The sequence below is a fragment of the Mytilus trossulus genome, chromosome 1, assembly GCF_036588685.1.
Source record: "Mytilus trossulus isolate FHL-02 chromosome 1, PNRI_Mtr1.1.1.hap1, whole genome shotgun sequence".
Classification (NCBI taxonomy): domain Eukaryota; kingdom Metazoa; phylum Mollusca; class Bivalvia; order Mytilida; family Mytilidae; genus Mytilus; species Mytilus trossulus.
This window is the reverse complement of record NC_086373.1, coordinates 21,956,714-22,169,139: the sequence shown is the minus strand read 5'-3', so window position 1 is coordinate 22,169,139 and position 212,426 is coordinate 21,956,714. Positions and strand designations below refer to the sequence as shown.

The following is a 212,426-nucleotide window of genomic DNA, read 5'->3' as shown; positions in this document are numbered from 1 at the left end:
CCCGTCTAGCCATCACAGAGGTTCTAAGTTGCCCTTATGGCCAATTTTCATTATTAATCACACACTCGGTACATTTCGGCATATCCCTACGGCAAAGTTCGGAACCGGACCTAGCTCATTTTAAAGGTATTAACCCAGGCTATTCCCCACTTAAATATTTTTCTGGGATCCGGGCCCGTCTAGCCACCACAGAGGTTCAAAGTTGCTCATTTACGTATTTTCATACCAAACACACATTCGGTACTTTTCGGCATATACCTACGGCAAAGTTTCGAACCGGACCTAGCTCATTTTAAAGGTATTGACACAGGCTATTCCCCACTTAAATATTTTTCTGGGATCCGGGCCCGTCTAGCCATCACAGAGGTTCAAAGTTGCCCTTATGGCCAATTTTCATTATTAATCACACACTCGGTACATTTCGGCATATCCCTACGGCAAAGTTCCGAACCGGACCTAGCTCATTTTAAAGGTATTGACCCAGGCTATTCCCCACTTAAATATTTTTCTGGGATCCGGGCCCGTCTAGCCATCACAGAGGTTCAAAGTTGCCCTTATGGCCAATTTTCATTATTAATCACACACTCGGTACATTTCGGCATATCCCTACGGCAAAGTTCCGAACCGGACCTAGCTCATTTTAAAGGTATTGACCCAGGCTATTCCCCACTTAAATATTTTTCTGGGATCCGGGCCCGTCTAGCCACCACAGAGGTTCAAAGTCGCTCATTTACGTATTTTCATACCAAACACACATTCGGTACTTTTCGGCATATACCTACGGCAAAGTTTCGAACCGGACCTAGCTCATTTTAAAGGTATTGACACAGGCTATTCCCCACTTAAATATTTTTCTGGGATCCGGGCCCGTCTAGCCATCACAGAGGTTCTAAGTTGCCCTTATGGCCAATTTTCATTATTAATCACACACTCGGTACATTTCGGCATATCCCTACGGCAAAGTTCGGAACCGGACCTAGCTCATTTTAAAGGTATTAACCCAGGCTATTCCCCACTTAAATATTTTTCTGGGATCCGGGCCCGTCTAGCCACCACAGAGGTTCAAAGTTGCTCATTTACGTATTTTCATACCAAACACACATTCGGTACTTTTCGGCATATACCTACGGCAAAGTTTCGAACCGGACCTAGCTCATTTTAAAGGTATTGACACAGGCTATTCCCCACTTAAATATTTTTCTGGGATCCGGGCCCGTCTAGCCATCACAGAGGTTCAAAGTTGCCCTTATGGCCAATTTTCATTATTAATCACACACTCGGTACATTTCGGCATATCCCTACGGCAAAGTTCCGAACCGGACCTAGCTCATTTTAAAGGTATTGACCCAGGCTATTCCCCACTTAAATATTTTTCTGGGATCCGGGCCCGTCTAGCCATCACAGAGGTTCAAAGTTGCCCTTATGGCCAATTTTCATTATTAATCACACACTCGGTACATTTCGGCATATCCCTACGGCAAAGTTCCGAACCGGACCTAGCTCATTTTAAAGGTATTGACCCAGGCTATTCCCCACTTAAATATTTTTCTGGGATCCGGGCCCGTCTAGCCACCACAGAGGTTCAAAGTCGCTCATTTACGTATTTTCATACCAAACACACATTCGGTACTTTTCGGCATATACCTACGGCAAAGTTTCGAACCGGACCTAGCTCATTTTAAAGGTATTGACACAGGCTATTCCCCACTTAAATATTTTTCTGGGATCCGGGCCCGTCTAGCCATCACAGAGGTTCTAAGTTGCCCTTATGGCCAATTTTCATTATTAATCACACACTCGGTACATTTCGGCATATCCCTACGGCAAAGTTCGGAACCGGACCTAGCTCATTTTAAAGGTATTAACCCAGGCTATTCCCCACTTAAATATTTTTTCTGGGATCCGGGCCCGTCTAGCCACCACAGAGGTTCAAAGTTGCTCATTTACGTATTTTCATACCAAACACACATTCGGTACTTTTCGGCATATACCTACGGCAAAGTTTCGAACCGGACCTAGCTCATTTTAAAGGTATTGACACAGGCTATTCCCCACTTAAATATTTTTCTGGGATCCGGGCCCGTCTAGCCATCACAGAGGTTCAAAGTTGCCCTTATGGCCAATTTTCATTATTAATCACACACTCGGTACATTTCGGCATATCCCTACGGCAAAGTTCCGAACCGGACCTAGCTCATTTTAAAGGTATTGACCCAGGCTATTCCCCACTTAAATATTTTTCTGGGATCCGGGCCCGTCTAGCCATCACAGAGGTTCAAAGTTGCCCTTATGGCCAATTTTCATTATTAATCACACACTCGGTACATTTCGGCATATCCCTACGGCAAAGTTCCGAACCGGACCTAGCTCATTTTAAAGGTATTGACCCAGGCTATTCCCCACTTAAATATTTTTCTGGGATCCGGGCCCGTCTAGCCACCACAGAGGTTCAAAGTCGCTCATTTACGTATTTTCATACCAAACACACATTCGGTACTTTTCGGCATATACCTACGGCAAAGTTTCGAACCGGACCTAGCTCATTTTAAAGGTATTGACACAGGCTATTCCCCACTTAAATATTTTTCTGGGATCCGGGCCCGTCTAGCCATCACAGAGGTTCTAAGTTGCCCTTATGGCCAATTTTCATTATTAATCACACACTCGGTACATTTCGGCATATCCCTACGGCAAAGTTCGGAACCGGACCTAGCTCATTTTAAAGGTATTAACCCAGGCTATTCCCCACTTAAATATTTTTCTGGGATCCGGGCCCGTCTAGCCACCACAGAGGTTCAAAGTTGCTCATTTACGTATTTTCATACCAAACACACATTCGGTACTTTTCGGCATATACCTACGGCAAAGTTTCGAACCGGACCTAGCTCATTTTAAAGGTATTGACACAGGCTATTCCCCACTTAAATATTTTTCTGGGATCCGGGCCCGTCTAGCCATCACAGAGGTTCAAAGTTGCCCTTATGGCCAATTTTCATTATTAATCACACACTCGGTACATTTCGGCATATCCCTACGGCAAAGTTCCGAACCGGACCTAGCTCATTTTAAAGGTATTGACCCAGGCTATTCCCCACTTAAATATTTTTCTGGGATCCGGGCCCGTCTAGCCATCACAGAGGTTCAAAGTTGCCCTTATGGCCAATTTTCATTATTAATCACACACTCGGTACATTTCGGCATATCCCTACGGCAAAGTTCCGAACCGGACCTAGCTCATTTTAAAGGTATTGACCCAGGCTATTCCCCACTTAAATATTTTTCTGGGATCCGGGCCCGTCTAGCCACCACAGAGGTTCAAAGTCGCTCATTTACGTATTTTCATACCAAACACACATTCGGTACTTTTCGGCATATACCTACGGCAAAGTTTCGAACCGGACCTAGCTCATTTTAAAGGTATTGACACAGGCTATTCCCCACTTAAATATTTTTCTGGGATCCGGGCCCGTCTAGCCATCACAGAGGTTCTAAGTTGCCCTTATGGCCAATTTTCATTATTAATCACACACTCGGTACATTTCGGCATATCCCTACGGCAAAGTTCGGAACCGGACCTAGCTCATTTTAAAGGTATTAACCCAGGCTATTCCCCACTTAAATATTTTTCTGGGATCCGGGCCCGTCTAGCCACCACAGAGGTTCAAAGTTGCTCATTTACGTATTTTCATACCAAACACACATTCGGTACTTTTCGGCATATACCTACGGCAAAGTTTCGAACCGGACCTAGCTCATTTTAAAGGTATTGACACAGGCTATTCCCCACTTAAATATTTTTCTGGGATCCGGGCCCGTCTAGCCATCACAGAGGTTCAAAGTTGCCCTTATGGCCAATTTTCATTATTAATCACACACTCGGTACATTTCGGCATATCCCTACGGCAAAGTTCCGAACCGGACCTAGCTCATTTTAAAGGTATTGACCCAGGCTATTCCCCACTTAAATATTTTTCTGGGATCCGGGCCCGTCTAGCCATCACAGAGGTTCAAAGTTGCCCTTATGGCCAATTTTCATTATTAATCACACACTCGGTACATTTCGGCATATCCCTACGGCAAAGTTCCGAACCGGACCTAGCTCATTTTAAAGGTATTGACCCAGGCTATTCCCCACTTAAATATTTTTCTGGGATCCGGGCCCGTCTAGCCACCACAGAGGTTCAAAGTCGCTCATTTACGTATTTTCATACCAAACACACATTCGGTACTTTTCGGCATATACCTACGGCAAAGTTTCGAACCGGACCTAGCTCATTTTAAAGGTATTGACACAGGCTATTCCCCACTTAAATATTTTTCTGGGATCCGGGCCCGTCTAGCCATCACAGAGGTTCTAAGTTGCCCTTATGGCCAATTTTCATTATTAATCACACACTCGGTACATTTCGGCATATCCCTACGGCAAAGTTCGGAACCGGACCTAGCTCATTTTAAAGGTATTAACCCAGGCTATTCCCCACTTAAATATTTTTCTGGGATCCGGGCCCGTCTAGCCACCACAGAGGTTCAAAGTTGCTCATTTACGTATTTTCATACCAAACACACATTCGGTACTTTTCGGCATATACCTACGGCAAAGTTTCGAACCGGACCTAGCTCATTTTAAAGGTATTGACACAGGCTATTCCCCACTTAAATATTTTTCTGGGATCCGGGCCCGTCTAGCCATCACAGAGGTTCAAAGTTGCCCTTATGGCCAATTTTCATTATTAATCACACACTCGGTACATTTCGGCATATCCCTACGGCAAAGTTCCGAACCGGACCTAGCTCATTTTAAAGGTATTGACCCAGGCTATTCCCCACTTAAATATTTTTCTGGGATCCGGGCCCGTCTAGCCATCACAGAGGTTCAAAGTTGCCCTTATGGCCAATTTTCATTATTAATCACACACTCGGTACATTTCGGCATATCCCTACGGCAAAGTTCCGAACCGGACCTAGCTCATTTTAAAGGTATTGACCCAGGCTATTCCCCACTTAAATATTTTTCTGGGATCCGGGCCCGTCTAGCCACCACAGAGGTTCAAAGTCGCTCATTTACGTATTTTCATACCAAACACACATTCGGTACTTTTCGGCATATACCTACGGCAAAGTTTCGAACCGGACCTAGCTCATTTTAAAGGTATTGACACAGGCTATTCCCCACTTAAATATTTTTCTGGGATCCGGGCCCGTCTAGCCATCACAGAGGTTCTAAGTTGCCCTTATGGCCAATTTTCATTATTAATCACACACTCGGTACATTTCGGCATATCCCTACGGCAAAGTTCGGAACCGGACCTAGCTCATTTTAAAGGTATTAACCCAGGCTATTCCCCACTTAAATATTTTTCTGGGATCCGGGCCCGTCTAGCCACCACAGAGGTTCAAAGTTGCTCATTTACGTATTTTCATACCAAACACACATTCGGTACTTTTCGGCATATACCTACGGCAAAGTTTCGAACCGGACCTAGCTCATTTTAAAGGTATTGACACAGGCTATTCCCCACTTAAATATTTTTCTGGGATCCGGGCCCGTCTAGCCATCACAGAGGTTCAAAGTTGCCCTTATGGCCAATTTTCATTATTAATCACACACTCGGTACATTTCGGCATATCCCTACGGCAAAGTTCCGAACCGGACCTAGCTCATTTTAAAGGTATTGACCCAGGCTATTCCCCACTTAAATATTTTTCTGGGATCCGGGCCCGTCTAGCCATCACAGAGGTTCAAAGTTGCCCTTATGGCCAATTTTCATTATTAATCACACACTCGGTACATTTCGGCATATCCCTACGGCAAAGTTCCGAACCGGACCTAGCTCATTTTAAAGGTATTGACCCAGGCTATTCCCCACTTAAATATTTTTCTGGGATCCGGGCCCGTCTAGCCACCACAGAGGTTCAAAGTCGCTCATTTACGTATTTTCATACCAAACACACATTCGGTACTTTTCGGCATATACCTACGGCAAAGTTTCGAACCGGACCTAGCTCATTTTAAAGGTATTGACACAGGCTATTCCCCACTTAAATATTTTTCTGGGATCCGGGCCCGTCTAGCCATCACAGAGGTTCTAAGTTGCCCTTATGGCCAATTTTCATTATTAATCACACACTCGGTACATTTCGGCATATCCCTACGGCAAAGTTCGGAACCGGACCTAGCTCATTTTAAAGGTATTAACCCAGGCTATTCCCCACTTAAATATTTTTCTGGGATCCGGGCCCGTCTAGCCACCACAGAGGTTCAAAGTTGCTCATTTACGTATTTTCATACCAAACACACATTCGGTACTTTTCGGCATATACCTACGGCAAAGTTTCGAACCGGACCTAGCTCATTTTAAAGGTATTGACACAGGCTATTCCCCACTTAAATATTTTTCTGGGATCCGGGCCCGTCTAGCCATCACAGAGGTTCAAAGTTGCCCTTATGGCCAATTTTCATTATTAATCACACACTCGGTACATTTCGGCATATCCCTACGGCAAAGTTCCGAACCGGACCTAGCTCATTTTAAAGGTATTGACCCAGGCTATTCCCCACTTAAATATTTTTCTGGGATCCGGGCCCGTCTAGCCATCACAGAGGTTCAAAGTTGCCCTTATGGCCAATTTTCATTATTAATCACACACTCGGTACATTTCGGCATATCCCTACGGCAAAGTTCCGAACCGGACCTAGCTCATTTTAAAGGTATTGACCCAGGCTATTCCCCACTTAAATATTTTTCTGGGATCCGGGCCCGTCTAGCCACCACAGAGGTTCAAAGTCGCTCATTTACGTATTTTCATACCAAACACACATTCGGTACTTTTCGGCATATACCTACGGCAAAGTTTCGAACCGGACCTAGCTCATTTTAAAGGTATTGACACAGGCTATTCCCCACTTAAATATTTTTCTGGGATCCGGGCCCGTCTAGCCATCACAGAGGTTCTAAGTTGCCCTTATGGCCAATTTTCATTATTAATCACACACTCGGTACATTTCGGCATATCCCTACGGCAAAGTTCGGAACCGGACCTAGCTCATTTTAAAGGTATTAACCCAGGCTATTCCCCACTTAAATATTTTTCTGGGATCCGGGCCCGTCTAGCCACCACAGAGGTTCAAAGTTGCTCATTTACGTATTTTCATACCAAACACACATTCGGTACTTTTCGGCATATACCTACGGCAAAGTTTCGAACCGGACCTAGCTCATTTTAAAGGTATTGACACAGGCTATTCCCCACTTAAATATTTTTCTGGGATCCGGGCCCGTCTAGCCATCACAGAGGTTCAAAGTTGCCCTTATGGCCAATTTTCATTATTAATCACACACTCGGTACATTTCGGCATATCCCTACGGCAAAGTTCCGAACCGGACCTAGCTCATTTTAAAGGTATTGACCCAGGCTATTCCCCACTTAAATATTTTTCTGGGATCCGGGCCCGTCTAGCCATCACAGAGGTTCAAAGTTGCCCTTATGGCCAATTTTCATTATTAATCACACACTCGGTACATTTCGGCATATCCCTACGGCAAAGTTCCGAACCGGACCTAGCTCATTTTAAAGGTATTGACCCAGGCTATTCCCCACTTAAATATTTTTCTGGGATCCGGGCCCGTCTAGCCACCACAGAGGTTCAAAGTCGCTCATTTACGTATTTTCATACCAAACACACATTCGGTACTTTTCGGCATATACCTACGGCAAAGTTTCGAACCGGACCTAGCTCATTTTAAAGGTATTGACACAGGCTATTCCCCACTTAAATATTTTTCTGGGATCCGGGCCCGTCTAGCCATCACAGAGGTTCTAAGTTGCCCTTATGGCCAATTTTCATTATTAATCACACACTCGGTACATTTCGGCATATCCCTACGGCAAAGTTCGGAACCGGACCTAGCTCATTTTAAAGGTATTAACCCAGGCTATTCCCCACTTAAATATTTTTCTGGGATCCGGGCCCGTCTAGCCACCACAGAGGTTCAAAGTTGCTCATTTACGTATTTTCATACCAAACACACATTCGGTACTTTTCGGCATATACCTACGGCAAAGTTTCGAACCGGACCTAGCTCATTTTAAAGGTATTGACACAGGCTATTCCCCACTTAAATATTTTTCTGGGATCCGGGCCCGTCTAGCCATCACAGAGGTTCAAAGTTGCCCTTATGGCCAATTTTCATTATTAATCACACACTCGGTACATTTCGGCATATCCCTACGGCAAAGTTCCGAACCGGACCTAGCTCATTTTAAAGGTATTGACCCAGGCTATTCCCCACTTAAATATTTTTCTGGGATCCGGGCCCGTCTAGCCATCACAGAGGTTCAAAGTTGCCCTTATGGCCAATTTTCATTATTAATCACACACTCGGTACATTTCGGCATATCCCTACGGCAAAGTTCCGAACCGGACCTAGCTCATTTTAAAGGTATTGACCCAGGCTATTCCCCACTTAAATATTTTTCTGGGATCCGGGCCCGTCTAGCCACCACAGAGGTTCAAAGTCGCTCATTTACGTATTTTCATACCAAACACACATTCGGTACTTTTCGGCATATACCTACGGCAAAGTTTCGAACCGGACCTAGCTCATTTTAAAGGTATTGACACAGGCTATTCCCCACTTAAATATTTTTCTGGGATCCGGGCCCGTCTAGCCATCACAGAGGTTCTAAGTTGCCCTTATGGCCAATTTTCATTATTAATCACACACTCGGTACATTTCGGCATATCCCTACGGCAAAGTTCGGAACCGGACCTAGCTCATTTTAAAGGTATTAACCCAGGCTATTCCCCACTTAAATATTTTTCTGGGATCCGGGCCCGTCTAGCCACCACAGAGGTTCAAAGTTGCTCATTTACGTATTTTCATACCAAACACACATTCGGTACTTTTCGGCATATACCTACGGCAAAGTTTCGAACCGGACCTAGCTCATTTTAAAGGTATTGACACAGGCTATTCCCCACTTAAATATTTTTCTGGGATCCGGGCCCGTCTAGCCATCACAGAGGTTCAAAGTTGCCCTTATGGCCAATTTTCATTATTAATCACACACTCGGTACATTTCGGCATATCCCTACGGCAAAGTTCCGAACCGGACCTAGCTCATTTTAAAGGTATTGACCCAGGCTATTCCCCACTTAAATATTTTTCTGGGATCCGGGCCCGTCTAGCCATCACAGAGGTTCAAAGTTGCCCTTATGGCCAATTTTCATTATTAATCACACACTCGGTACATTTCGGCATATCCCTACGGCAAAGTTCCGAACCGGACCTAGCTCATTTTAAAGGTATTGACCCAGGCTATTCCCCACTTAAATATTTTTCTGGGATCCGGGCCCGTCTAGCCACCACAGAGGTTCAAAGTCGCTCATTTACGTATTTTCATACCAAACACACATTCGGTACTTTTCGGCATATACCTACGGCAAAGTTTCGAACCGGACCTAGCTCATTTTAAAGGTATTGACACAGGCTATTCCCCACTTAAATATTTTTCTGGGATCCGGGCCCGTCTAGCCATCACAGAGGTTCTAAGTTGCCCTTATGGCCAATTTTCATTATTAATCACACACTCGGTACATTTCGGCATATCCCTACGGCAAAGTTCGGAACCGGACCTAGCTCATTTTAAAGGTATTAACCCAGGCTATTCCCCACTTAAATATTTTTCTGGGATCCGGGCCCGTCTAGCCACCACAGAGGTTCAAAGTTGCTCATTTACGTATTTTCATACCAAACACACATTCGGTACTTTTCGGCATATACCTACGGCAAAGTTTCGAACCGGACCTAGCTCATTTTAAAGGTATTGACACAGGCTATTCCCCACTTAAATATTTTTCTGGGATCCGGGCCCGTCTAGCCATCACAGAGGTTCAAAGTTGCCCTTATGGCCAATTTTCATTATTAATCACACACTCGGTACATTTCGGCATATCCCTACGGCAAAGTTCCGAACCGGACCTAGCTCATTTTAAAGGTATTGACCCAGGCTATTCCCCACTTAAATATTTTTCTGGGATCCGGGCCCGTCTAGCCATCACAGAGGTTCAAAGTTGCCCTTATGGCCAATTTTCATTATTAATCACACACTCGGTACATTTCGGCATATCCCTACGGCAAAGTTCCGAACCGGACCTAGCTCATTTTAAAGGTATTGACCCAGGCTATTCCCCACTTAAATATTTTTCTGGGATCCGGGCCCGTCTAGCCACCACAGAGGTTCAAAGTCGCTCATTTACGTATTTTCATACCAAACACACATTCGGTACTTTTCGGCATATACCTACGGCAAAGTTTCGAACCGGACCTAGCTCATTTTAAAGGTATTGACACAGGCTATTCCCCACTTAAATATTTTTCTGGGATCCGGGCCCGTCTAGCCATCACAGAGGTTCTAAGTTGCCCTTATGGCCAATTTTCATTATTAATCACACACTCGGTACATTTCGGCATATCCCTACGGCAAAGTTCGGAACCGGACCTAGCTCATTTTAAAGGTATTAACCCAGGCTATTCCCCACTTAAATATTTTTCTGGGATCCGGGCCCGTCTAGCCACCACAGAGGTTCAAAGTTGCTCATTTACGTATTTTCATACCAAACACACATTCGGTACTTTTCGGCATATACCTACGGCAAAGTTTCGAACCGGACCTAGCTCATTTTAAAGGTATTGACACAGGCTATTCCCCACTTAAATATTTTTCTGGGATCCGGGCCCGTCTAGCCATCACAGAGGTTCAAAGTTGCCCTTATGGCCAATTTTCATTATTAATCACACACTCGGTACATTTCGGCATATCCCTACGGCAAAGTTCCGAACCGGACCTAGCTCATTTTAAAGGTATTGACCCAGGCTATTCCCCACTTAAATATTTTTCTGGGATCCGGGCCCGTCTAGCCATCACAGAGGTTCAAAGTTGCCCTTATGGCCAATTTTCATTATTAATCACACACTCGGTACATTTCGGCATATCCCTACGGCAAAGTTCCGAACCGGACCTAGCTCATTTTAAAGGTATTGACCCAGGCTATTCCCCACTTAAATATTTTTCTGGGATCCGGGCCCGTCTAGCCACCACAGAGGTTCAAAGTCGCTCATTTACGTATTTTCATACCAAACACACATTCGGTACTTTTCGGCATATACCTACGGCAAAGTTTCGAACCGGACCTAGCTCATTTTAAAGGTATTGACACAGGCTATTCCCCACTTAAATATTTTTCTGGGATCCGGGCCCGTCTAGCCATCACAGAGGTTCTAAGTTGCCCTTATGGCCAATTTTCATTATTAATCACACACTCGGTACATTTCGGCATATCCCTACGGCAAAGTTCGGAACCGGACCTAGCTCATTTTAAAGGTATTAACCCAGGCTATTCCCCACTTAAATATTTTTCTGGGATCCGGGCCCGTCTAGCCACCACAGAGGTTCAAAGTTGCTCATTTACGTATTTTCATACCAAACACACATTCGGTACTTTTCGGCATATACCTACGGCAAAGTTTCGAACCGGACCTAGCTCATTTTAAAGGTATTGACACAGGCTATTCCCCACTTAAATATTTTTCTGGGATCCGGGCCCGTCTAGCCATCACAGAGGTTCAAAGTTGCCCTTATGGCCAATTTTCATTATTAATCACACACTCGGTACATTTCGGCATATCCCTACGGCAAAGTTCCGAACCGGACCTAGCTCATTTTAAAGGTATTGACCCAGGCTATTCCCCACTTAAATATTTTTCTGGGATCCGGGCCCGTCTAGCCATCACAGAGGTTCAAAGTTGCCCTTATGGCCAATTTTCATTATTAATCACACACTCGGTACATTTCGGCATATCCCTACGGCAAAGTTCCGAACCGGACCTAGCTCATTTTAAAGGTATTGACCCAGGCTATTCCCCACTTAAATATTTTTCTGGGATCCGGGCCCGTCTAGCCACCACAGAGGTTCAAAGTCGCCCGGGTTTAACCTTATTTAAGCAGTCCTTGGTAGGTTTTCACTATACATTTCTGTTTTTGTATTTTTGGCTTTCCATACATACTTATTATTTTTATTTTATAATGTTTCTGAAGTGATGGTTTTTGTTTTTGTTTGTTATATAATATATTAAATTACATCTTTGGTGTCGATTTGTTGATAAAAATCCATGTGAAATAAAGACAAATATGCAACTTATATAATGGTTTATATTCGAGGACAACGAAAATTTACGACAGCTCGAAGGGATCATAAAACTATTTCCGGTGTAGCCTTCCTTCATGCTTTTTAATGATTTACAACTAAATTTGAATATTTTATCGACTGCTAGCAGCCGGAATGATTTTGAATATCAATTTTCGAATAACAAATAACGAACAGACCGCTAGCTTCACATACATATTTTAAACGGAATGAAATGCCTTTAGAACCAGTACAAGCCGTGAAATTGTCGATTTCCGGTGTTAGATTGCATTAAACTTATATTTAGCGATTTTTGGAACGTTTGAGTCTTATTCAGTTTTTTGGTTTTTAGACATATCACGAAAATTGGCTGCTGGAAAAAAGTGGCTGCTATCTTGATTGGCCGATAAAAGTGGCTGCCAGCTTGAGTCTAGTACTTAATTATAATAGGTAAATAGAAACTTAAGGGGGCTCGCGGGTCTAAATTATTTTTTTTATTTAATATAGGATTTCGCTATATTTTTCTATAAATGAACTTGATCTTATACTTACTTAATAGAAAAATGAAATAAAAAATGGGGTTACCGTTCATTTACGCTCACAATCTGTCTTTGAAAGAAGCATACATTTTTGTTAATGTCCTTTTTTCTGTTGAACTAATAGGAGAAATAGCGGTAATAAGAACTATATTACAGAAATCGCTTAAATTTTACAGTTATTTAGTTTATGTACAGCTTATTCGAAAACAACAATAACAAATATAGGTCACCAATGATTAAAAAAAAATATTTCAATTTTAATGCCAAAATATGGCATTTTTGCACCAAAGGGAGATAATTTGGAGCTTTTTCAATGATATCTAAATTTTAAAAGACCTTAAGAAGGCAAAAATGTTCAGCAAGAAAAGATTTACATTTAAGACAACTTGGAGGAATCGGCAAAGTGAAACAACTCCTTATTATACTTATTGTCCCTTAATGACGATTTCCACCATTTCCTTTTGTCTTGTAAGATAAAAATAAAAATACAATAGTAAACTTTAAATATTAAAAAAGATCAGCAAGGCAAGACCTCCTTATATTAAGTCAAATTTAGCGTAATAATTAGTAGACTCACTCTTTATAGATGAGGATTTTTGTTTATCGGTTTCTTGTGTGTTTTGAACAAAAACTAAAATTAAACGCCATATGGTGAACCAACGCCAGTGTGAATCAAATCAAGAGTCCCTGAAGTGGATACCTTGGTATGCAAGGTTGTCAAATTATGCAAATGAATGCAACATTAAAATTAATAACTATAAAAGATAAACAAAACAGAGATTTTTGACATGAACTCTGTTTTTGTCTCCAATGTTGCAGAGTATCATTTGCCTTTGGTTAATATGCATATAACCAAAGGTGAACACCACAGGCTTTTATTTCAATAGCATTCATGAAAAAAATCACTGTCTGAAAACCTTTCTTTTTTACTTCTCTGAATGATTTTAAAAGACTTTAATGAAATATTGTTTTGTTCCACGTTCTCCTAGATAACAGTCTTATTGTCCTAAGTCAGGAATCTGACGTCAAGAAATTGTCGTTTGTTGATGTGGTGTTTCCCGCTTCTTGTTTTTATTCTTCAGAATTTAGTCCGATTGAACGTTGGTTTTTCTGTTTGAATGGTTGTACACTAGTCATTTTGGGGCCATTTATAGCTTGCTGTTTGGTATGAGCCAAGGCTCCAGGTTGAAGACCGTACTTTGACCTATAATGGTTTACTTTTACAAATTGTAACTTGGATGTTGAGTTGTCTCATTGGTGATGATGTTAGTTTTAAACAACCTTCAAGTTGACTTGCTATACAGTCTTCGCACAGTCGGTGATCTCATTGGCACTCATACCACATCTTAAATCAATAATTGCTTTATGTGGCCATGTTTTCAGTGGTTAAATCAGAATCAATGATTGCTTTGTGTTGCCATGCTTTAGTTAAATCAGAATCAATGATTGCTTTGTGTTGCCATGCTTTAGTTCAATCAGAATCAATGATTGCTTTGTGTTGCCATGCTTTAGTTCAATCAGAATCAATGATTGCTTTGTGTGGCCATGTTTTTAGTGGTTAAATCAGAATCAATGATTGCTTTGTGTGGCCATGCTTTAGTTCAATCAGAATCAATGATTGCTTTGTGTGGCTATGCTTTAGTTCAATCAGAATCAATGATTGCTTTGTGTGGCCATGCTTTAGTTCAATCAGAATCAATGATTGCTTTGTGTGGCCATGCTTTAGTTCAATCAGAATCAATGATTGCTTTGTGTGGCCATGCTTTAGTTCAATCAGAATCAATGATTGCTTTGTGTGGCCATGCTTTGGTTCAATCAGAATCAATGATTGCTTTGTGTGGCCATGCTTTAGTTCAATCAGCATCAATGATTGCTTTGTGTGGCCATGCTTTAGTTCAATCAGAATCAATGATTGCTTTGTGTGGCCATGCTTTAGTTCAATCAGAATCAATGATTGCTTTGTGTGGCCATGCTTTAGTTCAATCAGCATCAATGATTGCTTTGTGTGGCCATGTTTTGGTTCAATCAGAATCAATGATTGCTTTGTGTGGCCATGCTTTAGTTCAATCAGAATCAATGATTGCTTTATGTGGCCATGTTTTGGTTCAATCAGAATCAATGATTGCTTTGTGTGGCCATGTTTTTGTCCAATTAGAATCAATGATTGCTTCATATGGCATTTTTTGTCCAATTAGAATCAATGATTGGTTAATGTGGTATAATGTTTTAATCCAATTAAAACCAAATGACAAAAATATTTAGCGGTCCTTCTAAACATCATTCCTGGGAAGTTTACTACTGGTTTGAAAGAGTGATTTTCCTTAAAAATTTAAAAGGGTTTCCACCATGCTTGCAACCAGATCAACATTAAATGGGATTATTTCAACGGCTCACCAAATCATCAATCCTAATATCAAAGACTGCCAAATTGCCAATCTAAATGATGAAAGTAACTTCAAGTTTATAGATGACCTTATAGATACACCTGCCAAATAACGCAATGGATAAAACGAAAAATACAAAAGGACAAACAACAGTACAAAAAAACACAACATAAAAAACTAAAGACTGAACCCCAAAACAAAAAACTTGGGGTGAGTTTGGATAAAATAGGCTAAGTGGTTTTCAGTCTGCTTAAAATCAAACCTGTCAACCCTCCTATTGTCTGAACGAGGCAACTGATTTTAATCAGTTAGAATGGTTTTAAGAAGATAATAAAATGCTTTGCTGAGTGCAGCCTGATACGACTGCAGTGGTCAAACTCTGAACAGTTGGAGCAAATTTGGTCACAATAGTCAAGCTTGATACTGTCTGAATTTGGATTATGATCATATTTTTGACATAATATAGGTTTTTGACACAAAATAAATGTGGTCAAACGTCTTACAAATCTATTGTGCAATACTGTGCATGTGAAGATTTTTTCTTGAACCTTTTCAAAATTCGAAATTTGAAAAATAAAATAAAAAAGTTATGAATGCCTTAAAAAATTGTAAACAAAACCCCTCCCCCAACTTATTGGAACCTTCCTTGGTGCAGTAACCCTATCACTTAGTCCAAGCCTTTCCTTTGTAGTATGGAACCTTTCAGTACAATTTCTGAGAGATCCATACACTTAAACACAAGATATTGTCTGGAAACTAGAGACATGCTTCTTTTTGGCCCCTTTTTCCTACATGTTTTGGGCAATTAACCCAAACTCAATCCCAGCCTCCCCTTTGTTATATGGAAAATTGTAGTAAAATTTCAGAGAGATCCATACAATTATAAACAAGTCATGAAACTAGAAAAATGCGTATTTTTTGCTCCTTTTTAGACCCTTAATTCCTAAACTGTTGGCCCCATAACCCCATCAGTGAATCCCAACCTTCTACTTGTGGGTTTAAACATAATGGAACAATTTCTGAGCAATTGAAATGCTTATACACAATTAACTATCCTGAAACTAGAAAAATGCTTGTTTTGGGCCCCTTTTTCCTAAGTGGTTGGGACCATCATCCCCAAAATTTATCCCAACCTTCCTTTTGTGGTATTGAACCTTCTGGACAAATTTCAAGATCTTTTTACTTAAACTAAAGTAATTGTCTGTAAACCAATGTGTCTTCGGACGACGCAGACGATGCAGATGACAAAGACATCACACCATTATACAATCCCAAAATATTTTTTTGCATTCATATAAAAATGTGTATATTTTAAAGTTTTAAAGCCGTGAGCTTAAACAAAACGAAAAAACTATAAAGACACCCTTAACACCATAACAAATTATATTTGTAAAACAGTGTGTACAAAATAGATAAAGATATATGAAAGAATATTAAAGTTATCATGAAGCATAAACAATAGATGATTACAGTCAAATAACTTTGGAACCATAGAATTAATCATTATAATCGATGGAAGCTGATGAACCTATTATTGTGTAAATATTTCATAAGAACTCCTAAAGAATCATGATTTAACTATGGAACCTTTGAAAAAAATGCTTTGTTTTAGATGATTATTAAAGTACCGAGACTCTGAATTAACAAATCTTTAAAATGGAAATAGAGAAAACAGTGATTAGTTGTGTCTTGGTCACCAATGTTCATATAGTTCTTTGACAGCACACATGAGTCATCAATAGACTTTTCATGATCAATGCCTTGTATTTTGATGATTAAATTCATCAGAACCCAGCTCACAGGTAATCTGAAAATCTACAAAATTGAAAGGTAGTTTCTATAAAATCTAACATTGTGTAAACATTTAATTTGCGTAGGCATGATTATTGAGTTGTCATGTGACTTGTCATGTGACATTGGTTTGAGGTTAAAGTCACAACTAATCTTAAATCATCAAAATCAAAACAAAACAAGTCTTCACAGAACCTTAAACCTTGTACAAATACAGTAAGGATTCTTTTAAAACATTATTTTTAATTATTATACTATAATAATTGTGAGACATGGTCAGACATTGAACTGACAGATGGTAGAACAACAGCATGATAACTAAACCCATGACTCTGCAACATTATCACTTTGACTGCCTTTTCAGCTTATTTGGTTCACTTTGTTTGAAAGAATTAAGTCAGGTCACATATTGTATCAGTTTGTAGGAACTTTGGTACAAAGTTAAGTTTTTCCATTTGACAATTGCAAAATAAAGAGCTGCTTAGAACATGATACTGCAAGTTATCAGTAACAGGAACATTAAACCTTGTAAACACAGTTTTAAATTTGATATTTACTTGACAGACAAACAAATAAGAATCAAACTCTGATTTATACTTAATAAATAAACTCATCATAGATACCTTACCCTTATGGTTTAAACTGTAAAACAAAGTTTATCAGGACTGATGCAACATGTGCTTGTCTGAAGCATGCTCTCATTCAGATGATTCATTCAATTTTACAATCAATGCATGATTAAAAAAAATGAAAAAATTCACTGAGTGCAGCTGGATATGCCGGCAGAGGTCCAACACTGAACAGTTGGGGCAAAAATGGAAATAATATTCAAGCTTGATAGAGGTCTGAATTTGGATTGTAATTAAACATTTGACATATTATAGGTTTCTGAATAAATGTAGTCAAAGAACTTGAAATTGGTTATTTATATGTTTATATTCAATTAAAGATTTCTTGCTGTTGTACAATACACTGTGCTGTTGCTCAATACTTAGTAAATCTGTTGTCAGACTATCAACAAATAAAATTTATTCTCAATGTCATATTAGAAATTTATTGAAAGCATGTAAACTCAGAAACGTAAAATCGAAAATTTATAAAAATCGAAAAGGCGCTCTTGTCGATAGATATTATCAATTCACAGCAATTTTTTGAAAATCTTATGTTGTTCATTTATTCTTTTTTTCATCCATTTCCAAACATTATGTGTAAATTTAAAATAGTTCTTTATTCTTTGGGGGAAAAAGCAGGCCTTAATACCCTTGCTCCTTTGGTGGATTATTATGCATTCTTTGTTACAAAAGTTTATGAACATAAATTAAAGTAATTAAGTACTATGTAATATGCAAGTGAAAATTAAAACGAAACCTTTTAAATCATGCATTTGGGGTTTCTAATAACCTTGAATACCCATGAGGGTCTTACAGGGTCGGTCAAGATACGTATGGGACATAAGTGATTAATTATTACAATACACATTTGACAATAAATATGCTTGTGACATCAAATCTCAATGTAATATATTTAAAGAAATGAACATTTAATAATCATTGCTGACACTTGAAACAATACATTTTAATTTAATTTACCAATATATTACATAATTTCACTGTAATTAGAAATGTTTTAAGTAGGAAAATGGATGAGACAGAAAGTAGCTAGTTATTATTCATTATAACTATTATAAATTTATATATATGTACATTTAATTCCAAATACTTTGGTACTTGATGGCACTTTTGACGATAAAATATAACTATTTATTGTGACTATCAAACAAGATCATGACAAAGGATCAGTGATATAACTCCAATGATCTCTTCTCAAATGAAGAAAATGTGGGTTTAAATTACAGACAGTTTGTTTGGTAAGATGACATATCAATCAGGAAAGGCAATGCCACATTTTAGCAATTAACAACAACAAAAATCTAGAATTTTAAATTGATACTATAAGTTAGAACTTAAGTTGAGGAACAAAATAGGCTAAAATATTGATATGTTATGGAGCATCTTCCGAAATTTAATTATAAACTAGAGGCTCCAAAGAGCCTGTGTCGCTCACCTTGGTCTATGTGAATATTAAACAAAGGACGCATTTGAATTCATGACAAAATTGTGTTTTGGTGATGGTGATGTGTTTGTACATCTTACTTTACTGAACATTCTTGCTGCTTACAAACATTCTATCTATCTTGAACTTGGCCTAAGAGTTTCAGTCGAAAATGTTAATTGAAATTTACAAATTTTATGAAAATTGTTAAAAATTGACTTTAAAGGGTAATAACTCCCTATGGGGTCAATTGACCATTTAGGTCATGTTGACTTATTTTTAAGTCTTACTTTGCTGTACATTGTTGCTCTTTACAGTTTATCTCTATCTATAATAATATTCAAGATAATAACAAAAAACGGCGAAATTTCCTTAAAATGACTATTTCAGGGGCATCAACCAAACAGCTGTTTGTCCGATCCATCTGAAAATTTCATGGCAGATAGATCTTGACCTGATAAACAATTTTACTCCCTGTTAGATTTGCTCTAAATGCTTTGGTTTTTGAGTTATAAGCCAAAAACTGCATTTTACCCCTATGTTCTATTTTTAGCCATGGCGGCCATCTTGGTTGGTTGGCCGGGTCACGCCACACATTTTTTAAACTAGATACCCCAATGATGATTGCGAACAAGTTTGTTTAAATTTGGCCTGGTAGTTTCAGAGAAGAAGATTTTTGTAAAAGATTACTAAGATTTACGAAAAATGGTTAAAAATTGACTATAAAGGGCAATAACTCCTAAAGGGGTCAACTGACCACTTTGATTATGTTGACTTATTTGTAGATCTTACTTTGCTGAACATTATTGTTGTTAACAGTTTATCTCTATCTATAATAATATTCAAGATAATAATCAAAAACAGCAAAATTTCCCTAAAATTACCAATTCAGGGGTAGCAACCCAACAACAGGTTGTCTGATTCATCTGAAAATTTCAGGGCAGATAGATCTTGACCTGATGAACATTTTTACCCCATGTCAGATTTGCTCTAAATGCTTTGGTTTTTGAGTTATAAGCCAAAAACTGCATTTTACCCCTATGTTCTATTTTTAGCCGTGGCGGCCATCTTGGTTGGTTGGCGGGGTCACCGGACACAATTTTTAAACTAGATACCCAAATGATGATTATGGCCAAGTTTGGATTAATTTGGCCCAGCAGTTTCAGAGGAGAAGATTTTTGTAAAAGTTAACGACGACGGACGACGCCGGACGACGACGGACGCCGGACGCCAAGTGATGAGAAAAGCTCACTTGGCCCTTCGGGCCAGGTGAGCTAAAAAATGGCAGAAAAGGGCAGACTCTTTGACTTTTACCTAATATTTGCATTGGTATCATTTGGGTCTCAAATCAATAAAAAAAAAAAAGATTTCCAGAATCTTAAATCATGGAAGATGACCTTTTATGAGCTTATATGAAACGGAACGACATAGGAAATTTTATTACATTACATACATACTGTATTATCAAGTGTAAAAGTTCAAAACTATGACAATAAACTATACTTATTTTGTAAAAATTAATTATATCCATTAAAATTTAAACCTCTTTAGCTTTAATTTCTTGTTAACGGAAAATGTCTCCCTTTTCATATAAAATTTCAATTAGCACTGTCATGACTGTTGATTTGTAATCAGAGGAGAACAATTATTGGAGAATTACACCATGGAGTGTGAAATATAATCTATTAAAATTACATCTACATATGACTGTACTGTACAAAGGTACAGTGCTTTAAATTTTTAATGACAAAAAAACATAACAAAATTAAAACTAGAGTATGAAAGACAACATCATTATACAATTGAATAACATAAAACATACATCAATTCCTTAAAACAGTAAAACTCTTGCATAGCAACACAAATGCATGTAATCACAGACATCATTTAACATCTTAAAGATACAAAGTATACATTGAAAAATTCAAAATATGAAGCTTTTACACAGTAAATTGCTTCCCTCTTTTCTATATATATAAAAAAGATAAAAGATAAATATACAAACATCTGTATTGATCCGAGACCTTTTAATTTTACTTATTTTATGAAAAGTACTTGTAATTATAAGACCAAATCCACATGAGCTAAAGAATATCATGTGGATATATAAACTGTAAAGTTTCATAAACTTGTAGTAGGTTACAATAAAAATTAATTCAATGTTGTTTAATGTACTGATCATGCTATATGTAGTATGTTATATCATGATAATGTCTGATGAATGTTCTACTGTAGGATTAAGTATGACATTCTTTTATATGACAATGTTTACCCAATAAATAAGTTAAATGAGTTTATATTTTTTGTTAATGGTTCAAATAACAGTTTTTCCAATATATTTTAAGCAGTTCGTTACACCTTAATACTAAATTTATTTAAATACATAATAAACACAGGCACTTGTCTCAGAAAAAAAAATCCTATATACCTTATAAATTACAAATGTATAACACAAGGTACTTAACTTGCATTTTAGAAAAATGTTAGGTGGTGACGAAGTTCCGTTATATGCCGCTTTATAGGCTGTTAATCCCACTAAAGCTTGATTTATCGTAAATCTAAATTGATTTATCTTTACAATGGTGCATAACATGCCTACATTTATTGTCGGAATCATCCGTAGCAATCCTACCAAAGTATGTCAATCGTTATAATTTTGCAAACCCTGAAGAACTGGCAATAAACGCGTCATGCTCCTTGTATATCTCGGTTTCCGATTGGTCAATTCTATGGGAAAGTCTAAATGATTCTCGGAGTTATCTGATCTTGTTTCATTTCATACGTAAAGTCAAGAGAGAGTCTGAAAGACATTGACATCATGGGAAAATTTGTAACTTATTAGACATACCACAAACAACACTTGTTAGATTTTTTTCACGGTATATCATACAATTTTACTAACTGTATGATAAATTCTATTCATATGAAAACTAACAGTTTTTTTTAAAACGATATTTATAATAAATCATTTACTGCGGCTGTTTATTGCCAATTCTTCAGCGGTTTGCAAAATTATAACGATTGACATACTTTGGTAGGATTGCTACGGATGATTTCGACAACAAATGTAGGCATGTTATACACCATTGTATAGATAAATCAATTTAGATTTACGATATAACAAGCTTTAGTGGGGTTGACAGCCAGTAAAGCGGCATATAACGGAACTTCGTCACCACCTAACATTTTTCTAAAATGCAAGTTAAGTACCTTGTGTTATAATAAGGTATATAGGATTTTTTTTTCTGAGACAAGTGCCTGTGATAATAAAGGCAAGATTTAAATTAAAACGATACCCAAATACCACAACTACACAAACTAACAGAAACCACTTATATAGTACAAATAATAATTTTCTTATCACATGTGTTTACAGCTGGTTAACATTGCACATCATCCTTGAGATTCCATCTCATTTAAAACATCTCTTACTCTATGATCCAGCTTCCTGCTCTTGACCTAAGCCTTCCAATATTATACCCATTGGTGTTCTTTTCAATCCAATATGTTCAATTCTATTTGTTATCTTGTTTTTGACATTCCTCATTCTAAGTGATGCATGAACAATTACTACTGTAATGATAAGAAACAGACCATGAATAAATACTTTAGAGGGGGGAGAAGTGTGATCTTATTTATGTCACTGGGTTCCTTCAAAAAACTTACTAAATTGCCTTAAGCTTTTATTCATGTTTTTATGTTTAAGGAATTTCAATCAAAATATACATTGTACATGATAACTGAGAAATGCACTTTCAAAAGTACAATAAGCGTTCATGGAGGCAAATTTAGACTTTCACTTTCATTTCCACTGTAACTATGGCTACCATGAAGACCATTACTGCAGATTTTAAAGTGCTTTCTCTGGGTCCCTTAAATGTTTGTATGGATCAGCCCTTAGTTAATGCATAATATATTATGTATATTGTACTACATGTACATGTAGTACACATTTTTATTTAGGGGTCAGCTGAGGCCTACCTCCAGGTGCCTGATTTTCTCACTATGTTGAAGACCCATTAGCATGATTAGAGGCCTTCACCTGTTATCCACTCTTTGGTTGGGTTTTTCAACTTGAAGTTGTTGTCTCTTTGACATACTCATAATTTATGATAAATTTGGTAATCAGACTTGATAATGATTAATTTGTACCGGTAGTGATTTTTAGTGATTTGTAGTGATTTGTTTCCATTTTGTTAATATTTGTTAAATATCGGAGTAAAACACAAATCATGTGTCCAAGTTGGCAACCTATTTACTTTTATCGTTCTAATTCTTTGTTTTTACCTTCTTCTTTTTTTTTTATATATATAAAACACAAGTTACAAAATATATCTTAAAAAAATATTTTGTTAAATATGTTACACCACTAAATACACCTGTAAAACTATATTAAAAAAGAGACTAGTACTAGAAGTGCTACTTACAAAGCAATGGGAATGCTATGCCAAACATGAATACTATCACTGCCCCAATCATATATACTAGAAGGTAACCTACAGCTAACACTATTAAAACACTAATCAGTGGATGATCTTGTTTAAATCGACGAGCTGTGAATTGTGAGTTTGTACAATATACAAAGACACCAAATGCCACTGATATGGCAGCAAAGCCACACACCATCTTAACAGGATGAAGAATTCTGAAAAGAAAAAACAAACTTTAAAACAAAATTCAGGATAATCGTTCAGTTCTTTTTTAATGTTGTTAAAGTTTTTAATCGACAGAAATTGTGCTGATACTTCTTTCACAAAGATTTACAACTACCAGTACATCATGTATTGGTGATAATTGTTTTTCAATGTGCTTAGAACCATAATCCATATGTTTTTCAATGTGCTTATAACCATAATCCATAATCATGATAATCTTAACAAGAGGCTCTCAAGAGCCTGAATCACTCACCTTAATTCTTTTGGTTAAATCTCTCATCAATGATTATTTTGGCTTTTCAATTTATTTAATTGTTCTTTGGATCGTCCTATTTTCTTCAAAAGCAAAAAAAAAATCATTTTCTCCTATGTTCTATTTTAGCCATAGGAGCTATGTTTCTTTACATACAAGGAAATAAAATATAAAATTTATACTAGATACTCTGAAACTCATTTAGCCTAAGTTTGGCTGAAATTGATACAGCAGTTTCAAAGGAGAAGATTTTTTAAAGTAAGTCAACATGATGAACAAATTGTGAAAAAAGTCTTTAAAGGGCAATAACTCCTTAAGGGGTCAATTGACAATTTTGGTCAATTGACTTATTTGTAGATCTTACTTTCCTGAACATTATTGCTGTTTACAGTTTATCTGTATACGTATCTATAATAATATTCAAGATAATAACCAAAAACAGCAAAATTTCCTTAAAATTATCAATTCAGGGGCAGCAACCCCACAACAGAATGTCTGATTCATCTGAAAATTTCAGGGAAGATAGATCTTGACCTGATAAACAATATGACCCCATGTCAGATTTGCTCTAAATGCTTTGGTTTTTGAGTTATAAGCCAAACACTGCATTTGACCCCTATGTTCTATTTTTAGCAATGGCGACCATGTTTGTTGATAGATAAAAACTTCAGATACAATTTATTAACTAGATACCCTAAGGAACATTCAGTTAAAGTTTGGTTTAATTTGGCCCAGTAGTTTCAGAGAAGATTCTTGAAATAGTTTACAACGACAGACGACGACGGACGCCAAGTGATGGCATAAGCTCACTTGGCCCTTCGGGCCAGATGAGCTAATAGTGTTTCAAATCAGTGTCTTCAACATTTTACTAAAACAGACACAATTTTCATAACTTTTTCAAAATCCTGGGTAAGAATAACCTTAGGACAAACTAAAGGCTCTTAAGAGCCTGTATTGCTCACCTGATGCTTTGGAAATCATGTAAAATAAGGTTAAAAATCATAATTAATAGCCTTTATCCTTTTACTCTCATATTTGGCAATTTCATGACTGATAGATATAGGATTATTGCATGCAGTGCTAGCATTGATTTCTTTAAAACAAGTTTATAAATGTAGTTATTGGTTAAAACAAATATAAATATGGCCAAAATCAAGTACACCTTTTAGGAATGGATGCGCTCTACTTTAGTTACTTAGCACAAGGTGTTTTGAATTTACTGGTTGCTTAGAACTATTTGTAAAAAATAAACACTAGCACATTCATAGAAAATCAAGTGAGTAATTTATGTTTCAAATTTTATAACAAAAATCTCTGTAGTAAAGGCTGTGGATTTTCTATAAAAATCTTGATTTATTTGTCACAAAGTCCTCTTTTCTATCAAATGCAATGAAATAGTAAAAATTAATGCTTTGCATCAAGTTTCCCCTTGGAATATGTACTAAATGGCCTATCTTTATTATTCATTATATCGGTAGTTTTGATACAATTTACATGATTTAGGTTTGAAAAATTCGTACAAAAATGGCTACAGAAGGGTACATAAACCTTAAACAGGTCAGGAATAACCACCAATTGGTGGATTATACCTCAATTGACGTATAATCCACCAAATGACATATAATGGCATAGACCAATTGGTGGATAATTCTTTGTTTTTCAAAACAAATTATTCCACCAAAATGGAGCATTGTTTTCTTAAAACCATATTATGGTATGAAAACTTGTCAAACACTCCTAGTTTAGTATAGTGACATAACATATTGCATTTAATCAATAATTGTATTTAAAGTTTCTTCTATTGTTATCTTGTTAATTCTTGATTGGCAAATTTACCTGTAATCACCTGTCAATGGACATCATTACTGTCTGCAGTCATGTGATCATGAGTACAACTCCACAGGTGAATGGAGCTCTTTGTTAATACTTAACTTTCATTATCAAAAGTCAATCATGGTCTACTACTACTACTAAATAGAGTTTAATGGCGACTACCCTTGCGGGTATTGCGCCAGATTACCTTATATAAAAAAACATTTCGAGTAAATGTTTTAGAATTTTTATTGTTTAGGTGTAAGCCTATATTATATATTCATATTATAGAAATTTGTGAGTTTTTTTTTTGTTTCCCTTAAGTTTAATCTTATTTGAATCTGAACTATAGTGTTTGTTTTAGTTATCTTGATTATCTTTTGGTTAATTTAAAGTACGAAAAAGAAATATATGTGAACTTATTATTCCATCATTTGTAACTTAGCTTTCTTTGTTTATAAATATTTTAAATTAAGTTGGTAAATAGCTGTGTTTGTTGTTTATACATGAAAAATGTAAGTATCTAATACTCTTTGATAGACATATCTGATTTTTACAAATATGCAAATCCTAGAAGGGGTCCGACATATTCCCGTACATGGTGTATACATTAATGCAATTATACCCATGATACCGCGGCTCGTACGTCCTTGGTAAACTGTGATTCTCTGTATATTGAATTTGACTAAAGATAGCACCCTCACTTATAAAAGATTCATGAACTTACGTTGTAGAATAACAAATTATATAATATATATTACTGTGTATGTATAATTATAATCTATAATGTATTGTTGTAAAATATTTGTGTGTACTAAATTGCAAGTGTTGATATTTTGCAGTTATGTTCTGTATAGATACCAGAGAGTGCTATCTTGGTAGTACCTGATTTAGTGTACTACTTTAAAAATGAAAAACTTTCGTAAAAGTTTTATTTTATATTGTCAAATTCAAAGGGGGTATGTTTCTTTTATTAAGAAATCATAAACTGATAAATGATACCCTCCAGCTCTGTTACAACTTTTAAAAAGGCCAATATATTTAGAAATGAAAAAACTAAAAAGAAAAGGTAAATAATATATATCTACCAAATTATTTGTTTTTTGTGTCACCCGTTTAGACTGGAGTTGTTTCCCTTGCACTGTAAAGAAATAAATTGTAAATACCTGCAGCCGTTAAGCCACCACATGGTATCCATGTGCTGCAAGCAGACACGACGAGAGGGCTGTAAACAAACAATTTCCAGTCCAAACGGATGAATTAGCTGCCGTGACTAAAAATGATAGACAATAATACCAATACAAGGTTAGTATTTACACGGAGCATTGTTTTTGGTCGTTGTAAAATGTGCTGGTTGGTTCTTAAAATCATCATATCACAAGGACCTGGGTTCTGGCAAGCCAGTGCCCTTAAAGAAAAATATCCCACAATAAGATAACTCATCTCGTCTGTCGACCCCATGTATAACCCTATCAATATTTTAGCTGCGGTGTCAATAGTTTATCCATTGACAGCAGCTGAATCACATTCCTCATAGTGTTAGTTAGGTACTTATATACAATGTACATGCAGTTAATTCTTGTTGTGAGGTTTGTGTCCCCAATTTGATTTGGGATGGACCGACGAGAGAGTGCTTGTGATTGATGATTTCTGGGAGATATGTCAGACTCCTGTGGCTTGATATTTTACATATGAGCTCATGTATTTATAAGCAAAATGAAATTTATAAAATTAAAAATCATCTTAATACTAATTATTTTAATCTGATTTATTTTTACTTTTTAACTAAGATTTTCTCTTATCAAGATTTAATTTAATCAGTTATTTACAAATGTAATTTGTATTTTGAATATTTGAGATGCTTTAATCATGTTAATTGTCATACTTGTTAAAATCCATGGATTGGTGTCGAGTGGCTAATATTTCAATGTTTTATTTATAAGTAATTTTACTAGGCCTATAGTTTTTGTCATTTTTCTTTTCCTATACTAATAATACCTGTAGGTTTTCTAACCCTGACCAAAAATATCCTATTAAAATAATCATAAGCATGTTTTTACATAATTTACACTAGAAACTAGAAATATATAGCCAGGTTTTTAGAATAGTCTGAATAATTTTACTTTTATCGCATACCCGTGTTTATTAAATAATCCCATATTGGGAGAAGAGTCTGAGAATATCCTGAAAATAATTTTTTATAAGTTAAGTATTAACAAAGAGCTCCATTCACCTGTGGAGTTGTACTCATAATCACATGACTGCAGACAGTAATGCTGTCCATTGACAGGTGATTACAGGTAAATGTGCCAATCAAGAATTGACAAGATAACAATAGAAGAAACTTCAAATATAATTATTGACTAAATGCAATATGTTATGTCCCTATACTTAACTAGGAATGTTTGACAAGTTTTCATACCATATTATGGTTTTAAGAAAACAATGCTCCATTTTGGTGGAATAATTTGTTTTGAAAAAAAAAGAATTATACACCAATTGGTCTATACCATTATATGTCAATTTGTGGATTATACGTCAATTGAGGTATAATCCACCAATTGGTGGTTATTCCTGACCTGCTCAAGAGATGCAGCAGGCTTTGAGAAAACTGAAACTTTCATAGGACTCAATAAGGGTCATGAAATGGGTTGCAAGTTGCAAAATCATGCTCCTATCTCACACTAGCATTTAATTACAAAAAACTTGCATTATACATCAATTGGTCTATACCAATTGGTGGTTATTCCTGACCTGTTAAACATCACTTATTTCAATAAATCCGCTGACTGATATCAAGTGCCGATATAACCAGATTCCAATTTGACTAGGTGCCGATTTGACCGGTGGCAGATTCAACCAGCTGTCAATAATTTTGACTAGAATTAATTTTGTATGCATACCCAATCAATAAAAAGACGATCAAAGCTACCAAAAAGTAATTCGTCTGGTAATACAATAGATTGTTCAGAACTCTGTTCGCCCATTTCTCTGCGTCTTTGATGTTAGGAACTTGAAATCTAGCAGAATCCAATACAAAATCACTCATGGAACGGAGAGGAGCAATCTGTACTTCAGCCATGCTGTCAATTGAGAGGCCGCTTGCAACTTTAAAATATCAACATTGATACAATTGGTGAAATACATGTTATGTATGTTTTATTTTTGTACAAATATTTTGAAAAATAAATAAAAAAAGCCTTGGATTTGTTTTCATTAGGCAAATAGGAACATATTTTTTTGTTAATGTGTTTGTTATGATATAAGCAATCATTTAGAAAACTATACACTTTAAGATTGTATCCGTATAGAATCAAATGCTGCACAACAAATTATTGTAAAGTATTTCAACTAACAACACGCTACAACTTTCCAAAATGTAACAAAATCATAAAACGTTTCTCTTACAAAATATAACTTTACGATAAATACTAGTTGAAAATAGATATATTATGATATTTTTTATTTCAAATCAAGCTTAATTAAAGTACTGGAATTCAACTGAATAGTGCCTAAATATATGTACGTTGTGGTTAAATTTTGTTTCATTTTTTTTTAAACTTTGGTACTACTATTGTTGACACCCGGTGTGGTCACTTCTGAAATCGTGTGAGATACTTGTCAATAAAAGCATCCGAATGATTTTAACGTTTGAAACACTTTTATCTTTGTTATGACATTCAAGAAAACAAGTAACACTAACCGGTAAAACAGAGAAAACGAAAAACAGGTACATGTGAAATACGAAGCAAATATATTTTCTAGAGAACAAGTTATCGTGTATTCTTTCCTCATCTGATTTTCAGCTTTCTTTTTAAAACTTGCAGAATTATAGTTAACCCGTACCATTGTAAACTCGTTCCAACGTCAACTCGTACCACTTTACAAAAACTCGTACCAATGCAAACTCGTACCACTGCTAACTCGTACCAACGTATTTAAATGCATTTAAATTGTGTTGATTATGTTTATACTTTACTTTCACTCAATATCTCTTAAGTCTGTAAAATGTATATAATTTGAAAATACAATGACCAATTTGTAGCTAATGTTCCCTGTCTATTGGATAGAAAATATTGTGGCAGATTTGCTTTGTTGTCTCCTTTGGATATACTTTTTTTTAAACTTTTACTGATAATTATTAAATTTAATTTTCAATCATTCCAAATTAATTTTTCATGAATAAATCCTAGCAGTTCATCAAAATGATTTCCAAAATGAAATTCTTAAAAAAATACCCAAAATATTCGTAATTTTTAATATATTTTTGATGGTACGAGTTTGCAGTGGTACGACTTCCCAGTGGTACGAGTTAACTTTTTTGGTACGAGTTAACATGGTCTGAGTTTTCGTTGGTACGAGTTAACTTGCTTCCCAAATCCTTGATACACCTTATCGCTATTTATTCCATTCCGGATAAGTTCTGAAATAACGCAACTTTTTCATCCAGTTGAAGCTATCTGGGACCCTGTTTTTAAAAACAATTCACCATGCATGATATATTTTAATGAGACCTTTTTAAACTACCTTAAATACTTCAAACAAAATATTTTTTAACTTCAATTTCAATTCCAAAAAAAGTGGATCATACTACACATGTACTAACTCTATTAAAGTTTCTTGATCGCTTTCTCAAGTGTTTCCTTCCTTAGCTCACTACTGATTGACATCTATTTTCGGCAGCCTGACCTAAACAGAAAGATGTGTAAATGACTGTTTTTACCGGATTGGATTTAATAGCGATAAGGTGTATATGAGGCATGCCTTACCCGTGAATGGGTACCAAGTTTGTATGAATTAATTTGTTTGTAAATATTTGTTAAAAAAAGAAATGGGAATACCATAACGTTTCCGATTTTGGTTCTGTTGTTAGTGATTTTACTTGTGATGTTATTTAAGTTATGACGTCATGTTCAATTTAAACAAAGAAATGCAATGCATCAGGTAACATTTATTCCTATCAAAGACAAAGAATGATTAAAAATGAAATATTGGTATTGTGTTCCTTGAGTTCCTATATTTTACTAGACTAATTTAAGTCTCACGACAACAAGACTAGAAGAAGGAAGTAGATTTCTGTGTTCTGCGCAGATCTGGAAATTTAAAAATGCTACAAAAAAAAGTTTGAACAACTTTGAGTTCATAAGTACAATGAAAAATCTGGGAAAATTTTCCTGATTTTTTTTTGTATTGACTTTTCTACTGATATTGGTGACTTCGTCCCCATATTACATGTATTATAAGAACACAAATTGAAATGGAAACTGACATTTTTTTAATACTTATATTTCAATTCCTTTATCCTTTTCAAGAGGCATTAGCTCACAAATTCATGTTCAGCGATTTGACTCAAATAGATATAACTAGGTGTGGTATGAGTGACATTGAGGGGGTCGCCCCGATATTCCGACACCCCGTTAGTCCGACACCCCATTAGTCCGACACCTCATTATTCCGACACCTCATTATTCCGACACCCCATTGGTCCGACACCCCAATAGTCCGACACACCAATAGTCCGACAAAGGTAAATAACCGCCGAAATATAAAGGTTAGAGAATAATTGCAAACAGTATAAAGTATAGAGAAAATTGCATGTCAATTAAAGAATATCTATATGAACGACCCCTCCCCAAACCCCTACACTCCTTCGTAGAATCTTGATATTTGAACTACTCTTGCTTATGAGTACAATGTATATCACAGAAACAGATAATATCATGTCACCTGTTTGATATTACTATTGAAGAAGTACCATGACTACGCCCATATAAGAAAAACCAAGGTCCTTGCAAGTTTTGGTTAACTAATTTAAGATATGTTCTATATGGGAACACATTCTACTAAAAAATAAATGTTATCAGCAGTCTCTCATCATAATGAATCGTGTACACGTGATAAGGTCTGGGAGACAGTCAAAACTGGAAAAACTGTAATTTTACCATAAAGAAGTACTATTGATTCCAACCATTACTATTTCGATTCATATATATACAGTACACGAACTTAATTATCGAACACTGAGAGCCATGGAGAGTGTTTTAAGTTTATAACATCTATAGTGAAATTGTCCAATCGGTAATTATCTTTCTATACAAAGAAGACTTGATTAAGGTTGAAACTTCGATATAAATGGATGCAATGTGCTGTCAGAATGAACATGAACTGAATAGTCATGAAAGATTTGCCACTGGACATTAGACAAACATTAACTACCAATCATGTATTCAAACCGTCATGTCCATGAATGATGACATACATGTATGCAACAATATTTGTAATTGCATATTCATAAAGCAACAAAATTTCTGTAATTATATTTTATTTATTTTCATTTGTGTTCTTTGTTGCATCTTTAAAAACACAACTTATCGGTTGTTTTTAGCTCACCTGGCCCGAAGGGCCAAGTGAGCTTTTCTCATCACTTGGCGTCCGGCGTCTGTAGTCGTCCTGCGTCCGGCGTTAACTTTTACAAAAATCTTCTCCTCTGAAACTACTGGGCCAAATTTAACCAAACTAGGCCACAATCATCATTGGGGTATCTAGTTTGAAAATTGTGTCCGGTGACCCTGCCAACCAACCAAGATGGCCGCCATGGCTAAAAATAGAACATAGGGGTAAAATGCAGTTTTTGGCTTATAACTCAAAAACCAAAGCATTTAGAGCAAATCTGACATAGGGTAAAATTGATTATCAGGTTAAGATCTATCTGCTGTAAAATTTTCAGATGAATCTGACATTCCGTTGTTAGGTTGCTGCCCCTGAATCGGTAATTTTAAGGAAATTTTGCTGTTTTTGGTTATTATCTTAAATATTATTATAGATAGAGAAAAACTGTAAACAGCATTAATGTTCAGCAAAGTAAGATCTACAAATAAGTCAACATGACCAAAATGGTCAATTGACCACTGTAGGAGTTATTGCCCTTTATAGTCAATTTTTAACCATTTTTCGTAAATCTTAGATATCTTTTAGAAAAATCTTCTCCTCTGAAACTACTGGGCCAAATTAATTGAAACTTGGCCACAATCATCTTTGGGGTATCTAGTATTAAAATTGTGTCCGGTAACTCGGCCAACCAACCAAATTGGTGGCCATGGCTAAAAATAGAACATGGGGTAAAATGCAGTTTTTGGCTTATAACCCAAAAAACAAAGCATTAAGAGCAAATCTGACAGAGGTAAAATTGTTGATCAGGTCAAGATCTATCTGCCCTAGAATTTTCAGATGAATTGGATCATCGGTTGTTAGGTTGCTGTCCCTAAATTGGTAATTTTGAGGAAATTTTGCTGTTTTTTTGTTATTATCTTGAATATTATTATAGATAGAGATAAACTGTAAACAGCAATAATGTACAGTAAAGTAAGAACTAAAAATAAGTCACATGACCAAAATAGTCAAATGACCCCCTGAGGAGTTATTGCCCTTCATAGTCATTTTTTAACAATTTTCACAAAATTTGTAGATTTTCACTAACATTTTCCACAGAAACTACTGTTATAGATAGAGATAATTGTAAGCAGCAAAAATGTTTATTGAAGTAAGATCTTCAAAAACATCACCATCACCAAAACACAATTTTGTCATGAATTCATTTGTGTACAATGTTTAATATTAACATAGACCAAGGTGAGCGATACAGGCTCTTTAGAGCCTCTAGTTTAAACAAACCAGGCAAACATGCGACATGAAAATAAATCTAGCAACAAACTCCACTTCTCTTCACATTGACACTGTTACAGGAATGTACTTGTTTCCATTATTTCTTTTTACCAGTACATTTTTGGCTGATTCTTAACGGAGAACGCACCAAACTTTACAAAGTTCTGTTTGGTTCACCCCTATTTTAAGTGTTTAACGTATTTGCTTTAAATAATTCACTCTTCAATAAGTACAAACAGTGTTGCATAAAGACAAACTAAACTTAAATATTCTTCTCAAACAAATTCTGTACACCTTACCGAATCAACTTCGCATCTTACATACAAACTTTTATTCAGTAAAGCCTAATTGGAGCCTTAACTTTCTTATTTCCCTCCTTTGGGAGAAACACAAAGTAGAGTATCGCCATGTTAGTTATTCGACAAAACTTCAAAAAGTACATTTAGTTTTACAAAATGTTCGCTACTCGGCATCTGAATCAGATTTTCTGTATTCGGTTTGAGTAAATATATGCCATTGTTTTCACTAATACCAACCAACCTTGATATTCCTAAGTTGCCTTTCCTGTTCTCAGTCATTCGATGGACAAGGTCAATGAGTTTTGATATCCATTTAAAATTAAAGTGGGAATAGAATTATGGTCACTTTTGCCTTTTTCCAACTATCAGTAAACCCTGGGTGCATGGGACGTCCGTTTGATTGGTCGAGGTATATTATTTTCCACAAATGTCAAAGTGGTGACGTTTTATCCGATGCCTCGTGTAGAGAGAGTACCACGCTCTCTGCAGGTTAAGAAACATTGCAACAAATCTAGGGATCATCGGTAGCCTTTTGTCTGAGCCTGTTGCAAGGCAAATGTTTGTCCCTATTCAATATATACGTTTATCATTCAGCAGCACTCCAAGTTTCATTGACCTTTTTTCACCCCGGATGGTATCTATTACAGTACCTACCTATTGTATTTATTGTTAAATTGTTTTCGCATGTAATATTTCTCACTGGACATTAAGCAAAATTATAATATTGTAAGTATGTACTTCATGAATTATGTTATTATAATTATGAGGACTCTCAGGAGGATTAGTTTTAACTAATGATATTATTCTCTTGAAATGAAGATAATGTATTTCTTCGTTCATTTTTCCTAATGTGCTTTGTCTATTATATGCATTTTAAGCTCATCTGGCCCATCATTTGGCGTCCGTCGACCGGCGTCGTCCGTCAACTTTTACAAAAACCTTCTCCTCTGAACCAACTGGGCCAATTTTCAAATTCAACCAAATTTGGCCACAATCATCATTTAGGTATCAGCTAGTTAAAAACATGTTTCCGATTAACCGGCCAATTAACCAAGGCGGTGGCTGGCATGGTTAAAAATAGAAAATAGGGGTAAAATGTAGATTCTGGAATATATCTCTAAATCCAAAATCCAAAGGATTTAGAGCAAATCTGAAATGGGTTTAAATTGTTTACTAGATCAAGATCTATCTGCCCTGAAATTTTCAGACAAATCGAACAACCCGTTGTCGGGTTGCTGCAACTGAAATTTGTAAATTTTAAGGAAATTTTGCAGTTTTAGGTTATGATTTTAAATATTATGATAGATAGAGCTACACTGTACGATCTACAAATTCAAACATGACCAAAATGGTCAATTGGCCCCTGGATTTTTCTTCTCCTCTGAAACTACTGAGGAAATTTTAACCAAACTTGGCCACAATCAGCATTATGATTATGGTATCTAGTTTTAGAAATGTGTTTGGTGACCCTGCCATCCAACCAACATGGCAGACATGGCTAAAAATATAACAAAGGGGGCAATTGCAGTTTTTGACTTATATTTCTGAAACTAAAGCAAAAGAATAACTGTTGCATTATTTCATGCATCAATTATAAATAAAAATATCAGGATATTTTAGACGGTTTCCGTGTAAAACGAAAGTGGCCGCATTCGTGCTCATCCTTAATATTGAAATGTATGTTGTACTTGATGATAATACATAACATATATATATAAAGGTTGAGGATGAACACGGATGCGGCCACTTTCATTTTTGACAAAAACCATCTGAAAAGTGACATATTTCGGCATATTTGAGCTTAAATCGGATCGTTTTTCATGACTAAATCAGTTAAAATCTTTCACATAAACTAATTGAATCAAATGAAATAGACACTTAAGTGTTTAAAAAGTGGGCAAAATCTTTCGCCAGATGAACCTGAAATTTGAGGCCAAATCCGTCCTTACCGGACCTACTCCTTTACTGGCTTGCTGTCTATATGTAACGTACAAGTTCAAAGGAAATTATCAATTTTCGTGAAATAATTATGAAATACTTTAACTAATTTTACCAATTGTCCTTTATAATATACTATGTATTTATGTTTCGTCTGTCCTGTCTCGCTATGTATTATCTCATGTTTGTATATATTGTCCTCTTGTACACCTGTATGAGTCTGAGGTTATGAATAAAATCTTGAAAATCTTGAATCTTGAAACTTTATCTATGAAACCAGATTTAAACTACCCTTTATAAGGAAATGCTTTTACCAAGTCAGGAATATGGCAGTTGTTATCCATTCATTTGATGAGTGGGCTTTTGATTTATCCATTTGACTAAAGACTTTCCGTTTTCTTCGGAGTTTGGTATTTTCATATTTTACTTTTTATTATAATATTGTTCAATTATTATATCCGTGTCGGACTAATGGGGTGTCGGACTATTGGGGTGTCGGACCAATGGGGTGTCGGAATAATGGGGTGTCAGACTAATGGGGTGTCAGAATAACGGGGCTGCCCCACAATGAGACACCTCTCCAACTCCATATCAAATGCTCATACATGGTTTCCCCTGTGTCAATTTTTTTCTTTGCTACCTCTTATCCCAAAACAATATATTTTCGCTCTTTACTAGCATGAGGCAGGCATTACCTGTGAAAGGAATGGAAAGGGGACGAAGTCTGTATGAGTATTTTTTTCAATTCGAACATATCTTAACTTCAAAATGGTTTAAAAAAGACATGGATGTTGTAATGTAATAAATTTATGTTATGACGTCATATTCAATGTAAACTAAGAAACGTTATCATCAGGTAGTGTTTTTTTCATATCGAAGAATTATTAAAAATGAAATTGGTCAGGGGCAGATCCAGCCAAGATGGCCGCCATGGCTAAAAATAGAACATAGGGGTAAAATGCATTTTTTGGCTTATAACTTAAAAACCAAAGCATTTAGAGCAAATCTGACAAGGGATAAAAATGTTTATCAGGTCAAGATCTATCTGCCCTGAAATTTTCAGATGAATCAGACAACCCATTGTTGGGTTGCTGCCCCTAAATTGGTAATTTTAAGGAAATTTTACTGTTTTTGGTTATTATCTTTAATATTATTATAGATGGAGATAAACTGTAAACAGCAATAATGTTCAGCAAAGTAAGATTTACAAATAAGTCAACATGACCAAAATGGTCAGTTGACCCTTTTAGGAGATATTGCCCTTTATAGTCAATTTTTAACCATTTTTCGTAAATCTTAGTTAACTTTTACAAAAATCTTCTTCTCTGAAACTACTGGGCCAAATTAAACCAAACTTGGCCACAATCATCATGGATGTATCTAGTTTAAAATTTGTGTTTTTTGACCCGGCCAACCAACCAAGATGGCCGCCATGGCTAAAAAAGAACATAGGGGTGAAATGCAGTTTTTGGCTTATAACTCAAAAAACTTAAACTGTAAACAGCAATAATGTTCAGCAAAGTAAGATTTACAAATAAGTCAAATGACCAAAATGGTCAATTGACCCCCTAAGAAGTTATTGTCCTATATAATCAATTTTTAACAATTTTCATAAAATTTTCATTTTTCACTGAAACTACACGGACAAGTTCATTATAGATAGAGATAATTGTAAGCAGCAAGAATGTTCAGTAAAGTAAGATGTACAAACACATCACAATCACCTAAACACAATTTTGTCATGAACTGTCTGCTTCCTTTGTTTAATTCACATATACCAAGGTGAGCGACACAGGCTCTTTAGAGCCTCTAGTTTACTAGACTGATAAATAAATATTTTACTCAGTGTCCTGACAAAGAGACCGGAAAAAGGAATAAGATTTCTTTGTGAATGCAGGAATTTAAAAAAGTCTGAAAAACAGAAAAAGGTTAAAGATTTTGATTTCATTAGTAGAATGAAAGTTTTTCCCGATTTTTTTTTATTTATTCATTAATTTTTTATTGATTTTTCTACTGTGATAGGGGACTTTGTCCCCTTATAAATATTTTTTTCTTATAATTTTTTCCATCTTCCTTCCCCCAAATTCCCCCATATGATTTTACCCTATTGTCATAATTGTTGTCTATGATTATTCTTTTAATCTCATCCTTAAGTCTACATTAATCATGTTACTTACTTTTTAAAAGATACTGAAAAGAAAAAAAGTATGAAATCTTCATTTTGACTTCTGGGAACACAAGATTTATCTTCAATAAGTGTATCAGATATATATTGCCCTTCTAATTGAACAAGTTGAAGGTTAATGACTTAAGGCAGAGATTTTTCTTACTTTTGAATATATTTCTTCATAACAAGTTACAACAGTTTTAGGGTACCACGATTTCCCTAGAAATACAAGAACAACATAATATTCCCAAATTTTACCAATTTTTTATTTTTTTTACTATCAGTTAGAAAATTATTGTCATGGTTGTAGGCAGAGAGAAATGTTAAAGAGCAAAATTTCTCAGCAAGACAAGATCTACAAAAAAGTAATCATGTGCCAAATTGTCCTACAACTCCTTCTTTGTCATGTTTGTTGCTCCTTCAGGACTACATGTATCTTAATGAAAACTAAAAAAAGCAAAAAAAATTGTCAAGACAAGATCTTCACATACATGTATCAACTCTAATGACCTCTGCCACTTGACTCATTAGGAGAGTAATTGCTCTCGATCATGTTGACAATTATTACCCACTTTTGTCGAGTTGCCATAATCTTGGATTCAGAACCATCTTCACACAATAGACCACTTTCGAGTTCATCTGTCACTGGAAAAAACTCGTCAATTATACATGCTTTTATCACCGTCATTTGTGCGTTTAGGGGCGTCGTCACTTCCCTTCCAATGTTGAGCGAGTGGTTGGAAAACTATAATTCTATATTATACGAATTATTCGACAAATTGAATTCTCAAAATTGACAATTAACACTGCTTGTCATTAGGGAATTGTCAGTAAGTACCTATAGAGCAACCATTATTTCTCGTTTATCCTGCACAAAGACGATCACTAAGACGCTTGATGAACATAAAAAGTGCAGGGATACAGGCGACCCCCTCTATCTGGTAAATGACGTCATAAAGGCGTGCATAATTGACAAGTTTTTGCCGGTGACGGATGAACTCGAAAGTGGTCTATTGCTGGTAATGATTATCATCATAATATCCAATCTTCATACCTTAAAAAACGTTAAATTTTATTTTATTAAACAATTTTTTTTTAAAGTATGAATTTTATGAATGTCAGTAGCATTTATTCAATTTGTATAATTTTTCAGCTATTTTTTTTCTTAATCTGTGTCAACCAGATGGAAAGTGATTGGTCTGGTCGTTGGAATCATGTCAGAAAATTTGTAGAACGTGGAGGTCCATTTGCTCACCCTGATTTTGAACCTAGTACTGAGGTAAGATTTGTTGATAAAATTCTAATTTTCAAATAATAATAGATGTTAACACTTAATACTACTAAATTTTCAGAGTTCTGTGATTCTGATGGACCTGATGAATTTTTCAAATTTATTTATTTGATATACATGTGTATATTTCATGTTTTTGTTTTCCGGTTTTCTAATCTAACCAAGAAAAAGGTAGGTGCCATTTCTATCAAAGTATATATTCGTAATTGTCCTATATGTGTTTATTTTTACACCAAAGGTTAGACAAAATAAGAGGCAGAGGATACCCAAGGGTCAAGTCAGTGAAGAAGTTTAAATATACATGTATCAATAAGAAAGACTAGGCCATGACAAAAAGAAAAAGATTAAATTACATAAAAAACTAAAGGAACATCACAGAAGTGAACTTATGTGCTCTGGAGGAGAAAGCAGTTATTTCTCAAATTGTGCCATAGTGGCACATGTCATGTAAAAGCTTGGAGTGACACTAATGATGCTGCACATGGCATATGAAGCCTGGTGTGGTATTGATATGTCAAAAAATAGTAAAAAGACAGTATTGTGTCGTTATAAAGTTGAAAATTTTACCATGGTCTGTTCTAAAGATGTTCCATAGATTTAAAAATAATTATTTATTATGATGGGGTCCTACATGTCCTAAAGAGATGCATTCAACTTTACCATTAAGCATCTTCAATTTATTTTTTTTCCTTGAAAACATCTACCTTCATTTAACAATATCATGATAGGAAATGAAAATCTTGGATTAAGATTCATATGCAGGTCCTGCTGGAATATTTCAATTCGTAAGGAAAAGTTCACAATGGGAAAATCAAAACCGTCTCTTTTGTTATACTGCTTAGTTTTTAACCAACCCTCACAGTCAATTTCTATACTGTCCCCTCTTTTTTATATATTTTATTTTTTACCTGCATGAGCTAAGATGAGACATGTGAGAGTAAGTCTAGTTACTGCTCAACTCTATAAGAAGGAAAGCACATTTCTTCTAAAAAAGTGAAAGATATTATATTTGGTCTCCAGCTTGATTATGATGATTTATATCAAGTAAGTAAGGTTTACCTACCCTGTGCAGACAGATATAGTTTTTAATGGTAATTTTAATCTTATTTTCTATAGCAGTTGATCACAAATCTGTTTTTGTTTGAAAAACCACCAGTGTTTTACAAATGTATGTTATTTACAAAAACCAGAAATTTCATCATCTGTTCATAAATCTTAAAAATTAGAGATAAGCTTCTCAAAAAGTTGAATGTATTCATTTGACCAATTAAGCATACCATTATTTGGGCATGTCAAACTGGCATGATACTGTAGATTCAGAAATTATTGCCAGGTTTTTATTAATGTGAATAATGCGACTGGGTAATTATCACAATACATAATGTAATAAGAACTAACATATTGATAACAGAAACATAGATCTTTATGCATTTTTTGGTAATCGCAACAATAAAACTCACAATGTTGTCCATTCATGAAAAATCGCAATAATAAATGCATGCAATAATTTCTGAATTTACAGTAGAATAAATTGACTGAATTACTCTAAGCTCTGAAAAGATAATCTTTATTTCATTCTTGAGTAGATTTTAATTGTTTCCTTTAAAGCAAAATCCTTATTTGTGTAGACTTATATATTCAGAGTTTGACAAAAAATGTATTGTAAAGATGCAAATTTTATTCTGGCTAACCAATATATTGAAATATACTTTATATTGATCAATTTATTTATTTCAGGCACTAGGATTTTTACAAGATGTGTGTAAGATATTGGTCATTGGTGCTGGTGGTTTGGGATGCGAATTACTCAAAGATCTGGTAAATAAAAAAGAAATATAATCAACAAAATAAATACTTGATGTTATAGAACTCAGGTGTCACCACATTTCATAACATCAGAGAAAATTGAAGAACAAACAGCAGACTTCAGGGAGAACAAAAGGATCGCATTAATGCTTTTCATTTATTAAATTTACCTTTTTGAAAATTTTCAGACCACTTTGCATCACAACTGATATTTCCTTTTTGTCTGGATGAATTGACAAAGGAATTGAATGGTTATACAATGATATGATTCTGGTGCATCTCAAAGCTTTAATTGAAGGATTTGTCAGAAAGATTCACAATACTTTAATTTACAGAAACAAATAATAGAACTGTGCAAAGATGCAATTTAGTTACCATAATTGTATTCCACATAAATTATGCATGCATAGAATTACTAAAAAAATTACTTGATTAAAGTATAAATAAAATTGAATAGAGGTTCCTTACATATAAACATGCTTTTGCTTTCTATTTGTAGGCCCTGATGGGATTCAGAAACCTTGATGTAATTGATATGGATACTATAGATGTTTCAAATTTAAACAGACAATTTTTGTTCAGGTATAAAATGAGAAGGATAATGATATAGTTTACTTTTCTAACATAACACTATTGGTGAACTGAACTCTGTAGATGCCACTTATCCTGTTTAATTGTACTCTGTAGATGCCACTTATCCTGTTTATTTGAACTCTGTAGATGCCACTTATCCTGTTTATTTGTACTCTGTAGATGCCACTTATCCTGTTTAACTGTACTCTGTAGATGCCACTTATCCTGTTTATTTGTACTCTGTAGATGCCACTTATCCTGTTTATTTGTACGCTGTAGATGCCACTTATCCTGTTTAACTGTACTCTGTAGATGCCACTTATCCTGTTTAACTGTACTCTGTAGATGCCACTTATCCTGTTTATTTGTACTCTGTAGATGCCACTTATCCTGTTTAACTGTACTCTGTAGATGACACTTATCCTGTTTAACTGTACTCTGTAGATGCCACTTATCCTGTTTATTTGTACTCTGTAGATGCCACTTATCCTGTTTATCTTTACTCTGTAGATGCCACTTATCCTGTTTAATTTTCTCTGTAGAAGCCACTTAGCCTGTTTATTTGTTCTCTGTAGATGCCACTTATCCTGTTTATTTGTACTCTGTAGAAGCCACTTATTCTGTTTATTTGTACTCTGTAGATGCCACTTATCCTGTTTATTTGTACTCTGTAGATGCCACTTATCCTGTTTATTTGTACTCTGTAGATGCCACTTATCCTGTTTATTTGTAATCTGTAGATGCCACTTATCCTGTTTATTTGTACTCTGTAGAAGCCACTTATCCTGTTTATTTGTACTCTGTAGATGCCACTTATCCTGTTTAACTGTACTCTGTAGATACCAATTATCCTGTTTAATTTTACTCTGTAGATGCCACTTATCCTGTTTAATTTTACTCTGTAGATGCCACTTATCCTGTTTATTTGTACTCTGTAGATGCCACTTATCCTGTTTAATGGCATTTTGAACAGATATATCATGTTATTGAGGGGTATTTGCGAAAAATACAAGTCGAGGGACTTAAATTTCCCGAGCTGTTAGGCAAGGAAAATTTTGTCCCAAGACTTGTATTTTTAGCTCACCTGACCTGAAAGGTCAAGTGAGTTTTTTTCATCACTTGGCATCCGCCGTCCTGCGTCCTTCGTCCTTCGTCCTTAAACTTTTACAAAAATCTTCTCCTCTGAAACTACTGGGCCAAATTAAACCAAACTTGGCCACAATCATCCTTGGGGTATCTAGTTTAAAAAATTTGTCCAGTGACCTGGCCATCCAATCAAGATGGCCGCCATGGCTAAAAATAGAACACAGGGGTAAAATGTAAATTTTGGCTTATATTTTTGAAACCAATACATTTACAGCAAATCTGACAAAGGATAAAATTGTTAATCAGGTCAAGATCTATCTGCCCTGAAATTTTCAGATGAATCGGACAACTCGTTGTTAGGTTGCTGCCCCTGAGTTGGTTATTTTGAGGAAATTTTGCAGTTTTTGTTTATTATTTTGAATACTATTATAGATAGAGATAAACTGTAAAAAGCAATAATGTTTAGCAAAGTAAAAGCTACAAATAAGTCAACATGACCAAAATTGTCAGTCAACCCCTTAAGGAGTTATTGCCCTTTATAGTCAAATTTTAACAAATTTTCGTCAGTTTTTGTAACTTGTACAAAAATCTTCTTCTCTGAAACTACATGGCCAAATTAAACCAAACTTGGCCATAATTATCATTGTGGTATATAGTTTAAAAAATGTGTCCGATGACACCGCCTACCAAACAAAATGGCCTACATGGCTAAAATTAGAACATAGTGGTAAAATGCAGTTTTCGATTTATATCTTTAAAACTAAGACATTTAGGGCAAATCTTTCAAGATTTAAATGTCCATCAGAATAAGATCTATCCCCTTGCAAATTTTCAGATGAATCTGACAACTCCTTGTTGGGTTGCTGCCCTAAAATTGATAATTTTAAGGAAATTTTGCAGTTTTTGGTTATTATCTTGAATACTATTATAGATAGAGATAAACTATAAACAGCAATTTTGTTCAGCAAAGTAGGATCTAAAAATAAGTCAACATGATAAAAATTGTAAGAGTACCCCTTAAGGAGTTATTGCCCTTTAAAGTCAATTTTGAACAACTTTTCGTCATTTTTGTAACTTATACAAACATTTTCTTTTCTAAAACTATGGGCCATATTAAACTCAACGTGGCCACAATCATTACTATGGTATCTATTTAAAAAAAGTGTCTAATGTCCCCATCTACCAACCAAGATGACCGACATCAGTAAATGCAGTAACAGGTGAGCGACACAGGCTCTTGAGAGCCTCTAGTTTGCAAATACCCCTCCATAACATGATATATCTGTTTAATTACACCAATAAATTTTGATTTAAACTCTCTGTACTAGGAAAAGGAAATATTTATTTGAGGACAAGTGCTATTTGTAACATAAATTGGATTTTTTCCTTTGATGTTTTTATGAAATAAAATGCTTAAAAAGTGTGGTGAGGCAAAACCATGGTATATTATATGCAAATTAATGTTGTACCATACTTTGCTAATTAAATATGCAACTCAACTAGAATTCAGCCATGGTATAACATATTCATGTTCATGTTATTCCATGGCTGAAGCTCCACCTTTTTTTTTTAAATGTATCCGCCTCTTAAATATTTAGGAAACTGTTAAACATACTAAAAGGTCAAGATCTTCATTTGTTTTCATTTCATAACAAAAAGCAATAAATTATGTGTACTCAAATCTTAAGAAACCTTTTTCAAACTATAAAGGATTGTTACGAATTCCCCTAATTTTGGAAACAATTACTAAATGTTTCTTTTTTAAGTTGTGAAAAAAATGAAATGTGAAACTATCATTTCCTTTGCAAAGATCCAATTAAATTTCGATTTTAAAAAGGGAGTACTTATAGAAAAAGGAATAAATATCGGCTACAAATATCTGTTACAAAAACTTATAAAAAAAAATAATCTAATAATCGAATTAATAAAATAACGGAAGAAAGCAGTTTGCACGAAAACTAGAAATGTATAAATTTTTCAATGAGATGAAAATTCTGTAAAATATGATTAATTTGTATGATACTTGAAAAAAGAAAAAAAAAACAATTCTTACCGGCATTAGAATAATTATTTAATCCTTGTCCGAAGCTGGAATCCGATATTTTTGTTTACCTCAGTCTGATAACATTATGAAGTTACTTGCGCAAACAACCATACACGGGGCGTAAAACTAAATAAAAATCGGGAAAATCTGACATTTTCTTTCCTTTTTGCAAATTCAGGGGTTCTATTACTTGGAATACACAGAATATCATACACGAGGCGCAAAAGTGACTTGCGCGAGCTTCCATTTCATTGGATAAAACTGTAACGTGATCAATTTCCAATATTAGTTGAAGGTCTTGAAGCTGTCAATCATTTTATTTATATTACAAATTTTATATACCATGTGTCTTACTCATGTTTGTTTAAATATGTTAACTCGTAATAACCATGGTATATATAGTACTTGAAATGAGAAAAAATGTTGGAATATGCGAAAAATACACTGGCTATCAGCCAATCAAAAGGTGGCATTCTTATATAAGGTGTAATTATATTTAAGATCAATGACTTTATGAAATAATTTAGCATTTGTTCAAGTTTTGTTAGAGCCTTAGATCTTACAGCTTTGTAAACAGTGAATTTATAAATATGACCATATCAATGCATATGATAATTCATGATAGCACAGAAGTGCTGACTACTTGGATGGTGATACCCTTGGTGAATTAAAACTCCACCTGCAGTGGCATTGTCCCAGTGAATATGTGTATATGTGTGTATCGTTCTCTGTATTACCACTAACAGGTATGAAAATGTGTGTATCTTTCACTTGTTATAATAATTAATTATCTTTCAGACACAAGGATGTAGGTAAACCTAAAGCAGAAGTTGCAGCTGCATTCATTAACAAGAGAGTACCTGGATGTAAAGTCACTCCGTATCCTTTTATATAAGTATATCAACTTTTTATGCCCCAATTAGAAGCATTATGTTTTTAAATCTGTTTGTCTGTTTGTTCGTCCTTTCCTCTGTCTGTCCCGCTTCAGCTTAAAGTTTTTGGTCAAGGTATTTTTTGATGAAGTTGAAGTGTATAATCATGATAACTGCATGTGTGAACTGTCAATAATTTGAATCAAAGAAAAACATGGAATCACAAAACATTATAATCAATTATTTATAGCAGAAAAGAAAATTGCTTCCTTACCTTTATCAAGTCATTATTGTCAAATTCAGGATTATGATGAATCATTCTACAGAAGTAAGTAAAAACTCACCTTCACCATCAGTTAAAACCTAAATCACCATCAACATGGGTTATAACCTAACTCGCCATCAACATGGGTTATAACCTAACTCGCCATCAACATGGGTTATAACCTAACTCACCATCAACATGAGTTATAACCTAACTCGCCATCAACATGGGTTATAACCTAACTCGCCATCAACATGGGTTATAACCTAACTCACCATCAACATGGGTTATAACCTAACTCACCATCAACATGGGTTATAACCTAACTCACCATCAACATGGGTTATAACCTAAATCACCATCAACATGGGTTATAACCTAACTCACCATCAACATGGGTTATAACCTAAATCACCATCAACATGGGTTATAACCTAACTCACCATCAACATGGGTTATAACCTAACTTGCCATCAACAGAGGTTATAACCTTAATCACCTTTAACATGGGTTATAACCTAACTCACCATCAACATGGGTTATAACCTAACTCACCATCAACGTGGGTTGTAACCTAACTCACCATCAACATGGGTTATAACCTAACTCACCATCAACATGGGTTATAACCTAACTCACCATCAACAGAGGTTATAACCTAACTGACCATCAACAGAGGTTATAACCTTAATCACCTTTAACATGGGTTATAACCTAACTCACCATCAACAGAGGTTATAACCTAACTCATCATCAACAGAGGTTATAACCTTAATCACCTTTAACATGGGTTATAACCTAACTCACCATCAACATGGGTTATAACCTAACTCACCATCAACATGGGTTATAACCTAACTCACCATCAACATAGGTTATAACCTAACTCGCCATCAACATAGGTTATAACCTAACTCACCATCAACATGGATTATAACCTAAATCACCATCAACATGGGTTATAACCTAACTCACCATCAACATGGGTTATAACCTAACTCACCATCAACATGGGTTATAACCTAAATCACCATCAACATGGGTTATAACCTAACTCACCATCAACATGGGTTATAACCTAACTCACCATCAACAGAGGTTATAACCTAACTCACCATCAACAGAGGTTATAACCTTAATCACCTTTAACATGGGTTATAACCTAACTCACCATCAACAGAGGTTATAACCTTAATCACCTTTAACATGGGTTATAACCTAACTCACCATCAACAGAGGTTATAACCTAACTCACCATCAACAGAGGTTATAACCTTAATCACCTTTAACAGAGGTCATAACCTAAATCTCCATCAATATCAGTTATTACAACAAAAGATTGTACAAAAACTAAGAGTCTATTTCTTATGGCCTACAACAATAAGCAAATCCATAGTGAAAAGTCAACAATAAAAGGTGTAGAGAAGACAAAAAGTAAAAATGTGAAACAGATAATCATTGCCTTATGTATGCTCAAACCAATAAACGAATAGTTTTTGCAGGCATCAACCATTGACATCAACTAGATAAGAAGTTACTTGCTTGGAACAGACACAAAATGAGGGGGGATTAAACAAGTTTGTGAGACAATGGTTTAACATAAAATTGTGAATGTATGGTGAATATGTCAAAGAGACAACTACTTCATTAAAGAACAGAGAACAGTTCATAATTAAACAATTTGTAAAATATACAATGTAGTTAGAAAAAGCTAGGCTTCTCAGATCAGTACCAAACACAAAATAGAACTTATCAAACTTAAAAAAAAATCAAAATTCAAAATTTTTGGTTCTTTTTACATTGACTACACTAGATTTGTTTAGCATTATCATCAATTGAAAATAAGCAGATTATATTATGCAGGATTGGAAAGGAATAGTTAACTTTTTGATGACATTGTTTAAGTTTCTATATGTAGTACTTTTATTTGAATTATATTTCAGAATTTCACATAGTTGTTTGTGGATTAGATAGTATTGTTGCCAGAAGGTGGATAAATGGAATGCTAGTAAGTAATAGGAGCTTATATCATACTGGAACACCAAGCTAATCCTGCAATTTGATTGGTTACATTAACTTGGTTTATGAGCTCACACTATCTGTACCCAAAAACAAAGAACAGAATGATAATCAAAAAGGGATAACAACTTTCCAGTATAATATACTTAATTGTATTATATTGTTATAGGTTCATTACAGGGGATATGTAACACTGTCAGGTAATATGAGCCCATATCACTTAAGAAAATCTTGTGAAATAACATTAAAATATGTCATTAATTCAAATGTTTTTGATGGTTTCAAATTTGTAACTTTGATAACAAAAAGGATGTCATGTTTAGAATATATATCAACAATTATTTCTTTAGCCCTTCAATTGTACAAAAAAAAAAACAGTCCACAAAACACTACAGAGAATTTTTTGAATTTCGAGCAACACAACACCAAACCAAATGCCAGAATGGTTTGAAGGGTAATTCTGCTCTACTATTTGGCACATATGCTAATGATGGCTAAAATATAATTCTAATGCAACATTGTTTGTAACATTCACTTTCATGTCAAAATTAATACTATGAAAATGCATGTGCAAGATCTCATGACGAATGTCAGATTTTAGATGTACGATTTGACATTGTTTTCTGCTAGTTTCATTAGAATGGAGATTTCAGTGTTGTAAGCTCCATTGGCATCAATTGGGCATTTTATGTGGTCACATCTTAAAGTACAATACCGTTATCTCCTAATTATGGGTCAAATTTGGTTTTGTCATAAACTAGGTCAATAAAACAGGATTGTGGTAAAAACATGTTGGATATATCTATGGTCAATTGTGACAACTGCTTGACCAATCCCTTTTCTTACTTTGAATTATGTAATAAATACTTAATTTTCATTTAGCTATATTTCCATCAGTACTAGTGATTTAACTCTTTATGAAGCAAGAAAAAAATGAATTCAATTCAAAATTTGTTATAATGTTTATTATCACTACAAACCAGTAAAGTCTGAAATGGCCTATTTCTGTACTAGACTGTACTGATTTTTACTCGACTAGTCTGAATTGGTCTGAATCTTACTTGAAAGTACTCGACCACAGTCTCAACCATACTTAACTGTACTGATTTGTACTAAACCCTTATTTTTGCCATTGAAAACAGTCTGAACTTGTACTCGACCAGTCTGAAACAGTCTGAACCCATTCTCGACCTGTACTCGACCTATTTTATTCAGTCTGAACCATACTCGACCAAAGGTCTGAACCATACTCGACCAAAGTCTGAACAATACTCGACCAGTCTGAACCATACTCGACCACAAAACCCTACTTATATTAATTTTAACTGTTTACTAATATAAATTAAAAATTACTTAAATTATTTTAGATTGAGTTACATCCCTTTGCATCAAAAAATGTCATACCTTAATAATAAGTAAAAACAAAACATTTTCAAATAAATAATGATTTTATTATACAAGATATTTTAACAAAAATACAAGAATGTAATGCAGAAATTAAAATGTCATTAATATGTAGGATTTGATGAAATGCAAATACATTTGCATATACATAATACATGTAATATGTAAAAGCTATACTATTAAAGTAATACACAGAGTGATATTTCTGGCAGTAACATGTTCTTTATCATATAAATTTATAAACATGCATGTAAATATCTCCCACATTTCAAGAATTAAAAGTATGTTAATGACAGATTAATTTATCAATATACATTGAAGACATATATCTTTTTTGAATATTAAAAATATTTTGATAAATAGTGTATACTAGTATAATATATACTAAAAAGAGAATGGAAAAGACATTGTTTAAATATTATACACACACACATACATACACACTTTTTGGCTGAAAGTACGGAATATTGTGTTTTTATATTAAATATATACATACATATACATGATATTTATTGAAGAGAATGGAAATGACATTCAGTTTGAATACATTGTTTATATACACACACATACATTCATACACACATATTGGCTGAAACGTATGTGTTTTTATATGAAATGAATATATATACATGATATTTATTACAGAGAATGAATTAATTGTTGTTGGTTGCTTTACCCAGAATTAGCACAACAAGGGAATAAGAAGAGAATGGAAATGATTTTCAGTTTATATACATATATATATATTTATGATCATTTATGAATAGAGAAATGATTTGACATTGTGTGTTGTACACACACACCTATAACATATTGTGTATTTAACACACACACCTATAACATATTGTGTATTTAACACACACACCTATAAAATACTGACAAAAATGTTTACCTCACAATATATTTTCAATTTCATATTTAAAAAAGAACTTTCTTTAAAATAAACAGTTAATAATCTAAACATGAAATTTAATTTATAGATTATTTTCTGCATTTATTTAAATTTATCAGTTTTATTCACTACAAAAAATGGTGCAAAAGTACTAATCCATTCAGTTATGAGACATGTTAGACACTTTTAAAAATTTCGGCGATTTGACTTTGGTCATTCGAAAGTATATAAAAGATTATTTTTTTTTAAAACTAAATTATATCAGAAGCTAAACATAAAAACAATTGAAATAAATAGATTTTAAAAGCGTATACATGTTTTACACAAATTGCACAAGGAAAAATTAGCTGTTTCCACTTAATTCCTCTTTATTTCAATTATTTGAAATAAAAATCAATACCCAACTCTTCCTAATTGTGTATTCCCCCCCCCCCCCTCAAAATAGTGAACATGAAATCAGTATTTGACAAATAAATTCCTATATATATTGAATAACATGTCTAATTACTAGACAAAATGCTATTTAGGTGGTTCCTAACATTAAAGGGAGATAACTCTGTAAAGTAAGCTATACGTTTTAATTACGTTGTGTTGTAAAAGGAATATTAAGCTTCTCAATGATTGGAACACAATATAGACACGACATGTAAATTTTAGTAATAAACCTATATATATATACCAAATATTAAAATAAAATAGTCAAGGATGATGAAAAAAATTGGTAAATTGACTTTTCAGGAGGACAAATTGGACAGACAGATTTGTTCCCTTGGCATTTCTAGTAGAGGACTAACAAATTACACATATATATATATATATACGTTCTCAACAATACAATATGATTATTTAAATTCTAAAAAAGTTTGGATAGTTTTTCTTTGATGACTTGGTGGTGTTCTTGGCTAAATTCTGTCTTTCCTAATGAATAAAAAATGGAATTGATGTGGACACTGTCTTTGTAATTTACATTTGATGAAAGCATCCAACTTGAAAGTCCCTTTGAAGTTTTTTTCAAATAATGAATGTCCACTTTGGTCTTCCAGACTTTTTTTACTTCAGCATAGTCACAGTGTGTTTTTGAATTTGCGATACAAACAACATCTTTGATCTTAAACATGACACCATTAGCTGTTTTGAATACCTTCTCGGTTATCTTTGGTGACCCTGAGGACATGGTGACTGATGAAGATCTAGACGGAGTCGGAGAAGCAACTGGTGTGATGGCAGGAGAGACAATAGGTGTGACGGCTGGAGAAATAATAGGAGTGACGGCAGGAGAAATACTTGGTGTGACGGTAGGAGACACAATAGGTGTGACGTCAGGAGACACAATAGGTGTGGCAGCAGGAGACACAATAGGTGTGGCAGCAGGAGACACAATAGGTGTGTTGATAGGAGAAACTGAAGTTGACACAGGTGAGTTTTCTGTGTTTTTGGTTTGTTTTGTTGCTGGCTCATTTATAAACGGTAGACCACGCTTCACAGCTGCAGATTGGCATTTCTTTACACTCACCCCATTCATTTGTGCAAGATTTCTACAAAAATAAATAAATAAATTAACTTATTTTTACCTTTGTGGATCATGCATGCAATCGTTCGAGTTAGAATCTAATACATGTAGTTGTACAAGTAAGTACATATACATCTCATTAATGGCAATCATACCATACCTCATTTGTAGTTAAGAGGCAAATATATAATTACCCTCTGATATATAACGGATTTCTGTAAAGGAGTAGGTCCAGTAAGAGCACTTTTTGGCCTCAAAATTTAGCTGTTTTACAAATTGATAAAATGTAAACTTTTAGTTATTTATTGAACAGTAGAGTGCTTCTGCTACATAAATTTTTGATTATACAATGAACATATATTGGGTACAGTCACTACTGGGACCTTAAAGTCATGCTAAAATACTGAATTCTTCACAATTTTAGCATTTAAGTTAAATTTGAGACGGTTTTCATGTAAAACGAAAGTGGATGCATTCATGTTCATCCTTAATATTGAAATGGAAGTTGTATTTTATGATAATACATAACATAAATTAAGGTAGAGGATGAACAGGGATGCGGCCACTTTCGTTTTCGACAAAAAACCATCCGAAAGGTGACATTTTCCGACATATTTGGTTGATTTTTCATATTTGAGCTTGAACCAGATTGTTTTTAATGACAAATTCAGTTCAAATCTTTCACATAAACTTATTGATTCAAATGATATAGACACTTAAGTGTTTAAAAAGTGGTCAAAATCTTTTGTCAGATGAACCTGAAATTTGAGGCCAAAATCGGTCCTTACTGGACCTACTCCTTTATTTATCAAATCCAAATTGTTCAATTAAAAAGCATGAGACTCTATTTGTAATAACATAACAGCTTTCAAAATACTAGAGTATTTGAACTATTCATATATATTTTGAATTTCACATTTCACAAACATCAGCTGTGTATTGCGAAAGTCCAGTCTTTTCCATCTGTTACATCTTGATAATATCAATGTATTTTCCCATCAAAAAAAAAATTTTAGTTTCAGTTAAAAAAGGCAAAAATTTGTGACTGAGTGTTATAACTCATTAATGTGAGATCCAGTACCTTGTATTAGGTTAGGGTGAAGAGATATAATTTTCCTCTCAGACAAGATATATAAAAAAGATGTGGTATGATTGCCAACAAGACAACTATCCACAAAAGACCAAAATGACACAAACATTAACAACTATAGGTCACCATACGGCCTTCTACAATGAGCAAAGCCCAAACCGCATAGTCAGCTATAAAAGGCCTGATAAGACAATGTAAAACAATTCAAACGAGAAAACTAACGGCCTCATTTAAGTAAAAAAATGAACGAAAATGAATGAAAAACAAATATGTAACACATTTATACAAACGACAACCACTGAATTACAGGCTCCTGACTTGGGACAGGCACATACAAAAATAATGCGGCGGGGTTAAACATGTTAGCCCTAACCTGGGACAGTGGTATAACAGTACAACATAAGAACGTACTATAAGAGACTGCTTATCAAGTTTATATCATGTTATATGGTACTGCCTAAATTATGAAAGAGGAATTAAAATATCCTCCATTCTTAAAGGAGTAAGGGCCGATTTTGGCTGTAAATTTCAGCCCAAAAAAACAGCCCATATCGGCATATGTATGTAGCAGAAGCATTCTACTTTCCAATAAATAACTAAAATTTAAATTTTAACAATTTTGTAAAAATGCTATATGTCATACTGAACTGACTCCTTTGACGAGTGAACACATGGTTAATTGTTTTTAATGAAAACTGTAAAAGAAACTTTCCTTTTATGCTTAGTTTTAGTTCGAAATTTAAGGTGAAGAATAATAAAATTAGTATCTTTTGTAGGTTCAAATATTTCTGATATAATACAAGTACTAGAACTTTTTTATTTTTACAAAGGTCAGCCCTTAGTCTATGAATGTTATAGAAAAACTTACTTTATTTTTTCATAACCCTGTTGGTTGTACATTCTCTTTTTAAGGCGGTATCTAACTTTTTCTCTTGTTGTTGGGGTGTCTTGCAGATCACCTAGGTACTGTATAATTGATGATATGGCCATCTCAAAACCCTGATCAGATGTGCTGTGAAACCTATTACTATGAGCTGTTCTAGTAATTTCTGCCTGCAAATAAATTGATCAATTTAGTTTCAATATTCTAGCTCTCTAAATTTGTTGCAATGAAAACATCTCTAGTATTTAAATGAAACATTTTTTTAGAATTGGTGTCAATTTCAACCACTTCTCCTCCAGTGCAAAATTGTAAAATGGCAACTCTGTGAACTAATAGTATGATTAAAAATCTGTATAAGGTCATTTTATATATATAGTTACAGAATTTCCTTTACTTGATATATGTAATACAGCTACATATGAATTTGGAGACTAGTTGTGAGTGTAGAACCCTTGAATAACATGAAAAGCAAGGGACCTGTGATTATTTAGTGGTTTTCCTCTTCAATACTCAACCCATCCCCTACACCACCTTAAATACCCCTCAAATAATGATAACATATCTGTATTTGATAGCTACTGTTTTTGTTGAATATGTTTTAAATTTATCATGCAGACCCAATGTCAAATACTATATTTAGAATGTAGGACAGAAAGTCACAGGACAAAAAGTCGGACAAAAAGTCACAATTCATTTTTCTGATTATTTTCTTTGAATAAAAAACGCTTAATTCTACAAAAACGTTTTTGCATTTTTCTTGAACTAATGTATATAAACCAATTTGTAAACAAAATTTATCAAAAAAAATATCAAAGGTGATCAAATAATTGTTAAAAAAAAAACTAAATGTCAAAGTGGCTTGGCACTTAAATGGCTTCATGGTGCCAAGAAATCTTTCTTTTGCATGATTAAAATGAATAAATCTTCATTTTTCAAGTATTCTAAACTTTAATATGAATATATGTATTAAAAAGTAAATATTTTAAGATATTTCTCTTATATATTCAAACAACTGTCAACAAATTATTTGAGACTTTTTGTCCTGTGACTTTTTGTCCTTCCAAATTTGTGACTTTATGTCCTGTGACTTTTTGTCCTGTGACTTTTTGTCCTGTGACTTTCTGTCCGTTTACCTATATTTATACGCTGAAAAATCTATAATTTTAAAACTCAAATGTATGCAAGATGTACTGTAGATTCTAAACAGTTCTAACTTAGTATTCTTAAAATATACTCCAAATTATTACATTATAAAAAAATTGTAAGAGTTCAAAACCTGTTTAGTTAAGTTAAATATGGGATCAAAACTGGACGTGGGACTGTATGCCCTCAAAAGGGTCTGGATAGGGTTTACAGAATAGAGAATTACAGGCGAAGAGAGCAAATTAAAGGACTGAAAAAGAAAGAATAAAGAATAGACAAAGATGGCAAATTCATAAGTAGAGATTAATCAGTTAAATATTGTACTAAAATATATAAAATAGAGAAAAGTTAGCAAAATAAATCAAATTTGAAGAAACATTATTTAAAAAAATAAAGAATTTAAAATGAGGGGTCTCCCATGCAGACCTTCAGAGCAGATGGTTTCAAAATTTTCTATGAAGTTTGTTTTCTATGCAGCTTTATACGACTGCAAAGGTCGAACCCTGAACAGTTGGGGCAAGAATGGACACAACATTTAAGGTTGATACAGCTCTGAATTTCGATTGTGATGAATTAGTGGACACAACATAGGTTTCTAACACAGAATGAATGTGGTCTAAGAACTTAAACTTAAAAACTTTTAAATTGGACATTTACCTATTATGGTCCAATATCCAAAATCGAAATACATGGTCAGAATCAGCATATATATATACAACCCCAAGAATTAAATTTTTGAAGAAATCAAATAATGTTCAATTTTAGAACCTTTAGACCTCAATGTGGACCAATTTGATAACCGAGCCCAAATATTAAAAATCTAAATACATGGTTAGATTCAGCATATTGAAGAACCCCATACTATTTAATTTTTGTTGAAATCAAACAAAGTTTAATTTTTGACCCTTTGGAGAATGTAGACCAATTTGAAAACGGGACAATATTGTGCAATTGAATATTATACAATTACTGTCTTTTGATGAGGTAAAGATGTGGTTTTATTGACTTTTGAAAAACTGATATTCACTGAGGCCAACCTTCCTTTTGTAGTCATCTATAGACCTTATGTTAAAATTTCGTAGATTTCTGTTTACTTATACTTAAGTTATTGTGCAATTTCAATTTTTGCAGTCATATAAAAATTATGATGATTTGTATTATAATATTGTGCTTAAGATTTGTTTCTAAAGTTGTTAATTTTTCTAGTGATAATGCATATTCATAAAAATTTCAGTGATTATATATATTATACAGTCAGGGGTACTACTTGTAAAAGTTTTTTTAATTACTTGAAGAAGTAGTATTAATATACTTATATAAGTAAATTTGTAGTATACTTATACAAGTGAATTTTATTTACTAAAATGTATAGTTAAAAAAATATATTGGCCAAGTTATGTCCCTTAGACATTCAGATTTTTTTACTTGTAGAAATAAAAAAGTCATCATATCTTCTTTTAAATAATGTCTAAATGAGGTAAAAAATCAAAGAAATTATTTAAGTCGTTCTTTTGATCAGGGGTAAATTACAAAGTAATACCTCCTGTTCAAGACACACTAATTAAAAAGGGCACACCTGGTCAGAGAGTAATATTTTGTAATTAACATCCTGTGAAAATTAGATAACATGTTGTAAAACTTAAATTGCAAGGCCCTTTGAATAAGCTAGAAAAGTAATACACGAGTTTAAGGAAAAAGAGGATTTTCTTTTTACCTGTAAAAAATACTGAGGTAATTAAATTTTGTTAAGTATTTCTTTTATCTCATGTCTTTAACTTGACAACATAGTTCAGCAACCTTTTTCATTTTACATTTTAGCTTTATTTAGAAGTAGGATTGCTATGAGAATTATTTGATAACAAAAATCCTTGATTTCATAAATCAAAGGTGGCATTTTCAAAATTTATTTTATAGTTGCTATTATTCATATTTAAATTTCAAAAATTTACAATAAAACAACAGTTGATGCATTATCAACTAAAATCAATTGGTGTTGAAAAGTTTCTAAATATCCATTCTAAATATTTTCAATCCCATCTTTAATATTTGAATGATGGGTAAAATTTCAAAAGATTTTTTTATGCACATTATGCAATGAAAACATGATCATGTATATGAATAGCTTTCAAAATTGGTTTAAATATTTTGGAAAAATATCACTAATTTTGAGAACTGCTCAGGTTTCTTATATTTATCAACACATTCAGTCTTATTTCAAAACTACACATCTTTAATAACTGCACCACATTTATAATTGCATGTATGCCTTTTCTGTATATAAATTTTTGAAGAAATTGAAATTAAATCAAAATTTATAATAAAAGCCATAATAAAAAGAAATTACATTATAATAAATCTTTAGTAAATTTATATTTCTCTTTATATATATATTCTTTTCAAAGTTGATAAAATAAATATATATTATTTACTTTTTTAATCTGCTTTAATTAAATCTTAACTGTCTCTCTGCATCATCAGTTTTGTTTCAGCCAATCAGTTTGAACCTGAGCAATAAAAATATTCCAACTGCTAATGAAAACCGTGGTCCATTTAAGTGGGTGGAGTCAGTATATTTCACCTTTAAGGGTTATATAATAAAATCACCTGTGTAATTTTTCATAATCTTGAAGTAGTTTTTCCAATGACTTATTTTATTTTGTTGATTTTATTTGTGCATGTTCAATTTGAAAAAGATGTGAAAGATGTGAAAGAATTGTGTGGGTAAGTAAATTTAAAAGCTTGTTTTATTTCAAAAGACCAGAGAAATATATGTATATATGTCTCTGAATAGACTAAAAGGTCTAAAAATTTGTCTTTAACTTAATCCTATCAACATAGAGAACATATAATACAAATATATTGTATTATCATCGTGTAATGTGTTTTCGTACTAATAACAATTTTCACTGCTTACAGTTTTCACTGTTGAGTTTTTATTCCGGTGTTTACTCAAATTTTAAAAGCATGTCCTGTAGATTGATTTAAGGTATCTAGATTTTTTTTCAATGCTTACTACGATTTTTTACTGTTTCCGATTACTTTGCGATTTTTGTATGTAAAAAAAACGGCGTCATATGTTTTCGTATGAAATAAAAATTAGATCAGTACACGGACAGGAAATGACTACAAAATCCGGAAATTAATATTTTCTAAAGTCGTGGTTCTAATGATCGCTTGAATCATAAAAAAAGTAAATAAATACTTTTCAGTACTAAAAATTACTAGTAAATAGTTTTAGGTTGGTAAATTGTGTGCTGAAATTTTAAGATTTTGATTAATTTCAGATTGGCACCTGGTTTGTACAAAATACATTATTTTTTCTAAAATAAAATGCAGTTTTCAAAATTTAGGATTAAATATAAAAAGTCAAGACTGTTTCATCTTCATGAATCAAGGATGTATACAAAAAAATTATAAATGAAATATTGAATAATTAGATTTTGAACAACCATTTTACATAAGAACCCTACTAATTTTAACTCGCTGGTTTGTAATTAAAACGGCCCATAAAACACATGACAGTCATATGTCTTGAAGATCCGGTATCTGACTTGCAAAAAAACATATCTGGACTTTATTTTAACCCTTCAGAATTTTTTTCTATAGCTATTCTAGTGATGCATATTTTTGACATTAAATAAAAATGGCTAAATAGGTCAGTTTTATTTAATTTGTTCTAACGTCTTTAAAAAGCGACGTTGAATATGTTTTGAATATGTCAAGTTGTAGTGGTGTTGTTGTTGTTGTATAGAAACCGAAAAACACGCCACAATGTACGCGTATGCAGCCGAAACCGACGAAATGTGGTTGATACGAAAACATATGACATACGAAAACATATGACACGACGATATATTAATAAGTATGGTCCTACATGTACAAAATGGTATAAGAAACTTTATATCTTATGGTTTTTGTTATGCATTCTTTTCCCCTTGGACATATATCTTAGGTTAACAGAGTAAAAGTCACAAGGATAAAATTAAAATTTGTAACGAAAAAATTATTAAAAAAAGCAATTTAATAAATGTGGAAGAATAAATAAAACATTTGATAGGGAATATTGTTTGAATCATTTATGAACAATTGTAACGAAACAGTTCAATTAGTTCTTTTTTCTTTTTGTAATACCTTAATATTAATTGGAAATTATTACAAATTATGTTTGAATAAATTTCAAATATAATTTTTAGCGTTAAGGATGCCCAGACAGTAGATTTTTTACAGGAATGTAAATAGTACTGGAAATTTATTAAATGAAATAAGCTAATATTTAAGAAATCCACTGCATCCTAAGATAAAAAGATGTTGAAAAACTTAATTAATTTGCACCATGTGAGATCACTTTACCAGATTATCAAACAGTTTAAAATTAGCATTGTTCAAATTACCAATAGTAAAAAACAAACATATTTGCACAGACTAAGCATATTTATACTAGAGGGTTTGGATGGGGTCAAATAATTATAGAGTAAAATGCCCTTAAAAAATGAAGATTAGAGAATAACGGGCAAAAAAAGTGAAGATTAGAGAAAAAAAGGGGTTAATTTTTGAAGATTAGATATAAAAGGTATATTTTTGGAAGATTAGAGAAAAAATATTTTTGAAAGATTAGAGAAAAAAGGGGTGAAAATTAAATGTTTACAGAATAACAGACCCCCTCCACCTTTCCAGACCCTCTTTAACTTTGGGACAGGATTTCCCTTTTTTCCAAAGAACATTACTTTTTTATTTCCACTAGAATTTTTGTTTGAAATATGAACATATAAAATAAGGATACTAGAAATAACGTAAGATTGATCACTACAAAGGAATAGGTTGATTAAAATGAATAATTCCTACTTAAGACCTTGTCACCTTATCCATGGAATCTATTTTACAAAATTTGTTGCATGTCATATTTGTCCTTTATTGGATACACTAATATGATTCAATGCGGCCCCTTATGCAATGTAAGAGGATGTCGCTACTCTTTATAGTTTAATACAAACATCTTTACTTCTGAATGTTTGTTAAACCAATTGAACTATGAATAAGTGCTAATAATTGTATTTACACGGTTAAAGATCCACATGTGAATAATTTAAAATTGCCAGAAAGCTTTACATGTTTATGCATGCAGCCCATTTGCAGTACTGTTTTTATCTAGTCCCCCTTCATAAAAGATATTGTTCTCTTCAGACTTACCTCCCTTAACACATGCCTGTTTCAATTATACATGCCTGTTTTAGCAACATTATAAATTTTTAACCATAAACTTAACATGTACAGCCAAGTATCATATTTGCTCTGCAGAGTCAAAATTAAATGTAAGTACACACATTTGTCAAACAACAAAAGTATGAAATATTTGGTTGCTTATATGGGGAATTACTGAAGCGGAACAGGCCCCTATTAGGCAGCAACCATTTGATTTTCGGGGGGGGGGGGGGGGGGGGGGGGGGGGGGGGGGGCTATGTTTTTTTTTCTGTACAAACTTTTTTTTCGACTTCGGCCAAAAACTATCTATTTTTTAGCGACAAACCGAAAACATTTTTTTTTCTTTCAATTTTAGCATTACAGGATATAGTGGCAGCTGAGGGTGAAACAAACATTTTATTTTCTCAGGGTCCAAAACAAATTATTTATTTCACCAAAACCTGGAAACAATTTTTTTTAGACCATACCCAGAAAATCAAATGGTTGCTGCCTTAAGGGCATACGATACAGTTTTGATCCTGTATTTACAAGTTTGTGAAAATTTGCAATTAGGCTATATTTTACCTGATTAATTCAAATATGTAATAAAAAACATACCTTCAGGTGCTACTTTTTGGGTAAAATTAAACGAGGTCAAAATTTCGTATATTTGCTCAAAAATTCAGATTTGTGGCTGTAATTTCTTTTTCGAAAGAAAACATAATTTTTTTATTTTAAAAGATAAACACAAATTGTTTTTTTGTTAAATAATCAGAAATTTCTGACTCTATAGTCAAACTCTGAAATCATACCTGGGGTACTTCCTATATTTTTACTATATATCATGATATATAATAACCTATAATGGTTTACTTTTTAAATTGTTATTTGAATGGAGAGTTGTCTCATTGGCACTCAAACCACATCTTCCTATATCTATATAATTTACTATTAGTTAAAGTTAAATTCTTTGATTCATCGTTTTTACGTGATGAAGGCTGACAAATTGGGCCTCGTTATTTAATTATTGTTGATGCTTATAACCAATAATACAGATCAGGTTTGAATTTTACTGTTCTACAATTATGCCTCCTTTACTAATAATAATTTAATACATATAATTAAATAATTCATATTTCTTTTTTTCCCTTCTCCAACTTAAGTTTGCCTCAACCTTATTATGGTGGCTAAGTATCTCATTGATATATATTAAGAAGATGTGGTATGATAACAAATGAAACATCTCATCAAGAGACCTTATGATGGAGATATTTACAGCTACAGGTCACTATACATCCTTCAACAATGAGCATAGCCCATATTACATAGTCAGCTGTGAAAAGCACCAACATCACTTTACTGGGACAATGGTAATAAAAAGGACCTATAAAACCAGACATGTCAGAAGAAAAAGGCTTAACTCATCATCCAACAATCATGATTTGTAAACACTTAAAAAAAAAACATTCATTAGGATGTATATATCCCTGACCATATGAGTATTTGGACCGTACGATCTGGACCGTATACGTATCCTTGTACGGTCCGACCATACGCGTACGGTCAGACCGTATGAGTATACGCGTACAGTCCGACCATACGCGTACGGTTGGACCGTATGAGATACGCGTACAGTCCAGTATGAACTGACCATACATGCATGTTATTTTATCATATCGGTAATTAATTAAATTGAAACAAGCAATTATCACAATCTTTCTTATAGTAGTGATTTTTAGTTTTACAAATTGCTATTGATAATTTATTACAATTAGATAAAATGAACAAACGAACAATTGAAATTAAGTCTTTGTTTAATTTTAAAACTGAATCCTATTTTGGTACTTTCGCCCAAGGTGACACAACTCAAGTAACGTAATTTTTTACATTTTCTTTTATTCAGTTCATGCATGTTTCTTTGCATTTGCATTTTGTGGTAACGTTGCTAAATATTCCAAAACAATTGACCTCCCACATGATATTTACTTCCAATATCTTCAATTTCACTCATCATATTTCAATTAATATATTACTGATTGACATGCTAGATAAAAGAGATTAACAGATTGAATTAGCGTGAATTTAGAAAAAGTTAAAATATAAAGTTTTTGTTTTAATTACAATTGAACTTTTTTAAATTTATTTGATAGTTAAGTTATGTTGATCTGCTATATATATATGCATTTGTATCTAATAAACCTGACCATCTTTTTTTATATAAGTCGGACCGTATGAGTATTTGGAAAAAGTACTTATACGGTCCAGACTGTACGCGTACCGTCCAAATACTCATACAGTCTGGAACATATACATGGTGTACAAATACCAATTACCAGTAATCTTTCAAAAAATTTAAAGTTAATTATTACTGATCATATAAAAAATAGAAACATCTGATGATACTTTCTCAAATTATTCATATGGACATATAAAAAATCAAAAAATAACTCATAATTCAACTGAAGTTCGAATACAAATTGGGTGTGAACCTGAAGTGTGTGAACATACTTGGGGGCGAACATGCGAGGTGCAAGCATGTAGCTTGCAAAAGTATGTTGGGTTTCTATGAAGTTTAACTTGAGCTTAAATTTAGGAAACTATAATTGGGTTAAATGGATAGGGATATTCTAACTTTAAACATATTTATTTCAAAAAAATCATCATGATCATGTTCATGACATACATAAATAAATATTATACAGTGATACAATTAGCCCAGGGCTTCGAAAACAAGGTTTTCCTTATATAAACCTGTCCCTCTAAATAAGATTTTATGGAAATAAGTCCATATCAGTACAGTGCTTGAACATTCATATGCAATTTTTGTACATAATTTTTCAACATTCTTTTGATATAGAACCAATTGAACTTTCATATTATAATAACCTCCTTTCTTTGTATAAATAAAATAAAAGTACATACCTGTAATAATTGGTAAGCTGAGGTTTTGGGCTTAAAGTAATCATCTTTCACAAAGTTCTTCTGGACCTGGTCTGTCTGTGTAGCAATGGAGACTTTCTGCTGATTGCATGAACATACACATTTGGTCATCAAAAACATGGCACAACATTTGCAGTTCAAATAACACATCTGAGTAGGTGTCTGATAGTGTTGAGGAGTCTGAACATAGGGTCTAGGAACGAATAAATTCTGTGGTGATGCAGTTTGGTTGAAGTGTTGATGACGCGCTAGGTATTGTTGACTATGCTGTTGGGAATCCATCATTAATTTTGTGTGAACAATAATTAATTTAAAAAAAAATTAAGGTACTCAGACTATAAAGGACTGGTTGAACCAATCAATAATTAATATATTTTTAATATCAGCGATTGGTGTAATATAAAAACATTTTTTTTTCTTTTTAATGATTGGTCAATGCTCATGACAGTGTTGTTAAATGCCAAATTTAATAGAAGCCATACAAATATTTTGAGAAAATGAAATGTTAATTAAGATATTGTATGTATTCTTTTGTTAATTGCTTTGTTTTCCAGGTGCCCTAGTTGACATCAAGGGATATACAATCTAACCTGTGTCTATTTTTTCTCCTTTACCAAAAAAGAAAAGTATTTTCTACATTCTTACTCAAAATAGACATATTTATTGTTTACCTAGCTTCTCTCTTGATATCTCACTATTTATTTCAAGTTTGGTTTATCATGTTCATTGGTCTATAAAAGGGAACAAATTATGGCACAGACAAAAAGTCATGGAAAAAAAGTCACAGGACAAAAAGTATTTTATTTGAATTAAAAACACTTATTCCTACAAAAATATTTTAGAATTTTTCTTGAACTATTGTAAATAAAGCAACTGACTTTGTAAACAAATTTATCAAAAAAATATCAAATATGATTCAAAACAAAATGTCAAAGTGGCTTGGCACTTAAATGGCTTCATGGTACCATGAAATATATCGTTTGCATGAATAAAATTAATAAATCTTCATTTTTCAAGTATAATGACACATTTCCTAAACATGAATATGAATATATGTATTAAAAAGTAAATATTTAAAGATATTTCTCTTACATATATTCAAGGACCTGTATAGTTAGACTATACAAATCCTTGATATATTCAAACAACTGTCAACATATTATTTGTGACTTTTTGTCCTACCAAATTTATGACTTTTTATCCTGTGACTTTCTGTCCGTTTACCTTTTGAAAGTATCATTTCAACAATCATATATCTGTTTGTGAAGGAATATATGTATATAAACAGATATAAGACTTGTTAAATATTAAAACATTTCACAGTTATTTTTTCATGTCCATATCATACACATTTTAAATGTCTGTGTATTTAGTGCAAACTTATTGGTTTCCATGAATTAACCTTGCTCCTACTAAAATCTTTTTTTTTCAATATATCATCCATTCAAAATGACTCTCGGTTATTTTCTTTAATAATTATCAAGATTGATCATGTTGATTGTTTCATATCTTTCAAAATTAAATTTCATATAAATTTAATTGTTTGATGATCATTAGTTGAAAATTCTTTTTAAAACACAAATATGTAATCATGGTAATGGCTTCAAAAACTGAGTGTATATTAGCTTGGGTCCTGTTTCAGTTTGTCTTTTTCAAATAGAAATTCTCTTTGACTATAAAGAAATGCAAATAATTAATCCTTTGATGGTTAATTAACCTCATCATTGCTCATATTTAAGGTTTACAATTACAGCATAATTAAATCTATTAAAGGTTTTAAAAATGCCAAATAAAGACATTCAGCTGGACCAAATCACTACTTCACTTTAAAATTCATGACCCATTTTCTGTTACTGTGTAAAATTGTGTCCCCCATCTTGCTGTTTGAGACAAAAAAAACATGAAGAAATACATTTGGAAGGGGTGTATAAAAAAGACTGTGAGACAGAAAGTCAAAGGACAAAAAGTCACAATTCAGTTATAAGATTATTTTCATGAAACAAGAAAACACAATTGAGGGACCTTATACTGGAAAGAATACTTAATTATACTTTGTATTACTGAACATCTTAAGCTAAATAAGTTATGTGACTGCTTACAAAGTTGCATGGCAATAAATATATCTTGTAGACAATATGATAAAAAAAATCAGCATGGCATGTTAAATTTAAAAAAACCTTTTTAAATGCCTTATTAAATAACAATAAAATTGAGAAAGGAAATGGGGAATGTATCAAAGAGACAACAACCCGACCATAGAATACATGTATTCAAAGAAATTGAATACTCATTTGATTTATCAGACTCATCACAATTATTCAAAAGTAAAATGTATATGACTGTGTTCTATAAAATGGAGGTTTTCCAATGAAAAAGGGGGGGATGTAATTTTTTTCCAGCAATTTTTAATTTGTGAATAATTCTGACATATGTATTTAATGTACTTTGAATGAAAAGGCAAATTACTTAAAGCATACCATTTAAGAATAAAAGGGTCATCTAAAACCTAGTAAGACTGTTCAAAAATAATTTAGGGGCAATTATGGCTGTAGCTCTTACTTAATAATAAATTTAGAAATGCATACTGAAGCTATAGGAAATAAAAAAAAATTGTCAACTATTATGCACCAAGCTCCTCATGTTAAACTTTTTTCAAACAGGGCGTTAGACTAGGGACATTTATACAACACATTTTGCACTTTATCAATAATATTTTTACAGTGTGTTGTACTACATTTGAGACATATCAATATATATAAAAAACTTCATTGGCTCTAACTCAAAGTATTATAACAACTCTATCTTAACCCTTTCCTTCATTGATTTTTTTTTGCATACTTGATTCGCATATGATTTTTCAATAGAATTCTGACAATATGATTTCAAGTATTAATGCATTGCAAACAACAAATATTTCATCAAATAAATTGAAGTGCTGTTTTTCTTTTGGGGTCTTAAAAAATACTTTTAGTGGCCTTATAGTGCAAAAACTTTTGTCTAAGTGCACTAAGAAGTCCTTTGTGGTATTTCTTCACATCGTTGAACCAGTTGCATTATTTGCATTAATAAAACCCTTGCCATTATTTCTAAAGGCAGATCCTGGGGGCCCTGGGTTCACCCTTTCTTGGGAAAATTTGGTTGGTTATATTGGTGAAGGGACATTTAAGTGTTATTCTTGTCCATCTGAAGGTCCGAATATTTGTTTAATGTTCTTCTTTTTCTTTTGTTTTTGACTTTAGCAAATAAATTATGAAAATTATACACAATGCTTTTTAATTTTTCCATAAATGGAATGTAGGATCGCTTAGTCTCGCTTTTTCGACTAAAGTCGAAGGCTCGACAAAAATTAAAGCAAAAGAAATTTGAACAAGCTTGTGTACTGATACATGTTTAATTGTACATTTGTAATCTTTCTGGTTTCATATCAAAGTAGATGCAAGTTAGACAGCTCAATATTAAAAGGGACACTAGCTGTCAAAATCAGATTCACCGATTTGACTCAAATTCTCATATTAACTTGTTTTATACCAATTATAAAGCATTTATCTAAATTCTGAAAAGTTTAAAATACATAGCTGACTTGGCATGGGCATGATAATATGGATCTTCATTCCATGTGTATTTTAGTCTAGATATACACATAAAAAATGTTTCCCTGAAAATAATTGATCAATATTACATGACTGTTTAAATGATTTTATTTTATGAATTTAAGAAATCCATTTTAATTGTTTATTTCATACACATAGGCCTTGACCTATAATGGTTTACTTTTATGAATTGTAATTTGGATGTAGAATTGTCACATTGGCACTCATACCACATCTTCCTATATCTTATATATAACTTTTTCCAAGTGCATTCCAACATATAATACATGATTGCGACTTTTTCCGTACACATATATATGCAAAAATAAACCTTAAGGTGGTACCTAACACTATAGGGAGATAACTATGTAAAGTCAGCTCAACATTTTAATTATGTTGTGTTGTAAAGGATATATTAAGCTTTTAAATGATTAAAATTGGTGTTTGTCAAACTTCTATATAACCAGTATAACTTTTCTGACAAAACAGTTGGTTCCAAATTTTTGAAATTTTTATATTTTTATTAAAGGGTTTGCAAAGTAAATACTTTGACAAAATTTTATTAGATTTAAACGAGCCAAATTAATTTAAGGGAAAGTGTTAGGTACCACCTTAACACATTTTATTTTCATTTACATTTGAAAAGGTATTTTAATGTGAATTGCAACCTATTTTCATGCCCCATTTAGTATGCCCCATGTATGGTATTCTTGTCTGTGTGTCTGTCCGTCTGTTCTTTGGTCTGTCTTTCGTTTGTTTGTTCGTTCCTTGATCTGTTTTTTGTTCATTTGTTTGTTTTTCTGTCAGTCTTAAAAGTCCCGCTTCAGCCGTGTTCAGGTTAAAGTTTTTTGTCAAGGTAGTTTTTGATGAAGTTGAAGTTCTATCAACTTGAAACTTAGTACACATATTCATAATGATATGATGTAAGTGGTACTCCAAATTAGAGTTTTGACCCCATTTAGCGGTCCAATGAACATAAAAAAATGGGGGGCATTGATGTATTATGGACACATTCTTGGTTAAGACATGAAATAATATATATCTATTTATTTCAGGGAAACAGACCTATATGGTACAGAGAGGTCGACAGTATTATTATACAACATGGCATCAAGTAGCAAACAAAAGTGCATGTGTACACTCTGTAATGGAAAGTCTGTTCCAAGAAAAACTTTTAAAATACATTGCGCAAAGACCCATGCTAGTCATCTGAACTCCATATCACAACTGGGCAATGTTTCAACGAGCAGTTACAATAAAAAAGTACAGGCACAGCAAGAAAAGAATGATCTACAGAAACCATTGTATGAAGGATCTTCTAGAACATTGATTGAAGCTATATCAGAGCATTTTCTTATATTTTCATCAAACAGTGGAATGTCCAAAGCAGCTTTAACTGAGTGCTTACAGCACGAGAAGCGCATCATGCCTCAACCTAATTATTTACCAGCTTCATACAAGGAAGCAGTTAAAATGATCAAACCAAGTTTAATTCCTATAAAACAGTACAAATGTTGTGTTAATGACTGTAAAATATATCCAATGAATGACAATATCCGTGAGTGCAGCGTTTGTGATGAATCACTTCTGTATAAAGACACCAATCGTTGTAAGAAGACATTCAGCTATATGCCAGTTGTTCCAAGACTTGCTCGTTGGTTCGGAACAAAGAATTTAGCAAAAATACTTTATGCAAAGAAACTTGACACAAATGGGAAACTGTGTGACTATACTGATGGACAAATATTTCAAGCAGAATTAAATAACGGTATATTTAAAGACACTGATGTTGAGCACTGTGTACCACTTGCACTATTTACTGATGGTGTAAATCCTAACAAAAACAATGCTGCTCAGAAATCTATGTGGCCTATCATCTTGACTTGGATATCATTGCCTCAGGAGATTCGCTACCTTCTAGGACCAATGATGTTGGTCGGCATTATCCCAGGGAATGGAAGAAAAGAGCCCAAGTCTTTGGATCCATATATTACAATATTGGTTGATGAGTTGCTGTCCAATATGGAATGTCAGCTATATGATTCCCACAAAGATGCTCCAGTGACAGTTAAGATAGCGCTACTCCAATATCTGTGTGATATTCCAGCATTTGCAAAATTGCTGCACTTATCAGGTCAAGCAGCATTAAGATCATGCACATTCTGCAAAGAAGTTGGTGTAAGGAACAATTCCCTGAACAAAACAATCCACATATCAAACAGACAGTTCCTAAGTGATGATTCTGCCTATAGACTTGACTGCACAAACTTTGCACTTAAAACCGTTGTCAATGATCCAAAGCCTGCATTTTACTCTAAAGATGAAGAAATGACAGCACGTAAAGATTTTGATTTGAAACCAAACAAGAACCAAAAGACCATCCACCAGAAAGAAACTGGTTTAAGAGGCATTCATCCCTTATATCCACTTCCGTATTTTGACAGACTAAAGCAAATGCAAACAGATGGTATGCATACCATTTCAGATGTTATTTCGAATGTGTTAGATTTCATTAGTGGGAAAACTGACAGTGCAAAAGTGCGAAATTGTGAGAAGCAATACAACAGATTTGAGCAAACTTGGGTGACCAATAAAAGAAAGAGTACAGATCAGGGAAAACAACCTAAGAAAAAACAGAAAAAACAGTCAGAGCCCCAGTCAACAAATGTTGTCACCGAAGAAGAAGTCAGTTTTCCAGATGCTCCATGGTCTCTCTCAAAGAGTCAAGTAAAACTTGCAGACAAAAGAGCACAATCTATTCAGTACCCTCGAGGATTCGACTATACACCTGCTGACCATTTCACCAGACAGTGGACACTTCGTACAATGCATGGAAAGCAACAGGTAAGTTGTTAAATCAAATTTAATATTTCAGGCGCGGATCCAGATAGGGGTTCTGGGGGTTGGGACCCACCTTTTTTTTTAATGATCAATGCATTTGAATGAGGACATGTAATTGGAACCCCCCTTTTATCCTGGGTTAGGAACCACCTCCCCTTTTAAAATGGCTGGATCCGCCCCTGTATTTAGAACATTTCTAGTGCTTGAAAGAAGACAAAAATACTGTAAATTCAGAAATTATTGTGAAGTTTTTATTAATCAAAATTTGAAATATAATATGACTCATAATATTAAAAATTATGGAAAGGTATTATTTCACTAAATTCTGCTTGTAGTTTATAAGTCTTTCAGTTTTATACCTAGCTAAGGTTTTGTAAGGGTGTTTATCATGTTTATTACATCTGGATAATTAACATATACTATTTTAGAAATTCTGGCTCATAAGGGAAAAAAATAATTATCCATCACAGTCCTAACTATAGAAATTAATGTATTTTGTAAGCCATATAAGTCACTGCACAATCACATCCATAAACACTGAGCTAAACACACACTGAAAAGTAACAGAATTGTTTGATCTATAATGTTTTACCTTTTAATAATTGTGACTTGGATGGAGAGTTGTCTCCTTGGCATTCATACCACATCTTCTTATATCATGTATATCTATGAAAACAGTCAGTCAAACTTATAAACTGGGAAAGCAAAATAAAATTTTTTATAATGTTGTATGATCATGATGACTACATAAGACAACTGACAACTTTAAGAAAATGACAAGGTTAAAATCAACAAAACAAAAATAAGATTGGTTCAGATATTTTAATGCATACATTTAAACAAAATTTAAACCATACTTAAAAAGGAATGATAAAAAATAAGAAATAATTAAGAGGTGGTAGAGGAAAATCGGGAATGATTTTATGAACTAAGCTATTTCTTTTAATTAAGCTTAAACTTGAAAAGTTGGCAAATATGAAAAATGGAATTTGCTTAAAATTAGAATAGCTGTATGTTCATGTACATTTTTTAATTAACTTTTCAGTTTGTAACCCAAAATGCTGCTTCATGGTGTTTGAGAGGTCTACTAGGACAGCAACAAGAGAAGACACTTTTTCAACTATTTGATGTGTTGAGCAGACTTGTTAAACCTTCATACCTGAAAGATGAAATTCCTACTTTGATAGAAGACACCCATATTGCTGTGACACTACTTGAGAGAGATTTTCCACTGACGTTACAGGTATTTTGTTATAATATATTTGAATATGCGTGTACTGACAAATTAATGCACTGCAAAGATGATCAAATTAAAAGACCAACTGTAAACAAACTTATTTTTGGCACTTTCTCGAGTAGAAAATAATCATAAATAATCATCAAAAACCTGAATCTTTCTTATCAAAATTACATCAAATAAATAAGAAAATTGCTCAATTAAATGGCTGTGAAGTGGACCAGAAAGGGTAAAACACTAATTTAAGTATCTGCAAAAATAAGTTGGTATACAGTATTAAATTGAATAGGTTTCTCAGTTTTCCTGTCAAAGGTCAGTTCTTTTCCAGAAATTGATTTGTTCTTTTAATACTACTTTTAGCTCACCTGACCTGAAAGGTCAAGTGAGCTTTTCTCATCACCTGGCGTCCTTTAACCAAACTTGACCGCAATCATCATTGGGGTATTTAGTTTTAAAAATGTGTGCATGACCCTGCCAACCAACCAAGATGGCCACCATGACTAAAAATAGAACATAGGGGTAAAATGTAGATTTTGGCTTATAACTCTGAAACCAAAGGATTAAGAGCAAATCTGACATGAATAAAATTGTCTATTAGGTCAAGATCTATCTGCCCTGAAATTTTCAGACAACCAGTTGTTGTGTTGCTACCCCTAAATTAGTAATTTTAAAGAAATTTTGCAGTTTTTGGTTATTATCTTGAATATTATTATAGATATAGATAAACTGTAAACAGCAATAATGTTCAGCAAAGCAAGATCTACAAATAAGTCAATATGACCAAAATTGTCAGTTGACCCCTTAAGGAGTAATTGCCCTTTATATTAATTTTTTAACAATTTTCATAAATTTTTGTATTAAAATTTTTAGAAAATATTTTGCACTGTAATTACTGGGCCAAGTTCATTATAGATAGAGATAAATGAAGCAACAAGAATTTTCAGTATTTTGTGTATGTTTATATCATTATATTATTTGTCACAAACTTATTGTTCAGATTTTTATAATATCCATTCTCAATTTTATTTATATGACAATAAATATTTGATTGATTGATTGATAGTAAAGTGAGATCTACAAACACATCATGATTACCAAAACACAATTTTGTCATGAAAATATCCGTCCATTTTTTAATATGCACCAAGGTGAGCGACACAGGTTCTTGAGAGCCTCTAGTTTGGAACTAGTGAGGAATACTTATTTTTATCTTTTATTTAAACAAATAAGATGTGGTATGATTGCCAACGAGACAACTCTCAAAAACGACCCAATGACTCAGAATTAAACAGCTAGAGGTCACTGTATGGTGCTTAAAATTGCTGTTGTGTAAATTATACATGAAAAAGCATGTTTTTTTTTGTAATTAGAAAGAAAGCTTGATAAGATTTTTTTTTTTAAAAAGAGAGAAGTTATTAAACTCATGTTCTTGCTACCAGTAAAATAAGAAATTTCTTTAAAAGCATAAAATTACTTATTTTAAAAGTTATCTCCCTTTCTATGGTTATTTGATAAGGAGCAACAATTAATAACAGATTGAGAAATGGTCATTTTCATTTTAATAGTTTCTTCTCTATCTATATATTTCATAATTAACATTACAGAATTTGACGACACATTTACTTCACCACATACCTGAGGGGTTTATGGACTTTGGACCATTATATGATAGGTGGTTGTATCCACTAGAAAGAGCCAACAGCTGGATAACAAGACAGATTTTACAGCATGGGCATGAAGAATCTACAGTCATGCAAACATACTGTGTAAGCAACTATTTATGACCATTTTCATATAACCAACTTTTGTATATAGGTTCTACAATCAGTGGCAGATCCAGAAATTTTCATAAGTGGGGGCCCACTGACTGACCTAAGAGGGGGGGGGGGGGGGGGGGGGGGTTCCAGTCAGGCTTCAGTGATTCCCTATATAAGCAACCAAATTTTTTCTCCAAACAGGGCCCCCCCTAAATCCGCCTCTGACAGGTTTTCTACTCTGTGGTAAAACATTCTTGTGCTCGGTCAATCATATGAGTGCAGAGTAACAAGACTAAACCGGCCAGAGAATCAAGGATACTTTCTATATACCAAATAGATATAAACCAAATCAGACCTCCCAACTATCCTCATTTTCAGGACTGAACAAAAAACTGATACCGGGCGTGTAAAAGTTGGAAACCTAAAAAATTATTGATTACCAGTTTTATTTTTTCTGATAAATTTCTATTAATCTATAATTTTACATGGGGACATATTTTATAAAAAGTTTACGACACTTCCCTGATTAAAGGTCACAACAGGTGTCATGATTTGTTGTTCAAGTAATCTGCCTGTCTGATAGGTCATTACAGTCTTCAAATTAATTAATTTGTAAACAGAATCAATTTATCATATGGTCACTCTTAGCAGTGTTTACCATAGTTTCATGACAAACTCATAAGTAACTTCTGAAAGTCAAAAACTATAATTAGCTCAGTAGAAAACAGCATTGATCTTGAATTTGATTTTTGAAATCTGACGTGTTTCTGCCCAGTCCTGATTTAATTTTGATGCCATTTTGTATTCACTTTTACTGTGTATAAGCCTTCGGCAGTAAAAGCACCTTTGATTTCAAAGACAGATAACTCAAATTTTATCCATTTTCTCATAAATTGTGATAGACTAACTCTGTCTTCATCTTCATCCTTCTAGCTCAAGGACATCTAGGTTTAGGTCATTTGGGTCATGGTGTAATGATAAGAAAGTCTTTTATTTATTAAGGCTACTTTTCTCTATTCTTTAAGTTATATTGCCAACTAATTAGAACAAGAATCCTACAATTCAAGAATCAAGGCTCCTTAGATATAGGAAGATGCTGTGTGAGTGCCAATGAGACAACTCTCCATCCAAATCACAATTTATAAAAGTAAACCATTATAGGTCAATGAACGGCCTTCAACACAAGTTTGGCTCCTTAGCTCATCATCAGAATACCAAAAGGAAAAATAAGAAAATGAGACCATTTCAAGAGTAAAAGATATGGCATACTGAAACGCCACAAAAATTGCACTAAATTCCCTGTAAAGATTTAAAAAATTTGGCAGGTCTGCACAATATATGAAAAAAAGACTTTTTTTTAAGATTAACTTTAATAAAAAAAAAATGGGTTGGGTCACAGTACCCAGTATCTCCACTTATCAAATAAGTATGGGTGTATTTCCTTTACCAGATACTTAAACGCCACAAAAATTGCACTAAATTCCCTGTAAAGATTTTAAAAATTTGGCAGGTCTGCACAATATATGAAAAAAAGACTTTTTTTTAAGATTAACTTTAATAAAAAAACTAGAGGCTCTAAAGAGCCTGTGTCGCTCACCTTGGTCTATGTTAATATTAAACATTGTACACAAATGAATTCATGACAAAATTGTGTTTTGGTGATGGTGATGTGTTTGAAGATCTTACTTTACTAAAAATTTTTGCTGCTTACAATTATCTCTATCTTTAACAGTAGTTTCTGTGGAAAATGTTAGTGAAAATCTACAAATTTTGTGAAAATTGTTAAAAAATGACTATGAAGGGCAATAACTCCTCAGGGGGTCAATTGACTATTTTGGTCATGTTGACTCATTTTTAGTTCTTACTTTACTGTACATTATTGCTGTTTACAGTTTATCTCTATCTATAATAATATTCAAGATAATAACAAAAAAACAGCAAAATTTCCTCAAAATTACCAATTTAGGGGCAGCAACCTAACAACCGATGATCCAATTCATCTGAAAATTCCTGGGCAGATAGATCTTGACCTGATCAACAATTTCAGCTCTGTCAGATTTGCTCTTAATGCTTTGTTTTTTGGGTTATAAGCCAAAAACTGCATTTTACTCCCATGTTCTATTTTTAGCCATGGCCGCCATCTTGGTTAGTTGGCCAAGTTACCGGACACAATTTTTATACTAGATACCCCAAAGATGATTGTGGCCAAGTTTCAATTAATTTGGCCCAGTAGTTTCAGAGGAGAAGATTTTTCTAAAAGATAACTAAGATTTACATAAAATGGTTAAAAATTGACTATAAAGGGCAATAACTCCTACAGTGGTCAACTGACCATTTTGGTCATGTTGACTTATTTGTAGATCTTACTTTGCTGAACATTATTGCTTTTTACAGTTTTTCTCTATCTATAATAATATTCAAGATAATCATGATAATAACCAAAAACAGCAAAATTTCCTTAAAATTACTGATTCAGGGGCAGCAACCTAACAACGGAATGTCAGATTCATCTGAAAATTTCAAGGCAGATAGATCTTAACCTGATAAACAATTTAACCCCATATCAGATTTGCTCTAAATGCCTTGGTTTTTGAGTTATAAGCCAAAAACTGCATTTTACCCCTATGATCTATTTTTAGCCATGGCGGCCATCTTGGTTGGTTGGCAAGGTCACCGGACACAATTTTCAAACTAGATACCTCAATGATGATTGTGGTCAAGTTTGGTTAAATTTGGCCCAGTAGTTTCAGAGAAGAAGATTTTTGTAAAAGTTAACGCCGGACGCAGGACGACGACGACGGACGACGACGACAGACGACGGACGCCAAGTGATGAGAAAAGCTCACTTGGCCCTTCGGGCCAGGTGAGCTAAAAATGGGTTGGGTTACAGTACCCAGTATCTCCACTTATCAAATAAGTATTGAAGAGCTCCCCCCCCCCCCCCCCCCCCCCCCCCCCCAACCCCAAAAAAATGACTGATTAAAAAACGACTATGTCGTGTATGTATACATTATAACTAAATAAATAGGATTTTGATAATAAGTTATGTCCTCAGTCGTACAATTTAGATAATATATTACAATTTTGTTTTATTATCTTGTCTTTTTTTCCAGATATATGACTGGAGTGTTTTCAATTTGCTCAATGGAACAGTCAAATCTGACAGTAGCAGGAAGAATGCACTCCATAAAGTTGCAGAGAAAGTTTTGCCAAGTGAGGAATATCCTGTTACCAGTGTCAATAGTATACTATCCAACAGCTTATTACAACAGGAGGACATTAAAGATCTACATTGTAGATACAAAGAAATTTTTCCAAACTTACAATTTGAACAATTTGATGTAGATCCCACAGTAGAGAAGAAAAATACAGTGTTTAGATATGACGAAGACCGCAAGAGAGAGGTGTATTTCACTACTTATTTATATCAGTCAGTCTCAAGATCATGTGACTATATTGTATGTGTAAGACATCCAACAATGCTGTTTGGAAAGATCAAGCAGATATACCAACACTGTTTCATGGACAATGTTTTTACTTGGGTACGACTAGATGTATTTCCTTTACCAGAGGCAAGTGGATCTTTTTGGTTTACAGAGAATGTAACATTGACTTCAAAATTGTGTCTTTTGAAGGATATCAGCAATCCTATTGTCACAGCAGTTGAGGATGGTGTTATTTGGTTTTTAAATGCTTAAACCACCTGTTGAATATGTTACAATTGTTGTACAGACTTTTTGTACAAGTTGTCAGTTTTCTGTGAACCTCTTTACATAAATGGATAAGATAATAAGCAAATTATAAGCATACTGTCTTTGGTTATGCCTATCTCTATCATTATTTTAATAATATCTTTATGCTACAGTTATGTACCGGGTATATAGAATTTCAATTTTTTTAATTTCATACAAAAAGACTATATGGTATTTTGTGAACATCTAGTCAAAGAGAACAGCACTTCATTATATAACCAAAAATACAAACTGACTGTCCCAAGTCAGGAGCCTCTGGCCTTTGTTAGTCTTGTGCAATTTTTCAAAGTTTAGTATGACGTCCATTATCACTAAACTAGTAGATGTATACATATTTGTTTAAGGGCCAGCAGAAGGAAACCTAAGGGTGTGGGAGTTTCTCTTGCTACATTGAAGACCCATTGGTGGCCTTTGGCTGTTGTCTGCTTTATGCTCTTTGACACATTCCCCATTTTAAATTTTATTGCTTGCAAACATAGAGCTTGATATTTCGAGAAAATCGTCTGATATTCTTTAAATTTTTATAATGTTTTCAAAAAGTGATGATCAAAACAACTGATATTTTACTTAATGCTTTGTTATAAAAAAATTTAAGAAAGTGTATTATGTACTTTGCTGTTTTACAATGACGAAAATGTGCTAATTAAACTTGTATATAATTTATAATTCCTGTACTTGTGTCAATCATATTATATAAAGTTTTATTTATTGAGGTCTCAAATCTGTTGTTAGTTATTTAACAGATATAAAATAACTTCATAAGGTATGCCCGTGCCATGTGCAGGATGCCCTTGTAAATTAAAATGTTCCTAACACTTTGACTAAAATTAATTTGGCTCGTTTTATTTTCTTAAGATTTTTACAAAGTATTTACTTTGACCCATTGACAAAAATATAAAAAAATCAGAAAATTGGAACCAACCGTTTTATCAAAAAAATTACACTGGTTATATAGCAGTTTGAAAAACACTAATTTTGATCATTGAGAAGCTTAATATTCCCTTAACAACACAACGTAATTAAAACGTTTAGCTGATATTGCAGAGTTATCTCCCTGTAGTGTTAGGTACCACCTTAAGGTAAATTTATGTCAGTAATTGGACTGTGTTTGGCATGCCCAGGCTTTGTCCAGGGTACCTTTGTACTTTGAAATTTTCCTATTTGAAATTTTAAAAAAATAGCCACTGGACTGTTTATGGTATGTAAATGCCAATCCTTAAATTAGAATCATTAAACATGCAAGTTCATTTCAAAAAGCTGTTATACAAAAAATATATTCTGTAAACAATTCATAAATTTATTTAAAATACCTTTTAAGACATTTTTCTTTTTTCTGCTTTAAATATTAGTATCATTTCCTATTTAAATTCTTTTAGATTGGTGAAATTCGGCTGAATTTAAATTTCCTACCATGAAAACATCATCAAGAATTGACTAGAATATATCAAAATCCTTTCAAGGAAAAGTTAATTTATTGCATAATATTTTTTAAAACTGTCTATAAATCACATCCGTTGATTACCTCTTTATTATTTCTATTTTAGGGATTGGATATATATATATACTCTGAAGTCTAAATTTATTTATATATATTATATTATGTTTTTCGTGAAATTTTGGGTCAATGCTGTAATAAATACAATATAGATTTCAAATTGTACTTTAAAATTTATGGCAAAGGGAAATAACTGTTTTTATGTTTTAAAAATTAATTTAAAGGAAAACTTAATTTATTGTACATGTGTATAATAATTTTTAAAACTGACTATAGTGTTGATGAATGTTGAATTGATGATTATATTATGTTTATTGTGAAATTTTGCTGTAATAAATATAATATGGATTTCAAATTGTTGTTTAAATTTTTGGCAAAGGGAAATAACTGTTGTTAGATATAGCTCCTAAATTGATGAAATACAGTAGAGAGGTACAGAAATAGGTCTAGGTTGGTAAAAACTAGGTCGAGTATGAATCAGACTAGGTCGAGAAAGGTTCAGACTGGTCGAGTATGGTTCAGACTAGGTCGAGTATGGTTCAGACTTGGTCGAGTATAGTTCAGACACACACAAAATGGTTAAGTACTGGTCGAGTAAAGGTCGAGTACAAGTTCAGACTGTTAAGTATGGTCCAGACTACAGTCGAGTACTATCGAGTAATTTTCAGACCAATTCAGACTGGTCGAGTAAAAATCAGTACAGTCGAGTACAGATATAGGCCATTTCAGACTTTTTCTGGTTTGTAGTGTATTGAATTGTAGATCAGCTTATTAAAGTATGAAGATGGTGAATTAGACCAGAGTACATTGATACCTATGGTAGATGGTGGAACAGAGGGATTTAAAGGAAATGCTAGGGTTATACTAACTGGTGTCACTGCGTGTATAGAATGTACATTGGATTTATATCCTCCTCAGGTACAATCTATTGAAGCTTGCCTGAAGGGTTGATTTTTGGTCATTTGGTTCCAATTATCTATCACTTTTGTCATATGCCATACATGGTAAAACAATCTTGTGCAATTTAAACACTATGTAAGTCAGTAAATTACAACTTAAATTCACTTTATAGGGAGGTCTACAGTTGTATATATTAAAGATAGTGATATTTTTATACCTCCGCAAAAAAAAACTTTGTCTTCTTATAATGCTATGGGTATTATGTCGTCCTCGTCATCCAAACACATTTGTTTTGTTGAATGAATCTCTGAAATTTTACCAGAAGCTGCTTTACCACAAAATAAAGGTTTTGATTTTGAGGGTTATGGTACCAACAGTTTAGTAATAAGGGACCTACATTATAGTTATAAAACAAAGATAAGTACATAAAAAGCACTTAACATTAAAGTATAATATATGACAAGGTCACAGAATATTTTAACAGTTATATTGATATAAAAATATTGCAGTCAGCTAATTATATAAGCAGGTACACAAAATTCCAAAGTCTTGAATTATTGTCTAGGTATTAAAGTTCTGTGTCCTAATAATTTGTAATGATAAATATTGGGCTTAATTGGATTTGTGTTAGTATTTATCTTTTTTTTTTTTTTACTTTGATTTGATTCTGAATGTAAAACTTCTAAAAGCCGTTGACATGTGCCTCATTGAATTATTAAAGTGTTCTTTAATGTATATTAGAATTATACATATTGATATATATTTTTGCTTTTTGCCTATATCGCCTATATTTCATATTTTGATGTAAACTGACAAATTTGTGATTCATTTCACAGTTCTGGGCACTGCATTTCTTGACAAAAGGGATGACTACCCAAGGAAACAGTAAAGCTACTAAGGTTGTTGGTCTTATTACCTGCTTTCTCATTGAGAGTGTATATTCATTGAGACATTTGACTTGCTTTGCATGTTGCATGGTGTTGGGGATCCTGAATCATCCAAGCAAAATGTGCTAATTTTGTTTAATGATAAAACACAAAGCTTACAAGCCTTATTTAAAGAAATGACTGTAGACCTATTCATCTTAGCTTGACTAACAGTTTCTGTATAATCGATGAATTAACAAACTAATATGAAACTGTCTCTGTACAAGTCATGTGATTTGACCATTTTGCCTCATTTCTTCCTTAAAACTATAGCTATAGAGTCTGGAATTATATGTGCCTCTATATATACTATAACACTTCAAAGCAATATCATAACCAGTAAGAACAGCTAGCTTTGATTTCTGCACTTTGAAAGGTCAATAGCAGACCATCCAATGACCAAAGAAAAATATCACCACTAAATCAAAATTTTAAGTGTTAATTTCCTCTCTGATTAGTGATGATTTATGTCTTTTTATTTATCTATGATTTAAAGGAATTTGTACAAATGAAATTCTAAAACTCTGGAAAACTCTTGGTCTTTTTGTTGGGAAAGCAGATATAAGATCATTTACACATGCAACATGCTCTTCATATACAATGTATCATCTTACAATCATCATTATTGGCCAGTAATGGGTGAATATTTCCATTTAATCTTTACTTCTACAAGGTAACCATTTTTTTCTGAAATTTTGTAACAATAATCAAATTTACTTATAAAAGATTTGAGTTTTCTGGGTTTTTCTTTTTCTAAAAACTGGAAAAATGCACATTTGTATCATTTGGCTGTGAAATACCTTATTTATAGCAAAACTACACAGCTATTTGCTTAGATATATAAGTGTGCTGTTTTGTATTACGCAATTCATAGGAAAAAATAAATAATTAAATCCACTCAAAATATTTAATAAATAGACAAAGAATGATTTATTTCATATGCAAACTGAAATCATGTTGTTAGTTTAATTTATAACAACAAGTTGTTTTAAAGTTCATATTCAATGAGGCAGTTGTCATAGGAAAGTTGGAATTTAAAATCAAACAATATTTGAATTTGTTCCAATGTTATTTAGTAATTAGTTATAGTTTAAACCAATTGTTTGATAAACAAATTGCCATGGGTTGACATGTTTGTCTTAGTCTGGCATACTAGACATTATACTAACACTTAAAGAGTAATTTTTGTACAAAATCTTATTATCTTAAAGAAAGTTTGTTTACAGATTATTTTTTTAAATGATAATTTAATCTCTTATTACTAAATTTTTTGTGCAATGCATACCTTCTGTTTTACAGATAAATTTCCCTCTTTGTACAATAGCACACACACCCAGACTTCCAGAACACTGTATAGAATATGTTAGAATCTTATTGTGGCCTAAAGAAGAACCATTTGGAGGTGAGTTTTATTTTGATAGTCCACCTAACAACAACATGAAAGAATGGACCAGGAGAAAATATTAACATACTTTGCACCCTTTCACAATAATATGTATCATCATGGATATAATATTATTAATAGAACTCTCAAATTGTTGGTGCTATTTTCTCATTTTTTGATTGGTGTGAGATATTTCTCTTTACTAGTAATAAATCTGTTCTCAGCAAATGATTGGTCAGAATTAATCAATTTAATTCTGAAATCAATTTTCTTGGTTTATTCTGAATTTTCCATCGTGACCTCATGAAAAAAGATGACCATGTCTAATGATGTAACTAACACATAATGAACTCAACTCATCAAATCTTTGAAAATATAGGATAAAAATCATAAGAGAAACACATTTCTCCACTCTCAACAGTTAAATTTGAACCGTTTTCAAAGCTCAGCAAGCCTCACGCTTTAGATATTAAGATATAACTGTCTCGAGTGGAGAAATATCAAACACACTTGTTGCAGTGGTGAAATCTATGTCATTACAATTTTTTATGTGCCTCCTACATAATAATCCTCCTAAGCAAATGAATAGACTTCAATATAAACTATGTAAACAGAAAACAATGTAAACAACACTGTAAACAAAGAAGTTTTTAGCATTATGCCATTGTGCACATTATCATTTGGATTAAATTTTAGCTCACCGGGCCCAAAGGGCCAAGTGAGCTTTTCTCATCACTTTGCGTCTGTCGTCCGTCGTCGTCGTCGTCTGGTGTTAGCTTTTACAAAAATCTTCTCCTCTGAAACAACTGGGCCAAATTAAACCAAACCTGGCCACAATCATCATTGGGGTATCTAGTTTAAAAAATGTGTGACGTGACCCCGCCAACCAACCAAGATGGCCGCCACAGCTTAAAAATAGAACATAGGAGTAAAATGCAGTTTTTGGCTTATAACTCAAAAACCAAAGCATTAAGAGCAAATCTGACACGGGGTAAAATTGTTTATCAGGTCAAGATCCATCTGCCCATAAATTTTCAGATGAATCGGACAACCTGTTGTTGGGTTGCTGTCCCTGAATTGGTTATTTTAAGGAAATTTTGTCCGTTTTTGCTTATTATCTTGAAAATTATTATAGATAGAGATAAACTGTAAACAGCAGTAATGTTAAGCAAAGTAAGATCTACAAATAAGTCAACTTAATCAAAATGGTCAGTTGACCCCTTAAGGAGTTATTGCCCTTAATAGTCATTTTTTACCAATATTTCGTAAATTTTGTAATCTTTTACAAAAATCTTCTCCTCTGCAACTACTTGACCAAATTTAACCAAACTTAGCTACAATCATTATTAGCTCACCTGGCCCGAAGGTGGCAGCCATGGCTAAAAATAGAACAAAGGGGTAAAATGCAGTTTTTGGCTTATAACTCAAAAACCAAAGCATTTAGAGCAAATCTGACTGGGAAAATTGTTCATCAGGTCAAGATCTATCTATCTATATTTTCAGATGAATCAGACAACCCATTGTTGGGTTGCTGCCCCTGAATTGGTAATGTTAGGGAAATTTTGCTGTTTTTGGTTATTAGCTTGAATATTATTATAGATGGAGATAAACTGTAAACAGCAATAATGTTCAGCAAAGTAAGATTTACAAATAAGTCAACATGACCAAAATGGTCAGTTGACCCCTTTAGGAGTTATTGCCCTTTAAAGTCAATTTTTAACCATTTTTGTAAATTTTAAATATCTTTTACAAAAGTCATCTCCTCTGAAACTGCTGTGCCAAATTAATCCAAACTTGGCCACAATCATCTCTAGGGTATCTAGTTTTAAAAATGTTTGGCGTGACCCGCCAAACCAACCAAGATGGCCACCATGGCTAAAAATAGAACATAGGGGTGAAATGCAGCTTTAGGCTCAGAACTCAAAAACCAAAGCATTTAGAGCAAATCTGACATGGGGTAAAATTGTTTATCAGGTCGAGATCTATCTGCCCTGAAATTTTCAGATGAATCAGACAACCCATTGTTGGGTTGCTGTCCCTGAATTAGTAATTTTAAGGTAATTTTGCTGTTTTTGGTTATTATCTTGAATATTATTATAGATAGAGATAAACTGTAAACAGCAATAATGTTCAGCAAAGTAAGATTTACAAATAAGTCAACATGACCAAAATGTTCAATTGACCCCCTAAGGAGTTATTGTCCTTTATAGTCAATTTTAAACAATTTTCATAAAATTTGTAAATTTTTACTACTGGTAACATTTTCCACAGAAACTACTGGGCCAAGTTAATTATAGATAGTGATAATGGTAAGCAGCAAAGTAAGATGTACAAACATATCACAATCACCAAAACACAATTATGTCATGAATCTATCTGCTTCCATTGTTTAATATTCACATAGACCAAGGTGAGCGACACAGGCTCTTTAGAGCCTCTAGTTAGGGTATCTAGTTTAAAAAATGTGTTCGATGACCCGGCCAACTAACCAAGATGGCCGCTATAGCTAAAAATAGAACATAGGAGTAAAATGTAGATTTTGGCTTATTACTCTGAAACCAAAGCATTTAAAGCAAATTAAACAAGGGGTTAACTTGTTTATTTAGTAAATATCTATCTGCCCTGAAATTTTCAGATAAATTGGACACATACTTGCCAACCTCTGACAATAGAAAATCATGTCATGACATGACAGGACATGTCAAAAAGCGTGTGAAAACGCTTGACGTAGATGCAGACTTTTTATTATGAGTGTGGTAATGTTCACATTTTACAAAAGTGTTATTATAAAAGAACAATATATATTCTTCTGTAAACTTTCATTGTATTGGTTGTTGGGTTGCTGCCCCCTAATTGGAAATTTTTAAAGAAATGTATCTGTTTTTATCATTATCTTGAATACTAGTATAGATAGAGATAAACTGTTAACAGCAATAATGTTCAGCAAATTAAGAACTACAAATAAGTCAACATGTCCAAGATGGTCAGTTGACCCCTTAAGGAGTTATTGCCCTTTATAGTCAATTTTTAACAATTTTCATGAACTTGGTAATTTTGGTAAGTTTTACAAAATGTTTTGCTCTAAAGGGCCAAGTTTATTACAGCTAGAGAAAATTGAAAGTGGCAAGAATGATCAGTAAAGTATAATCTACAAACAAATCACCATCACCAAAACACAATTTTGTCATGAATCCATCTGTTTCCTTTGTTTATAGTGCACATACACCAAGGTGAGCGACACATGCTCTAAAGAGCCTCTAGTTGTGATTAATTTTTGGGGTTCCTCCTAGCACAACATGGACTCAAATATATCTGTTGAAATGCCTACCAACTTTGTATCTGTAACCAGACACCATGTCAATCAAGCATTCCTCCTCAGTTAGGAAAAAATGAAGTTTACAGAAAAACAAGACGACTAACAAAGGCTTTAGGTTCCTGACATAGGGCAGGTGCATACATGTGGCGGGGGAAACATGTTTTGCATGATCTTAACTCTCCACTGCCTCTAGCCGACGTGAAATAAACTTACTATAATTGTTGGATGATGTTATATATTTTAGCTGATGTAACAATTGATGGTGATGAACCTGATCATATTAACTGGATAATGGAAAAGTCTATAGAGAGAGCTAATGAATATAAAATTTCTGGTATAACTTACAGACTGACACAAGGTAACTGTTGGATATTAACTGGATAATGGAAAAGTCTATAGAGAGAGCTAATGAATATAAAATTTCTGGTATAACTTACAGACTGACACAAGGTAACTATTGGATATTAACTGGATAATGGAAAAGTCTATAGAGAGAGCTAATGAATATAAAATTTCTGGTATAACTTACAGACTGACACAAGGTAACTGTTGGATATTAACTGGATAATGGAAAAGTCTATAGAGAGAGCTAATGAATATAAAATTTCTGGTATAACTTACAGACTGACACAAGGTAACTATTGGATATTAACTGGATAATGGAAAAGTCTATAGAGAGAGCTAATGAATATAAAATTTCTGGTATAACTTACAGACTGACACAAGGTAACTATTGGATATTAACTGGATAATGGAAAAGTCTATAGAGAGAGCTAATGAATATAAAATTTCTGGTATAACTTACAGACTGACACAAGGTAACTATTGGATATTAACTGGATAATGGAAAAGTCTATAGAGAGAGCTAATGAATATAAAATTTCTGGTATAACTTACAGACTGACACAAGGTAACTATTGGATATTAACTGGATAATGGAAAAGTCTATAGAGAGAGCTAATGAATATAAAATTTCTGGTATAACTTACAGACTGACACAAGGTAACTATTGGATATTAACTGGATAATGGAAAAGTCTATAGAGAGAGCTAGTGAATATAAAATTTCTGGTATAATTTACAGACTGACACAAGGTAACTATTGGATATTAACTGGATAATGGAAAAGTCTATAGAGAGAGCTAATGAATATAAAATTTCTGGTATAACTTACAGACTGACACAAGGTAACTATTGGATATTAACTGGATAATGGAAAAGTCTATAGAGAGAGCTAATGAATATAAAATTTCTGGTATAACTTACAGACTGACACAAGGTAACTATTGGATATTAACTGGATAATGGAAAAGTCTATAGAGAGAGCTAATGAATATAAAATTTCTGGTATAACTTACAGACTGACACAAGGTAACTATTGGATATTAACTGGATAATGGAAAAGTCAATAGAGAGAGCTAATGAATATAAAATTTCTGGTATAACTTACAGACTGACACAAGGTAACTATTGGATATTAACTGGATAATGGAAAAGTCTATAGAGAGAGCTAATGAATATAAACTTCTGGTATAACTTACAGACTGACACAAGGTAACTATTGGATATTAACTGGATAATGGAAAAGTCTATAGAGAGAGCTAATGAATATAAAATTTCTGGTATAACTTACAGACTGACACAAGGTAACTATTGGATATTAACTGGATAATGGAAAAGTCTATAGAGAGAGCTAATGAATATAAAATTTCTGGTATAACTTACAGACTGACACAAGGTAACTATTGGATATTAACTGGATAATGGAAAAGTCTATAGAGAGAGCTAATGAATATAAAATTTCTGGTATAACTTACAGACTGACACAAGGTAACTATTGGATATTAACTGGATAATGGAAAAGTCAATAGAGAGAGCTAATGAATATAAAATTTCTGGTATAACTTACAGACTGACACAAGGTAACTATTGGATATTAACTGGATAATGGAAAAGTCAATAGAGAGAGCTAATGAATATAAAATTTCTGGTATAACTTACAGACTGACACAAGGTAACTATTGGATATTAACTGGATAATGGAAAAGTCTATAGAGAGAGCTAATGAATATAAACTTCTGGTATAACTTACAGACTGACACAAGGTAACTATTGGATATTAACTGGATAATGGAAAAGTCTATAGAGAGAGCTAATGAATATAAAATTTCTGGTATAACTTACAGACTGACACAAGGTAACTATTGGATATTAACTGGATAATGGAAAAGTCTATAGAGAGAGCTAATGAATATAAAATTTCTGGTATAACTTACAGACTGACACAAGGTAACTATTGGATATTAACTGGATAATGGAAAAGTCAATAGAGAGAGCTAATGAATATAAAATTTCTGGTATAACTTACAGACTGACACAAGGTAACTATTGGATATTAACTGGATAATGGAAAAGTCTATAGAGAGAGCTAATGAATATAAAATTTCTGGTATAACTTACAGACTGACACAAGGTAACTATTGGATATTAACTGGATAATGGAAAAGTCAATAGAGAGAGCTAATGAATATAAAATTTCTGGTATAACTTACAGACTGACACAAGGTAACTATTGGATATTAACTGGATAATGGAAAAGTCTATAGAGAGAGCTAATGAATATAAACTTCTGGTATAACTTACAGACTGACACAAGGTAACTATTGGATATTAACTGGATAATGGAAAAGTCTATAGAGAGAGCTAATGAATATAAAATTTCTGGTATAACTTACAGACTGACACAAGGTAACTATTGGATATTAACTGGATAATGGAAAAGTCTATAGAGAGAGCTAATGAATATAAAATTTCTGGTATAACTTACAGACTGACACAAGGTAACTATTGGATATTAACTGGATAATGGAAAAGTCTATAGAGAGAGCTAATGAATATAAAATTTCTGGTATAACTTACAGACTGACACAAGGTAACTATTGGATATTAACTGGATAATGGAAAAGTCAATAGAGAGAGCTAATGAATATAAAATTTCTGGTATAACTTACAGACTGACACAAGGTAACTATTGGATATTAACTGGATAATGGAAAAGTCAATAGAGAGAGCTAATGAATATAAAATTTCTGGTATAACTTACAGACTGACACAAGGTAACTATTGGATATTAACTGGATAATGGAAAAGTCTATAGAGAGAGCTAATGAATATAAACTTCTGGTATAACTTACAGACTGACACAAGGTAACTATTGGATATTAACTGGATAATGGAAAAGTCTATAGAGAGAGCTAATGAATATAAAATTTCTGGTATAACTTACAGACTGACACAAGGTAACTATTGGATATTAACTGGATAATGGAAAAGTCTATAGAGAGAGCTAATGAATATAAAATTTCTGGTATAACTTACAGACTGACACAAGGTAACTATTGGGTATTAACTGGATAATGGAAAAGTCTATAGAGAGAGCTAATGAATATAAAATTTCTGGTATAACTTACAGACTGACACAAGGTAACTATTGGATATTAACTGGATAATGGAAAAGTCAATAGAGAGAGCTAATGAATATAAAATTTCTGGTATAACTTACAGACTGACACAAGGTAACTGTTTGATATTAACTGGATAATGGAAAAGTCAATAGAGAGAGCTAATGAATATAAAATTTCTGGTATAACTTACAGACTGACACAAGGTAACTATTGGATATTAACTGGATAATGGAAAAGTCTATAGAGAGAGCTAATGAATATAAAATTTCTGGTATAACTTACAGACTGACACAAGGTAACTATTGGATATTAACTGGATAATGGAAAAGTCTATAGAGAGAGCTAATGAATATAAAATTTCTGGTATAACTTACAGACTGACACAAGGTAACTATTGGATATTAACTGGATAATGGAAAAGTCTATAGAGAGAGCTAATGAATATAAAATTTCTGGTATAACTTACAGACTGACACAAGGTAACTATTGGATATTAACTGGATAATGGAAAAGTCAATAGAGAGAGCTAATGAATATAAAATTTCTGGTATAACTTACAGACTGACACAAGGTAACTATTGGATATTAACTGGATAATGGAAAAGTCAATAGAGAGAGCTAATGAATATAAAATTTCTGGTATAACTTACAGACTGACACAAGGTAACTATTGGATATTAACTGGATAATGGAAAAGTCTATAGAGAGAGCTAATGAATATAAACTTCTGGTATAACTTACAGACTGACACAAGGTAACTATTGGATATTAACTGGATAATGGAAAAGTCTATAGAGAGAGCTAATGAATATAAAATTTCTGGTATAACTTACAGACTGACACAAGGTAACTATTGGATATTAACTGGATAATGGAAAAGTCTATAGAGAGAGCTAATGAATATAAAATTTCTGGTATAACTTACAGACTGACACAAGGTAACTATTGGATATTAACTGGATAATGGAAAAGTCTATAGAGAGAGCTAATGAATATAAAATTTCTGGTATAACTTACAGACTGACACAAGGTAACTATTGGATATTAACTGGATAATGGAAAAGTCAATAGAGAGAGCTAATGAATATAAAATTTCTGGTATAACTTACAGACTGACACAAGGTAACTGTTTGATATTAACTGGATAATGGAAAAGTCAATAGAGAGAGCTAATGAATATAAAATTTCTGGTATAACTTACAGACTGACACAAGGTAACTATTGGATATTAACTGGATAATGGAAAAGTCAATAGAGAGAGCTAATGAATATAAAATTTCTGGTATAACTTACAGACTGACACAAGGTAACTGTTTGATATTAACTGGATAATGGAAAAGTCTATAGAGAGAGCTAATGAATATAAAATTTCTGGTATAACTTACAGACTGACACAAGGTAACTATTGGATATTAACTGGATAATGGAAAAGTCTATAGAGAGAGCTAATGAATATAAAATTTCTGGTATAACTTACAGACTGACACAAGGTAACTGTTTGATATTAACTGGATAATGGAAAAGTCAATAGAGAGAGCTAATGAATATAAAATTTCTGGTATAACTTACAGACTGACACAAGGTAACTATTGGATATTAACTGGATAATGGAAAAGTCAATAGAGAGAGCTAATGAATATAAAATTTCTGGTATAACTTACAGACTGACACAAGGTAACTATTGGATATTAACTGGATAATGGAAAAGTCTATAGAGAGAGCTAATGAATATAAACTTCTGGTATAACTTACAGACTGACACAAGGTAACTATTGGATATTAACTGGATAATGGAAAAGTCAATAGAGAGAGCTAATGAATATAAAATTTCTGGTATAACTTACAGACTGACACAAGGTAACTATTGGATATTAACTGGATAATGGAAAAGTCAATAGAGAGAGCTAATGAATATAAAATTTCTGGTATAACTTACAGACTGACACAAGGTAACTATTGGATATTAACTGGATAATGGAAAAGTCTATAGAGAGAGCTAATGAATATAAACTTCTGGTATAACTTACAGACTGACACAAGGTAACTATTGGATATTAACTGGATAATGGAAAAGTCTATAGAGAGAGCTAATGAATATAAAATTTCTGGTATAACTTACAGACTGACACAAGGTAACTATTGGATATTAACTGGATAATGGAAAAGTCAATAGAGAGAGCTAATGAATATAAAATTTCTGGTATAACTTACAGACTGACACAAGGTAACTATTGGATATTAACTGGATAATGGAAAAGTCAATAGAGAGAGCTAATGAATATAAAATTTCTGGTATAACTTACAGACTGACACAAGGTAACTATTGGATATTAACTGGATAATGGAAAAGTCAATAGAGAGAGCTAATGAATATAAAATTTCTGGTATAACTTACAGACTGACACAAGGTAACTGTTGGATATTAACTGGATAATGAAAAAGTCTATAGAGAGAGCTAATGAATATAAACTTCTGGTATAACTTACAGACTGACACAAGGTAACTATTGGATATTAACTGGATAATGGAAAAGTCTATAGAGAGAGCTAATGAATATAAAATTTCTGGTATAACTTACAGACTGACACAAGGTAACTGTTGGATATTAACTGGATAATGGAAAAGTCTATAGAGAGAGCTAATGAATATAAAATTTCTGGTATAACTTACAGACTGACACAAGGTAACTATTGGATATTAACTGGATAATGGAAAAGTCTATAGAGAGAGCTAATGAATATAAAATTTCTGGTATAACTTACAGACTGACACAAGGTAACTTTTGGATATTAACTGGATAATGGAAAAGTCTATAGAGAGAGCTAATGAATATAAAATTTCTGGTATAACTTACAGACTGACACAAGGTAACTATTGGATATTAACTGGATAATGGAAAAGTCTATAGAGAGAGCTAATGAATATAAAATTTCTGGTATAACTTACAGACTGACACAAGGTAACTGTTGGATATTAACTGGATAATGGAAAAGTCTATAGAGAGAGCTAATGAATATAAAATTTCTGGTATAACTTACAGACTGACACAAGGTAACTATTGGATATTAACTGGATAATGGAAAAGTCTATAGAGAGAGCTAATGAATTTAAAATTTCTGGTATAACTTACAGACTGACACAAGGTAAAGCTCCGGTCATAACAGATTGTACAATTTTTTTGTCATGGAAGATCTATTTAATAGTTGTCCTGCAAAATGTTTCGAGTGGTCACATCAGCTTTGACATTCCACATGGCTACAGGACAGAAAAAAAAATGTAATTGTACTGTCATGGGTTTGTCACAAGTCGGTTGTGTGACTGTCATCTGGAAATATTGAGTTGTTTGTGTCTATGATTTTAGGTTTTCATGTCATGGGATGCACGTGTTACTGTTGTGTTACTGTCTTGCAATTGTTGTGCCACTGTCATACAACTGTCGCACAACAGTCTTAGGTCACTCGCACATTTGACTCCGAACAACTAGTGATATAAAGAAGGCCCGATCTATTGGGTTAGTGATGTGAGGGGCGACTCTCAGCAAAAGTTCTTGAAATATGCCAGGCTCAATCGCCTTGAATTCAACAAAATCACTGGGAGATGTCTGCTTCAACTCTTGTATCAGTGTACTATACTGCCTAAACATAAGGCGCAGTTTGATCCATGGCCTAACCTATCAACGTCGGCGTTTTGCTGGTTCCTATGCTGTTCGCGGGCTAGAATCAACGCTAACAGGACCATATTTTGCTCTTGTTGGATTCCAATAAGGCACCTATTTAGCAGGGCCAATTGTAATCATTCTGATGGAATAACCACCCTCTTTAAACGGCAGACTGTATGTTTTTTCCAAACATTCATTCCCATGCAACAGTTGTACGAATATTTTTTTTCAAAATGGTTTATGTTTGTAACCACGACAATGTGTTAATCGCACAACAGTCCCACAACTGGTTAGACACTCTCACAATAGTCACAAGACAGTGATACGACAAATAATGGTAGATAAAAAAAGACGCATGTCCAAATTTTGCTTCACCACAGTGCCACGATGCACAAAATATGGTGCAACTGTTGTAAGATGATCACAGATGACCCACGATTTGACAAAACTTCATGTTGTGGAGCTGCATAGATGTGTTGTGGGTTCGTTGTGATCAGGGCTTAACTGTTGGGATACTTACTGGGAGAGACTTTATCTTCATTAAATGGAGGACTGTATCAAACAGTGTATTTTGAACTCCTACTTATAATCTTGAATATTTTTAAAGGTGTAATACCACCAAATCATGGTACTTTACATCTGGTTGTATACGAAAGTAGGCCTAAAAAAAATATTCCCTTGAATTTGACAGTTGTTGGTTATTAATCCTACATTTTATTGCAGTAAAAACATTTCTGTGTCATACACATGTTTTTAGGTACTTAATTTGAAACAAAGATAAATTCTGCACATTTTTTTTAAAAGTACAAATTTAACAAAGACTAATAGGGGAAAATCAATGGTGGTATTACACCTGAAATGGGAGAAAGAATAATTGTATTATTTATTCATAATTTAATAATATACCAGTATGATAAAAAATGAAGATATTGCAATAAGAAATACAGTTTAATAACACTGTCAAATGATAATCCAAAGTTATTACATTCTCATCTTATTTTTTTTTATTAATCTAGTTTACCATGAAAACTTAAATCTTAGCACCAGTACACATGATAATTGTGAAACCATTTTTTTTTTATTGTATGCCAGATTATTATTTTAGCACCTAATATCATGGCATTGACTTCTCAAGTTTGTTTATTTTAACTAGTTTACCATGAAGTTGTTGTCACATAACTTTATTGCCCCCCTCCCCTTTTCCACCACATTTTATGGTTCATTAAACATGAATACATGAATACAGTGTGAGTGCAGCATGGTATCCTTTGGACTAAAGTTTTACTACTACATGTACTTTAAGACTTAAATTAGATAATTTTTATTTCATTATTTCAGGTGTAGTAAAAAGAATTATTCCAGCAGTAGCCTCAACAAACGCAGTTATTGCAGGTATTAATATATGGATATTTGTTTCAAGATTTGCATCTAAAAACCTTATATGAAAACACAAGCAACATTTTATTTTGCTTTTTTTAGTACATTAAATATCCTTGTATGCCCTAGGAAGTGTTAAAACAGCAGTCTTAATTATAATTAGCCTGTTATTTACTTTGAGTAATTAGTGAACTATATTTGTTATGGAGCATGTTTTAACTTTGTGAGGCATACATGCAAAGGGTATGTGACACAAAGGATTCTCATAAAACACTGTGACATAGAGTATTAAAGGAATTGCTAATTCAAAGCCTAATTTCAATGAATAAATAAATCATGCTTTCCCACACTAATATTTTCATCCGACATTTCTGACACTGTTTTATGGTCTACATCATGCTTTCTTGCTAAAGTCAAAGTCTCTTTCCTTTAAACATAAATCTTTCTTGCTTGTGTCAGTGTCTTTGTGACTTTGGAGAATTGGTTAAAAGTAGGAAGCTATTTTACTTACAGTATTAAGTCCTTAGAACAAATTCAAGATTTAATCAAATGGAGAATGGAAATGGGGAATGTGTCAAAGGGACCACAACCCGGCCATAGAGCAGACAACAGCCGAAATCCACCAATGGGTCTTCAATCTAGCGAGAAACACCAGCACCTGAGGAGTCCTTCAGCTGGCCCCTTAACATATGCATACTAGTTCAGTGATAATGGATGTCATACTAAACTCCAAATTATACACAAGAAACTAAAATTAAAAATCATACCAGACTAACAATGGTCACCTGACCTTGACCTTATTTCATTTATCCATTGATTAAAATAGTCTTCTTGATCCTTTTTAGAAGAACTTAACCTTAAAGAGTGTAAACATGATATTCTGTTATAGGAGATAATGTTTATATATCTAAATATGTATCTTTATTATGGAAACCCAAAGTACAATGGTATAGAGACATTTCTATGTGTACTTAATTATCTTCACTAATTGGTCTTTCCATGTTAAATTGAATTGAAAATAACAACAGAATAAAACTTCAGGAACACAAATCACAAGCTCAAAATCAATTGAAAATGGGAATGAAAGATTAAACAAATGAAAAAAGACTTTTCAAGGGAAAGTAATTAGTTAAACTAGATTTTAAGATGTATAGATCAAGTTATTCATGATAATGTATTACAAGAAAATTTATAACCCATAAGTTATGAATAAGACTATGAAAAATGATGTATGTAGAAATGAAATGAAAATATGGAAAGCAGAAGAAGTGGTAATACCTTTGATATATTATTCATTTTTCAGCTGCCTGTTCAACAGAAGTATTTAAACTTGCAACAAGGTAAATATTTGTATTTAGATACAACAGCTGGTATTTTTTAAGGTTAAAAATTATAGGGTTAAACTTAAAGTCTTCTGTTTATATACAAGAAAAAATGTTCTTTCTAAAAAAAATCTTAAAGTTTACACTTTAGTTTAACTGGCCTTACTTGTCATTGCAACCTTTTTTCTATTTTTGCTACAACAAAAAAAAACTTATTACAGGTCATCTGCTATAAAGCAAAGAGAAATATTGTATCTATCTTCATCACACAATGTATACTGTGGTGGAATCTTTATCTCAAGGTCACCTGTTAAGCATGAAGAAATATTGTATCTGCCCTCATCACACAATATATTGTGGTGGAATCTTTATCTCAAGGTCACCTGTTAAGCATGAAGAAATATTGTATCTATCCTCATCACAAGATACATTGTGGTGGAATCTTTATCTCAAGGTCATCTGTTAAGCATGGAGAAATATTGTATCTTTCTTCATTACACAATGTATACTGTGGTGGAATCTTTATCTCAAGGTCATCTGTTAAGCATGAAGAAATATTGTATCTGCCCTCATCAAACGGTATATTGTGGTGGGATCTGTTTCTCTCAAGGTCATCTGTTAAGCATGAAGAAATATTGTATCTGCCCTCATCACAAGATACATTGTGGTGGGATCTGTTTCTCTCAAGGTCATCTGTTAAGCATGAAGAAATATTGTATCTGCCCTCATCACAAGATTCAATGTGGTGGGATCTGTTTCTCTCAAGGTCATCTGTTAAGCATGAAGAAATATTGTATCTATCCTCATCACAAGATTCATTGTGGTGAAATCTTTATCTCAAGGTCATCTGTTAAGCATGGAGAAATATTGTATCTGTCTTCATTACACAATGTATACTGTGGTGGAATCTTTATCTCAAGGTCATCTGTTAAGCATGAAGAAATATTGTATCTGCCCTCATCAAACGGTATATTGTGGTGGGATCTGTTTCTCTCAAGGTCATCTGTTAAGCATATAGAAATATTGTATCTGCCCTCATCACAAGATACATTGTGGTGAAATCTGTTTCTCTCAAGGTCATCTGTTAAGCATGAAGAAATATTGTATCTGCCCTCATCACAAGATACATTGTGGTGGGATCTGTTTCTCTCAAGGTCATCTGTTAAGCATGAAGAAATATTGTATCTGCCCTCATCACAAGATTCAATGTGGTGGGATCTGTTTCTCTCAAGGTCATCTGTTAAGCATGAAGAAATATTGTATCTGCCCTCATCACAAGATACATTGTGGTGGGATCTGTTTATCTCAAGGTCATCTGTTAAGCTTATAGAAATATTGTATCTGCCCTCATCAAACGATATATTGTGGTGGGATCTGTTTCTCTCAAGGTCATCTGTTAAGCATGAAGAAATATTGTATCTTCCCTCATCAAAAGATATATTGTGGTGGGATCTGTTTCTCTCAAGGTCATCTGTTAAGCATTAAGAAATATTGTATCTGCCATCATCAAACGGTATATTGTGGTGGGATCTGTTTCTCTCAAGGTCATCTGTTAAGCATGGAGAAATATTGTATAGATCTGCCCTTATCAAATGATATATTGTGGTTGGATCTGTTTCTCTCAAGGTCATCTGTTAAGCATGGAGAAATATTGTATCTGCCCTGTTAAACGATATACTGTGGTGGGATCTGTTTCTCTCAAGGTCATCTGTTAAGCATGGAGAAATATTGTATCTGCCCTCATTACATGATATACTATGGTAGAGTCTGTTTCTCTCAAGGTCATCTGTTAAACATAAAGACATATTGTATCTGTCCTCATTACATGATATACTATGGTGAATCATTTTCTTTATTGAATTTTAGACCAAATTCAATTGTATGAAGGCAACTTTTATCTTCCTTCTTATAAGTCTCCTTTAACATGTTAAAGAAATATTGTATCTGCCCTCATCACAAGATACATTGTGGTGGGATCTGTTTCTCTCAAGGTCATCTTTTAAGCATGAAGAAATATTGTATCTGTCCTCATCACAAGCTTCAATGTGGTGGGATCTGTTTCTCTCAAGGTCATCTGTTAAGCATGAAGAAATATTGTATCTGCCCTCATCACAAGATACATTGTGGTGGGATCTGTTTCTCTCAAAGTCATCTGTTAAGCATGTAGAAATATTGTATCTGCCCTCATCAAATGATATATTGTGGTGGGATCTGTTTCTCTCAAGGTCATCTGTTAAGCATGAAGAAATATTGTATCTTCCCTCATCAAAAGATACATTGTGGTGGGATCTGTTTCTCTCAAGGTCATCTGTTAAGCATGAAGAAATATTGTATCTTCCCTCATCAAAAGATATATTGTGGTGGGATCTGTTTCTCTCAAGGTCATCTATTAAGAATTAAGAAATATTGTATCTGCCCTCATCACAAGATACATTGTGGTGGGATCTGTTTCTCTCAAGGTCATCTGTTAAGCATGGAGAAATATTGTATCTGCCCTCATCACAAGATTCAATGTGGTGGGATCTGTTTCTCTCAAGGTCATCTGTTAAGCATGGAGAAATATTGTATCTGCCCTCATCACAAGATACATTGTGGTGGGATCTGTTTCTCTCAAGGTCATCTGTTAAGCATGGAGAAATATTGTATAGATCTGCCCTTATCAAATGATATATTGTGGTTGGATCTGTTTCTCTCAAGGTCATCTGTTAAGCATGGAGAAATATTGTATCTGCCCTGTTAAACGATATACTGTGGTGGGATCTGTTTCTCTCAAGGTCATCTGTTAAGCATGGAGAAATATTGTATCTGCCCTCATTACATGACATACTTTGGTAGAGTCTGTTTCTCTCAAGGTCATCTGTTAAACATAAAGACATATTGAATCTGTCCTCATTACATGATATACTATGGTGAATCATTTTCTCTATTGAATTTTAGACCAAATTCAATTGTATGAAGGCAACTTTTATCTTCCTTCTTATAAGTCTCCTTAAACATGTTAAAGGTCCTTTTTTGTTATTTAATGTATTCAGCAGAGTTACTTTTTTTTTAACTTAGCAAAAACCAAATCTGGGGAAAGCAAGAAAATTTTACTCCATCATTGAATTTGAACAAATGAGATCAAGCAAATCACATTTTGAAAATGAGACCAATCATACGAAGAAAGCATAGATCAGCTTCAGTTTGAGAAAATCTTTAATTTGTTATAATTCAGATTCACTTATAATTTTTCAGTTGCTGTTTACCCCTGAATAATTACATGAACTTTAGTGATATTGATGGTATATATACATATGCCTTTGAGGCCATGAAAAAGGTATGTAGTAACTTTATATAGTCACTAAAACATTGCTTACTTGATAAAGGTTATAGTGAGAGATATGATGAACCAGTGAACCATTTTGCAATGCAGTCAAGTAAATTATATATACATGTTGTACATATGGTTGGTTTTTTAGCTCACCTGGCCCATTGGGCCAAGTGAGCTTTTCTCATCACTTGGCGTCCGTCGTCTGTCGTCCCTCGTCGTCCGGTGTTAGCTTTTACAAAAATCTTCTCCTCTGAAACTACTGGGCCAAATTGAACCAAACTTGGCCACAATCATCATTGAGGTATCTTGTTTAAAAAATGTGTGGCGTGACCTGGTTAACCAACCAAGATGGCCGCCACGGCTAAAAATAGAACATAGGGGTAAAATGCAGTTTTTGGCTTAAATCTCAAAAACCAAAGCATTTAGAGGAAATCTGACATTGGGTAAAAATGTTTATCAGGTCAAGATCTATCTGCCCTGAAATTTTCAGATGAATCGGTCAACCCGTTGTTGGGTTGCTGCCCCTGAATTGGTAATTTTAAGGAAATTTTGCTGTTTTTGGTTATTATCTTGAATATTATTATAGATAGAGATAAACTGTAAACAGCAATAATGTTCAGCAAAGTTAGATTTACAAATAAGTCAACATGACCTAAATGGTCAATTGACTTGTTTAGGAGTTATTGCCCTTTATAGTAAATTTTTAACCATTTTTCGTAAATTAAATTAATCTTTTACAAAAATCTTCTCCTCTAAAACTACTGGGCCAAATTAATCCAAACTTGGCAATAATCATCTTTGGGGTATCTAGTTTAAAAAATGTGTGGCATGACCCAGTCAACCAACCAAGATGGCTGCCACGGGTAAAAATAGAACATGGGAGTAAAATGCAGTTTTTGGCTTATAACTCAAAAACCAAAGCAATTAGAGCAAATCTGACATGTGATATAATAATTATCAGGTAAAGATCTATCTGCCCTGAAATTTTCAGACGAATTGGACAACCCATTGTTGGGTTGCTGCACCTGAATTGGTAATTTTGAGGAAATTTTGCTGTTTTTGGTTATTATTTTGAATATTATTATAGATAGAGATAAACTGTAAACAGCAATTATGTTCAGCAAAGTAAGATTTACAAATAAGTCAACATGACCGAAATAGTCAGTTGACCCCTTTAGGAGTTATTGCCCTTTATAGTCAATTTTTAACAATTTTTCGTAAATCTTAGTTATCTTTTACAAAAATCTTCTCCTCTGAAACTACTGGGCCAAATTAATCCAAAATTGGCAACAATCATCTTTGGGGTATCTAGTTTGTAAAATGTGTGGCATGACCTGGTCAACCAATCAAGATGGCTGCCACAGCTAAAAATAGAACATAGGGGTAAAATGCAGTTTTTGGCTTATAACTCAAAAACCAAAGCATTTAGAGGAATTCTGATAAGGGGTAAAATTGTTTGTCAGATCAAGATCTACCTGCCCTGTAATTTTCAGATAAATCTGACAACCCTTTGCTGGGTTGCTGCCCCTGAATGGGTAATTTTAAGGAACTTTTGCTGTTTTGGGTTATTATCTTGAATATTATTACAGATAGAGATAAACTGTAAAGAGCAATAATGTTCAGCAAAGTAAGATTTACAAATAAGTCACATCAAATTTGTAAATTTTTATTAACATTTTCCACTGAAACTACTGGGCCAAGTTCATTATAGATAGAGATAATTGTAAGCAGCAAGACTGTTTAGTAAAGTAAGATTTACAAACACATCACCATCACCAAAACACAATTTTGTCATGAATCCATCTGCTTCCTTTGTTTAATATTCACATAGACCAAGGTGAGCGACACAGGCTCTTTAGAGCCTCTAGTTTTTTATATACAAGACTTACAGATAAAGATCATAATGATATTGGTAGTGTTTTTAATCATTGTATCTGGTATGTTCTGGAGTGTTTAATCATTGTATCTGGTATGTTCTGGAGTGTTAATCAGTTTGCTAATTTACAGTGAAGAAAGACGGAATTAGGGTTTTTTCTTAATCATACAATCAAATTCTGTACATTTGTTTTACTCTAGGATTTGCTCTGGATTGTTATTTCTTGATCTATATTTGTCTTTGCTGTTAGAAATCCAATCTTTTCAATAATAGAGTTGGCTGATATGATTATGTTTTTGGAGGTGTAGTATGTTTGAGCTGACTTTTTACTAAGAAATTGTGATTGCTTCTTTTTTTTCTATTGTGTTTTTACCTGGCTGTTAAAATACTTTTCTGTTCTGATTTGTAGATTATGGACAAGTTGAAGGGGACTACACATTTTTAGCTCACCTGGCCCAAGTGAGCTTTTTCATCACTTGGCGTCCGGCGTTCATCGTCAATGTCGTCCGTCATTAGCTTTTACAAAAATCTTCTCCTCTGAAACTACTGGGCCAAATAAAACTAAACTTGGCCACAATCATCATTGGGGTATCTAGTTTAAAAGATGTGTCCAGTGAATCTGCCAACCAACCAAGATGGCCGCCATGGCTAAAAATAGAACATAGGGGTAAAATGCAGTTTTTGGCTTATAACTCAAAAACCAAAGCATTTAGAGCAAATCTGACATCGGGTAAAATTGTTTATCAGGTCAAGATCTTTCTGCCCTGAAATTTTCAGATGAATCGGACAATTTTTTGTTGGGTTGCTGCCCTGAATTGGTAATTTTAAGGAAATTTTGCTGTTTTTGGTTATTATCTTGAATATTGTTATAGATAGAGATAAACTGTAAACAGCAATAATGTTCAGCAAAGTAAGATTTACAAATAGGTCAACATGACCAAAATGGTCAATTGACCCCCTAAGGAGTTATTGTCCTTTATAGTCAATTTTTAACAATTTTCATAAAATTTGTAAATTTTTACTAACATTTTCCACTGAAACTACTGGGCCAAGTTCATTCTAGATATAGATAATTATAAATTGCAAGAATGTTCAGTAAAGTAAGATGTACAAACACATCACCATTACCAAAACACAATTTTGTCATGAATCCATCTGCTTCCTTTCTTAAATACTCACATATACTTAGGTGAGCGACACAGGCTCTTTAGAGCCTCTAGTTTTGCTATGCTTCAGTATATTGATTTGAAGTTTGTATATAGTTTAACCATGACAAATTACAGATCATTTTCAAATTTATTTTCAGTCTGATGATTTTGTGCAGAGTTATGGTCCCTGGACTTAGAAATGCATGCACATATTCAGTTCTCCACATTTGTTTTTTTTAGACTTGAAAATATTACTTTGATATTTGATATAGTTTAACTATCATATGACAAGCTATAGATCAAGTTCTAATTTTGTTAATTAACAGAAAAATTCAGATTTCACATAATTTTATTTACTATTACAGAAAAATTCACATCGGAGGCAATATTGAATATGGAATCCTGTTTTGTATTTTAAGTACTGATTGAGTCGTTATATGCATGCACTTCTAATCAGCTTTCTTAAAATTATATAAAACACCATTGAAGCATTATTGAAATCAAAAGAATTTTTACAATCTGTCTACTTTCTGTTAATTTGTTGTGACATGTCAAGTGTTTGAGAACAAATAATATTTAATTAATTTATTTGTTGTGACATGTCAAGTTTCATAGGACATATAATATTTCATTCATTTATTTGTTGTGACATGTCAGGTGTTTGAGAACACAGAATATTTCATTAATTTATTTGTTGTGACATGTCAATTGCAAGTGTTTGAGGATACAGAATTTATTCATTCATTTGTTCTGAAATGTCTAGTGTTATATGACATATAATATTTCATTCATTTATTTGTTGTGACATGTCAAGTGTTTGATGACACAGTATATTTATTTCATTTATTTGTTGTGACATGTCAGGTTTAATAAGACATATAATATTTCATTCATTTACCAAGTACATGCCTGTACCAAGTCAGGAATATGACAGTTGCTATCCATTCGTTTGATGTGTTTGGACTTTTGATTTTGCCTTTTGATTTTGGATTTTCCTTTTTGAATTTTCCTCGGAGTTCAGTATTTTTGTGTTTTTACTTTTTATTTGTTGTGACATGTCAAGTATTTGAGGACACAGAATATTTCATTCATTTATTCGTTGTGACATGTCAAGTATTTGAGGACACATACTAATTCATTCATTTATTTGTTGTGACATGTCAAGTATTTGAGGACACAGAATATTTCATTCATTTATTTGTTGTGACATGTCAAGTATTTGAGGACACATAGTAATTCATTCATTTATTTGTTGTGACATGTCAAGTATTTGAGGACATAGAATATTTCATTCATTTTTTTGTTCTGACATGTCAAGTATTTGAGGACACAGAATATTTCATTCATTTATTTGTTGTGACATGTCAAGTATTTGAGGACACAGGATATTTCATTCATTTATTTGTTGTGACATGTCTAGTATTTGAGGACATAGAACATTTAATATATTGAATGATTAATATACATTTACAGGAGGATTGTATAGCCTGTACAAATATACCAAAAGCATTGAAGTTTTCTGATGGTGATAAATTACAAGATATTTTAACCTACCTTATAGATAGTGCTGAGTAGTAAGTATTGGATTGTTTGTGCTTATACATTAATTGATAAGACATGTAAGACAGGTCAATAAAATGATGGAAAACTGTAATTGAGATATTCATTTTAAAAGTTAATGAAAAAAACAAATATATGAATAACATGTAGCTTATTCACAAGAAACTTTAAACAGCAGAAAACACACTGTTCTTGAGTGCTTCAACAGTGTTAAACAATGATCCAGCTTATTCGATCTGACGTAAACTGGCCAACAGGATAAAACCAAGAGTACTAAAAGTGACATAACATAACAACAATTAAACAATCAGTTTAGAAATTGATGGATAGCTCAAACACCTTATATCTGGATTTGATTAGTGGAGGAAGCTTGAGAAAAACCACTGACCTTTGATAGGAAAACTAACAATCCTAGTCAATTTAGATTGGAGTCAAGTACACCTGCATGAGCGGGGTTCGAACTCACAACTTCAGTGTTGACTGGCTAGTGATTGCAGTAGTAACTACTTAGACCATTCAGCCACTGAGACCCTCATTATGTCTTTGCAGATAAATATTGACTAGATAAACATATAAACCCCATGTCAGATTTGCTCTAAATGACTTGGTTTCAGAGTTATAAGCCAAAATCTACATTTTACCCCTATGTTCTATTTTTAGCCATGGTGGCCATCTTAGTTGATTGGCCGGGTCACTGGAAACATTTTTTTAAACTAGATACTCCAATGAAGATTGTGGCTAAGTTTGGTAAAATTTGACTTAGTAGTTTCAGAGGTAAAGATTTTTGTAAAAGACTACAAAAATTACAAAAAAATGGTAAAAATGACTATAAAGAGCAATAACACCCTAAGGGGTCAACTGACCATTTTGATCATGTTGACTTATTTGTAGATCTTACATTGCTGAACATTATTGCTGTTTACAGTTTATCTCTATCTATAATAGTATTCAAGATAATAACCAAAAACTGCAAAATTTCCCTAAAACTTCCAATTCATGGGCAGCAACCGAACAATAGGTTGTTTGATTCATCTGAAAATTTCAGGACAGATAGACCTGATGAATAATTTTACCTCATGTCAGATATGCTCTAAATGCTTTGGTTTCAGAATTATAAGCCAAAATCTTAAGAGCCTCTATTTTTTTCTTCTGGTCTCTGACAAAAATGGCAAAAGGGATACATAGTTGTTCCTTATCCAGTATAGGTATGGGTGACCACAATGGTGTCAACAATTGTTATTTTCTATGAAGTTGATATGCTTAGGTTGGACTAATTCTAGGTTTATTTCACATCCACTCCATGTTCATGATGGGCCTAGGTTGGACCAAGTCCATGTTTATTTGATATCTATTAAGATTCCTGAAGCCTAACCTATGTTTGTTGTTTAACATATTGTATAGTGTTATTCATATGATTCATTTAAAATGTTGTTTTTTTCTTTTAGCCAAATGAAATCTCCAGGAATAACAACGTCACTAAATGGCAAAAATAAAACCTTGTACATGCAGACAGTAAAATCAATAGAAGAAAAAACAAGAGAAAATCTAAAAAAGACATTAAATGGTAAGAAATATTGTGCATAAAGTAAAAGGGTGTGACATCCTTTGGACAGATTTTATATTTATCTTCAGAAAACCTGGAACAATTCATTTCTTTATGATGAAATAATAAACTAAAAATTAGCCTGACTTTTGACCTATTTCACTTTGTTTCAGAGTTATTTTTTATGCCCCCATTTATCACTTATTTATGAGCATTATGTTTTCTGATCTGTGTGTCTGTTTGTTGTCTGTCCATTCATCCGTCTATCCCACTTCATGTTAAAGTTTTTGGTCACGGTAGTTTTTGATGAATTTGAAGTCCAATCATATTGAAATTTACCACACAATGACATGTTCCTTATAATAGGATCTTTCTTAATTTGATACCAATTAAAATGAAATTAAGAGATTATATCCCATTTTCACTGTCCACTGAACATGAAAATGATAGTGTGGATGGGGCATCTATGTACTTATAACACATTCTTGTTTAAATTTATACTATAGAGTTACCTATGGAATGTATACACCACAAAACTAGATCTATCAATTCAGTACCAACTAATATTCCAAATACATAAATAAAGAGATTTCTTTGTATTTTCAGAGCTTGGTCTTAGAGATGGACAAGAAGTGTATATAGCAGATCCTACCACACCAAATACAATCACATTTAAACTGACTTTAGGATGTAACATGGAGTAGTTATGATTCTGTTATTACCTTTGGATTCTCTACATTGCTTAATATATTACACTCTAATGTTATCTTCTCAAAATACAAAATTCCATCTTTTTTTGAATAAATCATGGAACATTAGACTAAAATATCCTCTTTTGGATGGCTGCATAATAGTATTTCATCATTTTTATCAACAGCGAAGACTAGATGCAATAATTTGAAAGCTTACATGGTATTGACTTTTGTTGATTTTATTTATTGAATGATTAATAATGTAATTTGCATTTGTTAAAATTAAAAGTCTTCTTTGAATAATGTTCAAAATTTTAAATTGATAAACCAGCAATTTAGTCAATTTCTTGAAATCATATGACTTTCAAAAAATGTTTATATAATAACCAGAAATAGTATTGATAAAAAACAGATACACATAATAAACAAGGTACATGTATTATCATTTTACGATTCTTTTTTTGGATAAATAAATTTGTGAACATATTAGCCACTTTCATATATATAGTACTATGAATAGACATGTTTTGGATGTTACTACAATCTGATTCTAAATTTTAGTGTGGGTAACTTATAATATTATACTTGTACAATTTTTATGAAAATTATTATTTGTGCTTAAAACCTGGTAAATAAGATATTCTGATGTTGATTTTTAGATTCTTGTACTGGGATATTTTTGACTTAAGTACTGGGTTTCAAACCAATATATACTAGAAAAAAGAAGGAAAGCAACAGCAACTTGTGATAGAAAAGAAATATATAAGAATACTACTAAGTTACTGTGTTAACTAATGACAAGTAATAAATAATATTGTGTGACTTTATTATGATAGAAATGTAACAGTAATTGTTACATGGTAAAAAAATACTGTTTTAGTTATGGTTAAGATTTATGGAAAACAAATCATTGAAGAACAAATTAAATCCAAATACTTTTAAAAAATATTTTGTTATTTGTCATTTGCCTTAATAATTAGTTTATTAAAGTTTGCCTGGAAAAAAAGAAGAGTCCTGGACTCACAGTTACAAGAAAGGTAAACAATCAAAAGGATTTGTATCCACTAACTTGGCTTAAGAGTATCCTTCTAGTATTATTTAGGGAATAATTGTCAGATGTTTTATGTTTAACTCATATCTCCATTTGTTCATACCTGTATTAGAAGGTAAATATTTTGGAAAAGGTTTGAAGTTTATTGTAGTTATATATGAGGCTTGTGTTGTATCAAAGCTTCATTAATTTGGTATGTTTTCATAATGATCTTCACCCAGTCTTGATAAATTTGATTACAGCTGTTTCTGAAATCTAGAAAACAAACTCTCTTCATGCTAAAAAAGTTTGCAAGAGTTAGATACAATTGATGTTAATTCATGAGTGCTTTAAAGTGCTTTTTAGGCCCCATTTATCATGTCCTATTTGTGGGCTTATGTTTTCTGGTCTATGCGACAGTTGTCCGTCCATTCATTCTTCTGTTCATCCGTCTGTCCCGTTTCAGGTTAAAGTTTTTGGTCAAGGTAGTTTTCGATGAAGTTGAAGTCCAATCAACTAGAAACTTAGTACATATCTTCCTTATGATATGATTTCTATAATTTTAATGCCAAATTAGAGTTTTTATTCCATTTCTACAGTCTACTAAACATAGAAAATGATAGTGTGGATGGGGCATCTGTGTACCGTTACTGGGGACACATTCTTGTTTTAAATTTTTGTCAGATTCTAAATCTTGTCAAAAGGTATAATTCTGAAAATCAAAGCCAAATAATGGCTTCATCCTGACATTTATAGAAGATATATGGGTTAAGGTCTAAATTATATTCAAAAGGCATTTATTTAATATAAACTGAATATCAACTGAAGTGACAAACAGTATACATATAATGTTCTGACCACTTCTTATAATGTTCTGACCACTACATATAATGTTCTGACCACTTCATATAATGTTCTGACCACTTCTTATAATGTTTGGACCTCTTCTTATAATGTTCTGACCACTACATATAATGTTCTGACCACTTCTTATAATGTTCTGACCACTTCTTATAATGTTCTGACCACTACATATAATGTTCTGACCACTACATATAATGTTCTGACCACTACATATAATGTTCTGACCACTTCTTATAATGTTCTGACCACTACATATAATGTTCTGACCACTACATATAATGTTCTGACCACTACATATAATGTTCTGACCACTTCTTATAATGTTCTGACCACTACATATAATGTTCTGACCACTACATGTAATGTTTGGACCACTTCTTATAATGTTCTGACCACTACATATAATGTTCTGACCACTTCTTATAATGTTCCGACCACTACATATAATGTTCTGACCACTTCTTATAATGTTCTGACCACTACATATAATGTTCTGACCACTACATATAATGTTCTGACCACTTCTTATAATGTTGTGAGCACTGCATATAATGTTCTGACCACTACATATAATGTTCTGACCACTACATATAATGTTCTGACCACTACATATAATGTTCTGACCACTACATATAATGTTCTGACCACTACATATAATGTTCTGACCACTTCTTATAATGTTGTGACCACTACATATAATGTTCTGACCACTACATATAATGTTGTGAGCACTACATATAATGTTCTGACCACTTCTTATAATGTTCTGACCACTTCTTATAATGTTCTGACCACTTCTTATAATGTTCTGACCACTACATATAATGTTCTGACCACTTCTTATAATGTTCTGACCACTTCTTATAATGTTCTGACCACTTCTTATAATGTTCTGACCACTACATATAATGTTCTGACCACTTCTTATAATGTTCTGACCACTTCTTATAATGTTCTGACCACTTCTTATAATGTTCTGACCACAACATATAATGTTCTGACCACTACATATAATGTTCTGACCACTTCTTATAATGTTCTGACCACTACTTATAATGTTCTGACCACTACATATAATGTTCTGACCACTACATATAATGTTCTGACCACTTCTTATAATGTTCTGACCACTTCTTATAATGTTCTGACCACTTCTTATAATGTTCTGACCACTTCTTATAATGTTCTGACCACTACATATAATGTTCTGACCACTACATATAATGTTCTGACCACTTCTTATAATGTTCTGACCTCTTCTTATAATGTTCCGACCACTACATATAATGTTCTGACCACTTCTTATAATGTTTGGACCTCTTCATATAATGTTCTGACCACTTCTTATAATGTTCTGACCACTACATATAATGTTCTGACCACTACATATAATGTTCTGACCACTTCTTATAATGTTCCGACCACTACATATAATGTTCTGACCACTACATATAATGTTCTGACCACTTCTTATAATGTTCCGACCACTACATATAATGTTCTGACCACTACATATAATGTTCTGACCACTTCTTATAATGTTCCGACCACTACATATAATGTTCTGACCACTACATATAATGTTCTGACCACTTCTTATAATGTTGTGAGCACTGCATATAATGTTCTGACCACTACATATAATGTTCTGACCACTACATATAATGTTCTGACCACTTCTTATAATGTTCCGACCACTTCATATAATGTTCTGACCACTACATATAATGTTCTGACCACTTCTTATAATGTTTGGACCTCTTCATATAATGTTCTGACCACTTCTTATAATGTTCTGACCACTTCTTATAATGTTCTGACCACTTCTTATAATGTTCTGACCACTACATATAATGTTCTGACCACTACATATAATGTTCTGACCACTTCTTATAATGTTGTGAGCACTACATATAATGTTCAGACCACTACATATAATGTTGCCACCACTACATGTAATGTTTGGACAACTACATATAATGTTCAAAGCACTGCATTTAATGTTCAGACCACTACAAAAAAATTTGAGACCACTACTTATAATGTTCACTTCACTTTATATAATGTTCTGACCTCTACTTATAATGTTCACTTCACTTTATATAATGTTCTGACCTCTACTTATAATGTTCACTTCACTTTATATAATGTTCTGACCTCTACTTATAATGTTGCCACCACTGCTTATTATGTTCCAACCACCACAGACATTGTTCTGACCACTGCATATAATGTTTTAACTGACAACAGTCTCCCATGAAAGGTTAGACCTCTATCTCCTTTTATTGATGGTTTCTGTACGCACTGCATTGTGTCTTTCCACTACTTTATTGGACCACCGATTGTATCCTGCTGTTGTTGTTACTGACATGTTCAAGTTTTCTGCCATGTCGCTAAATATCTATAATTAAATTCACCTCCATTATCTGTATAAACACCAACTTCAGGTGCACGATAAACGCCAACCCAAATCTGTATTAACTTGTCTAGACTACAATAACTTTATATTCCTTTCTTCTGATGATTTCAGCTGTACTCAATCTTCTGAATAATTCAATTACATGTAGATAATAATAAAAGTTATGGTCAATTTCATGAAGGTCCATTGCCTCAATTTGATTAAAATCATTTGCATATGAAAAGTGAAAAGGCAACCACTGAATTAGATGTTTGAACTTAAGGCAAATTAAACACTTTGTGTAGATATCTTTAAGAATGGTCTTTGTATCAGAAACAACAGAACCAGATCTTTGCAAAAGGGGTTAAAGTTTATCTGACGATGCATGTCCGAACTGCTTGTGCAACTTCATTAAAATCTCCTTTTTCATCTTAAAAGATAATTTTGTATCAATGCACAAAACCTCCTCACTCTCATTTTTGTTTCTGTTCTTATATTGTTTGTCTTTAATGTAGATATACTAGAAGTTAGGTTCACATCCACTAACTGTCCAAACATGGTAATCTTGTCATTGCTGAGATCAATGATAGTGCTTGATCGCTGCAGAGAGGTTATACTTGACAATAACGGTATTTCACAATCCACTACGTCTGTATTCAGTTGAGCACTTAACTGACACAATTAGTGCGGGGATTTTCACTTTCTGATATGAGTATACTGTTTTTCCATCACCAAACTTGAATGGTTTATGATTTTTATAACTTGAATGGTTAATGACTTTCATTACAAGTAATTTGATCACGCCCTGGATCAAGTGATTCTACAAATTCATAAAACCATTCAGAACCACATACTTTCTTAGAAAATGCTATATTAATAAGTGTTGCATTATAGGCTTCACCGACAAACACTGTTAGAGGCTTAAATTCTTGTGCAGAGGATAATAATGTTATATTTACAGTTTCATTTAACTTACCACTCTCATGTTCTGCTAAATTCACATCAAGCTGTTTGTGAGGACAATCCTTGACCCAATGAAATTTGGAATCACATATTATACATCTTGAGACATTACAATTAAAGACGGGATTCATTTTAGTCTTAAGTCTACTAGATTTTGTTTATCTATCACCTCGATTACGAGGGAAATTTCTTCTTGAACTACGACCTCTCTGATCATAGCCAAAATTAACAAAAGCTGATTCTTTTACAATTACAATGCAGTCTAGTTCTTCGGGGATTTTTTTTTTTAGATTTGATGCAAATATCCTATTCAAATCAGATTTCATTGTGTCGAACTTAAGCTCAGAACATGCAGTTGGTGCAAGCTGACGATTACTTTGACTTAATCTATATATATAGCATTGTCCAGAAGTTTAAAAGATAGAATTTCGTCTGGAAGTTCCATATCATATTTCTTACATTTATCATAAGTCTGCTCAACCTCAATGATATAATCAGACATGCTTACATCCCCCCTGTGTGGATCTGATCAAATACAGTATAAGCAGCATACGCCTAATCTATTTTATCTTTCTCAAAAGTCTTGTCCAACTCAGTTATCAGCTTATCTACTCCTTCATCATTTAAATCACTGGGAAGTACTTCTCGGGCTACTTCCCTTGGTTTTCCTTGTAACGACGAAGTAAAGCCAAGCCTCTCTTTTTTTTGCGAGATCAGTCACGAGTTGTCACATTTTTACCTCATTTTTCTATTGTTAATAACTTATCTTTGGTCAAACCTGGTGGGTTCTTGTTCCTAGGTACTGTTGCCATCTTTGTTAGCTCTGTTACCATTGTTGATTGACGAATAATGGCATCAATATAAATCAATTGTTCTGGTACCAGTGTTGTATTGCAACTCTAGTTTCCAGTGCATGTCTAAACATGGAGGGAAACTAAATAGTCCATTTTTTCTGATTTTTTTCAGGACTAATTATTTTTGTTTGATTATAGATTTATGCTGAATTGAAACATATATGTATATATATATATATACAACTCGTCTAAACATCAACCCAACAATGTTAGATCTGTAAATTTGCTTTCGCAAATTTTTGGTTCTTCCCTCGCCGGGATTCGAACCCATGCTACTGTGATATCGTGACACCAAATCGCCTGCACTGCAGCCGTCCCGCTAGACCACACGAACACCTGGGCTCTCAAAAAAAAGAGCTTTTGGTGGGCATGTGTTACCTTTCCACGTCAGTTTTAATCTAGCGGCGTACTACAGTACATGATATATAAGGCATGAAGATGTTATTGTTACAGATCAGCTAAATTATCTTTAGTAAAGGATCCTACAAATTAATGTAAGATACAGTCACAGAAAATAATTATATTCATATATATAAGTACGTCTGAGACAGTGACAACCCTACAACAGATGTATCCATCGGATCGCCATCAATGATGGTGATACATGGCTGTGTACATAATGTATATACAACTCGTCTAAACATCAACCCAACAATGTTAGATCTGTAAATTTGCTTTCGCAAATTTTTGGTTCTTCCCTCGCCGGGATTCGAACCCATGCTACTGTGATATCGTGACACCAAATCGCCTGCACTGCAGCCGTCCCGCTAGACCACACGACCACCTGGGCTCTCAAAAAAAGAGCTTTCGCTGGCCATGTGTTACCTTTCCACGTCAGTTTTAATCTAGCGGCATACTACAGTACATGATATATAAGGCATGAAGATGTTATTGTTACAGATCAGCTAAATTATCGCAAATTTTTGGTTCTTCCCTCGCCGGGATTCGAACCCATGCTACTGTGATATCGTGACACCAAATCGCCTGCACTGCAGCCGTCCATAAATTTTAAAAAAAATCCTGCATCTGTTTTTGGGATATCAATCCAGGAAAGAGGAATGATATCATGTTTACTTGAAGTGGTGCGGCCTAGTAAAAACGGCAAACAGAAAGAAGAAAAAAAATGTTTTGACTTCAGGGTTACGTATCTTTTTATTCTTCGTGGCATGACCCACTTTCATTTCAAATAAATCACAATTTCACATTAGTTCATACATGATATGAACATTATTTTTTTTCTATGGTAGCATTTGTTATTTTTTTTATTTTCAAAGATCAGCTGTTTTGCATGTAAGCCTATGGAGCAGTCATTTACAAGACTACAACCTTCTAATCTAATGTCTTTACTATACCAAGTTACATGAACCTGGAAATAATAGAAACAAAATAATAGAAAACACAATAGTTCAACACTACAAAGTGATATACGGATATAAAATCATACATTTAAGCGTATATATATACCCATCAGACAGTTTTCACTTGACCTCAATTTCATTTCATGGATCTGTAAACAAGGTTAAGTTTTGGTGTCAAATCCATATCTCAGATACTATAAGCAATATGTGTAGTATCTTTGGTCATGTTGGTGTATGGAAGGATTGTAAGGTGTACATGTCCAACTGACAGGTGTCATTTGACCTTTACCTCATTTTCAAGGTCAGTGGTTATAGTAAACATTTTGTGTTTTGATCTGATTTTCTTATAATGTACTCAATAGGTCTACTATATTTGGTGTATGGAATGATGGCAAGGTGTAAATGTCCAACTGACAGTAAGGTGTACATATCCCACTGACCGGTGTCATCTGACCATTACATCAATGGTAAGAAGGCAAGACATTTCAGCATGTGGACTCCTGTTATAGTACAACACTAACCATGGTATAATTATTTTCATCATCAAATATAGTCCAAAACGTTTCAAACACACTGAGCTGATATATTTTTTGTTTGTTATATTATTCTTAGATATTACCACCTACCTACCTGTTACCTGTTACCTAGTCTTTATCGGTCGTCCCACTGTCTATATCACTCTGTTCAGCTCTTAATATTATTCCGTATCATGTCTTTGTGACGTCAAATACGTTGACCCACCCTAATAACTTTGACCCGGACATATCAGCGACGTCACAATGTTTGAACCGACGTTAATAACTTTGACCCGAACTTATCAAGTCATCTTTTGTGTGCTGGTGAAACAAAGAAAACACTTCTGAAACACGCAAATATAGCCCGATAAATGGATTATCAGATTATCTGCATATTGATATCGTAAAATATCAGCTGCGAGACATAATATGAAGTTTGTACCGACCGTGCAAGGGCTGTATAGCCAGTCAAGGTCGTTAAAAACTTCCATTTGTTGTTATAATTTATAACAGTAACATATATACAGCATGCGGACTAATCCATCACCATGTAAACGAAGTAATCCATTTATCGGGCTATATTTGCGTGTTTCAGAAGTGTTTTCTTTGTTTCACCAGCACACAAAAGATGACTTGATAAGTTCGGGTCAAAGTTATTAACGTCGGTTCAAACATTGTGACGTCGCTGATATGTCCGGGTCAAAGTTATTAGGGTGGGTCAACGTATTTGACGTCACAAAGACATGATACGGAATAATATTAAGAGCTGAACAGAGTGATATAGACAGTGGGACGACCGATAAAGACTAGGTAACAGGTAACAGGTAGGTAGGTGGTAATATCTAATATAGTAACCACCATTTAATCCTGTGACATGGAGTGGCAATAGTTTTAGTCGGGACATTTAATGGTAGTTCTTTAAATTAAAGGAAATATAGTACATTATTTTGATGATATGGAATTGAAGAATACGATTTGAGGTATAGCGTGGAACAACCACACCGATCTTGTGAAACTTAGTCATTTCGACAGGCCACTCTTTATAATTGTGAGTTACGCTTCAGTGATTCCCTATATGATCAACCATTTTCTCAATTTTTTCTCAAGATAGAAATAGACACACTTACCCTGTGTGCATTTTACAATACTTTATGCAACAGTTCAACTTTATTTGGTAAATAAAATGATAGTTAGCTGTAAATAATTAATGTTTCCGGCATGGTTCATCTGACCTAAGTCTTATCTGAGACTACTATAACACATGTGTTATAGTAGTCTCATGTCTTATGTTGACGAAACGCGCGTCTGGCGTATTTAGTAATAATCCTGGTACCTAAGATAACTATTTACACTACTTGGTCGATGCCACTTCTGGTGGACGTTTCGTCCCCGATGGTATCACCAGCCCAGAAGTCAGCACTTCGGTGTTGACATGAACATTAATTACAAAATGTATGTGGTCATTTTTATAAATTTCCTGTTACAAATTTTTGAATTTTTTGAAGAAAAAAAAAGGATTTTCTTATCCAGGAAAAGATTACCTTATCCGTATTTGGCACATTTTTTTTTATTTTGGGTCCTCAATGCTCTTCAACTTTGAACTTGTTTTACTTTATAACTTGTTTTATCTGAGCGTCACTGATGAGTTTTATGTTGACGAAACGCGCCGGTCTGGCGTATCAAATTATAGTCCTGGTACATTGATAACTATATACTTGACCTTATTTTCATTGTTAATAGGCCAATGTTAAGTTGTCATGGTGAAGTTCGTTTGTAAGAATCAATAAGCAATAAGTCAACTAGTAAAGTTGATGTATGAGCGCTACTGATAAGATTTCAGTGTAATAAGTGTTTAATTTATTTTTTGAATTTACTTTAAAATAAAGATGATTTTATTCGTAAATCATATTTCATATTTGTGTTTTCGTTTTCAAATAGATTTATTACGGAATGTTATTAAGTATGAATTGTACCAAGGAATTGTATATTTAAATATTATGTGTACTATTTATAGGTTAAACAATACTTGGTCATGTTTTATGAAGATTTAAGCCCAAGGCGAAGCCGAGGGCTTAAATCTTCATAAAACATGACCAAGTATTGTCTGACCATTTTAGACAATATTCACACTTTCGAGTGACCTTCCAAATTAGCCTTTCCCATTGTAATATTCAAACATTAAAAAGAGTTCACATTTTATAATGAACCAAAACATAGGTAATCATCAATTCAATGGATGGAATGAAATAGCACTGACGTTGTTTGTGAGGACCGAACGGATAAATTGTTTTTCTTCTGCTTCAGGTAAAATATAATACTAATATATCTTGAGATTTTTCATTTTAAATAGCAACACAATTTTATATAAATCACCTTTTTGAAATTAAGTATGAATTGTACCAAGGAATTGTATATTTAAATATTATGTGTACTATTTATAGGTTAAACAATACTTGGTCATGTTTTATGAAGATTTAAGCCCAAGGCGAAGCCGAGGGCTTAAATCTTCATAAAACATGACCAAGTATTGTCTGACCATTTTAGACAATATTCACACTTTCGAGTGACCTTACAAAATTAGCCTTTCCCATTGTAATATTCAAACATTAAAAAGAGTTCACATTTTATAATGAACCAAAACATAGGTAATCATCAATTCAATGGATGGAATGAAATAGCACTGACGTTGTTTGTGAGGACCGAACGGATAAATTGTTTTTCTTCTGCTTCAGGTAAAATTTAATACTAATATATCTTGAGATTTTTCATTTTAAATAGCAACACAATTTTATATAAATCACCTTTTTGAAATTTTTTTTTTTTTAGAAAGATAAAACTCTGTATAAGCATTTAAATTTAGACTATTCAACGTTAAATGCTTTTTTTTTTATTGATAACTTTTTATGTATTGTGTTTCTCCGTAAAAAAATCCTTTGCTCCATATATCAGCAGCCTGAAATTGTTTTCTTGAAAGAACAAAAATATCCCTCAAATGCCTGGTTTATAATAAATAAATATTATTTTAATTTACATCCTTACCCCCATTGTTTTTGTTTATTCAATATATGTGTACCATTAGAACATTTATGAAAATTTGCAAAATTCAAAATAATTTGTTTTAATCTTTGATCTGTCATCTTTAATCAGTAAGCTCTTTTCCAAGCGAAAATGCCTCAGGTGATTGAATACTTCATTAGTGCAGTTATTAAGAGTTCACTTTCATAATTAACTGACAATGAAAAGTCATTCATGTATAGCATTTCATAGTGCATGGAAAACCAGGTACTATGAAAATAAGAGGGTGGAAAAACTGACTTTTCATTGGACGAGAAGGGGTGAGTATGTTCTAAGCGTATTTTATATTCAAAGACTTTGACGATTAACTAGTTTCGTTTTGATTGTTACTCACTCCTTTTATTTTGATGGTCATTGTGTTAACGCTTGATTTGACTCCACAGTTTCTTCTATTTCATTGGTTCTGTGAACTGTTTATCAATATATATGTTCCTGATAAGTTATATATCTTTTGGCGGTTTATTTCTATTGAAGTCTCACTAAATCATCAATTGTGGATTGGTGTTTAAACCGAACAGACGTTTCATATACATTTACTATTTGCTTTTGGAGGAATTCCACGATTATTTCAGGTCAGATTGCTTACTTACGTATACTTATCTCTTTAGTCATTCTGTCTATTATATCTTATTTTTATGGTATTTGTAGTCAACATTTCGGTGTTGACATGAATATCAATAACGTGGTCATTTTCATATATTTCCTGTTTACAAAACTTTTAATTTTTCGAAAAACTAAGGATTTTCTTATCCCAGGCATAGATTATCATAGCCGTATTTGGCACATCTTTTGGAATTTTGGATTCTCAATGCTCTTCAACTTTGTTTTTGTTTGGTTTATAAATATTTTGATTTGAGCGTCACTGATTAGTCTTATGTAGACGAAACGCGCGTCTGGCGTACTAAATTATAATCCTGGTACCTTTGATAACAATTGATACCACTGGGTCGATGCCACTGCTGGTGGACGTTTCGTCCCCGAGGGTATCATCAGCCCAGTAGTCGACACTTCGGTGTTGACATGAATATCAATAAAGTAGTCATTTTTTTTAAATTTCCTGTTTAATACAAAACTTTGATTTTTTCGAAAAACTAAGGATTTTCTTATCCCAGGCATACATTACCTTAGCCGTTTTTGGCACAACTTTTTGGAATATTGGATCCTCAATGCTCTTCGACTTTGTATTTGTTTGGTTTAATAAATATTTTGATTTGAGCGTCACTGTCGAGTCTTATGTAGACGAAACGCGCGTCTGGCGTACTAAATTATAATCCTGGTACCTTTGATAACTATTGTTTGCGGATTAATCAGTATTTCACGCACGGCTAACTTTCCATTTGTGTATGACTTCGTAGTAAGAATGTACATGTATCCTAGGCTATGATTGATAATATAATGTTGTTAACTACTACATGTATAACAGTATAAGTATTTTTAGACTGGATTTAAACAAAATAGGGCGCAATTGCATTTCTGCCTTTCATGGCAGTAACCTGCAACATTTGATGATCTTTGATTCACCAATTGGTGTACTTAATTTAATATGCACATACCTAGTTTACTTTTAATCTGAGTGCATATAAAATCTATTGTTCACCATGTATAATTGTAAGATGTGATGATCAGGGAAGTTCCACTCAACTATGCCTCACTGAATACAATTTCTCAAGATCGTTAGATTTAACATCAAAATGAAAGGTATACCGTGAATAGATTTCAAGTTTTGTCACTTTAGCAAAAAACTGGTCAACCCAATTTGAAGTAAAGTGCAATAATTGATACATATAATGCTATATAGACATTAGACATAAGACATTATTTTTTATTATACCAATCATGTGCCCCTTTCGGACAAGATACAAAAACATCATAATACAATGATTATATAAACATTAGTGAAATACACAGTATATAGAATATAGCCAATATAACTAGAAAATGTCATTATGCCCTATTTTGCTTAAAATCCAGTCTTAACAAAAATACCGGATGATTTAAACAAAATAGGGCGCAATTGCATTTCTGCCTTTCATGGCAGTAACCTGCAACATTTGATGATCTTTGATTCACCAATTGGTGTACTTAATTTAATATGCACATACCTAGTTTACTTTTAATCTGAGTGCATATAAAATCTATTGTTCACCATGTATAATTGTAAGATGTGATGATCAGGTAAGTTCCACTCAACTATGCCTCACTGAATACAATTTCTCAAGATCGTGAGATTTAACATCAAAATGAAAGGTATACCGTGAATATATTTCAAGTTTTGTCACTTTAGCAAAAAACTGGTCAACCCAATTTGAAGTAAAGTGCAATAATTGATACATATAATGCTATATAGACATTAGACATAAGACATTATTTTTTATTATACCAATCATGTGCCCTTGTCGGACAAGATACAAAAACATCATAATACAATGATTATATAAACATTAGTGAAATACACAGTATATAGAATATAGCCAATATAACTAGAAAATGTCATTATGCCCTATTTTGCTTAAAATCCAGTCTTAACAAAAATACAGGTATACACAACATGTAAAGGGTTCAGTCTTCCCAACCTGTTTAATAATACGAAAAAAAAGTGCACTGCAAATAATTCAGTTAAGTTTTAAAATTTCTAAAACATACCAAGCATGTATTAGAATTTTATTTATCTAGGGCGTAATGGGTCGATCCTTAATAGCACGATGTCAAATGTATTTGTATTTTGGACTACCAGCATAAAATCAATTGTCAATCAGGCAATGAGTGTCCACACTTTTTATAAAACTGAGTAATCTGCTTATTTGAAAAACCTCGGGTAAAAATATATATAGATAAATGTTTAAGTTAAAAATAAATTTCCATTGATATATGCACAGGTATTTGGGGCATGGACCCCCCTTTTTTGGACCTCACTGTTTTTTTTTAAATTTTTTTTTAATTTTCTACAAGAATGTATGGGTAGTAAAAAAGTTATTGCAATCGACTAGCAATGGACATGAATATCAATAAAGTAGTCATTTTTTTTTAATTTCCTGTTTAATACAAAACTTTGATTTTTTCGAAAAACTAAGGATTTTCTTATCCCAGGCATACATTACCTTAGCCGTTTTTGGCACAACTTTTTGGAATATTGGATCCTCAATGCTCTTCGACTTTGTATTTGTTTGGTTTAATAAATATTTTGATTTGAGCGTCACTGTCGAGTCTTATGTAGACGAAACGCGCGTCTGGCGTACTAAATTATAATCCTGGTACCTTTGATAACTATTGTTTGCGGATTAATCAGTATTTCACGCACGACTAACTTTCCATTTGTGTATGACTTCGTAGTAAGAATATACATGTATCCTAGGCTATGATTGATATTATAATGTTGTTAACTACTACATGTATAACAGTATAAGTATTTTTAGACTGGATTTAAACAAAATAGGGCGCAATTGCATTTCTGCCTTTCATGGCAGTAACCTGCAACATTTGATGATCTTTGATTCACCAATTGGTGTACTTAATTTAATATGCACATACCTAGTTTACTTTTAATCTGAGTGCATATAAAATCTATTGTTCACCATGTATAATTGTAAGATGTGATGATCAGGGAAGTTCCACTCAACTATGCCTCACTGAATACAATTTCTCAAGATCGTTAGATTTAACATCAAAATGAAAGGTATACCGTGAATAGATTTCAAGTTTTGTCACTTAAGCAAAAAACTGGTCAACCCAATTTGAAGTAAAGTGCTATAATTGATACATATAATGCTATATAGACATTAGACATAAGACATTATTTTTTTATTATACCAATCATGTGCCCCTTTCGGACAAGATACAAAAACATCATAATACAATGATTATATAAACATTAGTGAAATACACAGTATATAGAATATAGCCAATATAACTAGAAAATGTCATTATGCCCTATTTTGCTTAAAATCCAGTCTTAACAAAAATACCGGATGATTTAAACAAAATAGGGCGCAATTGCATTTCTGCCTTTCATGGCAGTAACCTGCAACATTTGATGATCTTTGATTCACCAATTGGTGTACTTAATTTAATATGCACATACCTCGTTTACTTTTAATCTGAGTGCATATAAAATCTATTGTTCACCATGTATAATTGTAAGATGTGATGATCAGGTAAGTTCCACTCAACTATGCCTCACTGAATACAATTTCTCAAGATCGTGAGATTTAACATCAAAATGAAAGGTATACCGTGAATATATTTCAAGTTTTGTCACTTTAGCAAAAAACTGGTCAACCCAATTTGAAGTAAAGTGCAATAATTGATACATATAATGCTATATAGACATTAGACATAAGACATTATTTTTTATTATACCAATCATGTGCCCTTGTCGGACAAGATACAAAAACATCATAATACAATGATTATATAAACATTAGTGAAATACACAGTATATAAAATATAGCCAATATAACTAGAAAATGTCATTATGCCCTATTTTGCTTAAAATCCAGTCTTAACAAAAATACAGGTATACACAACATGTAAAGGGTTCAGTCTTCCCAACCTGTTTAATAATACGAAAAAAAAGTGCACTGCAAATAATTCAGTTAAGTTTTAAAATTTCTAAAACATACCAAGCATGTATTAGAATTTTATTTATCTAGGGCGTAATGGGTCGATCCTTAATAGCACGATGTCAAATGTATTTGTATTTTGGACTACCAGCATAAAATCAATTGTCAATCAGGCAATGAGTGTCCACACTTTTTATAAAACTGAGTAATCTGCTTATTTGAAAAACCTCGGGTAAAAATATATATAGATAAATGTTTAAGTTAAAAATAAATTTCCATTGATATATGCACAGGTATTTGGGGCATGGACCCCCCTTTTTTGGACCTCACTGTTTTTTTTTAATTTTTTTTTTATTTTCTACAAGAATGTATGGGTAGTAAAAAAGTTATTGTAATCGACTAGCAATGGATTGTTGACACTTGATATATGTTTAATATGCATTGTAGAAAATTGTAAATTTAAAAAAAAAAAAAAACAATTTTTTTTAATGAGGTCCAAAAAAGGGGGGTTCATGCCCCAAATACCTGTGGATGTATATGTCATAATGTGTGAGATTCTGAATGGATGCATGAAAAATACAAAGTTTTGTTTGCAACAGACGGCATGCTTTTTATAGAAAAGCTATTACTTGTACCGAACAGATTTATAACATGTTTACTTGGCCTAGAAAACCGGAAATTAACCCAGAAACTGTTTTCTCTGTTCTCTCGTAGTTTTCGATTAGTTTTCCCGGTGTGTGGGCAGACCAAGTGGTAATAAGGTAAACAATTTCATTCGTTATTTTCTAATTTTTATATTTAATTTTTAAGTAAAATGAAAAACTATATATCTTAGTAAAATACAGAGCTCGAAATGTCATGACATCTCGAGCTCTGTATTATTTTACACACGGAAACCGCACCCACATAATGCACATTGGTCATTGTCTTGACCAGCCTCAGGGCCGGTGCTTTTGGGCATGACCATAGTCTTTTTTTCTTTCCTTACTTTTTATGTACGAATTAGGCAGCATTCATTTGATTTCGGGGGGGGGGGGGGGGGGGGGGGGGAGGGTGAGGGCTATGGATTTTTTTGGAAAAAAAAAGTTTGTTTCCAGTTTTTTGGAGAAAAATAAAATTTTGTTAGCCAGGAATTTCCAAGGGGAGGAGGGGGTCTTTGGACTCACAAACTCGACTTAAACAGTCACAATTCGAACAGAACATTGACTTTAACAGTGCTTATTTGTTTTCAAGGGGGGTTCCTTCGAACCCCTCTGGCTACGGGTATGAACATGGTGGAGGAAGCTGAAGTACATGGAGACACGGGACACATGGCAAGGTCAGACAACCTGTCGAGATATCAGTCATGTCTGTAGATTGATTTCCAGGTCAAATTAGGGGGCAACTTTGTCAAATTTATCTGTCACAGAAAGCTTGATATAGGGATAGTGATATAGCGATGGCAGCCTTAAGGTTCATCATAACAAACGGACAAATATGGCTGTATTTACATGCCAAAAATTACTCTGAATACAGACTTACCTGTTAAGTTAGAAAAGTTTTAATGCCTAGCATCCACTAGATATAAAAAAGTTAAATCCATTTTGTGTTTCAGAAAGATAAAATCTCTTTTGGATTTTGATGGGCATTTTTTTTCCTTCATGCAAAAGGTGTGAAAATTGACTAAGTTGTGGAACAACTATGAGATGCTCCCTCAGGTAAAAAACCGGTTTGTATTGTTTTCATTGTCCTTAATTGACCTGGACACCAGGTATCTTCACAACTATAGGTGAGTTAAAGAGTTTATCTGAGTCAGTGAGTGGACAGTATCAAAGTAATGCAGGTGTTTGTTTATTTTTGCACCTTCTGAAGAACGGAAAAAAAATGCCCAGCAAAAACCAAGAAAGATTTTATCTTTCTTAAACACAAAATACATTTAACTTTTATATATCTAGTGGATGCTAGGCATTAAAACTTTTCAAACAGCACAGGTAAGTCTGTACACAGAGTAGTTTTTGAGGTAAAAATATGGCCATATTTGTCCATTTGTTATGATGAACCTTAACCTTCTTGCTGCCAGAGGGACACATATGTCCATGATTAAATTTATGCAAGCTTCTCATAATTGCTGTATATATCTTTCAATTTAAAGACTTCAGATTAAACAGTGTTATGTTTTTCTCCATTGATGGGTCCCAAATGTAACGGTAATTATTTCAGGTTGTCATACATGTCATATATGGGTTGTTTTCAAAAAATGTCGAATTTTCAGTACACCCATGCTAACTTTTTTATTTCTAATGGAAATTTTAGTTGTAATGGTTTAAATGAAAGCTTGTCAAATTTGTGATTCAGAACATTAATAATAAACACACCTTACATCTATTTTGATAAGATTAAACTGCATTTAAGACCCATTTTGGGGGTATTTGTCTGCGTACAGTGTCAGAAAAACATATTTTAAATGATTTTTTTACGATTTTCTGATCGGCTTGATATCTGCAAAAGGGACTTTTTAAGAACGTTAAATATTACTTTAACGAAAAATCGTAGCTTCTATATCATTGTATGTAACATATTATCTACAAACTAAATCGAATCTGCGTACAGGAGGTTCATGTCTTTCCTGTTACCGCTACTTAAATCAGCCGTTAAATTATTCTCCCTATGAATATTGAATCAGTCAAATTAATGAGTCAATGTTGATCTCAAAAGTACAAAGTAATCTTTACATTTAAAACGCCTCGTTTCTTGAACGACAGTGTAGAGAAAAGAAATTTCAAGACTTTTAGTGAAAAAAATATAGCGTACTTTTTTTCATGTCTATGCTGTTACCACCAATTTTGATTAAATACACCAACAGTATACTTGTAAAAAGTGCAATAACGTGTTGGAAACCAAATTCACAATAGAAAAACATAATCACTTCACCAAAGGGAGTAGTTATTTCACAACAGCAATCAAAAACGAAGAAATTTATCTATCCTGTTATGTCTATCCTGTTACTATGGTTGCTATGGTTACAGTAACAGGATAGACAATTGTAGACAAAAACGTCGTTAATTTTTTTATCTTCACATATAGGTGCAAAACGAATGAAATATTTCGTTGTTTGAAGTCATCTTAAGGTTATAACGTCTTAATCTTCCCAATTAAGCATTCGCAGGTGCAATACTGATATCGGTAACAGGATAGACAAAAAGGTAACAGGATAGACTTTTATATAGTAATATATCAGAAACGTACGTTCCTGTTACCAATGAAATATAGAGAAAAGTAAACTAACTTATGAGGGATTTACTTGATGTTGGGTTTATTTGAAAGGGTGAAAAAATGCCGAACAATATAAATTGCTGTCTTAGACTTGCATTACTGGTGGTAATTTTTACAACCTATGAAACCAATTTTTAGAGGCATTTTTCAGTACAACCTGGAAAATTGGCAAATAATCTATCATATTACAGAAGGAATATATATAGAAGTTTATTCTCTTGAAAACCATCTAATTGTCTACGTAAAACAAGCTTAACATTTTATCTAAACCTTTTCTTAATAACCCAAAATTTCTTTTGAAAATGGTAACAGGATAGACAAAATAATGTACCACCGATCAAAAAATGTTTCAACATATTCTTGTATGACATCATTAAGATTGCATCTTTTAATATGTTGTTCTTAAAGTACTGTTTGTTTTGATTTGCTTATGTAGAGGGTTGTTTAAATAAGTAACTTTTAATATTTTTTTCAATTTCAAAATTCGACATTTTTTGAAAATGACCCATATATCGAAAAATGTCATTGTCATTGCTGGTAGTATGAGGGTTAACTAACTACATAAAAGCTTTATATTTTTGAAGGTGGAAGACCTTGATGCTTCATATTTTATATATTAATGCCTTATGTTACATACTACAAAGTTTCTGTCTGTCATTCATGTCCTTTGTCCATTGTCCTTAACTTTATTTTCATGGTTTTGTGATTGAACAAGGTTAAATAAGTTTTCGTAGTCAAGTCCATATATGAAATAATATATAAGTGGTCATTCATAATTGACAGATACATTTCATGCATGTCCTCAAATAAAGCATATATGTTTCATTTTATTTCAATGCAAAATTCTATATTTAACTACTGGTAAACCCTAATAGACAGGATCTTCTTTTTATTAAGAAAGACTGATTCGTGTCTTGGAATCTGAAAATGGTTGATGTACAATTTTCGAGGGAGGGTGGGATGTCTGCAAAAGGGTTATGTTTTGAACACCTTGGAAAATGGTTGACAATTATGGATGACCCCCTACAGGCCTAAGCAATAGGTTTACCATACTTTATTTGGTCAGTTTATGTGATACTTAAAATAAAGCTTGATATTTAGGACTATCAACATAATGTCAATGGTCAGTAAAGCAGGTCTAGAAACAGTTATTGTCACTTGATTTTTGTTGTCTTCAAATATCATGAATATAGTCCCTAGTGTGGACAGTGTGTTACTTTCTATTATCATTGTATAGTTTTCCCCCAGCCGTAGTGGAGGAGCATTAAGTTTTTCATTTTTCCATCTGTATGTCACAGTCTGTCCATCAATACATGTATGTCATGTATGTTGGAGATGGTTTAAATACTTGAATTTAATTTTATTTGGTCCATGTGCACGATGTGCACACAGTTGCATGCTTTAATAAACCATTTGTTGTGCTGGTTTCAATTTGTACACTTAGTGACTACTGTTCATGTCAACAATTCATTTCACATGTTTCAGTACATTTATATACATTTATTTACTGTTCTTTTTTTTGTAGTTCAAAGTGTGTATTTCTGAAAAAAGTGTAAATTGAATAGATCTATTGTTAGGAAATGTAACAATGTTGTTACTGGAAACCCCTGACTCTACATCTTAAAGCAGTCTATTGTTATTCATAACACATGTAACAATAGTAATTTTTTTATTAGCATGAACATTATAAGAGATAGCTTATATATACATGTTATAGTGATCTCTACAAATTATCACATGGCATAATAGAAATCATATTTGGGGAAATTCCTAAAGTTAAAAAAATATTCATGACATTTAGAAACTATCTGTCTCTTTTGAGCTTGCTGTAATTGTGGTGACTGGCCCCTAAAAAATGGGGGGGGGGGGGGGGGGGGGTCTACATATGATGTCAGTATCATGATAATTGTATGTTAAGCATGTCAAATTGTCATGTTACTAATCTAGACACATCTTTTCCACAGTATATTGGAATTAATAAAATGATGGCGTCTTTCATGTAGGGAAAATGGAAAGGGGGGGGGGTGTACCAATGCATATTGACAACTACATACATGGAGCATTATGTTTTTTAGGCAGCTTGCTTATGCGAGCACCCTGGATTTGTGTTCTACCCAAGCAATGCTGAAATACGTGCCATTGTTATTTTCTAGCTGGATATTATGTTATTTGTAACTTATTGGACAGTTTTTTCATACTTTTCATTCTGGATAACAAAAAAATTGACCAGAAAAAACTTAAATGATCGCCGATTTTCTCAAAAGTTTTGAAGTTGCACATAGGAAGTAGAGCACGTTAGGAATCCTAATGTATTTTATTATCCCTTGAACTTTTGGCTAAGACGTCAAAGAACAAATGTATGATATATTTAATCGCCGAAAATCTCTAAAGACAAGTAGTTTAGATTTCCCAAATTGCAAAAGTCGTAGGAATCTTGTTTGTCGTCAATTATATATTGATATGTAATTCAACTACGTCAGTAGTCTATTAAAATAAGTTCAACTGATCACGTCTTTGGCGGCAATTTTGAATTAGAAGGCAAAATTTTCGTATCTTTTCAATTTGGACACAGAGGTTGCGGTGGTCCGAGGTCTGCGACCTTCCACTTTTAAGCAGTCGGAATTCTTTCTACTGGGTTACTAGCTACGCCCGACATGCCCGACGGACCTTGAAAGAAAATTAAAAAAAATAACTTTCCAAACATTTTTACTATTTAAAGTTTCCTAATAAACGATCTCAAACTTATTTTCATCATTACTATTCGTGACAGCGATGTTCAGTTTGATCAACCGCTAGCTTTTTACAGATAATCGCCGACAAAAAATGTGTAAATCCGAGTGAAATCGTATCTCACTATCTGTCAAACAACATTGAAATAAAATGGCTGCCGCTAAACAATTACAATATCGGATCCGATTCCAGAAGCGGAAAAGGGTAATCCCGGGTTTGGCTGTCATCTAAAAAAATCCAGACAGGTGACAAAATACATCTATGCATGGTAAATAAATATAAACACTAGAATTGAAAACCAAAAGATATATATGTAAAAGAAAGAAAAAGCAGAACATATTTTGTACAAAAATTTAATGTCAAAATCCAATACAATGTCATGAATGTGACACCTGGGAACAGTTAATCTAACAATATATATATGTTCCTGGTAACAATATAAATTTTCTTTAACAGTAATAAATGTTGGTAATCCATGTTAGATGCCTTAAAAATTAGACACATCACTGCAATTTCAAGGGTAATTGTTTTTCTTCTCAATTTTGATGGGTCAGTTAAAATAGCTGGAAGTTTAATATAGTCTTATATAAAAAAAAGATGTGGTATGATTGCCAATGAGACAACTGTCCACAAGAGACCAAAATGGCACAGACATCAACAACTATATCTCATCGTACAGCCTTTAACAATGAGCAAAGCCCATACCACACAGTCACCTATAAAAGGCCCTGATAACACAATGTAAAACAATTCAAACGAGAAAACTAATAACCTTATTTATATAAAATAAAAAAAAATAAAAACAAATATGTAACACATATAAGGGCCCCAATGAACATGGACAAAACTTATACTTAAAGATTTTAGACATGCATATATAAAAAAGAAGATGTGGTATGATTGCCAATGAGACAATTGTCCACAAGAGACCAATATGACACAGACATAAACAACTATAGGTCACCATACAGCCTTCAACAACGATCAAAGCCCATACTGCATAGTCAGCTGTAAAAGGCCCCAATAAGAAAATGTAAAACAATTGAAACGAGAAAACAAACGGCTTATTTATATAAAAAAATGTATGAAAAACAAATATATGTAACACACAAACAAACAACAACCACTGAATTACAGGCTCCTGACTTGGGACAGGCACAAATAGTGCAACTATATATATGCTACCTGAATGTAAGCAAATCTAATGATCTATAGGTGGAGTCCATTGGGCCACTCAACCTCCTCCTGTTTGATAACTTTGAAACAGATGAGATCCCCACCCCTTGACCATATACATTAATGTTTGAGACTAAATAACTAATCAAATGAAATATAGGGGAAGGCCCTAGGGTCACCCCATCCACTATAACTTTAGTTTAAGTGAGTATGAAATTTTGACACAAGGTTTATGACCACAAAAGAAAGGTTGGGATTGATTTTGGGAGTTTTGGTTCCAACAGTTTAGGAATAATAATTTACATGTAGAGGCCCAAAAGAGTCTAAAATTAAACTTTGTTTGATTTCATAAAAAAATGAATTCTTGGACTTCCTTGATATGCTGAATCTAAACATGTAATTAGTCTTAGATTTTTGATTATGGACCCAGTTTTCAAGTTGGTCCAAATCAGGATCCAAAATTATTATACATGTATTAGGTATTGTGCAATAGCAAGAAATTTTCAATTCCACAGTATTCAGCAAAAGCAAGAAATCTTCAATTGCACAGTATTGTGCAATAGCAAGAAATCTTCAATTGTGCAGTATTGTGCAATAGCAAATATTTTCAATTACACAGTATTGCACAATAGCAAGAAGTATCTAATTGTACAATATTGCTCAATGGCAAGAAATTTTCAATTGGAGTCATCTTTCTTTGTCAAGAATAGTAGTTGAATCATTGTTTTATACAACATACAATGTATACTCACTTTTACTACATGTACTACCAACTGCTTAATTAGAACAATCTTTACCATTAAGTGATAACAAGCACTTTTTTTACATTTTTGTCGAGCCTGGAACTTTTGTTGCAGAAAGCTTGACATAGGGATAGTGATCCGGCGGCGGCGGTGTTAGCTCACTTCTTAAAAGCTTTATATTTTAGAAGGTAGAAGACCTGGATGCTTCATACTTTGTATATAGATGCCTCATGTTACGAACTTTCCGTCAGTCACATGTCCAAAGTCCTTGACCTCATTTTCATGATTCAGTGACTACTTGAAAAAAAATTAAGTTTTTTTGTAATGTTAAATTCTCTCTTATTATAAGTAATTAGATAACTATATTTGGTATGTGCAGACCTTGCAAGGTCCTCATGCCTGTCAGACAGTTTTCACTTGACCTCGACCTCAGTTCATGGATCAGTGAACAAGGTTAAGTTTTCGTGGTCAAGTCCATTTTGCAGATACTACATGTATAAGCAATAGGTCGAGTATATTAGGTGTATGGAAGGACTATAAGGTGTACATTTCCAACTGGCAGGTGTCACCTGACCTTGACCTCATTTTTATGGTTCAGTGGTTATAGTTAAGTTTTTGTGTTTTGGTCTGTTTTTCTTATACTATATGCAATAGGTCTACTATATTTGGTGTATGGAATGATTTTCAGGTGTACATGTCTAGCTGACAGGTGTCATCTGACCTTGACCTCATTTTCATGGTTCAGTGGTCAAAGTTAAGTTTTTTAGTTTTGGTCTATTTTTCTAATACTTAGTAACTTTATGCATTAGGTCAACTATATTTGGTATATGGAAATATTTTATGATCTATATGTCGGTTACACAGGTTTCATTTGACCTTGACCTCATTTTCACAGTCCATTGCTAAGTTTGAAGTGTTTGTGTTTTGGTCTGTTTTTCATTATTTATAAGCAATAAGTCAACTATATTTGTAATATTGAAGAATTGTTAGCTGTACATGTCTGCCTGGCATGGTTCATCAGACCTTGACCTCATTTTCATGGTTCATAGATCAATGTTTCATTTTCTTGGTTAATGTTGAGTTTATGTGACAGTTGTAATAAAGCTTTATATTTACGTCTATCAAGATAGTATCAAGGATTAGTAAAGAAGGCGAGACATTTCAGTGTGTGCACTCTTGTAATATTTTATGATGTATTTAAAAAAGTAGTTATTGTTGCAACCTCAATTAGAAATTTGAACTGAGATCAGTTTTGGAATAAGGGAAAGGGGAATGTGAAAAAAATTTTTTGGGGGAGGGGGTTCAATTTTTCTCATTTCAGATTTCATAAATAAAAAGAAAATTTCTTCTAACATTTTTTTGAAAGGATTACTATTCAACAGTATAGTAAATTGCTCAAAGGCAAAACAAAAATTTTAAGTTCATTAGACCACATTCATTCTGTGTCAGAAACCTATGCTGTGTCAACTATTTAATCACAATCCAAATTTAGAGCTGAATCCAGATTAAATGTTGTGTCCATACTTGCCCCAACTGTTCAGGGTTCAACCTCTGCGGTCGTATAACGCTGCGCCCAGTGGAGCATCTGGTTAAAATTATGCCTTGGTTTTTGGTTAACTGCCTACAGCGCTTACAGTGCTTTGATTATTGTAATAAGAATGCATAATCATGATGATACGGCCAACCTTGTTTGACCTATGTTCAACTATGTCAATTTATGTATATTTGTAAAATCAAATCACTTGTCAAAGTTTGAACATATATATACTCAGCCAAAAAAGTTTAGCAACTCTTTTTTAAAAATATTTTTTTAAATATCATTGATATAATCCTTAGTTTTACCTGTAATTCAATCAAAACAGTAATACTTTTTTCCTGGTGATTGATTTCGCGCCATTTCAGCATTGCAGGTGTAATTGGTGTTTTACCTTCTGTAAATGTACTTTTAAAAGATATTAAAAAATTCTTTTTTATTAACGTTCAGAGACACACCATTGGTAAGAAAAACACATTCACCTTTGAAAAAATTGCATGGGGCGTCACCCAAGCCTCCCCGAAAATGACCGTCAGAAAGCTCTTGGAATGGTTGATGCGGAATGAGTGTTGCTGACAATGTGGCTTAATTTAATGTGCATAAGGCAATAGTTTAGAGAGTAACAAACAAATATAGACAAATTGCAACTGCACAGGATAGGTCGATATCTCATAGACCAGGGGAGGAGCGCTACCTTCTCTTTACGTCAACATGTGACAAGTTTTTTTCCAGCCGCAAAAGTAGTGCATGACTAAGGGCAGCTGCTGGTGTGCCTGCCAATCCTTCATTGGTGCTCCTTGGGCATGGCTGAGAAATCTATTTTAAATAACACTATACTCATTTCTGCATCTTGACCCTCACGGGCTCCATACAAAGAATATCCTAACGAATGTGAGTGATAATCATTCATGTTGCTTCTGATGACATGTCATAATTCAATTTTGTTATTATTAAAATTATATGTTGTTAAGTTTTGTAAAAACATGATCAAATAAAATTTCACATTTTTGTTGCTACACTTTCATGACTTTTTTGGCTTAGTATATAAAATTGAGAAAGGAAATGGTGAATGTGTCAAAGCAACAACAACCCGATCATAGAGCAGACAACAGCGGAAGGCTGCCAATGGGTCTTTAATGTAGCAAGAATTCCTGCACCCGTAGGTGTCCTTCAGCTGGCCCCTTAAAAATATGTATACTAGTACAGTGATAATGGACGTCATACTAAACTCCTAATTATACACAAGAAACTAAAATAAAAAATCATACAAGACTAAATACATGAAATATGTATGAAAGTAAGGTTTTCATCTAAAAAATATCCTTTTTTGTCAGCTATAATTTTTCTTAATGATCAAAGAAGACATGAAAATTGATACCAAGAATGCGCTTTCATTTGCTGTGAAAAGTATGGTTGATTATATAAAGAATCACTGAAGCATGACTGCAACAGGCCCCTTCTTAGGCTGTCAATTGGCCTCACTTAGGAAATTTCTGGATCTGCCACTGAAAAGGTCATTGATTCAGAATATCTTAAAGCATTATACAATGGACAGTGATGGACAATTGTCATAAAACAAAACTGAATAAACGACAATTGGAAAGGTGGGAATGAACACTGCAATGATCCCCAAGTTCCTGAATTTGGGAAACCACAACCCAAGGCATCCTTAGAGACGATTGTAAAAGTGAGAGGTTTAGCGCTATAAGACCTGTGATTAGGGACTTTCCGATTTAATTTTCCTTGAAGTTCAGTATTTTTGTGATCCTACTTTTTTCTGGTACAAGTATCTCAAAAACAAGGACACATACCTATTTTTTTTGCTGTAAAAGAACAATTGTCTGTATACAATGTATTATATTATAACTATGTAATTTTTGAGGAGTGAACATCCTTAACATGTTATGTGGTTTTTTTTAAGCTATACAAAGTCAGGATGTACATGATGTAGTTGATAAGGAAGTAATTGAATTATTTAAGTTTATTAAAAGTTATTTTATTTGTAAGAAGGTATATCAGTTTTCTATTTCTTTTCAGACAAGAAAAACAGTAGCCATGTCAGGTAAGACAATATTTAATTTTATGTTATGATACATGCACATCTTTTTTACCTTCCAGGCACCTGAGATGAATCCTGTTATTGGGAGGGGTTTGTGTTGATTATTCGTAAGATTTGTACGTTGTGTTTTGTCATGTTTGTTAACTGCAGTTTTATTTTCCTTGGTTTTTTTTAAAAATTTTCTGAAATTGGCATAGTCATTTTTGTCTTTTGTGGATAGTTGTCTCATTGGCAATCATACCACATCTTTTTTATAGTCAGTTTCTTTTCGACCATGTTGACTTGTGAGTTTGAATATCCTTTTCCATGTCTTTCATCTCTCTCAATGTCTCTTTCTCCTTCCATCAAAATGATCAATATTTTAGATATAAGTATCTCCATATTTAGACATCTAAAGACCACATCGCTGGTCCATATGGATTGTATACATGTTTTTGTTTAATTGTAGGTTTGATTAAACAGAAGCAGTATGACTGGAAAGATTCAAATTTAGCATTGTTTGGATCCGACATTGAAAAGAACGTCAAAAGTAAGATTATTATGTTTTACTAGAAAAAATCCAAAATATTTTTTATTGATTTTATAAATATAATTCAGACTTTTGAGCAATTGTTAACAGATAGATATTGCACTTTTATGTTTTGTGTAAATAATAAAACTATACTACAATTCTGATGTTTTATAATTGTATATAACAGTCACTCATAGAACTTTCTTTTAAGAATGGAACATGCATTCTAAATTTTTATATATTGTGTACTTTTATTTAAATTAATATTATATATATTGCCTTATACTTGTATGTATGTGGTAAGACTAAAATAAGCTATTGAATATAGTTTGTTACAAACACCCTTATTATCATTTTTTTTTTCTTAAAACATTTGACCTGTATTTTTTGCATTAAAACCAACATTTGTTTTGACAGAGGAGTCTGCTGCTACTGAGAAAGCTTGGAAGAATGCTGGCAGGAAGCTTGGAATACAGATCTGGAGAATTGTGGTAAGTTCAGGAGTCTGGCCCCAAGCATAAATGACCTCTATATATCAGGATGTGTTCTTCTAACTTGATTTAGACTAATACCTTGAAATTTGAATATAAATAACGTGAATAAAGAGAATGGTTAATTGGAATGTCTCCTACCTCAGGGTGGACGTTTTACTGGCTTATATATGATGTACAATAGAGAAAAAGAATTGATATAACAGAATTAAGTTATACAAAGCTCAGCAAGAATTAAAAGTTTGCATTGGAACCACGATAATTATTTTGATTGAATAGATCAGTAACACACTTAGATAATGATACATTCATGACATTATTGATATCGTATGATTAGTAATTATATACATTAAGTAGTTGTAAGTAAAAGTGTTTATGTAGGTGTTAACCTTTCTGTGACTTCTGATCTGTATTACACATATCCTATGACTAGACATTGTAATTAATGGTGATTAGGACAAACAAACAATATGTCTACTTCAGGCAAATGTAAAGTTAGAAAACCTTATAAGTTGACAATGATGGATACAACTTAAAAATAAGACTGAAATTTAGAAAGAAGTCAATAAATTAGAACATATGTGGAAGTCATAAAATTGAGAATGGAAATGGGGAATGTATCAAAGAGACAACAACCCGACAATAGAAAAAACATCAGCAGAAGGTCACCAACAGGTCTTCAATGTAACGAGAAATTCCTGCACCCGGAGGCGTCCTTCAGCTGGCCCCTAAACAAATATATACTAGTTTAGTGATAATGAACTCATTTTTATTGAATTATTGAAAATTGATACAAAGACCAATTACCTGCTGTTTTCACCTCTCTTTAATCATACTTACACTTTTTTTTAAATTAAAATGACATTTTTGAATTACATGGTAATTATATAAGTTCAAATTACCATTGCCTAATTTTGGATGAAATTTAAATTATTTTGATATGATTGAAAAAGTTTAACAAAGTTTTAAATGAACACTAGATAAAAACTGACAAGGAAAGGTAACATCTGGCCACCAAAAACTTGATTATTGTGATGCCAAGGTTGTCGTGTGGTCTAGGGCATCAGATACAGTGCAAAGGGGATTTGATGTCACAATATCTCAGTAGCATGAGTTTGAATCCCGGCAAGGGAAGAACAAACCATTTGCGAAAGACAATTTACAGATCTAACATTGTTAGGCCGATGTTTAGAAGACTTATATCATGTATATATATACAAAACGTATTGTCATCATTATATCAACATCACTGCTGGTGATCCGATGGATAAATCTGTTGTAGAGTTGTCCCTGGTTCAGACGTTCTAATACATGAAAAGAGTTCATTTATGTATCATTTAATATTGTATAAGTATTTTTAAATATATATTTAAAATATATATATAAAAAAAAAACAGCTTTGAAATTTTGATATTTTATTGTAGAAATTCAAAGTTGAAGACTGGCCAAGAGAAGAGTATGGCAAGTTTTACAATGGGGACTCATATATCATTTTAAATGTAAGATATAATTAAAACTTTAGTAATATTGATAGTATCTTCTTTTTCTGGGAAGTGCTACTATATTTCAAATTCTTTGGAATGATCACAGAGCATTTCACATAAAAAACAACCTAGAAAGCATGAATATATGTCAGGATGTACTCTGTGAAATGAATAAAAATATATTTACTACATAATTAAAATAAAAATGTGGGGGAGATTGATGAAGTCAAATAAAATTTTCAGATCACTTCATTAGATATCATTGTATAGGAATTGAATTGGAAGAAAATTTAGATATGTTAGTTCAAAATATTTAAGACTCAATATTTGTGAATTTTGACAAATACCCTAGATTTATTTAATTTGTAGGGTTCATATTCTCATTGATTGAGATTTTTATTGAAACTTTTTCATGAATTTAACAAATTCTATTTACCCGGTTACAAGTATATGGAATATTTGTATTTTAGTTCAGGACTTATTTCTCTGGTTCTCTTTACCAAGATCATCAATAAGATTTAAAATACCCTATGACGAAATAATGACCATATTTCATTTTAAAAGCACTTTTAAACTGTAATAAAATGACTTCTGTTTTACATGTTTAATGGGTAAAGTGTTAATTTCCTTAAGGAATCATTTTTGTATCATATAATATTGTATCAAGTATTTTAAAATAAAACTTTACATCTGAGGGGGAATCATTTGTGTCACTTAGAGACAATAAATCTCAAAGAGAGTCTAACATTAACTTTGTTATAACACAGTTACATCAGAGTGGAGTGTGGGGGCATCAATTTGTCAAGTTTATGACAAATGTAAGATTTTGAAATATTTGTCTTGTTTTCTTCCGACTTATCAATGCTTAAGTTGTAGAAAGGAAGTGATTACCAGGACTCAAAATGTATATTTATAGCAAGCAAATTTGATATTATCATTATACAATTATTGACTTTTGATGAGGTTGATAAATAATTGTATCAACTGATATCAAAAGTCAACAATTGCTTTATTATATGACTCTCTCCATGCGAGCCTCAGGATAAAATCTAAACAAAATACTGTCCAATTCATTGTTTGGCAAATTCTGGAAAATCTTCAGGTAGATTTTTCTCTCGTAAATAAGATTTAAATGTCCTCACGCTAGAATCTGTTGAGTATTTTTTGAATCCTTTTCTATCAAAATCTTTTTAATTTCCTCATTATTTAACGATGAAAAGAGTTTTTCAGTAGCTACTTCTGCTGCTCCAGCCATACTGTGTTGCTGGAAACATGTAACTGTCGTCTGTGAGATCGAAACGATTTTATGTCGAGAGCGCTGATTGGTTGATATTTATTCGGTCGTTCAATTAAAAACCATTTTATTTATACATCCCTTAAATAGCTAACAAGAATTCCCTGTTTCTATATTTAGGCACACAGACGCTCTTCCAAATCTTATATTAACCTCTCGTGATTTATGCCGCGGTAAATATAATGTTTTATCAAAGAGGATTTCCTATGCTTTTAGCCAATGAGAAAACAGAAAATTTATAGTCATATAATAATGGGTTCTATTTGACCTTCTAAGACTGAATAATAGATGTTTAGCTAGTTAACAATACCTTATTATTCTAACAGACCTACAAGGAAGAAGATGGAGAAGAGCTATGTTTTGATGTTCACTTTTGGATTGGTCAATACAGTACACAGGTATAATTCTGCACTCTGGTTCATGATTATTAAAAAAGATGGCTAGGCTAGATTAAGGTCCAAAGGATCCAAAATTAAACTAAGTTTGATTTGAACAAAAAATGAATTTTTAGGGTTCTTTGATATGCTGAATCTAAACATGTACTTAGATTTTTGATTATTGGCCCAGTTTTCAAGTTGGTCCAAATTGGGGTCCAAAATTAAACTTTGTTTGATTTGAACAAAAATTGAATCTTTAGAGTTCTTTGATATGCTCAATCTAAACATGTACTTAGAATTTTTATTATGGGCCCAGTTTTCAAGTTGGTCCAAATCTTGGTGCAAAATTAAACTTTGTTTGATATCATCAAAAATAGAATCCTTGGGGCTTTCATACATGTCATATGCTGAATCTAAACATGTATTTAGATTTTTGATTATAGGCCTAGTTTTCAAGTTGGTCCAAATTGGGGTCCAAAATCAAACTTTATTTGATTTCAACAAAAGTTGTATATATGGGATTCTTTGATATATGCTTAATCTTACCATGTATTTAGATTTTTGATGTTTGGGCCCCGTTATCAGATTGGTCCACATTGAGGTCTAAAGGGTCCAAAATTGATTTTTTTTATTTCATCAAAAATTGAATTCTTGGGGTTCTTTGATATGCTGAATCTAACCATGTATTTATATTTTAGATATTGGACCATAGTACTTAGGTAATCTAAAATTTAAAGTTTTTAAGTTTAAGTTCTTGTACCACATTCATTATGTGTCAGAAACCTTTGTTGTGTCAACTATTTAATCACAATCCAAATTCAGAGCTGTATCAAGCTTGATTGTTGTGTCCATACTTGCCCCAATGTTCAGGGTTTGAACTCTGCGGTTGAATAAAGCTGCACTCTGGTTCATGATTATTAAAAAAGATGGGTAGGCTATACAATTTGTCATGTTTTTTTTCCACATTTTGTAGGATGAGTATGTGGCTAGGCTATAACAATTTGTCATGTTGATTTCCCACCTTTTGTAGGATGAGTATGTGGCTAGGCTATACAATTTGTCATGTTGTTTTCCCACATTTTGTAGGATGAGTATGTGGCAATGCTATAACAATTTGTCATGTTGATTTCCCACCTTTTGTAGGATGAGTATGTGGCTAGGCTATACAATTTGTCATGTTGTTTTCCCACATTTTGTAGGATGAGTATGTGGCTAGGCTATAACAATTTGTCATGTTGTTTTCCCACATTTTGTAGGATGAGTATGTGGCTAGGCTATAACAATTTGTCATGTTATTTTCCCACATTTTGTAGGATGAGTATGTGGCTAGACTATAACAATTTGTCATGTTGTTTTCCCACATTTTGTAGGATGAGTATGTGGCTAGGCTATAACAATTTGTCATGTTGTTTTCCCACATTTTGTAGGATGAGTATGTGGCTAGGCTATAACAATTTGTTATGTTGTTTTCCCACATTTTGTAGGATGAGTATGTGGCTAGGCTATAACAATTTGTCATGTTATTTTCCCACATTTTGTAGGATGAGTATGTGGCTAGACTATAACAATTTGTCATGTTGTTTTCCCACATTTTGTAGGATGAGTATGTGGCTAGGTTATAACAATTTGTCATGTTGTTTTCCCACATTTTGTAGGATGAGTATGTGGCTAGGCTATACAATTTGTCATGTTGTTTTCCCACATTTTGTAGGATGAGTATGTGGCTAGGCTATAACAATTTGTCATGTTGTTTTCCCTCATTTTGTAGGATGAGTATGTGGCTAGGCTATACAATTTGTCATGTTGTTTTCCCACATTTTGTAGGTTGAGTATGTGGCTAGGCTATAACAATTTGTCATGTTATTTTCCCACATTTTGTAGGATGAGTATGTGGCTAGGCTATAACAATTTGTCATGTTGTTTTCCCACATTTTGTAGGATGAGTATGTGGCTAGGCTATACAATTTGTCATGTTATTTTCCCACATTTTGTAGGATGAGTATGTGGCTAGGCTATAACAATTTGTCATGTTGTTTTCCCACATTTTGTAGGATGAGTATGTGGCTAGGCTATACAATTTGTCATGTTATTTTCCCACATTTTGTAGGATGAGTATGTGGCTAGGCTATACAATTTGTCATGTTATTTTCCCACATTTTGTAGGATGAGTATGTGGCTAGGCTATAACAATTTGTCATCTTGTTTTCCCACATTTTGTAGGATGAGTATGTGGCTAGGCTATAACAATTTGTCATGTTGTTTTCCCACATTTTGTAGGATGAGTATGTGGCTTGGCTATAACAAGTTATCATGTTGTTTCCCCACATTTTGTAGGATGAGTATGGAACAGCAGCTTACAAGACCGTAGAATTGGACACATTTCTTAATGATGCACCAATCCAGCATCGTGAAGTCCAGGGACATGAATCAGAACTCTTCAAATCTTATTTTGACAATATCACGTAAGTTTTTGAAGAAGACAGTTGTTTGATTTGATAACAAACAAAGACTTTCTAGAAAGGTGGTTCAATTTCAAATTTTTCCATTGCATTATAAAATGATATTTATATTCCAGAAATTGTTATAATCTTTAAAGGGGCAGAGCTACGAGATGAATAAAAATCTAAAGTATGTTTTTCTTTGTTCAATCATTACTGAAAGTGAAAAAGTGAAATAATGATTTGCTTTTATGAACTAAAATAGTCCAGTTTTGTCAAATTAACAGCCGGGAAGCAAACATCTGATTTGTCCGTTAAAACCCCGGATATGTGGCAAGAGAATCAAGTGGAGATAATTTGAGGAAAAGCTGTCAACAGATGTCGCTCCGCAATTCAAAGAAAATTGGCCGTGAATGACACATCGAAATATCGCAAATTTCATTTAAAATAAAAGGAATAATAGACCGATCTTGAAATTATTTCATCTAAAGTATTAAAGCAAATTAAATTTACAAAAAAAGCGAGATGACATAAGCCATTTAAATAAATTCAAGCGATTCTTTTCATTTTGTGAAACAGACATTTTTTTCACATCGACTGCCCTGGCAAATTTTTCAGCTCAAAACGAATCGTCACACCGCCGGTTTACCTAGTGAAAATAAATATGACTGGTATCTACTGATACATTGAGACATGGGGAAGAGCTACAGTAGGGTCACATGACGTTACCAGGCGATTCAAAATACTTAAGCGGCCTTTCAGCCCCAAAGAATATTTGTAGGTAGCGGGAAAATATTTCCTCTTCTTATTTTTGAAATACGTTCTCATTTTGAACCAAATGAAACTTAAAACTGGTTAAATCATAAAGAAATTATGTGATCTTGATATTTTCTCAAATATTTAATCTTTCCAACTTTTTTTTACCTATTTTAACCCTTTTTCTGCCCCAATGACGTAGTCTGACATTAGAGGTCACAGTTGAAAAATATTGTTTACAAACAATTACTCCCACGTTTTTATCTGTAAATCGTATTTCTGACTCGTTGAAAACTTTCAACACACTTAGGAATAAATTGATACAGATAATACATCATGTAACAGTCTGCATTCATTGACTGCTACTCCAGAAGATTTCTAAAAATAATTGCCCATCCCCCTTTTAATTCCTTTTGATTATAAGTTCACAGGGCGAGATAATTGAATGCTATTAAGGTCATCACATAATACTTGCTGGCTTTTTACTTATTAATTCACTTTTGTTGTTTTTATATTTATTATTAATTATTTATTATAGTTTTATTTATTTAATATGATTTATATTATTTTGGTTTCATTTCCTTTATTTATATTTTTACTTATTTACAACCTTATCTTTTGTTTTATAGTACAATAAAACTGGTCACATACCATTTCATGGTTAATTATAAAACTTACAATTATGAAATTTCAGATTACCAAGCATTTGTAAGTTTCCCTCTTTTTGAGGTTGGTTATATTATGCTGATTTAATAGTAGGTGGAGGTGATACTAATATTTCTTTTTTTTTTAATGTTATGTAGCCTTACAGTTCATTATAATGCTTTCTTTAAAAAAAAAAAGGTGAAATTTCAAAGTTTACCTCTAATTTATTTCTTTTAAAAAAGAATGAAAAGTATAATTTTAAAAAGACACAATCAGTTAAAAGTTATCTATAGAGTCCTATTAGAAAAGAACCAAAATAGCAAGACCAACTTTTTTTCAAAGAACTGGTTAACTTTAAAAGGTAACCTTTTTATAGATAAATTAGCTCAGACTTCTCTTTAAAATAATTTCTTAACATAAGGTTAACCTAATTTCAATAATTGGTGGGTAAAGTGTAAAAATACTGTCAGGTTGAATGTAAGTATGTTTACATTGTTTGTAGGTTGTTTTGTTTATTGTTTGTTTATTGTTTGTTTATTGTTTATAAATAGTTTGCAAATACCCCTTTCTGGCTTTGCTGGTTGTTATGTTTTAAATATGTTAAAGCCAGGAGTAGAACTCTGTGTACTGCTTAACACAGCAATCATGTTTGTATTCTAAAAATGGGATGTAAATCTTCAACATGAAATTCAGAATATATTTGTTGATAAATTATTTAATTAAAATTGTATTTTTTTTCTTAATCAAAATCTTTAAATCCTTATTAATAAATGTCTTTATTTGGTTTAAAAATAATGTTTTTATACATACCGGTTATATACATTTTTTAAACCGTTAGGAACCAAACTTGTGAATAGTAGGTATTTTTTCCATTTTTCTTTGTCTCTTGTTTCAAAGTATAAAATAAAAGACTTTGTGTCCCCAAATTACTTATTTCAGTTAAAAGGGTCCGAAATAAATGATAAATAATTTGTTTGCATTCAAAATTATATAGATTTTAATACTATTCATATTATTTTGGCATTTTCTAAATTTATTCCTGTAAGTACTTTAATAATAAATTAATTTCTATTCATTTGAATTTTAGTTAAGTTTTTTAACTATTGAAATGTATTGTATTTCCTTTTTTGATTTAGTTAAAATTTTGATTCAGCTGTGAAACCAATAATCAAAAACAAATCTTCATTTTTCAAATGTATTTTTTTTCTTTTGATAATTGAATAAGGGTTTTTAAATTATTAATAAAGGGGTAATGAACACGAGTTCTGCTCATAATTCAGTTCAAAGGTAATGATTATTTTATATTGAAAAAATTTAACATAAAATTTACAAAATGCACTTCTGTAGATAGCCTACCAGATATAATCTAGTAACTTCAATTTATTTCATCTGGATTTTTTTTAATGAAGATGAAGATTAATATACTTTTTAAATTATTTTTTTATTGTTTAATTGTTCTTTGAACTGGATTGCTAGAGGGCCTCTAGATATTGTTAGAACAGTATGGACAAAAATATATTTCTGTGGTCTCATTTTTTGTTAAAAAGAAATAAATATTAAAACATTTTGTTTCTGTCATTGGCATTATTTACAAACAATTATTTACCTAAAATATATGGTTTAATATGTCTCTGATTAATTTAATTATCAACTATGAGCTGTTCATTTCTTCAGAAATTAAGGATGACATTTTTTATGGCAGCTGAATAACTGAAATGAAACCATGAAATATTTTTCAATACATTCTTACAATTATCAGGAGTGTATCCACCAATAAAACCGGTGGACGTGTTATATTCAAATACTCAGTCTCTGGAGACCACTATTTACTTTTTTTTTTAAATAACAGAGGATGGGCAAAACTGATCTATTAATCTCCTTACAGTTGCAGGACAGGACACTGACAGGCAGACCTGGTATTTAACAAATTTACCGTTTTTTTCAATGCTAATTTTAGGAACTGAAACTCACATTTTTAATAATCTCAAATTTGTGCTTAGTAACACTGCTTTACAAATCAATAATAAGGGGCAAACATTTGTTCAGTCATAATATGATCACCGTCGTGTTGTTGTTGTTTAGGGATCGAGTTATTCCCCTTTGAACGTCCCATTTTTCGACTTGTTGAATCGTCACACAGCCGGTTTACCTATCGAGTTTTTCTATCAGTGAGCTTTTCTTCAACAAAATATTAATAGTTATCATCTCATCTATAGGAATATACGTTACTATTTGGTGTGTCATTTCAATTTTAATATATTTATTTTCAAGTGTCACTTCCGCGGCCCGTATTTTCATCTTTCACCATCTAATTTGCAATGAAATATTGTGTTTTCAGCCGTTTAATAACAACGTAGTGAAAGTCTGGATCATGCCGCATCTAACCGTATACTTGGTTACGAATGAGAAAGAAGTTAAATGCATTTACGCAGCCTTTTTCGGGACGTCATGACCGTTTTTTAAAAATGCCATTTTTTGAATCGAAAATCACGTGACCTTTGTCGCATTTTCGACGCCATTATGAGAATTGCTTCCCGGCTGTAAGCTAATAAACATTGATAATGAATTATTCACTTGCAAGTGAATGAGTCGACCTCATTAAATCCGTATTCATGTTAATTCCAATTTAACCCTGTAGAAAGAGATAGAATAATGCATACATTGTCCGTGTACGGTTATTTAAAGGAAAAGAATGTCAACATTGAAAGTGAAACAAAGGTGAATAATTTGATGAACTGATTTGATCCACAAAACAGAATTCTTATGTGGGTTAAAAGGACAATAAACATTAATTGTTTATCTATAATTCAAAATTTAACAGACCTATAAAATTCTAAGAGCACGAGTTGTTTAATCTTTTTATATCTTTGTTTATGTTAACATCGCTTATATGATCATAGAAGGTCAACTTGATAGTTAATTAGGTGGCGTCTTGGCTAAAATTCACACTAAACGAAGCTACATCTTATTGAGACAATGTCCTGTAAATTGATTATTTTATACTTTTGGAAGTTTGGAAAAATGTTTTACATGGTTATAAATAAAATATGAGAAGTTGAGTCAAATCAGTGAACATGAATTTGGCAGCTAGTGCCCCTTTAAAGGTTTTCATAGTAAACATGGGCTTTCAAATTAGCTGGCTAACCTACAGAAATCTGGTTCCAATCCTGTCAATTAACCTGGAATCACTCTTCACTCAGTATTAAATTGAATGTTCTAGTTTCTATTTAAAAATTTTAAAAAATCCATACAATTCATGACAACTTTACATTTTTCAGTCATCTCAAATTATTTTAACTGTAAACTTGCATTCCATAAATGGTGCTGGATAAAACATCATGAAGTGAATGGGATGAATCGTCAAAAGTTAATAGTTATCTGTTGCAGTAAATCTACTATGAATGATTATGAGTTTTAAAAAGGACCTTCAACTTTAAATTCATCTCAAAATGTCAAAAATTTGTGTGAAAAAATTCAGATAGGTGTCCTTGCTGCAGACATTTCTGAAATAGTTGCCTAGCATAACAAAATCTAAATTTTTTAAACCCATCTTATCCGCACTTTCAACTAAGTACACAAATTTTATTGTTTATGATGATATTAGTTTTCAAATTCCTGTTTTAAACATTGGTCTCATTTCCTGCTCCATTTGTCTTGATAAAAAAGGGAAGAAAGATACCAAAGGAACAGTCAAACTCATAAATCTAAAACAAACTGACAACGCCATGGCTAAAAATGAAAAGGACAAACAGAAAAACAATAGTACACATGACACAATATAGAAAACTAAAGAATAACTTAAGATAAGTTTCAGGATAAGGTCTGATGAACGTTACATGATAGGTCCACATGTCAGATGACCTTGACCCGCTTTTATGCCCCAGTGGTCTTATCATCTTACTTGTTATAACTTATAGCACAATATGCATTTTAATATGCACATGTATTGGATATAATGCTAAAAGAACATCATGAACATGGATGCCATTAAAAAAGCAATGTATAAAATGACTTTCAGAATTCTAAAAGGAGGAGCAGATACTGGATTTAGACATGTCAAACCTGAGGAGTATACACCTAGACTGTTCCATTTCTGTGGAACAAGGAAACATGTTGAAGTTAGAGAGGTTTGTTAGAGTTCTGAATTTATAGATATAGATGTAAGACTATATGGTATGGTTGCCATTCAAGTCTACATCCAAGTCACAATTTGTAAAAGAAAAATCATTATAGGTCAAAGAACAGTTGTCCCTGCAGAGCCTTGGCTCACACAGAACTGCAAGCTATAAAGGGCTCAGAAAATTACTAGTGTAAAACCATTCAAACAGGAAAACCAATGTCTAATTTTTATTTATTTTTAAAACCGGAGTAATTAAAAACACTTATGAACCATGTCAACCATGTCAACAAACAACAACTTCTAAACATCAAGTTCATGACATAGGACAGGTGCAAACAAATGCAGCGAGATTAAACGTTTTAATGGGCACCAAACCTTCTCCCTTACATATATATTCTCATTTAAGTATTGGTTAATCAACAAGTAAGAATTGTACAGTATTTCATGCTTACTATGGGACCTGTGCTGAGACATAGATAAATTGTATATATTAATATTTCTAGGTACCAAGAAACAAAGACCTACTTGATTCTGGTGATGTGTATATTCTAGATTTAGGTCTACAAATATATCAGTGGAATGGTTCAGGTTCTAACAAAGATGAGAGAATGAAGGTAGGTCTACAAACATATCAGTGGAATGGTTCAGGTTCTAACAAAGGTGAGAGAATGAAGGTAGGCCTACAAATATATCAGTGGAATGGTTCAGGTTCTAACAAAGATGAGAGAATGAAGGTAGGTCTACAAATGTATCAGTGGAATGGTGCAGGTTCTAACAAAGATGAGAGAATGAAGGTAGGTCTACAAATGTATCAGTAGAATGGTTCAGGTTCTAACAAAGATGAGAGAATAAAGGTAGGTATACAAATATATCAGTGGAATGGTTCAGGTTCTAACAAAGATGAGAGAATGAAGGTAGGTATACAAATATATCAGTGGAATGGTTCAGGTTCTAACAAAGGAGAATGAAGGTAGGTCTTCAAATATATAAGTGGAATGGTTCAGGTTCTAACAAAGATGAGAGAATGAAGGAAGGTCTTCAAATATATCAGTGGAATGGTTCAGGTTCTAACAAAGATGAGAGAATGAAGGTAGGTCTTCAAATATATCAGTGGAATGGTTCAGGTTCTAACAAAGATGAGAGAATGAAGGTAGGTCTACAAACATATCAGTGGAATGGTTCAGGTTCTAACAAAGGTGAGAGAATGAAGGTAGGCCTACAAATATATCAGTGGAATGGTTCAGGTTCTAACAAAGATGAGAGAATGAAGGTAGGTCTACAAATGTATCAGTGGAATGGTTCAGGTTCTAACAAAGATGAGAGAATGAAGGTAGGTCTACAAATGTATCAGTAGAATGGTTCAGGTTCTAACAAAGATGAGAGAATAAAGGTAGGTATACAAATATATCAGTGGAATGGTTCAGGTTCTAACAAAGATGAGAGAATGAAGGTAGGTATACAAATATATCAGTGGAATGGTTCAGGTTCTAACAAAGATGAGAGAATGAAGGTAGGTCTTCAAATATATCAGTGGAATGGTTCAGGTTCTAACAAAGATGAGAGAATGAAGGTAGGTCTTCAAATATATCAGTGGAATGGTTCAGGTTCTAACAAAGATGAGAGAATGAAGGTAGGTCTTCAAATATATCAGTGGAATGGTTCAGGTTCTAACAAAGATGAGAGAATGAAGGTAGGTCTACAAATATATCAGTGGAATGGTTCAGGTTCTAACAAAGATGAGAGATTGAAGGTAGGTCTACAAACATATCAGTGGAATGGTTCAGGTTCTAACAAAGGTGAGAGAATGAAGGTAGGCCTACAAATATATCAGTGGAATGGTTCAGGTTCTAACAAAGATGAGAGAATGAAGGTAGGTCTACAAATGTATCAGTGGAATGGTTCAGGTTCTAACAAAGATGAGAGAATGAAGGTAGGTCTACAAATGTATCAGTAGAATGGTTCAGGTTCTAACAAAGATGAGAGAATAAAGGTAGGTATACAAATATATCAGTGGAATGATTCAGGTTCTAACAAAGATGAGAGAATGAAGGTAGGTATACAAATATAGTTCTAACAAAGATGAGAGAATGAAGGTAGGTCTTCAAATATATCAGTGGAATGGTTCAGGTTCTAACAAAGATGAGAGAATGAAGGTAGGTCTTCAAATATATCAGTGGAATGGTTCAGGTTCTAACAAAGATGAGAGAATGAAGGTAGGTCTTCAAATATATCAGTGGAATGGTTCAGGTTCTAACAAAGATGAGAGAATGAAGGTAGGTATACAAATATATCAGTAGAATGGTTCAGGTTCTAACAAAGATGAGAGAATGAAGGTAGGTATACAAATATATCAGTGGAATGGTTCAGGTTCTAACAAAGATGAGAGAATGAAGGTAGGTCTTCAAATATATCAGTGGAATGGTTCAGGTTCTAACAAAGATGAGAGAATGAAGGTAGGTCTACAAATATATCAGTGGAATGGTTCAGGTTCCAACAAAGATGAGAGAATGAAGGTAGGTAAACAAATATATCAGTGGAATGGTTCAGGTTCTAACAAAGATGAGAGAATGAAGGTAGGTCTACAAATATATCAGTGGAATGGTTCAGGTTCTAACAAAGATGAGAGAATGAAGGTAGGTCTACAAATATATCAGTGGAATGGTTCAGGTTCTAACAAAGATGAGAGAATGAAGGTAGGTCTACAAACATTTCAATTACAAAACTTTGTTATAGTTCCTATAGGTGATTGATGTTTTTGAAGTACAATTTCAGTCAATGGCAATAAAAATGTCTATCCAGTATATATGTTAGCGACAATAAGTGAAATTAGGCATTAAGCTTAAATCCTAGGCAATAAGCTAACGCCTAGGCAGTAATTCTATTGCCTAAATGATGTAAGGCGTTAGTCTTAAATCCTGAAAAATGTGTGCAGGCATTAAGCTTAATGCCTAAAATATAAATGCGAGTAAATAAAAGACATTTATTTATTTAAATAAAAATATATTTGTTACATAATAACATTATGAGAACTGTGGCCTGATTATCGAAACTATCCTTAGATTGGTCCTACAAGATATTCTTAGGACAGAAATTAGGATAAAGTTCAGACCGACTTACAACATTTCTCAGCATGCACATCAAAGCTATCTGAGGATTATTTAAGTTAGGATGTCCTAACCGCTGTACTAAGTATTGACGTGAAAGAAAATAGCAAATGAAAAATTGAAGTAAATCACTAATAAAATATATTATTTATATTAGGCCAACTAAAATAAATTAGTAGATTTTCATCCAAATTTTTGAAAAAAATGGGGCGGGTGGGAGGATTTTATTTTTTAAATTTTATTTCATATGAAACCCTTGTCACGAGTTCTTCATACTGCGGAGTAAATGCTAGTGGAAAACAAGCTTGTATAATGTATAAACATGCTGTATAAGGTATCCTACACTAGTTTTTAAACTCTTAAATAAAAATCCCTTATTGGCAACCACTGTTATACATGTAATTGCCGCATTAGAAACCTATTTATAGATCACTTCAAAAAGAAGAGAAATGCTCTCTTCAGTTGGACTATACCTACACCAAATTTATTTTGCTTTCTAAGCAATGGTTTGTAGTTCCCATTAAATAAAAAAATGTGTTGGTACATCAAGTAATTATGTATGAGACATGAACTTAACCAAAAAGTAGCTGGTGTTTAATGACTTAATTGAGGGTAACAGGACAGTTACAGAAGGTGTTTGCTATTTGTCAACAAAACCAACAGCCATGGTTAAATATAAGGGCTTGTCATAATTAAAATGCGTGTTTGTCAACTTTTTTTCTCAATATACGGTCATAAATCAAACAAGTTCGTGCTTGAATCAATTTCTTTAATCCAGTCATGTTTTTTGTACCAATTTATTCTACGATTCTTCCGCTTTGGATATCATTCACAGTCCGAATTTCCTGACAAAGTCATTAAAATTTGTACTACATTTGCTACGGCCCTGTGAAAAACCCAATTTTGATGAATATCACAATTTTCATCAATTTTTACCTCTTTTGGGGCTTTAATAGTGAAAAAAATCAGTTCCACAATTAAACTTTTTTTCATACTTTCAATAAATTTGAAGTGGACCAATCTGAAAAATTTAACTTAAAAAAACTATAGGTAGGTGTTAATATAAGAAAGTTTTATTATATTTTGATGCTTTTTTGTGCCAAATTTACCATGCTGTAAATTTGTGATTTTTCTCAGTTTTAAGAACAAAATGCATATTATTTCAAATTTTGTTATAAATTATTGAAAATATATACCAAGAAATTTGAAAAGACAAATGTTAATGGATGTACATGATTCTTGTAAAATCATTTTTTGTACCCCTTACCCATTTTCTCAAAATTTTGGTTTAAAAGACGATTGGTCGTAAAATTTGAAAACTGGATTACTCAAACTATTCATTGCAAATACACAATTTTTTCACAGAGTTTTGTTTGATTATAATATTTTTAAAATTCATTAATAACTTCCGCTTGTATCACATGTTTTGGAAATAATTCCAGAACGAGATTTCAGAGACTGAAACGTCCGAAGAATACATCCTTAAAGATAAATAAATAAAAACTTGATTGGGCTATCAAATAATTAACTTAAAGGGGCACTAGCTGCTAAATTCGTGTTCACCGATTTGACTCAAATTCTCATATTTTATTTATAACAATGTAAAACATTTTTCCAAACTATCAAAAGTATAAAATAAACAATTTACAGGACATGGTCTCAATAAGATGTAGCTTTGTTTCGTGTGAAATTAAGCCAAGACGCCATCTAATTAACTATTGAGTTGACCTTCTATGATGATATAAGCAATGTATACATAAAAATAGATATAAATAGATTTAGCAACTTGTTCAATTTGATGTTTATAGGTCTATCAAATTTTGTATTATAGATTAAACATTTATGTTTATCTTCCTTTTTAGCTCATTGTCGAGCCTGCAACTTTTTTTGCAGAAAGCTCGACATAGGGAAAGTGATCCGGTGGCGGCTACAGCGGCTACAGCGGTGGCATTAGCTAACTTCTTTAAAGCTTTATATTTTAGAAGGTACAAGACCTGGATGCTTCATACTTTGTATAAAGATGCCTCATGTTACAAACTTTCCGTCAGTCACATGTCCAATGTCCTTAACCACATTTTCATGGTTCAGTGACTACTTGAAAAAAAGTAAAGATTTTTTGTAATGTTTAATTCTCTCTTATAATAAGTAATTGGATAACTATATTTGGTATGTGCGTTCCTTTCAAGGTCCTCATGCCAGTCAGACAGTTTTCACTTGACCTCGACCTCAATTCATGGATCAGTGAACAAGGTTAAGTTTTGGTGGTCAAGTCCATATCTCAGATACTATAAGCAATAGGTCTAGTATATTCGGTGTATGGAAGGACTGTAAGGTGTACATGTCCAACTGGCAGATGTCATCTGACCTTGACCTCGTTTTCATGGTTCAGTGGTTATAGTTAAGTTTTTGTGTTTTGGTTTGTTTTTCTTATACTATATGCAATAGGTCAACTATATTTGGTGTATGGAATGATTTTAAGGTGTACATGTCTAACAGACAGGTGTCATCTGACCTTGACCTCATTTTCATGGTCCAGTGGTCAAAGTTAAGTTTTTGAGTTTTGGTCTGTTTTTCTTATACTTTATGCATTCGGTCAACTATATTTGGTGTATGGAAATATTTTATGATATATATGTCTGTTACGCAGGTTTTATTTGACCTTGACCTCATTTTCACGGCTTTTTGCTCATTGTTAAGTTTTTGTGTTTTGGTCTGTTTATCTGAATTTATAAGTAATAAGTCAACTATATTGGTTGTAATGAAGAATTGTTAGCTGTACATGTCAGCCTGGCATGGTTTATCCGACCTTGATCTCATTTTCATGGTTCATTGATCAATGTTTTGTTTTCTTGGTTAATGTTGAGTTTATGTGACAGTTGTAATAAAGCTTTATATTTGGTCTATCAACATAATATCTATGATTAGTAAAGAAGGCGAGACATTTCAGCATGTGCACTCTTGTCTTTAAAAGAATGGCACACACACCTGGTAGTTGCTAAGTAATAGGTACAGGGTCTTATTAACTTTAATACTATTTTTTAGGCTATGCAGTATTGTATTAAGCTGAAAGATGAAAGGAATGGTAAAGCTTCAAGTGAAGTTTTAGATGAGGGCAGTACAGATAAAGATGTGAGTTTATTTATAGATAATTATGTTCATGATTAATGTGTACAAATATTAATATTTATAAGTTATATTCTTATACATTGGTTCTTCAAACATGTCAAATGAAAATTCACATTAGTTATCTGCATTCCTGTATAAAATTTTGCTAACTTGATTGTAAATCTGGACCTTAGGTTCTCTGTTTTTTTTTACAATACAAGATGGCGAAAGACACCCATACCACCTTAATAATTATAATGAACCACTTTTTAAATAAAAATTAGAAAAAATGTTATAAAGCAGTGTAAAAGTCAACATAATTGGTGTAATATAATCCATGTGATAATTGTGATTAGTGATTGGATATATCTTAACTTTGATAAATATATGTATGTAGCCAAAACATTGGGTAAGTATTTGCAGCCTTGTGTGTTTGTGTGTCTATTCCAAACATTTTTTCCTGTCTGACACAACCAAGCCCAAATGTACCTCTTTAAATCATGCAATATGTTTTCATCTTTTGCAAAAGAATTGAATACAAAGCGCCATTAATTATTCAATTGAAATTTAGTTTGGTCTGATGCTTGAATTGTTTAAAAAGACAATAAACCCTTTATTTCTGTACACAAAATGATAAATACTTTCAAATTTGATTGTTATATATTCAGCATGAATCCTGTTTTTTTGTTTTTTTTTTTATCTTATTCATTCCATTTGGTGCCTTGTTTGTAGTTTCCTCAAAGTATTCATTTATATTATGCTAAAATACATGTCCTGTTTTTACTTAAGTTACAATGTATTTCCTCACTAGTCTGAATGGAAAAATTAAAGACAAATATGTACACAGCCCACAAAAGTAGATATCTGAAATCTTTGTCGCAATATTCAAGTTTTAAAAAATAGCATCCTATGGAAAATGCTGCTCAGACACTGACCAGGGGTCTGTTTACTATTAGAAGTAATTTATAGTACTGCAGTTTAGGATTTACTGAGGATGAACAGCATCAATAAGTTTTTAGTCTATAAATGTGAAGATACATAATTACATTGTTGACCGATATGCTCAAAGTACCTATAATTATAAAAAAATGATAATCTTAGTGACTGCTAAATGGAATGTGTGCCATTTATGTAAACAGAAAATATTTAAACATAACAGATTACACATATCATGCATATACAATGTATACAGGACTTGTTGATTAATTATTAGAATAGTCAAAGTATGGCTTGTTTGATCTCAGTTTTTCATTTATTAAATAATAATCTTTATTTGTCATATAAGTAACATTATACTTGTGACTAACAGTACGTTGTGTCAAAGAAACAATGTGTCAAAGAGACAACAACTTGACCAAAGAGCATAATAAAGCCCAAGGCTGCCAATTGGTCATCAACAAAGAGATAAAATCCCACACCTGGAGGCTGGCTCCTAAACAAAAATGTGTGCTAGTTCATTGAAACAATGTATGTCATGTGTATGTCATGTGTATGTCACACTGAACTCCAAAAATGTCTGAATCATATGAAAAACAGATTCTACCACCAAATCTTGTTCAATATTTCTCCATTCTGGACATTTAAAAATCATATATTTAGCTGTCTTGAGTTATTTTTGAATATTTCCACATACTTGATGCAGTGGAAGAGTCTATATTTTTATTAAGTATAAAAAAAAAAGAAGATGTGGTATGAATGCCAATGAGATAACTCTCCATAAGAGATGAAATGACACAGAAAATAACAACTATAGTTCATTTTATGGCCTACAAATTAAAGCCCAGTTGAAATATTCAGCTAAATGAATATGTAAAACAATTCAAATGAGAAATCTGAAGGCCTAATTTATGTTTAAAAAATGAATGAAAACACAAATAAGATACACATCAACAACGATAACTACTGAATTACAGGCTCCTGACTTGGGACAGGCACATACATACAGAATGTGTGTAAATGTTTGTGTTAGTAGCCTGTGTGAAATTATTTACAATCTGATCACCATGACATTTTACAAATGTTATGTAAAGGAGTGTTTACAAAAGAAAACAATTATTAGTTTTAAGTAATTATATTATATATTTATTTCATTTTAGCATGAATTTTACAAAGCTTTGAATGAAGAGAATGTTCCTGATGAAGCCAAGAAATATAAAGCAGCTGATTCCCAGAAGGAATTGTTCAGGTTATCTGATGCTAGTGGTAGCATGAAATTCTCTCTGGCAAAGAAGGGTCAAGTATCCAAGACTGACCTGGATAGCAAGGTTAGTTTTCTTGGCAAAATATTAAGTTATACTAGTCATCAAAAGAAACGATACACGACTTTGGAATAAAATTAATCAAAAAGTAGCAAATAAAAAACAAAATGAGATACATTATTTGAAAAAGCTTTCATTTGCAATGTTTGCACTTATGATAATGAAAATCCAGACCTGTTGAAAAGTACCTAAATTCAGTGTAAATGATCATCAGGTGCATTTTTTATTTTGTTGAAAGTTGGATAAAAAATCGACACGCAGTTTTATAAGTACTAAATGAATTTTAAAATTTGTGTTAAAATATCCAATATGCTTATCAAGTTATGTTTCGTGTTGTAACAAATGGGTTGAAATATTGTTTCTTAAATTATTTGAAATCTTAAAAAATTCAAAAGAAAATAAATTGTTCTTCCTCTCAAATCAATGCTTTAGATATGAAAACATCACACTGTAAATTGTTCTTCCTCTCAAATCAATGCTTTAGATATGAAAACATCACACTGTAAATTGTTCTTCCTCTCAAATCAATGCTTTAGATATGAAAACATCACACTGTAAATTGTTCTTCCTCTCAAATCAATGCTTTAGATATGAAAACATCACACTGTAAATTTGGAACCCTTCGGATTAGTTTGAAGATTGTTACCTTTAATTGAATTTCACTTTACACATAATGCCTATGGTAAACCAATTGATAATGTATACGGTAAACCAATTGATAATGTATACGGTAAACCAATTGATAATGTATACGGTAAACCAATTGATAATGTATACATTTTAATGATTTCTTGTGGGGCCAAACTTTGCCTTACAAATAAACAAAGTAATTGTATGATTTTTTAAAAAGAGTTGATAACATTGTCTTTACATTTAAATGAGAGGTTGGCATCATTAGTTGGAGCTTCTGTTTTTAAAATTGTCGTTTTATGTAAATTTTGTCCAAAAAAATAATTTTTGCCAAATGACGTCATGAAAGCAAACATTATTCTTTTAAAGTGGATTTATATTTCCATAGTCATTAAGTATTACTACCTTAAATATTGGTCCTATAAACAGAAAACTTCATCTTGAAAATAATGAGGTGTATCGTTTCTTTTGTTGACTAGTATATAATTAGATTAAGTTTGTTTAAAATATATGTAATTCCTGATAGAGATTATGAGAAATTAAGATTTTTCGTCTAGTACTCCAGACTGTGACAGTTTTGTCCCAGAATTTAAATTTATGAAGAAAATTAAAAAGTAAGAGTTGAAGCTAAATGTAGACAATGTACCAGTGCAAACTATGATAAACTTAACAACTATTGGTCACCACAAGTTCTCTTTTTTGCCAAAGCAGTTTAATCTCGCAATAAAATCTGGACCGTAAGTTTACTGTATTTTATGTTTATCTTTGTTTATTGCTCTTTGAAAAAAAACCTTTATGAAAATAGTATGTTAAAACTGATAAACAGCAAAATAAGTTTTGAAGATAGAGATGTGGTATGATTGCCAATAATCAATAATTTATGACATAGAGGTTAAAAGAACAATAGGTCATCATATAGACCTTTAACAATAAACAAAATCCATTCCTACAAAAAGCCCCAAAATGACAAATGTAAAATAATTCAAACCAAATAACTTGTAGCCTGATTCATGTACAATGCTGGTCATCTTGATTGATTAGTTTTTATAATCAAAGTACTTCTGCAACAATGTTAACATTGACTAACATTCAGATTAAATTTTATTGTTGTTAATAACACTAAAACTAAAGTGAATACTGATTTTACAGGATGTGTTTATATTGGATTCTAAGACATCTTTACATGTATGGGTAGGAAAAGATACCTCTGTCAATGAACGCAAAAATGCCATGTCATACGCACATGTAAGTACAAATTACTGTAAAACGTTGTGCTGAATTAGTGATAGTCAAACATACCAACTTTCATGTCAATTTAGCAATAATGAAAACATCACAAAATTATCTAAATTAACAGTATTTTTATGCAGCATTCTCTTAATTCATAACAATTCAACTCTCATTTTTCTCCAAAGTTCAACAGTCACACAGTTATAAAGTACACAAAAGGAGATCTTTTCAGCAGTTTATATTAAACTATATTTTTCCAGATTCATTCTTAAAATGTCTATTTTATAACATATTTGTTGGACTTTCCCAGTCAAATTTGTATGGATAATTGACATGAACCCCATCAAGGGGGTTTCAATAAGTTGGGGGCCAAAATAGGGCCCAAATAAGCATTTTTGTAGTATCCAGTCAATAACTGGTGTTTAAGTGTATAAATCTCTCTGAAATTATACCACAAGTTTCCATACTACAAATGCATAGTTACAGGGGTTATGGCTCAAATCAAATAGCAAATAGGGACAAAAAAGGGGGAAAACAAGAGTTTTTCTAGAAGGACAATTTAGACAATTTAAACGCACTTTAAGGGAGGTAATCCAATTCAATTCAAGAATATTGTATATATATGTTTGATTGTTCAGTGGTTATAGTTGCGTTTTGGTCTGTTTTTCTTATACTGTATGCAAAAGGCCAACTACATTTGGTGTATGGAATGATTGTAAGGTGTACATGTCTAGCTGGCAGGTGTCATCTGACCTTGACCTTATTTTCATGGTTCAGTGGTCAAAGTTGAGTTTTTGAGTTATGTTTTTTTTTCTAGTACTATAAGTAAGTTCATTAGACCACATTCATTCTGTGTCAGAAACCTATGCTGTGTCAACTTTTTAATCTCAATCCAAATACAGAGCTGTATCCAGCTTGAATGTTGTGTCCATCCTTGCCCCAACTGTTCAGTGTTTGACCTGTGCGGTCATATAAAGCTGCGCCCTGAGGAGCATCTGGTTGTGGATTGGTTGGATTTTTTTTGCACTCGCACAAAGAAAGGAGAAAGGAAAGCGAGATATTAAAACAAAAACTATGTCCCATTTATAGGCATTATGTTTTCTGGTCTGTACATCCGTCTTTTTGTTAGTTCTTCTGTTCCTCCGTCCCGCTTCAGGTTGAAGTTTTTGGTCCAGGTTAAAGTTTTCGTTGAGGTAGTTTTTCATAAAGTTGAAGTCCAATCAACTTGAAACTAAGTATAAATGTTACCTATGATATGATCTTTTTAATTTCAATGCCAAATTAGAGATTCTCCCCCCCCCCCCCATTTTCACGGTCTACTTAACATAGAAAATGATAGTGCGGATGTGGCATCTGTGTAAGGGGGACACATTCTTGTTAAACATGCTAAAATATACATTTACCTTTAATATTTTCAGAAGATTTAGGCAATGAAATAGCGTCTTCTAGTATGAAGACTGCTTTCAGACTAAAATATAAAAGTGCAAAATTCAGTGTAAATACTAGAATGTCTTTTTATAGACTACTTTATCAAAAAATATTTGATCCAATGATAGTACTATGGGGATAAAGTTGCTCCCTAAGGAACATTGTGCAGAGCATCATCTCAGCCTGAGGGTCGGAAAGTGGTTCTTGAAATCAACAAAAACCACTTACTATGTCTGAGATATTTTCTAAAGTAAAAACACTATTTGCTTTACATATATTCCACCATATCAAATTATTTTTGTCTTTTTCAGAAATACCTCCAGAGTACTGATCATCCATTTGTGTCTGTCAGTTGTTTAGCAGAGGGCATGAAATCAAAAGCATTTGAGTTAGCCTTAGCAGCATAGACTTCCTTCGTCTCATTCTACAGCAATAAGATCAAATTTAATAACAAAAGAAACACACTATTCATTGGTGTACAGGGTGAAAGAACATTTCTAATTGGATATTTTAATTATGTGTTTTTTATGGACAATACAAATTGTATTTACGTTGTATTCAGTTTTTTGTTTTAGTCTGGAGGTATAAAATTGTTGCAAACTAGATAGTCTTGATGATATTACCAATTTCCAAACAACATCTTGACCAACTTGCATTTTATTCCTGTATAGAAATTGTTACAATCCTTTTTGATGATTTGAATTCTAAAATCTCTTTAATATAATTATGTATCAAGTTTATGCATTCATTGTTGTCAAGTGCATTCATTTAAGTGGTTAAATATATACAATCAACTGTTTTCAAGTGCTTAATAAAAGATACTACTAACAAATAACATGAGCTTGGTAAAGCTACTCAAAAAAGAAATAGCCAATATTGTTTTACTACTGATAAATATACATATTTTAAAATGATGATCGAGTAAAATAATACTGTGTTTCTTTTGTTGTTAAAAATAGTGCTTTATTATAAAAATTATAATTGTTATTTATTTATTAGCATTTTCGCTTTTTACCCTATATTGTTTTTGTTTTTGTTTAACTACATATATACTTTTTGTAACTGAATATTTTGCATGTTTTGTAGTCAAAAGATTTGTGTTAATACAGAAAAAAACTTTTTATTTGATAGATTTTGGAAATGATATTTATTGAAGTGCAACTTTATCAGTATACACAGTTTTAGTCACATAAGTTGATGATAAGTATTTGAATATTCACATTTATTTTCTTTAAGTTAATTATAACACATAAAAACTATGATATAGTTATCTTGAAATTTATTAATGGTTTTTACTCTTTTTTTTTACCTAATATTGATTTCATTTTGTGATAAATTTTTGAAAGAGCTCATTAAAACTGGAAGAAAATGTATATTAGAACTTTCACAAATCTTTGTGTTGTTAATTAAAGACGTTTACCTGTATTTTACTAAACTAGTCAATGAAATAAGCATTTCAGGTATATTTGATAATCAGTTTTAATTATCTAATATTAATCTTATACACCTTTTATAGATTCGTTATGACCAATTTTCTATAACTTTGATTGATATTTAATTATATAATCCTTTGTATACATTATTATTTATTTTCATCAAATAAAAATAATGTGAAATCTGCTAGTTTTTGTTTCGCCTTCGAAGTCAAAAAGCCAGACAAAGATATGCAGTTTCCAGTGGCAGCAGCAGTGTCAACAATGTATTAGTTTGTGATTAGGTATAGTTTATGGTGAACCGTAAGTGCTAGGTCAATCATATTTGGTAAGCAGTTGTATAAGCATTGGCACATCTCATATCCATGGAGATTATTTGGCCCTGTCCCTTCAGTCATGGTCTATTGACTTTGAAACTTTTGCTCAATTTACATGTATTAGTTTGATTAGATCAGGTTAAGATGAACTGCTAAAGTTAAGTCAATGATATTTAATATGCAAATTTTTTGGCAATGGAATTATATAGCCCCTTCCCCTCTTCATGGTTCAATGACTTTGAAACTTTTCCATAGATTACAAGTTAATTCTGGTGTTTAGGTTTGTTTAAAGGAACGACTTGTAGTAAGTCAAAGGTAATTGGTATGCAGTTGTATTAGCATTGACACATCTCATTTACATGGAGATTATTATGCCATGTACCTCAGCCATGGTTCATTGACTTTGAATAATTGCATAACTTATGTAAGATGTTTAAGTATTGCCTCAAGCAACATTCCAGCAGCACCTGTATACAGGGTATATATCTCCCAATTGATAGGATATTCCCATGCTTGCATTTCCTATCATGATTTTCTTGATAGAGGGTTGCTACTCACAAGGAAGCTATTAAACCAAGAGTTCCAAATGGTGAAGTTGAAATCATCCCTTTGTAAATTTTATGGACGCCATCACAAGTTGGTTGACCGTTATGGAATGACCATTTCACAAATGATATCGGATATGTTCCTAATGTCGTAACTACAATTCACTTCCCTTTCATGAATGTGACCTACCGAATTAGACTATTTACCGGATTTGTTATCACATAAGTAACATGACGGGTGCCACATGTGGAGCAGCATCTGCTTACCCTTCCGCAGCACCTGAGATCACCCCTAGTTTTTGTTGGGGTTCGTGTTGTTTATTCTCTATCGTTTTCTATGTTGTGTCATGTGTACTATTGTTTTTCTTTTTCATTTTTAGCCATGGCCTTGTCAGTTTGTTTTAGATTTATGTTTGACTGTCCCTTTAGTATCTTTCGTCCCTCTTTTAAACATTTTAACTAAAGTTTATAGCACATATTCCTGCGTAGTTTTGGCTTCTATTGTGTTCAAGATACATAATTCCAGTTATGGATTACACTGGACAATCCAATAGAAAATGAGATATTTTCCTTATAAAGATTACAAAACTGACAAATTGGATACAGTGATTATTAAATTTCGTTTTATCAGAATTGAGTTTAAATGTTCCTGAAACTATTCTAGTTTTAATAACAACTTTTCGAACTTGAACTTTTGTCTTGTCAAAGATATTTCAGACTGTTCAATTTGTGCCAATACCGTGGTGATTAGTTTCCATATATATTAGAGTTAATTTGGATTGAGCTTCGTCCTTTTAAAAGTTTTAAAACAGTAGGTGTTCCAATTTATTTTAGAAGGGAAATATTCTGAGGAAGATGAATAGTAAGCAGTCCATACTTTAATTATTGTTGAGTAAAAGCTGTTACGTTTATCATAGTTTATTGATATTTGACTGATGATGATATCTTTTTTATTCGTTGGACAGTTGGACAGAAAGCAAGTTCTGAAAAAAAGTAACAGTTGCTTCTTGTGAAGTTAAGTTTCAATTGGGAGTCCATTTGTCGGATTTAATATAAATTTACACATAATTCATCAAAGTGGTAAGGTATAGTAAAACATTCAGTTCTTCAATAGCTTTGATTATATCCGCAGCGGTAAAAAAGTTATAAGATATTTCCTGGTCTGCAAATATTGTCATCATTTCTTTTGTCGGATTTTGACATTCATCAAAGTTGTAAGGTATAGGATACTTACGTCCCCGAATCAGCTTTCCTTTGAACTTTAGCCAGAAATATATATTCGTTCTAATTAGTTTTTATGCAATTTATTGCTTATTGGGAGTCATTATTTCTTCTGATAATGCTATGGAATATTTTTTTCATAATTTGGCCATGAATGGTATTTCTATCAAAAGCTGAAGACCTTTTTATTGGGTCCTTAATTCAAAAGCTAAGGATGTCCAGATGGTTTGCCCAAATCTACCTATTTGTTTTAAAAAAAATTACACACCTTTTAAAAGTAAAGTTGCAACATCTGGAGACTTCCATTTTTTACCTTTCAACATCGTGATTTTGGACGGAATAGACTGTTTATTGTGCATTTATAATTGAATTTGTAATGTTATCTATTTGCTGTTCAATATCCAGTATTGGAAGATCCTTATGTAGTAACTTATTTAGTACTAATTCCCTATATTTCTCTTCGTCTCCCCCCTCCAATAAGACTTTCTTTTTTTGTTGGTGATTTTTTCAACTAGTTCTGTTGACGCGAATTGAATTGCATTGATTGTTTGGATCGCGGGACAGTTCATTTGATTTCATATCATCTAAACTTGGTGTGAAAGGCGAGTCCTGAGAGATAACATTTGTAGTAGAGTGAGAGGCTGAATCTGCACGACTTTAATATGATTGTCTAAGTTTTTAGTATCTGAGTTATATTGTAACGATGATTTGTGTCGTATTGATGCCCGATCATGGTGTTGGACGAGACGTCACGGATATTCTTACTGTACGCTGACCTGACTTCCTAAATCTTCCATTAGTAGGAAATCACTCAGTTGCATATAGTGTTTCAGAATTTTGTTGAACAGTTGAACTTATTTAGTTTGGTGATCAAAACGTTTGTGTTGAAGAAAATTCAGAAGGTTAGAACTAGTTGGCACACCGGTAGTCTTATGTGAAGATTACGAATAAGATTTATGTGAATGATTATTCACATGATATTTAAGTTCCCTTTGACTTTTAGAATGAAAGACGGAAATTGTCTAACAAATTGTTGTTGCTGTTGATGGCCTGCCCGATCGTGCAAATCACTAGTATGCGTGTGCATGGCTGCTGGATGAGCCATGTGGACGTAGCTTGTAAGAAATCCATTTGGATAGTGTTAGGCTGGCGGTTGAAACTGATGAGAAACCAATTGATGCTTATTGTAGACGGGAGAAGATGGGATAGGGTGCATTGGTATGTGACTAGAAGGAAAGTGGTTATATGCTGATAATGGAGGTTGAAGATGGTTTGATAATGGTGGTTCCAAAAGCGAGTTTGATAGATGTTCCGACATTGGGTAGGTTGGTGTTGATTGCATTGCAAGCTGTGTTGTAAGAGCTGTATTAATGCACATATTTTAACACATTTTTGTTGTGAGAGCACTTCCGATCCTTAGATCCGCTAGTTCCTCTGAATTTTTTGGATGGCAAAACGTGTTTTTAATATGTTGGCTTTTATTTTGACCACATGCGTAGGTCTTTGCTCTTGAATTCTAGGAATACCCTTTTTACAAAAGAAGGATTAGAGATGAAGAGTTTATATCCAGAAAATTCACTACATTTTTAGTTGATCTATTTCATTTTATAAAATGAAAATTCTTGTCTTTTGATTAATTATAATATCTTCTTTTTCATCTTTCGTTTTAGAAGCTCTGTTTGTAGTTTTAGTTTTACTTCCCTCTAAGTTACTGGCAGTAGTCATCGGAATTTGTCTCTTTGATACCACAGTGTCATACGTTGTTGGTTGAGAGAAATCAGGACAGCACGCCGTAAATGAATCCAGTGTTGAATGTCCCAACTTCCCTTTAGTGTCATCAGCAGAGGGATTTGTCGAATAACTTGTCATAACCTGTTCCTCGGTATCGAAAGACTGTTCAATTGCTTTTGCATTGAATAAAATATAATTGATATATATATATATATCTTTATTCTCACAAACCAAATTACAAAGGTAAAGAGATAATTATACATATTTCAAAATTACATAAATAAATAATGTACGAAAGTAGATAGAGGCATTCACAATTGTTCACCCAGAAAGTTCAATTTGTTATTGATCTCCTTAACAAGTTTACATAGTTCGTTCAGTTCTGTACATTTTTTTGAATTCATTAAGTCATAAAACTTCAATGTGTTTGGACTATTTCAATAGTAAGATGAAATACATTGTTTTCTACAGTTATCAAAAGCTGAACAATTAAAAATGTAATTGTATTCATCACCAGTGGCATCTGAATTACATAATTACATAATTAGTCCATCAGCTAGTTCCCAAAAGCGCTCTAGTTAAGGAGTTTGTGTTACACCCCAGGGTACCGCGATTTTTTTGGATAGAATTCAACTTCATAATCTTATTGATAAAATACATGGTGTTAGACTTAAACAAAAGTGTCCAAAAGAGGATTAAAAACGTCCCTTCCAATGGTCCCCTCATTTAGCAATCACGACTAAGTAATTTTTAATTGATTTTTTCAATATCAAGAGATTAAAAAAAAATAAAGTATAGGTATAAACAACTAAAATAGATACAAAACTTATCATATTAAATGTAACTCGGAAGATTTTTTGTTTAAAACAAATGTTTTTTACATTACAAACAATCCGATTTTGTGGGTTCAAATTAAGGCATATTTTCTCCTTTCATAAAGAAATTCGTTATACAATTACCCTTTTTAGTTAATTAAACTTGAGAATTAATCATTATGCAATGTTTAAATCATTTGCACTATTTATATATCGTCTAAAATATGAATTATTTAATAAAACATATGTACTTGCAAATAGTCGTAAAATACCGGATATCATCAAATTACCGACTTTGATTTAGTATACAACATGTACAATGTATTCACACATAAGCATTATCAATTTGCAACTGAAAATAAACATTTAATTGTCGATTTATGATGTTTTTGTGAGACAAATTATTTTATAAAGTGAATGTGTAACGAAATAATGATGAACAAATTACAAATTAAGGTCATCTTTTTGCGTTTAGAAAAGGTGCACTCTATCGAACTCAATAAAGGTGTGCTTGATAACATTTTGTGTTTTAGCTATAAAGTGATTGACTGAAGATTGTTAAGTCATTCAATCGACAAACATCGCTTTGAACGAACGTCAAATAGTCAGTTGTGGGGTTTGGCAATACTTTTTACTTTCTTAGGTTTCTTAGAGATACAAACAAAAATGGCTTTGTTGGTTTCAGTTTAAATAAAGATTCTTATAAACGTTGGTTTGCTAAATGCACATGAAAGAGCTTCAATATCATTAAAATGTCGAGACTTGGTAGAAATTTTTAACCCTGAAACATCCGCCCAAAAAAACTCAGAAAAACTCGAATGAAGCGAGTCAGTTTCTGATGTTTTGAAATTGTTTCAGACACTGCAAAGCTGGCCGATTCCATTATAACATCGGAGCAGTTATATGGCTTGGTTCTCTGGTTCTGTTGCATCTTCGGAATTACTGGGTGACCTTCTTAACGCGTATGAAAAGGGGAAATTTGATTCAGAAATTTTCATTACGGAACGGCTTATTCAAAAGTCAACCGATATCTTCAAAAAAGAAAATCATTGCTTACATTTTTAAAAAAGGAAATAAAAGGCAAGCGGTTAATGGCTGATAAGAACAACAAAACATTGAGAGCAGATGAAAAAAACGTCGCCTGCTTGTCATAGCCCAGACAAGATAGTTGGTTATGCGATAGGTTCTCCAGTTTAAATTAGGTCCTTTTCCAATGTCTCTTGCAAACTTTGATGGTACACATGTAATGAATTTCTTGGGAATGGAAGAAATGTTTGTTAGTTGCTTTTGTTGAATTCTTTTGTTTTGAAAAGAGTAAACAATCCTATAGATTTACACTTGAATGTATGGAATTATTTGTGCCACAAATTATATGTTGAAAATGAAATAGTGTAGAATGGTTTTAGTTTATAATCAAACAGGAAGAAGCCGATAAAAAAATGTTTCTTAATAAAATGCAAAAACATGCAGCTGACGAAGGTTACGACTTCATTGTTAAAAAACCTTCTGACACTGTTGTGAAAGTATTGGCTTACTATTTTCACAGTTGCATATCAATTCTAACATTGTAAGTCTGACAAATACATCCCCCAAATGCAGATTATTAAATGTGCAATCAATGTGTGCAAATTTGGTGAGAATATTTGTCGAAAAATACCAGGATTTTGCACCAATACAGGTTGTGATTCAGTAAGTGTGTTGTCTGGTAAAGAAAAAAAAGCAAAGCATTCGGCTTTTTGACACGTTAAGTGGAGTTTCCAGAAGGTATATTCCAACTTGGTGAAACCTTGGAAGAGGTTGGCGAGGAGTTGTCAAAGCACTCGAGAGGTTTTCGTGTTCTATATATGGCTACAAAATTAAAAATATCGATAAATAAACATCAGAGCGTTTTGAAATGCAAAAGATGCAATGTAAAAGCACATCAAACAAGCCAACTTTCAGACGAAGATCTGGAAATCTGCTCTAAAACACAACACTGGTCTGTTGCCAAACAACTATGGTTGGATTGATTAGAGCGCTTTGATCAGTATCAATTTTCTAGACCAACCACCAGCGTTAGATGCTTTGGTAATTCTGATGTGCTGTTCATGTAAAGCTGGTTGTGCCAAAAAATATGTTCATGTGTTCAACAAGGTTTATCCTGAACAGATAGCTGTATGTTAATGCTCGAAAGCTTGTAGATATAAGCATTATCAAATCGTTGATATTGTTAACGATGACGACACAGATGATGGAAAAGATGATAATGATAATTCGGTAGATGCCGGTGACCAAACTGATGATGATTTTATGGATTGACCTTCTGGGTGACCTTTAAATGAGGCGATGCGGTTGTTAAATTTAAAAAAAATAGAAATCTAGAAACCCTGACAGTTTTGTGTGTTTTAATATGTGAGTTGACAGAATCGTGCATTTCTGGTTGCTTATGTTTGTGTTTGTCGTTGATTATATGTTTTTGTTTCTTACCTTTAATTTTTTTTTCAACAGCCTTTATATACATGTACTTTATGCTGTATGTTTCAATGTGAAAAAATAAACCAATTTATCAAGAAAATTAGTACGTATGCTTCTTTTCATTCAAAATCAATTACTTTTGGAAATGACCCTCCCCCTTTTTTCTCTACGATATAAAAATTAGCCTGCGTTTTAATATGATATGATGTGTTCCATTTAATAAAAAGTATAGTACTGAATAATTAGTTATTTTTACATTTTTCTGTAATAATGTGCAAAACAAAATTTTTGATATACCCTGAAATAAGCCCCCTTTTAACCCCTTTTGGACACTTTTTCAAAAGTCTAACACCTCTTAAAATATTCTTCAGATATTACTCTTTAAATTTATACAAAAAAATTGCGGTACCCTGGGGTGTAACACAGAACTGAATTTTTGCCCTACCAGCTGATGGACTAAATACACATTTTCTGTTTTCTCTTTCATTGTTTTGCCTTCTTCCAGTTTCTATTGGAAATTTCATGTTCAACGTTCGAAATTTAAAAAATAAGGATATTTGCGTGTCATCCAAAATGTTTAAATATTTCTCAAACTTCAAAGTTTCTTTAAATAACCGATAATTTAATGCTTTTGGTAGATATCCTCTTTATCTTTGACGAATTGGCATAAAGTTTTATTTAAGTGACGGTCTTCATATAATAAGTCAATATTACAAGGCATACGGATAAATTCCTCCATATGAATACTGTTTATGTTTGCTTCGTCTTTGTTTATACCTGATCTTTTGAAATGTAGCTAGAAGTTACAGTTGTCACAAGCTATACCTCCCTAAACAACTCGGAGCATATAGGCTGTATTTCGGCTATAGACTTATACTAGTATTTAGATGTTGGTGAGATAGAAAAGTAGGTTTTGGAAAACCGATTCAAGTGTTCAATATTATAATTTATGTTGAGATGTTGGATAGGAGAGTGCGAGAAAAATTGAATTGTTTAAAATTTCGAGAGAATCAAAATACTTGTTTATGCTAGCATAGAGATCTTTGAAGATGTCATTGACAAATAGTTCCATTCTGCTGCCATTGACATTTATAAGACTAGTTGTATTGTAGTCATTTACTACATATTTCAGTTGAGAGCCAATTTGAACCTTTTTCCCCGGTTGAATACGCTGTTACAGTGATCTGCAGTTAAGTGAGTGTAATTGAGATTTTTGTGTTTTCTAAATGCCAAATTACTGTTAAAAATGTTGTAGGGAAAATGAGAAAAAAGTTCTTAGTTGATTCGAAAGCTGTTGTAAAATTCAATTTGGTTGAATTTGAAGACTGCATGAGAAACTGGACGTAGATGATCCTACAAATAGTAGTCACTGTGAAATTTTATCACTACCAAAAGTCTTTTATAATCAGCTTTGATTTTTTTTCTAAGCCAAACTTTTGCTGCTTGGGGATGGATACCGTCTTTATATAAAGTGAAGTTGAAGTTATTTCTTCCGAGATGCCTGTTGGATTTCGAGGTTTTTTCTTTCACTGATTGATTATGCAATATGTCAACTGAGAAGATAGGAAATGGATTCGTAGCAAGTTGAGTACTACAGTTCTCTTCAATAGCAGTTTATTTTTTCTAGTTGATTTATAATTAGCCGTCGTCAGGTGGATCAAAGGCAGATGGGTTTTTTATATTTGTTTCCCTCTACGATTGAGTATATTGGAATTTCCAGTAAAGATATGTTAGTTTAGATGTTTGACAATCAGCGTGATGAATTTAGCGTAAGTGTCAAAATGGCATTGCAATATATTTTCAGTTGGAAAAGCTAAAGAGATGTAAGGACTCTTGTAAAAAGTGAAATGACATGTTTTCTAACAAACTGTAAACCTGAATGCTGTCTAGAAGATCAATAAGAAATTTGAATTTTGTCTCCAAGCCAGGTATATCCTGCCTAAGTGGACCTGCGTGGTTCACAGCACTATCGGATATCGTGTTTATTTTTAGAATCAAGATTGGAGTGCTTGAAGAAGAGGTTTCACACATACACATTTACAAATATAAGGTATTTATTCCACTAAATGTTTTGACTAATGTTAACTCCAAGGTATATTTCGCTACCAACAACTTCTATTTGGTGTTCGTGCAAGTTGTAAGTTGTGTGCTTGTTAGAAATCCTCCTGACAGTGCCTTTTTCATCTCCCACTTGTGCTCCCATTCTTCGAGGGTAGTTAGGGCTATCTGTTGAGTTGCTGCATCATCTGAATTTCTTCTTTTCCTGTTGGTCAGGCTAATAGATATAGGAAGATGTGGTGTAAGTGCCAATGAGACAACTCTCCATCCAAATAACAATTTAAAAAGTAAACCATTATAGGTTAAAGTACGGCCTTCAACACGGAGCTTTGGCTCACACCGAACAACAAGCTATAAAGGGCCCCAAAATTACTAGTGTAAAACCATTCAAACGGGAAGCTTACATCTGAAAATGTACCATGTGGCATGTCGTTGATGTGTGTAAGGAATATGAGGATCTCCAGATAGAACATCTAAAGGGGTAGATGAATGTTCTTCTAAAACAACTGACTGGGTGCTGAATGTTAATTTTTTCACCAATAATGTGCTATCTGAAAGATTAAGCATTTGTGTGGTACCTTGTCGAAGGTTTTTATAAAATTCAGTAGAATAATGTGTCTGACGCCCCTGGGCTGATTTAAAAAAAAATCTGATTTAGTGTTACAACTGATTGGGTCACACAGAATCGACGAGTTCCATGTTGCCTATCACATAGGTTGTAATGTCGATCAAAGTGATTCATTGGTGTGCTGTATATGACGTTGTCTAATGGTTTGCATGGCATATATGTCAATGAGACAGTCCAATAGTTTGAGGGTTGGTTTTTCTCTCCTTTCTTGTAGATTGACACGTTTGCACCATTCATCTGGTATCCTACTCTGGTCTAAAGAAAGCTGAAACATCAAGATTAAGATAAGGACACTGAAGAGATTTAAAGTGCTTCAATTGGTCAAGAATGGTGCAGTCGGATCAGGCGTGACATTTGACTACCGGTAATCACACAATGTTGGCTGAAACTGCCAAGCGAGTAGATGGAGAGCCTCGAACGAAACATTTGGATATCAAAGATGATCAACATCCTGTTTAACAAATACTTGTTTGGCTTTATAACTTTTTTATCTGAGCGTCACTTATGAGTCTTATATAGACGAAACGCGCGTCTGGCGTATTAAGTTATAAGCCTGGTACCTTTGATATATAGAATAACCATACATTGTCTCGAAATATCAATGTTATTTGTACAAGGCTTAGAAACAGGTAGAAAGCGAGGCTGTGCCGAGCATTTCTACCTGTTTCGAGCCGAAACAAAAGATACAGTGATATTATCTTGATATCTATATCACTAACGGAAAGCTGAATACTAAAATTTATGATAAAAGAGATGATTTTTCATTTCCTATCGTTAACTATCCATTTTTAGATGGTGACGTTCCCTTGTCACCATCTGACGGTGTTTATATATCTCAACTTGTACGATTCGCTCGTGTATGTAACAATGTTTTAGATTTTAACGAGAGAAGTTTATGTATTACTGAAAAATATTTACACCAGGGTTTTCGATATCACAAACTAGTCAAAACATTTACTAAATTTTATCATCGGTATAAGGACATCATTCGTAAATATAGCTCAACATGCAGACTTCTTATACGTTCAGGTATTTCACATCCAATTTTCTATGGAAATATTCTTTATAAAGCACAAAGGTGTCAGTATTCACCCCAGAAACTAACAAAACCTTTGAATAGACTTATTAAGAAGGGATATAGTTACGATACTGTTGTCAGGTCATTAAAGATTGCATATTTTGGCGTTAAAATTGATTCACTTATAGGGTCTTTGCATCGGAACTAAACACATTTATTAAAAAAAACAGTTGTTGGCATGACACGGGTTATGTTCTTCTCATATATGTTATGATGGTATGATACTTAACCCCTAACGGGAAGGGTTGTGCCTGATGTTCATATGATGAAATCATAATCTTTCAGTCAGTTTTATTGAAGTCTGGAGCTGGCATGTCAGTTAACTGCTAGTAGCCTTTTGTTATTTATGTATTATTGTCATTTTGTTTATTTTCTTTGGTTACATGTTGTGACATCAGACTCAGACTTCTCTTGAACTGAATTCTAATGTGCGTATTGTTATGCGTTTACTTTTCTACATTGGCTAGATTGGCGGGAATTTTTCACTACATTGAAGACCTGTTGGTGACCTTCTGCTCTTGTTATTTTCTTTAGTCGGGTTGTTGTCTCTTTGACACTTTCCCCATTTCCATTCTCAATTTTAATTTTAGTGATATTATGGCCTCCTTACTTGGGACAGGAACATAAAGAATAAGCCTGGATTAAAATTCTTTGTTAGTGCTCTACTTCGCCTTATCTCTGACAGCGATGTTACATGACATATTGTTTGTTAGCGCTCTACTTCGCCTTATCTCTGACAGCGGTGTTATAGTACACATTTTTTTGTAAGCGCTCTACTTCGCTTAATCTCTGACAGCAGTGTTACCATTTTCTACATTTGAAAATGCCTGTACCAAGTCAGGAATATGACAGTTCTTGTCCATTAGTTTTTGATGCGTTTTGTTATTTGATTTTGCCATTTGATTATGGACTTTCCGAATTGATTTTCCTCTATGTTCAGTATTTTTGTGATTTTACTTTTTACAGGACATATGGTTTGTTAGCGCTCTACTTCGCCTTATCTCTGACAGCGGTGTTATAGGACATATTAATTGTTTGTTAGCGCTCTACTTAGCCTTATCTCTGACAGCGGTGTTACATGACATATTGCAAGAACGAAATGTCAAAATCAGTAAGACAGGTTAATGAAATGTAGTTCGAAGCCAATTTCAACTAAATGCACCCACACAAATGTGTCCGCCTTCTTGTCAAGATACAGACAGATGCCTGTACATATTCATGACATATGCCTGTATATATTAAAGTACGGTTAACGACATACTAAACGAAATTGACAAGTAAGTATTCATTTCTATACTTGTTTGACAGATAGTACCAGACTAACTGTGAAGCCAAAATAAAATTAGCTGAAATGTGCAGTTTTATCCCAGTCCTAAATAGTGACTTACTGTAATTATTTTTAAAATTCAGTGTTCCAAAAAAAAACTATCGTGATGACACAGAGACAGTAGAATGATGACATTGTGCTAGTAATCAATGACACACAAAATTAAATTATGATATAATTTTTTCGTCTATAAAAAAGGAAGCTCTTTATATTATAATATAGTTCTGCCTTATAACTTCTCAAATAATCGGTGAACAAATTAATACATATATAGTAAAACTCTTGTTATAAGTACGGCGTCCCTTTTGCTGTGTGTGCAGCATGAATAAATAAGCAATCACATCCGGTCGGTAGTTGCCGTATTGATAAGACAAGGTACTATGCTTGCTGCTCGTTATAAAACACATAACCTTACATTAACTATTTAAGGTATTCGTACAATGCCTTTAAGAGTGCAACATGTTTGCTCCAATCTTACATATACCCATTTCTCAGAGAAATTCGAATTCTTTCGGTGTCTATCTGATTATGTTTCTTTACTGGTAGCATACGTTACAGGATAACACACTAATAATCTGTATTTATTTAGGAACACAATCACAGAAGGTCAAGAAAAACGTACCAACAAACACAATTGATATGCAGAAAGGATATAGATTTTTTAATTTAATGTTTTTAGAAAATTCAAATGGACCTTATTCATACGTAATCATTTAAGGTTTATGTACCTTCTGTAGCCATTTCTGACGAACTTATTTTGGCCATATTTATATTTGTTTTAACCAATAACTACATTTATAAACTTGTTTTAAGGAAATCAATGCTAGCACTGCATGCAATAATCCTATATCTATCAGTCATCAAATTGCCAAATATGAGAGTACAAGGATAAATGCTGTAGATTTTCTATAAAAATCTTGATTTATTTGCCACAAAGTCCTCTTTTTCTATCAAATGCAATGAAACAGTAAAAAATAATGCTTTTCATCAAGTTTCCCCTTGGAATATGTACTAAATGGCCTATCTCTATTATTAATTATATCCGTAGTTTTGATACAATTGAGGTTTGAAAAAATCGTACAAAAATGGCTACAGAAGGGTACACAAACCTTAAAACATGTAAAAGAGGAACGAAAGATACCAGAGGGACAGTCAAACTCATAAAATCAAAATAAACTGACAACGCCTGGCTAAAAATGAAAGAAGACAAACAGACAAACAATAGAATACATGACACAACATAGACAACTAAAGAATAAATAAATAAATAAATAAAATAAATAAAATAAATAATCTTTATTTCAAGAGGATGATCCCATTAGTTAAAACTAATCTTCCTGAGAGAACTCAAAATAATAATAACATAGTTATAAGTACAAACAGTATTATAAAGTTATATTATACACAATATACAATTGTATTGAAATAATAATGAAAAGGCATATTAATTTGCACAATTGATGAAAAATTTGTAACATTTTGTTTTAAAAGATACAAGTGTATCACTCATTTTGATTTCATTTGGTAAACTGTTCCATATTTGAGAGCCTGAATATGTAAATATTTTCTTTAAAAAATTTGTTTTTGGTTTTGGAAGATTTAATAGTTTTTCATCAGCTGAACGTAAGTTATAGTTTTGATTATTAGTAAAATGAAAATTTTCTTCTAAATAGTTAGGAACCATGCCATTAACTGATTTAAATACAAGTATTGCCTTTTGGTATTGAATTCGTTTTTCAACATTTAACCAGTGTAAACTTTTAAACAATAAACTGGATGATGTCATTATGTCAGCTTCTACTATAACCCTAGCAGATTTCTTTAATAACTTATTAAGTTTATTTATTCCACTTTCACAACAACTTCCCCATATATTGCAACAATAATCAAATAATGGCAGAATATAAGCATTAAAATAGATAATTCGTATATGCATAGGTAAATATTTTCTTATCTTTTGTAATAAATTGATTCTATTTGATATAGTAATTGACATTTTATCTATTTGCTGATTCCAATTTAAGTTTTTGTCAATATATAAACCAAGTAGTTTTTCACAATCTACATTTTCTATTTGTTCATTTGAAATATTTATATTTAAACTGTTTCCAGTTAAACAAAGCCTTTGTTTTGAACCAATAATCATTGATTTACACTTTATGGCATTTAATTTCATACAATTTTGCAAACACCAGTTTTCAATAACATGAATATCATTTTGAAGGTTAGAAGCTAACTGAATTACATCATTACCTCTACAATGTAATGTAGAATCATCTGCATATAAATCTATTAATGAATGTTCTATATTAAGTGGTAAATCATTGATATATAAAATAAATAACAGAGGGCCCATGATAGAACCTTGTGGTGCACCAGTTTTTATGCATTTAGTATTAGACATGACGTTATTGACCTTAACTTGTTGGCTTCGTTCAAACAAGTATGACTTAAACCAGTCTAGTGTACTATTTGAAACATTATAATATTCAAGTTTTTTCAATAAAATTATATGATTAACCAGATCAAAAGCTTTCTTTAAATCTAAAAATATAACTCCGTTTATCTCTCCATTATCTACATTTGCTAACCATTCATCTACTAATTTAGTAAGTGCAGTAGTACACGAATGCTTAGGTCTGAAACCTGACTGTGTAGTATTAAGAAGGTAATTGCTATTTAAAAATATATACAAACTATTAGCTATATGTCGTTCTATGATTTTAGAGAGACAAGGCAAAACTGCTATTGGTCTATAATTATCAGGATTACAGGCATCGCCACTTTTAAAAATTGGGCATACTCTTGCAGTTTTAAAAATACTTGGAAATTTACCACATTTGATACTTAGATTAAATATATATGTCAAAGCTGGTGCTATGACATCGCTGCACATACTCAAAATATTTGGTCCGACATCATCTAAACCAGTTGCTTTCGACTTGTCAAGTTTTTTTAAATACATATTTACATCTAAAATACTCATTTCTGGTATAATGAATTTTTCACTACCCCTTTGTAACTTTGATTTTACAAATTTATTGAGTGCATCAAAACTGGCACCATCATCACTATTACATAATTTGTTTTCAACTAAACCTTCAGCAATATTTGTGAAATGCAAATTAAATGTATTTGCTATATCAACATCATTTTGAATTACATTATTTTTATATTCTAAATCCGTGATATTATTATGTATTTTTTTAGGATTAAGACTTTTGACATACTTCCAAATAGTTTTACTATCTTTACAATTTGAAATAGCATTTTGAAAATATTTTTTCTTTGCCTGTTCTACTAAAAATGTAACCTTATTACGCCAAATCTTATAATTATATATATCATTAATTCTGTGAAAATGATCTCTTTGGTGTCTAGCGCTATTTATATCAGAAGTCCACCACTCTGGTTGTTGGGTATTTTTTACCCTTTTAATTTTCTTAGGAGCATGTTTCTCTAGAGTGCTTAGAAATAGGTTGTACCAATAATTAGCTGCTTCATCAACATCTCCAATCGATTCAATGAGATGAAAAGGAGTATTTGTTAAATTTTCAATAAATTTATTTTTATCAAATTGTTTAAATGATCTATATTCTATGGACAAGTGCTCCATTTTTGATATTTTTGGGTTAAGTTTTCTTGTTACACAAACAGGATAATGATCACTGACAGCATAACTAGGCACATTTACTTCTATAATATGGTCTACATCGGTTGTATATATATGGTCTATGGTAGTTTCACATTTATTTGTTACTCTTGTCGGTTTATGTACAATTTGTTGTAAACCATACAAATTAATACAGTCCTTCCATTTTTGATTTCCGACAACTGTATGATTTATTTGTGAATAGTTTATATTAAAATCTCCTAAGAGTATAATTTCTTTATTTTCTGCAGAAGCTTTATCTATTTCCTTTTCAGCTGAATCAATCCAAGATTGAAATGAGCTTGGTGGACGATAAAAAATGCCTATTAAAATAGAGTTTGTGTTTGGAAATTTAATTTCAATCCATAAAGATTCAATACTACTTATTTCTAAATCGACTCTTCTCTGATGACATACACTATTTCGTATGTACGCAATTACACCTCCGCCATAATTAATAGCGTTTCTATCTTTTCTTTCTATTTTGTAACCTTCAATTTGTAATGTTTCGGTACCAATTTCATCATTTAAAAATGTTTCTACCATACCAAATATATCAAATAATTGTTCATATTTTAATAGAAATTTTATTTCTTCAATTTTTGGTTGTAAATGTTGAATATTTAAACAACCTAGTTTAAACCCTTTTTTAAATAACCAACTTGCCTCATTATTTGTACTTTTATTTACAGAACTAGGTGTTTTATTTTTACCCTTTGTATGCCTCTTTTGAGATTTTCTCAATTTATTATTATTACTGTTGTTTATATTATCAATGTCTTTTATACAACATGAGCATTGTATACTACTACATTTATCACATAACAGATTTAAAATATTATATCTGTTTGAAAAACTAGAACAAGCTAAATGCTACCTATGAACATAATCTGACTTACGTACAGAGTTTGGTGAATGATAGTTAAAAAATGCTGCTCTGTCTACATTTTGTGTATTTAGTTCATTAATGTTTCTCCACGAGTCACGAGAGTTCATATAGAGATCATTACTGTCCTTTACGTTTCTGGTGTTGATTCCTGGATGGTTGAAATTTCTTCTATCTGTTGTATTCAAGTTACTCCGAGATTGATATCTTGGTTTTGTAGGGCTCCTTTTGAAGTTGTTTGTGTAATACTGGTGACTGGAACTTTTATATCTATTTCTGTTTATAAAAGTTATGGTAGAAGCATCGTTTTGGGACAAAGAACGATAACTCTTGCTAGACGACCCATCTGAAAAGTTTCGTCACTCTCGTTAAATCTCGTTCGATTATTTTTTATTAATGGCTGCCAAAATTCTCGTTCAATCGCGATCTTGTAAAAACAGGCCGAACGGAACAAATTCGATGTTAAATACGACATGAATTTTTATTTGTTTGCAAAAACAAAAATTCAGAAATGTTGGCTACTTGTGTAGCTTATTTAAATTTTATTGTACCACGGAAATTACCGAAGTTTTGACAACAACATCCGACGCCATGTTTCGTCTGCTTCAACATTCCATTATCAGTGAGGTCAAAGCAAATGTCCTAAATAATCACAGGTTCTTCATTCAAAAGTCACAAAATCATAGTTAACGATAACACATTTAGCGTAAAAGTTCCGTCCAGCCATGGGAACACAGAAAAAAACCTCTGCAAGCAATATATTTCGCATTTCTTTTTACAAATTGACCATGTCGGACATGCGGGGTAAATTCCGGTGCACTGGTTGACCATGACTCCTTATGTTCATCTGCCACATATCATTATTCTCCACACCAAGGAACAGTGATAATTATACAGTTGAATGTGATCACGGTTATTCATGTAGTCAATGGCGAATCCAGCATTTTTCATAAAAGGGGGGGGGCTGACGGGGCGCTCCAGTCATGATTCAGTTATTCCCTATATAATCATCATCCCCCCCAAGAAAAGGGTCTCCCTCTGGATCCTTTGGTAGTCCACAGACTAATTCAAAACTTAACAAAAGTTAAAACATTCAAATAATTCACAATTTCAGAGACATATATGTCTCTGTTTCTATTAAAATGGCAAACTCTCAAGACATCTTTTCATTGATTATGTCACACCTTATACAGTCCCAGGAAATGGAAACTGTTTTGTTTTCTCTCTCTAAGTTGAATCATAAAAGGAGACTTGAGTCTGAGTAGTACATTTAGAACTGACTACTGTATATATTGTATGCTTCAATATTGTCCAAAATTGGATTTTATGGGAAGATGGAGTTATTATGATAACCCATGAGAATAAACCATGATGTGTATATAGGGCATGTTACTTGGAAGAATGTGGGCTACATCCTTTAAAATTCAAGCTGCAGCAGTCGCCTGCATATTTTATGCATCAGTTTATCCCTGATCAAAACATTTTCACTCTACCAAGTACTTTATCACTATATCACTATCAGGTTCGCATTTCAACCTATTTAGCAATACACACTTATGATATAACATCACAGTACAAAAATTGTACTCAGTAACCAAATTGCACCTATTCAACAAAAAATACCTGCAAAAAACTTACAAGTTTTGTTTCACCATGTGAAATTATCTTATTATCATCTTTTTACTCTGGTACATAAATTAATAAGTGATAGATTTCTCTTAGAAGAAATTTAAAGGTCTGAGTGACTATTAACTATACAGAGAACAATACCTGTTGTATTTGTTCAATGGGACAATAGAACTGCAAAAAGTTTAAATGGACAGGTAACTATCAGGTGAATCTATGGAAAGGTTCAATTGGGTTCCAATAAAATGAGCAAATTAAATGTGTTACCATGAACATCCTTTTATTTCAAAAATAATAGTTACAGCATGAAATAAAACAAAATCTCTTTTTATATCCCAGTTTAAAGGATTTGAAATCAACCATACATGTAAAGATGTATGGAATTTGGGTACTGGTCTCATTACAGGATCATGGATTGTTTAGATGTTATTTCAAACTAATTTTCCAATGACTCTACATGGACTCAAAATTAAATTGGTATAACTCTATTGTAAACAAGGGAAGTCTACAAAATAAGCACAGAATAAACTTTTGTCTGGTACATAAAAAAAAGTTTGGTAAAAAAAACTGACAATTTAGGTAAAATTAGGGTATTCTCATGTTAGCAAATTTATTTTCATGACCCAAAAAAAAAAGTACAAACCTAAAGGCAATAAAATGCTTTGCCATGCACAGCCTGATACGACCGCAGATGTATATTGAGCATATAAATAACATCAAGTTTTTTTATGTCAGTTGAAATCAAACATATTTTTAATTTTGGATCCTTTAAACTTCAATATTGGCTTATTTGAAAACAGGCACAGGTAGACACACATATTTCTATTCAGCAGAAGTCTCAAACTACATGTACATATCTCCTTAATTCCATATGATAGTAAGTCCTACTAACTATTGAAAATGTGCACATTTAATTTTTTTCTAGCTCCTCTCGTGTGAAAGCAGAACCTTTTTGGTCACTATTTATGTGTTGCATCTAAATAAGAATTGTAACACTTTATAGTGACTGAACAGGTTAAACAAATCCTTCTTAGGAAACAGAAAAAGAAGACAACTTGAAAAAGCACAGCCATGCCAGTATATGTATGTATAAAACTCAGATCAGAATAGCATGGACAATGTGTTAGTTCTATGTCCTTGTGAATTTATTGTGAGGAAAGTTATCAATAATTCTGCAGATAATGCAATTTATTCAAGTGTTTTGTACATTGCTGTTAAAATTTTCACACAATCAGTGAAACATTCAAACAAGCTAAACTGAATTTTTATTACTGAAAGTTTCAAACATTGACAAATGTTTTATTTACCAAATAACTCATGTGTTTCTGTGAGAGAAAAAAAATCATGTGCAATTTTTGGAATTAAAGGGAAAGAAGATCCTTTTCTCCCTCTGGTGCATGTCAATTGTGAATATATACTTACGGTTACCAAATATATTTTCTTTATCATGATACTCACATCAACATAATCAAGAAGTACATGTACATCATAGGAAAAATGCACAGACTACAGATAAAATGTTTAAAACACCATATTTTGAGTGCATCTCCTGCCAAATCTGTACTAGATGAGTATAATTGATGTAAATAAGGTAATTTTTGGAAGAAAAACCCAAAATAAAAAATAAAAATACCCCCAATAATGTACTATAACCCCAAAATCAATTCTTATCTTCCTTTTGAGTTTTGTGTATGAACCTCCTGGTAAAATTTCATGGAAATCCATTTACTTAACTCAAGTTATTGTCTGAAACCAAATGTGCTTTTTTTTTAAAATGCTTGTATTTCCCATTTCCATTCTCAATTTTTTTTTGCTATCATATAAGAACTTGAAAAGTAAGCTACATTATGTACATGTAACAAAAAAAATATATGCAAGAAATGACATAAAACTGACTCTGAATTTAAAAACTGACTCTGAATTTAATAGTACACATCAGATATTGATATTGATGTAGAACTCACAAACTGAAGATGATCAGAAATACAAATGTTTTTATTCGAGTCAGATTTTTTTTTACCGAAGCCATTCAGCACTATCATTCCAAATTTTTTAGTCAAAATTTAACACTAGTATTAAGGTTTATCATAACAAATTGGCAAATACAGTCTTATTATCACCTAAAAAATACTGTGTACAGACTGACATGTGCGGTTTGGGAAGTTTTTATGTTTTTAGATATATAAAAGTTAAATTTAATTTGCATATCTGAAAGATAAAATCATTTTTGGCAAAGATCTGGATTCAAAATATTTTTTTGTCCTATGCTTTTTTATTCATCAATTTGGGAATCAGAATATTTTTTTTTCAAGAAAAATAGTATTTTCCATCTGAACTTATAATTTTATTTTAAACATAAACAAAACGTTATTGTAGCCTTGGACATTCGTTCTGAACATGCATGAAATATTTGCCACTGAACGTTAAACAACCAACAACCAATCAATATCTAGGACATTATAAAGCTGGCATTTAAGGTATTGCCTTCCTCATATTTTTAAGCAACACGAACCCCACCAAAAACTAGGGGGATATCAGGTGCTCCGAAAGGGTAAGCAGATCCCTCTCCACATGTGGCACCCGGCATGTAAGATATGCGAAGTCATTTTTAATTCCTTAAGAATGAGGTACAGTAAATATGATTTTTCCCACATTTTGACAAAATTGTGCATGCTTTTATAATGGATCGTCGAAATATAACTGATAATCGGAAAATGATGCAGTTACCTCTAATATATAAAAAAGGGACGAAAGATACCAAAGAGACAGTCAAACTCATAAATCTAAAACAAACTGACAAAGCCATGGCTAAAAATGAAAAAGACAAACAGAAAAACAATAGTACACATGACACAACATAGAAAACGTAGAATAGATAACACGAACCCCACAAAAAACTAGGGGTGATCTCAGGTGCTCCGGAAGGGTAAGCAGATCCTGCTTTACATGTGGCACCCGTCGTGTTGCTTATTTGATTACAAATCCGGTAAATAGTCTAATTCGGTAGGTCACATTCATGAAAGGGAAGGGGATTATAGTTACGATGTAAGGAACATATCCGATATGATTTGTGAAACGGTTATTCCATAACGATCAACCAACTCATGATGGCGTCCGTAAAATTCACGAAGGGATGATTTCAACTTCACCATTTGGAACTCTTGGTTTAATAGCTTCCTTGTGAGTAGTAACCCTCTATCAAGAAAATCATGATAGGAAATATAGATCCTGACATATATCTGATTAAATTCCTTCAAAACATTTAACATTATACAGAAAGCACATGAAATTGTCGAGAAACGTTCATTAATGTCCTAAAATTTAAAACAATTGTTGTTGATACATACATTTCCGATTAAAAATTTGTGTTCGCCTATTCTTAAAGAAATATATCACTCAGAAATAATTCGGAAAATAAAAGAGATAAATGAATCATTTCTCGCCATTTCTAGTTTCAGTTTAACGAGTTAAAGTTCTATGCAAAATTAAGCTCTAATAATCTCTAACATATAGCCCGTTTACTGTAACTTGAACTTAAAGACTACACATATTTTAAAAACGCTCTGTAAATTGTTTTTTTTTTTTTTTTTTTAGATCAAGCAATGTTTTGTTTTTTTAGATTTTGAATTATTAAGAATGAGGAGGGGGGCAAGGGGTTTAACTGTTATGCTGTTATGGGACAATTTAATTCTTTGTTATCTGTTATTTTGAAAATATATTTGCTGTTAACTTTTATTGTCTTATTTTTTGTAAGCTGTTATTGGGCTTTTAGTTTTTTTGTTATCTGTTATTGTGATAATGTATTTGCTGTTAACTGCTATTGAGAATTGGAATGTTAGCATTTTTTTGACAGTCAAGATTCATTAGAAACTGAAGATCATTGGACATTGGGGTCTACCACAACTAATATGTTTGTCCCGTATTTAGAGACGGATTTCATTAGCATATACTCATCACAGAAGTGAGGTTCAGGCAAATTCAAGTATATCTTATGATTATCCTTTGTAATAAATTCCATTTTTTTTTATGAATGTGTATTTAGAATTATCTTAATTTTTTATATGAGAATGATGTTCCTTGTTTCCCGTACTAATATATTAAATAAAAACAATTCTTAATATGACAAAAATGAAAACATATGGCCAGGAATATCTGACAAGGATCTCAATCAAGGACAAGGTCCTAACAACCAGTTAACCTTTTATATAATATGGTACATAGACTCAGCTCTGTGATTCTTTTCAAAGCAGAACCAAGTGCATTGTGCAATGAAAGTTCCAACATGTACTTGGGTCCTAAGCTGCACATAACTCATTACAAACAAAGATTTATTTCGTTTCAAGCCATTGTTTCCCTACTTAACTATGAATTATACTTACAAGTACACTTGGTGGAATCAAAAACCTGATAAAAAATAGTTCAAATAAGGCCTTTGAATAAACTCATCATATATACCAGGACTAAATTTAGTATATACGCCAGACGCGCGGTTTGACTACAATAGACTCACTCACCAACCAAAAAATTTAAAAATGCCAAATAAAGTACGAAGTTGAAGAGCATTGAGGACCAAAATTCTAAAAGTTTGCCAAAAACCAGCTAAGGTAATCTATGGTCATCTATGCCTGAGGTAGAAAATCCTTAGTTTTTAATAAATAGTGGAATAAATTGCTTGTGGCGTCTCAAAATTCATTCGAAGTACTAGTACTTGATAAATTGCATGCTTATAATTGGTGCTATTGATTTTTTTACCCTAGTTACCACTTTGCCTCATAGTATTATTAATAAAAATTCACACACCTCATTAAATGGGCATTTAGAAAAAGTTAGAATATTCAAACTCTTTTAGGTCATTTTTTTATAAGAAACAAAGGGAGATTCAGTCAATATATATAAACAATACACCAACGTTTCATGAGTTCTGCTGAAAGCATTTTTGAGTTATTTTTGAAAACTAGAAAATACCACCTTTTTCTAATGAATAAATTCCCTCAAATCAATAACATAAAATCGAAAATTAATAAAAATCGAAAGGGAGTTTACAACAATAAATATAAACATTTCAGCAAAGTTTCATGAGAACTGCTGAAAACATTTTTGTGTTAATGTCTGAAAACTGGAAAATGTCCCCTTTTCAATTAATAGAACCCGTTAACTCGGAAATTTGAAATCTAAAATTATAAAAATTAAAAGTGACCTCGTGTTAATAGATATAAACAATTCACCAAAATTCCTTGATTTGTGAAAGCGATTTTGAGATATAATCAGAATCAGAAAACTGAAAAAAAAAAACAATTTTATTGAAATTAACCCATTACCCAGAAACTTAAAATCTAAAATTTATAAAAAAAAAAAAAAAAAAAAAAAGGAGCTCACTTCAATAGATATAAACAATTTCCCAAAGTTTAATGCAAATTGGTTAAAGAGTTTTTGAGTTATTGTCCGACATGTTTGACAACAGACGGACAAAAGCCATACCATAATACGTTCCGTAAACGAGCGTATAAAAATATAATATATTGAGTACTAATTTAAACACATTCTAGATACATAAATTAATACTAAAACATAGTCATAGAAAATGGAATGCATTACAAAGGATTATAACCGTAATAAGAAATACTGATTTGTAAAAGACCAAATTATTTTAATATTTCATTTACTGTTATCTGTTTTTGTCCATTTTAATTCCTTGTTATCTTTTACGAGCCAAATCAATTTGCTGTTTTGCTGTTATTGGGACCCCCCTTGTCCCCCTCAAGATTGTATAACATTTATGAAAATTATTTTAAAAGGAATACAGCGAATAATAAATTCAAGCGCGATTAAAAACTTTCTTTTTGTGATGAAAAAATTAAAATAATAACTACTACATGGGAAAATGGTCACACCTTGGCCAGGCTATCCCTCAAAAAGGTATGATTACGCTCGACTGATGGGAGATAAATAAACGAATAAACTGAATAAAAAGCTTCTTCGTTATATGTTATACATTAAGTGTAGGAAGTGTGGCACTAAATACTATATCAAAAAAATTTGGGCTTAAAATAAACATCGAGAAAACGAAAGTCATCTCAATCAACGACCAATAAAATAAAATTCCATTAAGATAGAATCCTTAAACATCGAGGAAATAGAAGATTTTACACACCTATACAATGTAATAAGCAGTGATAACGGAACCACCAAAGACATCAAAGCAAGACTTAGTAAGGCTAGAACATCCTTCTGTCAACTCAAACAATCTGAAAATCGTCATCCCTTTCCAAAAACACAAAACTCAAAATTTAAAACAGCAATGTAAAATCTGTTCTGCTTTACGGCTCAGAATGTTGGAGAATTATACAATCTGACTGCATTCCACAATACCTGCTTGAGAAGGATATGTAAAATCTTTTGACCCAACAAAATAACCAATCAGGAACTATTCAAACTGACAAGTGGAAAAGATGAAGACCAAAAGAAACATGGAGAAGAACAGTGGAAAGCGAGATGAAGGAGGTTGGGATGTCATGGCGAGAGGTAGAGAAGAAAGCACACGACATAGTGTTATGGAGAGAGCTAGTGTCGGCCTTATGTGCATCAAAGCACGGAAAGGATTAAGTAATTACGTAAGTGTAGGAAGTTAAACATTGGCAGTGTTTTTCTCAGGTTCTCATTATAAAAGAAAACGAAAAAGATATAGAAAAAAAAGATGAAATAGAAAATAAAATACTCTTATTTAAGGGTTGTGAGTTGTCAATTAGTTAGAAATGCACATAGATAACATGACAAGTCTTAGAGTATTTACACCAACCCTCTTTTATGCTTGGATAAGATCGAGGTACACATATATTCTGGTAAATAAAGCAACAGCACTGTTACCTATTAAACAATATATAACTATATATAACTAGTTTATACATAGTTATTTGAGTACAGTAAAATTCAAAGGGTTTTTTTTTTAACTAGAAAAGTTTTTTTTTATACATGACGACTTCGAATATTATCGACGGCTTTCAGAACCTACCAGTCACCCGAAAAGAACACCTGACATATGTTTAGACATATTTTGAATTTTTGAATATTTGTACTTGGTGATTGACGTGTATTTCGAACTATATGATACAGCTGTATGTTGTAAAACACATACAATTTCTCGCAGTGTTGAAGAACCATTGTTTTTCTGCTCTCCGGTCGTGTTGTTTTCTCTTGATGTGAAATAGTTCTTTTAAAATTAAGAGTAAAAATGGGGAATGTGTCAATGAGAACACAACCGAAAGTATTCTTGGTGGTAAAATATACATTGAAATAATAAGAAAACCATAAGTTTCACTGTTTCACGGACGTTGGTTGTAAGTGGGAGCGAGCAGGGTGCCCAAACAACACATTTTGTCGCTTATAACTCATACATAAATTTAACTGGTCACTTTTAACACTGAGCATAGTGAAATTTAAACATATCGAAACAAATAAGAAGATTGGCAAAAATACGAATAATGAAAACAATCAACGTTTTAATTTCCATTCCCATATCTATAAGTGTTCTCATACATCCAACCATCATCAGGTGTTATTCCATCAACACCAGGTGTAGATATTTTAAATTTAACTATCTGATATATTTCACAATATGTTTTTGTTTGTAAACAAATTTGATTGACAGAATGGCATTGGTTTACTATTTTATAAAGCACGTTATCGTATTCAGTCGCGTTTTGTCTAATAATGACGATCATATATTTGTCGTTGTGTTATGCTTTTTCCGTTTGCAGCTATGGGGTTAGTTAAGCTTGACTATTCTGAGAACGAAAAGGTTTTAAAATCTATCTTAACAAGATTACATCCCCAGGAATTGACCGACGTGGATTGCGAATTCGACAATGAGAAACATCAGTATTTCACAAATTATGTCCAGAACCTTTATAAAGAAAAATCTTTGAGCGATAAAGATAAATAAGTGCGTATTTCTAATGACAGAACATTCACAAACGATCAGAGGAACTTAGCTAGTGTCCATATTCTACAGAAAAAGAATTGTAAGTAAAAACATATTTTGTTTTCTGCTCTTTGGTCGGGTTGTTGTCTCACAGTGAAATCTTTACTATCGAGTTTTCTATTGATAAAACATCACGAATATTTTCTAATGCGATTAAATCTTCTTTTACTTTTGCACAGCTTACATTTTAATTTAAAGTCAAATACTGATTGCGTTTTCCCCTAAACGTTTGTTGATGCTAAACATATTTGGTAATAAACAGCTGTGCCATGAGCGCATGATACGCCTGACGTCTTATGTGGAAGTTATATGCAATAATCATAAATAGTTTCTGAGAAAGTTATAAGCAATAACCATATATAGTTTTGAGACATGTTTCATGAAATTTGGATAAGTCGTTCTCAAGTTACGGTGCGACATATTTACGCCGGACAGACAGACGGACGGACGGACACCGGACATGTGTATACCATAATACGTCCCGTCAAAATTTTTTGACGGGCGTATAAAAACCTAAATAAATAAAATATTTGTAGTGTTTTTCATTTTTGTATACATTATGATTTTGTAGACGTTACTGAAGACTAAAGACGTAACGAAAGATTTTCAAGTTTTCTACAGTTCCAGAAATACTTTGTTTGAAGTTGGATTTACCAAAGCGATTCGAAGACATGCCAATTTGAGTGCACAATTAGTAATTTTTGAAAACGTCAATAAGACTCATATATCTTCACTTTGATTACGTTGTAGAAGAAGCATAAGAGAAGAGTTCTTGCATTTACAACAGTATGTAGGTGTAATCACAACATATTCGTTTTGCTCAGTAGAACCATGAATTGTAGATTTTAGTGACTTTGGTTGGCGAAGATGGTTGTGGTCCCTTCTTCATACCACACACATTCTTGTTCCGGCAACTGTCTCAATCGCAACAGTAATGACACAATTCCCTATCATGCTACTAGTATTATTAAACAGTAATCAACATGGTTTTATTCTCAGGAAAGATCGGATGAACCTTTGGACTTGTCCACTTACTGCGTACCAGCTTCATACGAACCATTATCAATCGTGTATTTATCAATTGGACGAATTCTCACATTGATGCAGATTCCTAAAATGAAAGTAGCATCGTGAATGTGTGCTTAAACCTTTTCTGCTGAGAGTGCTATCAGATTCGTATTCGCTTTGATACGGTTTGTTTATAATTAATGTCACCTAATATTTACAATGTGAATTTTAAATGTAAATACGTAAAAATATGTTTTCACTGTGTCATTTTGTCTCTTGTGGAGTACTGTAATGTCATTGGCAATACCACATCTTTTTTTAAAATTTGTATATATTGTGTCCTAAATGTCTCTCATAAATCTTTTTAAGATTGGTGCATACAATGCAAATGTTTTAATGTTGTTGGTTTTTTTCGTGAATCATATTTTATCTTTGTATATGGTGAGACTATAATAAAATATTGAATCTGAATCTGAATCTGTCATTTATTGTTTTCGGAATGTGAAGTTGTTGAGAACAAAGAATAGCTCTTTTCTTGATAATCATGTACCGAAATCCAATACAAGATAAAATAAATTGGTTCTGATATTTGATGATGAATAAAACATTTACTGAGATGTTTTTATCGACATAGAACCCTTTCTTCTTTGTGCAATGCAAATAGAAGTAAAATAATTAAAACAGGCATTGTTAAATATTCAAATATCCTAGTTTAGAGAATATACTACTGATGTCAATGTATAGTGTTAATATCAACAGAAATTATCTATAAAAAAATCAAGTTCTATGTCGTTAACCAAGTTTATGAATAAGACCAGATATTTAATGATTTTTAAAATATTGATCCCTCACTTTGTGAAACTAACAACTTACCAAAACTGTTTAATCCGGTTGTCCATAACTGAGGCCCAATACACAAGTTTTTCCGCATGGAATTATTCGGCTGTATCCGTTGGGACTATAGACACGGTGGGTATGGTTGTCCTGCGAGAGAACGTACTGTGCTGGTGATTCGGTCCTGACGGGTGCTGGTGATCAATGAAAAAATGTAAACAAAGACGAAAATGATGATTTTTGACGTTTTCACTCATAAAAAATGGAAGAAAACAGTTGAGATTTTTTTAATTTCGTTTCTTATGGGTTCATATATAAACCATTAAAAAATTGACCCTCTAAACTGTTTCAGTAAGCGTAACACAAAAATGCTCATTTTCAGAAAATCTCGAACTGAAAAAATTAAAACAAAAACGCTCATTGAGTCCGCTTCCTATACCGCAATCCACACGACAAAACAATTTTGTGAAAAAACATTGCAATTTATTAAAATTTAGCATTTTCTCAATTTATTCATGTCCTGATACTGTGCTGGTGGGTCCTGTCATTGTGGTGGTGGGTCCTGATACGGTGCTGGTGATTTTGGATAAGAAGTTGGTCATATTTGAAACAAATGTTACAAAATCAATAAAGTTAGCCAGATAATTGTTGCCGACAGGATATAAAACTCCTATTTTAGGTCTTGTGCATCCATTTGACTGTTTAATATGTGTTTTCAAATGATCTGAACTTGTATTACATAATAACATAATAGGGCAACATCTTTCGTCCAATATCAGATAACAATATATAGTATCTTAAATAAGTTAAAAATTCCACAATACTATATAATTCATTTTATGTGTCGATTTGTTCGAAAAAAAGTCGAAGAGAAGAGACTTTTTTTAATGTCATGATTATCTGTCGCTTTCTAGATCTATGCTTAGCATTTATTTCAGATGACATGGACTCCTCACCCTGATGACCCTGCTGCCTTTCATAACTTTATCCGTATACATATATTAAGAGATAAACAAAAGGCTGCAACACGTATTTTTGTATTTAAAATGATTCGTTGTAACGAGAATATTTGTGGTGAATGGAAACTGTGAGGGTCACAATCTTAAATTGCTTATATATGTTGCTGGACCCAGTTTCGTTATCTGATCTGAATTTCCTAAAATGTACAAGGTAGATAGACATTTTGATTTTTTTTACTCGGTAATGAACCATTGTGTTGATCCCATGCTAAACATGACAAAAATCTCTGTACAAAGGTCTGTGAATTCTCTACAAAAATAGTGATTTTATTTTCACTAAATTCTCTTTTTCTATACAAAATACAATAATGAACCATAAATAAAAATGCTTTGCAAGAAGTTTCCCCTCGATATATGTACAAAATTATTTCTCTATTATTCATTGTCTGTGCTGTTTTGATACTATTGCAGTTTGCACATTTCGGAATTGACAGGCTACAGGAGGGGTCATAAACCGTACACGAAAAGATAAAATATTGATATATTAAGTACTTAATTTGCATCTTTGAACCCCCACCCCGGTTGTTTTTTAGGAGCCTGTGGTGTCTAAAAATGGTCGATTACAGACAGCCGAGTACGCATTTTCCAGGAAGTCCTGAAAACGGATAGATGGAAACAAAAATGTTTGATATATCTGGCTTTAGATTCAGTTTTTTTTAAATATAAATTAAGGCTACATTATTATATAATAATTCTACGAATTCACAATATAAAAAAATGCAGAAAAAAAATGAATGAAGTGAAATATCTTAGTAAGGAGTCATTACTACAGAGATGGTGTGTTTGACACACAAAACTTAAAAGCATAGTGATTCCAATATTAAAATAAAAGTGTATTTTAGTTGGGTATTTTTTTTCCATTTACTCATTTTCAATTATAATCAAGGCACATTTTATTTTTATTCATGAAAAATATTTAAATATAGAAAAGAAGGACACATTGTTCACTTCCTCCCCCGTAATTCTTTATCAAAAATATTTATTTTGAAATGAAAAAGCCAAGAAATCTTAATTTTGTTAGTGTTCTCTAGGTTATCTCGTCTTCATTCTCTGACATATTCTACCCTGCCCTTTCATAAAATAGTGATTTTTTTTAGTGTTCTATCGAACTTTCGAAAAAAAAATATACCTGGTAACCGTTTAGACAAAAAAAATATGTTGGAAAAATCTAACAGCAAGTGATTCTTAACAGCTATAAGATACATTTTTCTTTTACAATACAACTTTTTAATCTTACGGGAAACTATTACAAGCTTTCACTGTAACCTCGCTCTAACTTATCCCCATTCCCCCCCCCCCCAAAAAAAAAACCCCAAACAAACAAACCCGCAATTCTATTGTCATTCTTATAGTCAGCACTCAATTGTTCACAAACAAATGTGTTTTAAGCTGCTAAAGACATGTCGATTCAAACGCTCAGAAAGTCCTTTGTTCTATATTTTTGCTCTCCATTTTTATGTAAAACCTTTTACATTTTTATTTTATGGGTTATTGTTGAAGGTCGTACGATGACGTATGGTTGTAAACCCATACTTCCTTTGTTTTTTTTATGGAAATTTGTCCATTGACAACAAACATACCACATCATCTACTTTATATAACTGTATTGTATAAACTACATCGTATTTTGGTGATCTTGCAAAATGATCGTAATCCCGAAAATCGTAAACATATGTTCTTATCTTAAAAGGGGGCAAGAAGGGTTCCATTACAGCCCAATAAATAAGATTACAGTTAATTTAAAAAAAAAAAATTTAAAAAAAAAAGGAGTATGTTTTCTCTCATAATAACAGTAAACAGATTCACAACAATGTCAATTTCAAGAAAGCAGACAACAGCTAATTAGTCAATAACAGTACAGCATCAATGATCTTGAATATATGCCACTTTTAACTAAAATATAAAAGCACAGAACCAGGACATAGGAGCACAGAACCAGGACCGTTTTTCTTATCACCAGCACAGCGTCAGGACAATTCCGTTTAACGAACTTGCACGACTTTTGCAATATAATAGTGTTGTAATAAACTTTGCATGGTACTTATGACACATCAGAGAAAAATTAAGCAACAAAACAGTCGTTTTATTGCCGTTTTGATACAATGTAAACAAACCCACCAGCACAGAATCAGGACCCACCAGCACACGTCAGGACCAAATCACCAGCACAGTACGTTCTATCGCAGGACAACCATACCCACCGTGATAGAGCATATCACATTTCGACGAAAGACACTCAACACCAGGGACACAAGAATACAAAAAGACTTCTAAAGACTGTGCAAAACAAACTTTGAAACACTCGGTTACTCTGATAGTATCCTATTTTGGCAATTCTCACGTGGTGCGTGCTTGTGTTTCACACCTTATAGACTTATTAGATTAAGAACAGTTCCATGTAAGACTACCAAGACAACACAATCAAACAATTAATGTATATATCTCAACTGTAAAACATGAATGAAAGGTACAGTTTAACATGAAAACACGATAAATGCTTTTAAAAAGGAATACGCAAGACTGATAATAACAATATAGATACTGTTAATGAAATCAAACAAACAGAATGTTAAAGAAACACGATCTATACAAATCAGGATCAACTCGGCTTCTCTGGATTACTAAGCAGTTCATCGTCAAATGGTGACACTATTGATTAATAAAATTATAAAACAATACAATAAATGAACATTTTGGGTTTTATACAGCTCATAAATAAAGGCAACAGTAGTATACCGCTGTTCAAAACTCGTAAATCTATGGACAAAAAACAAAATCGGAGTAACAAACTAAAACTGAGGGAAACGCATTAAATATAAGAGGAGAACAACGACAAAACATTAAAATGTAACACACAGAGAAACGGACTAAGCATTAGACAAAATATAATCCTACGGGAATAACAAATATAACATCAAAACCAGGTACATGAAATTGGGATAGAAAAGTACCGTGACACGTCTTATCGAAATGTGAATTTACACTCAAATATAAGAGAAAACAAACGACACAACAGAAACACAACGTTAAAATGTTAAACACACAAAAACGAACTATGATATAACAATGGACAATTTCCTGACTTGGTACAAGACATTTTTAAAGAAACAAATGGTGGGTTGAACCTGGTTTTGTGGCATGCCAAACCTCGCACTTTATTAGCAATGTTAAATATAACATTAAAAGGACTACAATACAAATAAATAGAAGAACGAATTCTGCTTCATACCAGTACAAAAACAAATTGGCTAGCAGGGGTGCACAATTAGTACCCAACGTTTCATGTACCGACTGTTCGAGGGAAAATTGTCATACACTAACTTGCGATATATTTCCCAACTACGGCAGTTCAAGTTCTCGATGCACATGAATGAATAGAAATGTGTGGTGATGGGTATACGTCATTAATCCTACTACCCAACAATGACTGTTCTATTCAATATTTTGCCTAAAAGCAACAACCATTTATTATGATAATTTAAATCATGATATACAAACTATGCAATATACTGGGATGAATTTATCCCAGGCGTAAATAACCTTAGCCGTATTTTGCATTACTTTTTAGAATTATAGTGCTCCCCAATTTTTATGTTATAATCCTGCATACCACCATTCTCCATGTGAAATTATAATTGTTTTAATAGACATTAAACGAAAAAAAACTTTTTTTTGTGACGTTTGCATTTTCTGACGCCCAACACGCGAAATAAGGAATGAGTTTTTTAATTTTTTTAGATGCTTTTTATGTTTTTGTATATGTTTGTTTGTCTTTGAGATTGTAACACAATGATGACAGCTTTAACTATATTTTGACTATCTTACCGATTATGTCTGTTTTGTTCACGCGTCGTTGTGAAAATAACAGAATTTGATGCAATTATCATAAAAGTGAGAGGTTTAGCGCTATAAAACCAGGTTCAATCCACCATTATTTTTTTCTACATTTGAAAATGTCTGTACCAAGTCAGGAATATGACAGTTGTTGTCCATTCTTTTGGTGTGTTTTTTCCTTTGATTTTTTACATTTGATTAGGGACTTTCCGTTTTGAATTTCCTCGGAGTTCAGTATTTTCGTGATTTTACTTTCAACTTTGTACTTGTTTGGCTTTCTTTACTATTTTGATCTGAGCGTCACTGGTGACGAAATATATAGACGAAACGCACATATGGTGTTATAAATTATTAGACTAGTACCTATTGATAACTATTATCATGTCGAAATGTTCTGTTGTAATGTGTATTGTTTTTCTCTGTCCTGAATTGTCTTGTATGTATGTGTACTGTAGTTCTGTCACGTAATATTGTCATTTTATTTTTATATTAAACATTGCCATAAAGGAGCGAGGTTTTGGTTAGTCGTTTCTGTGTGTATTGCATTGTCGTTTTTTTTTTATTGCACTTCAATGTTTCTGTTGTTCAATTGTTTTCCTCTTTTAGTTGATGTATTTACCTCAGTTTTAGTTTGAAACCCGGATTTGTTTTTCTCTCAATATATTTATGTCTTTCGAACAGTGGTATACTACTAATGCCTTTATTAACTCCATAGGCTGGAGCTGTTTGGACATAGAAACGGAAAGTTCCAATTGGATAGATGAAATAATTTCTATTTAGCTCAGTTCTCAGCGACACTTAGTAACACTGTCTTTGAAATATTACAGTTTTTGAAAGTGTTTTTTTTTCGACAGCTATCTTAAAGATACATTTCCTATTGTTAATTAGATGGCGACCGTTCCTTTGACAAAACCTTATGGTGTTAAGATAATAGATCTTTTAAACTTGTACGGTTCGCTCGTTTATGTAACAACGTTTTAGATTTTAGCGAAAGAAATCTATGTATTACTGAAAAAATATTACACCAGGGTTTTCGATATAACAAACTAGTCAAAACATTTACTAGATGTTATCCTCCATACAAGGACATCATTCGTAAATATAAATCAACATGTAAGCATTTTATACGCATATGTATTTCACATCCAATCTTTTATGGTGATATTCTTTACAAAACACAAAAATCTCGACATTTACTGCAAAAGCTAACAAAACCTTTAAACAGACCTATTAATAAGTGATATAGATACGATACTGTCGTCAAGTCATTAAAGATGACATATTTTGGCTTTAATATTGATTCACTTATAGGGCCTTTGCGTCGGAAATAAACACATATTCTAAAACCAATTGTTAACATGATATGGATTATGTTCTTCTCATATATTTTATGATAGTATTCTATTAGTTTAATTTAAACATATTTCATTGTTAAAAAATAAAAAATGGATTAGACACAGTTAAAAACTAATAAATATACTCTTTTGAGTTCACGATTAGAATATTGACCCAACTGTAACGTTCTGAGCAATACATGACAAAGTTGCGCATATATATGACGTTATCAATACATCTAATAACATAAAGTAAAACGTACGTTAATTACTCACTAGAAATAACTTCTGACAAATTACATAAACTCTCTTAATACAATAATAACAATATGTCTATACTTTGAAATAACCAATACACATATTTACAACATATGTGCTTGGTAATCATATGATGAAGACATAATCTTTTAATCGGTTTAATTGGGGTCTGGAGCTGGCATATCAGGTAAAAAGAACATGTTTAGTAGTCCTTTATTAATTTATGTATCAACGTAATTGTATTCAGTTCTTTTTGGTACCTTTGCTAACATCGGACTCCGGACTTCCTACAAACTGAGTTTTACTGCGCGTATTGCTGTGAATTTTTTTTCTATATTGGCTACAGGTAATCGGGGAGGGTTGAGATCTCAAAAAACATGTTTAATCCCGCCGCATTTTTACGCCTGTACCAAGTCAGGAGCATCTGTTGTTCTTGTCCGATTTTCAATTTTAGTTCATTAATATATTTAGTTTAGTATGACGTCCATTATCACTGATCAGTATAAAAGTTATTTTATGTAACTAAAGGTATATAGGTATATAGAGTTATAACAGGCAAACTTGTCAATGGAAGCTTATACCTTTTAGTTATTTAACATTGTCATATATTATATATAACATGGATTTTTAAAAAATATATAACCTTTAGAGTATTTAAAAGATGTTCAAGAATTTTAAAGAGAAGTACTGAAGTCCTGATTTTTTAGTTGGGGTGAGCAAACAAAGCAACAAGTTACATTTGTTGATGTGAGAATAAAGATAATGTGGGGAAAAAAATTAATTACGTTTCATAATAAACCAATTATCTCTGAATAATGGGTTAGTACAAAACTTAGATTTTTTTTGAAAAACTAAGGATTTTCTTATCCCAGGAGTAGATTTCCTTAACCATATTTGGCACCATTTTTTGGGAATTTTTGGTCCTCAATGTTCTTTAACTTTGTACTTGTTTGACTTTATAACTCTTTTGATCAGAGCGTCACTGATGAGTCTTATGTAGACGAAACGCGCGACTGGCGTATTAAATTATAATCCTTGTACATTTGATAACTATAAGGAGGAAATTCATATACTTGATATTTTGGATGACTCTATGTCATTATCCTCAAACTATGTTTTAAACAAAATGCAGTGTTTAAAAAGATAATTCAGTTAGAATTACAGTAAATATTCATAGAAATAAGGTCACATGGAAAGCTTATTATGTTTTTATTTTTTTTTTCAAATAAAATCTAAAATAATTCACTGCTTTGTGATAAAAAAAAAAGAATCGCTAAAAGGGATAATAAGGTGAAAATATAAATACTGGCATAGGTGAAATTATATTACCCAGTTGTAACCTAGAAGAAAACTATACTCATTACTTTTTATGCCCCACCTACGATAGTAGAGGGTCATTATGTTTTCTGGTCTGTGCGTCCGTTCGTCTGTCTGTTCGTACGTCCGTCCGTCTGTCCCGCTTCAGATTAAAGTTTTTGGTCAATGTAGTTTTTGATGAAGTTGAAGTCCAATCAACTTGAAACTTAGTATTCATGGGTCCTATGATATGATCTTTCTAATTTTAATGCCAAATTAGAGTTTTGACCCCAATTTTACGGTTCACTGAACATAGAAAAATGATAGTGTAAATTTCAGGTTAAAGTTTTTGGTCAAGGTAGTTTTTGATAAAGTAAAAGTCCAATCAATTTGAAACTTAGTATACATGTTCCCTTTGATAAGATCATTCTAATTTTAATGCCAAATTAGAGAATTTATTCCAATTTCACGGTCCACTAAACAAAGTAAATGATAGTGCGAGTGGGGCATCCGTGTACTGTGGACACATTCTTGTTAATTGTTTTTTTTGTGACAAGATTTTGACAACAAATATACAAATCTTGAAAAAGAAGAAATATTATTTTGTTATTAAACTACAACCAAAAGGCGGATAGTGCCTCACATCGAATAATTGTTATTTCAATTTCAGGCATTTGACTTATTTGCAGATCTTACTTTTTCTCTTTCTATATTTATTCTAAGAATAATGCATAACCCAAAACTACAAATGTGTCTAAAAATTAACTATTTATGAACCGTAACACAATAATAAGTTGTCATATTTGTCTGAAGATTATTTGACAGGTAGATCTTAACCTGTATAAACTTTCACCTTTATCCACGGGTGTCATTAGCTTTATCGAGAGAAACGATCGTGAAAGAATATCTAACGGCGGTCAAGTATTGAGAGACGATCGTGAAAGTTCTGGTAACGGATCGTGAAAGACATTTAATGTACATTCTAGTCCAGAATCTTTGAAAAAATCGCTTAATTTTCAAAACGCGGAACAAATCCGAACAAAAAAATGTGTCTGTCAAAATGGTTTAATTTCCTCAACATAACTGTGAAAGAAGATATAAAGAAAATATAAAGTACTTTTTGAAAAAACACAAAAGGCGCAATGCGTGTCTATTAAATTAATTACAAATAACACGCTTTTTGTACCTATAATGGTCATATTTCAGTTTATAGGGATATATTTGAAATTTAATCTTTGGTGTATCTCATAGTACAGTAAAATTAGCATTACTTTGTATATGAAAACCTTGAATTTGTTGAATATCCGTCAAACTTGATCGTGAAAGATCAGGCAACGCATTATGTTGATCGTGAAGGATAATGCGTGACCAGACTTATTACTAGTAATCAGAAATCAGTGTTTCTTTTACCAGAGTCTGTAACTATTTTGATAAGGATGAACATTAAAGGTTTTTTTTGTTCAACACTTTACCTCGAAAGTTAAAAAAAACAACTAAAAACGTCTCTAAATAAGTTTGAAAGATTCAGCTCTGAGAATCGGTCAAGTGCAATTCAGGCAGACCGTCACTATTTAGCCAATAATATGGATATGCAACGTTTAAACCAAAATGATATCCATCAAACAAAAAATTACAGCAAAACAACAACTTTCATGAGTAATTTGAGATGGAACAATAACCAACATTTTGTGCAACAGTACTTTCTTAAGTTCTGTATATACAACGCAGATGTTAATTGATATAACTATATACTACAGACTATAGAATACCGCAAATGCTGTAATGTCTCGTCTGCTTTACTTATGATAGTTAATTTTTGGAACGTCTATAATATCAAGGGTTTTACTAGAAGTGTCAAATGTGCTTAATGCGCTTAATGTATTTTTGTCCATCTGAGGATGAGTTACGCCTTTTTAATTGATTTTTATAGGTCGTTCTTATGTTGTACTGTTATACTACTGTCTCAGGTTAGGGGAGGGTTGGGATCTCGCTAACATGTCTAACCTCGCAAAATATTTTATTAATGTGTCTGTTCAAAGTCAGGAGCCTGTAATTCAGTGGTTGTCGTTTGTTTATGTGTTACATATTTGTTTTTTGTTGGTTTTTTTTTAAACAAAAAAGGCCGTTAGTTTTCTCGTTTGAATTGTTTTACATTGTCATATCGGGGCCGTTTATAGCTGACTATGCGGTATAGGCTTGGCTTATTGTTGTAGGCTATACGGTGACCTATAGTTGTTAATGTCAGTGTCATTTTGGTTTTTTGTGGATAGTTGTCTCTGTGGCAACCTAATCACATCTTCTTCTTTTTTTAAAGTATGATTGTCAATGGTTCATAAAAAGAGTGCAAGGTCATATGAACCATGATAAACAGATCTGTACAAATATCCTGTAGACCAAATAAATGTGTTCCGATCCTTACAGTGCCTTAGAAACTGACAAATGTAAAAGTTATGCTTGGCAAATTAATTCAAAAAATAAGGCCAAAAGTATATGAACCCTGACCGACAGCCAGACATAGACATCTCACTATCATTCCATATATCAAATACAATTGACGTACATGTACACCATACACGAAATACCATGGCGCTGTTACATAGAGGTATATATCCAAAAGGTTAGACAACATAAAACGAGCATTGCCGAATGATGCATGATGATGAGTTCGATGCTATTTGAAACCTTGCAGAAGTAGAAAATGTACACCTCACAATCATAACAACAGGCAGTTATCCTAAAGCTTAACGAATCCGCGATACGACTTGACCAAAAAAAATGAATCTTCATCCATGAAATAATGCAAATTCGGAGTCTGACGGACATGTAGTTTACAAGATCCAATATACAAAATGTGGGTATCCTATAACTCGTAATAAGTGAGTACTTCACATGACAATAAAAAACTTCATCCTACAATCATCCAACTATTTTACATTTCATTTTCTGACAATATTAATACTTTAAAAAGCTTAAACCTATTGAGATTGTAGACCTATATAGTTTTTCTTAATATAAATAACAAATATTAGTTATGATATAACTGAAGAATAATTTGAACGTCTTCGTAGCATCAGATCTTTCACGATCTTTTTCACGATCTTCAAAAATGCGGTACGTGATCTTTCACGATCCGAAAAATCAATTTTTGTGTAAATCGTTCTTTATTTACCAAATTTTAGATTATGTTTATACAAAATAACTATGAGAACCATTTGATTAATTCAAATAGAATGCCCTTATTCGTATAAAAGTAGTTTTTCTAGTCGAATTTGTGAAAAATCATGTTTGTTTACATTTTTTATGTCACTGAAATGTCGAGGAGCAATCTGCCTTTTGTTGTTTTGTAATAACTATGTACTTTTAAAACTGGATATTCTCACATACTGATCATAATGTTGAACCATCATGCCTGTAAATATAGAACTTAGAGGTAAAATGCAGTTTTTGGCTTATATCTTAAAAACTGAAGCATTGAGAGCAATGATGTTTTGTTAATATCTTGAATATTGTGATATATTTTGTTTCCTCAGAAAAAAATATTCCCATGGCTTAGAAAGAGCATTGGGTAAAATGCAGTTTTTGAATTAAGTCTCAAAAACTAAAGCATTTAGAGGAAATCAGACAAGAAGTTCATTAGGTCAAATTCTACCAACTCTGGAATTATCAGCCAAATCAGGTATTTGATTTTTAGGTTATTGCCACTGAATTGATGATTTTAAGGAAATTTGGCAGTTTTCGGTTATCTTGAAAATTATTATAGATAAAGATAAAATGTAATAGCAAAAATGTTCAGCGAGGTAAGATCTACAAATAAGTTTAATGACTAAAATTGTCAATTGATCCCCTTAGAAGTTATTGCCCTTTAAAAACAAATATTCACAATTGGTATATCTAGTTTGCGTACTTTAAAAAAATCTTCTCGAAACTGCTGAATCAATTTCAGCCAAACTTGGGCTGAATGAGTTAAGAGTATCTAGTATAAATTTCGTATTTAATTATCTTGTATGCCAGGAAACATAGTTAAATGGCTAAAATGTAACATAGGGGTAAAATATATTTTAGCATTGGCGGCCTTGTTTGTTGATGGATCAAAACTTCGTCTACATTTTATTTAACTAGATACCCTAAGGAACATTCAGTTAAAGTTTGGAAATATTTATCACAGTATTTTTTAGAAGAAGATGTTTTTAAAAGAAATAAACTTGCACAAAATAATGTTAAAAATAAACGTTTAAAGAGCAATAAATCCTTAAGGATTCTATTGACTATATTGATCATTTGACCTATTTGTAGATCAACTTAGCTGAATATGTTTGCCATTAACGCTTTTTCTCTGCCTATTATAATATTAAAGATAATAACCAACAACAGTAAAATTTCATGAAAATAAACTTTTTCGGACAGAAACTCTACACTACATGGTCCAATTTGTCTGATACATAGCATTTGTTTCTTGACTTATTTATCACGTTAATTCCATTTCAATCTTACTGAATGCAGGCTTAAGATGGCATCTAAACAAAAACGTGAACTTGTTTAATGACAATAGACGTCACACTTAACTCCAAAGCATATAAATGAACTAAAATTAAAAACAAACAAACATATAAGACCAACAAAGGCTAGAGGATCCTGACTTGAACAGGCGCGAAAAAAATGCAATGAGAATGAACACATTTTATGAGATATCAACCCTCCCCCTTTACCTCTAGCCAATATAGAGCAAACAAACACACAGCAATACGCACAGTAAAACTAAATGTGTTAAATGAAGTCAGGGTTCGATGTCAGAATTGGTAACAAAAGAAATTAGGCAAAAACAAAGGACTCCTATATCAGTCACCGACATGCCACCTACAGATCTCAATAACATTGATTGAAGGATTATGTCTTCCACACATAAAAATCACGCAATTCCTTCTGTAAGAGGTGTAGCTTCACACCACTTCAAATTATATGAGAAAAACAAAACCGTATTATGCCAACAACTGATTTTACAGTCGTATAATGAATGCGTTTATTTCCGATGCAAAGACCGTATGAGTGAATCAAATTGAATATTAATTTCAAAATATGCCATCTTTAATGACCAGACAATAGTACCGTAACTATATATTCCTCCTGAATAAGTCTGTTTAAAGGCTAGGTTAGCTTTTGGGGTGAATGTTTTTAAGCTTTTTATAGAGTATCGCCAGAAAAGATTGAATGTGTAATACTTGAAAGAAGAGTACACTTAATTAAGAACTCTTACGGATCCACATCCAATCAATGATCATAATCTTCATCTTTGGGTCATGTTCCAAACGAACATATGCTCTGGCGAGTTAAGCCATTTTCAACTGTTTTTTATAGTTTGTTCTCACATTGTACTGTAACAACACTATCCCAAGTTAAGGGAGGACCGCCACAGTGTATTTGTCTGTTCCAAGCCAAGAGCCGGTAATACAGTGGTTGCCGTGTGTTGCTCTACCTTATATTTGCTTTTCGTTCATTATTTTGAACATAGTCGAGCCGTTAGTGTTCTCGTTTGAATTGGTTCCAATTTGTCATTCCGATGCCCTTTGTAGCTGAAAAAAATGATGAAGTTATACTTGTTGTCTGTGATTTAATATTCGAATATACGTTTTCAGTTGACCTGGTCACAGGGCCATGTGAGCTTATACAATCACTTTGCGTCCGACGTTGTCGGTTGTCTTTCGTCGTCGTAAACGTTTAAAAAATCTGCATCTCTGAAACTACTCCGCCAAATGTCTTCAAACTTTTACTTTTCTTGAGAGCATATTGTTGATAAATGGTAACCGAAGTTTTGCTTCAATAACAAACATGGCTGCCATGTCTTAAAATAGAACATAGGGTTCAAATTACTTTTTGGCTTTTATCTCAAAAACTATAGCAGTAAGAACAAAATTGACACAGAGTTAAAGTAATGAAGACGTCAATATCTACCAATTATGAATCTGACCGATTGGACCATCTAGTGTAGGGTTACTGTCCGGTATAGTTTTTTTCCATGAATTTGTACTGTTTTTGGTTATTATCTTTATTATTATAATAGATATAGAAAGAGTGTTAACGGCAAAATTATTAAGCTAAGTTTGATCAATATAACCATTTTTTCTGAGGAAATATTATCTATAATAATATTCAAGAAAAAACAAAAGCATCCTGAAAATTACTAATTCAGTGGCTTAAACACAACAATGGGTTGTTAGATTCATCTTAAAATTTCAGGGCTGATAGAACTTGACGTAATGAAGACTTTTGTCATCATTGCTCTCAATGCTTTAGTTTTTTTAAGATATTATCGCTGTCTTGAAGACCCATTGATGGCCTTCGGCTGTTTTCTGTTCATTGGTCTGGTTGTTATCTCCTATTTTAAATGTTTGGCTTTGAACATTCCTGATGAAGGTAAATCCAGAAAAGCGCGTCGGACGAAAGAAATTATTAAACGTGTTGTTTTCAATTTTTTTTTTATCTCTTTGAGACATTCCCTATTTCCATGCATTCTTTGGCACAATAATGTTTTTGAACCACTAGGCATATATTGCTTTTAAGTTAGTAGTATTTGGCACAGTTTACACGCTTTTCGACTTTGTGTTTTATTTGTTGAGTCTGATGTAGACGAAATGAGCGTCTGACATACCAAGTTATAATCCATATATTTGATGTTCAATATCTAAAATATAATAATTAGATGAACCGTCTTTTAGTGTATCTTTCACAAATTTAGGTCAGGCGTCTTCCCTATATAGGAAAAAAATGCACTAATCTGACCCAGAACAAATTTGACAACAGTTCTCTACAGATGTCAAAATAATAGTATTCTATTTTGATAGTCCGTTAAAAATGTAGGACAATGTGCCTAATTGGTGTATTTTTAAAATGTCGTTGACATTAGAAGTGTCAGATTTATATTACCAGTATTCGATACATGCAATTTTTTTTTACAAAAACGATAAATATATAGATTCCACACTATATTTAATTATCGCCATGTAGTTAGCTTAAGCCTACCTCTTTTAATTTCCATAGGTCTAAATCCTTTAATTGGTCAGTCGAACTAACACATTTATTAAAATTTAAGAATTGTAATAACCTTTAAAGGTTTTCTTTCAAATAAGAACGTATTTCCCTACAACACTTAAAATGGTCTTTAAACATTATCCAAATTTTTACGAACATCTTTGATTTACAAAAAACTTATGTTAATGAATTTTATCCGTATGACTAAACATTCATTTCTAATACAAATTTGATCTTGGTCGGTTTTGGTCACGAACATAAATACTCAAACTTTGTACGTCCTTTTTTTTCTGCTGAATACTCAAGGTGTTCTTATCCAAGACAGAAAACCTTGGCCGTGTTTAGCACAACTTTTTGGAACTTTTGGTCCTCGGTGCTCTTCAGCTTTGTGCTTGTTTTGTGTTTCGACCTTTTTTGGTCTGGGCGTCACTTATTAGTCTTGTTTTGACGAGGCGCTAGTCTGACGTGTTGGATTATAGACCTGGTACCTTTTGATGGCTTTTTTGTGTGTTTCTCTGTCCTATATGTTCTTCCATTTATTTGTATTGTCGTCCTGTCATGTAATGTTGTCATTTTAATGTTATATTACCATATAAGCGGGAGGTTTGACTAGCCACAACATCAGGTTCAACCCACCATTTTTTCTTTTTAAAAGGCCCTGTACCAAGTCAGTAAAATGGCCATTGTTATATTACAGTTCGTTTATGTGTGGTTTTCTTTGTGTCGTAGTTCTTCTCTTATAAATTTGATGTGTTTCCCTCGGTTTTGGTTTATGACCCGGAACTTTTTTTTCTCCATCGATTTATGAATTTCGAGCGGCAGTATACTACTATTGCATTTATTTTTCTAATACCTGATTTATCTGAGATAAATAGACTAACCATATAATGATCGTCGCCCGAAGTTCTTCGCGCCATATTTGAAACCCATACACAATACAACTGTTTTGTAGGATTTTGTACATGAGTTATTTCCGTGAATCAATACCCGTGCTAAAATCAGTGTTTCGTTTCGAAATTGCGGAGACAGAACAAAGAATCTGAAACTGGCCGTAATAATGTAGACATGAATTAGCAAAACGTGCTGTGGCTAGATAATTTCCTTACAGAAAATCCTATTAATACCATACAACGATGGAACAGCCAGAATTCCACCGATGTGCAGGTCATTCTTTACGTAACACTATTTCCAAGTGAAATTAACAACTAAAAGCCAACTGCTAACTGAGTCACTGGGTGTCATGGGAGACAGATTCACGTCAGTAACTTGAGTAACTGGAATAATATACCACAAAAAAGAAAAAAGGGACATCATGCATAAAAAAGGTCTGCTTTTGCAAAAAAAAATCGAGGATCCCCTTTTATGTTTTGCAATAAATGTAAAAAAAAATAGGGAAGAAGTGCATAACAAGCTATAATTTAAATAGGAAACGTGACGTTATCAATTCAACTTTCGAACTGCACACTTCATCTTGACGGTGAAGTTATGAAGGGGCATATATGTTGATTCTATGTATTTTTAAAAGTTGTAAAAATTTGCAAACCTTTTAGTCCAGGTTTGATCTGACACAACACAATGCATTAAAAAAAATATAAAAAGAGGAGCGGATTGAGTGCAAACAAGCATTTTACTAATATTAATTTGTTTTTTGACAAATTAAAATGAATTGCAATTTGTCTATTGCTATATATTTATGATAATGTATGGCCCTATTACCTGTCGATATTATGTACTTATTTTATTTCGAATTGTCTATGACGTCTTTACGATGACTCCAATGAATTGGGCTTATATGTTTGATACAGTCTGTCATTATTGTTTAAAACTTTGTATTCATTTTACGTTTTGTTTTAGTTTGTGTTTTTCATATTTTCATATTTTGTCAAGTTTCCCATTTTAAGTTTACTATATGGTTACGTTTTGCTAATTGTTGATATTTGAGACTTTTGTTTATTTTGGAACATTCTAAATTGAAATTAATGACGATTCTCGGTATGTTTGGAATATTTTCTTACAACTAAATTTCAAAGATTTTATAATATTCATTTGCATAATGTCGAGCTCTATCCGACTCGGCCTAATATGTATAGTAATATTACCACGTCGGCAGACTATATCTTCATATATATCTGTATCAAGAGGCGGATTTAACCGAGGACAGAGTGTCCATTTTAGAGTTGCATTCAAAGTCAATCATGCAGACTTTTTAACTGATCCACTCCAAATATTGCCTATTTTTGGAGTCGCCGGTGCTTCTTTTTTGCTTTCAAAAACACGAATCTGCATCCATATAGAACCGTTATACTTTTCGAAACATTATGTGGACAATTATGCGGACAACGGAAGTCCTTATTCCAGGATTTTAACAACTATTTATCTCAAAGTCTGTGATAAGAAATATCCGTAATTACATTATTTAAACAATATTATAATATTATCTAAATTTTGGAAATTTTTCCAAAATTATATTGCCAAAATGAAGATAGGTTTTCGATGCATAATTTATACAAAATCGTACACAACAAGTCATGTAACCCATTAATTTAATTATATTATTGAGAGATGACTGCCCATATGAATTTTCTGATCATTACCCTATAAATATGTTTCTGAACAATGATCTGTCATGTGGATCGTCAGGTACATTGCAGCTCCAAATTAGACCGTCATGTTTTAAAATGGACGAAAGCTGATGAACTTGAAATAAGATGTATCAAACAGAAATTGATAAATTCGTATACTCCGTGTGGAAAGTTTCGTCACTAACTTAAACCATATTGAAAATCCAATGACTTAAATACCGTTCATTACGAACAGCGCGAAGTGCGTCGTAAAATGAAAAATAAGTAATAGTTATCCCAGGAGGACGCAGTGTGTCAATGTCAGATCATCTCGATGGCTAGTAGATCAAAGAAGCTTGGATGTAATAACAAGATTCGTAACAAATCTAGCCGCCTTTACTAAGAGTATAAAAAGATAAAAAAAAATTAAAACAAAAAATCGAAAACGTAAACGTCAAGCCTAAATCTATGAAGAGAAGAAAAGTATGAGGACATTAAAAATGCGGCAGAAGTTGACATCGGGAAATTTTTCCAGACAGCGCCTAAAATGAAGAAACAGGGATCGACAACAGATAAACTTGTCTATGGCGATACCGAATCGAAGACACCTGTAGATATATGTATGTTATGAGGGAAATATTTTGAAAATGTATACTCTATAAAAGAAGAGAACTACTTTGATAAAGAATTTCACGTGAAATTTTCCAAAACAGTCCATGATCTTTTCAACAATAAATACAAAGGTTATATTGATAGTCCCGACAAACCGATAATCGTAGATGAAATCAAGCACAAACCTTGAAAGCCGGTAAATTACCAGGACAAGATTATATATCAAATGAACACATACTAAAATTGTGGGTAAACATTATTAAAACATCTGAGTGTATTATACAATTTAATTCTCGAACAGGAATACTTACCTATCTCATTTAGACATGGAATTATTATACCTCTTTATGAAGGAAATAATAATGACAAAACAAATCCAAATAGTTATCGTGTCATTACTTTGACTTCTTCACTACGAAAACCTTTTGATATGAATCGTATTCATAATCTCCTTGTTGATATCAATGTGGGATGCTGCATTCATTACAGTTTGGATTTGTAAAAGAAAATGTGGCGGTACCAGCTATGTACACCTTGAAAGAAGCAATTCATTATTATCTTGAACGTAATTCGATTCTCTATGCCATATTTTGTCAACAGCGAAAAGACTTTTGACCGAGTGTGACAAGATAGCCTACTTTACAAACTGAACCAAAATGGAATGAAAGGAAAATTGTGGAATCTGATATGTATGTCGTATAAAAACTTCAACAGCACATGTGCAGCATAGTGGACTAATAAGTCAAGCGTTTAGGATTGAACAAGAAGTAGGTCAATGCCGTGTTTTGTCTGCTTGGTTATTTTCCGTATTTATCAATTACTTGATTTTGGGAACTAGGCCCGATCAGCATACCCACAATCTTGTTAGCCGATGACACAACTTTGATACGCGCAACTGTAAATTGTACTCAGACATTATTAAACGTTGCTGCGCTTAAAAGGCAATTAAAATATAATGCATCGAAAAGAAGTGTTTTCACTTTTACACCACTAAAAAAGACTCACAACAATAATGACTCTGAAGTATGTCTTAACCTAGTTAATATTGTACTCGAAAGAAAATGTGCAAGTTCTTACGCTGTAACACTTATTACCTCAGATGGAAAACTTTCGACAGATTAGATAAATCCAGTAAAAAATTAAAACAGAAACTTCACTCACTATATACTGTTGGTGTTAATCCACGAGGGATGAGTGCCTTAACAAATAACTGGATATGAAAAAGAGTTATTACTACAACTGCACTTTGTGGATATAAAACTTTAGGCCAAATGCCCCTCCATGAAGGTGAAATGTTGGAAATAACGCAAAGATATTTGGTCAAATTTAAATTAATGATGGATAAACGTAGTCCGACTGACTCTTGCATTAGTAATGTTGGTTTGTGGTCCGTAGAAGGATATATTGATAAAATGAAACTTTTGGGTTTTTTTTAGGTTGTGTCGTGCTAAATCAACAACAATACATAAACGAATGTTTAATTTTCGTATGGGACAAATATTAACCGGTGAGTCAGGTCAAATATCATTTACTTACGAGTATAACAAAAGATGAAATATGAATTTGATGTTTTTGTTGAAAACTTTGTGGCTGAAAATTTCTTCCAGACAAAATACTGTAAAACAGACTTATACGAAGAAAACAAACGGAAACATTCAGTTGAACGACGACCAGAACTATAAAATACACACATGTTTGGCGGAGCAACGTTTGTTACGACTAACGGTAACTTATCCATGTTTAAATTCATGACGTTTGTAAAATTAGGAGCAATAGCTATTAAAATTGGCAAATGCTCCTTGTGTACCTTTATATAATACGGATATACTTATGCATGATTATATACTTTGCGTTAAGTCTCTTTGCCAATTCGGACAGATATGTTCTACAAAGTTGTTGATATTCTTGACGAACAAGAATCTGTTCGTTTCTTTAATCAAGATGATGACGAAATTGTAGAGTTGTCACTTGAAAGTATGAATCATACCATACAAACTATTATAAATGCTGATGTATGTAGCCTTTTGATGTTCCACATAGCAGATTATATGTTTAAACTTTATCAGGTCTTCAATTATGATCTATATAGTCACATATTTTAATTAACTAATGTTGTTCTCGTATGAAATTGGTGAACTATAGACTCTTTTTTTCGACTGTATTTCATATAATTATGCAACTATTTAGTATGTCCTTTTTTTATTGCTATGTATATACATGTACTTAAATGCTGTTTAGAATATGTAAATATATGTGTGTAATGTTTTTAAATTGTTCTTATAATATAAATTGTAAAATGGAGGAAATAAAGATAATCAATTAATCAATTGAAAAAAGCATGACATAAACTACATTTTGGCACTTATTAAAAAAAAAATCTACTTTATTTTCGACCCCACCCCTCCCCATCTACCATAATTAAAATTTTATATTTTTTCGCGCTAAATTATGATTTAATTTTAGTACGTGATCTGTATCGGATGATTTGTATAGAACAGGTGCACATACATTTTTTAAATTACATAAATAGTATGTATAGTGATTGGCTGGTCAATTATAGTTTAACAAATTTATAAATACTGTTTCGTGGGGATTTACCATATTGAGTGATGCATTTTAAACCATATATGCCATTATGATCGTGCAGCTTCTGTGTTATATTTTTTCGTGTTATATCTATGTTGTGGCTACATCGAGTTTGAAGCATGCAGACAATATAAAGTTATTGAGTTCTACTTTATCAATACAAAAAGAATATATTCTTGACATTAAGGAACGATCTAGGAAGGAGAAGCAATTATATTTTACAGATTATTTGCGAAATCTTTTTAAGGAGATATCATTATACGATGCCGATAAATCTCTTTTGACAGACGATACAACAACTTCAGAGGACGTGATAACGAGGCTGGCCAGTGTTCACATTTTATATAGAAATATTCGTAAGTACAAAATGGATGAATTGATTATCAAGAAATTGTGCATTGATCTTAGATGTTGAATAACAGTTGTTCTTGTTTTGAGACAATAATTTGTCTGGAATTCACTACCCGTCATGTTTTAAACTTCAGCACTATAGTATGTGGGTGATTCAGTAGACTGCATGAGTTTAAAATTTAGTGCTCTACTTTTTCAGTTTCCGTTCAGATAGATGAAACTGAAAAATAATGTTTAGTAAATTATTGAAATCGATCGTATTATATAAAAATGAAAGTTTTCATTAATATTTCAGATAAGAAGAACAAATACTTGTTTGATATTTCTAGTCTTCCTAGAAATATATTTGTTTCCCACGCCGAGTTAGTGACTCATTATGGCACACAATCGACGGAAATACCAGGTGAGTAACAATAAGGAAACCTCAGAATTGTGAAGTAAGACATACAGTGAACATGTTGGTATACTCATTATTGGTAAACTTTTCCGTTTGAATTAACTAATAAGTCGTAATTTCCTTTTCGGTTTTTATAGTATGTATTTGATTACGACATATAAAAAATCGAAAGCATGAAATGTCATTTTTCAGAGATTTATAAAAGTAAATATTGTATGCCAAATTGTATGAGTCTTTTACACTTGGAATATACATGTAATTCTTATAAATGTGCCAACAAACTTTATGTAAATTGCTAATTTATTTGATAAAGTTAACTGTTCAAAAAGTTTTAAAATATAGTGATATTTCCTCATATTTGATCAAATTAAATAAAAATAAAAAGGAATTTATTTGCTCAATTTGTTTTATGTTTCAATGGGTGTAAATCATATACCGGGTTACAGGTTTGTGGACGAATTTTTTTATGGAAATTTTACTAGTGATCGATTATATCAATAATTCTTAAATAATTTTGTTGATAATCGCACCACTTTCTCCTGAAAGCGACACTTTTAATACTTACCATAGGATCACTTCGACTGAGCTCTATTTTTTTGTCAAGTTTTTGATTATGCAAACATTTTGAATGCCCCTTTGTTCAAGGTGTAAAAATAAAATGACTCAAAGTCTTAAAGATGATACGATATTAAATTATTTTTCACTAAGGTGAGATGAGTGAAGGAACGACCGATATTTACGCACAAGTGCGAAGGACAGGTTAACAATTGCATAATGATTACAAGTGCTTGTTCTATTATTGCTATTTATAAGTGACAATATTATAGTTACAAGTTTGTCAACCTGTCCTTCGCATTACTGTGATTATGTAATATGTACAAAATAATTACACTTATCTTTTTGTGTCAATTGATGTGAATGCACTGTATTCTTAGTTTTCACAACATATTTGTCATTTACTAGGTACTTTGCGATTGTTTGTAGTTGATCCGTACAAACTGCTTTCCCTTTAATCAATGATTTGTTGCCACGAAACTTTACTTATTTGCGGACAGTCATTAAGCTGCATCACAAAAAAAACAAAAAGCCACACAAACAGACTGCTAATCTTTTTCGTCATTTTTCTATATCTAAAATTAACAGCTGCTAATAATAGCAATGCGTATGACTTTTTAAAACTAAACGAACGAATCTCGCAACTAAACGCAAAAGTTGGTTTATTTAAGCATTAAAAATAATTATATTGCTTATAAAATATTAGATGAATACTTTTTCTCTAGATAAAACACTTTGACCATGCGCATATGTAAGAACATACAGCGTTCTTCGATACATTCAACAAAATGAAGTTATATTTTAATCAAAGGTTATTGAAATGCCAGCCAATGTAATGTTGCTTATACCTCACCTTGTTATCTTATAACTTTTTGTCAATATTTGTGACATCAAGTAGCTATATAATGACTCCTTTAGAAAAAAATCGTCCTTTGGATTAAAAAAAAATACTTGACCTCTCCCTTAAATAAATTGACAACTATTTATATACTCTCCTTATTGTTTTTATATACTGTTTTGCAGGTTCATCTGACAATTATCTTATCAAAGATGTGACACAAGATTTTAAAGATCATTACACTTTCGGAACAGACTTATATGAAGCTGATTTTGATGATAATGCTAAAAACAATACAACTCCACAACTAGTGATTTTTGAAAACGTAAATAACACCCTATTGTCCTCGTTGAGGTCACGTAGAAGACGAGATATAAGTTTAGCATTGCCAATGTCAAACCTAAAGGATAGTAACATCAACAAAAAACTCTGTTCACGTTTACCATGGGAGGTAAATTTCCGAGATATTGGCTGGAGTCGTTCGATATGGCATCCCTCTTCCTACTATGCGAACGTGTGTGCCGGCAGCTGTGACTATAATGATAATGCAACTGTATATTCAAGTCACGCTTACATCAAAAATCTATTCATAAAAAAGTTCCGGAATAAAATTCCGAATAATTTTGAATTGTCTACCAATTGTTCCCCTTCTTCTTATGCACCACAAACAATTATCTATCTTAGCAAGCATAGAACTATTATGGTCAAACAAATTTCAAGAATGAAGGTAGCCACTTGTTCGTGTCTATAAATTTGATTGTTTACTCACTGATCTTTGATGTGCAAGAAATCTTTGTAATGTTATACGCATGTTATTCTTTTATATTGATGTAATTATATAAAATCTAATTTATATCACTTAAAAATCTTATATTTATTTGTATGCAAAAAATATATGATATAGATTCACGGTTCAGAATTTCACCGTTTCAGAATCTGAGAATGAGAATAACGTTACGCCATTGGTCAAACTTTGTTAACCAATTACAATGTGTGACTATTCACTTTTGAAGTTCCCATGCAGAATGATTTAGATTCTGAAACGTGGAACTGAAGGCAGATATAATAGTGGGATTGCCAATGAACCAATTATCGACCAATCTGACAAAACGACATAGATTTAAGCAACGATGGTCATCATACAGCCTACAACAATATGTAAACCGCATGCTGTATATAAAGTTACAAAAGACACAGACAGTACAGATGTATAACCCAACAGACTGATCTATGTACAAAACAATACACTAAACCACGGACTCTTGGCTTGAGACAGACATATACAGAAGGAGAGAATACAAACATATTTTAAAGAATTAATGCAGATGACGGAAGTGGAACGAGAATAATTAGAAGACGCAAACAGGTTTATGAATAAACAAGAAAGTGCGGAAACTGTTAACAAGTATAATTTTGTTTTTGTCCAACCATTAATGAAAGTAAAATAGTGAAAAATAATTCCCTAAAAACAGCCAGTATGGTTTAAATTTTTCATAATAAACTAAGAAACACTGATGATGAATTATTCACTTGCAAGTGAATAATTCGACCTCATTGAATCCATATTCATGTGAACTTTAATTTAATCCCTTAGCGAGTGATAGATTACGCATGAACTAGCGTGCTCATATATTTACAGGAAACAACATGTCAACATTGAAAGTGGAATAAAGGTAAATCATTTGATTGACTGATTCGATCCACAAAATATCATTTTTATATATGTAAAGACGATGATTAACATATATTTTAATATATCATATTAAATAAATTAGACATAGAAACATTCAATTGCACGAGTACTCTATCAATTTATATCTATATGTATGTTTAAATCGCTTATATAACCATCGGAGATCTTCGAAGGTCAACTCGATAGTTAATTAGATGGCTTATAGACTGAAATACATATGAAACGAAGATACATATTTTGGAGCCCATGCGGTTATACTTTTTTATAATTTGGATAGTTGCTTTTCATTGTTTTAAATCAAATATGAAAGTTTGAGTCAAATTGGTGAACACCAATTTGACAGCTAGTGCCCTTAAACGGTGAAACTATGCATTGTTGTGATGTTGCAATAAAGGTGAGGGTTTTGTACCATTAAAACTTTATATCCAGTCCTGAGTCGGGAATCAGATGTTCGTAATTGTCGTTAATAAGTGTTTCTCGTTTCTCGTTTTTCATATATATAAGACCATTAGTTTTCCCGTTTGAATGATTTTAAACTAGTAATTGTTGGGGCCTTTATACTTGTTGTTCGGTTTGAGCCAAGGCTCCGTGTTAAGGACCGTAATTTGACCTGTAATGATTACTTTTATCAATTTTGTTTGATGGTGAGGTTTCTCATTGACACTCGAAACACATCTTTTTATGTCTGTATAAAGAAAATATGTCAAGAATTTGTTCACACAATATTATCCTATAATTATTGGTTTTATGAGAATACCAAGGTGAAGCAAAAAACAGAATGAAATGATCTAGAAACTTGGTCATGCACATGTATGACCTATGAATGTTACACATTGACTCCCTGTCGTTCAAAAAGTTGGATATTACCATATACGTCTGACACAAATATATATACAAAACGTATATACTAAAAATACACTGAGGAAACAAACACATGTCATTTCATCATGGGAAACTACCACCTGCTGTTTAAAACAATAAAGATATTGCGTACACATAAATGAATACCAGTCCGAAATATTTCAGTGGCCTGAATGTTTACTGCGTGTGTTAATAGTTCGGTTTGTTTTCTATATCACCGTTTCAGAATTTAAAGGAATGTGTCGGTATTCCCAATTGAAACCGCGGTCATCATCCCATTGAATTTCAAATTACCATTGTTAAGAACCAGTTTTAGAATAATATACCGCCATCTTGAATTGTACAATCACAGTAAATGATCGGTCTAGTTCTTTGCAAATCTGCAAAATTTGAGACAGGTTGCAGGAAAATTGGCACCGTTAATGTTATTGCAATGTATTGGTTACACTGTTTAGGTGTAATACCACCAAATCATAGTACGTAACTTCCGAAAGTAGGCCTAAACAAATATTCCCTTGAATTTGACAGTTGTAGAAAATCAACCCTGCATTTCAATGCACTTAAAATTTTCTGAGTCATAAACATGTATGTTGGGTGTCTGAAAGCATCATTCTTTTTTTATTTGATGGTCTTATATAAACTATTTTGGAACGTTAAGGTTACATTGTTACCAAAGCAGGTAACTAGTAAATAACAGTGTAAAAATTGGGCTGTTTACTTCCGGTGATGGTTACTTTCTTATATCCAATGAAATGTAGTGTGAAATTTTTACTGTAGCAGTGGAAATAAACTCATCATATACGCCAGACGCGCGTTTCGTCTACAAAAGACTTATCAGTGACGCTCGAATCCAAAAAAGTTTTTAAAAATCCAAATAAAGTACGAAGTTGAAGAGCATTGAGGACAAAAATTCCTAAAAGTATTGCCAAATCCAGCTAAGGTCATCTATGCATGAGGTAGAAAAGCCTTTAAGTTAGTATTTCAAAAGTTCTAAATTTTGTAAAGGATTAAACTTTATACATGCAAAGTATTAATTTTCTTTGGTTGAAATAAAGGCAAATACTGTACAATTTTTTTAAAAGTGCCAATTTAACAAAGACTAATAGGGAAAAATCAATGGTGGTATATTACACCTTTATGTACTATATAGAGAAAACTTAGTTATTCATTGCATTGTCGAAAATGTTTTTGTTTTTAAATACCAGTTATTTGCGTTTTAAGAATATTAATTTTTCAAATAAGCAAAATGTCGCAAGTAGGAGAGATCGATTACGTACGGGGAAGGACTGAATTATTCATGATACGGTCACTTTATGGCTAGTCTACCACCAAGAGCAGGAATGCGCACTCAAAATTAGCTAAATATCTAAATTTTAAATGGTCGTGCATGCCACAGGGTTTCACTTTACATGGAAAATTTAACTCCTAAACAATATCTACCATGAGTACAGACAAATTCAATAAAAAGTTGATAATATCAAGGAAACTCAGTATAAAGATATGATAGATAGATACAGATTGTAAAGCAAACTGAGTGCTTAAATCTATATTGTAACTGGGTTTTTTTTACAATTTGCATTATACATCCAGTTTGTACAAACTGGGATTTTCAATAGGTGTATGAAAAAAAAAGAGATGTACAATCCAAAGTAACAAATGAAATAGTCGATCTTTCAAATCTTTCAAATGTATATTCAAATAGTAGCTGTATATATTCATATTTCTATTCACAACTATCCAACAATAGTTTCAACTGACTTGTGAAAGACTGTTCTATTAGATATTTGTTTACAAAGGTAGTTTAACTTCATACGTTTGTTCTTTTATTCGCAGTCAATTATTTCAATTCAAATGGAAACAAAAATTCAGCAACAATCTTTTGGTGACCAGTCAGTGGTCTTATGTTCATGTATTGGTCCGAGACCACAATTATTTCGTAGTGCATTTCTTTTAGAACATAAATGAAAATTAAAAAAATCCCACCTACGCTTTCTCACTATATTTTTACAGTGTGTTGTACTACTTTTGGGACAAATTATATCGAAATTATAGAAAATATCATCGGTATTAACTCAAAATATGGACAATCTTATATTAAGGGGGTCTTGAAATCTTTTGACAGCTTCCTGAGTGCTAATTTTTAACCTTTTTGAGCTGGATCAAATCACAACTTTCCTTGAAAATTCTGGACCCAATTTTTTTTACAGTGTAATTTCACCCCCTACTTGCAATTTGAGGCATAAAACATGGGGAAAAAAATGGAAGGGGTATACAAAAATTAGCAAGTAACCCACTGTCAAAACTAGGGACTATGTTCGTGGGCGAAAATAAGGGACGGCAATTGTGGTCTCGGACATATTGCTTTTCTTTTTTTTATAAAGCAACTTGTTTCATTTAGTGAGGGTTTTTTTCTTTTATAAAAAGCAATCTTTAATAATGATTAAAAACCTTTTCATCTGATTTTAACGGCTTGTTTTCTTGTTGTGCTTTTACGCCATTGTTTATGGTTATGAGAGGCTTCATCGCTCAATAACAAATCCCGCCATGTTTTAATGTGACTGTCCGTGCCAAGCCATCCCGTAGTCCATTGGTTGCCGTTGATTGCTGTGTGACAGAAACATTTTATCGTTTAATGCTATTAACCTAAATTAGTCCGTTAGTTTCCTTTTTAATTGTTTGAAATATTCGTATCCCATGACCTTTGATAGTTCATGTTATGGAATTGGTTTTGATTATTCTGGGTCACATGCACGG

At 32.7% G+C, this 212,426-nt stretch overlaps 7 protein-coding genes and 1 long non-coding RNA gene across 14 annotated transcripts; 5 read left to right on the top strand and 3 right to left on the bottom strand.

Annotated features, from left to right (window-relative positions):
* Positions 1 to 21,995: 21,995 nt before the first annotated feature.
* LOC134718941 (PRA1 family protein 2-like) lies at positions 21,996 to 28,784 on the bottom strand. Its single transcript, XM_063581803.1, has 3 exons — positions 28,577 to 28,784; positions 23,381 to 23,598; positions 21,996 to 22,526 (listed from the first exon to the last, which is right to left on the bottom strand). The coding sequence occupies exons 1-3, from the start codon at positions 28,753 to 28,755 to the stop codon at positions 22,387 to 22,389; spliced, it is 537 nt and encodes a 178-aa protein (XP_063437873.1). The 5' UTR covers positions 28,756 to 28,784; the 3' UTR covers positions 21,996 to 22,386.
* A 485-nt stretch (positions 28,785 to 29,269) lies between these two features.
* Positions 29,270 to 104,709, top strand: LOC134718919 (NEDD8-activating enzyme E1 catalytic subunit-like). 4 transcript variants are annotated; one of them, XM_063581767.1, is made up of 17 exons: positions 29,270 to 29,403; positions 38,893 to 39,018; positions 40,768 to 40,848; positions 41,336 to 41,418; positions 45,338 to 45,418; positions 45,696 to 45,739; positions 47,620 to 47,684; positions 78,170 to 78,325; positions 79,144 to 79,206; positions 80,533 to 80,635; positions 84,178 to 84,291; positions 92,393 to 92,446; positions 93,735 to 93,771; positions 96,988 to 97,069; positions 101,561 to 101,661; positions 103,093 to 103,211; positions 103,797 to 104,709. In XM_063581767.1, the coding sequence occupies exons 2-17, from the start codon at positions 38,923 to 38,925 to the stop codon at positions 103,892 to 103,894; spliced, it is 1,377 nt and encodes a 458-aa protein (XP_063437837.1). In that variant the 5' UTR covers positions 29,270 to 29,403; positions 38,893 to 38,922; the 3' UTR covers positions 103,895 to 104,709. The 4 variants fall into 4 exon arrangements, with proteins under 4 accessions (XP_063437837.1, XP_063437851.1, XP_063437843.1 ...); XM_063581781.1 differs by lacking the exon at positions 84,178 to 84,291; XM_063581773.1 differs by lacking the exon at positions 79,144 to 79,206 and having other exon boundaries at positions 29,273 to 29,403.
* Positions 49,505 to 63,916, bottom strand: LOC134718904 (myb-like protein J). Of its 2 annotated transcripts, XR_010107469.1 has the most exons (4): positions 62,718 to 63,916; positions 53,460 to 53,644; positions 49,965 to 51,526; positions 49,505 to 49,933 (listed from the first exon to the last, which is right to left on the bottom strand). XR_010107469.1 is itself a non-coding variant. In XM_063581759.1 (3 exons), the coding sequence occupies exons 1-3, from the start codon at positions 63,018 to 63,020 to the stop codon at positions 50,845 to 50,847; spliced, it is 1,170 nt and encodes a 389-aa protein (XP_063437829.1). In that variant the 5' UTR covers positions 63,021 to 63,916; the 3' UTR covers positions 49,931 to 50,844. The 2 variants fall into 2 exon arrangements, 1 of the variants encoding a protein (XP_063437829.1); XM_063581759.1 differs by having other exon boundaries at positions 49,931 to 51,526.
* Positions 67,449 to 76,986, top strand: LOC134718894 (uncharacterized). Its single transcript, XM_063581748.1, has 4 exons — positions 67,449 to 69,169; positions 70,212 to 70,409; positions 72,008 to 72,169; positions 75,274 to 76,986. The coding sequence occupies exons 1-4, from the start codon at positions 67,457 to 67,459 to the stop codon at positions 75,856 to 75,858; spliced, it is 2,658 nt and encodes an 885-aa protein (XP_063437818.1). The 5' UTR covers positions 67,449 to 67,456; the 3' UTR covers positions 75,859 to 76,986.
* Positions 104,710 to 105,816: 1,107 nt separating the features above from the next.
* On the bottom strand, positions 105,817 to 109,268 carry LOC134705123 (autotransporter adhesin BpaC-like). The gene is made up of 3 exons (XM_063563909.1): positions 109,029 to 109,268; positions 108,638 to 108,774; positions 105,817 to 107,053 (listed from the first exon to the last, which is right to left on the bottom strand). Exons 1-3 carry the CDS (start codon positions 109,266 to 109,268, stop codon positions 105,817 to 105,819), a joined length of 1,614 nt encoding a protein of 537 aa, XP_063419979.1.
* Positions 109,269 to 115,418: 6,150 nt separating this feature from the next.
* On the top strand, positions 115,419 to 156,479 carry LOC134718880 (gelsolin-like protein 2). Of its 3 annotated transcripts, none has more exons than XM_063581736.1 (13): positions 115,419 to 115,511; positions 130,971 to 130,995; positions 131,441 to 131,521; positions 131,921 to 131,994; positions 133,419 to 133,493; positions 135,099 to 135,170; positions 137,484 to 137,611; positions 143,007 to 143,115; positions 143,612 to 143,722; positions 149,255 to 149,341; positions 151,414 to 151,581; positions 153,355 to 153,450; positions 155,175 to 156,479. In XM_063581736.1, the coding sequence occupies exons 2-13, from the start codon at positions 130,989 to 130,991 to the stop codon at positions 155,268 to 155,270; spliced, it is 1,104 nt and encodes a 367-aa protein (XP_063437806.1). In that variant the 5' UTR covers positions 115,419 to 115,511; positions 130,971 to 130,988; the 3' UTR covers positions 155,271 to 156,479. The 3 variants fall into 3 exon arrangements, with proteins under 3 accessions (XP_063437806.1, XP_063437796.1, XP_063437789.1); XM_063581726.1 differs by lacking the exon at positions 115,419 to 115,511 and adding an exon at positions 120,132 to 120,259; XM_063581719.1 differs by lacking the exon at positions 115,419 to 115,511 and having other exon boundaries at positions 130,859 to 130,995.
* A 25,761-nt stretch (positions 156,480 to 182,240) lies between these two features.
* LOC134707084 (uncharacterized) lies at positions 182,241 to 184,091 on the top strand. Its single transcript, XR_010105682.1, has 2 exons — positions 182,241 to 182,652; positions 183,184 to 184,091. It is a non-coding gene; the product is annotated as an uncharacterized LOC134707084 (long non-coding RNA).
* A 20,859-nt stretch (positions 184,092 to 204,950) lies between these two features.
* Positions 204,951 to 207,924, top strand: LOC134707078 (transforming growth factor beta-2 proprotein-like). The gene is made up of 3 exons (XM_063566573.1): positions 204,951 to 205,333; positions 205,624 to 205,731; positions 207,304 to 207,924. Exons 1-3 carry the CDS (start codon positions 205,027 to 205,029, stop codon positions 207,867 to 207,869), a joined length of 981 nt encoding a protein of 326 aa, XP_063422643.1. The 5' UTR covers positions 204,951 to 205,026; the 3' UTR covers positions 207,870 to 207,924.
* Positions 207,925 to 212,426: the final 4,502 nt, after the last annotated feature.

Coding starts and splice junctions, on each gene's coding strand:
- LOC134718941 (XM_063581803.1), bottom strand. CDS start 28,755: ATGGCTGAAGTACAGATTGCTCCTCTCCGTTCCATGAGTGATTTTGTA. Junction 23,599..28,576: donor ATCGTCTTTTTATTGATTGG/GTATGCATACAA, acceptor TTTTCTTTTCAG/AATTCTTCATCCTGTTAAGA. Junction 22,527..23,380: donor CATAGCATTCCCATTGCTTT/GTAAGTAGCACT, acceptor TTATCATTACAG/TAGTAATTGTTCATGCATCA.
- LOC134718919 (XM_063581767.1), top strand. CDS start 38,923: ATGGAAAGTGATTGGTCTGGTCGTTGGAATCATGTCAGAAAATTTGTA. Junction 45,419..45,695: donor CCTGGATGTAAAGTCACTCC/GTATCCTTTTAT, acceptor ACCTTTATCAAG/TCATTATTGTCAAATTCAGG. Junction 45,740..47,619: donor TGATGAATCATTCTACAGAA/GTAAGTAAAAAC, acceptor ATTATATTTCAG/AATTTCACATAGTTGTTTGT.
- LOC134718904 (XM_063581759.1), bottom strand. CDS start 63,020: ATGATGGATTCCCAACAGCATAGTCAACAATACCTAGCGCGTCATCAA. Junction 53,645..62,717: donor CAGCTTACCAATTATTACAG/GTATGTACTTTT, acceptor ATTTATTTGCAG/GCAGAAATTACTAGAACAGC. Junction 51,527..53,459: donor CAGGGTTATGAAAAAATAAA/GTAAGTTTTTCT, acceptor TTATTTTTGTAG/AAATCTTGCACAAATGAATG.
- LOC134718894 (XM_063581748.1), top strand. CDS start 67,457: ATGTGTACACTCTGTAATGGAAAGTCTGTTCCAAGAAAAACTTTTAAA. Junction 70,410..72,007: donor ATTTTCCACTGACGTTACAG/GTATTTTGTTAT, acceptor TTAACATTACAG/AATTTGACGACACATTTACT. Junction 72,170..75,273: donor CAGTCATGCAAACATACTGT/GTAAGCAACTAT, acceptor CTTTTTTTCCAG/ATATATGACTGGAGTGTTTT.
- LOC134705123 (XM_063563909.1), bottom strand. CDS start 109,268: ATGAATCCCGTCTTTAATTGTAATGTCTCAAGATGTATAATATGTGAT. Junction 108,775..109,028: donor ATATAGCATTTTCTAAGAAA/GTATGTGGTTCT, acceptor ACCTCTCTGCAG/CGATCAAGCACTATCATTGA. Junction 107,054..108,637: donor ACAAAAATGAGAGTGAGGAG/GTTTTGTGCATT, acceptor CATTATATGTAG/TGGTCGGAACATTATAAGAA.
- LOC134718880 (XM_063581736.1), top strand. Junction 133,494..135,098: donor ACTCATATATCATTTTAAAT/GTAAGATATAAT, acceptor TTATTCTAACAG/ACCTACAAGGAAGAAGATGG. Junction 143,116..143,611: donor AACATGTTGAAGTTAGAGAG/GTTTGTTAGAGT, acceptor TAATATTTCTAG/GTACCAAGAAACAAAGACCT.
- LOC134707078 (XM_063566573.1), top strand. CDS start 205,027: ATGATCGTGCAGCTTCTGTGTTATATTTTTTCGTGTTATATCTATGTT. Junction 205,334..205,623: donor CATTTTATATAGAAATATTC/GTAAGTACAAAA, acceptor TTAATATTTCAG/ATAAGAAGAACAAATACTTG. Junction 205,732..207,303: donor ACAATCGACGGAAATACCAG/GTGAGTAACAAT, acceptor ACTGTTTTGCAG/GTTCATCTGACAATTATCTT.